The 288358-nt window shown below is 37.8% G+C and overlaps 11 protein-coding genes across 22 annotated transcripts in view; 2 read left to right on the top strand and 9 right to left on the bottom strand.

Moving 5' to 3' along the window:
• The window catches only part of stab1 (stabilin 1), an 85872-nt gene extending 1415 nt beyond the window's left edge, over positions 1-84457 (bottom strand). The window contains exons 1-69 of one of the 2 annotated variants that reach the window (XM_053653270.1): positions 84134-84457; positions 83832-83959; positions 82512-82627; positions 82325-82410; positions 80531-80600; positions 79936-80031; positions 76927-77037; positions 74239-74429; positions 73949-74079; positions 72769-72896; positions 72596-72666; positions 70990-71136; positions 70769-70903; positions 69589-69660; positions 69345-69458; positions 68897-68950; positions 68077-68157; positions 67431-67589; positions 66542-66604; positions 66153-66251; positions 65058-65144; positions 62399-62510; positions 59524-59710; positions 58826-58919; positions 55605-55763; positions 55226-55321; positions 54914-55009; positions 54197-54244; positions 53975-54102; positions 52804-52912; positions 52629-52706; positions 48759-48860; positions 47643-47747; positions 47414-47548; positions 47196-47324; positions 46596-46649; positions 43068-43181; positions 42336-42531; positions 39490-39585; positions 39346-39391; positions 39147-39226; positions 35605-35730; positions 35186-35259; positions 33730-33801; positions 32383-32502; positions 32194-32241; positions 32005-32085; positions 31446-31592; positions 31157-31291; positions 30550-30609; positions 29459-29635; positions 28346-28432; positions 27509-27655; positions 27337-27393; positions 25788-25953; positions 24383-24532; positions 21992-22096; positions 21663-21770; positions 19390-19583; positions 19166-19310; positions 17246-17379; positions 15846-16008; positions 15624-15730; positions 13518-13637; positions 7677-7826; positions 2821-2934; positions 2233-2388; positions 612-719; positions 1-490 (exon numbers count right to left, since the gene is read on the bottom strand). The exon at positions 1-490 is cut by the window's left edge and continues 1415 nt beyond it. In XM_053653270.1, the coding sequence (XP_053509245.1) occupies positions 428-490; positions 612-719; positions 2233-2388; positions 2821-2934; positions 7677-7826; positions 13518-13637; positions 15624-15730; positions 15846-16008; positions 17246-17379; positions 19166-19310; positions 19390-19583; positions 21663-21770; positions 21992-22096; positions 24383-24532; positions 25788-25953; positions 27337-27393; positions 27509-27655; positions 28346-28432; positions 29459-29635; positions 30550-30609; positions 31157-31291; positions 31446-31592; positions 32005-32085; positions 32194-32241; positions 32383-32502; positions 33730-33801; positions 35186-35259; positions 35605-35730; positions 39147-39226; positions 39346-39391; positions 39490-39585; positions 42336-42531; positions 43068-43181; positions 46596-46649; positions 47196-47324; positions 47414-47548; positions 47643-47747; positions 48759-48860; positions 52629-52706; positions 52804-52912; positions 53975-54102; positions 54197-54244; positions 54914-55009; positions 55226-55321; positions 55605-55763; positions 58826-58919; positions 59524-59710; positions 62399-62510; positions 65058-65144; positions 66153-66251; positions 66542-66604; positions 67431-67589; positions 68077-68157; positions 68897-68950; positions 69345-69458; positions 69589-69660; positions 70769-70903; positions 70990-71136; positions 72596-72666; positions 72769-72896; positions 73949-74079; positions 74239-74429; positions 76927-77037; positions 79936-80031; positions 80531-80600; positions 82325-82410; positions 82512-82627; positions 83832-83959; positions 84134-84187 (7671 nt within the window). In that variant the 5' untranslated portion in view covers positions 84188-84457 and the 3' untranslated portion in view covers positions 1-427. Of the gene's footprint in view, positions 491-611; positions 720-2232; positions 2389-2820; positions 2935-7676; positions 7827-13517; positions 13638-15623; positions 15731-15845; positions 16009-17245; positions 17380-19165; positions 19311-19389; positions 19584-21662; positions 21771-21991; positions 22097-24382; positions 24533-25787; positions 25954-27336; positions 27394-27508; positions 27656-28345; positions 28433-29458; positions 29636-30549; positions 30610-31156; positions 31292-31445; positions 31593-32004; positions 32086-32193; positions 32242-32382; positions 32503-33729; positions 33802-35185; positions 35260-35604; positions 35731-39146; positions 39227-39345; positions 39392-39489; positions 39586-42335; positions 42532-43067; positions 43182-46595; positions 46650-47195; positions 47325-47413; positions 47549-47642; positions 47748-48758; positions 48861-52628; positions 52707-52803; positions 52913-53974; positions 54103-54196; positions 54245-54913; positions 55010-55225; positions 55322-55604; positions 55764-58825; positions 58920-59523; positions 59711-62398; positions 62511-65057; positions 65145-66152; positions 66252-66541; positions 66605-67430; positions 67590-68076; positions 68158-68896; positions 68951-69344; positions 69459-69588; positions 69661-70768; positions 70904-70989; positions 71137-72595; positions 72667-72768; positions 72897-73948; positions 74080-74238; positions 74430-76926; positions 77038-79935; positions 80032-80530; positions 80601-82324; positions 82411-82511; positions 82628-83831; positions 83960-84133 lie in introns of those variants that run through there. The other variant, XM_053653271.1, reaches the window with a different exon arrangement.
• Positions 84458-92716: 8259 nt separating this feature from the next.
• nisch (nischarin) lies at positions 92717-129971 on the bottom strand. Of its 9 annotated transcripts, XM_053652824.1 has the most exons (22): positions 129334-129970; positions 127942-128025; positions 126376-126558; positions 119943-119991; positions 118590-118753; positions 118166-118261; positions 117547-117642; positions 117300-117452; positions 115971-116039; positions 115689-115874; positions 115462-115590; positions 114973-115086; positions 112188-112326; positions 109540-109655; positions 108601-108675; positions 107168-107235; positions 102120-103379; positions 100469-100655; positions 99788-99938; positions 99153-99281; positions 97967-98128; positions 92717-94945 (listed from the first exon to the last, which is right to left on the bottom strand). In XM_053652824.1, exons 1-22 carry the CDS (start codon positions 129412-129414, stop codon positions 94332-94334), a joined length of 4305 nt encoding a protein of 1434 aa, XP_053508799.1. In that variant the 5' UTR covers positions 129415-129970; the 3' UTR covers positions 92717-94331. The 9 variants fall into 9 exon arrangements, with proteins under 9 accessions (XP_053508799.1, XP_053508800.1, XP_053508801.1 ...); XM_053652825.1 differs by lacking the exon at positions 108601-108675 and having other exon boundaries at positions 129334-129969; XM_053652826.1 differs by lacking the exons at positions 92717-94945; positions 97967-98128; positions 99153-99281; ... (3 more) ...; positions 107168-107235; positions 108601-108675 and adding an exon at positions 109186-109379 and having other exon boundaries at positions 129334-129971.
• Positions 129972-136015: 6044 nt separating this feature from the next.
• wu:fb55g09 (coiled-coil domain-containing glutamate-rich protein 1) lies at positions 136016-137465 on the top strand. Its single transcript, XM_053653492.1, has one exon. The coding sequence runs from the start codon at positions 136455-136457 to the stop codon at positions 137058-137060; it is 606 nt and encodes a 201-aa protein (XP_053509467.1). The 5' UTR covers positions 136016-136454; the 3' UTR covers positions 137061-137465.
• A 16719-nt stretch (positions 137466-154184) lies between these two features.
• nol8 (nucleolar protein 8) lies at positions 154185-172060 on the bottom strand. Of its 3 annotated transcripts, none has more exons than XM_053653140.1 (17): positions 171733-172060; positions 170576-170715; positions 170417-170479; positions 168027-168105; positions 167487-167637; positions 166107-166175; positions 164064-165725; positions 161305-161445; positions 161033-161149; positions 160863-160953; positions 159751-159877; positions 159527-159610; positions 159140-159435; positions 156464-156614; positions 155545-155603; positions 155369-155451; positions 154185-154419 (listed from the first exon to the last, which is right to left on the bottom strand). In XM_053653140.1, the coding sequence occupies exons 2-17, from the start codon at positions 170694-170696 to the stop codon at positions 154360-154362; spliced, it is 3354 nt and encodes a 1117-aa protein (XP_053509115.1). In that variant the 5' UTR covers positions 170697-170715; positions 171733-172060; the 3' UTR covers positions 154185-154359. The 3 variants fall into 3 exon arrangements, with proteins under 3 accessions (XP_053509115.1, XP_053509114.1, XP_053509116.1); XM_053653139.1 differs by having other exon boundaries at positions 170576-170710; XM_053653141.1 differs by lacking the exon at positions 171733-172060 and having other exon boundaries at positions 170576-171059.
• A 243-nt stretch (positions 172061-172303) lies between these two features.
• Positions 172304-260637, top strand: cenpp (centromere protein P). Its single transcript, XM_053653146.1, has 9 exons — positions 172304-172356; positions 172624-172755; positions 173381-173541; positions 173943-174031; positions 177312-177400; positions 188379-188475; positions 258269-258348; positions 258923-259014; positions 260481-260637. Exons 2-9 carry the CDS (start codon positions 172631-172633, stop codon positions 260597-260599), a joined length of 852 nt encoding a protein of 283 aa, XP_053509121.1. The 5' UTR covers positions 172304-172356; positions 172624-172630; the 3' UTR covers positions 260600-260637.
• ogna (osteoglycin, paralog a) lies at positions 196314-200004 on the bottom strand. The gene is made up of 6 exons (XM_053653147.1): positions 199596-200004; positions 198592-198661; positions 198247-198411; positions 197619-197821; positions 197241-197333; positions 196314-197055 (listed from the first exon to the last, which is right to left on the bottom strand). Exons 1-6 carry the CDS (start codon positions 199737-199739, stop codon positions 196885-196887), a joined length of 846 nt encoding a protein of 281 aa, XP_053509122.1. The 5' UTR covers positions 199740-200004; the 3' UTR covers positions 196314-196884.
• Positions 206443-210327, bottom strand: omd (osteomodulin). Its single transcript, XM_053653145.1, has 3 exons — positions 210239-210327; positions 208200-209143; positions 206443-206680 (listed from the first exon to the last, which is right to left on the bottom strand). Exons 2-3 carry the CDS (start codon positions 209119-209121, stop codon positions 206511-206513), a joined length of 1092 nt encoding a protein of 363 aa, XP_053509120.1. The 5' UTR covers positions 209122-209143; positions 210239-210327; the 3' UTR covers positions 206443-206510.
• On the bottom strand, positions 220784-228900 carry aspn (asporin (LRR class 1)). Its single transcript, XM_053653144.1, has 8 exons — positions 228676-228900; positions 227345-227611; positions 227124-227236; positions 226673-226886; positions 225234-225344; positions 223038-223131; positions 222809-222947; positions 220784-221811 (listed from the first exon to the last, which is right to left on the bottom strand). The coding sequence occupies exons 2-8, from the start codon at positions 227580-227582 to the stop codon at positions 221611-221613; spliced, it is 1110 nt and encodes a 369-aa protein (XP_053509119.1). The 5' UTR covers positions 227583-227611; positions 228676-228900; the 3' UTR covers positions 220784-221610.
• On the bottom strand, positions 233245-248897 carry ecm2 (extracellular matrix protein 2, female organ and adipocyte specific). The gene is made up of 10 exons (XM_053653142.1): positions 248804-248897; positions 247295-247532; positions 245756-245944; positions 243108-243806; positions 241832-241947; positions 240966-241101; positions 240616-240773; positions 236979-237118; positions 236482-236808; positions 233245-234095 (listed from the first exon to the last, which is right to left on the bottom strand). The coding sequence occupies exons 2-10, from the start codon at positions 247521-247523 to the stop codon at positions 233927-233929; spliced, it is 2163 nt and encodes a 720-aa protein (XP_053509117.1). The 5' UTR covers positions 247524-247532; positions 248804-248897; the 3' UTR covers positions 233245-233926.
• Position 260638: 1 nt separating the features above from the next.
• ippk (inositol 1,3,4,5,6-pentakisphosphate 2-kinase) lies at positions 260639-281178 on the bottom strand. The gene is made up of 13 exons (XM_053653143.1): positions 280936-281178; positions 277816-277875; positions 277545-277640; positions 277345-277411; positions 275720-275841; positions 275325-275414; positions 275011-275069; positions 272747-272819; positions 269244-269511; positions 266050-266185; positions 265573-265675; positions 265405-265484; positions 260639-263503 (listed from the first exon to the last, which is right to left on the bottom strand). Exons 1-13 carry the CDS (start codon positions 281014-281016, stop codon positions 263278-263280), a joined length of 1461 nt encoding a protein of 486 aa, XP_053509118.1. The 5' UTR covers positions 281017-281178; the 3' UTR covers positions 260639-263277.
• A 2108-nt stretch (positions 281179-283286) lies between these two features.
• si:dkey-42i9.4 (uncharacterized protein LOC492503 homolog) lies at positions 283287-287306 on the bottom strand. Its single transcript, XM_053653149.1, has 3 exons — positions 287145-287306; positions 286844-286980; positions 283287-283752 (listed from the first exon to the last, which is right to left on the bottom strand). Exons 2-3 carry the CDS (start codon positions 286959-286961, stop codon positions 283424-283426), a joined length of 447 nt encoding a protein of 148 aa, XP_053509124.1. The 5' UTR covers positions 286962-286980; positions 287145-287306; the 3' UTR covers positions 283287-283423.
• Between the last annotated feature and the right edge of the window lie 1052 nt (positions 287307-288358).

Raw genomic sequence — 288358 nt, 5'->3', positions numbered from 1 at the left:
TTACATTTCATGACAAGGAAATGAGACCTCCCCAAGCTGTTGAATCAATGATAATTAGAAAGAGCAGCTTTTTTAGTTCTGGATTCTAACCAGTTTTACTGGTTGAGAACTGACAATGGACAAGTTGGTGGAAAATGGCTGACTAAGAAACTCTTTTTAGCCCTTGAGTAAGAACGTTGACTATCAACTACTCAGCTCTGTTCTTGTATTGTATTCTGCCTCATTTGGTTTGGATAAACACAACATATTAAATGTAACGTAATGGTACAGTTCTAAATCTGCAAGCTTTTTCTGTTTTTGCTTTTGGAGTTTTAATTAATGATCAAGGCTGAAGGGAAAAAGTTAAGGCTTATGTAACAGATACAACATGCTTGTAGAAAAAATGTGCAAAATTTTGAATGGCTTTAAAAAATGGAACTTCTGGGTGCTAGTCCAGGAGGTTTGGTGTGTTTTCTGCAACCGAGGCAGGTGATTCACATTGTTCTCCTTCCTAAAACAAAGAGAGAAATGCCTGAGGGTTACCGATAATCAACTTCATGTTTCATACAAATCAGGTGTTTTATATTATATGTAAAATAGTCCATGCTGAGCAAAGATGTGTGAGCAGATACCCCAAATGGCTCAGCGAATGCCCTGTAGCCGCTGTATAAAGGGTTCGGGATGGACACAATATCAGGATTGGCACTGGCCTTAGTTGAGGTCCCATCTTCATCATCATTCTGTTAATAGTAAGTGCACAATAACCAGTTGAAATGCAATCAAATAAGAGTCCTACAGTCCTGACCACCTTTTCCTAATAAAGCTCATGGATGAAACGGAAAGATGTCAAAGATCTTTTAAAAAAAAACTTTTGTAATGGCCTAATTTACTGATAAACCTTAAGGTTATAATATAAGCCATGGTTTTTATATTGATTTTAGCCTTTGGATTTCTCTCATCAGATGTTGGCCCCACACCTCATGAAAGGCATCTAGCATAAAGAAAGAAAACTAATATTTTTATGTACAATAATATAGTGGTTGTACTTGAGGTTTCCAAGTACAAATCTGTAAATGAATGAAAGCCTATTCATGCCAAGACTTTTCATGTAACTTCTATCTGAGTTTAATCATATGGATTTTCACTTGTAGTCAAATGTGATTCTGGTTAGTTTGATTGAATGCATCACTAAAGAGACAGTCAAAAAATTTAAGTGTTGTTCCTTATTTCAGTTCCAGTTATTTTATGCAAAATATACAGTACTTTCTGCATTAAGACTGTTGAATTTACATCTCGTTTAAATTTAGTAGAAGTGGCAGCTGATCGTTAGAGATGTTCAGTACCGCAATGAGCCTGGTTTCAGCTGTAGAAAATATTCCTACAATGTCTGTCTAGTGTCTTGCTAATAAATATTTTGCTTATTTAAAACAGTTTTACATGTCTTCTATGATTACCACGTTCCATTAATGACAACGTATCGGGAGGGGTTTTGGTTGAAAAATGTGACTTGAAGAGAGAAATACTGTGTGAATATATATATATGTATGTATATATTTATATGTATACACACACATGCATAACATCTGTTTAACTGGCCCCATGTCAGACTTCCTGCTGTTTTTTAAAATGGTTTAAATGCATCCCATGTGCATAATGACTATCCTGATGGAAATCTGATACTTAACACGTATGAAATTAACTAGTGTAAACACCAGGGGTCTAATTTATCAAAGCATGCACAGACCAAGCTCTAGTTCTGTGTGCAAAACCACCAGTACGCAGTAGAAATTGACACATATCACAAGTGTTGTATTTCTGCATCAGCATGGTCAGGAGTGGTTAAAAATACATGCATCCATGTGCATAAGAAGAACTTGAACTTGTTTGTGTAGAAATGCATATTGGATATGCACGGTTTACACACAAAACTATTCTGTCAAGAATCCTTAAGGCATAGTTATTAATACAGGCATTATCATTAATATTTATGTTATTATTATTTACAGAGATAGAACTTATAGATCCTGAAACAGTATATCCCATATTACCTTAAGATAGCTGCATGTTTTTGTAGCTACACTTTTCCTTAAATATATACACAGAGTTGTTAAAATATTTATGAACCTTAAATATGCATGGCATAAAACACCCACTGAACCAACAAAATTCATCTCGTCTTCCCACGAAACTACTTCAGACTGTTTTTATAAACATATTTAAATCTACTTTATTAATTTATGGAAACACACTCACCTTAAAATATTGGAAGCGAAAGGCATCATTCTTATGTTTCAGGAAATAATATGCCACACCAGCAATAATGCCTCCAATAAAAATAACAGTCAAAATGGCGGTCACAGTGGGTGCGCTGGACTGCGAGTAGACACTTGAAGGAGTTGGAGGGGTCACCTGGAAATAATCAAGACATATACACACCCACACAAAAACCTTCAGCTCAGAGCAATACCAATTCATTTCCAATCCTATAAATGGGCTCCATAAATAACCAAGATAATGTAGTAAATGAAGAGAAATTCCAATAATGTCTTCGTTATTGTTCCCTCTAAAAACCATGTGCTAAAATACGATTCTTTTATTCCAAACCTTTTTAAAACCACCAGTCTTCTATGTTAATGAGAACTTACCATTTAAAGTAAAAGTAGTGTACCAATAGCCCTTAACCATTTACCTTTAACTGCTCAGCTGTGGGCTTGAATTGGATTCTGTGTCACTTACTTATCATGAATCTGCATAATGAATAACTGTACTGTAGTGCATGGACATTCAACTAAAACTGGAATAGCAGGTCATAGACAAAAGTCATGTTTAAAGAATACTCACAATGACAGGCGGCGCTTTTAGCGGTCCTTCAATGATATGGATCAGGCCATTAGTGGCTGGAATATCCCAGATTATTATTGTCCGTTTATTGATCGATTTTATTGGTGTGGAATCCTGTAGGAATAAACCAGAATTAACAATAAGTTTTTCAGTTTTTAATATTTGAACTAATCAATGAATTGTCCTTGTGTCTGTAGGGTTTCATCCAGGTTGTCCCGTTTCCTCCCACTTGAGGTGTGTATCGGGATTGGGATCCTGCAGGACCCAGCAAAAATTCATAGGAACCTGGAGGTCAGATATGAAGCTCATCGGACAAAGACAAGCCAGATTCTTTAACATGAGAGCATACACTCACCGTCCATTTTATTAGAAACAGTTGTACATTTGCTGCAGTTCTCCAAATCACGTGGCAGTAGCAGAATGCATAAAATCATGCTGGAAAAAGACAAAGTGATTTCAAGTGATCATCAAAACTGTCCAGTTTTGATGAGCCTGTGCCTCAGATTCCCAATGTGGCCTTCTGCTATTGTAGCTCATCCACCTTAATGTTGATGCTTTGTGCATGATGAGATGCTTTTCTGCTCACCACGGTTGTAAATAGTGATTATTTGAGTTTCTATATCCTTTCTAGCAGCTCAAACCAATCTGGCCATTTTCCTCTGACTTCTCCAATCAACAAGGCGTTTTCACCCACAGAACTGTCATTCACTCAATGTTTTTTTGTTTTTTTGCACCATTCTGTGTAAACACTAGAGACTATTGTGTGTGAAACTCCCTAGAAATCAGTAGTATCTGAAATACTCAAACCAGCCCATCTGGTGCCAACAACCATGCCACAATCAAAGTTCAGACTCACAGAGTCACTCTCAGAGATCACAATTTCTCTTCATTCTGGTGTTTGAAGTGAAATTTAACTGAAGCTCTTGATTTGTATCGGCATGATTTTTCGCACTGCGCTTCTGTCACATGATTGGCTGAATAGATATCTGTGTGTATGTCCAGGTGTTCCTAATAAGGTGGATGGTGAGTATATATGGTGTTCGAGCAGCACTGGGTGATGCATTTACTATTTCCATTCATTCATCATCACTACCCTGAACTGCTGCAAGAAGAATCACAGTGGGTGAAATGACTGATTTCTTTATATTTTGAGAAACAGGGCCAACTAAGTTTGTCAGAAAATATTGTGGTCAGGTGCACACAATAATAACGTGTGGGATTGGACAAACTGTCTGTGGAAATGGGTGGGATTGGTCAAGAGTGAACGAAAGAATGGGCAGGATTGGTCAGAATTCCTTCAGGAGTGGGCGGGAATGAGATTAAACAGTTCTTTGCAAACCGCTACCTCCCAAAAACATGCCATGTAGATTAGCTATGTTAAATTGCACCTATGTGCAAATGAGTGTGTGAATGTGTGTGCACATGGTGCCCTATTATGGACTTGCATCCTATTAAGGGTGTGTCCCCGCCTCTCCCCAAGTGTTCTGTTGTATCAAAATTTGCCTATTACCCAAAGACAATTAATATTTAACATATAAACAGATACTCACATACATTAACCAGTTGAAGGACAAAAGTAAGACACCGGGCCCGTGAGTGAGGAGAGGCAAGGGTCCAAATTTATTGTTGCATGAGATCACACAGTTGAGATGTCCCAAGGATGATCCAAAAAACCAGAGCTGAAGCTCTTCTATTTATACAGTTTTCTTAGGGTCAGGATGACCCAAACATCAATATGTTTAGAGTTAGCTATCCCGGAACACCATTACGTACATCAATTGGCACTGTTGAGCGACCTTTATCACGCAGGTGCAGTTCCGGCTCCAAAATATATTTTGTTTTGTTTCACTCTTTAAAAATAACTTGACCTTGTCTGTGTCGCTTCCTGACTGGATTTTCGTCGAGAAAGGACACTTTCAAACACACCATCTCTACATTATGAGTAAATTTTATGTTTGTTCTACATTTATTTTTTTTTTTTATGGTGCTTGCATGTACATTACCCTATAATAGTTTTTCATGAAACAGAATATGAAACAGAATATGAAACAGATTAATTTCTGTTTTCTGCATACACACCAGGCCTCTGTGTGTCTGTGTGTGTGTGTGTCTCTTAGTTGACCTTCTGCCTGCGTGCAGACGTACTCCACCTACGCTCTGAGACCTGCCGCACTTAATCAAATACATGTATTGTTATCCCCCTGCGCCTTGCTTATCTGTGTGTTGTGTCTTAGGTGAACATCCGTTCATACAGTCCACCAGCCCAGTGAATTCTCAATAAGATTACATATTACTCATACTAGGTCTCCTTCGTGTTTATTTCATGTATATTTTATATACAACAGTTCCTAGAATAGGCTCTGGATAACCCTCAGCAGGATAAAGCTGTTACTAAAGATGGATAAATGAATGAATAATACATATGTTAAAATTAGATTCTGAAAAAAATTAGGCTGGTACTAAACTATATGTCATTGAATATTTGCTAATTTTGTGCAAACAATGCCTAATGCAGTTTCGGCTTTCTTCAGTAGGCGGTTAACTAAGGTAGCTTGTTCCCATGGTAACTTCAACTTAACTACATGTTGCCAGCACTAAAAGTAAATAAATTGTATGTTTGAAATGACCAGTTTGCTTTTTGTACTTGTGATTCTGCGTGTGCATTCTTACAGGATAGTACTGCAAGAACATTCCTCTCAGAATTCCTTACATTCTTGGTACTGAGAAACAGCCTTCATGCTTAAGTCGTTTGCCCTGGTATTTCCTTGAGGGCTTAGCCTGCCTGTTTTTGACTTTGAGTATCGGAATTGTGCGTGATGATCCTGTCTGACTGCACTCTGAGTCATGCTATAGACTCTGGTTCTTGAAAAAGCTTAAGTCTTTCGTCCAACTGCCTCTGGCTCCTGTGAGTTACAAAGTGGCATCTTAAAAATAACTTAAGGCCTTCTTTATTATTAAGTCATCAAAAGTATCATACGGGATATACATACGGGATTATGCACTGACCAAAATGTTCATATCCATCTTCAAAGTACAGCCTAAGCTGTTCCTTGTCTTAAAGTTCTCACATGTGGAATTTATTGTTTTGTTAAAAATAGGCATTAACACCATTATAATTTGTTGATGACATTCAGGCTAGCTGGAGTGAGTGTATCAAACATACATACACTATATGGCCAAAAATATGTTGCCACCTGACCATCACAGCTGTATGACCTTGTTGGACTTCCCATTCTGAAACCATGGCATTGTGCCTGACAAGAAGGTCTGGCTCAAAATGAACATTCCAAACGTGTTCAATGGGGTTGAGGTCAGCTCTCTGCAGATCCCTAGAGTTCCTCCAAACCAAACTCTTCAAACCGTATCTGTATGGACCTCGTTTTGTGCACAAGGGCACAGTCATGCTGGAACAGGAAAGGGCCTTCCCTAATCTGCTGTCACAAAGTGGGAAGCATACAGATGTTTAAAATGTCTATGCATTCTGTAGCATTAACATCACCCTTTGCAGGATCTAAGGGGCCCTAACTCTGAAACAAACCATTACCCCTCCTCCACCAAACTTTACTGCTGGCACTATGCATTCCAGTAGGTAGAGTTCTCTTGGCATCTGCCAAACCTAGATTCGTCCATAGGACTGCCAGATAGTGAAGTGTGATTCATCATGCCAGAGAACACATTTCCTTTACACCACTCCAGCCAACACTTGGCACTGTGCATAGTGATCTTAGACTTGTGGGTAGCTGCTCAGCCATGGAAACACATTTTATGAAGATCCCAGTGCTCAGTTCTTGTGCTGATGTTGCTTCCAGAGGCAGTTTGGCGCTCTGTAGTGAGTGATGCAACAGAGGAGGATACTGCTGCGCTATGCGCTTTAGCACTATGTGGCACCACTCTGTGAATTTGAGTTGTCTATCACTTCGTGCCTGAGCTACTGTTCCTCTTACATCTTCATTTCACAATAACGGCACTTACCAGTTGTCGAGGGCGGAGCTAGCAGGGGTGAAATTCCATGAACTGACTTGTGGCAAAGGTGGCATGCTATGACAGTACCACATTTAATGTCAATGAGCTCTTCAGTACGACCCATTGTGCTGCTAATGTTTATCTGTGTGCTTGATTATATGAATCTGTTAGCATTGGGAATAGCTGAAACACCTGAACACAATCATTACTTTTGATTTTATTTCTGGCCATATAGTGCATTAAATTTTTTCTTTTTGATCAGACTTTATATGTGGATCCCCTCTAAATGGATCCCCTCAACAGCCAATGAAAACTGAGCGGATTAAAAAAAAAGTAAATACAGGAACTAGATTATCAAAGTCATTCACACTGCAGTGGAGCGCCTCTATAGAAACTCCTCAAACTTTGGTGGGACAATACAGTATGCTCCTGAACAATGTCAATTCACACAACTACCAAAACCATACAAGTTTTGTCTTGGTGAGTTTCAGGAGGCACTGGGTACCTGAGTAATGTAAACTCAGGTGAGTTTACATTGGCACCAAACACAGCTGCAAGCTGTAGCATCTCCAGATTGCGTGTCCTAATAACATGCAAGTTAGGTAATATGACTCCTAATCATTACTGTGTGAAAGATTATAAAAATATATATGGGAAAAAGTACAATGTCCAGTCTTTTAAAAATTAGTTTAGACTGTATATTCAAGGCTTTAGATATAAATTTTAAGAACAAACCTTTAACCAAACATTAAAAACATACATTCAATTATGTGTGTGCTCATTACTAATTACTGGTGCGATATATTGTACTAAAACATTTTTCTTTTTTTTTTTTCTTTTTTTTTTTTTTTACAATCAACAACAACAACAAAAAACATTACATTTGCACCTACCTCAGCTTGTGTTTGGTTGTCTGTTACTATTACAACTTTAAGATTATAACCCAGCCGAGATGGAATTGCTGTATTGTGCTTCAGATCTTCATAGTAGTGAAGGCTGTTGTTTGAGCATACGTGATATTCCATATCCCTCAATGACAGAGTCTGAAAATATTGTGGATAAGCAGGTTATAAGTAAGTACAGTGCTGTGAAAAATCCATTTTATAATCTAATTTCCCGATTTCTTCGGTTTTTGTGTATATCTCATACCAAATAGTTTTAGATCTTCAAACGAAATACAACATAAAACAAAGGCAACCTGAGTAAACACACAATACAGTTTATTTATTTATTTATTTATTTTATTGAAGCAAAAAAAATGTGATTAATGTGAAAGACTAATAGCCCCCTTAAACTTAAAATCTGGTTGTGGCACCGTTAGCAGCAATAACTATAACCAAACACTTCTGATAACTGGAGATCAGTCTTTCACTTACTTCTAGGACTAGGACTTACTTCTATGCCTTGGATCATTGTCTTGCTGCATAATCCAGTTGCGCTTGAGTTTCAACTTATGATAATGATAATGAGTCTTTATTTATCACGTATACATTATAGCACAGTGAAATTCTTTTCTTCGCATGGACCGAAGACCGGACATTCTCCTCTAGGATTTTCTGGTAGAGAGCAGAATTCATGTTTCCCTCAATTATTGCAAGTTGCCCAAGCCCTGACGCAGCAAAGCATCCCCACACCATCACACTGTCTCCACCATACCTACAGTCAAGCATGATGTTCATTTTGTGGAATTCTGTGTTTGGTTTATGCCAGATTTAACAGGACCCTTTTCTTCAAAACTTTCAACTCATCAGTCCACAGAACATTCTCCCAAAAGGTTTGAGGATCATCAAGGTTTTGGCAAAATTCAGATGAGGCTTAATGCTCTTCTGGGTTAGCAGTGTTTTTCACCTCGCCACTCTTCCATGGATGCCATTTTTGCCCAGAGTCTTTCTGATAGTGGAGTCATGAACAGTGAACTGTACTGATGCGAGAGGCCTATAGTTCCTTTGATGTTGTCCTTGGCTCTTTTTTGACTTCCTGGATGAGCATTTGCTGTGCTCTTCGAGGAATTTTGGAAGGTCGGTCACTTCTGGGAAGGTTCACTATTGTGCCGAGTTTTCTATTTGGAGATAATGGCTCTCAATGTGGTTCTTTGGAGTCCCAGAGCCTTTGAAATAGTTTTGTAACCCTTCCCAGACTGATGTATTTCAATCACCTTCTTCCTCATCATTTCTAAAATTTCGTTCAACTTTGGCATAGTGTGCTACTGGGTAAGACCTTTTAACCAACTTCATGCTGTTGAAAAAGTTCTATTTAAGTGTTAATTGTTAATTATTAAGTGTCCAGCTGATTCATTATGAATGCAGTTTCATAGATTTGGGGAATTAGTAACTGTGGGGGCAAATACATTTTCACACAGGCCCAGTTGGTATTGGATAATTTTTTTTTTTGCTTCAATAAATAACTATCATTTAAATACTGTATTTTGTGTTTACTCAGGTTGCCTTTGTTTTATCTTAGATTTAGTTTGAGTTTCTGAACAGAAGAAAATATTTTTTCGTAGCACTGTAAGTGCAAACATAAGAACATAACAAAATATGCATTATCAGGTTTTGGATGGAAATAGTATTAAAAATTCATGGTATGATGACAGTTTAACAAAGTAGAAGTCCACCGTAACAAAAAATATTATTTACGTGTCTTGCAGCATGAACTCAACACTCTCAACCCTCTGATCACTGACACCTGCTTACTATCAGCATTGGCAATCATGGACTGTTTAAATAATCCAAAGCCAAGAGACTGTTTGAGTAGAAACAGACCTCTGCTTGATATGTAAATGGGGCAGAATGTGATGCGTAACATGGAGGCTGTATTATGTAAGTAGTGTCCCGGACACTGACAGTTACCTCGTTTTAAAGGCTTTTATGAAAAAATCTGGCCTATCAGATTCTTACACTGACACACATTCAGATAGAGGGTGCTTTGCTCTGTTAATTATGAGATAACATGTGAATGCTCCGGCACGGAACTGCCCGAAGCGCAATAGCGTGCACTTCCGGGTTTGCACTGACTGTGTTTACTTTTGACACGTGTTTTGTTTTGGTTTCTGTCCTGTCTCCACCTCTGTAATATATTGGTTGTTCCTAATGTGTCCTGTGTCATTCCCTAGATTTTGTTGTGTATTTAAACCCCTCATATGTCTTTGTTCAGGGCGAAGTATCGCGTCTCTGGGTGTTGTCGCCAGTGCGTTACCAATCCTTTGTTCTGCGTTCTCATTTCCGGTTCTTGATCTTGTCCCTAGTTTCTCGTTTTGTTCTTTGCCTTGCCTCGTTTATGGCTGTTTGTAGATCGCCAGACCCACGCCTGTTTTTGACCACGCTTTTTGCCTATCATTTGCATTTGTCTGGCAGCCTCTAACCAAATAAAAGCTTAAACTGCACTTGCATCCGTCTCCAGCCCTGTTAACATGACAACATGTATGAGTAGTAGCTGAATCAATCTGAAAAAATGTTTTATAATGTTATTGGATACAAAGATCACACATTACGTATGCTGTTTGTTTGGGGTTTTTTTTCAAATTTTTAACATCCCTTTTAAATCTGTGTTTGAAATTGAGCTGCAATAATTAGTCAGCAACAGTTAGTGAACATGGATTTTTATATTCAATCCGGTGTTTAATTAACCAACAATGGAGACATGGTAAATTGTCAGAGTGTGCAGGCCTCTATTCCAAGAATGCTAATTTTGCACCACATAGCACTGTGCACAGCTGTTTTCAGGCCCAACATTGTTATGTTTGGGCAGTGGTGGCTTAGCAGTTAAGGCTCTGGGTTACTGATCGGAAAGTCAGGGGTTCAAGCCCCAGCATTGCCAAGCTGCCACTGTTGGGCCCTTGAGCAAGGCTCTTAACCCTCTCTGCTCCAGGGTTAAGGGCTGACCCTGCACTCTGACCCCAGCTCCTGATAGGCTGGGAAAAACAATTTCACTGTGCTCTACTGTATATGTGACCAACAAACCGACTAAATTTACTTGCAACATATAGGCTTCATGCTTAAATAACAAGTTCACAAGATAACAAGTTCAGTGCAACCTACTGCAAGCTGAATGTGGAGAAAAAAAATGTTTAAATGTGGTTTAGATTAAAAAATAAATAGAATCAAATCACAGAAATCTCCTTCTCGGTGAGTTATTATACCGATCAGTTGATGTTATAGCTTCAAATTACATTTCACGGAAGGATCTTGATGTTTTTCTAATGTAGTAGTACAAGGCATAGCAATTTCATAATATAATGAGGCTGGTTATGTTTAGCCTGTTCAATTTTGGCTTATGATTAATGATGAGGATGGCTATGTGAATAAGAACAGTTTAGATAAATAAGTAGAAAGATCCATTTCAATCCATAAATTTCAGGGGGTTTTTGTTTTGGTGAATGGCCTTCTCTAGGCTGAGTCATTATTGAACCATAGTCATGACAATATGTTCAAAGATTTTATAACTAAACCCCGATGGATACTTTTCCAGAACTTTATGCTGGACATATTTTGATGCTCCTTGGGCTTCATATTACTGTTGTTTAGGTATGTTCTTTAACAAACTCTGGGCTCTTCCAGGAACAGGTGTATTTATACTGAGGTCACGTGACACTTGCACACAGGTGGATTCAGTTCAACTAATTAAGGGACTTCTGATGGCAACTTGTTGCACTAAAACTAATATGTATACAAGATATTGTATCATTAATATATAACTGTGTTCATGTTAAACCTTTTTAATATTTAATAGATAGAGGTGGGTGGTGAAATTTATCAGCTGTGATTCTTTAAAACCAACAAACTATTTTTAAACACTTTTTTTTTTACGCAACTGGCATGTTTATGTAATCAACTGATTCATTTCCTGGTTTGGTTGGAGAAATCAGGGCTGTTAGAAAGCTCCCAGTCTTTCAAACTATTGATTTCAATCAACAAGTGGACACTGACAAAGTTATTGTTATTTTAGTTGTCTACCAAAGTATATTGGAGTTGAAATCATGAATATAAGTACAGACTTCCAGCTTTACTTTAAGGATATTTACATCCAAATTGGGTGAACAATGTAGAAATTACAGCACTTTTTATACTGTTTGTGGTCCCTAACCACCACATCTTTCTCATTTATCTATACGATGCTGTTCCAAAACTGTATAAGCATCGTTTTTGAGGCTTTGTGTTTTTCAGGTTTTGATAGAACTGAGGTAGACAGCTAAAATAACTAACAATGTCAAATTATTCTAATTTTAATGGGCTGTATATACATTGTATAGGCAAAAGTATGTCGACACCTATCCATCACAGTCATATGTGCTTGTTGAACATCCAATTCCAGAGTTTGTGCTGTAACAGCATCCACTCTTCTGGGGAAGGTTCATACTATATTTTGGCACGTGGCTGTGGGGATTTGCTTATTCAGTCACAAGACCATTAGTGAGGTCAGGTATTGATAGTGGATGAGAGGGCCTGGCATGCAGTGCGTTCCACTTCATCCCCAAAGGTATTCAGTAAGTTTGTAGTCATGACTCTTGAGGACTCTTGTGGAGCTCACTTGAGTTCATCCACACAAACCTGGAACAGGTTTTGGCCCCTTAGTTCCAGTGAAGTGGAATTGTAGTGCTAAAGCATACAAAGACAATTTAGACAATTGTGTGCCTCCAACTTTGTGTCAACAGTTTGGGGAAGGCCCACTCATGGGGGTGATTCAGGCGTCTACATACCTTTGGCCATATAGTGTATTTAGTAAACAAACATAAATGCTTTATTCTAGTTTACAAATTGTCCGACATAGTTTCTTGTTTTTAAAAGACCAAATGCATTAATTTAATTAATTTATTTATTACTTATTTTTAAAGCTTTTCCATGTTGTGATCTGATCTGGTGCAACAAGGAGCACTACTAAAACCCGCTGGATGTAAGATTTTGGAATTTCGTCCTTTTTGGTAAAGGATGTTAATTTGTAAGCTTTTTGTGAAAGAACGGTTTGCACGCTGCACAGATTACTCTCAAAGCTGCAAGTGCACACCTTCAGAGAGAATTCTAAGCTGCGTTTCAAACCACATAATGTGTGCTAAGTAGTATGCCTAAATCTTAATGACACCAATGGTGTACTGACAAACAATTTATTATGGCAGTTTGCGATGCAACCATAAGGATAAAATTAAATGCTGCCATTTCCTCAGTATTAAAGAAGTATTAGAATAAAATAACTTCATTGTGCATATTACTGTGACTGTATTAGTTATTGAGTATCAGATTGAGTATCAGATGAACGAGCGAAACCTCTTGGTTGCTTTGCTGAAATCTTAAATTGTGCTAACATCCATCTGTACACAACTAGGATAAATAGGCTGATCATTCACTAAGCATAATTTTTTGTTGTTTTTCATTTTTACAAAAAAATAATAAAAAATCAACCATATACTGTAGCTTTAAAGTGTATTTCCAATAAAACAGTCTTACTCTAACTCAAATAGTTAACTGATTAGTGCCTTTCATGTCAACTTGATCCCTTACAGAACTTTATGCAAGCTTTGAGTAAGACATTTGACTACACTACTCACCTCTGTATATGGGATATTGTTACAATCCTACACCAGACATAAAAGAGAATGCTTGCTGAAATTATTGGGGTTAAAAAGACTTTCCTGCCGTCATGGATAAGATACTTCACCTTCAGTTGTTACTGCAACCCACAAAATTGTAACCACATTTTTGCATAATAAATCATTTTAGTTTGTTTGCTGAAAGACTGCTGACCTCATTTGCAGAAAATCCTTCATTATGTGGCACAAAAAGTGTTATGTTTGTTGAACTGGTCGACAGGAAGTCCAAGAGCTTTTTCCCCTCCTCAGCAGCCTCTGCATGCTTCACCAATATCTGACAGGGAATAAGGTAGAATATTAATTTAGAAAATGCATTTGTAAAGTTGAGAAAACCATCTAAAATCATGTCACTGTACAGTGGATATAAAAAGTTTACATGTCAGATCTTTTTCCACCTTTTATGTGGAAATTCAAGTGAAAAACAAATAGAAATCTTGGAAGGGAACCCCCCCCCCCCCAAAACAATAAATTGTTTGCATAAGTGTGCACACCCCTTAAGCTAATATTTGTTAAAGCATTTTTGCTTGTAATACAGCAAATTCAGCAAAATTTGCTTGTAATTCAGACTTTTTGGGTAAGTATCTACCAGCTTAGCATAAGTTAATTTGGAAATTTGATACCATTATTTTATGCAAAGAGCTCCAGATCTCTTAAATTGTGAACTCTTGTGCACAGCCCTCTTCAAGTCTTCCACAGGTTTTTGATAAGATTTAGATCTGGGCTCGGGCTGGACCATTCCACATTTTTTATGATGCCCAAAAGTTCTGATTTGGTCTCATCAGACTATTTTTGCCACATGGTTTTGGGGGACTGTATGTTGTGGCAAAATTTAGGTGATCGATACCTTTCAACAATGAGATTCCCTACATGCTTTATCAGTATCACTTTATTGATGACAGGTGTATGATAATTACTTTTAAGCATGAGTTTTTCTGTCACATGGCCAGGTGTAAACTTTTTATACCCACTGTACTTGTAAAATACATTTTCATTTTATATATATATATATATATATATATATATATATATATATATATATATATATATATATATATATATATATATGTAGTGCCCTCCACTAATATTGGCACCCTTAGTAAATATGAGCAAAGAAGGCTGTGTAAAATTGTCTTCATTGTTTAACCCCCCCCCCGATCTTTTGTTCAAAACATTCACAAAAATACTCTGCTCTCATGGATATAAAACAATCGCAAACACAACACAGGTTTAACAAAAAAAATATTTTTTAAATATAGGTGTGCAACAATTATTGGTACCCCTATGAATTCAGATGAAATTGTTCAACCATGACTTCCTGTTTCACAGGGGTATAAATATGAGGTAACACATAGGCCAAATTCCCTTAGTCATTCATAAAAATGGGTAATACCAAGGAATCTAGCTGTGATATGCGGCAAAAGGTTGTTGAGCTTCAAAAATGGCTATAAGAAAATAGCACAAGCATTGAAAATGTCCATTTCCACCATCAGGGCAATAATTAAGAAGTTCCAGTCAACTGGAAATGTTGTGAATCAACCTGGAATTGGACGTGTTACTATATTGTCTCAACGCACTGTGAAGATGATGGTTCGAGTGGCCAAAAAATCTTCAAGGATCACAGCTGGAGAATTGCAGAATTTAGTTGCGTCTTTGAGTCAGAAAGTCTCCAAAACTACAATTTGAAGTCACCTACATTACCACATGTTGTTTGGAAGGGTTTGAAGAAAAAAGCCTCTACTCTCATCCAAAAACAAACTCGAGCGTCTTCAGTTTGCCAGACGCTACTGGAACTTCAAATGGGATTGGGTCCTATGGTCAGATGAAACCAAAACAGAGCTTTTTGACAATGAACACCAGAGGTGGTTTTGGCACACATAGAGAGGTAGCCATATGGAAAAGTACCTCATGCCCACGGTTACATATGGTGGTGGATCTTTAATGTTTTGTGTCTTTAATTTTTTTTATAAACCTGTGTTTTGATTGAAGTTGTTTGATATCCATGAGAGCAGAGTATTTTTGTGATTTTTTTAAAACAAAAGATCAAAAGGTTAAAAAATGAAGAGTTTTTCACAGCCTTCTTCGCTCATATTTACCAAGGGTGCCAATATTAGTGGAAGGCAATGTATATATAATTTTTTTTCCTACAGTTGGATACCAAGATGTAAAACATGTTTACTGCATCAATATATCATAATATTGAAATTATGTCTTCATATTGCCCACTTGTGCATTTCTTTCAGAAATAGAAATGAGCTCTTACAGAGTAAAATATGGAGAAGTTTGAATGGGTAGCGATCACAGAGGCGAGATTGCCATTACAGAATTCTCCATCGCCAACATATCCAGGTCCGCATTCACATGTTACCTCTAGAAAAACAAGAGGAAAAATTTATTTCAGATTGTTCAAATATGCAAATATTAATGTTGTATAAATGAACTTGTATAAAATGTATTAAATTTATTCCATAGGTTTTAGAAGTACCTCTAATTCGGTAGCAGTAAGCGTCATAAGGAGTGTTTACATCAGGATCCTTGTACTGGACTATGCCCACATGATTGTCACCACATTTGAGAGATGGAAAGCGGATTGGATAACCCACTTTTTTCCCATCAAACCATCCGGCAGCACACAAGTGCATACCCAACTAGTTGGAAAACAAGATGGAACTGGCAGCATATCAAATTTTTAAAAAATCTATTTGGTCATTAATTTAATTAAAATGTTTCCATGTGCTTAAGTAATATGATAATGAGAATCCTCTCATGACTCTCACTGATTATTATTGACATGAGTCAGTCGATAAATCAGATTTCTTTGTTTAAAAAAAAAAGTGCATGTTTAGAATTGAGTTTTCAATTCAAATAAGAATGTGCCTTAAACTTTTTGTTAGTTTTTTCCTGGAGATACTAGACTGGGAAATATTTATTTGGGAGTTTTGTTGGTTACTATTTTAATCCAAAGGCAGAAAGAGGTTTTTAGTCATACAGAGGGAGCATAGTACTCCAGTACTAACCTTTATTCACTGACTACTTCACTGCCAATTTAGAATTGATTAAAAATTTTAGTGATTAACTTGCCATTGCATGAAGTGGCTATGTATATTTTAAATGTGTAGTGCAAGGATGTTTAGGTCCACAAGCCACAGGCACTGGACTATGCTTTTTGGTTGCATGTACCAAAAAGCTGTAATACTGTGCACTGTATTATGGCTTCTGAGCTCATATTTTTAAGCCCTATTCTTATTCCCTTGCATTTATTTGCTTGATTATGTGTATTTCTAGTGGGTTTTATTTATAATCTTTTATATATTTAAAAAAAAAAATATACTACTTTACATTAAGGTTCCCTTAACTAACATCATATATTACATTCATTAACGATGCCTAAACAAACCATGAATTATAGCATAAATACACCTTAAGTAATGTTAGCAAAGTAACAAAATAAGTTAACATTTGTATGAACTGACATTTATTTACATGTTAACACGTGCATTGACTAATGCTTATTCAATCAGTGACTAAAAATAAATGCACGTATATAAGTAAAATTAAATTACAGCATGTTCCTAAATACTGATAACTAACTGGAATCTGGTCTCCAAGTGTAAATATTGGAAATTCCTATTCAATCTCAGTTCTTACTTTTCCCAGTAAACAACTGTTAACATTTTACATTTGATCTAGAATCTTGCATCTCACATTGGTATCACACCATGTTATATGATGTCATGTGATCACTTAATTGTTAGACAATATCTGACTAATGCTAAATATATCCGTTAGGTATATTTTACCAATAAAGAATGTTCATGAATCCTTTGCCCAAAGAAGTTTAAAAATGTTACATTTGGGGATGGTAATTTGATTAATTCAGTTTACCTGTTGGGCATCAGAGAGCTGGGACAGAGTAGCGAGTGTGGCTCCCTCAGCTTTGCAGGCTGCCTCTGCTGTGCTGTAGTTCATCATATATTTCCCAGCTGGTGATCTCAGGTGGAAGACACCTGCTGTTTTGGCTGAATAACATTATCATTACATACAATTAAAACTTGGTATTGCATCACTCTAAATTATAAACACATCTATCCACCTAACAGACAATTAGAGGAGTGGTTTTTATCAATATTTATTATTTGTTTGAGGAGTTATACAAACCAAAACAGAATGGCAATAAAAAATGATAGTATGATATTTGTACAACCAGATATGTTTTTTTGCTATACCATATTCAAAAAGGATACTGTTAAATGATGTCATCATATAACACTAAATAACAAAAAATTATTATTCAGTTAAGGAAAGAATGCTAACCCTAACCATAGGATCAGTAATTTATTTAAACAATGTATGAATACAGGTTTCTCTCATTTGTATTATTTTCTCAGATTTAAATTCAGCTAAACAGTGAGGTAACACTCGCATTAAAAGGATTGCATAGACTGGCTATGAATTGAACTATTTATTTATTCACTGAAAACAACAGAGCTCAGATAAGTTCAGATAAGATTTGTAAACACCCCAAGGCCAGACTGAACCTGTTAACTGGCAGAAAAAGTCTCATATGGCGAACCCCTAGAAGCCAGGGAGTGGGGAAGAATGTGTCATTGGCTGCAAAACTGAGGGAGCATTGTAAAACACAGAATCTGAGGTGACCTTCTTGAAGTCTCCCCAACCACTTATACTGGATATTGTTATACACTCACCAATTAGTGCATAATTCTGAGTTTGTGTTGCCTATTGTGTAAAATCCTGAGCACATACAGGGTTCTTCAAATCTGCAGAATTTAGCTCCAATCTCCAAACTTACCAGCCTGTAATTTTCTAGTAATGCTGAAGACCTTGGTTAGCTTGTTCTACACTGGACCACTTGAGATGGAATGACCCTTACATGATGAAGTTTACCATAAACATATACAATACCTTTTTAAATGGAATATTATTTATTTATCATTCTTATTTAAGAACAGGTGACAAAATAATTGAAAACCTAGTACCTCTTTAATTTCAGAAAAGTTATTATTTGGAAATAAATCCACTCAGAGGTAGTGATTTCCAGTTGAATAGTTAGCTCACGTGACTGTTATGGTTTATGGTCCATGTGCTTTTAGGTCATTCTATTTTTGCGTCAGTAACAGAAATTAAAGCATGCATGGTTCTTTGTTGTTTCCAAATCCAGGCAGGAGAAAGTAAAATTCATTTTTAAAATTTTATCAGAAATGGAAGATATAACATTTAGTTTATTTTGCATTTTCATAACCTAATGACTCTTGACTTTATTTTACTTGAAATGATTCATGGCCTGATGAGCGACAACCACAGGTTTAAAAAAAACTGACCCATTTTTGTTCATTTTAGGATTTCAATTTCTGATCAAGTCAATATCACTCAATACATATTGACTTAAGTTCAAAATCAGAATTGAGTGTAACTGACAAGCATTTGTTTTCAATAAACACCACCCCATGTGTGCATCTCCTACACAACTGCCTGAGTAGTGCAAAATGTACTCTGATTATATTTATAAAAAAATATATACTGTAATCATTAAATAGTCTACCTAGTACCAAAAAATAGGAAACAGCCAATTGTCACAATATAGCACTTTATGTGTTTATTCTAATTTATTGGATGATGTATATTCAGTTTGTATTCATTTGTGGGTATTTAAAATTCAGTTTGATATTAATGTTTCTACATTTTCTTATTGTAGTATAACTCACCTACATAATAAAAGTGCCTTAAACTAAAAATGGGTCATTCCAAATAAGAATCTTGTAATAAAATATTGAATGAAATACTTACTGTGAAAATGCAAGTCTTTACAGATCGCATTGGCATTGCAGTCGCCATTGTTCTCCAGACAGCGATCGACAGGTGGCACCACTTTCTCAAAGCATTGGACTCCATTGCCCACGTACCCTTCAAGACATTCGCATCGCCGCTCATTCTGACAAAAGTAAATGCGTCAATATATGCTGTCGAATTCTGTCATATAAAAAAATAGAAACAAAATCATATTAACTCACAGGTCCAATGAAAATGCAGTTTGCGAAGTCACTGCAGCCACCATTAGTTTCATCAACACAGCGGTTGATGGGGGAGCAGGCATTGCCATCTCCAGTGTAGCCGGGTTTACAGGTGCATTTCACATTGATCTCAGACTGTGTGCAATCAGCCTGCTCATGGCAGCCTCCATTATATTCACTACACAGATCTGGAGCTGGACAAATTTTTTAAAAAAAAGAGAGGATTAGCATTTTTCAGCTAGGATCATGGGCAGAACATATAATAAATGCTTAGATTGTGCCTTACAAATAGGCATGTGCTAAAAAGGTGAGGTTTTCTAATAGTCATCAAAGTTTATTGTTGATTAAAGTAATGTCCAATGACAACAGTTACATATATTCATGTAGTCATTAATGTTTAATCAGGCAATATCAGTTACTGCTAAAAACAAAAAGTTTAGGGCAATTATTGTGATCTGAAATGTTGCACAGTGAATTAAAAATAAGATTCTAAGGGGTTTTGTCATTCCAAAAATCATGTAACAATACAGATTAACACCTTCCAGACTTTTTATAATCTTGAAGTAGATCGACCTTTAACTAGCATCATTTATAGTGTTCAGAGTATTTCCTAGCCATTTTAGTTTGTTTGCCCTAGTTGTTTTTAACAAAGCCCAACTCTGCATTTGCCTTTTGCATCATATAAGCAAATCTAGTTAAGTTTCAGGTGCCAACACGAGTACTGTGTAACGCATGTATTTTTTGGTTTTGGCCAGGAAATGCTAGTGTTGCATTATTTTTTTTGTTGTACTATTTACTACAACTAGTTGCAGGTAGGAACTTAAGTTGTGAGTGGGGAAGTGAAGACCACAAGCACCATAAGATAGGTCTGGGGGAATCATTCAGGTATGATGTGGTGAAGTGACATTTAGATTAGTCACTTCACCACATCATACCTAATTTCAAAGAACTAAAAATATAATTTAAAATCTCGCTTGTTGTGGTGTCACTTTGTATTTGCTAGTGTGCTTAGGATCATTATCCTGTTGAAAGGTCCACTTTCAGATTCAACTTTCAGACAGATGGCCTCACATTATCTTCAAGCACTATTTGATATGATGCAGAATTCATAGCTGAATCAATGAATGCAAGCTGTCCAGTCCCTGAGGCAGCGAAGCAACCCCAAACCATAACATTTCCACCACTGTGCTTCACAGTTGAATTGAGGTGCTTCTTCAGAAAAGCTGTCTTGGTTAGCGCCAAACATGTCTGCTGTTACTGTTGACAAACAACTCCTATATTTGATTTATCTGTCCAGAGCACATTATTCCAGAAGGCTTGTCTTTGCATATATGCTCATTGGCAATCTGTACAGTAGTCTTGAAAAGGCTTTCTCCTGGCATGCCTCCCATGCAGGTCAAATTTGTGCAATCTCTTTCTGATTGTAGAAGCGTGCACTTTGACACCCAACAGTTGCAAGATTTACTAGCAGATCCTGTGATTAAATTTTGAGGTCCTTGGAGATTTCTTTTTGCATCACATGGTCTGCTCTTGGGCTGAATTTACTGGGACGACCAGTCCTGGACAAATTGGACAATCATTTGAAATCTGCGCCATTTGTAAATTATTTTACTTACAGTGGAATGATGTATTTCAAATAATTTGGAGATCTTTTTAGATCCCTTGCCAGACTCATAGGCATCCACAACCTTTTTTCTGAAGGCCTTACAGATCTTGGCATGATGACACCACACACCTCAATAACAAAGTGAACACCAGACATTAGATATGAGAGGAGTATAAATAAGACAGGTTCCACCTGCACTCTCTAAGCAGGTTCTAATCACTGGCACCCAATCATCAAACACCTGATTCTAATTTTCTGAATTTGAAGGTGTGATAAATGTAGGGGTGTACTTACTTTTTTCATGTGACTGAACTGTTAATTTAAATTGTGAAAATTACTAAAAAATATAAATTTTGTCATTTCATAGAGTGTATCAACTTTATTAATAGGCAATGTTTCAAAAAGGATCAAATGTTTGCTTGTCCAAATATGTCAAAAAAGCCAACAATTTCCATGGGATGTACTTATTTTTTCACATGGCTGTATATACCATAAACATTGTAAATATATATTTGTTTGTGTTTTTTTTTTCTCTACCATGCTTGCAATACTGCACACCCAATTGCAATAAAAAGCTGTAAGATCAATTCCTCACTTTACCATATGTTTCTGACTTATGAGTTGCCTTAGAGCTACCTTAGAGTCCCAACAAAATAGAAAAACATACCTGTGCAGTTATAACCATTTCCTTCATATGGTGGTTTACATTGGCACTGATTCTCAGGCAGGCACACAGCATTAGAGTGGCACTCAGGGGAACATACAGGCTTCACAGCTATTAAATTATATTACGAAGATGGTTAGTGATGCAGTTCATAAAGGTTTTCGGTCATCTGGATGTTTAATAGTAATAGTAAGTCAAGGCAACTTGGCCTGAAGACATTTCAGTTTATGCGTCCTGATATCCAGTCACCTTGACCGAATATTATTAGACAATTAAAATTAAAGTACGTATTCCTATCATTATCTTAATAAAGTCAAATATTATTTTTTTACCGATTTTGGACTCGCACATTGCTCCTGTCCAGCCCTCCTGGCAGAAACAGCTGCCGTCACCATCTATGCCATCGTCACACATCCCATGATCGGTACATGTACAGGCTGCAGGAAAAGGAGAGTTAATACAGTGATTTGATTTGTTAAATAAAAGCCACATGAGGAATTTAATAAACATTAAATTACTGAAGGATTTTCATACAAAAATGATGCGAGGTTTACATGCAAAAAGTTTTCAGCAATCCAGATTAGATAAGATTCAGACAGAACTGTTTAGCTTTTTACATCTATACATATAGAAAAAATGGATCCTTAAATGTATTTTAGATAGATAAGGCTTTCTAAATGAGTTCTGCTTGATGCCCTCTCTGAAAGAGAAAATGTCTGTTGTAGGTGTTAGACATAGAAAATTGATTGGGTCTCCCAGAGGGACAAACTTAAGGAAGCTTTAGGTTGTTATAGACCTTTTTATTTCATTTATTTATTTATTTATATTAAATACATGCATGTGGCATGTAATCTGAACAACATTATACTCTTGCAAAGTGCGGCATTTTGTGCCATCATTATTAACAAATAAATAGCCTGAGAGTCCTGACAGGGTGTAACAAGTACCTAACAGGTGCTCCTCATCCCCTGAAAACATTATGTATATAACAATTGCAATACTTCATAAGTGTTGAGTAAATGGACTGCATTTGATTCTGTCAAAATTGTGGTGCATTTCATCTGTTGGGTAAGATAATGAAAAGGTGATAAAAAAAAATAGCCGAATGAAATAGCTGGCCATGTGATTAAATGAATGTGCATGCTGACCTTTAAAATTTACTCAGAGTACTAGGATTGCAAGTTCCATTAATCTATATTTTAAAAAATGCAGAGGTGCATATGAAAGCTAGGGAGAATGGACAGTCTCTTACATGCACCCATTAAAAAAAAAATATACAAAAAAATTGAGCACAGAGAACAAATGCACTGTCTGAGAATGAACCTGATTCAACTGAACTCAAAAGTACAAGATGCTGAAAAGATACCGACATCATCGAGCACTAAACAAGCACAACATGACATATCAGCAAAAGATAGAGCAGGGCATCAAGGACAGAATAGAGGGTGATGTCAGGCAGGAAATAAGCTGCTGAAAAAGAGAACTCTCATACTGTATGCTTAGAGAAACAGTAATTACAAGGTAAAGCTCCTACATCAATTAGAAACTTTATTACCTTGAACCTTTTTTACTCAGAGGGAAAAAAACTAAGCATTTCTTCATCATATACTGCCTCCATTTTACAATGGCATGATTAGTATTCATTATGCAAGTTGTATGTACGCTAGGCAGAAACTGTATTCCTGCTATCTTGCATTAAATTACATTAATGCTAGTTACTGCTTTAACCTTACACATCTACATAATGCATAATCAAACCTGTCCGTACATGCAACAACATTCTGTCCATGTAACGATCTCTAGATCACTAGAAAATCAAGTTGTGATATTAAGATTAGAAAAGGCCAAATTATTTTTTATGGGGCCCAAAAAGAACACATCCATATTCATTGTTATTTCATTGTTAGTTTGGACTTTTCTAAGAGAAACATATATTGCAGATGTGACCCCTTCATTCTAAATCCACATGGTGAGTGAGGAGCTGTAGAATTGTGTGGCAGAATGCCATGCACATCTAGCACGTGGATAACAGCCACATTATTTGAATGGGACCTACAATGGACCTTCATGATAAATTTTTACACTGGGTATTAAAGATCTCTGCACCCAAGTTAAAATTGCAGGGTTTTTTTTTTTTTTTTGATAAATCATGTCAGGTCTTTTTCCACCTTTGATACAGGAACCAGTAAAGCTCAAACGAATAGAAACAAATAGAAAAGTTTTAGAGGGAAAAAAGAAAAAGTAAAAAATTACAATAACCTGGTTGCACAATTGTGCACACACTATAACTAATTAACCTTATGTCAAGATTTGTGAGGTGATATTAAAGATTTTATGCATGCTGTCCTTGCACAAAAGAGAGGTGTCTATTATTATCATTATTACTATTATTATTATTATTATTATTATTATTATTATTTACTATAATGCTAATTTGTAGTTTACCATTTACTACCCAACTGAAAGAAGTCAACTTGAGGACCTGACATGAAATTTAAATAATCTTGTCTATTATGATACTGCTGCATTATATTTTATATTATGAATTACAGTATAAAATACAGTAAAGTGTATTCAAATGTGACAGAAGATTATGCGGGCATATGCCTCCTCAGGGGTGTGATACATACAGTATCCCTCTGATTATTATATTATAGATATTTATATATCTCATTTGCACCAAATAACTCCCAGGCTTAGTTATGGTTTTAAAGTGAACTTACCTGTACAATTAGAGCCATAATGGTTCTTCTTACACAACTCGCATGCTGTCCCATTAAATCCGGTGTGACATCTACAAATCCCTGTTCCATATAGCCCATCATCACAATCACCATGATCTCCACACGGTGCCTCCAAACCTCCAGAACAGACTAGGACAGACACACATCTTAATAAGGCACACTTAGTACTGTTAATGTAGTTCTCATATTTTTGTAGACCTCTCACATTGCGATTTAAAGGAACATGTTTTCTGTTTTCTATAAATGTAGTGTATACATGACATGGTCAAAAGTATGTGGACACCTGAGCATCACACTCCTATGTGTTTGTTGGTCATGGAGTCGTTCCCCCATAGCCTTCACCCTTATGGGAAGACTTTCCACTAGATTTCTGAACATAAGAGCATTAGTGAGGTTGGGCACTGACAAACAGGCAAGAAGGTCTGGTGTGTAGTCTGCAGTCTGTGCAGGTCACTCAAGGTTGTCCACACAAACTTTGGCAAACCAAAGGGAAATCTTAACGCTACAGTATACAAAGACAGTCCATACAATTGTGTGCTTTCAACTTTGTTGAAATGGATGGACAGGTGTCCACATACTTTTGGCCATATAGTGTATATTAGCTCTGTAGTATATTACCACACACAAAACATTACCGGTTTTCCTGTACTGAGAAAAGAATAGAAAACCTGTTTACTTAAAGCTCGCGTATACTGAAAGTTTAAATGTTCTAATGGGTTGTTTTTTTCAACACTTCTAATAGTCTTTCCAACACCTGTGCAATACAGTAAAAAGGCATTGGAGATTGTTTTGTGATATCCATGTGTCATCAGAGACACACAACTACAATGAAGCATTTATTTATTTATGTATTTATGTATGTATTTATGTATTTATTTGTTTGTTTGTTTGCAGGGGCAGTGCATGTTAATGAACATGACTGTAAATGTATTTATCTGTAGACCCTTGACAGAATGTTAAAAAGTCACCCTAAAAAACAAAGCATCTTATATTAATACAATAGCAAAAACAACAACAACAACAACAACATTAACTATATTATCAAATACTAATTAAAAATAAAAATACAAGCACATGTTTAATTCCAATCACAATAAATCATATTAAATACATTATACTAGCAGGAACTTTTATCTAAACTCATTTAGATAAACATTTATTGACCAGCTGCCCTTAGCTTTTCATTATACGTTTCAAACAAACAAATTATTGTAAGTGGTAATCACACATACATGCCCGATCCAGTAGATTTATTTTATAAAGCAAGTGTTAAGAAGAATCATTTGTTTTAAATGGCATTTGGAATTGAATTTTTTTTGGAGTCTGTGAAATTCTACTACATGCAAATGCAAAAAACAATCAGGAAACTGGTTGGCATTTTTACCTTGACAGTTTCGTCCATAGTGGTTCTTACAACACTTTGAAACCCATGACATTTTCGTGCATATTCGGTTACAGCCTAATGACCGATAATAAGATCTAGAAGACCTTAAATAAAAATCATGACGTCTGTAGGGGCTCCATGATCTACCGCACACATTGGTTTTGTTCTATGGAGAGAGATAGACGTTAATGGACATGAAAAATTTCAGACAAAAAAAAAACACTCAGAGCTACTTAATGTGCAAGAATTGAATTCTTTAAAGTTCAAATTAGGTCCTTATCACTTTCTTAGTGTTTTATGTCTTGTTTCACTAACAATATATTCAAACTAGTCTCATTTCATAGATATTTAACATGCTTGCTCTTCCAGAAAGATGACTACTAAAAGCTAATTTAGCTCATTTAAAATTTTTATTTAATATTAGAGATGCATCGATGTATCGCCCGATAAGGACTATTTTTATGGTTTGAAAACATCTGATGATCAGGGCCGATTATATCCTGTCAATCAAAAGAGGGTGGGAAAACACATCGATTGTGTGCTGTGTGTAAAGATGATGTCTCTTGTGTGAAATGATGACAAAACTGCAGTTTGTAATCTCTGCACCACTAAAATTTTACACCGGAAGTGAGCAGCAGTGAAGCGGCATCGAGTCTAATTTTTCCCCCACACTACTTGCGTGGTGCTCCCGCACTACTCGCACTGAATTAAAGGGCCAGTACACCGTTGAAAGATTTAAATAAAGATGAGTGACAAAAAAAGTAGTATATATTGCACAGAAAAATATATTTGTAGAGTAGTTGCAGTTAATGTTAATATGAGTTAATATCATCAAAAAAAGGTTTATATTAGGCCTATATATTACCAGTTTAATGTTAATAATGAAGTAGAAATGCGTGTGTTTGTGGTGAGTGAATGTGAGACTAACAGGAGGTTTTTTAGAATTCAGTCAATGTTAATATGAATTAATAACATTTCACTAAATTAATAATCTTACTTTAATCTTCAGAATTTAGTTCATGTGTTAATGTTAATTAGAGTAATGTGTTTTCTGTTTATGAGACCAGTTACTGTAAAACAACTTGTTGAAATGGAGAGAATAACGTTTTTATTTGCATTTCCTTCAGAATTCTGGAATTAATTATTATTAATTTAAAACAAGGTATAAAAGGCAGAACTATCGGTATCGGATGATATCACTCTGAATAATCGGTTATCGGTATCGACTGAGAAATTAAGTATCGGTGCATCTCTATTTAATAGCTAATTAAGTAGCTAATTAGATTTATTTTATTGTATAGAATGTTTTTTGTTTATTTATAGAAATTTTGTGCCATTTATAATATTTCGGATTTCATAAAAGCCTTTCTTTGCTTTACATCCAAAGGAAAACAAAAATGTCGCATAAAAATAGGCAAAAAAAAAGTGAAGTAGCTTGAACACAGTATGATTTTTGAAAATGACAAATAAGCCATGCTATGTTTGCTACACTTGAAGATAAAAAATGTGTATGGTAAACCAAACTAAGAATGATTGAATATATACTTACAGAGTACACACTGCCATAGGGGCAAGGTAGTGGATACAAACAAGATCCACAACGTCCCTATTACATACAATAAAATAAATACAAGCACCCACTACTATTTTAATGTCTATATGACTTAAAATGCATTTTAATACAGTAACATTTAAAGGGCATTTTTACACTGATCTCTTACTTTAATCTCTGTACTTGAAAAGTCATCACAGTGTGCTCCTATATTTGGGGGCTCTAGAATCTGGTCAATCCCATGGGCCACTCCCGCAAGGAATTGAAGATTGCGTTGTACAATCTTTGCATCATTTCCATTGATTAATATATCCCCCTATTAAAGAAAAGTTCAATAAATTGAGAATTCCACATACACACAGCATACATAATGAATTCTAAATCACACCATTGTCAAATGGAAGCAGTATATTATAATAAAATGATTATACATTACAATCACCTGAATTATGCTTAAAATTTCTGAGCATATGACATATTCAAATTATATTATATTTGCTTTCTGATTAAAACAAATGTAGAAATTTAGGAAGCGTAATAGATATAATTAAAGCTGCAAGCAGCATTTTTGGGGGCCAAGCACCCAGACTCGGTGAGCTGCACATTCACAGATGCGCTACAATTGTTGCACAAGCAATCACAGGAAAGCAGAGCCATAACTATAGGCAAAAGGGTTCAAGAATGATTTGTAGTTTCATGCATTTTCTTATGGGAGAATGGTTTTGAATGTCAGAGTTTGATGTTTGTTTAGATAGGTCTGAAGATGACGTGGGGCAAATTTTTTCACATGATTGTATATATATTAATTTTATTAAAAACAATTTAACAATTTCACATAAATATTTTCCTCAAATGTGTTTAAACTGTGTAAATTAATAAGAAAACACCCAGTATGACTAAAATTACATTGTAATTACACAAAGTGAACACAATAAAGTCATTTTGATCCTAGTATGTGCATCATAATGCGATTAACTTGTCAAATAAGAAAAAAGTTAGAACTCACAGTTAAATCTTGGCTGCAACTGAAAGTCAGCGATGATCCGTACATCGTCCGGACAGTTTTTTCTGCCGGCAGGGCAATAGCAACTATCTGTAATAACACAAAGTATAAAAGCATTCATTAGTAATACCTTAATTGTTGTAACTTCTTTCATGCCTGAAGATGGAGCATGATGATGTAAAAAATCCAACCCGACAACACTGACACAGCACAGACTCAGCACTGACTGACCAGTACAGGATTGTCAAGGCAACTCACATCAGCTCAAGCACATCAGAACCGAGTATCAGTAACTTTTTCTCCCCAGATTCAATAATTATGGGTTTTAAACAAAAAAAAATCCTACATGCTGTAGCTTTAATTACTGTACTTTAGCTGTGATCTGCTTAGATAAAAACTGCTTTTCATCTCTAACACCAACATGTAAAAACAATTTTTAAACAATTTTCCACCTACATTAAATTTTGCCCAGCACCAAGACATGTTTGCTGTTTTATAAGTTTTGCATTAATGCTACAGTGGTAATGTATGTACAGTAAGTAACAAGTGTGTAAAAAGTCATTTTCCATAATCCAGTTATTTATATTCCACATACTGTACAGTAATGCCACACAGACTTATAAAAGCGGTTTAGGACGCAGTGTAACTTACTGTAATCTATATATATATTTAAAAAAAATTAACAAAACTTTACTGGGTATTCAAATGTTCTAACATTACAGCCATCTTGGAATCACTTTTTTCCTTAGTATAATTTGGTATTATTCCACCTTTAGTTTGAAGACTAATTGTAGACCAAAGCTTGAAGGTATGCAGATGAAAAATTGGTTCCACTTTGAATCTGTAAATCCAGACCAATCCTGTACTTTACAAAATAGTTTGTATGAAATCACAAAGCTTAACAAATGTGCATGTGTCCATGGAAAAAGATTTGGGGTGAGAAACACTTAATTAGTTCATTACCAAACACTTATAATTTCAGTGCAAAACACCAAAAGTTTCGCCTGATCAACAACTTTTGGGGTATAGCAAAAATTATGTAATTAAATTACATTTAATTAAACTTCCAATCAATGCCCAATTGGTATATGTAACTTATTTAAAAGGATCTCTTACTCGCTGGTCACGAATTATGTGAAATTTCAAGTAGGCCTGCAGCTTGTCAAGATGATCTTCACTGTACAGCCAGTTCTTCTGCTTCTGCGTTAGACTACTGAACGCTTTATCAGTAGGCCAGAACATGGTGAAAGGATAAAAGTCTTTATGCTGCAGCATATCCATCAAGTTGGCTTTCTGGCACCAAACAAATGTTCAGTCAGTTAGGTAAGTGAATACAATATCAATATTTAATACACATCACAGATATGTAGGGGGTGTGATTATTTTAATGTCAAATCAAAACTTAAACGTGTTCTTACAAATTTAAATTTTTACATTTTCTTTTCCCACAGTCCCAGTTTAACATTTTTGCATTTAAAACAGAGATATTTTTAAAATTATATGAACTCAGTTTGTGATATAGAAAATTGGGCTCAAAAAATGAACCTAATCACACTTGATATGCAAATGATGTCAGTGTAGTATGCATAAACTTTTAGCCACATAACCTACTTTCTAAGCCAGTGAGGTAGCTAAATTCACTAATGTTAATGATATACAAAACTATAAATCTAACGTGTGTCTGTTTATGGCACATTCAAGCTAATTTACTGACTGGCTACCTATTTGAGAAGGCAGAAAGACAATTTGCATATTCATTGTTCCTGGCACTTTTAATGAGAGCCAAGATATGGAGCTGTTTATAAGCTATTTTTAAGAGCTTCTTGGGCACACAGTGCCTTCTGAAAGTATTGGAACTGCAAGTCCAACTCTTTTTTTTGCTACAGTATATACATCTACATCTTTTGATAGTTACATATAGATGTATATATCAGGAAATGAAAGCTTAAATTATGATCTCAAACCCAAATGTGTTCATTGTATAGCAAAAGCAAAAGAATTTGCCCTGCTGTTCCAATACTTTCAGAGGGGACTGTATATATTAAATATTGATTATTTTTTAATTGTTTATGCATTATTACATGTTCATCGACACATAAAAATAACCTTTTGGACCAGGTACTATCAATAACATAGATTAAAGTTATTTTAAAGAATAACCAGAGGCATTTATGGCCTAACAAGGGTACTTCAAGCAGTGCACCTACCTGTACCAACTTGCCAAACATGGTATATCCATATGCTTCTGCTGCATCAGTAACATTCAACTGAAATATAAATTCAGACAGAAATACTGACTTTCTTTATGAACTGAAGTGATTTATATATGTAGTAAAAAAATTTTAAATGAAAGACAGAATCTCTTTCCCCAGAGTGTATGTATGTACAGTAGATTTAACTGCGAGTACCTACAGCATGTTCTCTTTCTCTGTTGCTTTCCTCCTAGTTTTATTTTTTTTTTTTTTATTGTAGTGACTTTGTATGTATGTATGTATGTATGTATGTATCTCTTTAGACTGTTCTCTTATTACCAGCTAGTTAGCTTTTTTTTTTTTTTTTTTTTTTTTACATAAACTAATACTTTTTTGTTTTACTTAGCTTGACTTATTTAGTTTAGTTTCAGTATTTAGTTCTGTCCCTCTTCTTCTAACAACCATTTTGCATTTGCTTCTGGTCAGTTGCTGGCGCATTGTATTACTATAAAATCCTTGAATAGCTAGATGCTTAAGTTGAAGTCTGCCTCACTTGTGAGTCATTCTAGATAAAAGTGTCTTCCAAATGAAAACATAAAATGAATAAGACAAAAATACATACAAACACTTCAACCCTTTCAGTTTCGTTCTTCAGTTCAAATGGGATGAGGACTTTGTCTATGAAATGTATGACTCCATTAGAGCATTCGTAGTCACTAGTAATTATTTTTGTATCGCCGTTAATGTACAAAGCACCCTGTGAAAATGAGATAAAAATGAGATATAAATTTAAGTTAAAAACTAAGACAGATAACTTTAGTTAAGGTCTAATTTATATGTGCAGTACTTGGTTATGTTGACATTTATGTTGGAAAAATGTCAGTTATTTGGTTCAGCTGTTAAAGGCTTACATCTTGTACGCTGAAATTCAACGCATGCCCAGAAGCAGTGACCACACGTCTGTTAGATTTAAGTTCTGATTCAGATAGTTCTTCACAGCTCACAATGTGGTATCGCAACAGATCTGGGCTGCGGTTTTTATGCATCCATAGATCAATCTGTTTGGGGGAGAAAAAAAAAACAAAATATATAAAAATCATTTAGGTATATCAAGCTATAACCTAGAGCAGAGGTATTGAAATAAAATTTATCCAAATAATGTCTTGTTAAGTAGGTGTGGATAAGTAATTAACATGACTGAATACATTTCAAAGCTTTCAAGGATTAGTTCATAAATAAAACAATTCAAAGAGGTTAAGTTTTGTATCTCTGTGCTGTTAACGTTACCACTTTGGTTATTAAACCACCCCAAAAACAGGTTCAGTTGTGCATTCCTATACCAGGAGGCCACACGGACATTTAACCAATATGTGATTACAAATATCAAACTTGTGCAAGAACCAACTTCAGTTTTTTTTTTTCCTTTAAAAAAAGTGTAAAAATAAAAAAATAAAAAATAAAAAGACATACCGAGTAGTTTCCAATATAATCTCTATGAGGTACAAATATGGTGAATGGTCCTCTATTGTACAAATCCCTGACTCCTGAATCCTATACAAAACCAAAGATACAGATGTAATTGAAAACTTAGTTACGTTATCAATTATTAAACAAATATTAGACAAATTAAGAAACTGTATAGAATGATTTGAGACTTACTGAAAGCTTTCGCCGGAACCAACTAGCAGCTGGTGTGTGAAGAAGCTCCTGCCTCAAGCAATAAAGATATTCATTTTTAAAGGGCATGAAAAAATAATTCTGCCCTTATCCAAATTAATGATTGCTTACTCATAACCATTATTATCAGAGTTTCCTATCTGTGTTGTCTCTTTAACAGAGGATACTCACTCTACTGACAGTGCCCATACACTGTATACCATCTCCTTTGTAGTTATATCGACATGTGCAGTTCCTCTCACCCGGGTCGGTGTATTTACACACAGCGTTGGGGCTGCAGCCTCCGTTGTCCTGGATAATAATTAAAACAACCTAGTGGCATATCATTCATTCCCTAGACAACCTGAATACCAGGCATTATTTGTTTCTCTTGGATTTATGTTACATTTTGTAACTTACATGAGACAGGCTGTAATAATAGTGTAATATATGTGTTTTCATTCAGTCTAAATGCACATAAATGGAGGTCCTTGTAATACACAGTGTAGTGAACATTAGCATCAGGCAACTTGCATGTCTAAATCTTAATAAATATTTGAGTTATGAATAACATGAGGGTAAACATTCAGATTAAGAGTGATCTCATTAATGAGTCTGTTTTAAAATATTCCTGCAGTTTTCCTAATTGCATCTTTTAAGTCTTAATTTAATATTTAATGTCCTCCTTGAAATCTTCCCCTGTTTAGTCGTAAACAGATACTGTAATGTACTGTGTCAGGTGGCTGAGATGGCAGCAGTTGCAAGTAAATGCTTTTATTAAAGGACAGGCAACAAATTCCCAAATTGTGAGGCAAACTGAAGTCAACAGCAGGCAGAGAATCAGGTGATCAACTAAATGACTGAATGGAAACCAAAAGATGATCATAAACCAGTATATTGTGAACAGTAAACAAAAGCTTTGTATGTCAGGCAATAAACACTGAGCAATACTTTGTGGTGAGTGAGAGTTTGAGATACAGTAAGGTCTAGAAGTATTTGGACAGCACTTCAATCACATCTTGATTGCTTCATTTCAAATATATTGCGGTGGTGTACATGTATTATACACAAATACATTGTGGTTGTGTACAAAATTATGAACATTGTATCACTGTCAAAATACTTACAGACCTGACTGTAGTGTTTAAGTGTGGCTGAGTCCTTGTGTGCTTGATCGGAAATCGAGAGAGTGTGAACGTTACAATCAGTGTGAGCCTAACTAGTATAGTCTGTGGCATCCATGTTTGTAGGCCGAGGTGTGTTCTGGGAAATGGAGTTTTTGCTGGGTCCAGTGTTGACACACTGAATGTTGTCATATTGGACTGTATGGTTATCTTGCCCTAAATTTCTCATGCTGTTTCACTCCAAATGTTATGTTTTGTGCTCATACTTAAGTAGTAATTCTTTATCGCATTGCATGCATCAATACAAAACCAAATTATTTTATTTGTTGTATTACTTTTATACATTACTAACGTCACTGAGGTCCTGACTAATTAAAAGCCTTTATTATGCCTGAAATATATTTGCATCACATACCTTTAGGCAGGGATTTATCGGTATGCAGAGATTTCTTTGTGAAGCATAGCCTGGTTTACAAACACATGCCGCCTGCAATATGATAATATACAAGTTCAGCAGAACAGTTATTCAATAATTAACAGTAAAAGAAGGTCCTGAATTAGTAAGGATTTTATATATGTAAAACAAATAAAAACTTTATAACACCCAAATAAACATGCAAGATGCTTTACTAAGAGGATCTGTGGAGGATTACATCTTTCAAAACAACAAAATATCACATCTCGTCTTTGCATGTTTGCTTAACGAATATGCAATTTGAGGCATTTCTAAATAAACATGCCAAATGCAGGGGGTGTCAAGGTACATTTTACACTACCAAATCAAATTACCAACTATGAATTCCATCGGTACAGTGACTACAGGAGCAAATTATTATGACCAACAGGCTAGTATTAAACTTGTGGAAGCCCATTTCTGCCAGATGAAGACAAATTAAAACCATTTACCAAGTCTTAATAATGAGAAAGTTTACAAAAAATGATATCTTAGTAAAATAACCAGAAAGGGCTGTATTCAAAGTTGGCAACTTCATTGTGAAAGTGACATCAATATTTCTGCAAGGAAAATTCAGACAGTAGGTGCTTAACTTGAATTTCTGTGTGGCTCATTTAGAAAGAGTAAAGCTTTGGCAGAGTGAAAAATCGAATCGAATTTAAGAGTTGCAGTAAAAGTCACTAAAAAGGTCATGAAAATAATCAATTCTTTCATGCTTTCATTATGCTATTTTGGGTTTTTAGAATGAATGAAGTGTATCCGTCTATTGGTGCTCTTCTCGAAAGAAACCATACCCATGGTGTAATGGATAAGATGACCAAGCAGTCATCTGCTATGGTTACAGCTCACTTTATGTAGGTAGAATTCCTCATTTTAATGTAAGAAACAACATGCCATATAATACTCAATGCTGAATATAAGTATTGTCTCCAATTTACATGCACGCTCCAATCGCCTTCCATGCACATGAAATAAAGACCAAATTGTGTCTAACTGAGACATATTCCTCAGTTTATTTACATAAATATTGTAAGTGTAAGTGTGTAGTTACATATTTTAAATATTGTAATAATACTGATAGGCCAAATTCAAGAGCTGTTTAGGATGTGCCCAGGCCAGCCAAGTGTCCAGTGAGGCTTCTCAAGCACTATGTAACAAAAAGTAGGATCTATTCAATCATGGCCTAAGTGTTTTTCACAGTTTGCTTCATTAGCATTAGAGTATTTGTTAAAATAATTATAATATTTGTAATATTAACAATTATATTTTGTTAATATATTTATCCAATGCTTTTTGAGCCACCTACAGACATTCTATCTTAAATTCCAACCAATACTATATGAATGTAAATTGTATTAAAATGTTAAATGTATTAATGGCATAATAGTGATGATGTTTAATAAGTAATACTGTTTACTGTGTTTGGTCCAGTTCTGATGCAATCTTTCCCCACAGAACATCCTCCGTTATTAACTAGACAGGGGTCCATCTCTGTTAAACAAAAACACAGAGAAAAAAAAATCAGGATTTGGGTAAAAAAAAATAAACTGTGGTTTCAAATTACGGTAACATGAGAACAATGATAACTTTATTATTGTGTCTAGAGTACCTTTATGCTCAAATGTACTGTATGTATCAAATGATATTGAAATTACATAAGCTAATGTAGGATTAGCTGTCTGAGGATTTACAAGACTAAGAATGTCAGAATGTAAACTGGTTCAAAACAATGCTGCCATAAATGCCAATAATAAAATCTACTCAACCAACTATGAGAGGAATAAGAGCAGTGGAAAGCTCAGGCTCCAATATTGGTGATATTTTCAAATCTCATACCTAGACACACAGTTCCATCTCCAGTGTAGTCTTTCTTACATGTACAGCTCCTTTCTCCAGGTGAGATTTTTGTGCATGTTGCATGTTCTGAGCAGCCACCATTATTGGTGGCACACAAGTCAGTTTCTGTAAAAGGAAAAAAAAAAAAGAATAGATCTGGTCAAAATGTTAATCATGGTTCTGAATCAAATCTCATCACAAGTTGTAATCAAGAATGCAATCCAGACAGTGAGTATATATAATGGTTTAGACTTGTATTTATGCATTTGCCATTGTATCACTTAATTAGGAAAAATAAATGACATTTATATGTACAGTGCATCCGGAAAGTATTCACAGCGCTTCACTTTTTCCACATTTTGTTAGGTTACAGACTTATTATAAAATGGATTAAATTCATTATTTTCCTCAGAATTCTACAAACAATACCCCATAATGACAACGTGAAAGAAGTTTGTTTGAAATCTTTGCAAATTTATTAAAAATAAAAAACAAAAAAAAGCACATGTACATAATTATGCACAGCCTTTGCTCAATACTTTGTTGAAGCACCTTTGGCACCAATTACAGCCTCAAGACTTTTTGAGTATGATGCTACAAGCTTGGCACACCTATTTTGGGGCAGTTTCTCTCATTCTTCTTTGCAGGACCTCTCAAGCTCCATCAGGTTGGATGGGAAGCGTCAGTGCACAGCCATTTTCAGATCTCTCCAGAGATGTTCAATCGGATTCAAGTCTGGGCTCTGGCTGGGCCACTCAAGGACATTCACAGAGTTGTCCTGTAGCCACTCCTTTATTATCTTGGCTGTGTGCTTAGGGTCGTTGTCCTGTTGGAAGATGAACCTTCGCCCCAGTTTGAGGTCCAGAGCGCTCTGGAGCAGGTTTTCATCAAGGATGTCTCTGTACATTGCTGCATTCATCTTGCCCTCGATCCTGACTAGTCTCCTAGTTCCTGCCGCTGAAAAACATCCCCACAGCATGATGCTGCCACCACCATGCTTCACTGTAGGGATGGTATTGGCCAGGTGATGAGTGGTGCCTGGCTTCCTCCAGACATGACGCTTGCCATTCAGGCCAAAGAGTTCAATCTTTGTTTCATCAGACCAGAGAATTTTGTTTCTCATGGTCTGAGAGTCGTTCAGGCAGGCTGTCATGTGCCTTTTACTGAGGAGTGGCTTGCGTCTGGCCACTCTACCATACAGGCCTGATTGGTGGAGTGCTGCAGAGATGGTTGTTCTTCTGGAAGGTTCTCCTCTCTCCACAGAGACACGCTGGAGCTCTGTCAGAGTGACCATCGGGTTTTTGGTCACCTCCCTGACTAAGGCCCTTCTCCCCCGATCACTCAGTCTGGCCGGGCGGCCAGCTCTAGGAAGAGTCCTGGTGGTTCCAAACTTCTTCCATTTACAGATGATGGAGGCCACTGTGCTCATTGGGACCTTCAATGCTGCAGAAATGTTTCTGTACCCTTCCCCAGATCTGTGTCTCGATACAATCCTGTCTCGGAGGTCTACAGACAATTCCTTGGACTTCATGGCTTGGTTTGTGCTCTGACATGCATTGTTAACTGTGGGACCTTATATAGACAGGTGTTTGCCTTTCCAAATCATGTCCAATCAACTGAATTTACCACAGTTGGACTCTAATCAAGTTGTAGAAACATCTCAAGGATGATCAGTGGAAACAGGATGCACCTGAGCTCAATTTTGAGTGTCATGGAAAAGGCTGTGAATACTTATGTACATGTGCTTTTTTTGTTTTTTATTTTTAATAAATTTGCAAAGATTTCAAACAAACTTCTTTCACGTTGTCATTATGGGGTATTGTTTGTAGAATTTTGAGGAAAATAATGAATTTAATGCATTTTGGAATAAGGCTGTAACAAAACAAAATGTGGGAAAAGTGAAGCGCTGTGAATACGTTCCGGATGCACTGTATGTCACATTGAAACTCAGTGTTTATGGCACAGATATTCTTCTTCAGTACATTTTATCTGGTTGATTTTCTTTCTCTTGACCTTACACTAACTCTTAATTTAATTACACTGTAAGAAATGATTTATGGGCCACAGAGCACTGAAATGTTTTAATTAAAACCACTGAACAATGATAACACCTTCTGAGATGTAACCATAGCAACAGCCATATAATCATAAGCTATAAATATGTGGATATAGGCAGGAGGTGGGGCAAGTTAGCAACATAAAATGGCATTTTTAAAAATATATATCATTCAGTTATGAGTAAGCAAACTAGGATTTTCCAGGATTTGACTCTTGTAAACACCTTTGTCATTCATGGCCTTGAGTGCTCATCTCACTGGTGTAGCTATCTTGAATCTCAGCTTCTCTAGTTCCTTTTTCAGTCCCTGGTATTTCTGTAACTTATCATATTTGGATATTACTGTCACATGGGACTGCCACATTTATCACCACTGCTGTTTTCTGCTCCTTATCTGTTATTAATCTGGCTGTCGGTCTGGTTCGCTATTACTTGTTTATCTGCCTGGATCAGGAAGTCCCACAGGATTTCAGCTTTGTTGTTTCCTACTCTGTTCTTATTTCATACACCTGCACATTCATGCAATCAACCAATCATGTGGTTTGAGTATTTCAGAAACTAGCAATCTCCTGGGATTTTCACACAAAACAGCCTCTACAATCAACACAGAATAATAGGGAAAGCAAAAAAAAAAAAACCATCCAATGAGTGATAGTTCCGCAGGTCAGAAGAAAATGCTTTTGGTTTGAACTGGTTTGAGCTGACAAGAAGGCTATGGTAACTCACATAATCACTCTTTAGCTCCCGAGTGATACAACAGAAAAGCTTTTGCCCTATTGTCCGGAGATTGTGAGTTCCAATCTTGATAATGCCAGAGCCATCTGTGGCTGGGACTGCTCTCTGGGTGATAGAGCATGTGAATGTGAGAGCTCTCTCACAGTGACACTAGCCAATTGTTGGTATCTGTGAGCTCGTGCATGCAGAAGGGGGCAGATAGCACTTTTCTATGAATGTGTTACACTGCCCCGTGACACAGCATGAACAGCAGTTTGAAAAGATCCTAGCTTTCATCCTCCTCGGTTGGTAGTTGTTGTATAAAAGGGGAGACGTGGGTGGAAAATGGCTAAGACTAAATTAGGGAGAAAATTGGTTTGGGGGGGGTCAATTTTTACAACTCTGGTGAGCAGAAAATCATCTCAGAACATGCAACATGTCAAATGTTGAGGTGGATGGGCTACCAAATCAAGTTCCACCCATACTTTACAGGTTAGGGAATGTATGTAACGGAAAAACATCCTTTTGTCTTTTTCCGATCTCTGAGATCACATTGTTCCCCATTCTGATGTTTGTTTTGAACATTAGCTCAACATTAACTCAAACTCTTGACCTATATCTGCATTGTGCTGCTGCCACATTATTGATAATTGCATGAGCAGGGGTACAAGTGTCCCTATTAAAGTGGTCAGTTAGTGTATATGCATCATGTTCTCATTATGCCTCATAATAGTAAAAAAAAAATATATAATAATTTTCTTTCAAACAAGACCTTGACAAAAGGTGCCGTTTCCATGGTAACCCGCTGCACAGATACATGTTGGTTTTACTCCTGAACTTGGAGAAAAACAGCTGAAAGAAAAGTTATACAGACCCAAATAAGCAGTTTTAATTAACACCACATAGTAACAACAACTGATGCACATGATGGAGAGCAGATTATAATTCTGTGTGCTGTCTTATGCACTTACTTGGCTTTCTCATCACAAATGCCTCCACATTCATCATTAATGATCTCTGAAAAATGAGATTAAGTTATTTTATTGGACATTACTAACAACATATAAACCATTGTATATTTATTAAAATATTGTAATAGAATTTGCAGCACTGACCTACAGAACAGGTCACTCCTTTCCAACCCTTGTAGCAGATGCACTGGCCATTACCATCTATGCCATCCAGACATTTTCCATGATCACAGTGACATTCTAATCATGAGAGAAATGTATCCTCGCTTAATTTGGTGCTCCTCTATTAAAGCAGGACATTATCGAGTTTCTAATGGGCTTTACAACTTCAAACCACTTTTGAAATTTTTACCCAAACATCAAAGTCACTCTAGAGACTGTTCAAATGTTAGAGGATGTATTAAAGCCTCCTCAGGAATCAATAGCATAATTCAGAATGGCAGTCAGCTCACAGGCAAACAAGGACAACAAGGTCATCGGAGACCAGGGGTGGGCAATCTTATCCGGAAAGGGCCGGTGTGGGTGCAGGTTTTCGTTCCAACCAAGCAGAAGCCACACCTGAATCTATTGAAAGCCAAGATCAACTGATTAAACAGGTGGAATCAGGTGTGCCTCCTGCTTGGTTGGAATGAAAACCTGCACCCACACCGGATCTTTCCGGACAAGATTGCCCACCCCTGTCGTAGACAATTAATACAACTGGAAAATACCATTAAAAAAATAACGTTTGACTTGGAAGAGAAAGAAAATGGAAAGTGGCAACATAGAAAACTAGAATCAGGAATTGGAGTTAAAGCTTTATATGGATATACAATGGTGCTTGAAAGTTTGTGAATCCTTTAGAACTTTCTATATTTCTGCATTAATATGACCAAAAACATCATCAGATTTTCACATAAGTCCTAATAGTAGAGAACGAGAACCCAATCAAACAAATGTAAAGAATACTTGGTCATTTATTTAATGAGAGAAATGATCCAATATTACATATCTGTGAGTGGCAAAAGTATGTGAACCTTTGCTTTCAGTGTCTGGTACACAGTATCTTGTGTAGCAATAACTGTAACTAAGCATTTTCAGTAACTGTTGATCAGTCCTGCATGTCGGCTTGGAGGAATTTTATCCCGTCCCTCAGTACAGAACAGCTTCAACTCTGGGATGTTGGTCAGTTTCCTCCATGAACTGCTTGCTTCAAGTTCTTCCACAACATTTCTATTGGAATAAGGTCAGGACTTTGACTTGGCCATTCCAAAACATTATTCTTCTTTAAACATTATTTTGAATGACTTGCTCTTAGGGTTGTTGTCTTGCTGCATTTGCTGGTATGTTTCAGAATTCATTGTTACATCAATGATGGCAAGCCGTCCTGGCCCAAACCATGATACTATCACTACCATGTTTTACAGATGGGATAAGGTTCTTATGCTGGAATGCAGTGTTTTTTGCTATCTCCAAACATAAAGCTTCTCATTTAAACAAAAAAGTTCTATTTTGGTCTAATCCGTCCACAAAACATTTTTCCAATAGCCTTCTGGCTTGTCCACATGATCTTTGAAATGCAGACGGGCAGCAGTGTTCTTTTTGGAGAGCAGTGGTTATCTCCTTGCAACCCTGCCATGCCCACTATTGTTGTTCAGTGTTCTCCTGATGGTGGACTCACGAACATCAACATTAGCCAATGCGACTGTGGGTTGGTGGAGTCCAAACTCTTAAGATATGGTTTTGTAACCTTTTCCAGCCCGATGAGCATCAGCAACTCTTTTTTTTTTTTTGTGGTCCTCAGAAATCTCCTTTCTTCATACCATGATACATTTCCACAAATGTGTTGTGAAGATCAGACTCTGATAGATCCCTGATTTGTAAATAAAATAGGGTGCTAACTCACACCTGATTGTCATCCCATTGATTCAAAATACCTCAAATAGAGGTTCACTTTTACTTTTGTCACTCACAGATATGTAATATTGGATCATTTTCCTCAATAAATAAATGAATGAAAAAAAAATGAATTTTTTTTGTCTCATTTGTTTAATTGGGTTCTCGTTGTCTATTTTTAGGACTTGTATGAAAATCTGATGGTTTTATATAGAAAATTCTATATAAAGCACCACTGTAATTGGTTGCTAATGCATTTGCACTTCTGATCCATGATAAAGCTCTTGTATATGAACAGCTTTGCAGTAACACAGGATAATTGACTGTCTAGCAAGTATGTTTTTGTCAGAACAGCACAGAGGCTGAGTCTGATACTCGGTGCCTTCTTGAACTCTCCCCATCCACTGTTAATATACATTCAAAAATGTATGCACTCCTAGTTTGTGTAATAGCCTATTGTAGACTATTGTGTAAAACACTAAGCACATATACAATATTTTACACTGTATTAGAGAGTCCCTAGTGGTAAAGGGTTGGGTGGTAAAGAGTAAAGAATTGGATCAATGCCACCTTTTATCATGCCACCTGCACGAGGCACACATGGTCTAGTGGTTGCTTTTTAGTCTTAACCAATGTACATTCACCAAGTAATCTTTATGCATGCATGCTAAATTGACCAATTATGTGGTTTATGCCACAATCATGCCATGAGGAGGAGGATATTGCTCAAATTCTCAAATAAGTATTTACACTGATATTTTGCCATAAACCTGCCCAGTACACAAGAAACGCAATGATATTTTGTGAGACAGAAATGTCTCAAACTGGAATATTAAATGTTCACCCCAATCTTCATACACTCACTTTACAAAGGTGACCGAAATCCAAATTAGCTGTCAAGATTAACACCAATCAATGGTTACATTTCTTTTCTCTTTGAGGGCAACAATAAGAAACATACACAAAAACAACAAGAAGACAAAGAAGATGAAAAATTACAACCATGGTACTCTCTGTACTCTCTGGGACTTAACCTCACATGCTTGTGTTAACTAGGACTGAGTGACTACTGTCTATAAAATGACTGAAGTGAGGTCACATAAGGTGGATGTTACCTGATTTGCAGTCTTTGCCATATCTTCCGGGCTCACACATTTCACACGCTGTGCCATGAAACCCTTCATTACACAGACACTCCCCATTGCCCCAAAGGCCATCCTGGCATTTGCCGTTGTTCGAGCACCAGTTGTCCAGTGTTCCAGGACATTTAAAACAGTCAAGTCCAAAGTATCCTGGGCAGCAGCTATGATCCTTAGAGAAAAAAAAAATCCCATATATATCTTGGGTTAACATGTGATTAGTATGTGGATATTGATACCTGTATAACCAATGATTTTTTCTCATTTCTCCCAGGCAATATGCATATACACTATCTATGTACAGTGTGGGAAGTCCACCACCTGTCAACACAACAGGAGTTAGAATTTATGTGGATGATACTATAGGTCCACTTTGAACTTAAAATGTATCAAATTTAGAAACACAATTACATAGCCTAATGATGTTACATGAAGCAAATACTGTATATGAAGATTTGAGTATGCATTTATTGATTTCTAAAAAAAGAAAAAAAAAAAAGAAAAAGATTTTGGGTGAGATAGGCTACCATTGCCTGCTAGATTGGCCTCAAAAATGCCAGTGCATAACTAAATAAGCAAATGTCAAATATCAGACACCAAATGTGTCTTAAATTATGTTGTGGATTGTGTAAATGTAATTTTTCACCAAACTATTGATTAGTTATTAGTATTGCCATTATACAGAGACTTGTATAATGAGAATCTTACCTTTTCCGTTTTTATACAGTCTATCATGCAACCTTGCACTAATTTTCTCTTTCGTCCTACTTTTGTCCTGTATCTACAGTTGGACTTCATGTTCAAAGGGAATGCATCCTTCACCTTAAAATGGAATACATTTGTATGTTAATAAGATTCAATTCAGAGTTTGTGCCATTACATAAATAAGCATACTCAGTGTAAGAAAATGCTTTTTTGGTTAATCCAGATTAATTAATCCAAATATTTCCACTTGAAGGCTGTGCATTTATACCACCAGCAATCAATATTTAATACACAGTAAAAGTGCAGTAGATAATATGTACTAGAATTCACAATGTGGAATCAGATATGAAGTGGTGATGTGATTTACTGTATATAATAAGGAATCGGGTCGAAAGCTGATTAATCAGTTAAACATCTTGTATCTCAACTCACTGGCAATTTTATAAGGTTCACCTATTATATACAGTTGGTCACTTTGACAATGGTGTTTTACTTTGGACATCAATGAAAAGGGACCATAAGAACACCAGAGCACCATTCACCAGATATTATTTCGGTGGTGGGCCATTCTCAGTTCAGCAGTGATACTAACATGGTAATGATGTTTTTTTGAGTGCGACACTTTACATGCATTTTAGAGACCTACAGTAGGTAAATGATAATATCATGCTCTACACAGTGATGGTGCTACCACTCCAGCATCTCAGATAAATGGTTATAATTAGACAGAACTGGCCATATTCAGAGTGCATTGTTAAGTGTAGCAGATGAGTGCTTGGTCACTCAATAATGATATTATTTTATTCATTTTACAACATAGCAAAATAGCAAATAACAGACCATGAATACATTCTAAATTCATAACCTCAATTCAGGATCTCATGGCTTCATTAATTAGTGTGCACAATTAACTATTGGTGCATGATAGGATAGGATGTGTTGGATCATGTGCTTGTTTATAAGCTGATGAATGATAAGGTGGGGAAATCATATTGTTAAATTAATCCACATTTGTAGTGATTAATGTGATTACTAGAAATATCATGCACAACATATTGGCAACATATAGGACTAGAGCCCCACTATTTCACTGCTTGAGATCTTCTCATTCATGGGTCAGTCCATCTCAAGTGGTCCAAAATTTGTAAAGTTGTGTTTATAGAGGCTGCTTGACCTCTATGTATTGGCAGTGCAAAACCAGCAGGTTTTTTAAATTTATTTAAATTTTTATTTTACTTGATTTAACCACAACAGCCATCTTTGTGTCATGGCACAAATTTTGGCTATGCTGCTGTTTATGAAAACAGCTGTTTATAGTCACTCACTGCTTTTATATAGAGGACAAATTTCTGTGAAAATTTCAGGATTGTATCTGGTCCCCCACCAAATATATTCAACCCAAAATTAAGGGGAATTAAAAAAAATAATAAAAATAAAAAAAAGAAGCATTTTCTTGCCAACATTAATAATAATAATAATAATAATAATAATAATAATAATAATATTAATAATAATAATAATAATAATAGTAATAATAAAAGAAGTCTCAAACCTGAAATATTCTACATGCACACTATACTTATCTAGGTACTCTCAAAATTATGACTGACACTAACCCTTCCCATTATAAAGATATTCAACCCAAAATTAAGAATTGAATATATATATATATATATATATATATATATATATATATATATATATATATATATATATATATATATATATAAATAAAATAGTAGTAGTAGTAATAATAATAATAATAATAATAATAATAGAAGTCTCAAACCTGAAATATTCTACATGCACACTATACTTATCTAGGTACTCCATAGAAAATTAAGACTGACACTCTAACCCTTCCCATTATAAATTAACCCTAAAAGTAGAACTGTGAGCAATCCTGAGCATTACATTTGGACTTAAGTTCTAAATCTAAGGAAAAAGAATGTGCAAAAATGTTAGTACATGTACCTTGTAATGTGTGCTAGCAAGGAGCTAGGACCATCCTAAGCCGTAACCAGCTGTATAACCAAAATTTATTGTATGCCATGAAACAAAGATGTCTGTCATAGTTAAACCAAGTAAAATAAAAAATAAAAATGGTGGTTTTGCAATGCCAATACGTAGAGGTAATCGCTGAAAAATGTTTTTAAAAATGAATAATGCTCGAGCAACCTGTATTGGACCACTTGAGATGGAATGACCCTCATATCATATTCATCTTTTTATTTTCTCATTGTTAGATTATTGCTTGCTTTTATGTTACATTGTATTACATTTGAGTGATCTGTATAATTAAACTGAGAAGTGCAATATGCTCATGTGTTTTGGTTTGATGCCACACAACAGTAGGAGGGGTAATAACATGATTTGTTATTTAATCATTCAATGCACAATCTATCGTCATCCAGTCTTGCCCTATTAATAACGTTGCCATAAAATACTTTATGACAGTTCCGCTGAAATTGATTAAAAAAGTAATGCTAGTAATAGGATAAATTGATCATTTAAAACCTGATCTATGCTTCTTAAATTAAAAATGAATAGGCTTAGTATATGGTGCTTCAAGTGCTTACAAAAATGCTGATGTGGCCTAGGCAGAATTTGATATTGGCATTCCTGGTCTAGAAAAATCCCATATCAGGCACTGCTACCCCTCTGACTTTAGTTGTGCACTTAAGCTGCCACCTCTGAATACAGTAGAATGAGGTTTGGGAAAAAATGTAGATATACACAAAATAGTCCTTTTTTTTCCGCAACAAAGCGCAATTTAAGTTCTGTGATTTCATCTGCCAGTAAAATTGTGTCAGTTGTAGTAGGAAGAAGGGGTCTGAGAGATTGAACAGGTAACTAGGAATGGTTTACACCTGTTTGGTCATCAGCAGCCTAGTTATGCATCTGATTTTTTTTTTTTTCTTTTTTTCAGTCTAGAGAGAGATAGATATAATGTAAGTGATAGCTGAAGCTCAAGGGTATTGAGTTCAAATCCCAGCACTGCCAAGAACAAAAAAATAAAATTGCTGCAGTCCCTCCCCCAATCAAACTAGACCATACCTGTGTATTCAAATGGGTACCCATCAAAGGCCTTGGTGGATTATGGTTGTAATCAAAATCAAACTAAATGGTTCAAAGCAGAGCACTGGAGAAAGCATGTCGCTTGGTGACTGTGAATGAGTGCACATGGTGCACAGACTTTATATAATGTTATTTACTGAATAAAATGTTATTTACTAAATAAATTAATAATCAGAAATGAACAGCATTGAGCTACTTAGACAGAAGCAGCCAATAATGACTCAGCTGTGTAGTGTTCAGTTTCTGTCCTCTGGGACTGCTGAACTGTGTTTTCCTTTTACTAATCCGCCTGATTCTATCCATGAAGGGCTGATAATTAGCAGTAGACGCAGGTGTGTTGAGACAGAGACAGCAGTGGGAAGCACACAGTCCCCTAAGCCCTGAGAACTGAGAACAAAGGCCATGTATGTACTAATGAAGCATGGGATGTGGAACGGAGGGGTGTTATCTTACAGGCTTGCCGTTCCACGTGCATTTAGGAGCTGAGTCGCATGCACCACACCTTCCCTGTGTAAGAATCAAACATAAGTAACATTAGGTGTTTTTATTCAAATAACCGGAGAATTTCTAATTAATGACAATTTCTGCGAGAACATTATGAGCATGTGGAGACTCAGTAGTTGCAGAGGTGACAAATATGTAACTCTTGTACTTTGTTAATATATTTAACTTTACCTGATTGTAAGCAAAAACGTATACCTTGTACTCTTACTCAGTTATGCTTCCATGAACAAAAAAAAACATACTCCTTCCATTTTCATTCTGACATTTTAGATCTTTAACTTTCTTTATTGCATATATTTAAAACAAAAAAAGAACCTGGCCTCATTAAAAAATGTAATCAAGCGATGGTTGTGTGGTTGGATTTTTTTTTCTTTTTTTTTTTTTTTTTCAGTTTCATACAAATTAAGTTGTAAGAAAAGGTACAAATACAAACTTCACCCATAAACCTAACCTTAATCTTGTGTATATTGTTAGGAATTTGCAACTGTGAGACCGTATTAAATAAGAGATTGTCCTGAATGCTGACTTCTGATTCACTGTAAGACTTACAAAGACTTTTGTGTACACTTCTTTGTTGCAGTAGTTTTTGTGAATCGCTAAAACCCGGGAGATGCTGATCATGACACCGTACATTATCTCGGTGAAGTTCCCATCCATTGGTACATCATTAATTAACGTCTAAAGAAGAGAAGATTATATTCAGTCATTTTTGAGTTTATAGCACAAACAGTCTGATTTAATGCTGATATTATAATAACTTTATATACCTTATTTTCACTGTTTAAATGAATCATGATTTGATACTCATTCCCAAGCATTGTACTTTTTAATGTCCCATCAGTCAAGTGTTCTGGGAAAAGCTGCTCTTTAAGAATGACATGATATTTCACAATGCTTTCATTCTATAAGAAGACAAACAAATTAATGTCAAAATGACTGAATAAAAACACGATCATGGAAGAGAACACATGAAATGCCGAATCAATTTTATCTCACCAGACTTGTAGAATTTGTTTTCTCCAGGTAATCCTTAATCGCACTGTCAGATGGAACAAAGATAGTGAAGTCCCTCGTTGCAATGCTTTCTGTTAAATTGTACAGCTAACAAAAGGAGAATTGTGTACATCATTTAATCAGTCATTAATAATGATGGTAAATTTGTGAAAGAGTCATTCTTTAATCATTTAGATTAATTTAATCATTTCATGCCTAGTGTCCACACTTATACAGAGCCAATTTATAATATAAATATTAATTTAAAATATAAGATGAAAATCCCCATCTGAATGGCTTGAGACCATTACTGAGATTTAATAAAAATAAATCCTTATCTTAAATCATTATCCTGATTTCTGTTGCTCTCTAGACTCATCATTGATTGCTTCGAGAACTGTTTGGATGGGCATGACCTAATATCTAATATTCTAATGATCATATTTCTCGGCCTGCTACATTACACACACAAAAATAAACGCAACAGCACAATCAATGGGGTTTTTGACCCTACATGCATCCATTTATAGAATTATAGAGGTAGCTACAGCAGCTAGTTTGTGTTTACCCGCTAGCTTTTCTTTTAGGTTGCTCAGACTGAAAGATTTGCATAGTTAAGGATTGCATAAAAAGTGTAAGTTTGAGAAAATGTGGAAAATGGCATGGGCTGGTTTTTGTTTTTGAATGTGTAAAAAGTCTTTTGGGGGATAAAAAAAAAAAAAGTCATTTCACTTATCAACATAATAATAGCGTATACTGCAGTATGTGGATAATAAGTGGCCCAGTCTATATAGTGTGTTTATTGGCAGTGTAGAGTACGTGGATCAGTTTGTGTATGTGTTAGCATGTTTAGCAGTGGTGCTTATGAGCTAGCATGTGTATGACTGTGTGTAAGGGTTAGTGTACAGTATGCACTGGTAATGTGTGTGGGTTATTGTGTATATTGGTAGTATGTGTATGGGATAATGTGTGTGTGGGTTGATGCGTTTATGAATTCGGGTGTATTGGCTGGTGCCTGGGCTGTTGTGTTTATAGATAAGTCTGTATTGGTGCATGTTTAGTTTAGTGTATGTGTGTGTGCGTGTGTGTGTGTATGTGTAAAGGACAGCTTGTATTTACCAGTGCTGCTTCCCTGAACAGGCTGAATGAGGGTGTCTTATTGAGGACCTCCATCAGGTAAGGGGGAGGAGGCGGGATGTCAGAAATGGGTGGTTTCAGAACCTGACACAAAACACACACGCTATTTAACAGTGCTTTCTTCATGGAAGCATCTCATAGTAAATCTGAAATACAATTCAGTACCAGATTTCAGTACTAAAAATACAATATACTTAGATTTATTTACAAAATGTAATGGTATTTACATTAAAGTGGTATTTAAAGTGAAGGAAGGGATTACATTAAGAACAATAATATACATAACTATGTATGCAATTTCACTTTCAATTTCAAGAATATACAGTATACAATAAACAGCTATGCTCATAAATTTACACACCCCTTGCAGAATATCCAAAATGTTAGTAATTTTAAAAAGAGAAATCATTAATAAGAGGGATCAATAACATTTAATTTTATTTTTTGTATTTATTATTGCCCTGAATCAGCTTTTTCATATAACATATGTTGTTATTTTTTTTAAAGATCTTATTTTTCTCATTTAGTACTGCCCTTAAGAAGCTACATATTTACATGTTTCCCAGAAGAGTAAAGAGTCCCTCAGTTGTCCTCAGTGTGAAACGATCTCAACATCATATAGCGACTGATGGAAAGGGGTCAAATATGCAGAAGAAAAGCAAAAAAGCAAAGAATGTGGAGGACCTGGAGGATTTTTCTGAAGAACAGTGGGCAGTTTAACTGCTCAGGACAAACTTTTAGGACTCATGAAGAACTCTCACAAAACACAGTAGCTGATCATCCAAGTAGCAACACACAGTATTAAGAATCAAGCGTGTGTAAACTTCTGAACTGGTTCATTTGTATAAATTCAGTTATTATTGTGTCTTGTGGACTATGTGTAAACAATTGTTATGTGAAATAGCTGATTCAGGGCAGGACTAAATAAAAAAACAAAATGCAATTTTAATGATCCCTCTTAGTTAAAAAAAATTATAAACATTTTGTAGATTCTGCAAGGGGTATGTAAATTTATAAGCACAACTGTACAGTGTATATAAAAAGTCTACACACACTGTTAAAATTTGTGCAGGTTTTTGTGATGTGAAAAATTAAATACAATTTTAATGAAAAACCAAATAATTACAGTTACATTTGTATAGCGCTTTGTATATCTAGACACTCAAAGTTTTATATTGCTTTACATTGTAGGGGAATGAACGGGGGGGCGTCTCGTCAAGCACCATTAGTGTGTTGCATCCACCTGGATGATGTGATGTATAGTGTGCCAGAACACCCACCACACACCAGTTATTAGTGGAGTGATGTAGCCAGTTCAGAGATGAGGATTATTAGGGGGCCATGATGGAGAAGGGCCAATGGGGGAATTTCGCCAGGACACAGGACACTTTTACAAGAAGCGTCCTGGGATTTTTAATGACCACAGAGAGTCAGGACTTCGGTTTAACGTCTCATCTGAAAGACAGTGCTGTTTTTACAGTATAGTGTCCTCATCACTATACTGGGTCATTAGGCCCCACACAGACCACAGGGTGAGCGCCCCCTGCTGGCCTCACTAATACCACTTCCAGCAGCAACCTTAGTTTTCCCCAGGAGGTCTCCCATCCAGGTACTGACGAGACTCAACCCTGCTTAGCTTCAGTGGGAAACCAGACAAGAACTGCAGGGAGATATGGCTCTCTGGCAAATAGAAATGTTTTAGGGGGAAAAACGGGGGGGGACTTATAATAACATGGTTGCATTGGGAAAAGAAAGTACAGCCTCCTTCAGGTCTATGTTTTTATCTATCAACTTCTATAAACAAACAAATAATCTCAGGTGACAACAAAAAACACAACAGATTTCAATATGTAGTCATTTATTCCCCAAAAACCAAACCAACATTTGGAAACCAGGTGGGGGAAAAATTAGTACACCCTTCCTACTTCCAGACAGGGGTGAGTATTTGGGCTTGTTTTGCAGCCACAGGACTTACGTAAGAAAATTAGTCATTGAGACAATGATGAACTCCACTTTATGCCAGAATATTCTTGAGACAAACATGAGGCCATCTGTCCAGCAGATTAAGCTGGGTTAAAATTGGGTCATGCAACAGGACAGTGATCCCAAGCACACACGCTGACATCCGAATTTCTAAAGAAGAAAAAAAAAATCAAGGTTGAAATGGCCAAGTCCAGAGCTCAACCCCACTGATTTGCTGTGGCAGGATCTTAAGAGAGCGGTGCATAAATAAATGCCCTCAAACATCAGTGAACTGAAGCATTGTTGTAAAGAACTGTGGGCCAATATTTCTCCAAATCGATGTGAAAGACTGATAAACTCCTACAGATTTAGATTAATCATATCAGAACTTTTTCCACCCTCAGTGTGATACCAAAACGTATAAAAATTAAGTGAAAAACAATCTGAAACATTTTACATCACAAAAACCTGACATTTTAACAAAGGTGTGTATACTTTTATTATCCATTGTACATGTTACTGAATTATAGGTTGTACTTATTTTTTCCCCACGTGGTTTCTGAATATTGGTTTACTTTTTAAGGAAAAATGATGACATAATGAAATCATTTTTTTTTCTTTTTTTTTACTTGAGGTTATTTGTTTGTTAATAGAAATGGGTGATGACCACACAATTGTTATTTAGGCCCTGATAAAGTAATAAAAAAAAAAAAAAAAAAACATAGAATAGAAGGAGGGTGAACATTCTTTTTCCCATAACTGTGTGTGTGCACCATTTATAATGGACCATGTGACTGTGCTCATCCAATCACATTTGAACTCTGTAATTATCATACAGCTGTCATAATTAAACTGATTCTGATTAACCCCAAATAAAGATCAGCTGTTTCTGTAGGATTTTCTTGACATCATCTTGATTTCAGCAGACTACATAAGCCATGGTCTGCAAAGAGCTTACAAAGCATGTACAGTATCTCATTGTTGGAAGATATTGATCAGGAGAGGGGTACAAAAGAATTTCCAAAACAATGGAACACAGTGAAGGCCATCTTGAACAAGTAGAGAAAATGTGGCACTGCAATGACGTTACCAAGAACAGCATGTCCCTACAAAATAGTCAAAAGGATAAAAGAACATTTCAGGGAGGCTGCCAACAGACCTACAGCAACATTAAAGGAGCTGCAGGAATATCTGGCAACAACAGGCTCTCATATGTCTGGGCTATGGGGTAAGGTGGCTAGATGGAAGATGGAAAAGAAAATTTTCCAAGTTCACCTACATTTTGACAAGACACGTATAATCACCCCAAATCATGTTGCAATATGTGTTATGGTCTCGTCAGGCCATGGTAGAACTTTTTGGACATAATTTTCAAAGATATATTTGGTGCAAAAACAAGACAGCTCATCACCCAATGAACACCATGCCAATGTGGAGCATGGTAGTGGCTCTAATCAAGATCTACCCATCTATTTTGGCACAAAACCTACAGGCCTCTGTCAGAAAGCTGAAGAAAAAAATTTCACCTTTCAGCATAACGACCCAAAGCACAAAGGAAGTCAACAAAGGAATCGCTTCAGAAGAAGAAGATCAATGCTTCTAAATAGACCAGTCAGAGCCCAGATTTAAATCCTATCAGACATCTGTGGAATGACTTGAAGAGCACTGTGCACAGGAGATCCCTTCGCAATTTGATAGATCTGGAGCGTTTTTGCAAGTAAGAGTGGAATAAAATCACCAAATCAAGATGTGCTAAGTTGGTAGACTCTTACCCAAAAAAAGTATTACACGCAAAGGTTGCATTAAGTAATGATGATGACGATGATTATTATTATTTCAAAAATCAATATACTGTATTATGTATGAATAAAATTGACAAATTATAATTACTGTATTGATTATGTGAATGAACCCATTGGTTGCCTGGAGATCTGGGACAAGAATTGTAGCGTTATCAATCATAAGCTCCTGAAGAAGAAAACACACAGTTACACACATTGTATGGAGAGCAGAGTGTACATACACAAACACCTACATGTTATCAGAGAAATGTATGAATTGTTACCCCGTTTTTAACTGTGATCTCCCATTTTGTCTTGGATTTAGTTGGGACTGTTTTATTAATCTGCTTTCTCAAGTCATCATAGGTGTAAATGCCATCCAAAAAGTGAGCTCTAAAAGGAACACACACACACCAAAACACAAACACTGATGGGAAAGTGAACAGTGCTGCACAGTGTGTCTTTTCATTTCCTCACAAGCTGAAGTCAAAATCCTCTGTATGACCATTAAAGAAAGAATCAACTGAGGATTACTTTACTGGACACTTTAAGCATGATACTTTTCTAACAACCAGAATTCTTTGAACTGTTTCACAGAAAGCAAGAATTGTGATAGAATCCTGAAGTCAGGTGTATAAAGTAAAGTTCAAGTACAAAGCATAAAGCAAAGCAAATCTCAAAGCATTTTTTATTTCATTTTTTTTAATAGAAAGGGACATGAGAATGCAAAAAAGAAATTCACTCCTGGCAGCCAATAGAATACAAATGTGTGGCATGTTATCTTTTCTACCAATAAAAAAACAAAATGTCCTCCAGTTCCACCAAGAATAAATAGGTGAGAAATGTATTGGTCCTCAGGTAAAATAATGTCAATAGTTACCATGGAGAGAAAATATTTGGTTACGTGAACCAGAATACTTAATCAAATAAATTTCAGAGAGCAATTTTTTTTTACACCTTACCTTTTCTTTTTGACCTTTAAAATTCTCATTACAAATCTCAAACGACATGAGTTTTTTCATCTTTTTTTTTCCTCCTTTTTTCTAGTTACCAGTTCATATAGGATGAGACTCTTTGGGAGACTTTGCCTCCCAAAGCTAGCTAGTTCAATTCTGTAAATTAGTTTAAGCTAGTTCTGAAAGTCATTAAACATTAACTAAATAGCAAGACAAACTTTTTTACTCTTAAATATTTGAATATGTTTAAATGTAGATACTTTTTGACTTTCATGCCAGTAGATGGTTGCCTCCAGTAAGATTTAGACATAGTACCAGTAGTTTTACTTAAGTACCGTTTCTCTGTACTTTTTTCACCCCTCTAGTCACTCACATCAGATAGCTAGCTAGCTAATGTTACCTGCTCACTGAACATCTATGCCCCACCTCCAACACGCGCACACATTTTGCCAGCTAAATCACTTCAGAATGGACCTATAAGATCAATTGGAGAACATACCGCAGCAGGTAAGGAAGGCGGTAAAAGTCAGTCCAAAACAGATTCTCTGAATCACTCAGATTTCCAAACGCATGCATGGAGGGAACTAAAGCAGTCACATTGCTCTCAGCACTGATCACTGGGTGTCTCTAAAGTTTAAAGGACAAAGCACACATTTTACTTTCATTGCAAAACACTAAGTCTTTTGTTACTGGCTTATACTAATGACCAAACTGTACAAACTCGTAGATAGCGGTTGAAAGTGTAGAAATCTGAGTTCCCATCTAGCTCCTGGAAAGAGTTGAAAAAAAAAAATAGCATCATTAAGGGATAAACATTATAGTAATTGTCTGTTCATTAATTAGATAACATTCAAAACAAACATACTTTTAAAAAATCTTTTATGGTTTATGTAAACTACTATAGGAAGTGATATTAGTCAATTATTTACACTTCATATTTCCTTGAATTAAATAATGATTAATGTGGACTTATTTTTAGTCATGACAGAAACAAGAATTAGATATATTAATTAATCACATCGTTAACATGTCTTAGCATCAATTATTACTGATGAAGGTTAATTAAGGTCAACTTATGTTGCAAGTAAAAAAAAGATGAACAATTTACAGAATTATTTAATAAATTACATGTATTAGTATGTCATTCTGTGAGTTAACAGCTTAACAATATGCATGAATACAGTTACATATGCTTTTAACTAAATTCATTCTAACATATACCGTAAATACAAACAAAAATCCCATATATATTAGCTCATTTGCTATTAATTAGACTTTTTCAAATATCCAACTGTCATCTGCTAACCTTTACACATTTTAACTTCATTTTTTTTAGATTAAAAAATTTTTGTTTTTTAAAAGCTGTGTACTGTTAGCACAAAGTCAGGTACTGAACTTGTATTAAATAGTGATTCATTATTCTGGCAAAGGCACTTACCATCAGTATATTCCCATAGCATGTGATGCCATCTCCTTCATAACCTTTTGGACAAGTACACTCGTGTGTGCCACTGTTATTAAATGAACATGTCGCCTGTTGTAAAAAGTAAGAAAGAAAGAAAGCTACACCTTATAAGTGATTGCTTAGTGTACTAGCTATGCATGCAGTCTGAGCCATGACTCAAATAAATACAAAATATCCATGATGCACCTAGTTTATAGAGACTAGAGCACCGTTTCAGACATAGTTACTGTACACACATCCTGTATTTGACTCAGTAGGGAAATTTGAGTATTATTGAATACAAACCACGCTGTGGCAGCCTCCATTTTCTATCCTGCAGGGGTTAATAATCTGACACATGATGCCATTTCCCATGAATCCCTTCTTACAGGCACATTCGCTCTGAAGAAATAACAAGTAAAATGAGTATTTGCAATTTTAAAGCATTTAATGCATTCTTTTAAAAACATTAGATTAGAATATTAAAAATACATCATTTTAATATAATATCTTTTTAGGATAATACATATGATATAAGATAAAAGAGTCTGTGCAAGATGTAATACAAAATCGAGTGCATTTTTATACATTCATTTAGTATAAGATATTTAACTGGAAAAAAAAAATATATGACATAATTTGGGATATGGCTCATCTGGTCTCAACGGTGATCTTTAAGTGTTACCTGGCCAGGTCCGGTGGGGGTGCAGTCAGCGTCTTCATGACACCCACCACGGTTCTCCATTAAACAGTTATTAATCTCCATACACACAACACCATCGCCTGTCCATCCCTCATTACACACACACGACACATTTCCAGGGCCTGCATACACACACTGTGCCTGGAAACACATATGTAGTTCAGTGATAGTGCAGATAACAAAATACATCTACACTAGGTTCTACTGAACTGACCAGAAACGTCATCTTAATGTCATGTCATATTTACATTACAAGTCTTCAGGCTTGTTCACATTTAGGTAAAACACATTTGTAATTGAATTGATATGACAATTAATATAAAGCTCTAGGTACATAAATATGGCGCTGTTGAATTCTCAAATAAGAAGATTCATTTTTTATAACAGCATATCTCTGACAATAGTTTCATTTGTCATTTAACTGATAGGCTTATCATTCTAAAATGTTATCCTTATTACAGTAACAACTCATTCATGGGGTTGTGTAAGGCAGATTGATACATAATCTCAGGCTAATAATAAATTGATTAAGAATGTGTGCTGTTACTGAAAGAGGAAAAGAAGAGAGGCTGGTAAGTGATTGACTCTTTATAACTACTATAATGTAAACAATGACAGGAACTAACTTGTTTCACAGACACTCTACAAGATTAAATGTAAGCATAAATTGTTAAAAAGCACAGAGTGTTGTTCAGTAATAAATGTAAAAAAAATTAATCATTGGCCAGTTGCTGTGGTATAAGAGAAATAAAATACTTTGCTGTTATAGCTAAACAATCCACTTCAGGGTGGTGACAGTAACTCTACTTTGTGCCCACACCTATCACACAACCACATTGTGGAATATGTTCATATAACATCGCACCTTGTCGTGTTTTTTTTTTTTTTTTACTTATTACATGAAGCAATGTATACTGCAGAGAGAATTCGGTGAAGTACGTCTTATAATTTAGACCATTTAACTCTGATATTATTAGGCTCTGTTTTCTACTCCAAACATATTTAAAGATTCCACCTGGACACAGTACTAGTTATCACAGCCTGGTTCTATATAGTACTACACTATCACAGCCTGGTTCTATATAGTACTACACTATCACAGCCTGGTTCTATATAGTACTACACTATCACAGCCTGGTTCTATATAGTACTACACTATCACAGCCTGGTTCTGTATAGTACTACACTATCACAGCCTGGTTCTATATAGTACTACACTATCACAGCCTGGTTCTATATGGTACTACACTATCACAGCCTGGTTCTATATGGTACTACACTATCACAGCCTGGTTCTATATGGTACTACACTATCACAGCCTGGTTCTATATAGTACTACACTATCACAGCCTGGTTCTATATAGTACTACACTATCACAGCCTGGTTCTGTATAGTACTACACTATCACAGCCTGGTTCTGTATAGTACTACACTATCACAGCCTGGTTCTATATAGTACTACACTATCACAGCCTGGTTCTATATAGTACTACACTATCACAGCCTGGTTCTATATAGTACTACACTATCACAGCCTGGTTCTATATAGTACTACACTATCACAGCCTGGTTCTATATGGTACTACACTATCACAGCCTGGTTCTGTATAGTACTACACTATCACAGCCTGGTTCTATATAGTACTACACTATCACAGCCTGGTTCTATATAGTACTACACTATCACAGCCTGGTTCTGTATAGTACTACACTATCACAGCCTGGTTCTGTATAGTACTACACTATCACAGCCTGGTTCTATATAGTACTACACTATCACAGCCTGGTTCTATATGGTACTACACTATCACAGCCTGGTTCTATATGGTACTACACTATCACAGCCTGGTTCTATATGGTACTACACTATCACAGCCTGGTTCTGTATAGTACTACACTATCACAGCCTGGTTCTATATAGTACTACACTATCACAGCCTGGTTCTGTATAGTACTACACTATCACAGCCTGGTTCTGTATAGTACTACACTATCACAGCCTGGTTCTGTATAGTACTACACTATCACAGCCTGGTTCTATATAGTACTACACTATCACAGCCTGGTTCTATATGGTAGTACACTATCACAGCCTGGTTCTATATGGTACTACACTATCACAGCCTGGTTCTATATAGTACTACACTATCACAGCCTGGTTCTATATGGTACTACACTATCACAGCCTGGTTCTATATGGTACTACACTATCACAGCCTGATCCTATATAGTACTACACTATCACAGCCTGGCCCTATATGGTACTACACTATCACAGCCTGGTTCTATATAGTACTACACTGTCACGGCCTGGTTCTGTATGGTACTACACTATCACGGCCTGGCTCTATATAGTACTACACTATCATCGCCTGGTTCTATATAGTACTACACTATCACAGCCTGGTTCTATATGGTACTACACTATCACAGCCTGGTTCTATATGGTACTACACTATCACAGCCTGGTTCTGTATGGTACTACACTATCACAGCCTGGTCCTATATGGTACTACACTATCACAGCCTGGTTCTATATAGTACTACACTATCACAACTTATTCTATATGGTACTACACTATCACAGCCTGGTCCTATATGGTACTACACTATCACAGCCTGGTTCTGTATGGTACTACACTATCGCAGCCTGGTTCTGTATAGTACTACACTATCACAGCCTGGTTCTATATAGTACTACACTGTCACAGCCTGGTTCTGTATGGTACTACACTATCACGGCCTGGCTCTATATAGTACTACACTATCATCGCCTGGTTCTATATAGTACTACACTATCACAGCCTGGTCCTATATGGTACTACACTATCACAGCCTGGTTCTATATAGTACTACACTATCACAGCTTATTCTATATGGTACTACACTATCACAGCCTGGTTCTATATGGTACTACACTATCGCAGCCTGGTTCTGTATAGTACTACACTATCACAGTCTGGGTCTATATCGTACCATATCACAGTACTAGATAACACAGTCTGTTAATGTATAGTGCTAGCTATTGTAGTCTCATTCTGTATAGTGCTAGTTATTGCAGTCTGATTCTGTGAAACCATTCCATTATATCTATTTCTTCAAACATACTGTTCTCAAATTCTTTATGCTTCTATCAGAACTTCAGAAAAGGGAAACATAGAAAAAGTAGTAGATAAAAATGAAGATAGTGTTGCGGCTCACGTTTACATGGCAGCCTCCCCTGTCAGGTTTGAGGCACATGTTGGCTTCAGTGCAGGAGTATCCATCGCCGGCATATCCAGGATTACACACACACCTGCAGCACACACACACCACAAACACTGAGCAAACCATGATCCATACTGTGAAATAAAGTTCACTTTAACGGTGTTAATTATCATAAGTAATCAAAGGCAAGACAAAATGGTGACACATTAAGGCAACATTTCATTTGATAGCAACTTCATAATGCACATAGCAGTAAATAAGAATTGAATAAATAAATTAAATAAAAGAAATTCTTGTTAAGAATTAAATATAAAAAAATAATTAAACCAAGATATAGCAAGTCAAAATCATGTCATGTTGATCTAACATGTCATTGTCAAAATGAAAACATGTCATTTTAACAGTGTGTAACTTTTTATGTCCATTGTATTTCAGTAAAATGATTTGAGATGCTTTATGACAGTGGTCACCAACCCTCTTGCTTGAGATCTACCTTCCTGCAGATTTCACCTCCAACCAAAATCTAACACCCCGTTTTAGCTGATCCTTTTAAGGCAATGATTAGATGGTCAGTCAGGTGGGCACGATTATGATTGGAGCTAAAGTCTGCCTTAAGAAATACATGGAATATATTACTTCAGAAGGTAGCATAAAAGCAAAAAACAAGTTAAGATGATTAAAGTAATACTGACGTGTTTATGTCATCAATGCGTGTGCAGTAAGCATGGATATGGCAGTGTTCGGAGGCTCCATCTGAATCACAGGGCGTGGCTGTGAGATCACAAAGCACTCCAGAGTATCCAGACAGACAGGAGTTCCTGCGACACACACCCTGACTGCCAGGCCTGTTATCACACACGCCATGAACACAGCGGCAATCTGTGCAAACACACAGACACAGAAATGCAGTAAAATCAACACGGTCAGTTAGTAATAATAAGAATATTATTTATTTATCACAGAATTCTATACAGAATTAACTATTCAAAAGAAGTTAAGCATTTAATTATTGATTCAAATCAAATCATATTTTATTTGTCACATACAAAACCATACATAGTATGACAGTGAAATGCTTTTTACGACCACACTGATATGTAAAGGAGAATTAAAAAAAAGATAAAATACAACCCCAATTCCAAAAAGTAGGGACGGGGGCAACAAAAGGCTGGAAAAGTAAGTGTTACTAAAAAGAAACAGCTGGAGGAACATTTTGCAACTAATTAGGTTAAATAAAAAGAGTATCTTAGAGAGGCAGAGTCTCTCAGAAGTAAAGATGGGATGGAATCTGGATGGAAGCAGATGTTGTTCTAAAAGCTGTATATACCTTTCAGTATTGATTAATTGAGTATTGGTTAATTTCCTGATGTACAAGCTGTCCATTCCATAGTCACTAATGCACCCCCATACCATCAGAGATGCAGGCTTTTGAACTGAGCGTTGATAAAAAGCCGGATGGTCCCTCTCCTCTTTAGTTTAAAGGATGCGGCATCAATGTTTTCATCAATCAAAAAAAATTCACATTTCTATTCCTCTGACCATAGAACAGTTTTCCACTTTGCCTCAGTTCATTTGGCCCAGATAAGACTGCAGTGTTTCTAGATCATGTTCACACATGGCTTCTTCTTTCATGATAGAACTTTAGCCAGTATTTGTGGATGGCACGGTGAACTGTGTTCACAGACAATGAGTTCTGGAGGTGTTTCTGAGCCCATGCAGTGATTTGAATTACAGAATCAAGCCTGTTTTTAATGCCGTGCCGCCTGAGGGCCCAACGATCATGGGCATGAACTATTGATTTTCACCCTTGTCCCTTGCACACAGAGATTTCTCCAGATTCTTGGAATCTTTTGATGATATTATGTACTGTAGATGACAAGATTCATAGTCTTCACAATTTTACATTGATGAACATTATTCTGAAATTGTTCCACAAATCGTAGACGCAGTTTTTCACAGATTGATGTCTTTCTTTACTTCTGAAAGACTCTCTAAGATCATCTTTTTTATACCTGGTCATGTTACTGACCTGTTGCCAATTAAGCTCCTGCTGTTTCTTTTCAGTAACACTTACTTTTCCAGCCTTTTGTTGCCCCAAAACCTTTTTGAGATGTATTGCAGCCAATAAATTCCAAAATTACCTTATTTTTTTTCTTTAAATGGTACATTTACTCAATTTAAACATTTGATATGTTTTCTATGTTCTATTGTGAATAACATATGGGTTTATGAGATGTGTAAATAATTGGAATCTGTTTTTATTTACATTTTACACAGTGTCCCAACTTTTTTTGGAATTGGGGTTGTATAATAAAGATAAAAAAATATAATAAGGAAAAAATAAGAGAGAAATAAAGAATATGATTTACAGAGAATATATTAATAGAAAATTTTAGAGGAAAAAAATTACAATTTAGAATATAATACAAAAATTACAATTATATATATTAAAATAAAAAAAAAACTGAAAAGGAAAAATTTCCAATTATAATATATTAAACGGAGTAGAAAAACTGTACATGTTTCATTTTAGCCATTCTGTTGCAGCCCTAAACATACACACACTGAGCACTTTGTTAGGAACACTATACTAATACTCAGTAGGGCCTCACTTTGCTCTCAAATCTCCCATTCTACCACATCCCAACACTGTTCTATTGGATTCTGATCGGGTGACTGGGAAGGCCACTAAAGAACATTATTACACAATTATTGTCATGTTCATGAAACCAGTTTGAGACGACTTTTGCTTTGTGACATGGTGCATGATGGAAGTTACACTCTGGAAGCTACAATACTCAAATAGGCTGTGACTTCCAAGCAATGATTGACTGGTATAAAAGGGCCCAAAATGTGCCAAGAAAACATTCCCCACACCATTATACCACTTCCACCAGCCTGGACTGTTGACACAAGGCAGGTTGGGTCCATGGATTCATGCTGTTGGTGCCAAATTCTGACTCTACCATCTGTGTGCCTCAGCAGAAATCAAGATTCATAAGACCAGGCTACGTTTTTCCAGTCTGTATGTAGTTCTGGTGAGCCTGTGCCCACTGCAATCTCAACTTTCTTTTCTTGGCTGACAGAAGTGGAACCCAACATGGTCTTCTGCTGTTGTAGTCCATCTGCCTCAAGCGTCCACATGTTGTGCATTCTGAGATGCTTTTCTGCTCACCACAATTATACAGAGTGGTTATCTGAGCCTTTCTGTCAGTTCAAACCAATCTGGCCCTTCTCCGTTGACCTCTCTCATCAACAAGGTGTTTCTGTCTGCGGAACTGCTGCAAACTTGATGATTTTTCTTTATTGCACCATTCTGTGTACGCTCTAGAGACTAAGGAGGTGTTTCCACCGTCAAACTCACTGAGATCCCATTTTCCCCATTCTTTTCATTGATGTGAACATTACCCAAAGCTGCTGGCCCATATCTGCATGATTTTATGCATTGCACTGCTGCCACACGATTAGCTGATAATTGCATGAATGCATAGGTGTATAGGTGTTACTAATAAAGTTCTCAGTGAGTGTAGCTCTATTACATAGATTAAGGTTCAATTAGAATCTTACCTTCATCACAATTTTCTCCATGTTTCTTTGGGCTAGAGCAGATGTGGCAGCCAATGCCCATAAAGCCTGGGTTACATTTACATGAGCCATCGCCATAAATGCCATCAGAACACTGTTAACAAAGTCAAACATGAAGTGAGCATTTCATTCCTCTGTACAAGTAATAATAATAAGAAGGAGAAGAAGAGGAGCTTTTCACTAGTAAAAATGAAATGTTACTACTAATTTTAAGACCTCTTAATGGCTTAATTTTTTAAGATTAACTTTTATGTCAATAACTTTATTTTTTCCATTATATATATATATATATATATATATATATATATATATATATATATATATATATATACACACATACACACACACACACACTATATATGTACGTGTGTGTGTGTGTGTGTAATAACTGAATTTTTGGAAAAAATGGAACATGTGTATACAATGCTGCTTCTGCCTTTGTGTATATTTCATACAAAATTGTTTTCAAGCAACAAACATAAAACAAAGGCAACATAAAACAAAGGTAACCTGATTAAACACACAATACAGTTTTTTTTTTTAATTGAAGCAAAAGAAAGTTACCCATCTATCACAAATGTGAAAAACTAATTGCCCCCTAAAACTTCAAATCTGTTTGCGCTACCCTCAGCAGCAATAACTGCAACCAAATGCTTCCGATAACTGGAGATCAGTCTTTCACTTACTTCTAGAGCTTAATCCATATTCTTGCTGCATAATCCAGTTGCACTTGAGTTTCAATTTACAGATTGAAGATGAGACAATCTCCTTTAGGATTTTCGGATAGAGAGAAGAATTCATGTTTCCCTCAATTACTGCAAGTTGCCCAGGCCCTGAAGCAGCAAAGCATCCCCACACCATCACACTGTCACCACCATGCTTGACCGTAGGTAAGATTACGCCAGATGTAACGGGACCGCTGTCTTCCAAACAGTTCCATTTTCGACTTGTCAATCCACAGAACATTCTCACAAAAGGTTTGAGGATCATCAGGGTGTGTTTTCAGACAATTCAGACAAGCCTTTAATGGGTTAGCAGTGGTTTTTACCTCGCCACTCTTCCATGGAAGCCATTTTTGTCCAGTGTCTTTCTGATAGTGTCATGAACAGCGACCTTTATTGATGAAAGAGAGGCCTGTAGTTCCTTTGATGTTATTCTTGGCTCTTTTATGACTTCCTGGATGACTCGTTGTTGGATGAATCATTGCTTTTATGACTTCCTGGATGACTCATTTTTCATGGAGGAATTTTGGAAGGTCGGCTACTTCTGGGCAGGTTCACTACTGTTTTTCCATTTGTGGATAATGGCTCTCACTGTGAGTCCCAGAGCTTTTAAAATAGTTTTATAACGCTTCCCAGACTGATGTATTTCAGTCACCTTCTCATTATTTCTGGAATTTCTTTCAATTTTAGCATAGTGTGTTATTGGGTAAGACCTTTTAACCAACTTCCTGCTGTTGAAAAAGTTCTATTTAAGTGTTGATTTGATTGAACAGGGTTTGCAGTAATCAGGCCTGATTGTGTCTAGTCCAGCTGAACCCCATTATGAATGCAGTTTCATAGATTTGGGGAATTTGTAACTATGGGGGCAAATAGTTTCAAACGTTTTCACACAGGCCCAGTTGTATTAGATAACTTTTTTTGCTTCAATAAATTACATTATCATTTAAAAACTGTATTTTGTGTTTACTCAGTTTGTCTTTGTTTTATCTTAGATTTTGTTTTAATTTCTGAAACAAATTTATTATGAGAGATACACAAAAACCGAAGAAATCAAATACTTCTTCACAACACTGTATATATAATAATTTTCTATTTTTCACTGCAATACTTTGTTGCAATTCTTTGTTTCTTTCTCTGTTTTTTAATCATAAAATATCCAAGAGATAGGAAAGAGCAACAATTTTGAACTGAATGTGAGATTGAGTTTCACCCAAACAGCTGAATTTGGAGCAATTGAAGTATACAGAGAAACTTTCATACCACTGAGTGGGTAGACACAGATACAACAGATTTGGCTAGATACAAAAGAATGACTGAGCAGAGTAAGCAGCAGAGTAAGATAAATGTGGGGGTGGGTTGTGGATGGAATTTATGTTAAGATAAATCCAGATGTTGTCTGCAGAGTAGTGTCATAGCGAAAGTATATAAAACTTAGTGGACCAAGAATTCCTTGAGGAACCCTTGTCAGCCAGTAGATATTGTGGACATGTGCTCTGAGAGAATAACAAAATAATAATAATAATAATAATAATAATCATACTCATAATCATAATAATAGGAGCACATCAAAAACCAATGAATAGAGGACCCAAAATTCTAATATGGTACGACTTTAATATTAAATCCTTAATGATACCTTAATGATCCTTAAATATATCCTTCTACCTGCTCATAGAAATTTGACTGAATTTAGCACATACTGTAATTCTATACAGAACTATCTATTCAAAAGAAGACAGCCATTCAGTGGTAACGTTACCAAAGAGCAATCTTATATTATTTTAAAGATTTATACAGTTAATGGAATAGTTGCAAACCAGAACAGGGCTATACAGCTTATTGAGTGGAAGGTTAAAGATGAGTTGTGGGGCAATAACACATCCAGGGTTTTGTGGAAGTAAAAGAGGTGTTGTACTTACAGTGCCTTTGTCATAACATGGGTGTTGGAAACCTCCAATACAGGGTTTACAGTCAGGCCCAAAGAAACCCTTGCAGCATTCAGCCCTCTTCAACACAAAGTTTTATTTAGATCAGTCATACATTTTTTATATTTAATATTATGACTAAATATGACACAAATTGTAATTTACAATTAAAAACGGCTTGTTAAAAGTACAAAAAAAACAATGTAATATGTACCAAAACCCATCATTAATGTCAGGCTAAATGCTTACAGATATGTTGCTCATTATTGGAAGGAAGATTTTATCAGAATTGCTTGAAATACTTTTTTTTTTTTTCTCTTTATGATTTTTAATAAACAGAAGACTATATTTTCCTCCAGTCTGTACATTAAAAACCTGTACATTGTTCCCCATTATAAAAGGGTATGCACACTTATTCAACCAGGTTATTGTAAGTTTTTGTTTCCCTAAACCTTTTCTATTTGTTTTTCAATTGAATGTGGTGGGTTACTAACTCACATTAAAAGTGTGGGTTTTTTTTTTTTTCCGTTTCTATTATATTTACATCACAAAAACCTACAATTTTAACAGGGTTGTGAAGACTTTTTATATCCACTGTATTCAAGCAAACAGAAATATAAATGTGGAAGCCCATGATTTAATTTACTAGAATCAATTTTAAAAATCCATGTTGACAGACTAGTGAGAAGTTTCGACATGCTTAACACATGCCGTATAAATGTGTATTTGTGTATGTATATGTGCTAAGAGCTTAGGCAGTTATCATGATGTCACATTTAAATAGCACATGTCTAGTGAAGAACAACCCTAAACAGATGCAGTGACTTACATCACCAGTGACATTGATCATTATGACCTGAATAGCCATGGTGTTGTATTCATTATTTATACTCAAATCTGCTTTAAATAAGCTTACCAGTAACACAAACAAGACTAAATGCTATTAATTATGCAGCCCTAGTATGTTGAAGATAGAAATATTGCTCTTGCTACTATGTATTTTAAAACTCAAATTACACTTAAAATATTCAGATTTCACTGCCATAGCAGAAATGCGAAACCACACCAATAAGAGAGTTGTTTTTTTACCGTTCGTTTTGCTCGGCAATATTTTGCACAGCCTCGTACGCTGGTAAATTCACTCCATCGTGGATCAGGAAGAGGCTCACAATTGTGAAAACGGCCAGACTAATACAACAGAAAAATGCATGCAAGTCATCATATATGGATCAACTGCCAGCATTTGGATTAATCAATAATGAACTCTATCATTAACTACAATGATGCAACTGATTAATCTGACTGTGGTGTACTATGTAAACTGATATATATATATATATATATATATATATATACATACATACACACACACACACACACACACACACACACATACAAAATATCTTGTCATACCACTATGTAATACAGGACATTTGTTATAGAGGCATTATATATCTTCCATAACATATAAAACGTACCTCTTCTTGACTTCCGGGTGGACATTGTGATTCAGAAATGTATTTGCACATTACACATGGACTCTGCAAACAAGGTTTTAAACAGTTTTAAAAACAAAATATACACGTGAGGTGTTGTATCAGCGCAATCAATATATTTCTAAAGATTTTTATTCTGCAAAGGTTTCTTTTGTGCACTTCGACAATCAGCTCTTTGCCGTCTAATATTACAGGTGCAACAATAACCATACAGCCCAATACCATGGATTTTAATACATCATAGTTGTAATATTTCAACTTATTAATGAACATTAAAGATATTAACATTAGCATATTAAAGAAAGATTACATATTACATTACATATTAAAGAAAGAAAAACATGAATAATTTAGTGCCTGAAGAGGTTTAGCATCATCACTTCACAGCCTAACTGCAGGAGTTTCCCAGGGGTCAGTACCTGGTCTGTAGTTTTTCTCCTTATACAATACATCCCTCGGTTTATTGATTAGTCCACATGGCTTCTCTTACCACTACTATGCTGACGATAAAACGTCTAGCCGTTGTTTGTATTTTCTGCACTACACTCTCAGAAATAAAGACGCCAAACTGTATTTTTCCTTGCAGCTGGGGTAGTACCTTCTACATTACATCTTTTGTACATTTATTATATCAAATGGATTATATAAAAGTGAATATACTCACCTTTAAAAATATGTTTGTACATTTTTATTTATAAGAGTGTGTAGTGTAATAGAGAATGTAGTATTTATTATAACAGTTTATAATAGCAACTACAGCAACAGTGCAAGGGTTCAATATAATTATTCAGTAATACATTTTATTACGCAGAATAACGGCTCGACACTTTTGTGCATGTTATATCAACTTATCCCAAATTCACCTACATACCATAATGATGGTGGTCTCATTAACATCACAGCGATGTGGCATGATCGGAACGATGGACGGTGGCACAAGAAGTCCATCAATAATGTGAATGATTCCATTGGATGCAACAATATCTTTCACTTCAAGAGGTATTCCTTTTTCCGTGAGCAACACTCTTCCCTGAGGGCGAAGGAGGAGAGAACCAATCAGGATGTTGGAATCCACATTTGTGATATGATATATCGCCACATTCAGTATCATCTCTACCCTATTCAGGACATTTCCTGGGCAGCATTTGTTATCTTGAGATAAAGCCTGTTCGGTTTGGAAGGTAGGTTATGTGTTATATCTTATTGTAGTATTGTAATAAAGTATTGCATGTATTTTTTTAATTAAGTTGACAGTCTAGTGAGAAATTTTGACATGCTTAACACATGCATGACTTGTGGTGTGTGATCAGTGTTAAACATGTAGGGCATGTGCTTTTATTTTTCACTTGTGATGACATATTGATTGTAACATTGATTGTAAAATATACATGATTATTCCATAATGGTATGTGCATGCCGTATAAATACTGTATCTTGATAAGTGCAGTTATCATGATTTCACATTTAAATAGCACATGTCTAGTGAATAACAACCCTAAACAGATGCAGTGACTTACATCACCAGTGACATTGATTATTATGACCTGATTAGCCATGGTTTGGATCTCTGTCATGCTAGCCAGCTGGTCCACAGTTACCTACAAAAACGTACATATGCAGCATATATATATACATAATATAATAACCCAAGAATATTTGTTCATGCAACTTAAAGCAATAGCTCAACAAAAAATCAATAATGCACATATTTCCCTTTACTACGGCCAAAAGTTTTTTGGTGTCTGACATTTGCTTGTTTAGTTTTGCACTAAAGATATGAAGCTAGAGTAACTAACAAGTCTAGTTCGATGAAACTTGCTTACATTAGTATAATTTTTAATCTCATCTACTTCTTCAGACATAAACAAAAACACAATTTAAACAAAGCATCGCTGTGTAGTGAAACACTAACTTCCTGGACAGCCAGAATCAATTTTTTTTAATTAATTCAATTCAGTATTATTCCACCCAGTAGATCTCAAAATCTGAAGGCAGAATTCTGCCGGAGAGCCTGAAATTGTGTGGATTATAATATTTTCTCTTTACAGTGTACACACTGATTATGCATGCGGTTTTACAAAAGAGTCTATTTAGAAATGAGAGTACTTTAACACCATTTGAAACAGGTGCATTAAGATTTGGGAATGTATTTAAAGAAAAGATTTCGGGTGAGATGGACCGGCTTCAATGCTCTAGTTCAAAACTAAAGAAGATGAAGGTCAGACACTAAACTCATCTGGAATACATCTGGGGTCAATAAAAAAAAAATGTTTACATTGGATTTCACAATCAAAAACCTTGACAGTATTAGAAGCTAAAATGCAAACAGAGCCTTACTGCTGCTTGCGAGAACATATGGTGCCTCAGAAGCTCCTGAAGTTTGTGCTTGGCCTTTGGGAGAGAAAGATATATGTTGAGCAATGAAAATAATAAAATATTGGCATGAACTGGAAAAATTCGTATACAGATGTGGCCTTTAAGAGTGCGTGTTTTTTCACGCGGTTTCAGGCGATCTGTCACGTGTGATCACGTGGCACCCCGCAGGCACTTCTTAGAATTTAAATTAATTTGTTTTGCTTCACACAATAACCACCAGGTGGCGCATGGAACATCATACTATAGCTGAACACATAGTACACTAAAAGCATGTGTGGTCAGTTAGATTTAAGTTAAAATATTACGTGTGGTTCATATAAAAATATTACGTTTCTCATGAAAACGTATTTCTAATTACAAGACTGAATTATACAAAGTGAGCATGAGAGTATTCACATTGAATACTTACCTCCTTTAGCATGTATATAATACTACCGTCCCTAGATCTGTCCACGGCTTTATTGGATGGGACAAACAGTGTGAGTGGCCCTGGACCTCGGAGTGGCATTGGAGCTCCACAGTTCTATAACAATATATCAAATCAGGTGAAAGCTTCAGTTCAGCTCCAGATGAGCATGCATCTGATTTTATTTGAAGAGGCTGAGGACCCTGATTGTCTAAAAGTTCCACCAAAAAAAGGAAAGAGCACTCACATCTATCAGAGATACAAATCTATTGAATCTGGTGTCTTCTGCAAGAATGTCCCCGATGGTTTTGGAAGAGAACTGCAGTTACATAACAGTATGAGTTAGAAAACAATAGATGCCACGTAATGATTAATGAAAGTAATAATTTCTCCAAAAAAATTATTTACACATTTGAACTCAAATGTAGTTGATCAGCCAAGGTATATTTGGTATTTAAAGTCATCATCTTTAATTTTGGGTCATACATCCTATTTCATTCTGATACAACTCATTGTTAAAGAAGGTAGAGAGTCCTGCTTCAAGATGGCTGCTACTGCTGGGGTTTTTTTCTGTGAACTTTTGTCCATTTGTATAGATAAAGTGTTTTAGCCACAGAGGGTCTATATACGGGGTTGGATTCTTGATAAATTTCCTCTAAATGCATCTTTGACAATAGTTCCAGTTGCAAGGCAAAGAACAAGCTTATATTAATGCAGTTGTTCAGTGATGTGCCATCATTTCTATAGTAACTACTTACACAGGAACAGGTATGGTGGACACTCTACAAAACCGGGTTTTAAAGATGAATGCAATATTTGAGCTGTAAGTTTTCTGACATGGGAAATTGTGGTTTCTTAACTGCATTTTTTTTGTCTTATTATCTTCAAGAGACAAGAGAGGCTGGTGAGGGAACCACTGTTTATAACTGTTAATACATAAGTGATACAAGGAACTAACTTTTTTGAACATTAAGCATAACTATAAACAAATAAAAATATGACATTCTTTAATAAATAATAATTATTAAATTGTTAACTACAATTGTCAAATTGTTGCGGTATAAGAGAAATTAAACACTTTGGGACATTCTGTTATTAGAAATGAATCAATTTCATGGTGGTAATTTCATCACACCGCACCGTTGTTGATGGTTTTCCTATATCAGTACACCCCATAGTGCATTATTACTTACTTAAGAACCTGGTACAGATCGAGGCAAATGTAAAATGGTTTAAGCATGCACGTTGCACAACGCTAACCCGGTAGGTCATTGCATCTCTTATTTGTTAGCCTACTAGCACGAGTGCAAAACTAAAAAAATGTCTAATGTCAAACACCAGACATGTCTTCGCCAATCAAATACAAAGGGTCACATTGAGTAAACGTTTTATTATTCTACAACTCAGAATTTCAATCATTATTTTACCTCAACACTGTCAGAAGTGTCTTTAGTAGCGAAAGTAAACACTTTGTCCACTATATGAATAATTCCATTGGATGCAGGTATGTCACTCTTGATTATCGTGAACAGTGTATCAGGATCATTTTTTGAAATAAACTTCTGCAAAGCACAAACAAAAATCAGCTGTAAATAGACACAGACAATCATATGTAGAACAAAATACAAATTTTACAATCGTGACTCACCTTGTTTGGTTTAAATCTCAAAATTTCCCCTCCATATGTCCATAAATCTTGTCCCTCCAACTCCTTGTAAAGACGTTGACCGAGAATGAGGTGGTGTTTGCAGATGGCTTCTGCTCTTGTTGCCTGGTTAAGTTCGCCCATAGATATCTACACACACACACACACACACACACACTTATTTATGATTTCATTATCCACTCCGAAACTATTGGAATGGCAAGGCCAATTCAATTGTTTGTGCTAATTTCTGCTGATTGACTTGGCCAGTCTAAAACCTTCCACTTTTCCCCCTGATGAAGTCCTTTGTTGAGCTGGCAGTGTGTTTTGGGTCACTGTCATGCTGCATGATTAAGTTCATCCCAATTAATTTGAATGCATTTCTCTATCAACTGGCAGACAAAATGTTCCTGTAAACTTCTGAATTTATTCTGCTGCTGAGTTACATCATCAATAAAGATTAGTGAACCTGTTCCAGAAGCAGCCATGCAAGCCCAAGCCATGACACTACCTCCACCATGTTTCACAGATGAGCTTGTATGATTTGAATCATGAGCAGATCCTTTCTTTCTCCACACTTTGGCCTTTCCATCACTTTGGTAGAGGTTCATCTTGGTTCCAGAACTTTTGTGGTTCATCTCTGTATTTCTTTGTGAATTCCAATCTCTTTCTGATTCTTACTGCTGATGAGTGGATTGCATCTTGTGGTATGGCCTCTACATTTCTGCACTGGAAGTTTTAGTCAAACTGTGGATTGTGAAACTTTCACCCCGGCTCTGTGGAGGTTATTGGTGATGTCACTTACTGTTGTTTTTTCAGCTTTTTCTTCACCGCTCCCCAAATGTTTCTGTCATCATCTGCTGTTGTTTTCCTTGGCTGACCTGTACAATGCCTGGTTATTAATACATCAGTGGTTTCTTTATTTGGGCGGACATCCCAAATTGCTGTATTGGCTATGCCCAAAGCTTGTGCAGTAGCTCTGATTAATTTTTCCTCTTTTTTCAGCTTCAAACAGCTTGCATTTCTCCCATAAACATCTCTCTGGCTTCATGTTGGTGGATCATTTTTAACAACAAATGCCAGGGTTCAAACCAAGACTAGACATGCAGAGCTCTTAATTGTTGAAACAATCAATCTAACAGGGCACACCTGGGCAATAAGCAACACCTGTCAGTCACACGTTCCAATACTATTTGATCACTTGAATAATGGGTGGGTTCAAACAAAAGGCAGTAATTTGTTTAACACATCTGGATGTAAATATCAGTAAATGACAGCTGAAATTCTGATCTATCGCCTCATAGTAATCTTTTGATCTCAAACCCAAATGTCTTCAGTGTCTAGCAAAAACAAAAGAATTGGCCTTTCTGTTCCATTACTTATGGAGGGGACTGTAAGTACATAGGTCCTTAATACTTGCCATCTTTAGTTATTTCTATAAATTCTGGATAAAAGCCTATGCCAAATGAGTAAATCTAAAAGTAAATGTATATATTATTGACATAAACCAGTAAATAAACAACCAAAACCAGAATAATAAAGAATAAAAAAAAGATGAAAGATGAAGATGAAATAAAAAGCAACTAAATTTACTTCTACTTTTACTCACTTGTGATGCATTCACTGGGATGAACGCTGTAAATGGCCCATGTTTGCTCAGAATGAGCTTACATCCTCTCTCTATAAAAAGAAAAACACTGTGTGTTCATCATATTATCTCTGATTTAAAAATATACGCAGCGTGAATAAGTTCTAGAGAGGACATAATGTCAGCAGCACTACCAAACAATGCAATGCTTCCGGTGAGGGTTCCTGCCTGGCTGCCTTCCCGATCCAGTTCCAAAACACGCTCCATTATATCTCCATAACAGCGCCACCCATTGCTGATCTGTGCATGACTGCAAACACACCTAAAAACAGGATAACAGTTTAGATTCTCGCAACTATGTAGGCCCTTATACCCTACCCATCAATGGAAAAATTCCAGACCAAGCTTAGTACTAATCCTAACTAAACACAGCTACGTTTTGGAATACAGGGAAATTAAAAAGATATAAGCCCTGACTTACTAAAAGTCTCTGTGTTTTCAAATGAACAAAATAAGTCATTCATTTTGAGCATTTTCTGTGAATATGCATACGGAAAGCTGCAAAATAAAGAATGATGTCAATGCAAATCAATTAGATTTCACCCACAGTGATTTATTAAGCCTCAAAGTTACTTCGAAAATGGGAATTGTTTGGGGAAAATGTATGAACAAAGACCATGTATTACATTTTCTGCCAGTTAAAGACAAAATAAAACCTCTTACTAAATTTAGCAAGATTTAATCAGCAAATACAAAAATCTCAATAAAATTGCCACATCACCCAACTTTGCACAACATCATTTACACAATTATTTATTGTAAATCAATTAACATACAACTGTGTGCACAATTTATCCAATAACACACACAAATTAGAACTTGTCTGTGATCTTAGTAAATCATTGGTATAGTGTATTATCAAACCTGAAATGACGTAATACAATAATTAAATATGTGTGTAATACTGGACAGGTTTAGTACTCTGTGGTCACATCCTGCTGTAGTGCAAGTGGTGGCACCATCAGAGGTCAATGCAGTTTAAATTTGTCTAAAAACTACAGATGCCAAATTTAAGTAAAATTTTACTACAAGTAAAATTTAAAGTGATGGTTGTTTTGTTTTGTTTTGCAGTTTTAAAATAGGAGGTTGTCTCAATTATGTGAGATACTGCACTTATCTGTCATTTCCATTTAGTGCAAAACACTGAATTTGAGAAGTTACCCTACAAAATCCAGGTACTACATAGTCAAGTACATTTGAGACTCAGAATAAGGCTGGTCACTCCTGTATTAACAAATTGCCTTCTTCAATTTTAGGGATTTGGAGGAATTGGAAATGCCACTAAATTGGAGAGAGTATAGAGGTAATGCAGACCTGGCTATTCCATCCTGGCCCGTTTCACATCGTGCACTCCTGTGGCATGTGCTCGCTTTACAGGCAGATTTCAGCGTACAACCAGCACGAGGGTCTGATCCTTCCATCCCACTACGACATACACATATTGACTGACAAGACACACATACACAGATTTGTCAGAAAACTAACGTGCATTGAGCCAAAAATGTAAATAATTGCATAAAGTTATATCATGTAAAGGAATCTATATGAATGTTATGTGCCTGATATAAAGGATTTATTTGTATGAATATTAAGCCAATGCTCACCTGGCCTGGACCTGTGCTTTCACAAACAGTAGAGTTTGTTGGACAGCCTCCATTATTCTCAGAACAAGAGTCGATTGGGGTGCAAGATTGGCCGTCTCCCTCAAAGCCAGTTTTGCATGTGCACTGTAATTGCCCTCCACTCTTGTATGAACAATCTGCATTTATGTTGCAAACATCCTTGCTGCAAAAACCTGAAATTGGACGTGAGAGGTGCAATGTCAAAAACAATATGTTATAATCAGGACTGGCAAGTCTGTACAACAGGCGGTAAAATCAGTTGAATATAATAAACCACTTAACCCTTTCTCACTATACACTGGCGTTCCATTCCAGCGGTGGAATGAAAATCGACTTATCAGACATTTTCAATCAGTATAAACAAATGAATTATTTTACTGCTGCATGTCTGTTATAAGATTAGTCAGGACATGGTTGGGTTTCTGTGTGTAGAGTACTGTGACTCTGTTTTTAGCTGCTGTTGAGCAGGGCGATGGGAAAGGGGAGGGGTGTGAGCCCCATGCTCGGGAACAATTCACACCGCTCCACAATAACATTGGTACAGAGATAAAACAGACAGCACATTTAAAGCTTTTTTTGAACCTATTTAAACATAGTAGGCTAGGTTAAAAAAAAGAAAAAAAGAAAAAATTTGTATAGAGGGTATGCATTGACGTCACTTTCCCGCCGGAACACGCCCCCTTAGCTTGACTGAGTGGCAAAACATCCAACAAAATGGCTGGTTTTATTAGGGGAAGGTATGAAAACACTAGTATAACTAACGATTATCAGATTAAATTAAAGGCAGTTGGACTCGACAGTGACCCTTACAAGAACCTGTGGTCCATGCACATTGTCATGTGGCTAGAGATCGGTTTTCTCGACATTTATATGTACCTGATTTCAAGACCAGGGAAATACACTAAGCAAAGCCTGAAATCATACAAAAGCCTTGACGCTTGGTCCTACTTCAAGGCGGGATTTGTTGGAGAAATTAAAGTGACAAGAACACCAAAACATTCTGGTTGTATGTGGACAGATATGTACACACATATATATTTTTTATTATAGAATTTTATCTGGTAAACCGTAATAGTCCTAGTTTGCTTGTAGCTAACACTGCTTCCACTTACTAACGTTATATACATTTGTGAAGCTAAAACACACTCAGAGAATGAACGAGCCCCCGTTATTCATCAATGGACACAGGCAGCATTTTAAAACGAATATGTAGCAATTTATTCATCATTGTACAACATGAACACCGCATGCCAAAAGAACTTACACTTACACTGCTTGACTTCTTTCATATTAGCCATTAACTGTGGAGTTAAGAAATAAATTCAGTGTTGAACACATGCAGCCCCAAAACTGGAAGAAATTCCATTTTTTGGCCTCTGGTAAAACTAGTTAATGTAGCTTTGTTATACTTAAAAATATTTTGATGTGTTTTATGTATATTGATTAAGCTAACCACAGAGACATGTTTTTATAAGCTAGTTTTTTCCCATCTTAACCAATTAACCCTGTGTAATTGTTCTTTTCTAATAGTAGGTTCTTGTCAATTTTAGCCCCTCATCCACCAACTGGGTGTGGATTTTATATCTAGATATAATTTATAAATCCATAAAGTTTTCAATGGGATTGAGGTTTGGTGATTTTCCCAACCTGAATGTCAAAATATCCTAGTGTGACTCATCAAACAAATGGCACTTGTTCATCCAGTTTTATGCTAAGATATCTCATCCAAGTGTGGAACCTGTGGAACATTGTCTGTGGATTACTAGATACATGAGAGTGGATTTGGACAATAAAACATCAGCAACCTAAATGATCAGGATAGCATGTAGCTTGGAAACAAATCTACAAACCCAATCGTATGCTTTGAAGAAGTCAGATCATTTCCCCATTCTTCTGTAAAAGTATGTCAGAGTGACTAAGAATCCAAAGATGAGATGTTTGTCCACCAAAGTTTGGTGGGTTGGGGGACCGAGTCCGGGGAGTGAATTTCAAAGGGGGATAATGGAATTCGCAGGAGTGAGAGAGCAGAGGGTCGTGATATGGAAGATAAAGGTGAATGAACGGTGTTTGTTTTGTTCCACACATAATTCATGAATGTTGTTCATTGACCTTTTATGTTCCTGTCTTGATACTCAAGAAAGCATATTGTTTGGAGGAGACATGAAATAAGTGAAATATGTTATTATATATTATAGAGGTATTTAAATTTATACATGTATATTATATTTACACCCCCCACCTCACAAAAAACAAAACAAAACTCCCCAACTAGAGTTCCCCCAGTGTATCTCAACCATTTCCTCCACCGATTAGAAGGGTAGGTTTAATAATCAACTTCTGTTTACTGCTTCCTGTTACTCTAAAACTGTCGTTGTCATATTTTGGCAAACTATAGTCTATAAAGTCAAACATATAACAGCATTTTCAGAAAGCACCAGCTATTTTATTCAGTCTATGATGAATGACAGCAAATCTGATTTACTATATGTCAATAAATGTTCTTTTTTCCCCCTTTCCCAATCAATTCTATTATAGTCAAGATTTACTATTTCAAGTAAATCCAAGTAGGGACATTTTCACACGAGCCAAAATTCAACTATTTTCACCTGTTCATGCATATATACATGCGATATGTAATCAGAAAATGTCTATCATGTTAAAAGAACATACCTACACAGAAGTGTGCAAACTTTGCATAAGATGGAAGGCATTGGCACTGAGCACTTGAACCCTCTCCTTTACAGTATGAGTATGGACTGCAGTCTGAACAGGAAGACGTAACTGCATAAAGAGAGAGATAATGGATAAGGTTATTTATTCATATATTCATCTTTCATAACCACTTTATCCATGTCAACGTCTAGATCTATGATAATCATGATCAGCTAATATTTTCTGGAATACAGGACACATATTTTGCCCTATAACAGCTGCTGTGACGTACACCACAATATGACATACATATACATTATAATTTTTGCATTATTTGCTATATGCTCAAAGTTGACAGATTTTTGGTGTATAATCTATTTTATTTGTTTGCCTTCTGTTTGCCTTTGTTTTGCTTCCTGTTCTACTTCCTGTTTCCCCGGTGCTCCAGCTCCGTCCTAAACATGCCTCTGATCATTCTCAGTTAACCACATAATAATAAGCATCACATATTACAACACATTATCATGCCTTACATAATTATTGCCCCCCTTTGAACTTTTGCAAGCTCAAACTGGGAAACTGGACTTAATTACCATTGGAATTATGCAAGGGACACACTAGATGATTTTTTTTTATCTTAACTGATTTTTAAAACCATGGGAGACCACAGACGTAAGGACAGTTCCAAACGATTTTTAACATTATAATCCTCTGAACGCACACACTAGACGGCCAGACCGTGAGACCACACATCTGTCGACTGTAGTAAGGATTTCACAAACACGAGATCTTACAGAAACTTGCGTTTATCAAACTCGACAGTGACCCTTACAACTTGTCCAAGAACCTGTGGTCCATGGACATTGTCATGTGGCTAGAGATCGGTTTTCCCGACATTGACATGTACCTGATTTTGAGGCTAGTGAAACACACTAAGCAAAGCCTGAAGTCATACAAAAGCCTTGACGCTTGGTCCTACTTCAAGGCGACATTTGTTGGAGAAATAACAGCAGAAAGATTGAACTCTCTCTCTCTCTCTCTCTCTCTCTCTCTCGATCTCTCTCACCAGAGAGTGCAGTGTCCTAAGCTCAACATACTATTAAAATTATTTGGTTGTCTCTGTTGCGGAACCATACTCCACTTTCATGGCATGTTTGTGGCCAGGGCCGTAGCTAGGGAGTTCTGGGCCCCCTGAAAAACTGCTGCTGTGGGCCCCACCACCCTCCACCCATATCATATACGATATAAGATATGGGCAAATGAGGCCAACATCTACATAATATTTTAAAAGATTAATATTGTTTCACTTTGACACAGGTTATTTACTCGTAACAGAACACGGTAATGTTGTTGTGAGCAATTTTAATTCAAAAGTTAAATGATTATATAAATTATTACATCAAAACTATGGTGTTAAGCCATTAATAACTTCTTATGAAACATTGTTTAAAGTCATCAAGCAATTATTCAAGACAAACTAATAAAATAATCACAAAAGACACGAAATTAATAAAATAAAACTTTTTTTTTTTTTTTTTTTAAGTACCAGTAATATAATAAAAAATATTTCCAGTTATTTTGGTATCTTCTGGAACATCAAATTCGATCAGGTTTACACAACTGAATCCTGAAATTTTTTGCTTTGTAACCGCTCCAGTGTAGCTTTGGCCGTATGCTTAGTGTCATTTCTTGTTAGAAGGTGAACTTACAACTCAGTCTTACATGTCTTGCATAATGGAATACGTTTTTGTCAAGGAATGCTCTGTATTTAGCAGTTTCCCAGTCTCTGCTGATCCCCACATTGTTCTACTACCACCACCATGCTTCACTGTGAGGATGGTGTTCTCAAGGTCATTCCATAAAACTCAGGTTTGTAGAGTGTCCGGGCTTTGGTTGTCCTGTGAACAATTCCTCTCATCTGAGCTGTGGATCTCCCCATCTGCTTTAGAGTCATCCTTGGCCTCTTATTTGCTTCTCTAACTAATGCCCTGCTTACCCAGTGGACATTTATTTAAAAAACCTATATATTGCTTTGGGCTAAAACATGTTATATGTTAAATTTATGAGAGGCTCTATGCAGGAGTTAAGGCAGTGAGATTATCACTGTTTAAGTTCTTAGCTACTCGTTAACTTTGCCTCAGTTCTTAGCTGATATACTTCATATTTGGTAAGACGAGTGAGGTTCGGTAAGTTTAGTTTTACGATTGGATTTGTAGTTGGATTTTTGCTTTTCACGTAGTTCCTTTGGTAGTTTGTGTTTATCAAGATGTAGCCAATCTAGCTTGAGGCTTCTGTCACATGGTTTAGCTTACATTATGTTACTTGTTTAATTTATGAAAAATATGTTGTTGTAAAAGGCACTTTACATGAAGCTTATATTTTCTCGTTTTATTTAATCTTGTTTTTGCTGATTCCTGTGGTATCAATCATGAAGCAAATGTACTACAGTATATGTGCTGAACTCTACACAGTGAAAACCTTAGAATAACAGTTCTGCCAAAAATTTAATTTACACAAGGTTACTCTAACCCCTAAATGAAGTCGATCAACCAAGACACGTTTAGCATCCAGTTTAGCATTGTGAAGTTGGTTAGTATCTCAAAGAGACTTGCTTATGTAGTTTCTGACACTGTATGACACATTATTATTACTAAAAAAAAAAAAAAAGGACATAAAGGCTATTGCAAGGCTCAAAAAGCTGGAATCTCAGCACATAGCTATAGCTTGGTGTCACACAGACAGGAGATGTGGCCATAGGATCCAAAATAGAGTTATTAGAAGTGACGCAGATGGTAACAGATTTTCAATTTAGTTTGTATAATTCATTTTTAACATTATTAAAACTGTCTGCGAGCTTTCCTTTTGGGTTAGTTTATGCTTCCAGTATTTGTTAGCTACATAACCATTGTAACCCTAGTGCGAAACTAAAGAAACTAAAGGAATGTTTTGGTTGACTAACTACATTTGGAATGTTTCTTTAAACATTGTAATACTGCGGAAGATAAATAGAGGTATAATCAACCTTACCTTGGTCACACCTTGGTCCTGAATATGGTGGTTGACAGTAACATTGGCCATCTCCATCCGGACCCGAATTACACTCTCCATGCACACAATCGCACACTAAAGCAAAGGTACATTACTACTCATAAAGATGCATAAAGACCATGTATAAGTAGAACATGGATTAGCAAAAAAAAAATCTTAATATAAATAATATATCAATACTGTCGAGTCATTGTAATTCTGAGACTGACAGAATTAATTTCATATACACTCGCAAAGCAACCGGATAAGTGTATCTCAAACAGTATGTACATTAAGTTTATTAGGATGCATAGTGGAAAACTGAAAACAAAAGGCGTAACTGACATTACAACCCTCTAAGTTACATACGGATGCTTCTAAAAATGATTTACAAGTGAGCTACGAACAGTATGTACAGCAAGGACAAGTGGTGAATTTGATTAAACTAATATTTCACTATGCTTCTTTTGTAAATGGAAACTTAGTTGCACGACATAATAATGGGATCTCTGAAGATACCAGAAATGCAGATTCAAAATACAAAGCATAAAGAAGAAGAGAGAAATGAAAAGTTAGCAATAAAAAAAGAACACACCTGAGCTGCAGCGTTCACCGTAGGTCTTCTCATTAGAGCATTTCTGACACACAAACCCTGTGTAGCCCTCCTGCAAATACACTCAGTCACACACATGACCTGTACTGTACAACACATAGCACGAGGCAAACTGGAAAGTACTTTACTAGACTAGAAAGCAGAGAGATACAGGGGGCTGTAGTTTGAGAGTACTGCTAAGGACGTTTATCAAAGCACAAATTCTACACAGCAGATTGATACTACACTGATTATTCAAGACCACACTCTTAGCTGTTTGTGATAAATAGCTGGTTTGTGAAGCTGACATCTATCTGAATTGCATGTTCACACAGATTTCACACAGATTGTCTGCAATTTCTTCAAAGTCAGATATAGAAATCTTCAACCTGGAAGAAGCAAATCATTTATGTGCATGTATTGTCACAGATTTTGTAGGATATGCATAAAATATTGAAATGTTATTTGCTAAAAAATTTTTTTAAAAAATTAAAACAAAAAACACAAACTCTTTGGCACAGACTTTGTAAGACACCAATTTAAACTCACAGATTTGTTTGTGCATCCTGAAAAATTGTGTGTGCAGTTAGTTTGCAGGTGACAACCCATTTGCTGTCCTATATTTTCCCAGCTGTTGGGCTAAAAATAAGCCAGTTTGGTTTGTTTTTAACCCAGTGTACTACTACTACCAGTAATAATAATGATTATTGTTATTACTGGTAGTAGTAGTAGGAGGAGGAGGTGGAGGAGGAGTATACAATAACAGTACATGAATAATCATGTACTAATACCTGAACTAATACTTTCTTAAATATGAACCAATGATAAGTTAAGGCATGTACTAATCACAAACTAATGAAGAGCTAACCTTAACTATGACATGAGTCTCATGAATTCAAGTGTGAATAACGGCCACCTTAATTACATGTTAGTACATGTTTGTTAGTTCATGTACTAATTAACACACAGAGGTAAACTAGATCAAAAACATGCTCTGTAAAAGAATATGAATGAAATGTGCATAAATTCAAATTATTTGTATAATTTATTTATATAACTTGGCATATGCAGTTTTAGGCGTACACTTTCATAATTTACACTGATACACTTTATCAAATGTAGGAAGAGGCACTAATAATAAACACCAGTAAACCCGTTTTGCGTCATTCTCCATCCATTTCTCTTCAAATCCCACTGTAGTACTAGTATGTGCTCTGGGTGGCTTGGGCCCAGGCTACTGCTTCTTTGCCCATAAGGATGAAATGAATACAATAACATTTATTCATTTACCAGATGCTATTATCTATTAACATTTAAAACCAGTGTTCTATGAGATAATTGTCCAGTGTATTAGTCATGGATGTCGCTGTAGATCTATGTAAATGATGAAAGTAATCCAGCGCCATCCAGTGATGTTTGTGTACACAGCTGCATCTGACAAATTATATAAGCAATTTGAAATTATGCACATTAAATTGATATTCTTTCTTATAGTGCTTCGTTCTTATAATTAATATATTAACTATCAAACACGTACTAATGTATTTAAGGTGGTCATTATTCACGCATAAATGTATAAGTGCATGATTAGTACATGTTTTAACTCATCATTAGTTCATATTTATGTAAGTATTCACTCAGGTATTAATGCATAATTATTCATGTAGAGTTATTGTAAAGTGTTACCATAATAATTAAAGGCCCAAACAATGTATTTTGTGTTTGTTGGTGGTAATCTCATTAATATCATACAGAATAGAATGTAACTGTAAGTAAAAACAACGTTTTATAAATTACCTCACACACACAGGTGCCATTCCCTGATTCACCATCCATGCAGGTACCATGCCAGTTACACACTTTCCCTGACAAGCTAGGACACGCTGAACAGATAAAAACCCTGGCTTAATACAGTTCGTTGTAGCACTGGGTACAACATAGATAATATCTCAAGCAGAATTAGAGCTACAGTTATCAAACTCACGTGAACACAGAGACCCATAGAAGCCTGGACAGCATCGCTTTATGAGCTTTACTGACTCACAGGAGCGAGAGCATCCAGGCAGCTCCAGCAGGCGATCACCGATTTGCACCGTGTAGCTGAGAAATCAGACACACTCAGACTACAGCTAGACAGAAATGTAAAAAATCCTAATCCAACACACAAAATATGTTATCTGGTCAAATGAAAATATCTTGAATATGGGCAAATGTATCTAATATTTTTTTGTTATGAGATTATTATAAATCCAAGACAATATAATTCAGTCTATTTTTAGATGCTTTTACACATTTCAAGCATCAGTATTTTTTTTATGTTCTATTGTCTAATAATTTTGCTTATTTCTGAAATAAATAAAATGAGAAAAAACAATTCCTCCAGTAGAATAAGAAATGTTCAAGCTTGACATTAGTGACAATGTCTAGAAATAGGCTTCATAGTCATATATTTGGTTTATTGTCATCTTAAAATAGGAAATACTAGATACATTTGACTATATTCTAGATATAGTCATTTTTGTCCTTTTGATGTAGTGCTTGATCGAGGTAATCAGGGCCATCATGAGAACTAAAGAATTGAACAAAAATGAATCACGCTTATTAGTTAAAAACATATTTGGTGTCCAAAGTTGGACTTCATTAGTTTTGTACTACTATAGTTATGAGGCTAATGTAACGAACATTGTACAAACTGCATGAGAAAATAATCACACACTCGCCTCAGAAGATATCCTTTGGCTAAGTAATACAATTTGTATATAAACAGTTTCATAAACTTACAGAAATCTGTATTTTTAAAAGTGTATTTTTATATCATCTGGATGGATTTTTATGTACAGTTCTGACCTCATGCTCTGCTTGATGGCTAACACAGAGTGTTCAGCTTTTTTTTTTTTTTTTTTTACAGATAACAGTGTGCCGTATAGTGTCAGGAACCACATAAACAAGTCTATTTAATAACTGAACAATTTCCTTCCCTGTGAGGCGAGTGTATAATGATTTAGGCATGCAGCTTGCACAAACTTGTGCTAAACATGTTACGTTTTGTTACTTGTTATCAAAATTAGGCTTGTAACTACAGTACAGAAGAGTAAAGGCTGATTGATTGCATTTGTAGTAAGAGGAATGTTGTTTTAATTTTCTTCATCATTGAAGTTTTACTTTGCATTATAGTTATGATGTGCCCAGGGTTTATTTCCTGCAGATCTTAGCTCAAATCCACATCTGAACATTACAGCTGGTAGTGTTGGAGCAAAACTCTTGCAGATTTCTCGTACAAGCTAGATGAGACGTAGTCATTTACCGGCACTCAGCATCAGTCGAAGTCTTCCACAAGCCTCGTGGGCAGACGATAGCAGGTGCAGCAGCGCAGGACGTGCACAGAGTGGAGTGGCGGACAGTGCGTGGCTCATCACAGCGATTCGAGCTAGCCTTAAAACAAATCAGGTCATGGAAACATGCTGTGCACGGAAAATCAACTGGTGTCGAAGATCTGAAGTTACAGTGAGATTTTAAGGGGAAATATCTGGCTACGTGTTGCCTAGAAACTGCAAAGAATCCTAAACCTTACATACTAAAAAATACTATAACTTTGAAGCAACTTACCTCAATTTGTAAACCGCACAGCACTATAAGTCCTAAAATGAAGAGATAACGCATGGCTACTTTCTGAGATCAAGGACGCTTGGGCACTCCTAAAATTCTCAAAGATAAGCATGCATGAAAAAAATCCACCCGAACCTCCCTTAAACCATGAGTTATGAGGCACAACGGAGAAGTTTCAATCTTTCATGTCCACCGAGTTCTTTAGCATTCTTCTTGCTTTTGGGGAATGAGGTGTCAGTCTGTTCCTGGTGAGCAAAGGAGGTTCTCTAACTGACCACGCACTGTTTCGAAAGAGAGGAGAACGAGTAAACGATCCTTTCCTGACAGGAAAATGGACAGATTTCCTCTGCCATGTTTGTTAGGAAATCCGTACTTGTCAGCTGACCACTGTGCGAGGTTCAGCAAAACACCAACTGAGAGTGCCGAGAAGCTGAATCATTGTTCAAAAGGTGTTGAGCAATATGTCCACTACACGCATGTTAGACATGATACATGTGAGGTTTTCAGTAGCGACTTTAACGCTGTCAAACCACAATACAGTCCCCTCCAAAAGTATTGGAATGGCAAGGCCAATTCTATTGTTTTTGCTATACATTGAAGACTTTTGGGTTTGAAATAAAAAGATGAATATGAGACTGAATATGAAACTGTGATATGTCAAACAACTTAGAACATGGTGCCTTTTGTTTGAACCCACCCAATTTTTCAAGTGATCAAAAATACTGGAACATGTGACTGGTGTTTCTTGCTGCCCAGGTGTGCCCTGTTAAGTTGATTGTTTAAATAATTAATAGCTCTGTATGTCTACTCTTTGTTTGAGTCCAGCATCACCTGAAGACTGCATTTGTTATTAACTAGGATAAAACAACATGAAGACCAGAGAGCTGTCTATGGGAGAAAAGCAAGCCATTTTGAAGATGAGAAAAGAGGGAAAATCTATTAGAGCTATAGCACAAGCATTGGGCATAGCCAATACAATACCACAATTTGGAACGTCCTGAAAAAGAAAAAACCACTGGTGTACTAACAATGGAACAGGCATTGGAGAACATCAGCGGTTGATGACAAACGTTGTGAGAGCTGTGAGGAAAAAACACAAAAACAACGGTTAATGACATCACCAACAACCTTCACATGGTAGGGCTGAAGGTATCACAATCCACGATTCGAAGAAGTCTTAAAGTGCAGAAATATAGTGGACATAGCACAAGATGCAAACCACTCATCAGCAGTAAGAATCAGAACGGCAGATTGGAATTCGCAAAGAAATACAGAGATGAGACACAAAAGTTCTGGAATCAAGATGAACCTCTACCAAAGTGATGGAAAGGCCAAAGTGTGGAGAAAGAAAGGATCTGCTCATGATCCAAAACATACAAGTTCATCAGTCAAGCAGGGTGGAGGTAGTGTCATGGCTTGGGATTGCTTGGCTGTTTCTGGAATGGGCTCACTAATCTTGATGATGTAACTTGATGATGGTAGCAGCAGAATGAATTCAGAAGTCTAAAGAAACAATCTGTCTTCCAATTTACAGAGAAATACATCCAATCTAACTTGGAGGAACTTAATCATGTAGAACATACTGCCAACACAACAAAGGACTGCCCTGGGCGGAAGACTGGCAAACTAACAAACTGGACCATTTAGTGATTACTTATATCATCAAAGAGCAGGTAAATCTGTAGATAAAATATATGTATATACAGTCTATTCCTTGCAAATATCCAACTCACCACGAAAACATAATGAGCCCACAATAAATTCCTAACTTGAGTCTATGTTTAACAAAGTGAATTTTTACGGAAATGTATTCCATGTGTCATATGTGATGTATCCATCAGATATAAGGGATTTACTATAACAAACAGCATGCTTTACCACGTAATCCATTCAAAAACACGAGCAAGAGATCATCCTCAGCAATCCTCTGAAGATGAAATGGGCATAAAGGGGATTTTTGTTTAATTCATAGTTTATTCTTTATCCTTATTTCAGCTTGAAACCACCGGAGGCAGCCTTGTGCTCTTCACACTTACTAAAGGACTGTTTCTCATGTCATATCCATAGCACATGTTCATCAGTAACCTTTTATATCAAACCTTTTTTTGTTTTTTTTTTCCTTTTTCAAATTTCCCTCAAATAATGTTCTCATTAATGACTTCTGCAACAGTCTTTCAAGTCTGGGATCCCACTGTTTCTTCCCACCTTATAAGCACACGCCAGTAAACTAGTGACTCTAAAAAGTCCAGATTATGAATGAATGCATGGAAAGGAAACATCTAAAGTATTAAGCAAAAAACATTCAGAGAACATTATACTTGATGTAAGTGTAAAAAAACAAACAAACAACTAAATTCCTCAATTTAGATGAGGAAGGATTATCAAAGTGTCTCTAATTCCAGAGTAAGTATCTGGTCTTTATTACAGTTGCAGTATAACCTGTACTATGTAATAAATGTATAGAAAAGGTCTAGGCACCTGTTGTTATAATACTGGTGTTTGTTCTTGATCCATAACAATGTCTGATTCAGTTTTCTTTTTACCGTTATTAAGCAAACAGGAAATTCAGTAGATATGAAAAATGCTTGATCTGCAGAAAAACACCACAAATGTGTTCTTTTGGTCAGGGAAAAACAGACTTGGCACTATAAACTAGTGCTGCGTAATCAGAATTATACTTTCCTTTCCTGACATTGTTTTGCTCCCAGTTTGAACAGAACACTCTTCAAGTAAGAAAAGTGCTATCATCAGCCAAAGTAGGCTGGTTCATAAGTTCAGTGTTATTAACAGTAATTTGTGATAAATTTGTAAATTGAGTTACAATTCTTGTAATATTATATTATATATATATATAATTTAAAAAAAATTTTTTTTTTTTTTTACACAAGCTTGATTCTTAGTACTATGTGTCGTTATTTGGATGATCAACAACTTTTTTTTATGTTTTGTGATAGTTGTTCACGGGTCCCCTGTTTGTCGTGAGCAGTTAAATTGCCCACTGTTCTTCAGAAAAATCCTCCAGGTCCTGCACATTCTTTACTTCTCCAGCATCTTCTGTATATTTGACCCCTTTCCAACAGCGGCTAAAAGATGTTCAGATCCATCTTTTCACACTAAGGACGACTGAGGGACTCATACACGACTATTACAAAAGATGCAAACATTCACTGATGCTCAAGAAGGCAACACGATACATTCAGAGTCAGGGGGATGTAAACTTTTGAATGGGTGATCACTGTAAATTCTTACTACAAAAGAGAGAGAAAAGAGAAGTTGGTGACTGTTTATAGCTGATAACAGGAAATTGTTCACACATGTTCAATAACAAATGTAATTATAAATGGATAAAAAGTATCAAGTGTCAATCACTGAAAACACCTCAAGACATGCTGTTATAGGAAAATAATCGACTTCAGGGTGGTAAAAGGAGGGTAAAGTAGTAAAACGGTAAGACTTTGTGTCAGGCTGCATCACGTCACATAATCATTGACTATTTTCCAATAACGCCTAATAAAAAAAGAACATTAACTAATCGTGTCACAGAAGTTTTAAGGTAGCAGTTGAAGAGGCTTTAGAGAACGTGGAGCAGACCCAAACCCAACTTTAAGAACCACGGGTGTATGGAATCCTTCTTTACAACTTTAATTGAATTATTCTTTCATTAATAAAAATTTCTTATTCATTTCCTGCTGACTGAGCGCGCTTAGGTTTTAGGTAACACTAGCATGATTCAGCTATTTAAATTTGTCTTGACATTGCAATGCAATTGATCATATTATATTTAAAAACAAAACAAAAAAAAACCTTCCTGTAATTCAAAGGTACAGGTTTAAGTGTAAGATTTTGGAGTGCCTACAAAAATATTTGTTCAGAGACAGGGCTGAACATCACTCTGCACGCTGACCACAGTGCACTCTGCCTTCACTGGAATAACAGGATGCAATGAGGTCAAAAGGAACACAATGGCTAGCATTACATCCTCACCCAAGATCTCCCATAAAATTTTTACTTTTGTAAAAATTCTGTTTTTGTAAAAAAAAACAACAACAACAAAAAAAAACAACTCATTCTAAGTTCAGTAGCACAGAATAAGACAGAGTGAATCCTAGTAATGCATTGTTCAGCTCTGCTCCTTCACAAATATTTATTAGTGTACACTGTGCACACTTTCTTTTATACTTCCTTCGTTTATTGATATTAACAGGGTGAGTTTGTGTTACACACTCTAAAATACTGAGTAGTTATTTTTTATATGAAATATATTTAGGCATATTGATTGTGTATAAACATTTTATTCAATTCATTTACATTATGTTTCATGTGTTTTCTGATTAAGTTCCCTTAACATTACGTTTTCTTTTAAATGACTCTGTGCTGAATGGAGAAGGAGGATCTAATACTGCTGACTGTCATGACTGTGTGGAGAGAAACCACTTAAACAAAGGGCTTCACGGTTAAGGTCATTAAACACATCTTTCCTAACTGCTAGATTGCAAAAATGTGAACCGCACATTTCAACTAACAGCTCTTTCTTTTGGGAAAACCCTAAAGCATATTTTACAGTCAGAGAAATTTTCTGACTCACAATGTTTTAGTGCAGCTATGAGCTGCAATTTCACGCTGCTCATACATGTCAATGCCTGACCACAGAGCGGCTATTATACTGGATCATTTTGGTTAGTGTAAATTGCTCCTCAAACTATTCCTGCAATGCTATTTGAGTAAACAAAGCTCCACCCCACTAGGATAGACTGTTTATAAATCTCTGCATGTTTTTGAGAATTATTGGGCTTTAGGTTCTGATGAGCAATTTGACTCCAATTTTGTGAATACACAGCAAAAATCCCAGAACGAGTTCACAAAAATAGATTTGCATTTTATGCAAATTATCATGAGTATATGAGTGGGCAGAGCTAAATGGTCTTAATGGCACAAGAGGTGGGAAAACGGAAAAATGGGCAAGTGTAAGGATCTGAGCTATTTTGACAAGGGCCAAATTGTGGTGGCTAGACAAATGGGTCTTGTGGGGTGTTCCCAGTATGCAGTGGTTAGTACCTACCAAATGTGGTCCAAGGAAGGATAACCGATGAGCCAGCGACAGGGTCATGGTCACCCATGGCTCATTGATGCATATGGGGAGTGAAGGCTAGCGCGTCTGATCCAATCCCACAGAAGAGCTACGGCCACACAGATTGCTGTAAAAGTTGATGCTGGCTATGAGAAAAAGGTGACAGAACACAGTGCATCACGGCTTGCTGTGTATGGGGCGGCGTAGCCACAGACCACTCAATGGGCATGTGAGCATCAGAACTGGACCATGGAGCAATGGAAGGCAACCTAGTCTGATGAATCATGTTTTCTTTTACATCATGTAGACGGCTGGGTGCGTGTGCGTCGCTTACCTGGGGAAGAGGTGGATGCACTATCGGAAAAAAGCAAGCCAACGGAGGAAGTGTGTTGCTCTGGGTAATGTTCTGCTGGGAAACTTTTGGTCCTGGCATTCATGTGGATGTTACTTTGACACGTACCATCTACCTAAACATTGTTGCTGACCAAGAACACCACTTCATGGCAACGGTATTCCCTAATGGTAGCTTTCAGCAGGATAATGTGCCCTGCCACATTGCAAAAATTGTTCAGGAATGGTTTGAAGAACATGACAAAGTGTTCAAGGTGTTGACTTCCCTAGATCCCAGATCTCAATCTGATCAAGTATCTGTGGGATGTGTTGGACAAACAAGTCTGATCCATGGTGGCCCCATCTTGCAACTTACAGGACTTAAAGGATCTGCTGCTAACGTCTTGGTGCCAGATACCACAGCACACCTTCAGAGGTCTTGTAGAGTCCATGCCTCAATGGGTCAGAGCTCTTTTGGTGGCACAAGGGGGACCGACACAATATTAGGCAGGTGGTTCTAATGTGGTTGATCAGTGTATGTTTGTTTTTATATGCAAAAACATGAAAAGTGCCCCCATTGGCCAATATGAGTGAGGTCACAACAGTTACTAGCAGGTCTTTGGATCTACTATTCAAGTTACATGACGATAGCTCAATGTTAACCCTATCAAATGCCTGCTGAAAGCTAATTGGCTGATGGTGGCAAGTATTCAGGTGATCAAAAATCCACCTACATATTAACCTAAAGATGCACTATACCAGAATTCAACTCAATCTGACTTACTGTAGCTGAGAAATAGTTATGAGAACTTTGCATCTGGCCTCAGAATCTTGTGCTGTATATGCCTTTCAAATTTATACATGCAACCACTCAGTTATTTGAGTAGATCAGGCTCTGCCTTGCAAGGATTGCTTGGCATGTGGCGGCCATATAGTTTACAAATGTTAATATGTTTTGGATGATTATTGCGCTTCAGACTCAAATAAGACTGAGTAATTTGACACCAGTTTTGTGAAGATATTGAAAAAATCCTAGCACTAGGTTGCAAAAGCAGGTTTAGAATATAATGCAAATGATCTCAAAATTGAAAAGGGTGGAGATTAATGATTGGTGGATAATAAATGGGCGGACATTTATTGGTCCAAATTGCTTTGGAATTAGCCCAGGAATCAGAGAATCTCAGGTTTCTCGAAATATGGGCTAAAACTTACAATGTTATGCTATAGCGCCACCATCAGGTTGATTGGGCCAGACGGCATACTATCTATAGACAAAATCTCTATGATTTATGGATTGGTCTCCACGATTCGTTTTATGGGAGAAAAAGAATAAGAGCAAAAACAATAGGGTTCCAGCAATTTGTGCTTGGCCTGCTAATAAAAAAAAATAATAATAATAGTCCAATAATGTATTTAAATTAAATTTAAAATGTAGTGTAAAATGATGGCACTTTATTTTCATTAATTGATGGGTGAGAGATGAAGGTCTTTGAGCAGCTCCTTTTTCAAACTGTTAAGGGAACTGGTTAATACCTAATGGGAGCTCATTTCCTGTCATGATGGGGAAATGCATAATTTTGTGAATAACAAAACCTGAGAAAAAAAAAACTGTGGTTTTAACGTACAATCACTTTTATTTGGATATAATCGCTCAAAGTTAGAATCTGATTTTAACATGAAAGCATAGTGTTGTAGTCTATATGGTATTCCAGATTTCTCAATTAATAAATCCATCCATTTTCTGTACCACTTATCCTACACAGGGTTCAGGGAGACTGGAGCCTATGCCAGGGGACTCAGGGTACAAGGCGGGGAACACCCAGGACGGGGTGGCAACCCATCACAGGGCGGCAACCCATCACAGGGCAAAATCGCACGCACGTTCACACACTACGGATAATTTCGAAATGCCAATCAACCTGTAACGCACGTCTTTGAACTGAGGGAAGAAACCAGCGTACCGGAGGAAACCCCCGAAGCACCCGGAGAAAATGCAAACTCCATGTACACACGGCGGAGGTGGGATTCGAGCCACCAAACCAGGTGGTGCAAGGCAAAATTACTAACAACGAAGCCACTGTGCTCGCCAATAAATAAGTGTAAATAAGGTCATTTTAGTTCTTTAACCGAATTCAGACATTAATAGATTCCCCTAATGAAATGCAGTTGCTCATCACCACGGCCCAGGTTCGATTCCTCGGTCAGGGAACCGACCGTTACAACTGGAGGGTTGCCCGATCCAATACGTTCTCAGTGCCGGTCCCAAGCACGAAAAATGGGGAAGGAAGAACCTGTGTTACAATCAACATGTGGACGGGTGATCCGCTGTGGTGACCCCAAAACGTGAGAAAAAAACTACCTGAACTCAGATATTCTACATTACTGATGTATTTTCTTCACTGTAGTGCCTGGAGTATTATTTGGGCTTGACGTCGTGTAATACAACTATATTACACCAAGTTTATTAGGTGCACCTACCTCAATGGCCATTTTAATCAGAAACCCTAACTATGCAGCTAATTAAATGACAGTGGCAAGTGAAAAATCAAGTGTTCACACAGAAAAGTACACATCTGCATTAAACACATTTATTTAAAAAAGAAATAATAATAATTTTAAAAATCCAAAAGTGCATGCTGTGTTCCTAATGTCTAAGGCAAATAATGGCATAAAATCAAATTCATTGATGCATGACAACCTGTAAACCTTTCTATTCGTGTAAACCACAGCCAGCATATAATAATACTAAATTCTTTAAAACATCTGAAACCATTCAATAATTAAAATCAGCTAGGAACTGAGATTTTATGTCACTTTAATAAAATACAACATTTAGTAACACATAGTTCTGTTCAGTAATTTACATTTGGAAGATTGTACACAGCAGCAGATAAATAAGATATAAGCCAAGCTCAAAGACTGATAAGGAAAAGAAAATATTAGACTCATGTGGATTCTTTACACAACTTCCCAGGATGCTTTGTGTTGAAAGAGTTAGTAAAAATGTAACAATATATATCAATATATATGTGTATATATATTTATACATATATTTATATATATATATATATATATATATATATATATATATACACACACATATATATATATATACATACATATATATATATATATATATATATATATATATATATATATATATATATATATATATATATATGTGTGTGTGTGTGTGTGTGTGTGTGTGTGAATGTAAACTGGTCGGATTTTTCTTTCCTTCCTTTGTACTACATCCAATGTTTTAGCTTCAGCTTTTTTTTGCTTTAGTTTTAGCTTTTGAAGGTTTTCTGTTATCCAGCCTATGTTGCAGGTCTAGGAAATGGATTCAGAGTATCTGGACTTGGATCTTGAAAATCTAGATCTTGAAAATATTTCTTTAGTAAAGACAGGGGCTTCATTAATAGTTGCATAATACTCAATATTATGAAAGACTGGGCTGCCGTGACTCACCAGTACACGAAGAAAACAGCGGTTATCGATATGATCGTATCATTACTCCAAAACAATTGGTTGCATTGTCCTTATGACGGGTATCGTCAGATAGAGTTGGGCAATAAAATAAAATTAGTAAAAACTATTAATTTTAGTAGAAAATGTAAGCAAAAAAATCTAAATATTTAGGTAGTTTTATAAGTTGTTCATGAAACAACCCAACAATTAAGACCATACTTGCACGACTGACCTAACTGAAGGTGTTGCAAGCACTGCTTGGAGTATTATTTACAAAAAAAAAAATAAATAAAATAAAATAAAATTCCTATAAATTGTCAGATTCCTAGAAGTTGTTCTGTGATTAAAATTAGTTAATATAATCTTACATATTAGGTAGTTAGTTTATCTGGTTAACTTGCAAGCCATTAAAGGTGTACTAGGTAAGATACAAAATATGAATTATTTTTTTTCTTCCTCCCCCGCCCAAGTTCACAAAGCTCCACCCCCAGGATCTTGCTAACCCATATATAGTCTATAAAAATACTGACAGGCGCATCCAGACACACAAACGAGCATGCCAGACCAGAAGTCAGTTTTCCAAACGGGTTTTCCCAGCAAATTAGTAAACACTGGGTTAAGCCATGGCCTTAGCAAAACTTTATCATCATCATCTTCCAGGTTATTTGTACAAGTAAGGAATAAAAAAATATTTAAAAAAAAAAAAATCAACTATTGCACCTTTAAGGCAAATTTGCAAGGTAGGCTTGGATAGCTAGTTCAGAATTCATCGTCAGGTTAGCAGCACAACGGTCATGTGAGCTAAAAGTGATGGCGTGTGATGACACTGAAGGACAGCCAGAATGCAACGTTCCTTATCTGTTGCCTGATTAAGCAGGTACTATTATGGATAGAGTAATTAAGGCTGCTGTCTCTGTAGTAAAACATCATAATTTGTATCTATGCGCAAAAGGTTTAGACATTAATAATGCTGTAGGAAATAAACGTACTGACAAAAGAAATTAGGACCAATTGCAGAGAGCATGGATGTCAAACTGAAGTATCTGAACTGATGTTAGACTGTTATGACCATATTTTATTTCTTTTCTGCTGCATCTCCTTTGTTACATTGTTAAATGCATACATTTTTACAGGTCATTAACTGTTATGCTGGTGAGTTCAGTCACTTTGTTGAATAATATTGTCATTATCATTTATGCCATATTACCCGACCCTGAAGACTGAAGCCTTCAAAAAACAAAACTAAAGCTGAGACTAAAACTGAAGCAAAGACAAAGCCCAGTCACCTTTTAGACAGTCTTTCTAGGTTTGTTTTTCTATTACCTTTCATTAGCCCGTGAGCTCTAGCGGAAGTTCCCGGCTGCACAGCGTTTCCCATTGCCGTGCCAGAAGTGAGATCAGTCTCTCTCTGCTGTCTGCACCGGGCACAAAAATACACCACTGTATTTCACTTTCAGCGCCATCACCACCCTGCATCCGCTTCCTCTCCTTCTCATCTGAGAAATGGTCCATGGTCAGATGGCACAGCAGATCAGGTCCAGGCACGTCATCAAAGACCAGTGTGAGTGCCTGTGGGTACGGCTGGTATCCCATGAGCACACGGTCCAGGTCTCGTATCCGGCGGGCGTCCGTAAGCCTGTACTTGTCCCTCTGTGGCGGCTCTTTGGCAAACTGGGGCAAGGGGTAGCTGATATAGTCCTCGTCCAGTAGGAAGACGTGCGTGCTGCTCAAGACAAGGCTCTTCGGATGCAGCTCGGCCTTCGCAGCCGGGCCGCTCTGCACCTGGAACACCAGGGCGTAGAAGAGGACATTAAATGAGTGTGCAGGTCCCTGAGGGCCTTTCCTCTCTGCTGCAATGAAGGTCAAGTCACCGATCTCCTCCTCACTCGGGTAGACAAACTTCACCCGACTTGAGTGCACCAGCTCGTAGTTCTCCATTTTGCCTATTTTGGATGAAAGGCAAAACACAAGGGTAATTTCCATGGCACCTAATTGACATGAACAAAAAAATAAATAAAAAATAGTTGATGTTTCACGATGGAGAAAAATTAAAGTGCCATGACACTCACTGGTACAGTAGATACCACACCCTGAAGCTTTACTTCAGTTGTATAAAGTTAAACTCCTGAACATTATTGGGTTGCTTGACCCACATTGCTTTGGCAAAAGTTGCTAGTTTTCCTGCTGCTGTAAAACACCGGCTCTGGCTACAAAGAAATGACTTCTAGCTGTGTCATCACATCACATCACATCACATCACATCACATCACATCACATCACAGCCAGTGTACATTCAGGGTAATACAAGCAAACCAAGACAAAATGCAATATAGGACACAAAATAAGCATGACTGCTAGGGCTGTGATGGTGGCAAATTTTTACCACTGCTGTGGTTAATGACCAAATATTTATAATCACTTTATAATATAATAATAATAATAATAATAATAATAATAATAAAATATATAATTTTATAGGCTTAAATTAAATCAAACCTAAATAAAAAAAATTAAATGAGGCTTTATTTTAGCACTTCCATCAGTGAAACAGCACAATAAGGCCTTGTTGTGTCGTGTTGTTGTGATGAGAAACAGCCTGAGGGCGCTGTGGGATACAGCGTTGTGATTGACCCGCAAGGAAGAAGTAGATAATAAAGAAATGGAGTGAAACACAGTCGACACACGTTCCTCTCTCTCGTTAGGCATGAATCCAAAATGTTCCCAGATCGCCGAAGTAACTAGATCTATCACAGCGGCAGAACCTGAAGTGAAATAGCAGAATTCGCCTGACTGGATTTTGCCACATGCAAATAAACTGTCATCAAACTAACAGACAACAACATATAAAAGGCGTTTGATTATGATTATGTAATTTGTGTATTAATATAAAATCTCCCACTATATGGTGGGCTAAAAATACAAATTAATACTGCAACTGTTGTTATTATTATTATTTAATTTATTATATTTTTATTATTACACTTGTATACAAAGTACTTTGTACTCGATAGTGCCCACTCAAGCAGAAACATTAATGTGGCGTGTGATGTGACAGCACAGCAGGTGGCACTCCACCATCGTGGTGGCAAACTACATGTCATGGCCACCATCACAGCAGTAACCTTAAGCTCCTTTTGGCTGTCTCCTTCAGCTCTGCTTTCTGATGGGTGCTGATACAGGCAGAATTTTTAATTATTTCATCATGCTTGTATTTACAGCAATTTTGCTATAAAGCTGAAATTGGATGTAAAAAATAAATAAATAAATGAAAATATTTTTATGACCTGTCCTATTATAAGTATCACTTTATCTCCCACTTTTAATCTCTGCAACTAATGCAGTAACAGTCTACATTAACTGTTAAAGTTTTGGTTGCAAACAAAAGTGTTAAACTCTAAACTGTAATAGGACAATGATCCCGTCTGGATTTTTTTTTTTTTTAACCCTATGATGTCTACACAGCCAAAGCTCACCCACTGGTTCTTCAGAAGCTAGACATAACCCCTCATCTGTCCAATTATGCACAGACACAATTAGGCAAAATAAACCTTTAATATTTTTCAGCAAGTGGAGCCATGTTGGGTGGGTGGGTGGGGGTGGGGGGGGGTTCCTACTTGCTTTTCTAGCACTAGCATTGTTCACAGGTTGTTGCCTTCAATTAGCATGCAACTGCATTTGAGATCAAAAGATGGATATGAGATGACGGATCAGAATTTCAGCTTTCATTTCCTGATGTATACATAGATGTGTTAAACAACTTAGAACAGTAAATTCAATTTTAAAGTGTCTTAAAATAAATTAAAGTAAAAAACACTTAATATTTGTTTACATATCCTTTGCTTGCGGTAAAAATTAGATTGGATGCATTTCTCTGTATATTGGAAGACAATGTTTCTGTAGAATTCATTCTGCTGCTACCATCATGAGTTATATCATCAATAAAGATTAGTGAACCTGTTCCAGAAGCAGCCATGCAAGCCCAAGCCATGACACTACCTCCACCATGTTTCACAGATGAGCTTATATGTTTTGGATCATGAGCAGATCCTTTCTTTTCTCCACACATTGGCCTTTCCATCACTTTGGTAAAGGTTCATCTTGGTTCACTGTTTTATTTCATCACGGTCACTTTTTGCACTTGAAGTCTTCGAATAGTGGATTGTGATAACATTCACAAAGCAGGGGTGAAGGTGTCAATGTCACTGACTGTTGTATTGGCTATGTACAATGCTTGTGCAATGCCTCTGATAGATTTTCCCTCTTCTCTCTGCTTCAAAATGGCTTGCTTTTCTCCCATAAACATCTCTCTGGTCTTCATGTTGGTTTATACTTTTTAACAAGAAATTAAGTCTTCCCATGTGAAACCCAGGGCTCAAACCACGAGTAGACAGTCAGAGCTATTAATTCTATAAGCAATCAATTTAACAGGGCACACCTGGGCAGCAAGAAGCACCCATCAGTCACATGTTTCAATATTTTTGATCACTTGAAAAAATGGGTGGGTTCAAACAAAAGGTGCCATGTTCCAAATTATTTAAAACATCTAGATGTAAATATCAGGAAATTAAAGCTGAAAGAAAAAACATGTCATTCATTAACAAATGAAAAATTGTAACCGTCAGCATCTAACCTAATGTGATCTATCGTCTTATATCGATCTTTTGATCTCAAACCCAAATGTCTTCAATGTATAGCGAAAACTGTAGAATTGGTCTTACTGTTCCAATACTTTTTTGGTTGGGGACAACTATATGCTACTAATTTTTATTCTTTGTCTTATGATACTATTTAATGTGATGCCATATGGTGTTATGTAAAGCACTTTGGATAAACTACTGTTGTCTTCAAATGTACTTAATAAATAGAATTTCACTTGACTTGAATTCACAACACTGAACTCGGTCGTTTCATAGCGAACACTTTAGAGAGAATACGTAATGTGTTGACCGTACTGAATTTCCTACCTGTGCTCTTCTTGCCGAACTGTGTGTAGAAGTCTTGGTCTGAGGGCTCTGGTGAGGGCGCTTTCTCCAGTAAAGACAGCACGCTCATCAGCTGCTGAAGAAAGTGGTGTGTGCTGTAGCTGTCTCTGGTCAGGCATGTGATGATGTGCTCCGGAAAGGGTCCTTTATAGAGGAATAAAGTATAGAGAAAATGAATTGAAGAAAAGATGAGCATTTAATGTCGTGTCATCTTTTTTTTATCTTCATGGTTGATATGTATGGGTTTTTTTGGACCACCTAAAAACATTTTTTTTTAAATATATTTGTACACCTCCAAAGTAGAAAAATCATAGATCTAAATCACTACTTTGATATCATGTAACTATTTTGGGCTATTCAATCATGATGGAAGCATAAACAATGGTTCGGAGTACGTATATGCCCCCTGTCCCATGATTGAGAGGCACATGGGCCATACTCCCTTCACTAAAATTTCTGAATTGCATCAAATGTGTTTTCATACTCAGCGTTTAACTAACTACTGTGGGCTGGACAACATGTCAGTGTCAAGATCATGATAAATGACAGTGAGATGAGATCTGCTTATCTGAGAGAATCAATAGTAACAAAGTATAATCAGTACTTATATTACAAAGTAGTGGATTAAATCTATGCTTCTACTGAGTATCGTTTTCTCCCTTTTCCTTGTTCTGCTTAGTTCTGGTTCATTCATTTGATTGGACAAGCAGCCTTCCAAGAGCACCTATAGTTTCTATAACCGCACCGGGGCGTTTCAACTATGTGCACCACTCCGCTTCACCATGTAAAATTCCACTTCCTAGTTCGAAACGGTTACGACAGTAAGTAGTGTTAGCTGACATCGTCAGCGACCATGGCAACCGATACTTTTCAGGAATATAACTTTTGACTTGAATATGAACGCTCGTTCGTTGAAGATGAAAAGGAAGAAATGGACAGCAATTTTCCCGGAAGCACCTTTAACGGGAACGTACATCGATGTGAGCTAGCAATCCAGCTAGCCGACGAGCTATAACGTGAGCGTAGCTTCTTCGCGAGCTAATTCCATTATCGGAGCAAAACTAAACAGAACATTTGGCCATATTTTGTCGCATCATGATTCATTCCCTACATATTGCCCAGTCAACTTTATTGTCCACGACTACCACTACTACTCATCTCTACTCACCCACCACTCTGAAGTACTGATCAAACAGTCCCACGTTCACACTCTGCAGCTCATTCAGCTTCATCGCAAAGCAAAAAGAGATGAGGAAATCCGTGTCCTTGTGGTCTAACGGGTGCCAGCTCCACATCACTGCATGAAGAAATGGTTGTGTCATCATGTTGTATGTTGTTGACTCACAGTTTATAATATGCGATGTGGAGACTAGGAATAAACCATGAGGAAGACGCTGATACAGAAATAAATCACTGAATTTGAAAAGAGAGTTGATCATCCTACATGTCTGAATCATCACACACTTGACTCAAAAGATTAGCTTATGTGGCTTCTACCTCGGTGTCTAACTCTGGCTGAAGAGCAGATCAATAGATCAGGCCATTATGCAGCCACAAGTGATTTGTATAATTTGTGTCATTTGATTTGCATATCTATTGACTAATATGAACCTTGGGTTAGTATTTTATGACTATTTTATGAAATTGTGTACAAAGGATATTAATGAGGCGACGTGTTGTGTGTGTGATGATTTCCATTTCTAGTTTACACAATGCCTTTACTTAGCAACATTAGCCAGATACCAAAAAAGAACAATAATGAATAATGAATGTATACAACGAGGTAAAAACGTGGCCACTCACAAGCTTGATCACTGAGCGTGGACGCGACGTCATCCAGGATAAAGTAAACAGCTTTGGTAGACATCATAACGCAGGCAGTCAACTCCACATCCGGGGATTTGTAGAAGAGGACAGATGTCCACAAGATGTGCCTCAGCTCTTCATTCTCCACCTAGAACAACAGAAACACAACACGCTCGGGCTTGAAAACATTTCTTTTCTGTCTTGTGCGAATAGCGCAGTGATGTATACGGTATAATTTTTGCAGTAGCCTAAAATAGCAACTGTTTTTTAATGTCAATAATCCTACTTAAGCCTAGTTCACACTACACAACTATCAACGTCGGTAGATCGCTGCGCTGTTCACACTACACGACTTGCTGTCTTGTAATCGGGAGTCTTAAAGTCGTTGTTGTGTTCACGACAGGGGGTCACACACACTACACGATCTGACAACGACTCTGTCACCCGACGACTGGTCTGGAGTCCAAACTACGTTTTGTCACGAAAACACATGCGAGAAGTGACACGGATATATGACGCGAAAACCATGCGCGAAACAGGAGTTGTTTATCTGAAGATGGACGTAGGACAGAAACAAGTGGTGCGAGCAGTTTGCGCAACGATTTGTGCTGAAGAAACCCCAAAAACGATGCACACAAATTGACACCAGGCTTGCTTTAAGTAATACACATTGCATACCTCTGCGATGTTATCATGGAAGAAGATTATAACTTCCTTGCCCCTCAATGAGGAAAGGTGACGCAGGGCTGAAGACAGAGATAGGTGGGACGGACACTGGTTTTCATCCGAGAGCTGCTGGATAAGCGAGTCTCCAGGGTTGAGCAGAGACAGGGTTAAATGGGGCTTCTGCATGTCCTGAGAAAGACTTCAAATAAAAATAAGCCCGTTTAGACCAGAAGAGCATGACGATCCTTATAATGAAGAAACACAACAAGAAAATAAATAATTCATTCTCACTTAAGCCTAATATCTAGCTGTAACTGATAGAACTTTTTTAAAAAAATACTGTTTAATAACCAATAAAACCCAAAGAAAATATTTGACTCATTTGCTTAAAACAGAGAAAGTCTTTCACAAAAACCATGGCTGTGTCATAATTTACACAAGTGAATTAGTAGCCATCTGTCGCTTGTCACCTGCTAGTCTTAGTCCTGTTCCTGTTAGTCACGCAAGCCATCTTTCTTCAGTAAACACCACAAAAATAAACTGCCTACTTTAACAGGAGTGGCCATTCGACTAACACTGCAACTCATCACAGACTTTTCTCAGAGCACATATGCTCTTCACACATGATCATATTTTCTTGACACCAACGTCTTCAAACACTGCTAATAACCGCTTGAAGGCATAATGGTACAAAGCTAGTTTTCGATCCATTGAAAATACTTGCTCATAAAACCTCACACAATCTTCAAAAGGAGTTTTTTTTTTTTTGTCGGTGCATACTGTATATGTGGCATACATGGAAGAAACGATAGGATTGCAGCCTTCAGGATTCTGAAGCTTGTGGCCAGAAAAATGTACAACATGTATTAAACATGTGTATAGGTATTCACGAACGTGGAGCAGTGAAGAGTGTGTGCAGGGAAACTGTTGCACCGGAGAGCACTCCATAAGTGCGAGCACTGAGCACTGAGCCACACGCTCTTTCTTTCCCGTCGCGTACATGGGTCTACAGTCAAAATGCATTTCATGGGACCTTACCCTCGTTTTTTATGACCACTGTCGCACTCTCTTAAAAGAGATGGCTTACGTGCCTTTATATCTTAAACGATAAACTCGGCACCAGGAGTACATTTCTAGTAAGACACAGCAGCAACTAATATAAACAGAGCTACTCGGATAAATATCAAGTAGTGCTCATTGCGGGATCAGTATTAGTATCGACATCGGCGAGTACCAATAACATACTCGTACTCAGTCTGTGGAAAAGAAAGCAAAAAAAAAAAAAAAAGAATATGTTGATGCGTTTATATATAATTAATGTTAAACAAAAGTAACATGGGGACCTTTTATAAATAATACAGTAGCTTAAATATTCTGGCTGCCACCATTTCTTATTAGTAGCTCAAACATATGGACAGCGCAAGTCCACAAGGGACTACAGTGGACATCGTAACACTGCCACAACAGTCAAGCTCCGTGATGGTACCTTGAAACCTTACATGAACAAAGTAAACTTCTGCTTAAAGCAGAAACAAAAAGTTCCTCTAAAGATAAAAAGGTCTTCAAGCCAAATTTTCTCCTTTACTCTGTTGGGCGTATTCAGAGAAATCATAATGACGGGCTCTTAATAAATGGCCTTTTAACAAAACAGAGGTTTCATTACCTCTTTTTCTTGGTAGCCTTGCTAGGTGTTGTGCTGTTCAGTCTGAGGTGGCGTTTACTGGTCTGTAGAAGAGCGATGGTCTTGATGTCTTGAAGACTGGCGCGGAGCTGAGCAAACTGCTTCAGAAACAGAAACTTGTCATGGGGAAGAGCGAAAATGGCAGCTAGGCGCTCATGCCCTGCCAGGAGTTCTAAAACATGGACATCACAAAAGCGATGAGTGACTGAACTGCTTTGTCCAGTTCGACTCTGCTTGGGGTTCAGCAATGTAGATGCGAGTGGAATTCTGGTGAACTTGGCGCAAGAGCGTATGCAATTTCCATTGGGTTTTGACGCCATGGCCACAAAATCGACCTTGAGCACACAGAGATGTCGTGTTGTGAGGAACAGAAGTAATGGGATGGAGGTGTGGCTTGCATGGACTGGAGATAAAATGTCCGAGGGAACAGTGCTCTTTTGACTTGTTTGAACCAACGAGGCACGGTCCAGGACGTGAGCTATGTATCCACTTTTCACTCCGCTATCATTCTCTTCGATTTCCCAGGAATTTAGAAACTGCTGAATAAATGACTGGACATTAGACTGTCCACTGATACGTTCACTTTGAGTTCTATCCAGAAGCAAGTTCACATGAGAATGGATCTCCATCAAATTTTGTCCATCTGAGAAGAAATACCATCGGGTGGCGCTGAACTTCAACCTTAAGGAGATGCAAGTGTCTGGAATGGCAAACCAAAATGCCTCCATGTCTGAATATGGCACCATCAGTGCTACTTTAATGCAGTCCATTAGCTCCTCTAAATTATGTGGAGTCTCTTTGGACCTTGTCTGAAAAACCACCAGCGCTTTATCCGTTGCAGCCAAACAGCACGGCATCTGATTCAGACCTCCATCTTGGCCCACAATGATGCTGTGAGACCACACGATAAGATTTATCTGAACACTTGAGCTTTCCACACTCTCGGATTCACTGTCCTGAAGTGTGGAAGAGGAAGAGCAGCCCATGATCTCATCACTGTGATCTGGGCCCATCTCAAAGTAACTGCCCCCGGAATCAGGGCTGCCCTGCTCGGTCACATCCACAGAGGATGTCCTGCATTCGCTGGATGTTTTACTCTCCATATCTGTTCGCCAGATCAAATCAGAAAGCCGGATAACGAAGTCCAAGTTGGTGATGGTGTAGGACAAATAAGAGAAGGGTAGCACTGGTGTGGAGCATCTGTTGGTCCAGGATTCCTGGTTTTCTTCACAGTAAAAGCAGCTGAAGGACAGAAAAGTTTGATTAAATTCACAAATGGAGACACAAGCATAATTACTAGAGGTGCACCAATACTAAATTTCTCAGTCGATACCTATAACCGGTTATTCAGAGTGATATCGGCCGATCCCGATAACCGATAGTCCTGCATTTTATACCTTCTTTTAAATTAATAATGAATTCCACAAATCTGAAAGAAATGCAAATAAAAACTTTATTCTAAGTTGTTTCACAGTAACTGGTCTCATAAACAGAAAACACATTACTCTAATTAACATGAACAGATGAACTAAACTCTGAAGATTAAAGTAAGATTATTAACTTACTGGATGTTATTAATTCATATTAACATTGACTCAATTCTAAAAAAAAAAAAAAACCCTCCTTTTAGTCTCACACTCACTCACCACAAACAAAAGCATTTCTACTTCATCTATTTTAGACTCGACACCAAAACTCCAGCTTCACTGCCGCAGCGTCCGGTGTAAAATTTTATCAGTGCAGATTTTAGAGATTACAAACTGCAGTTTTATCATCGTTCCACACAAAAGACATCATCTTTACACACAGCACAAATTCGAAGTGTTTTCCCACCCTCTTTTGATTGATAGGATATAAATCGGCCCTGATCATCGGATGTTTTTAAACTACAGCGATTATCGGCCGAGATATCGGCGCATCTCTAATAATTACCCTATTTTTTTTGTCATTAAGTCGCTCCTGAGTTGAACATAAATACTCTAAATTCTGCCTGCATACACTCTCAGAAAACTTGGTACTAAACTGTATCTTTTCCTGTCGCTGGGGTGGTACCCTTCAGCATACCCTCAGGTTATGAACTGCTGCACTACAGTATATAAAAACATTATATTGCGTGCTTCCAACTTTGTGGTAAGAGTTTGCGGAAGGCCCATATATGGGTGCGATAGTCAGATGTGCACGAGTGTTTCGCTATATAGTGTAGCTTCTGCTATCGTTATTATGGGCCTCTCAATGTTTTATTGTTATGTTAGCGGAAACTTAAGGTTTTACACCTACTACTGTCAAAACATTTATAAATGGCTATATAATAAATAGGCTTATACATCCTTCCTTTACCTCATGAGGTGTGAATGATAAGTCAGCCTTGTAACTTGCAACCCACTTTGCTTTTGCTTAGCACAATATAAACTGCAAGTCATAGACACCGCATGGGTGCCTTAACAATCCATTAACAAAACAAAAACCATGAAAATGGCATTTTAATCACTGTGTATTGGGATGTGTATGTCCTTCAAAGCATTCAGCAACAGCAATCTCACAAAAATCACAAAGCACCTGGAGCCTTTCTACCTTCTCTCTGTTCAGCAGCATTTTATTCACCATGCTTTCAAACATTACTTTCCTCTTCTTACTGCACACTTGAGTGTCTATAATGAGAAAATTGTCTTGGAACTTGGTTTAGAAGCTTATGATGGTTATTAAATATTACATTTCCCATTAAAATGGTCAAGCTTGGTGTTAAAATTTGGAATGGTCACGCGTGTGTAGAAGCCATGACATTGTAATTGTGGGTTTTTTTTTATGACATACAGTGAGTTTCTATTTCATCATTTTAACATTAGAGGTGGGCGATGTGATAAAAGATCAGGGTCCTTGAAAATATTTCTGCGATTCACAATATGCATTATAGTTTAGAGATTTGCTAACAAACTACCAGCAAAGCAGTAGTGTCATTCAACTTGATTTGATTTACAGTGGTGCTTGAAAGTTGGTGAACCCTTTAAAATGTTCTATATTTCTGGAGAAATATGACCTAAAACCACATCAGAGTTTCCTAAAAGTCCTAAAAGTAGACAACGAGAACCCAATTAAACAAATGAGACAAAAATATTGTACTTGATCATTTATATATTGAGGAAAATGATACAAAATTACATATCTGTGAGTGGCAAAAGTATGTGAACCTTTGATTTCAGTATCTGGTGTGACCGCCTTGTGTAGCAATAACTGTAACTAAACGTTTCCAGTAACTGTTGAGTCCTGCACATCGGCTTGGAGGAATTTTAGCCCGTTCCTCAGTACAGAACAGTTTCAACTCTGGGATGTTGGTGGGTTTCCTCACATGAACTGCTTGCTTCAGGTCCTTCCACAACATTTCTACTGGATTAAGGTCAGGACTTTGACTTGGCCATTCCAGAACATTACCTTTATTCTTCTTTAAACATTCTTTGGTAGAACGACTTGTGTGCTAGGGTTGTTGTCTTGCTGCATGAAACAAGCCTGAAACTGCATGGCAAGCCGTCCTGACCCAGACACAGCAAAACAGGCCCAAACCATGATACTACCACCACCATGTTTCAGAGATGAGATAAGGTTCTTATGCTGGAATGCAGTGTTTTCCTTTCTCCAAACATAACGCTTATTATTTAAACCAAAAAGTTTATTTTTGAGACTTGTCCACATGATCTTTAGCAAATGCAGAGGCGCAGCAATGTTCTTTTCGGAGAGCAGCAGCTTTCTCTTTGCAACTCTGACATTCACAGATATGTAATATTGGATCATTTTCCTCAATAAATGCATGACCAAGTATAATATTGGTGTCATTTGTTTGATTGGGTGATCGTTGTCTACTTTTAGGACTTGTGTGCAAATCTGATGAGGTTTTGGGTCATATTTATGCAGAAATATAGAAAATTCAAGCATCACTGTATATAGTGCTTTTAACTATACAGATCAGTTTTATAGAAATCCAGAGGGAGATTTCAATTCCTAATGAGCGAGCTAGAGCTGAAAGTGGCAAGGAAAAACTTCCAGAAGGGAAATGAGGAAGAAACCTTGCGAGGAACCAATCTCAAAAAGGAAACCTCTTCTAGGTGATTCCGGAGAGTGGGATTATAAATCATTGTAGTACAGCGTCTTATAGAGAAAATGCAAACAGTACTAGAAGTGTTGAAAGAATGGAGGATGTTCAGTATGACTATACATATTTTTGTTTAGTTTTATTGATTAGTCCATGAAAAGCACTGCTTCCACTGTACGGTTGATCAATAACTGCTGGAAATGGACAAAGTGACAGAACAATTACTAACAATTTCCCCCCCATTTTCTCCCAATTTGGTCATTTGCCAATTCCCATGCATCTTTTCAAACTGCTGCTCACACAATGTCAGAGAGCTGTTCTACACACTCGGAGGCAAACTGCTATAATTTACTTAACAATCTCATCTAAAGCACCCACGGGAGGAAAGGGTGAGGCGATTTCACCCTGGAAGAGCTCATATCAGCATACAGTACAAGGCATCAAAATAGTGGTGGAGGATTGTTTATACAATCAAGGTTTGATACCGAAAGATTGGGAAATAAACTTGTAGGCAAGTACTCATGTATACACTCTTCCTCTTTCCATATAACTATTAAAGCTTCAGTAGCAGTGGTGTGTTAATGTGGTTTCATCAGTTAGCATGTTTACATGCACAGCAATATTATCTGATTTCCACATAATTCAAGGGGTCATGTAAACAGCATATTATGACACGTCATGTATTACTCCGAAACACCATAGTCTCAATAATTAAAAAAATAGTAAAAATTCTTCAGTAGATTTTTTTAGTAGATCACAGAGGAACGAAATCATATTTAGCAAGAAATCTGATTACTGATTGAATTAGTATTATCAGATTACAGAAGTGTGTGTTGATTGAAGTACTGCAATTTGTTGAATTTTTTTTTTTTTTTTTTTTGCAGTTATGAGACTTTGTGTGTAACTGTACTTATTTTAAAGCAATGCAAATAAAAAAACAAAAACTGACCCAGAACTTTCATGCTTCTGCTCAGAATTGATCTCTGAAGATGAACAGGAAGTAGGTTGAGTTCTAACCTGTAATAACCAAACAGAGATAAAGATTATTGCACTACTATCATATAAAATAACTAAACCCATAATAAGCCTTGTACTGCTGCAGTGTTGGGCAAAAACTTTCCACAGTTTTTCCAATCACGGAGAGAGTTATATTGTTTGGCATAGAAAATATTTTATTTATTTATTTATTTAAAATCAGCCATTTTGAAATGTAAGATATGTTTGAGTGGTGTCTGCGACTGACAGGATCAGTGTAGGAGGCATGGCGTGTCACTCCTCAAAGCTTTTTACTGTGCATGGTTGAAGCGTATAAATATTACAGCATAACGGCTTGAAAATTGTGCCCTGGGCTGACAATAAGTAGCCTGGGACATGCAATTTTCATGTCTGGGCCATAAGGGTTTTGTTTGTTTTGTTTTTTTGCCCAGTGGACAAGATACAACCAGAAAAAGAAGACTGTGAGAAAGGAAATAAACCCAACAAAAGATATAGGAAGTCTACACACCCCTGTTAAAATGGCAGGTTTTGTGATAACATTAAACCAAGATTAAATCATGTCAGAACTTTTTTCCACCCTCAATGTGAAATCACAACGTATACAAGTTAAGTGAAAATCAATCTGTATGTTTTTAAGGAAACATTTTAGAGGAAAATAGGAAAAATAAAAAAAGTTAAAATAACCTGGTTGAATAAGTGTGCACACCCTTTCATAATTTGGGATGTGGCTGTGTTTTGAATGAACCAATCACATTCAATCTCATGTTTAAAAGCAATTATCATACAGCTGTAATCAATGAAATTATACTGATTAACTCCAAATAAAGATCAGCTGTTTCTGAAGGGTTTTCTTGACATGTCATTGGTTTCATCTGACTGCTGAATTCATGGTCCGCAAAGAGCTTACAAAGAATGTATGGTATCTCACTTGTCCAAAGGTCAGGAGAGGGGTATAAAAGAATTTCCGAAACATTAGCTAAACCATGGAACACCATGGAGACCATCATCCAAAAATAGAGAAACACCATGACATTACCAGGAATAGGACGTCCCTCCAAAATTTACAAAAGGACGAGACAAAAACTTATCAGGGAGGCTGCCTAGAGACCGACAGCAACATTGAGGAAGCTGCAGGAATATCTGACAAGTAGATTACTCTCTGAATGTGTCAATCTCTCATATTCTATGGGGTAGGGAGGCCCATTCCATAAATGGACCAGTCCATTTTAGTGCAAAACCTTCAGGTGCCTGCTAGTAAGCTGAAGATGAAAAGGAATTTCACCCTTTCAGCACGACAATGACCCAAAGCATACATCCAAATCAACAGAGGAATGGCTTAACCAAAAGCAGTTCAAAGTTACTGAATGACCGAGCCAGAGCACAGACCTGAATCCAATTAAAAATCTGTAGGGTGACCTGAAGCAGGCTGCACACAGGAGAGGACCTTATAACTTGATGGATCTAGAATGTTCTTGCAAGAAAGAGTGAGAAAATATTACCAAGTCAATATGTGCCATGCTGTTGTGTAATAACATCAAAAGGTGCTTCAACAAAGTATTAGTTTAGCACATTTATGCAGCTAGGTTATTATAAGTTTTTTATCCCCTCCCCCCCCCCTTTAAAAAAAAAATTAATAATACACTAATTTCATACTGAGGGTGGAAAAAGTTCTAACATGATTTATCTTGGTTTCATTTTCTTACATCACAAAAACCTGCCATTTTAACAGGGGTGTGTAGACTTTTTATATCATCACACTTCTATGGAATCAAGAATTTGCAGGTATATGAAAATACTAAAGAAACCAAGCAAAATTAAGTGAAAGGTAAAGCCTGCTTTCCTGCTTAATGCATGTTGTTACTTGACATTTAAGCATGTTGAAAGAAAACAAAACGCTAGCCAGACTCCAATAGTATTTACTTACAATACAGTATAAGGAAAGGACGCTGTGGGTCACAGCTGAAACTTTCACTAATGATGTTCTGTAAAGGTTGATCAGGAACTTTATCAGTAGAGGATAAGGACAATGGCTACACAGCTGCGTGTTTAAATTATTCTGTATTAATGCACTTAACTAGCAGTACATTAGCGTCCACTTCAACCCAATTATGGGACTAAGCAGCACACTTGCCCATACGTGTCCACCCTTGTGTGCTTAACCACAACTAAAACAAAACAAAATATAAAAGCTGGTTGTCATAAGACTGTAATTGAAGAACAGAGAACAAATCTGTTGAGTAGCAGGCAAGCAAAATTTACATAATAGGCGATTAAAATTCAGTTAAATTACAAATGTGCAGGTGTTAGATTGATAATTCTGCCCACCTGAGGCGTAACCTCACAGACTGTGGGATAGTTATTACAGCATCTCTGGGTAGGTGTAGAATCCACATGAGTCAATATCTCTTTGGTAAGAAAGGAGTCATCTTTGCAAGCTATTTCTGGAACCAGACAGCAGGGGGTTAAGTTAATTAAGCCAACAGAGCAGGAGAACTAAATAAATAATACAGCAAATCAACTGTATGGCTAGAGGTATCGTTATGAAAAAACAAATCTCATACTGATACATCAAGGCATTTCATGGATGCTCGAAAGAAGATCGGCAAGCAAAGCGAGTCAATACAATATAATCAATACATTTAAAGATATCATGAAGTAAGCTTGAGTACAAAACCAGTGTCTTTATAGCTGTGTGTTTCCCTGTACTGTACAGAGGGCCGTCTGTAAATATAAATAAAATAATGCTCTGCTGTGCTTTAAAGCAGTTTAGCAACAAAAAGGCAAATATGAAGCAAAGCACAGAACTCAAACAGCTGTTGCAGGGGCTTTTATGTTAAAGCATTTTCGAGTTGCAGCATACCGCCACCATTTATGCCAAATCACCTGAGGAAACGAGGATGGCAAATTATCCATCATAGGTCTTGGAGATGCTGGGGGGAAAAATACATAATAATAGGTACAAAGGAACCATGTGAGCATTTCTGTGAAAATATTTAATACACTAAGTTTACAACGACAAATCTCAGTCATTTTTCTGAGGTGCTATTTTCCTTATTTATAATACTTTAGACTATGGCACTGTTGAATTACAAATCAGTTGTCTAATGTCCACATGGACGATCTTTTCACTGTTGATCTGATGCTCAGTGTTTGAAAGCGTCTACGATGACAAAAATATTTAATCCCTTTCTAGAGGTCATTACCATTATTAGAAGTGTTAGACTTGTTGTAGGCCTATTTAATCTTTTTTTTAGGTCAAAATTTGCTGAACTTTCAGCCAAAAAGTGCCATTAAAAAACTGACACTTACAAAAACATTTCAATGGCCTCCCTAATAAATATAATTAATTAATGTGAATTATGTACTTCTACATAGTTAACTAGGTGTAATGTTCGAACATACATTGATTTTATTTCACATTAATGAACTCAAAACATTCTCCATTTACTGCGATAGAAACCGATGGTGCCCCGTCGAGAGCATGTGAGATGGGGGAAGAGGGGGCGGGGCTTCCAGGTGGTGAGAGTTAATATCAGAGTTCAAAACACTTGCGCAAATTATTCCAGATTCATATGTTGACTGTCTCATCTCCCTTTTTATTGGAGGAGAAAAATCCATATTTTTGAGTGTACAATGTCTGTTGTTAAAAGTGCTACACAAATGAAGCGGATTTGAATTCTATCTAATATAATCTGGATAAAGCTTACGGGTCAGAAATATCCGAAACGATCATCAAAGTTGAAATAAAACAAATCAAAATTGGGAAATGAAATCTTATTAAACTAGAAACGATAGGTAAAAGATGCTTTCCACTTGTGTTTTTAATTTTGTGCATGCATTAGAGCTATACATATGGTTTCCTAATCTTTAGTGCAGTATTAGCCTTTTGCAATATGGACATCTACAAAGGAGCCTTCTAACAAACCACAACTGTCTCTCAGTGCTTCCAAATTTTCCTTGGGTGTGTTCGTAAAACATGGCACTGGTGTAATCCAAAAAATATTTATTTATTTATTTTTAAATTAATGCAGGCCAGTTAACAGTAACAAATCACATCATTTTGTTTTAATACACTGCAATCACAACGACGCATAATATTCTATTATATGATATTTGTGTCCGTGTTGTGTAGGCCTTAGAAGCCTGAATTTATGCTGCAATACCAGGTCAAGCCAGAGGAGGGACACACACACACACGCGCACACACACACACACACACACACACACACACACACACACACACAAAACCTGAGCATTGACAAGGTACAAGTCCATACAGTTGCTCAAGAAAATCTAGAAAAGCTCTGAATACAAGAATATTTCATCTGTTTAGAACAGTCTGTTTCGAATGTACAGTAATGTACGTTTACATTTTTGTTTTACAAAGCTGAAAAATAATTATGGGGATCTTTCTACATTCTTGAGTAACAGTTATAGCATTTGAAAAAAAACTGTAAAGCTGCAGTGATCTGATGCAAACCTCCTAGCACTTCGACCACCATCACCAAGGTTACCAAAAGACGTGCAATGAACGGCAAACCACAATGTTATGCAACTCGAGACACACCTACTAAGACACCAAACCCTTTATGGCGCTTGAAGCAATGTCTTGAAGAAAAATTAAAACACAACAGGGAAAAAAAAGAGATTTAAATAGTGCCTTTGATGAAATTTCACATTTTCGTACACGGTGGCTTTCTTTCTTCAGGTGATTTGACATTTTAGCATGGTGTTCAGTACCTTGTCTTATGACGTCTTATTAAAAAAAAAAAAAAACCATCTCTTCATGTTAAAGCAATAATTTCTTTAATTTTGCAACAAACCTAATGTTGCTAACAAGTAAGGCAATCTTTACCGTCTTATAGCCTACCATGGATGTCTGAATAATCACATGTTCACTTCCATGTCAAGCAATTAAGTAACCTAGATGTAAAATGCACCCCTTCATTCTGTGCTGATACATACATGATTACCTTGGCTGGAGCTGGCACAGTGGAGCGGAGAAGAAGAAGAAGAAGAAGAAGAAGAAGAATAGGAAGACTGTGGTGCAGCGACAGAGCTGGACGATGAGGGATTCAGCCCTGCGTCAGTCTGTCTGGGGACATCACTAATCTGACCAAAAGAACAAAACACACCGCTTTTAGGTACAGTGAAATATGCCGGTTTAACCTTGCACTAAATATGTAGCGACAGTGAGAGTCACATTATATGAATGAATTGTTTCCAGAACATTGTGATTTATATGAAATATCTCCATAATCAGGTAACACTGATATTTAGTTCCCAATAGAATAGAATTAGGCCCGAGCATGAATTTTCATTTCTGTACATTAGTATAAACATATATTTACCACGGGTGCCAATATTAGTGGAGGGCACTGTATCTAGGTATTAAGCTTGTGCTATATAACCATTTTATCATCCCTACATGATATTACACAATATCGTCGTTTATTTAAATTAAACTGTATTACTACACCTGCCAACCTTTAGGCATTTTGAGTAGATGCTCTGCGATGTAACATCGCAGTATCACTGATGAGAGTTATCACATAAAAACACGCCTCGTACTTTCGCGGTTGGGGGTTCAAATCCCGCCTCTGTCCTGTGTGTGTGTAGTTTGTATGTTCTCTACATGCTTCGGGGGTTTCCTCCGGGTACTCCGGTTTCCTTCCCCAGTCCAAAGACATGCGTTGTAGGCTGATTGGCATGTCCAAATTATCCCCGAGTTCCCTGCGACCCGTTGTAGGATAAGCAGTATAGAAAACGGATGGATGTATTTGAACTCTCCAATCTAAACGGACTCTGCCTGGAGGCCCCGCCCCCTTCTCACTGTCTCACATACTCTATACTCACATGGTGCCTTCGTTTTCTGTTAAGCTAAATGGAAAATTTAGCTCGATTCTTCAGCTTAATTTAATCAATGTGAAATAAATTCCAGCAATCTACAATAGGTTCACCTTCGCTAAGATTAGACAAGTATATAGTTAAGATTATTTAAACTCAAATAGTGAAAGGCTATTGGTTCTGGATAATTACATCATTTATCACAATGTTTTAAAGTGGAAAAACTCACAAATCAGTACTGCACAAGCCTAGGAGGTATGCCGGTTTATTTATATTGAGATCATTTGACACTAACTGCACAAATGTGAACACATTTAAATAATTATGTGAATCGGTAACCGGTTACATCAGAACTTGTATAGGGGTTTCATAATAATGGGGGTGAATACCAGCACAATCCCAAACTTTACATCGATATTTGTAAATTCTTCTGCAACCTACATTGATTCTTTCAATATTATGTGCTATTTTGCATACATTCATGATATGGGCTGAATACTTATGCAATGCATGGTACATTTTGGTTTCCTTTAAACATTTCACATGATGTGATTTGATGTATTTTTAATACACTGACAGGGTTAGTAAAGCTAACTATTTAACTAATAGTTAGTAAAGCTAACTATTTATATATAAACATTATGGTCATTATAAATTTACTGTTAAACCAATTCTCTTCTAGCTGTGTGGATTAAATACACTGCTGATCTGTATATAAAACCCACCCTTTTCAGACTCCTGATACAAAAAAATAATAATAATCTGTGGTTGTTCTTATCTAAAAATGTTTGCATCCACAGATCATTTTATTTCTATTTATAAGGTTTGAGTAAGACTAGTTTTAGAGAGCACACTTACAGTTCAATGCATCAGCAATGAATTGAATAGCACAAACATGACTTTTTCAGGACAACATAATGTGATTGAGTTACAGATTGAATTTACATTTAGTTTAGTTTAGTTGGTTAGCTTGCTACTCTCCATTGGGTCTCAAAAGGTCTGGGGCATTCTTTACCAGTTTGCTCTTTTCCTACCCAGTGGTTTTCTGTGGTATTCAGGTTAACGCGTTTTTCAACATGGTCGTGTAGACGGGGCAGAGAGAGAGATACGCTGCTCAATGATCGAGTGTTTTTTCCGTACTTGTACAGCTTTCTTTTCAGTACGTACGGCATGTCGACTACAATTGTTACGCTGTTCTTCACAATATCTTTTCTACAATGGTTATCTGCAGAGCTATTCATTTACAGTATTTGGCAGTCACCCTTATCCAGTGCTTTGAAGTCTATCAATAAATACATCCTGATACTGGTTTACTAAGTCAGTCTAAAAAAAAAAATTAAATCTGCTGGTGGGGTAATATAGTAAGAAAAGCACACAGACAACACTTTTTTTTTTCCCAAATGAAGTGCTAGTTTAAAGTACTTCATTGAAGAAGTAGGTCTTTAGTCGCCATTGCCTCTGTTTGAACATATAGGGGAAGTGCATTTCACCACCTAGGCTCCAGAAGAAAGAAGAATCTTGATGCATGCTTTGTTTGTACCCTGAAAGATGGTGGGAGCAGTCAAGCAGTGCTAGAAGATCAAAGGGGTGTAATAAGTGCTTTAAGGTAAGTGGGTGCTGGTCCGCTTAGGGCTTTGTAGGCATGCATCAGTGTTTTAAAAGCTGATGCGAGCAGCTACAGGAAGCCAATGGAGGAAGTGTTGCAATGAGGTGGTATAGGAGCAATAAGGAAGGTTGAAAATAGAATGGGCATTACAGCTGTGAAAGAGGAACTACAGGGTCATGTTTAGGTCATTAATGACCTACAAGTGGAAGCAGATACCAAGCTTGCTCTCCAGAGGAACATTTTCTGAAAAACTGTGATTTTCTGTATTAAAGCGACAAAGAATATGCCATGAAAATAGCCCTTACCTTTTTTTCAGCGTTTGCCATTCTGTCTTTCGCTTCTTTGGCTTTCTGAATGGCTTTCAGCACTTCGACAGTGTCCAACTCCTTCTCAGTGGTTACTGTGCCGTCTAAACAAACCTTCGATAACACACAGATATTCATCTACTTCATCACTATAACGCTCCTTGTAATTCATTTTCAAATGAAAATGTGAACAGACAAATTAGACATGTAATGATAACCTTACAATACTACTACTACTACTACCACTACCACAACCACAAATTAAAGAGCTGTTCTGTTATGTTGTGTGTCATTTTGCTGGCATGGTTTGGGTCCACTTGTCCACTTAGGCTCTAAGCAGGGGGAAGGTCAAATCTTTACAGAGTTCTTCTGAATTGTCATCTTTATTGTATGATGAAACATTTCTATATCAATAATGAAATACTGAAAATATGATAAGAAAATAAGAGCAAATTTCTCATGGATAAAGCCATAGTCAGTAAGCCATACCTCTGATGCTCGGTCGCAGAACTGTGCCAGAACTTTAGTTCTGTAGTCAGGAATGATGCACATGGGGTTGGTGGCAAGGGAGAGTTTTTCCAAACAGGGCAACATTCCAATGTACTTTATTTCATCCAACTGCAGAAAATGATGTTTAACAGGTAAATCTTATTTAACAGATTATTTCTGCAAAATGCATCGCAGCCATCTGTGGTGAACAACAAACTTCGCAATACCTGTGCTAATCTGTTACCGCTCAAGTCCAGGTTCACAAGAGAATAAAGTTTACTGAGACCAGAAAGGGTTTCAAGCTGATTCCCCGCCAAATTCAGCGTCTTGATGTTGCCCAGTTTAGTGTGAACACCTTCAAGGACTGTAAGCTTGTTATAGGACAGGTCCAAGTGCACTAGATTGTATAGATACTGCAAATATAAATGAAAAACACCAGCGAGAGTTTGACAAAGGTAGTTCAATATTATAGACATGAAGAATATCAACATTACACTTTTTCAGCTTACCTGGAGATTTTCCACCAATGACAGGAAATTGTGTCCAAGATCAAGGAATTCGACTGCAGGAATCAATTTCTAAAATGACATGGGCAAGCATTTCAAAAGATGAGCCTCCTCGTCATTACCCGCAGAAGAGGTGTGGCCTGTGTGTTTGAGAAGTATGTATGGCTTCTGTAAGGGTCATTCCTAGTAAAGGACGAATAGCCTCTGTGCTAGTCAATCCCAGTAAAAGAGGCGGGGCCTAAGTGTCTGTTAGTCTCAGTGGAGAAGGTGTGGTCTATGTGCTCATCAATCTTAGCAAAGGAGGCGTGGCCTCTGTGCCCGTCAGTCACGGCGAAGGAGGCGTGGCCACTGTGCCGGTCAGTCGCAGCGAAGGAGGCCTGTCCTATGTGCTCGTCAGTCGCAGCGAAGTAGGCATGGTCTACGTGCTCAGTCAGTCACAATGAAGGAGGCGTGGTCTGTGTAGTCAGTCACAGTGAAGGAGGCGTGGTCTATGTGCTCAGTCAGTCACAGTGAAGGAGGCGTGGTCCATGTGCTCAGTCAGTCACAGTGAAGGAGGCATGGTCTATGTGCTCAGTCAGTCACAGTGAAGGAGGCGTGGTCTATGTGCTCAGTCAGTCACACTGAAGGAGGCGTGGTCTATGTGCTCAGTCAATCACAGTGAAGGAGGCGTGGTCTATGTAGTCAGTCACAGTGAAGGAGGCGTGGTCTATGTGCTCAGTCAGTCACAGTGAAGGAGGCATGGTCTATGTGCTCAGTCAGTCACAGTGAAGGAGGCGTGGTCTATGTGCTCAGTCAGTCACAGTGAAGGAGGCATGGTCTATGTAGTCAGTCACAGTGAAGGAGGTGTGGTCTATGTGCTCAGTCAATCACAATGAAGGAGGCGTGGTCTGTGTAGTCAGTCACAGTGAAGGAGGCGTGGTCTATGTGCTCAGTCAGTCACAGTGAAGGAGGCGTGGTCTATGTGCTCAGTCAGTCACAGTGAAGGAGGCGTGGTCTATGTGCTCAGTCAGTCACAGTGAAGGAGGCGTGGTCTATGTGCTCAGTCAGTCACAGTGAAGGAAGCGTGGTCTGTATGTTCATCAGTCCAAGTAAAGGAGGTGTGGCCTCTGTCAATGTCACTCTTAGCAAAGGAGGCATCAAGGGTACAAAAAAAAAAACACAGGATTAAAAACAAACTGTTTGTGATACTGTGTGTATTGAATCGTCGACTGCTTTAAATCAGCCAACAATTATAAAATGGATCTTCAATCACCTGTCATTATGATCATATGGTTTTAGAAGAAGAGAAAGAAATCCCTAGCAGCTACAGAATTTAAGGCAACGTTGTCTCACCACAGACTCGTCAATGCAGTAGATGTTATTGTGGCTCATGTCCAGGGTGGTCAGTATCTTCCAGGTTGGAATGATTGCAGTCACTGCACAGTCGATGTCCACGCCTTCAGGTTCCCACTTGGCAAACTCGGCAGCTTCGGGAACTAAAATTTCCTACAGAGCAAAGTCACCCAAACTCACTTCAGAATCAATACAGCAGCTGGAGTGTTAAATTGGTTTAAGTGGTTTACTCAGCTCAGATCCAAACCTTCATGGACGCAGCTGAACGATGAATACTGAGTGTAACCAGAGTGGGCTTCAATGCAGGAAGTCCCCGTATTTGTCCTGAACTGCAATCATTTATCTGGAAAAAAAATATATAATAATAAAAATTTAAAGGTGTTTAGGAGCACACTGTTAGGAATTAACATGATTTAACTTTATACATATGTATCAAACAGACCAAGTAACTTCTAGTAGTGATCTCATAATAAATATATAATGTGGTTTATCTTTTTAGATTTCTGTCATTTAAACAAACCATTAAGAATATGGTTAAGCTAACCGCTAGCTATAATACCTGATTTAGTGCTGTTTGTTCCTGTAGAAACAATTAATAAGTCCAAGGGTTTAAATGTATAAGACGTATCGGAGTTATAGCTTAAAATTACAAAAAATAAAATAAAATAAAATAAAATATAGAACATCCAAAAATATTGTTACAATCAGATTGCAATCCACATAAAAATCTGGTTTGAATTGGAATGATTGGAAAAATGTCTTTTCTTGCTGGTCAGACTGCAGAGAATACATCCTGCTCAAATCAATACGCCAAAAGGTTTGAGGATTTACAACTGATCGCTGGCCACAAAGGAAATATCTCTTACCTCAATCTGGAGCACGGATTTAAAGACGGAAAGGTCAAACGGTAGACTGTGCTCCGCAATATTGCTGGTACCCACAACTCCTATCGTCCCAGGGATCTGTGCATGCACATACACAATACATAATGTTAATACCAGTCCATTTAACCGATCATCCGTCATATCTGTATCTAACGGCTGTCTTTCCCTAGCCAGACCAACCTGGCACCAAATCAAACATGTGCCTTCATGGGTGTGGGTTTCCAGTGAAAAATGGAAGCAAACAATGGAGAATGGCATTCTACTTAAAAGAGTAACAATGGATGTCACTTCTACCAATGAACACCAAAAAGAAGCCTAAACTTCACTACATAAAATTCTATAAACCGGATGAATGACGCATGGAATCGGCAACGACCTCACAATTGGCAAAGCAAATCTAGTGCACCTTGAGATATTTGAGTCTGCAGGCAAAGTCCAGTATATGGCCAAGATCTGCCTTGGCATCTCCATTGGAGCAGTTGGGTTTGGCCAGCTTCAGCTGCTGGGTGATGGCATAGAGCTGCAGTGGCCTCAGGAGGAAAACCTCACCAGCAACTAACAACTGCTCACCTGAGGAAAGAAGAAAGCATAGATTATAACATAAACTGCAAAGACACAGATTTTTATGTTTATGATTTATGATCAATAAAGAAAAAAAAGACAGTTAGCTGTGTTACAATATCACTTCTATTATTTAAATTCACTATCCATGGATTGCAGTCAGTGTTCCTGCAAGTGAAATATACAATACTGCTGTTGAGTCAATGTAAAGGATGTATACTGTACCATACAAGAGATAAAGGTTGCTTCTTTGGTGCAAGTTGCATTAATGGTGTTTCTGTTCACAAGCGTCATGACATAATTATGTCTGATTAATCTAACTGAGTCGAAGTTTCAGGACAGGAGTTCAATCAGAACTGACTGTCAGCACAGTTGTGTATATTGTACCATACAAGAGTTAAAGGTCGCGTCTGTTGTGCAAGTTAATCGTGTTTCTGTTCACAAGTGTAATTATTGCTGAAGTATGTAAACTTTATGCTTTTAATGCATGTGTAATAAAAATAACAAACGATACGATCAAGGCACCAAAAAAAAAAAAAAAAAAAAAGTGCATCCATCCATGTTTGGGGGAGGCGTTATGAGGATGACGGGACTTCCTGGCAATCTATTGCAAGGCGCAATCACACACACACACCTTCACACACTACGAACTATTTAGACATGCCAATCAGCCTACAGTTGATGTCTTTGGACTGGGGGAGGAAATCGAGTACCCAGAGGAAACCCCTGAAGCACGGGAAGAACGTGCAAATTCAGCGCACGCAGGGCAGAGGTGGGAATCAAACCCCCCCAACTCTGGAGGTGCGAGGTAAATGTGCTAACCACCGTGCCCTATACCAAAAAAGTCTTTAGTGCATTTTTAATTAACTGAAAGATTTGCTGCAGTGAAGCCTAATGGCAGCTGGCATATCGTCTTTCATGCATGTCTGAATAAATTTGGGGATTTCTGCTCACCATGTAAACCATTTTCATTTTTATGCTTGATGACTACTGAAACATATGATTGGAGTAAACCGGTCGATCTGAAGCCTGTCCATATTTTCAAACGTTTGATTTTTACAAGAGTGTACTATCCATTGATGTAATTCGAGGACTAAAGCAAGCAACAGCCAAGAACAGGGTGATGATAAAGGAAAGCAAGTCACAGTTATGTGATGCACGCCCAAATTTCTCAAAATATATGAGCATAAAATCATACCTGTGTGGTACAGGTCTTCTGCAAGGGTAGCAGCGATGCCATTGATTTCCTGAAAACAAGGAAAAGCAATCACTTGTTAATATTTTATTTAGATAAAATCATAAAACCACATCATATATTTGAGTGATTTGCTGATCTCATCAATTTGATAAAATATTTAGGGGGGGTTTCCAGGTGTGAAAGATGTTATGTGGAAAGCACCTGGGTTTCACTGATATTCTGTTTGATTCATTTGATATTACAGAACTTTAACCACATTGACTAAATTATGTTATCACAGTACAGAGCTTTACATGTTGTCGAGTCAGGCACTAAAATAAAATAATAATAACAAATTCATTCTCTAGCAGCAGGTAATAAAGTGAGACATTTCGAGTGAACGATTCACAGTTTCCCACCAAACAGTGTGCGCTGTGAGTGTTAATAAACAGATGCACTCAAAACAGAACTGTAAAATATTTCATCACTGGTAGTAGAGGTCAAACGACTGATCGGTTTTAAACAATATTTATTAATAGTTAATATATATTAATAGTTTTATATATTTTACATTTTCATGGTACAGTCAGTAATGTTCAGCAGTAAACTTCAGCAATATTTTACTTTGGGTGCAATGTTTTCATTCAGTATCACTTTTAAAAACTCGGTTGATTAATCCGTTATCGACAGGTACTGCCCGACTTAGTTACCAGTAAAATCCAGTATCCGTCGACCTCTCATTGGTAGCACGTGAAAGTGCTTTCTATCTACATCATAAACTCACTACAAATGCACTGATTACCAGCATTCAGATTAACTGGATGTAAATGTGTTATGTGTCATGGGTACTGTTATACGTTTACTCAGTTTTTGGCTCCTTAAAGTTCCTTAAAAATATTGTACATCAAAATTTATAGTATTAGAAGTAATTTACAATATTATAATAAATATTTCAATATAAACATATTTCAGGGTGGATTTGTCCTTTAAAAGGTACAATAGATAATTAGTCTGACAGAAGACACATCCAAACCAAGGACATGACTTTATAGCCCATTGTTATTTTTTATATATACATACACACACACACACACACACACATTATATATATATATATATATAATATTATATTATATTATATTATATTATATTATATTATATTATATATATATATATATATATACACACACACACACACACATATGTGTGTGAAAAACTGGAATTGGAGGCCACTGCTCATGAAGAATGGGTTAAGATTCCTCAGGAACACTGCCAGAAGCTGGTGTCTGGCTATGCATCTCGTTTGCGGCAGGTCATAACAGCAAAAGGATGCTCTACTAAGTACTAAAGATGCTTGCCATTGAGGGGTTGAATAATTTTGAGACTGGAGAAGTCATAAGTTGTATTTTCAGTTGAACTTGGGGAAACCACTTGAAGCATTCGGTGTGTTGAACTATTTCAATTGCTTTTGTTTGATTTGTTCATCGCAAACAGCTGAAAGTTTTGACAATAAACCTGATTTGCAATGGGGGTTGAATAATTTTGACTGCAACTTTGCAACTGCGGGTACTTTCTAACTTCCTCGCACCATCCACTGTTGTTCTACCTTGCACTCGTTTCCGATTCTTCCGGTTTTTTTTCCCTTCGGCTACCTTGAGAATCAACGGCCCTGGGTCATTGTTGCCAAGTTTGTGGAACAACTACATAGTGCAAAAGAATTAAATGTGCATGTGCGACCTGCACGTACAAAATACGGTTAGAAAAACCTGCTGGCGCACGTACTGTACACTGTTCCTAGCATATACGTAAAAAGTGACGTATACTTTGAGCTTAATAGACTGATTAATGTTTGTTACCAGCAATTTTTGTTTATTAATCTCAATAAATACAATTGTTTTCCTAAAATAGAGGATTTTCACACATTAATGTGTCATAACATGCAGTTTTGTGATTAGATTTACAACCAACCAAAAGACTGTCTGCTGCTTTACATGTAGCTAGTTACTATTATTAACATTATCTATAAATATCTTACCTAAATGGCACTCCTGGAAAAAATTATGCGAAACCGTTCCATGGAAATGATTAATTTATTTATATTTAAAAAATTATGTGATGTGAGATATAAAAGATGTGAGCACGCTTTCTGTATTCCACTTGCATCTATATTTAACTGCTCTAATGGATTTTAAAGGAAATGGCATCATTTGTGTGTCGAATTGAGAGAGGGCCTCTCCCACACAGAACAGGGGGATCAACAGAGCTGGATTCCTTTTCTGCATGTCATGAGTTAGGCTGAGGATGGAGTTAGGCTGGAGGGAATTCTTATTTCACTCTAAAATCATACACAATTACTGCTCATATTTATAATACAGTCTTGTGGAAAAAATAAGTACACCCCATGGATATGGTTGCCTTTTTTTTTTTTTTTTTTTTTTTTACACACATATATGGACAAGCAGACATTTGATCATCTTTGAAACAGTGCCTATTAATAAAGGTGATATACTTGAACAAAACCAGAAGGAAAATGAGCTTTTTCAATCATTTATCCAACAGAACTATCAATAGATGTGAGATTCTTCTGTGGAAAATTAAGTACACCCTTGGCCTCAGACGTTAGCATTGCCCCCTTTAGCAGAAAAGCTTCTTGTAGGCATTCCACATGATGCCTGTCCACCAGACCTGCTGGAATTTTTGAACACTCTTCCATGCAATATTCTTTCAGTTGCAAGATGCTTGAGGGTTTTCCTGCATGTCCTTTCCATTTCAAATCCCCCCCACAACATTTCAATGGGATTCAAATCCGGGTTTTGACTCGGCCATAAGTCCATAACTCTCCATTTCTTCTTTTTGAGCCGTTCCTTGGTTGATTTGCTCGTGTGCTTAGGATCATTATCCTGTTGAAAGGTCCACTTTAGGTTCAACTTATACTTTTGGAAATATGGCCTCACATTATCTTCAAGCACTCCTTGATATGATGCAGGATTCATAGTTGAATCAATGAATGCAAGCTGTCCATTCCCTGATGCAGAAAAGCAACCCTAAACCATACCATTTCCCCCACCGTGCTACTGTGGCCAGAGCACATTATTCCAAAAGCCCTGGTCTTTGTCTATATGCTCATTGGCAAACTGTAGTCTTGCAACGGTTTTTCCTGGTACGCCTCCCATACAGGTCAAATTTGTGCAGTCTTTCTGATTGTAAAAGCAGGCACTTTGACAGCAACAGTTGCAAGACTTACTAGAAGATCCTGTGATGAAATTTTGTGGTTCTTGGAGACTTCTTTTTGCATCAGACGGTCTGCTCTTGGGCTGAATTTGCTAGGACGGCCAGTCGTTTGAAATCTGCGCCATTGGTAGATTATTTTTCATACAGTGAAATGATGCATTTCAAATAATTTGGAGATCTTTTTAAATCCCTTGCCAGACTCATAGGCATCCACAACCTTTTTTTTTTTTGGAAGGCCTTACAGAACTCTTTAGATCTTGGCATGATGACACCACACACCTCAATAACAAAGGGAACACCAGACATTAGATATGAGAGGAGTATAAATAAGACAAGTTCCACCTGCACCCCCTAAGCAGGTTCTAATCACTGTCACCCAATCATCAAACACCTGATTCTAATTCTATGTATTTGAAGGTGTGATAAAAGTAGGGGTGTACTTACTTTTTCCACGTGACTGATCTGTTTTCTCAGTAATCGTGAAAATTACTACAAAATGGCAATGAAAATGTTATGTGTGTCATTTGATAGTGTATCACCTTCAAATGTTGATCAAATATTTGCTAGTCCAAATATGTCAAAAACCTCAAGCTATTAAGGCATCGCAACTCCAAAGTTGAGAACCTAAAAGGATACTTTTGTTTTTGTTATACTTCTGGAATACACTTAGAGTGCAAATACCCAATGCAAATTTACACACAATGTCTTCTGTACTTGTACAGACTAAGAAATGCATATACTGTATGCAAAGGTTAAATAAATAAATCAAGTTGTAGATATAAATGCTGCCCAAAAATGTTCCTGTGCAAGTTGCACCTGGTGTCATAATAAAAGACGTTGCCATTGGTGAAGTTTTCACGCAACGAGTAGCAATCATGATGAAGGTGAAGGAGCGTTCTAAAGTTCTCAGGGACAACGATATTAAACAACAACACTCAAGTGGAAAAAAACTACAGAGCCATAGCAAAGACCTTCAACATTCCTGTCGGTACAAGCGGTTTGATATCGTGTAGGTGGAAAGCTCGCTGAACCACAACTAATTATGCCTGGACATGTGCGCCATGCAAGATATCACAATGCATTCTCAGACTAATGATGAGGAAGTTAAGAGAGAAGCCAGTAGTCAGTCCAAAAGAGTTGTAGGATGACCTGAAAGCAGCAGGAACAATAGTTACACAGAGAATAATAAGCAATAAACTGCACACAATCATCTCCATTCCTACACCGCACACACACAAACCTCCTACTTAGTTGTTGTTTTGTTTTGGGGTTTTTTTTAGCAGAGATCCATGTCTAAAAGCATTGACACGTATCAGAACGTTATTGGGGGTCTTATATACTAATTAAATACTAAATATGGAACAATATATTCTAGTCAGCAGAAACAATAATATAATTTTTTCAGTAATTCAAAGGAGGATTGCACGCATGATCTCAAAAACATCAAACCTACAGTGAAGTGTGGAGGATCATGATATGGTGCTGTTTCTCTGCAAACAGTACTGGGGCATTACACATCATGGAAGGAAACATGAATAGGGTGATGTATCGGGACATGATAGAGGAGAATTTAATCTCATCAGCCAAGAAACTGAATCTTGTGAGAAGATGGACGTTTCAACAAGACAACGAGCTCAAACATACGGCCAGAATAACGCAAGACGACCTCCTGACTTCAATCACATTGAAAACTGTGCTTCTTGAAGCTGTAAGTGCCAACAACAGCTTTGCAATAAATTTCTAATGTTGGTTATTTGTGGCGACTAAATACTGTTTTGCCCTACCAATCCGTTTTTAAAATATATATCTTCGTTTATGCTTGTGTACTTTGTCAGTCATAATTAAGTGCAAAGCCAAAAGAGTATTACATTAACAACTAGTCTGGGGAAGACAAACCTAGCTACTCAACCGGCAGGATCATACGCTTCTGATTTCACGTTTCATGAAGTGCTCACTAAGGGTACACGCCAGCCAACTAAACACACAGCAGTGCAAAATCACCGGTGTGATTTACACAGTGGGGGACAGGACTAAAATGATCAAACCACTGCAGAGTTTATCAAAGAAAAAAGAAAAACAGCAAGTAATTTGGACCATAATTTTGTCAGGAGATAAGGGAGAAAAACACAGACATAACCAAGCCAAAGAGAAATAAAATCATTCACAAGCACCTGTAAATAGTGGAATTATACATACATATTACACACATACACATATATATATATATATATATATATATATATATATATATATATATATATATATATATATATATATATATACACATACATACATACATACATATATGTATGTGTGTATATATATATATATATATATATATATATATATATATATATATATTACACATACATACATATATATGTGTATATATGTATAAGTCAAAAGAAAAGTAATACCACAGTCTGGATCTCTTTTCAATCTTTCTAATTCTGCCCCACCTTTAGTTAGTGTGGGCGTGGAGTTTGGCCTGTGTTAGAAATGCTGAGTAGGGAGGAATGCTGCATCTGATCTGTTACTGTGTCCACAGGTCAACAGTATTCAACCGAGCAGCGTCAACAACGGTTAAAGTGTCAAAAACGATAAAATACACAGATGCTGAACAGCAGCCTCATTTTCTATGCCAAAAATCACACACATTAAAGAATGAACGTATTATTTGTACATAATTATTTCATCATTGTGGCTGTGGAATATAATCCATACTACTACTATCGCAGTGTTATTAGAAATCAGGATGGTTTTACGCTTAACTGAGATTAATCTCGGAGGACTTTGTGCTTTCTGGTTTCTCTGTAAGCTGCTGTGCTTTTTTTTGTCACGTTAACTTCAAGAGAGGACAGTGAAGGCTGATGTAGAATATAATCTAGAACAGGAACTAATTTGTCTCATGGATGTTCCACAACATTAAATGTTGTATAAAATAAAATGGACAAAACACACGATCCGTCATTGCGCTTCACGTCGCCCCATCGTTGCTTATTTTATCGTTGCTAAGTGTTTGATTGCTCTTATAGTACAGCAATTTACTTATAATTATTCCTTATTATTACTTTTCTTCAATACAAGACATGACAACATTCGCACGGACAATGTTAACGATCCTTCTATGTTTAGACTCACTTGTCAGTCGCTTTTTATATAAACAGCTGGCCCCATTCGCACACCAAACAAAACACCATAAAAGATGCATAGAAACACTTACATACAACTGGAAGTGTAGAAAGATGGATAAAACCTTTGGTACAGCCACAGGGAATCGGTTGAGCAAAGTTTGCAGATACACCTCCAGCTCCTTCTGCCTCTTTTCCACAAGAGTTTTGGAATTTTTACCAATTATCTTCTTAGGAGGCAGCAGATGTTTATCAATCTTCTTCTCCGAAGTGAGCTGAAAGACACGTAAACCATACAATACCTCAAATACTGCAAACTATCATGATACAAATGAATGAAGGCCACATTTGTCAATCATTTAGTAAAATTGTGTGTAAATGTTTTCAGTCAGGTTTTAGTAATGCTGGTTTCCTGAATACTCATGTGTTTGTAAGTGTAACTGAAATAACTAAGCTAGTTAAACTTGACAATGTAATCTGACTTTTTTTTTTTAATGCGGTATTGTGAAGCTTATATTCAGTGTTCAAATTAGTGATTCATATGCATCAATGCAAAATACTTTGCAAAGTATGCATATTTCAATGCAAAGATTTACAAATAAATTCATTTGTACCCAGTATGTTAATAAGGGCTCAGTTAGTATAAACCAGAGGCTTTCAACCTTTTGTAATTAAAGCCTCCCCCATCATGTCGCATGCACCCCCATATTGGAGCAGACCGGGTATAATGATTATCTATTCTATATAAAACTTATCTATCTATATATACACACATACACACAATTAGGTATATATATATATATATATATATATATATATATATATATATATATATATATATATATATATATATATATATACACACACATATATATATATATATATATATATATATATATATATATATATATATATATATATATATATATATATATATATATATATAAACCTAATCCATAATCTGTTTTTGATAGATAGATTTTTTTTTATTATTACTTTTCATAACTTTTATAAAACTATGTATGGAACATGAATGATCAAAAATGTTTCTGAACACTATAACTCCTTGAACAAGAGAACTAGGCTGTAATAACGTGGACTATTTTACATGTAAAACATGTTGCATTCCATTCGTCTTGCATTCTACAAACAGTCGCACACGAATGATGTAAACTGGGACTAAGGGTGTGTCATCCAAGACATTTTTAAATCTCCGGCTCTCAGCCACTCACTGAACAGAGCAGACGCAGAGGGAGGTGTGAGTGCAGCGCGAAAGCAAGACCTCACGCTTGCAGGACAGTACTGCCCACATTTGGAAAGTCGCTAAGGTTTGTCCAAAAAGTCTCTAGATTTGTCACTAGGCACTTTTTTGGCGGGGCAAAAAAGTTGCTAAAGGGATCTGAAAAGTCACTAAGTTGTCAACACCCATCTGCTAGATAAACAGCAGGCTAAGCTCCACTTCTTCCCAGCAAAAAGAAAATACAGACGGAGAGGGATTCTTCATTTACGCACATTCTATTTGAAAAGCAATAAAATACACCCGAGAACCCAAATGATACCCTCCTGTCTGTGTCCCCCCCCCCCCCCCATTCCCATCTCTCTGCACCCCCAGGTTGAGAACCACTGCTATAAACCGTATACACACGATTGAAACGTACCTTTTCATGCAGTTCATAGAAGTCACTGTAGCGATGCTTTACAGTCCACCGGTGTTCCCCAACCTTCACCTCAATTATGTAAACCTAAACAGAGTAAAAACAGGAAGAATTCATGTTAGCAAGTTCAAAACACCCTGCTCTATTTTCAGTCTGACATTACCATCCCCAAAGTGAAGCCTGGTGGTGGGAGCATCATGCAGTAGGGATGCTTTTCATCAGCTATATACTTGATTATTCTGTATTTTGGCCACCTAACTAGAGCATGACAACAGGGATTTGAGCTTACTAATAAATATAAGTGCTTACATAAGCTCAAATGCTGTAATATTTAGGCCATGTTGTAACCGAGTTTTAATTGAAAAACACTAACACTTTCTTCTTTGTGTTAACCCAGACACCTGGGGTGCGCTAACTGAAAGATTCAGATATAATCATTACCTCTGGAAAATTCTTTCAAAGTTTAATACCAGAGCGTATAGGAAACATCTGAAACCCTTCTCATCTTCACAAAGATTTCTGATATTGTCATTCTGTGTAACACAAAGAAAGCATATGGCACTGTGAGTTAGCTAATGTTGATTTATCATGTTTGTACTAGGGTGTTAATGCGTTGTCAACCATTTTATAAAACAGTACAAGATTAAAAACGTTACTGCACTCGAACCGCGTTCACTTTCGCAAAGTAACGTCTCTTTAAAACCTACAGAAAATAATTAAACTACTATTGCAACAGGACTGCTCTGTTGAAGGCGCGAGATGAACTGACCTGGCGTTAGCTAGCTGTCTAAATTAGCTACACAGCTAGCATAAATCGGCTAGTAAACCAGACAGCATGGTCTGAACGTCCAGTAACAGTGGATTTTAAGTTAACTTCAAATAGACAGACAACTAATGTTTATTATTATAGATATCCCGATAATAAAGAGAGTAAACAGAATCTAAATATTAGCGATATTTTATTTCGCAGTGCTTCTCTTGCTAGCTCAAGGGTTTTGCAAACTAGCTATCAACTTCACGACACATACCCAGGCTTGTTAGCATGACAGCTAACTAACCTGCGCGATTCTATCTGTATGTTATATAAAACATAACGCTGATCAATAATATCCAGCAGTCCTCGCAGTAATTTTCTCGACTTTGACGTAAACACTGGCTCGATCCCAAACAGCTCGTCACTCACTATTTAAGTGCACTACCAAGGGGTGTGAAATACTTGATTCTATAGACTATCTAGTGTACTATATGTCCAGTAGAGAGGTATTTAGGATGCGGTCAGTACGATAAGTGTCCCAAGATAAGCTGGATAATGTATTATTAAAGGATATGTCTACGCGCAGTCTAAATAGACGTTAACTACATTTATAGGATGCTGCTAAATATTAAATAACTTACCGTGTAGTTCTCCACTAGTTCCGACCCAACGATACAAACACTTCTTTCTGTGTTTTGCTCCGTAAACGCCGCACAGTCCATTTTCACCAGGTTAAAAAAAACTGCGCTACACCATTATAGAAAACCTGGAGAACGACAATATACGTCTAATGCATACACGGGTCATGAGATCTGCAGAGAAAACATTCAGTCCCTTCCATGTCTGCTGTGATTCCACGAGATAACAGATCATTTCCATCTTCTCTTGTAGTTTAGGGTCTAAAAAATGATGTGCAACAGCGCCGACTGATGTACTGGAGTGTTGCAGCTCCACCTAGACCAAAGTCTGTAAGATATATTGAACTTCCTCAAGCTGTTGACACAACTTTTAAAGCACACAATCGTCTAGAATGCATCTGGATGCTTCAATTAAGAGGCCAAAACCTGTTCTGGCATGATCATGGCCCTGTGCACAAAGCAAGCTCCATGAGATGGTGTGTCAAGGTTGGCGTTGAAGAACTCGAGTGTGCTGCCCTGACCTCAACCCCGCTGAACACCTTTGGGATGAACTGCACCCCAGGCCTCCTCAGCAGACATCAGTGCCTGACCTCACTAACGCTCTCATGGCTGAATGAGCAAATCCCCACAGCCATGCTCCATCTATTGGAAAGCCTTCCCAGAAGAGTGGAGGTTATTATAACAGCAAAGGGGAACTAAATCTGGACTGGGATGTTCAGCAATCACATACAGGTGTAATGGGTCCACTTAGTTTTAGCAATAATGAATGAGTGTCCCAAAAGTCTCCATACATAAGGGACTATGTTTGCCAGCACCACGTCGGTTGTGCCGTCGTCAGTGGATGTTCGTGGACGTCCACTTCTCGGTTAGCCCCCAACACTACCAGTCTTTTGTTAATAAGCGTGGGAACAGTATTGTGTGTGATGTGCTTGCCATGTTTCCTGTTAAAGTCCATCACAAACTTGCGACAGCTTCCCAATCCTGCAATTAGAATGATTTCATTAGGTTCTTCTATTGCTAAACGCATTGTTAAAGTCTATCTGAAAAAAATATATATGTATGTAACATAATCTAAGTATGCTAAATAATCTAAAAAGTTATCACTTCCCCTATGTATGGAGACATTTGGGACACCCTGTATAATAGAATAAAACAGAGCCCTGCCACCTCATAGCTGCAGGGTCCCCAGTTCAATCCTCTGGTTCTCTGATTTCCTCCCACATCCCAAAAACATGACAGTAAGTGGCTTGGCTAAGATAAATATGCCCCTTGGTGTGAAGTGTATGGTGTCCTGCAATGGACTGGTATCCCATCCAGGGTATATTCCTGCCTCACGCCCAGTGTTCCCAGCATAAACTCCGGATCCACCACAACCCTGACCAGAATAAAGCAGTTATTAAAAGAATATATTTGCCATGACAATGAATTTTAATTTGTATACTGCCAGTAGTATTGATAGTTTGCAGACACAAAGGTCCAGCCACGTATAAGAGGTGTTCACGTACAGATGAAAGTGCAATAGTGCAGTGCAATAAATAAGTAATAGTAACACAAATGTTTTTCAAAAGATCTAAAAATATTTTTAAATATATAATTTAAAAAAAAAATGCATTAATGTATAAATCAACATAAATCCATGCCTGAAACATATATTAGTCATCCTTTACTGATTATTTTTAAAAAATGGACATTTTAGTTGCGTCCCATCACTTTTATTCTACCCTGTTACCTGAACACGTTCAACCCTATCAAATCACGTGTTCAACAGGAAGTTGCATCATCCAAATCGTGGCAAGGAAGAAAAAAAATTCTCACTTTAAGAAATATGTTATTTCTTATTTCTTTATTTTCACTGTTACTGTGATAATAATTGATGAGGTGGAAAGTACAACCATGTTGCCCAAATTATAGACTGAAAGTAAATAATTAATAAGAAACTATTTGAAATAAACCAATAGAATGTCTTTAATGCTCTCATCTCATTAGCGTGGATGTTAAGTCGTTTATCACATTTTGTGGATTTGCTCATTCTTTAAAAAAAAGAAAAGAAAAGAAAAGAAAAGAAAAGAAAATAAATAAAACCCTGACTGCGTCCGAATTCTCACTAGGCCAGAAATCCCCGGATGACACACTACTTCCGCTGAAATTTTGCAGTCACAAAAAATCCCATAATGCAACGGGACTGGTGAGGACGAGCTCAGAAAAAAAAAATGGCGGACGACAGCGTGTCGGCTCTTGTTAAGTATTAAACCTTGGTTAAAAAGGACTTGTTTAATAATACCCGAATAAATTGTTAACTTGTTGAATAATACCCGAATAAATTGTTAACTTGTTGAAGGTTTAAACAAGAAAACAGTTGTCAGAGCGTTTGAAACCTTTTTTGTGAACTCCATTATGCTTTAGCCGGCCAAGCTAACGCTAATGAATTTACCTCAGTCTGTTAACACTAACCACATTACATTATTAATTCACTTTCATGATGTGTATTTTGCCGTTAGTGCGGTTGCTTTAATCTGGTTGTCCCTTTAAGATTTTTGATGACGTCGAAGGTCACATGACAATGGCAACATGGCGGATGTAGTATGTCCAGGATCGTATTTATACTACACACTCATACTGATTAGTACGTACTGTTTCAACGGCTGTGCAGTAGGTACTGTCGCAGTACGCGATTTCGGATTCAGACCCTGTTATTTTCAACCCTGTTACTTGTTGAAGAACACAATGCAGCCACTGTCAGCAAAAAAAATGGGAAATTGTTTGAGATGGGTTAACACATGTTTGATTGGTTAAATGCTTGTTTACTTTGATTTGGCTTTGAAAAATAATTTTGATGCATAAAGTTTCATTTTAACATGTACAAAGGCTAAATGGTCTTGGAATCATCCAACTGCTAGAAATGGTTTAGTCTGGAACCACTGAGGGGTCATGGGTTAAGTGGGTTAATTATTTATCATATATTCTGCATTGCACTTTTACAGAAAACAGCAGCCTGCCACATGGTGGCGCCAAAGGTAGAGTTCCTTCACAGCTCCAGGGTCCCTGGTGTGATCCTGAGCTCGGGTTACTGTCTATGTGGTGTTTCATGTGTTCTTCCCGTATCCTGGTATGTGGATTAGCTACACTAAATTGCCCCTACGTGCAAAAGCATGTGTGCATGGTGCCATCCACAGTGTATTCTGCACCCAGTTTTCCCAGGCCAAGATAAAGCGGTCACTGGAGAAGAATTAATTAATAACTGGCCATGTGTCAAAGTTGCACCAAATATCATACACAGGGGTTCATTTGGGATTTCGGAGCTGGAGGTGCTCTACATCTTTAATGGGTGCCAACAATATAGCAGGAGCACCATTCATTTTATGTTCTCAATATTGATTTCAATCACAAATTGTGACTAACAGTTTCGATAGATCTACGTTAAGAATTTCATTTAACTGCCTTCTGTTGGGTGAACAGACCACAATACTTACATATTTGTCAGTTTTGACATCAAAATTTTATAAATAATTAAACAAAAAATCAGGGTGCACGGTGGCTTAATGGTTAGCACTTTCGCCTTACACCTCCAGGGTTGAAGATTCAATTCCCACTGTGGCCCTGTGTGTGCAGAGTTTGCATGTTTTCCCCGTTTGTGGGGGGTTTCCTCCAGGTACTCCGGTTTCCTCCCCCAGTCCAAATACTTGCATGGTAGCCTGATTGGCATGTCAAAAGTGTCCGTAGTGTGCCCTGCGATGGATTGGCACCCTGTCTAGTGTGCTCCCTGCCTTGTGCTTGATGTTCCCTGGGATAGACTCCAGGTTCCCTTTGACCTAGGATAAGTGGTTTAGAAAATGGCTGGATGGAAATCAATCAATAAATAAAACAGTTATATGATTTTCTGTCAATAGTAAATGATACTGTGAAGCCTTTCAATTGGAGCAATTAGCATGTTTTACTTCAATGATCAAATATACTGTACATACACAGCAGTTAACTACAGAGCTGCTCAGATGAAGTGGTGGTTATTTTTAATAAGGCATGGCCATGATGCAACAAATATCTTATAGGCACAAATTATGATGTTGTTATGGCAATGAATTGTGTAACTTCACATGTTTTAGGAACGTCATACTTAATATGTGACCTCTTGGTAATTTGGCACTAATAGACAAAAGAGACTAAGATTCAGGGCCTCCATAACAACTGCCTTGACTAAAGAAATACATTTTAGATTTTTATATATATATATATATATATATATATATATATATATATATATAAAGTAGTGTATAGTTATTTTACAATTATTATCACAATTATATCATAGTGCAATTTACATTTCCATGTAATTACTGGGCAGAAGCTCAGCTCCACTTCCTGTTCACATAACCTAAAAGTAGGAGTGATATTTATTCCCTGGTTATGGACTAGGACACTGCTAAATGATTGTGTTTAATGCTCTAGGACAAAGTCTAAAGCTATAAGTGCATCAACATAGATTTACCATTGATCATTTCCTCTCTCTGTTAAAACCTTATTGTGTTTCAAATCACAAACCTTGACCTAGTGCTTAAGATGGCCATGTGTACATAACATGTACATGTTGTTAGTCAAGCACCAACTGTTTCTTCTTTAAGGGAAAAGATGTTAATAATGCATGTGAGATTAAGATATAGTATCAGATCGTGGTCAGTGCTAGCTGATATTAGCTTGCTAACTCAACCAACATTGTGTCCTGTGCTCAAATGTTCATTTTATTGTCTGTTTAGTTAGTTAGTTAGATAGTTACAGTTACATTTATATAGCACTTTTCTAGACACTTTAAGCACTTTTACATAGTATGGGGGGAGATCTCCTCAACCACCACTAGGTGGTTGCATCCACCTGGATGATGTGATAGGAGCCATAGTGCGCCAGAACGCCCACCACACACCAGCTATTAGTTGAGACGAGAGAGTGATGTAGCCAGTTCAGAGATGGGGATTATTAGGGGGCCTGATAGAGAAGGGCGAATGGGGGAATTTCGCCAGGACATCAGGGTTATACCCCTACTCTTTCACAAGAAGTGTCCTGGGATTTTTAATGACCTCAGAGAATCAGGACTTTGGTTTAATGTCTCATCTGAAAGACGGTGCTGTTTTTACAGTATAGTGTCCCCCATCACTATACCAGGTCATTAGACCCCACACAGACCACGGGGTGAGCGCCCCCTGCTGGACTCACTAATACCACTTCCAGCAGCAGCCTTACTTTTCCCCAGCAGGTCTCCCATCCAGGTACTGACCAAACTCAACCCTGCTTAGCTTCAGTGGGTTTATTACTAAATACAAATTCAAGACAGAAGCAGCACAGACTCCAGCTTCAACTGGTCTTTCTATTATCTACAAGTCCCTCTCTTATTCTTGTAGTAAAAGAAGAATAAAACATTTCAGTACAGGGTTGTATTTTATCCCGTACATTTTGTAGAACTAGTTATTGGCACAATAACTAGTTCCACATTTATAGTATTTATAGCATAGTCTACGTTGGGGTGGTTAACAGCATGACACCAGCCCATCCATGATTGTTTTTCCTTTAACGGCATGACTGTGATGTTTTATTTCTTCCTTTAAAAAAAGAATATATGTTCACACATAAAAGCATGCCGTATATTTAAGTATTATATAAACATTATCTCAGCTTCCTCAGAAAATATTACTTTAGCTTCCCTAATTTTGCCTCCACATGAAATTGGTAACATGACAGTCCAGTGTTTTGGTATTATTATTATTATTATTATTATTATTATTGTTGTTGTTGTTGTTGTTGTTGTTCTTGTTGTTGTGTTTAATCACTGTCATGGGTGCTGCTGTCTCAGTTCATAACACAACAAAGATTCTCATTACAATCTACACTCAGTTTGTATGAAGATTTGGCCACTAGTTAGTCTGGCTACATGATTTAGATGACTAAGGGCTCAGAAGGTGTAGTGTATTTTTGGTGTTTGACAGTGTGTGGTGTCTCAAACACTTCTACACTGTACACACACTTCTACAGTTGGAAATAAGTTTACGGATTATAAATGAAAATAGTAAAATCTGAATAAGTATCTGAATTTTTTTTTTTTTTTTTTTTTTAATGCCCATGTATTATGGATAGAAAAGATGGCATCCAAACAATCTTAATAACAGAGCTCCTTCCACTGTGGCACCATTTTGGGATTTAATTTTGCGTTATCGTCGTGTCTCATGTTTGCATCAACCTCCAGTCTATCCTATGTAAAAAATGGTTGACAGCTTAGTGTTTTCTATACTAGGAGTAGTACGCTAGAATGCAGTTTTGCACGTAGCCTCTTTGTCTTTGTGCTTTTGAGGACGACATAACTGATCTGTGACCTGTTTGGAGTTCCCTTTTCTGATGCTTTTATTCTGTGTGGAACAGCCATCACCGATTCTAGACCAGCTGTTACGACAACGTCCAGGGAGAAACCATCGTTTCAAAATTATGGGGAGGGGTTGTGATATAATTGAGTCCGCTTGTATTAGTTTAAATGACAATATGCCTCATTTATGTTTTTTATTTGATTAATTTACAATTCTACATCTCTGTAGTATTGTGTAGTAGACGAGTTTTTTCTAGCGTAATTGTTTTTTCTTTCCAAACAATAAGCGAACACCCCCTTAACTCAAGAGCACGTGCGGCGTCCGAAAGCTATATAAGCCTCAACGCAGTTTGGCCGTTGAGAACGATTGACAGTAGTTACTGTGGTACCTGTCGGGGGCACTGCTCGCGAGTAGTTTGTTTGTGACAAAAATAAGCAAAACAAACTACAAGCCAATTTCCCCACCTTTTAACGTATAATTAGACGAGTTATATACTCCGAATAACAAAGAAAAAGAAAGTATTAAGCGGGGTGTGACTCGGTCAAGCTGCCTAACGGAGAGGCACCGCGTCAGGCTATGAACCTGCGAAAGCCAGTGACAAAGAAAAAAACGGAGAAGATTGTAAAAAGGTAGAGCCTAGAGAGAGACACTGAAGGTGAAGATCCGCGAGAAACAAGACCTCCCCATCAGACGGCGGAGTTTGTTCTTTGTTTTCCACGTCGAGAAGACGATGTGAAGGAGAAGATTAAGGGGAGAGAGAAAGAGAGCGAGAGAAGCTAGTTAATGCTGTACGACGAGAGAATGTGTGGGAAGGGCATGGTGTGCCAGGGGGAAGTCCAGCGCCACGAGCTGTCGCTTAACCACGAGCTCAAGGATGAAGAGTCGAAAAGAGCCAAGAACAGCTGGCACAAAAGCGGAAGGCGGCGATGGCACAACGACAGGAGGGAGCACAGTTTAGTCTTGCGCCGCAATCCACCGAGACCGCGGCGCTCTCCCGTCTCAGTGTCGCTGCGGCCAGCCAACGTCCGCGGCAGGCGCGCGCCAGGCATGCGCGCGCCGCGCAACACCAACCAGTTCCTCATGCACGAGAAGTACCAGCTCATGCACATGCGCTCCGACTCTGTCGGAACGGACAGCTGCTCTGACTGCGAGCTGGACCCCGCGGATATGGACTCGTACCTCGGGGTGCTGGAGAACGCCCGCGGGGCGCTGCTAGACAGCCCCGAGCACCCGTTCACAAGCAGCCCGACGTTTCACTTCTTCACTTTCCCTGAACCGCAGCGAGAAGACAGCATGCAGTACTTTCCGTCCGAGAACGACGTCATGCAGAGCGAAGATTTCATGCAGAGGGACTTTAAAGAGTTTTGTGACGCCGTGGCTTGTACATAAACACTCGCCACAGGTAAATAACCTGATGTGCACTTACTCATGGCCATCAGATCGTCCAGACCAACAGGACATTTTATTCACTTTAGTGTTATGACATGCCGTTGTCTTGTTATTGTTGTTGTTGTTTTATTACAATGCATTGTTTTGTTCCGGAAGTAAAGCAGTAAAGGAGGCGTGGCAGAGCAGCCAATCAGATTCGAGATCACTCAGTTCCTCCGGACAGCCCCTAAAACCCCTAAGAGACTCCGTTTTGGACATCTAGTGCACTACAACAGGGTAAAGAAGCCCTATACCCTATATGTGGTACACTTGTTTAGGGAGTAGGGAGCCACTCGAGCTTCAGCCATATCCTGCTGTTTAAGTGACGTTTTGTAAACTGAAATAAAATTTGACGTTTTTAAGTAATTTCTGTGTCTATGGAATATACTTGTGTCTCTTCTTCTTTAATCAGACACTAAAGGGTCTCCTAAATATAAATAGGTGCAATGAATAGATTAACAATTAATGTTTATTTATATAGCAGTTTAATTAGTTTGAATCAGAAATTGAATCAGTGCTTCACAAAGAAGGATTAAAATTTAGGAATGAAGAATATTAAGAACATTCACTTAAAAATATCAAAGGAAAACAATGAATCACAGTAAAGGTTTATGGGAAATGGTGTTGGTAGAACAATAAAACCATCCACTAATAGTAAAACCGAAAAATCGACAGGCTTTAATAAAAAAAATATATATATAGATTTATCCTGGTCAGAGATGTATTAGTGCAGCATGTGTGTAAGTTGTGCTGAGATAAACCCACATGCATGGTGAAAGTGTGATCAGGATAATACATTGCAGTTATTAGCTATTTTATTAATAATTTTTTTTTATTTAATTATATGTATTCTGGATTGTAACTTGCACAATAGTTACTAGGGTTGTTCCCTTTTATACCTTTTAAGATGTCTCTTTCACCTGGAAATGTGGATATAGTGTACTTAAAAAATAAAAAAAGAAAACCTTAAGGTACACCAACCCATAAATTTGCTTTCAGAGTAAAGCTTTGAGGGAACTACATGCACCTTTCTGGATAAAAGCTACCTAATAAAGGAACAAAAGGTGTATGCCTAATGGTAACACAACAAGGAATGGTACAGTTAAGTACCCATTTTCTGAGTGCACATTATAAGCATGTATACGTTTTTAAATCAAAATACGTCTCATTAGTACCAAAAAATCTGGGCTCTCTCAGAGTGCCCTGAGGACTGGCTTGAGAAGCACTGTTTAATAAATTAGATCAGACTGTGTAAATAAGGCCCCACATTTTGCAGCCAAACATTTAAAATGATCAAGTTAAATAAAAGCAATGCCTAATGTTGGCCAATAAGCTAGCAAACATCACCAATAGATTATATTTAAATAAGCCAAAAAAAATCATGATCTCAATGTATTTAACAGTGTAGTGCTAAGTCTATATGAAGTACAATGGGTAACTGGTGTAATGTGGCTTTGTCTGTTTGGGGTGAGGAAAGGGAACACTGTAAAGCCTTTGTAGTTTAGCACTTGGGCTGCATGTTGTATCATCAGTAATAGCAATATTTACCATACCTTGATAACTTAATATTGCAGAAGTTTAATGTGCAAATGAGCCCTCTAACCAACGGCTACATTTCTTATGTGCTCTTCGATGCGTCTCAGACACAGCTCAGATGTGGTTGAAATAACGCAAGACCACGTATCCTTTGTGTGTTCTTGTGACAGTGACATCCAATGTTATGCATTTAGGAGGTTAAATATCGTATTCAAGGACAGACAAGCAAATGATTGACATTGAGTCATGATACTGCACCTGGTTTAGCTTTATTAGGACAGTGAAAGCTCAGTTGTAAAGGTTCTGATCTAGTGATTGCAAGGTCAGTTCAAATACCAGGACTGTCAAAGTCATTGTTTGACCCTGCTTGGATTGTGTCCTCTCTCAGCTGTAGGTCACATTGGAAACAGCTGCCAAGTAACTAAATGCAGGTAAGTGTATTAATCATTACAGTAATCTGCTCTAGTGAGACAATCAAAGTCTAATAATAATCTGTTCAGTTTGATTATTTTAATCGTGTTAATTGCTGAATTTCCAATGATGTACAAAATTAGTCATACTTCCAAAACAAGTCCCATTGAAATGAAGCTGAATGGAAACTGCTACCAAATTAGTGTATACAGTACAATAACAACAAAAAAAAAACATTAGAATTTGGTCAAATGAAAACAGTTTATAGAAACATTTTCCATATGAGAGTGTTTACGGGAATGTTCCGTCCTTCCAGGATTTTACAATCGCAGAAATGAACTCAAAATCAAGCAAATTCCACAATATTTGGAGGAGCTTGCAATTTTCCAAAATTACAGCAGATTGTCTGCAGATTTGGGCCAAAACGCATCATGTGACTTCATTACAATGCGCATTCAGCCACAGCCCTCTTTGATTCACGTGCATCAAACATGAGTACAGCTTGAAGGTCATCACTGCGAAAGATACATTTTGTGCAGCGGCAATTTTGCCAGTTCAAATAGTTTTCTGCAAAAACAAACAAACAAAGGAGTACATTTTTTTTTCTTTTTTCTTTTTTTTTTTATCGCAACAGCAAAATCAAGCATTTTGATGGCCGCATCAATCAAAAAAAACAAAACTCTGCGGAATCCTGAATGTTTATTCCTCCTTAAAGACATTCAGAACATACTTGTACTGTACAGTGGCCTGTTTTGTTTTTCAAATATATTTTTCCTTTAAAAAAAAAAAATTGGTTCGTCTTTTTCATAAGCAGGAAAATGTGAGACGTGTCACAAAGATACTCTGCAAGAAGAGACTAAAGGAAGCACTTCATAATGAAGCTCTTTGTAAATGATTGAATGACATCAGTAGTGGTCTTTTCAAAGCAGTGAGCATGTATTGTGAGCCAAAGTCTTGCTGGAGAATTGAATGGAGATGAAGGAAAGAGAGGAGAAAAGGACAGCCAGACAGTGTTTCAGGAATGTTTCATCAGCAGCCATCATTATTTTCAGCAGATGAGTTCATTAGATTATTATGATGATGTTATTTGCAGTGTAAGTAAGCATGTGGTGATCATCTGAAACACAATGTACACCACATATGCAACTGTAATGTTCTTGTGGACACTTCACAGTATCGTTACTGCCCTTGTGTTCCATGTAGCGAGAGCCTGTATCCACACCAACTTCCACCAAGTTAGGTGAAGATAAAGATTTTATTTTATTTTTATCATAGAATTTTTATTGGAAGAAGATTTTAGTTTTTATTAGGTAAGATGGTATTTTTTCCCACTCATCCAACCCCTTATTGTTTATTTATTCACATTACATCATATGCTTCAATAACTTATCAATCATTCAGTACATAAAAATAATTGGAAAAGGTATGTAGTCATAAGATTGAGGAATGCAGATTGAAGAGATTATGCAGTGATATTTTCAGAGAACTGTCCACGTCTCAGTATTTTAGGTTTGTATGCTCCACACCAGTCCAGGACACAACGTTAACATGACGATTTTACATAAACTGAGGTACTGTTAGTCATATTGCAACATTATTATCAGTTAGATATGGTAAAAAAAAAAATGGTGTATTGTAATATTACTGGCATGGGATAAATGTATATGTATAATTAGCTTGGTGAAAATGTTCACACAATTTTCCACTTGAATTTTCCCACAATTTGATAGTCCAGCCGTGACATGTTGCTTGTAGGGTGTTTATTTTCTTTAATTATGCCAAGTAATTAACATGTAATAGATGTAAGCAAGATTTTGTGGCACTGCAAACAGAGAAGTGTGATGGACAATTATCTTTTAAAATCCTGCTCCTGTCTGGCCCCGAAGAAATTCTGATCGATATTGTTTGTTCTTGAAGAAACAGTCCACTCCCAAAGAGATTCTGATCAATCCCACCCTCTCCTAAAGAAAGTCTAATCAATCCTGCCCGCTTCCGAAAGAATTCTGATCAATCCTGCCCACTTCTGAAGAAATTCTGATCAATCCTGCCTCCATCCAAAGAATTCTGATCAATCCTGCTTGCTACTAAAGAAATTTTGATCAATCCCGCCCACCTCTGAAGAAATTACGACCAATCCCGTTCATTCCTAAAGAATTTCTAATCAATCCTGCGCACTCCTGCTGTTCTGATAGTTTGCACCTGATTTTCTGTTTTATTCCTCGAAATCTAAATGAAATAAAAATGTAAAATACAGTGACCCTGAGCAGAATAAATCAATGAATGAACGTGGAACACGCACCACACAGTACAAGCACCCAGTACACTCTCATGTTAATCAATATCTCCTGTCTACGTCCCACAAGCTTCATATGTAGCTGCTCTCTCACACAACTTTTTGTTAGGTTTCGCAGGATCCCAGTTCCAATGCACACCTCTAGCCATAACCATCACACACAGTGTAAATGTGGGTAGAGCTTTCCACTGAAATGAATAGCATGTGGTGGTGTGCACAAGTTGCACATGGACATGCAGATTAACACACATGAAGTGTGTTGTTTTACATAGGACACTGATAGAGGTTCTCCACTTAATGGTGAGTTCATTTGACAATGTATGCTATATTTGAGCCATTTTGCATGATTGCCTCATACGGTATTGTTCTCACACACACACACACACGTAAGTCAACAGTACGTTGGAAGAGATCATGAGAATGTAAATTACAGTAAACGTTTGCTCACTGTCAAGAGGGTGTGATAGACCGGGGTGGGATTTGGTTCATGTACAGCACTTCACATCACACACTGCGATCTTTGATAGAAAAGCAGGCCGTCCTGTCTATACACACTTGCCCTGACATGTCACACAGCTTCGTTTTCATAGGTGTGTCACGTCAAAACTGCACTGAACTGAGCTTATTTGAACAGATTTGGTGCTGGTCATACTGACATCAAAAGAAACACAGTAGAAAAGACGTGCATGTATAAAATTAGTACCAGAGTACAGCCGCAGCAATGTAAATAAATTCTGAAAAGTTTAGTGCAGAAAGATTCAAGGCAAAAGGGAAGTTTAAGACAAAAGTCAGAAGTCAGCTGTGGGCTGAAAAAAGAATATGAATCACATATAGAGTTGCACAAATCCCTGCTGAAGCAACAAAGCGAATAAGGAACCCTGGAAAAATGTCATTTGCGGCCCTGTGTAATACCAAATTCCATGTGATTTTATTATATTTTATATTGATTATATGTCCTCAGCTTCTTCTGAAACACCTTGTTTCCATAGAAACTACACAGCAATTTTTGCTACCTCTAGATTTATGAGTGAAGATCATGTTATATACTCTAAGATTCTCAGACAAAAGAAAGTCACCTTTACAAATAGCAGCACCTTATTGTTCAATATCAACAGACTTTGCATAAAACTGGTTTGGCAGACACAGACTTTGTCTTTTGAGCTTCATGTCGAAGAAGAACACAATACTGACACTGACTTAGAGATCGTGATACGACACATACATGACCACGTTATTAGGAATACCTGAACGCTCATTTATGCAGTTGTCCAAGCAGCCAATCATGTGGCAGCAGCACAATGCAGCAAATCATACAGATACAGGTCAAGAGCTTCAGGTAATGTTCACATGAAACATCAGAATGGGGGGAAAATGTCATTTCAGTGACGTTGACTGTGTCATGGCTATTGGTTTGAGTACTTCAGAAACTTCTGATTTCCTGGGATTTTCACTCACAACAGCTTCTAGAGTTTACACAGAATGGTGAGGAAAAACAAAAAAAAACATCCAGTAAGCAGCAATTCTACTGGCAGAAATGCTTAATTGATGAGAGAGGGCAAAGGAAAATGGCCAGACTGGTTTGAATAGACAGGAAAGCTATGGTAAAGCAAATGACCACTCTTTATAAACGTGATGAACGGAAAAGCATCTCAAAATGATTTTGGAGTGTGGCTGTGAGGATTTTTGCTCATTCAGCCACAAGAGCATTAGTGAGGTCAGGCACTGAGAAGGCCTGGGGGTTTAGTCAGCATTCCAGTTCATGCCAAAGGTGTTGAATGGGGTTGAGTTCTTCCACTCCAGCCTTGTCCAGCCTGGAGCTCACTTGGTGCCCAGGGGAATTGTCATGCTTGAACAGGTTTGGGCCTCTTAGTTCCAGTGAAGGGAAATTGTAATACAACAATATACAAAGACATCCTATGGATTATGAGGCAATGGGAAGTTACTAAGGATGAGTGAATGAATGAATCCTGCAAGTTCATGTTTATAAATGTAGTCTTTGTCCCACAAGCTTCATTTTGGACAGCTTGCCTGCACAAAAGCCAAAACCTTCTGCTCGTGCAGCTTTTTGTCAAGTTTTTGGGATCCCAGTCCCAATGCACAAATCTTATCTAGTGGCATGCTTTCCAAAAAAAAAAAAAAGTGAATAGTGTGCCTCCTAGTTGTATCTGTATTTCTATCTGTGTAGACATTATCTGTTCATTCAGAATTCAGAATTTGGTTACACTCTTAGTTTTCTATGTGGCTCTGGATAAGAGCATCTGATAAATGCTGTACATGTAAATTTAGGATTCAAGAAAAAAACATCTAAAGGACATATACAGTTGATGAGGTTTTACAGTTAGAGCAGGGCCTCACTGTTTACCATGGAGAATGCAGTTTTTCTACCCTCCCCCTCAGCTGCTGCTCTTAGGATTATTCAGTGTGATGATGTAAAAAGGACTCTCAATCCCAACTGATTCTCTCTCTCTCTCTCTCTCTCTCTCTCTCTCTCTCTCTCGCTTCTTAACCTCCCTAATCATGTTCTGTAGCACACAATCAATGCCTTTGACGTTCTTTCCCTCTATTTCTTCCTTAACAAAGGACCTCCTCCTACTTACCAGGTTGTGCTGATGTGCTAAATGTCATGAATCCATGCAGAATTCTGCACTTCTACTGCTATCTATCTGCCATATGAGGAATTGTGTAGATTTTTTTTCTCGAACTAAGTCATTAAACTCCCAGGACGAGTCCATTACGAACACAGTAATTTACAGACATAATACAGAAGTTAATCCTCACTTAGCTAGCTTGTTAACGCTTGGGTTTTTATTACAGTCATCCTAGGATTAATTAGTTTGTTAGAGAAATTCGCTTGCTACAATACTATTTACAAAGCCACTGCTCAAAAGGTAATATTAGATAAGCTAACAGCTTAGCTGGCTAGTGCTGTATCTAGTCAGGTTAGCTAATCTTGCTAAACCAGGACATGCTATTAGTAGTGGTATGACGAACTGTTCTCTGTGGCCAGACACACTGTTGCTGTTGGGTTTTTTTTTTTCTTTCTCTCATGTAGAAAATTAGGCCTCATATAGGCCTTCACCAGTGCATGAGACACGTCACCGTGTTTATTTGAGTTTTAAAACAAAATTGATGCTTTCTGATTTTCTAAAGTAGAATGATTATTAGATACACTCACTGGCCAATTTGGGAACGCATATACCCCTGTTAATTCATGCAATTATCCTGTCAGTCAATTATGTGCACAATGCAGCAGCACAATGCATAAATCATACAAAGCGTCAGTCAATATTCGAATCAAAACATCAGATTGAGGAAAATATGATCTCGGTGACTTTGAGAAACGTCTGATCTCCTGGAATTTTCATACATGTTTGCAGTTTATCAGTGTGCAAAGTGCAAGTCTAAATCACACACCATCAAACTGCATCAAGTCGTTCAGTATCTTAAAGAGACTTGCTTATGTGATTGGTGTGATTTGTAACTATGTATGATACATTTTTCTATAACAGTGGAGTCATATTGTCTGTGCAAGCATCAGACTCAGGTAGCAGGTTTCAGGGTTAAATTTTATATTAGAAATGATGATCATTTTTGAATGGGAATATAGCGGCGGTATAGTGTACATGAAGTTGCACTTTTTTCAGTTATTCTTTTCTGGATTTCTCTTTATCTTTTGTTATGGATAGCTTGTTTACAGCTTATGGTGTACAGCTTATGGTGCAGGCTTCACAAAGTGTCTGTGATTTTTGCACGTTTCTGATGTACTGTACATTGCAGTAGCAGACCGCAGAGGCTTGAACTGGGCGTTAAATGGCCAGAGGGAACTCACCCCTATCATACCGCTCCGCCACCATTCAGCTACAGACACGTAACATGCGCACACACCACACCACAAACAACCCACTGCCAGTGTGTCAGACTTCAAATCTAAATACTTCAAATTACCAACCATTTAGCTGTAAGTTTCATTATTATTTCCACAAAAACATATGTCCTGTAGATGTGGATATTTTTACATTTTGGTACTGTTGTACGAGTACAGCATTTGACACTATTGACCATGATATTTTAATGGACAGGCTTGAAAACACTGTCTCATTATACAGACATATGTATCACGTCCTTTACCAAACAGGCTAAGCTGGGTTTAGACAGCGAAGCCCCTTTATGGTGCACCCCACGGCACACAAACAACTGGTCAATGATTTGCCAACTAGATAGATAGATCTCCACATAGAGCTTGAGAGCCATTACTGGACACAAGGCTGGTCTCATCTGCAAGAGCAGATAGATTGATAGAATTATTAATATGATGACTCTGTTTTCCATCAAGAAGGATCACAGAGCACACAAGTCAATCCTCATGTGTTTGAACAGTCTGTGAAGGTGTCATGTGACTCTTTTTTGCAATAGTGCTACCACATGCAAGATCAGCACAGTTGTTTGACTGCTCACCTGCTGTTAGGACTGTTGTCCAGTCTTCCAGATAAGGGAATACGCACGTACCCAGGTGTTGCAGGGGCTCTGAGGCAACTTGCACACAATTGTATCACCCTAGGTGCCAAAGCAACCCAATGCCACACCGCTCATGTGCAAGCAGAGAAATGAATTGTATTACACAGCATCTGAAATGTGGAAATAGTGTACATCTTCCAGATTTATGGTCACAACCAATTGTGAAAGCATGATCACACCCTGATCTGAGATGAACTGTTTTAATGTTCTGCATTGGCTCAGTGGCACCAAGTGATCTGCACTGCATTCTGTGTAACTTAATCCGCTGTTGTGGTTTCTAAAACCCAGCATTTTGGGAATAATGTGATACTTAGATATGTTTAGTTTGTGCAAGACTTAACCTTTTTGAGTGAGTCAGGAAGGTTCAGTAAGTCCTTTTTAATCTCATTCAGTATGCACGGAAGATTTCCAGTGTTTCAGTACTTGGAATAGTAGTATTGAGCTGCATGGGCCCTTGAGCAAGGCCCTTAACCCTCAACATGTATAAATGAGAAATGAAACAGACGTTCTTAAAGTAAATGAAAGTAAATAACACTTAATATTTGGTTGCATATCCCTTGCTTGCAATAACTGCATCAAGCCGGCGACCCGCTGACATCAACAAACTGTTGCATTCTTATTTCGTGTTGCTTTTTCCCAGGCTTGTATTGCAGCTTCTTTCAGTTGCTGTTGGTTTCAGGGGGTTTATGCCTTCAGTCTCCTCTTGGTGAAATGCTGCTCAACTGGGTTAAGGTCTGGTGATTATTACTGCTGATGAGTGGTTTGCATCTGGTTTGGCCTCTATATTTCTGCTCTATATTTCATTCTTCTTCGAATGGTGGATTGTGATATCTTCACCACTGCCCTGTGAAGGTTGCTGGTGATGTCACTAACTGTTGTTTTTTCTTCATAGCTCTCACGATGTTTCTGTCATCAACTGCTGTTGTTTTCCTCAGTCAACCTGTTCCATGTCTGGTTATTAGTACACCAGTGGTTTCTTTCTTTTTTAGGACATTTCAAATTGTTATACTGGCTATACCCAATGCTTGTGCAATGGCTCTGATAGATTTTCCCTTTTTTTTGTCAGCTTCAAAAGGGCTTGCTTTTCTCCCATAGACAGCTCTCTGGTCTTCATGTTGGTTTATCATTTTTAACACAAATGCAGTTTTCATGGGCAAAACCCAGGCCTCAAACCAAGACTTGACATTCAAGCTATTAATTCTTTAAACAATCACTTTAACAGGACACACGTGGACAGCAAAAAAACACCTATCACTCACATGTTCCAATATTTTTGATCACTTAAAAAAATGGGTGGATTCAAACAACTTTAACCTTGTTCGAACATAAGGTGCCATGTTGCAAGTTGTTTAACATATTCAGCCTCATATTCATCTTTTCCTCTCAAATCCAAATGTCTTCAGTGTATAGCAAAAACAATAGTATTGGCCTTGCCATTCCATTACTTTCACAGGGGACTGTATTCCAGCATGACAAAGTGAGCTCCATGAAGACATGGCTTTGCCAAGGTTGGTGTGGAAAAACTTGAATGGCCTGCACAGAGCCCTGACCTCAACCCCACTGAACACTTTTAGGATGAATTGGAACGCAGATCTCACTCCAGGCATTCTCACTTGATATCAGTGCATGACCTAATGCTCTTGTGGTTGAATGGGCACAAATCCTCACATCCACACTTCAAGATTTAGTGTGAAGACTTCTCAGAAGAGTGGAAGCTATTATAACAGCAAAGGGGGAACAACTTCATATGGCTTGCCCATGGCTTTGGAATGGGATGTTCAACAAGAACATATGGGTGTGATGGTCAGGTGTCCACATACTTTTAGCTACATAGTGTATTGTATAAAGTGTAGACCCTTACTGCTTGGTTTATCAATTCATAGTTAATTCATGAATGATTGGGGATTGGGCCATGAATAAATATATTCATACATAATTTTTTTGACTTTTACATGTATATTTATAAATAAAGAATATTATTATTTTCAGGAAAGCAAAACATCTCACAGGGCCTCAATGCCTCAGGTTACACCCACTGAGTGAAGCGCACACACCCCTTCACTGACTGTTAAAGCTTTCTGCCTTAAGAAAGACACATTAGTCCTGCAGAGTCTGTACAGTCTCAAACAAGCGCTTGTTGATTTTGGGAAATGCCACATTTGGTTTTGGGGCCAAGTTTTTAATAGGAAACACACAGTTTGGAGCAAAAGTGTAAAGGGGAAGACGTTTGAGCTATGGCAGAAGAACAGAGGCTATATCCCAAACCGCATACTACCACACTACATAGTATGTAAAAAATATGATTCTGTCCAGAAGTATGCGCTTATCCTTATGAGGAGCTTCCACTGACGAAATTATTATGGCAGCTAATTAATGCTTTGCCTACACCTAAACCTAATCCTCACCTTAACCTCAGTTACCAAAATGAAACCTTTTGGCTTTTTAAAAAGTTTTTTAAATAAAGTTTTTTTTTTGTAAAAAAACAAAAAACAACAACAAAAAAAACCCTTAGTTTTCTTCATAAAAATCAGCCAAATGTCCTCACGAGGTCAAAATTGTCGGATCTATCTATCTATATCTATACATTCGGTCCTCACCAAGATATGTAAACATGCCTACCCACCCATCCACCCTCCCACCCACACACACACACACACACACACACACACACACATACACACACACATGCCTGCAAAGCTAAAGCCAACCAATCAGAGAGGAAAACGCCTTCTAAAGCCCTACTGACGACAGGTCTCATATTAGCATCACCCTATCATGCTGACACTTCTGTTATCCGATCCTTTAGCTTGAATATAAACTTGCACGTGGGTCACAGCTATTGCTGAATTCAGAACTAAACAGGGAGGGCTCATGGGAAAGGGTGGGGATAGAAAAAAAATATGAGGCCCTTTAAGGGTGGAAAAGTACAGGCATGCAGAAAGCTGTTGTTTTATGATCAACACAGGCACATGGTTGCAGACCTGTTGCGCAACACATTGTTTTTTTTGTTTTTTTGTCAGACTTAACTATATCAGCAGATGTCAATACAGTTGCTTCACTGTGGATGGATGGATAGTTTGCGGCTGAGATAATGCCTCAGTGTGTCTTAGTGCGTATGGGATTAGCACTACATATACATATTTTAACATCAGCCCAGTTGCTCAGCTTTCAGTTCTATTTATAAAGTCTGTATACACATTAAAGGCATTCATGCTACTTGGGACTCCTTGCAGGCATGTGTGTCTGTGTGTCAGTGGGGGATGGGTTGTTATTCTGGTGCAATTCATGCCTTCCTCTCAGAGTCATGTGACTCTCTCTCATACACACACACACACACACAGGACTTGTCTACAAAGCTAAAGCCAACCAATCCGAGATTCACTCACTCTCCAGCTTTGTCCTTAGGATCTGGTATTCGTTGAGTAAATTCTAGCTTGGAAAGGAGTTTTATGAAGTGCTGGTGAATTATTTTGCATCTGCTTAGGTACCCAGATGTGTACACAGTTGAAAAACACATTCAAACGAGTCCTAAAAGATTGGACAGCAAGCAGGAAGTAAATAAAAGGTGAATAGAGGAAAGAACAGGCTGGGGTGACAAAAATGAAGGCAACTAATACAAACAGCAATGTTTTAAAACATTAAAAAATAATCTCTGCAGAATAATACATACATTAATATGTTCAATAAATGACTGAAAATGGCCTAGGAGCATCATTCCACCTTTACCCATGAGGGTCTATGAATATGTATTATATGCAAACTAGAAACACACCAATGTCCACCTTGCTAAAAGTTAGCAAACTAGCTCACATCACCAGAAGACACAAGGGGCATTTCAGTATCCGAGTCTCGATTTGCATTGCTATCTTTTTAGTGATGTATTAAGAATCTTTATGAAGTAGTCAAAACTGTGAAAATATACTATAAGCACAGTATTGTTCATTGCAAACAGCTGAGATAGATGTGTAGTTTAAGTGCTTAAACTACACAAGTTGCAAGTTCAAGTGTTTCCAGTTACCACATTATTCTCTAATAATTTGCGAAGCTCTTGAGCTCATATGTAATGTTCCCTGTAGCATTTTTAAACCAAAGAGGTGACAAGGGTGAGTCCTTGATTAGGGTGCCATCTAACCTTTGTAAACTCTTAAAAATGAATCTTTAAAAAAAAAATCTTTTGGTCCATTCAAAATCCACACTGAATCTAAGAAAACATGCATTTAACCATTAAAAATGTATTAACCCGTCTCAAACATCAATCAAACAATTGTTTGGTTGCAAGGTTTCATTGCTGCATTAAAAGCAGTATTTAGCATAGAATTAGCAAACACATTATGTGGTTAACTAACAGTAACGTTAATGGCATAAGGACATTCTATTCATTTATGTAAAATGAATGTATTGATATTTGGGTAACAGGGTTGTGTTTGTTTAAAGTGATCTCGTCAGTCAATATCAGAATGATGCTAACAAGATCTTCGAGAAATTCAGATGATGCAACGTCCTGTCGAGCTAGAGACTTGAGAGTTATTTCAAATATACCATAGGCCTATGGCCAAAAAGTTTGTATACACCTCACCATTACACCCATATGCGCTTGTTGAACATCCCATTCCAGATTTACTCCTCTCTTTGTTGTCATAGTAACCTCCATTCTTCTGGGAAGGCTTTTCACCAGATTTTGGAGCATGCCTGTGGGGATTTGCTCTTCTACTCACAAGAGCATTAGTGAGGTCAGGCACTGATATTGGGTGAGGAGGCCTAGGGTGCAGTTGGCGTTCCAGTTCATCCCAAAGGTGTTCAGTGAGGTTCAGGTCAGGCCTCTGTGCAGGAGTTCTTCCACACCAACCTTGGCAGACCATGTCTTTATGGAGCTCGCTTTGTGCACATGCGCACTGTCATGCTAGAGCAGGTTTGGCCTCTTAGTTCCAGTGAAGCGAAACTGTAATGCTGCAGCATACAAAGACATTCTAGACAATTCTGTGCTTCTAACTTAACGCAACAGTGTGGGGGCTGCTCGCATATGGATGTGATGGTCAGGTGTCCACATACTTTCGGCCATAGAGTGTATTTCACAGAGAGTGAATGTTGTGGGGAATAACTTGTGGAAAAGGATGTTTCAAGCATAAAATGTTAAATGGATTGACACATTAATCTAAAAAATAATAAGATTTTTTAAAAATAAGTATTTTAATTATTATATTTTGAAGTCATAGTGGGCTGGGACAGGCAAAAATGCTGTTTTTTTAAAGGGATATTTAATTAATGTTTTAAGTTTAGGATGCCAAGACACCAGATTATATAACCAAGATCCATCTATCCATCTATCTTCTATACCGCTTATCCTTAAGGGTCACGGGGAACCTGGAGCCTATCCCAGGGAGCCTCGGGCAGAAGGCGGGGTACACCCTGGACAGGGTGCCAATCCATCACAGGGCACATTCACACACTATGGACACTTTGGATGCCAATCAGCCGTAGTGTATGAATGGTGTATGAATGGGTGTGTGAATGCACATCTTTGGGCTGGGGGAGGAAACCGGAGTACACACAGTATACACATCCGATTCCCACACACAGGATAGTGGTGGGAATCGGACCCTCACCCCTGGCGGTGTGACGTGAACGTGCTAACCACTAAGCCACCGTGCGCCTTATATAACCAAGATTAGCTATCTAATTATTGTTAACCATGTACAAATCATGTTTTTATGTTTATGGGTACTTTACAATAAGAGCATTCTTCATGATGTATAATTATGAAAGAAAGCAGATCATTAATTTAAAAAAAAAAAACAACCCAAAAAACAGTAATGTCTGTAGCTGCTAAGAGTTAATGAGTGTAGGAAAGTTTGAAGAAACAAAGACTGAAGAGAAAATGGTCCCAAACCACAAAATTCAGCATGTCTCCTTTTTTCACTGGACTCATATTTTACTTGGGAACTGGGAACTGGGGAACACATTACCTCTGCTTTTACTAACACAAAATGGCAACAGAAGGTTACGTGGATTGTTGTGTAACAGAGAGCAGCTGTTCCTCCTCCTCTGCGGCGTGATAGGAAACCTCCTGTTTATGGGCGACAGAAGCAGGGGGAGGGCTAGAACAGAGTGTATAGCCTTGGAAACGTGCATAACGTGCAGAGCTCAGCACTGAACATCAACAATGCTTTGGCACCATGAGTGATAACTTTAGCAGGAAGAGTCAACCACACTTCACTGACAGCAGAAAAAACAATGCAGAAATGTTCTTGAGCAGAAAGCAAAGATATTCAAATACCTTATCAAGAACATCACCAACAAATCAATCATCTAAAACATGTTCGATGTCTGAATTTTGCTTCTTCAGTGTTGTACTGCAGCTATGAGGCTAATGTTGCTAACAAACAAGGAACAGCTTTGAGGGTAGCTAACAAATAATCCAAGCTTATAGCTGCCAGTTTGGCATTATTTACTGCAGCCCAAACCTCATGGCTAAATCATCACACACTTACCTTCAAAGACATCATTTACCTCAGTAATATACTATACATAAACCTTTTGATAAAGTAACATAAAACATTTGTATGGCCAGTACTCCTATTTTGTTTTGAAAGTTTGATCAATTTTTATAGATAACATTGAGCAACATGCAAACTCCACACACACAGGACCACGGTGGGAATCGAACCCCCGACCCTGGAGGTGTGAGGTGAACGTGTATAGCTATACAATGCATTTGAATTATTAGTAATGTAAACAGTAACGTTAACAGATGCCCAGAGTGTCCTTTGCATACTCAGGGATCCTGCTGACAGCAGATGTGTGTGCACAGAGGGAGTGTAAATAAGACAAGAATTTATTTATAGGTACACAAATGTCATGCTTTTTTTTTTTTTTTTTTTTTTTTTTAAACTGACCCTGGAAAAATGATATATATTTTTAAAAATCTTTACAAAAGTATTTTCAGGTTCACTGAATGAAAGCACATACAGGTTTATTTTTTAAATTTTTTTGTATACTTACACTTTTAGTAGATTAAAATTGGCTGTTTTGACTAAAATGGAACAAGCCACTTGAACAAACTGGTGAATGGAAATGACCTCTAGGTGCTGATAAGGCTGAGTGGAAAACTGATAGCAAACAATAAAGGTGTTATATATTCACACACACACACACACACACACACACACACACACAGGTGAATAGCTTTTGCAGGCTGGTGTAAAGTAAGGCAAGGCCAAAACCAGCTGTTATCTGTTACACACACGGTTGTTTGACACTCAATGTGGGTACAGCAGTTCTAAATGTTCATGCACGCATACAGCATGAACAATCTGCACTCCAGCCAAGTGCAGAAGAGTGGCTTAGAGAACCCAGAACCTAATCAACAGCACGTATATTGTACTGAAACGGAAGAAGGTTGAAGTTTGAGGGTATTCAGACCTGACAAATTGTTGGTAGAATCAAGGAACTGAGGGAACGCTGGCAATGTACAGATACTACAGTCGCTCTGACATCTAGTGTCGAAAACTAGGGGTGTAAAGCATAGCCTATTTGATTCACAGGTTTATATACACTCACTTATTAGGAACACTTGTACAGTCATGCAATTATACAAACAGAAAATCGTGTGGGGGTAGCGTAATACATAAAATATACAGGTCATACAGGTCTAGAGCTTCAGTTAATATTCAAATCAGACAACAGAACATGGAGGAAAGAAAAAAAAAAAAGGAAGTAATTTCAAGGACTGGTTCCAGTCTTTCGAGTTTATACAGAATGGAGTAAAAAAAATACATTACGAGTGGAACCTGAAGTCCCTTCTGCAGTTGTGCATTCAGAGATGTTTTTCTGCTCACCGTGATTGTAAAGAGTGGTTATTTGATTTGTCGTAGTCTTCCTGTCACCTCGAACCACTCTGACCATTCCATTCTGACCTCTCTCACCAAGGCCGTAGAACTACCGCTTACTGGATGTTTTTTGTTTTTCACACCATTCTGTGTAAACCCTAGAGCCTGCTGTTTATGAAAATGAATGAAACACTGAAACCAGTCAGTTTGACGTCAACAACCATGCCATGGTCAAAATCACAGCGATCACATGTTGTCCGTCATGCTGATGTTTGATGTGAACATTAACTGAAGCTCTTGACCTACATCTGCATGATTTGAAGCATTGTGCTGCTGCCACATGATTGCCCGATTGGATAATTACATGAACGTACAGGTCTAAGTGGCCGGCGAGTGTATTTATGATACGAACGGACCGATTTAGAACAGTACGGATCTTGCGTACATCAGCTCATTGATCACAAAGTGAAACGTACATTGTATAATTTTAGAATGACACACAGCGCTTGTGAAAAATTTATTTACACAGGTTTTAATTCACAAATATGTTGAGCATGTTGAGGGATTAAATTACGGCAGTGAAAGGAAACTTGGAATATTCTTTGTTTCTGTGATATGAAAAAACTAGGATAATGAAACTCTTTAATTAAGCAACATAAGGCGCTGTTGTCGTTGTGGTTCAGGTTTTTGTCGTCATCTTGATTCGTCGTTTGGCATCTTTGTGTTTCTTGCGGTACTCCTGTGAAAATGACACACACACACAAAAATAAAAAGTTTATGAAGCCTTGACATCAGCGACCTCACACCCTGGTTCTACTCAGCATTTATTCCACATTAAACAGAACAACGATGTCATTAGGTGGCATAATGATGATGCAGTCGTGTTTTTTCTGCTCATTCCTAAGCCATATAATGTTGGAATACGCAATTACGTTTTTTTTTTTGTTTGTTTGCTTTTATGTGTGACACAAAATGCTCTTTTTTTTGGATGCCACATGGAAAACGAAAAAAAAACCGCCACTAAGCATTTTTACTCCTTACACTTCATGTTATCAGAAAGCAGATTTTGTGATGGCAGAAATGAGAAATGAATGCAAAATCCAATGAATGCAAACTCTGCAAAATTTGGAGGTGCTCGCAATCTTTCAAAATGACTGCAGATTTTCCGCAGATTTGCTCGGAGGTGCGTCATGTGACGTCGTCACTGCACGCATTCAAGCCAAAGCCCTCTTCGATTCCCGTGTGTTGAACATGAGCACAGCTAAAAGCTCTCATTTACCTACAAACATCACTGTGAAAGACCTGCAGAACAATTTCACCAATTCAAGTAGTTTTCCACAAAAAAAATTAGAAATAAATAAAAAAATCTCAAAAAACTCCCCAGATTGCATCACAATTTTTTTTTTTAAAAGACGCAATAATCACAATTTTTTTTTTTTGTGAAATCCTGTATGGACTGTATTCTGTTCATGGTGCATTTTTGCCATAAAATGCACTGTATGTGGTTCTACATTGTTCGAATTTAGAGCGATGAACAGTAACCATACAAAATGTAACTTTTTATACTGGGCCAGTGATCAAAAAATGCCCCAGTTCCAGTTTCCTGGTGTCAAAAGCTCTAGTACCAAACACGAAAAAGGGCCGCATAAGCTTCACAGACAACAGAAGAAATTTCCAGCATCTCCTACCTCTCGGAGTTCTTTCCTCTTCTCCTCCCATGCTTCTCTCTGATCGTCCAGTTTCTCACGTCTGCAGAACATACTGGGTCCCTCTGAAGCCAGACATTTATACACAGTCAAACATCTACAAACCAAAACGAACCTATAGTTTAATTAAAGAAAAAAAATAAAAGTCGATATTTTACCCTTCAACCGGATGTCATCATCAGTGAAGAAGAAAAACTTTTTCGTTGGTGCCGGCTGTCTGTAATAACAAACGTTTCGAGTTACATCATACAGCTGATTCACCAAGTACAGCAATCTACTGGAGCTCCAACTATATTTTACAGATAATACTGCGAAATGAAACTTCGTTACTACTACTAAACTTCATTCCTTCATTACGCAATCATCTCAGATGTGACATTGCTAAAACGAGAAAATTCCTAGCAGGTGGAGAGAAAAAAAAACAAACAGCATTTTCCCCAAAATAACAAATGCTAGCAGCAAAAGTCTGGTGTGACACCTTATAAGTAGCTCCTCCATTTTGAAGAGACCGCAGTCCAGCCATTTTGTTTTTCAGTTGCCTCACAAGTCTGAGGTTTTCGAAGATATATATATATTAGAATTAGAATTTTAGATAATGTTGATGCAAAATGACAAAAAGTAACAGCTAACACCTTTCACATCCCCTTTAGTGAAATGGCTTTTCTAATTCTTTTTTGTTTCGTCTGGCCTGACTGCATGGAAAAAAAAAAAAAAGCATTAAACTTCAGTTTTCAAATGTCTCCTGTATAACTGTAGCTAGGGGTCCAAGATTGTAAATACAATGGCTAAACTGTTGACAGCCTCATCATATGAATGTTACTTTTTGACTTCCAACCCACTGTAGGTCAACTGAGAAGTAGCATGAACACTAGTAGTGCATTTTGGCGAACACACACGGTCCCGCATGCACCAAGAATAACATGAACAAAAACGTTTAGTGCAGATCCATTGATCCAATTTCTTAAAATGGCTGATGTTCAAATACAAAAATAAGTAGCAGTAATAAAAATAAAAAATAAAATAAAAGAAAAGAAAAACGTCAAGTAGCTGCTGCTTCTGCTCCGATCTGATGCTTACTCAGGTGTAGTGACCAACGCAGCCCCTTCCATTTCTTCTTTCTCTTCCTCCGCATCCTCCTCCTCCTCCTCCTCCGAACTGCTGTCCTGGAATCGAGGGTCTGCTTGCCAAGGCACTTTGGCCCCTTTTATAGTCTCAGCTTTGTATTCATCTGAACACACCGAATTCAACACAATCAACATGCAGGTAATCATGAAGTGGAGAAGCGAAATGATAAATTCACAACATGAAAACCTTCCGACTGAGTTTCACAGCTTTAACCTGATTAGTATTTAGTTGTAGTCTTAATCTTTTGACAAAAACAGATGCTTTTATTCACATTTTATCCATTATGTCACTGTTGCTTTTAGTCCAGATTGAGTTAATGTAAAAACTAAATAATAATTAAAAAATCCAATAAATAAATTTGATAAATTTTACTCACAAAAACGGAATAGTTTAAATGAATTAAAATGACATATTTTTCTAAAATTCCCTTAAAATATTCTTTTTAAGTTTCCAAAAAATGTTCCATATTTAAACTTTTCCGAACGCACATTGAAATGACTGGCTTCTCCTGTGATGTACACGGGCTGAATTAAAGTTCTACTGCGGCTGAAACTACAGGCTGTCCCAAAAGTCTCCAGAAAAGGGTGGAAAATGAACACTTTTTAGCAAAATGTCCTCCAAACTTTTGCATACTTCGTTTATATTTTTTCCATCCGGATATCCTTTAAGAACGCCTTTGACAAAAGTAGAACGTACCGAAACCTTCTCGTGGCTGGATCGGGAAGCTGTCGCAAGGTTGAGATGGACTTCGACAGGAAACATGGCGAGCACATCACAAACGACACGGTTGCCAAACTTCTTAATCAATTCAAAAAGGTTGGAGGAACTGGGGACCAAGCGAGAAGTGGACGTCCACGAACATCCACGGCTAATGTGGTGCTGGTGTACACAGTGCCTTATGTATGGAGGCTTTTGGGACACGGCGTATTATACAGCTGCACTTTGCAAAGCTGCATCAGACACTTTATGAAACGTTATACTTTTTGCTGCTACACTACCACATAGTTATCAGTTCATAGCCCATGTCCTGTGTATTTATTGTCCTGCACTTGTCTCACACTGTTGTGTTTGCACTTCATGTAGTCTTGTGAACTGTTCTGTGTTGCACCATGGTCCTGAAGAAACGACATATATAAGCTATATAAAGGAATGACAAGAAAAAAAACTACTTCACTTGACAAGACAAGGAAGTCATGAGGTATTCGTTTTAATTAGCTAGTAAGTAATCATATGAATCCAACAAAGCAAACACTACAAAAATCAGTATTACTCAAAAAAAAAACCAAAAAAACAAACAAACAAAAAAAAAAACATCTCGCTATAGTCGGAATGGTTTGTCTTACCAGAGACGTTAGGACATTGACATAAGCAGCGAAGGAGGCAGGACCGGAGGTCGCACAACACGTCTCAATTAATAGCCCTATATATGCACTTTAGCAAAGTGAATGCATAGTGAACACATAGTCCAATGAACAATTACTGACATTTTTTGTCTCATTTTTATTTTGAGATTTTGGATACAAGGGTAAATTTTTATCTAGTTATTTAATTTATTGTTATAGCTTTAGTTAATAAAATCAACAGTGGTTTGTGTTCATAGATTATATAAAAACTCTTTTAGATAAAAGCTGTTTTTAGATCCTCTTGGTAAAAGTCGGTTCGAAATCAGCTCTGGAAACAGAGATGGCAATACGAATTCTCTGCTGGCAGTCATATCGTCACACTCTTATTGTCCTGATTACTGATGACCTATTTTGTTTTGGTTTTTTTTTTAGACTAAATAGACTGGGTGCTCCTGTTTAAGGACATGAAAAATAATTTTGTATGTACACTAGGAGTGATATTTTATTACACAATTTTTACTTTATTCACTAAAGCTAAATGCAGATCTAAGTAAGATTACGCTTTATTTAGTATAAAAGGATCTTTATTTTGGAGATGCCTTTTTACGTTGTTATAAAATCATAAATAATATACACAATTTATCTACAGTGGTGACTGAAAGGTTGTGAACCCCTTAAAACCCCTTATTTTCTAGATTTCTTCCTAAATATGACCTAAAACATCATCCGATTTTCACACAAGTCCTAAAGGTAGATAAGGAGAACCCAATTACGCAAGTGAGAAAAATATTATACTTGGTCGTTTACTTTTTGAGGAAAATCATCCAATATTACATATCTGGGAGCCTTTGCTTCAGTATCCGGTGTGAAACTCTCGTGCAGCAATAAATGCAACTAAACTGTTTCTGGTAACTGTTGATCAGTCCGGCGCATCGGCTTGGAGGAATTTTAGCCCGTCCCTCAGGACAGAACAGCTTCAACTCTGGTGGGTTTCCTCACATGAACTGCTTCTTCTGATGATGTTTTAGGTCAAATTAAGTCGAAATATAGAAAATTCTAAAGGGTTTACAAACTTTCAAGCACCACTGTATAGTCATATCTTCTTAAAGCATCTGATTTAAGTTATTTGGAAATTGCTTACACATCATTCTCTCTCTTTTTTTTTTTTTTTTTTTACAACTCTAAAACACTGAATTTACAATTCTAGCATCATATCAGAATCCACACGTTTCAGCAGTGATGTATTTGGTTAAGTGAATTGAAAGCCAGCAATAATAAAGCTCACCTGTTGTAGGGGTCTTTGTTATTTCATCATTTCCAAAGAAAGAGAACTGAAATCCACTTGATGGCTCTGGTCCTTGATTAGATGAAAATGAAAACGCAGGAACGGCTTCTTCTGGTGCTTCATCCTTGTTCTCATCGTCATCATCTTGGTCCCATGAAACTTCCTTCTTTTCATTCTGGATTTCTTTCACCGTCCCGAATGCCTCTTTTAGATCTGTAGTAACATCGTAGTAGATGTCCTTAGAAACTTCCGGAAGCTTCTTGGCCTCGTCGCGTTTCTTTCGCCTTGCTGCTTTGCTGTGTGGAAAAAGTGAGAAGTAGTAAACGAGGAGTGATGAGCAGAGCGTCAACAGATAAACAGTCTGAAATAAGCGCTACTTGAACAGACCTTTCTTTTTTTGGTGTGTCCGTCTTAGTTTCGAAAGCTGCATGAGTCTCGCTTGATGGATCGTAGTGCAGAGTTGAAATGTCCCTGCAGTGTGACAGAGAGACTCGATCAGACTTGAGTTGTGTGTTCAAGATCAAGACAAAGCGTGTTAGTATAGTGTAGTATATATATAATAGTGAAAACACTGTCGCTCCTATTTTCAGTCAGAATAGCGGCGCTCGTACTTGAAGATTTTGCCTTTTGTGTCCCTTGGCTGAATGCTGACATTAAGGACACTTTGCAGGATGGACAGGTTTTTCATCTTCTCTTCAACAAGCTCGTGTTCTTCTGCCGTTTGCAGGGGTTCCATATCTAAAATGAATATTTATGCAAAAATGAATATTTATGCAAAAATGAACATTTATGCAAAAATGAACAAGACCGGAATCTTGCTATTTACAGCAACACTGTCAAAAGTTTATCGGATTGAACAAAATCCTAGGGTGACTCTAGCCGAAACAGAATGGCGTGGGCAATTAACTCCTTTCTCCAGGTGGGCGCCACTGTCCTCCGACATCACATGACACATGTACTGGGAAAGAGACTGGCTGCCATACAATATGGGAGAGAACTACTACAGAGAAGATTCTGTGCCCAAGCAAAAACAATCACACTGGTGAAAAAAAAAGTGAAATGCAATACACAAACATTAGTGACATGCAGAAAACTTACCCTACTGAAAAGCAAAGCCATTGCATTTCATTGCATTTCTCAAGAGTCACGTCATCATTCAGTACGAAATAAGGTTTTCCTTTTTAAGAACGAAATGCTGACTTTTTAATGCAATTCAAATAGCATTTCATTTCACTTTAATCACTGTGTTGCAGTAGTGCCACGCTGAAACGCAATCACTGCCCAATCACAGCCCTAAACCATACTCATAACTGGAAAACGGCAGAAGGTTTCTTCATTCCTACTGCAGTGATTAGCATCACGGTTTACAAAAAGGTTTTTTTTTTAAAAATTATTATTAAGAATCATTACTAAAACTTGATAGAAGGGTTAATATAAATAAAATACTTACAGCAGGACCTAGAAGTTATATCATCACATTTCAGTAAGGACTGGGTCAACATTTATTAATGAAAATAATTAGAGGTTTGTTCTAGAGCACTTTTTAGAGATGTCCTTGCACAATTCGATCAGTTCCAACTTTGTAAGATATGTCAGAATATCCCGGCACGAGCATGACAGACTCTCGGCCACGCCGTTTACGCAGGTATCGCTTTAGCTACTATTGAACGAGTTCTTCATCCAATGTCGAGTGTTTTTGTTTACAAGATTAAGATGATCTGACCTTGCTCCTGTTCGTCATAATCACTTTCAAGAAACTTGGCATCCATCTGAAATCTTGGATCAGTTCCAAATCTGGACTGCAACTCCATGAGCTAGAAGAGTAACACTCATGTGAGCAAGTGTGCCGTAAGAACCTGAATACAAAATCATCTGAATGTTAATCAAAGTGACCTTCTGTCCAGCTCTGCCTTCAAACTGAGGCTTTATCTTGAAGCGATCTTCCTCAGTGCCATCATCCTCATCCTCACTTCTGTCGAACAGTTTGCTGCCTCCTGCCTTTTTCAATTCCTACACAATCCACACAGAAGAAAGAAGTAACAGGATCAATAAAACTACAATGATTACCAGGAAGGACAATTAAAATGCTAAAAAAAACAAACAAACAAAAAACCCCATCAGGTGCGTCTCTGACTTTTCACCTTTTCTCTGAGGTCTTGTTTTACCTCAGATCCTGAGCCATCATCTTCATCAGAATCTTCATCAAAAAGGCTCGCTTTTTGGGGCGCCGTGTTTTCACTGTCGTTATTATCTTCATCATCAGAATCGAATACAATATGTTTGCCTTTGTTTGCATTTGGCAAATCCTTGAGAAGAAAAAACAAACAATTAATTAATTGATTTTTTTTTAAGAAAAAATAAAAATGCAAGTCCTTTAATATGTAATAAATAAATAAATAAATAAATAAATAAATAGGCCATTTAACATGTAGAGTCTGAGCATCAGATGCTCTGCCCATGGGATACGGAGCTTCTGAGGTCTTGTGTACACTTTTCTGGCAACAAGCCTCAGAATGTTGAATGCTGCAATTTGATTGGTTCTCAGCATGTGTGTGTACCTGAACTGCTGGTTTTCAGTAGGAAAACTTTGAACACCACACCACAATGAGCATTTCAAAGTGTGTATATATATATATATATATATATATATATATATATATATATATATATATATATATAAATAAATAAATAAATAAAAAGTCTTTCAAAGTGATTCCAGAGTTGTGTGTGAAGCGTTTAGTGGTGAGTAAATGAGATACTCCTGTGTGTTTAGTGATAGGCTACAGGTTAATCTGGTTGGTCATATTGACCGAACATACCAGACTCTCTAGCACACACACAAAAGTCCGGCTTGTGAGACTACTACTCATGTAATATTATATGGTGAAAATGAAGCAGACACTGGTAGTTTGAATGAAATGGAGCTTGTCTTTTTTTTAACCTACCACTCATTCTCTCTTTAGAGGGCAATAAAGTCTTCATAAAAAAAAGTTTATAAATAATGTAACATGAAATATTGACATTAAAGCTACTCTTAATTAGGGCACCATCCATAAGTGGATACAAAAGATCAGATAAAAAAAAAAAACCCCAAAAGATTCATGGATCATTTGACCAACCTATATATATATATATTTTCAGTTAAATACAAACATTTCCTTCAGAATATTCAATCAGAATGAATTAACTGATGAACATGTCTGCATGAAAACAAAGCCAGTGTAAGCTTTTTCATGCTCTTTCTACACACACACAGTCAACACCATGTCTCAATAACCAACCTTTTAGTAAAGCTGTGTGTAGATGTTTACGTAGGCCAATCCAGGGGGAAAAAACCCAGCCAGATTGAAGGCATACTCACACATACAGTGATTTTATCGCCAGTCGCTGTACTATGAATTCGACAGTAGGCGGCCCTGCTACTGGGTGCCATAGTAACATTTATTAGTGGTTGGCGCAACTAGCATTCCACTTTTGACAACAAATCAGTTTTCTTGCTGCTAAAATGAAACATTCTGGAGGGAGAGCGTTTGTATATAAAAAAATCACCAGTGTATATATGCATCATATGCACTGCACGGTCCTGTAGGTTCATTCTGTACAACATCAAGAAAATCACACCCTATCTCACCGAACAGGCTACACAGATACTAGTCCAGGCTCGTCATATCAAAACTGGACTATTGCAATGCACTACTCTCAGGTCTCCCAGCCAGCTCCATCAAACCCCTTGAGATGATTCAGAATGCAGCAGCACGCCTCGTCTTCAACCGGCCCAAGAGAACCCATTTCACACCCCTCTTCATCTCCCTCCACTGGCTTCCTGTAGCCGCCCGGATCATATTCAAGGCCTTGATGCTCACCTACAAGACCTTGTCTGGAACAGCACCGCCCTACCTCAACTCTCTCCTGCAGGCTTACGTTCCCTCACGCAATCTGCAATCGATCAACGACCGACGCTTTAGTAGTACCTACTCAGCTCAAGGTCCCTTTCAAGAACATTCAAAGTAACTGTTCCTCAGTGGTGGAAGGAACTTCCAACCTCAATCCGGACCGCAGAATCTCTCACCATCTTCAAAAAACAGCTACAGACCCACCTCTTCCATGACCACTTAACTAACCCCTATAAAAAAGAGCCTTCTCTGGCTCTTACACCTCAACTCTGCGCACTTTGCTTATCTAGAACTCAATTAAAAGATCTTGTATGGTAGCGCTACTTGTATTGTTCTCCACTAGATATATCGCTTTGCTTGTATTTCCTCATTTGTAAGTCGCTTTGGATAAAAGCATCTGCTAAATGAATAAATGTAATAAAAGTAAACGTAATGTCATATTCTATAAGATGAACGAGAAGCAGTGTGCGCTCTTTGCCATCGTGGCCATTTATCTGCCGTGAAATCGCAAACGCTGGACTGCCTGGGTCCAAGAAACAATTCGGACTTCCAGGCAGCATGGCGGATCACGGATCACGTACGCTTTTACTGTCTTCACTCCCACCGGAAGTCTCTCCAAATTTGCATGAAACTTTCCTCAACCTTGTTGCGTGGCTGGACACGCCCACATCTAGTCACCAACAGTCACCGTCTCTCATGCCGCTGGAAGTCGTCAGCTCGCATTGAAAGTGAATGGCCTCCGGTCGCTTTGCAGCTGCGACTCGCTGTATGTGTGAACGTAGCTTAACAGAAGCTGCAGGAAGCCTGGCGCGCAACATATACGCTACTCATTATAATATATATATATATATATATATATATATATAAATTTGCATACATAAATAAGCTATTTAAACTGGACAACGTAATAAAGTACAAACTAAATTTTCATGAATGCCAACTATCTTGTTCTTGTTCTGAATGATTCCTGAACAGATTCGCTCATATCCGTTTTGATGAATGAAGCTCAGCGTGAACACCTGGTTACTCACCACTTTCGAGAGAGCACCCTGTATAAGCTGCTTCTGTTCCTCGGCCTCTCTCCACCTCTGTTCCACAGCAGCGAGACGCTTCTGATTGTCCTGCTGCTGCTTCACTGGGTCTAACACAGACTGCTGAAACGGCTTTGGACCTGAAGCAGTGTTTTCATTAATCTGTTTACAAGTAGGCTTTGAGGCTACTTCGGGTTCATTACTTTTCTCCTCCTCTTCATCGCTGCTCGTCTCGGATACTTCAGTGCACCCGGAGCTATCAGAAGCAATTTCGTGTGCCTTTGAAGTTTTGGCTTGTAAAGGGATGGTTTGCTCTTCCTCCTCTTCATCACTGGATGAGTGTTTAGTCTGGGGTAAAGATGTTCGATGTTTAGGCACAGAATGCGTTCGGTCATTTACTTTGAGGGAAGAACTTTGTTTAGAAGCAAGCTTCTTTGGTTCTGGAGTAATTTCAATTTCATCACTGGAACAATCCATATTGACCTTGGTGTCTTTCTTGTTTAGCGTAGGTACCTGTGCACTTGATGACTCTTTATCTTCCAGTGATTTCAAGTCTCGTCTTAGTCTTTTAGGTTCTTCGCCAAATTCAGAGTTCACTTTTTCAGCTGCTCTTTTAAGTCCAGTGGGTATGGCAGTGCTAGCAAAAAGGTCCTTCGTCCCAACAAAAGCAGGAAGACACGACTTTTTGTCTTTTTTCTTTTTCTCCTCTTTGTCCTCATCTGGTCCGAAGAGAGATGCTAAAATATCCTCAGGGTTTATGCCGTTCTTTTTTGACTGCGCTCTCTGAGGCCCGGTTTCATGTACAGAACATAGTTTGGGCGTTTCGCTTGGTCCTGCACTTGAGTCGTCACCACTTTCTTCATCCTCCATATTTTTAACAAGATCCTCCAAATCTGCTAGTGACAGCTCCAACCTGTGGCAGTTCCCCATCATTGCTTCATAGTTAGAATCAGTGCTTTCACTTGATGATTCGGCGTCGGTATCCGACTCTGATTCGGTAGGTGTCTGAGCGTTTTTGATTGCCGGCTTCTTCCCATCGATCTTCTTGGACTTTACAGGAGACTTATTACTGCCTGTTCCAGTCTCAGTTAGATCCCCGGCTTTGCCTGAATTTTTATTCCGCGTCAATATTTCATCTGTGTCAGCCGAGTCGTACTCCTCATCGTCCTCTGGAGGTTTCAAACCGAGGTGTGCAATCATGCCGGTTTCTCCTCTACCCCAGAACATGTTGGATTTCACAACAAAGTCATCACCCACTACCTCGAGGTTTCCGTCATCTTCTGTGGCGACTGTTTTATGGTTTTGTGAAAGCTCTTGTGCGACTAGTATCCGGAGTTCGTCCTCCGAGTCAGCATCGCTGTCTAACACACACGCTCGAGGCTTACGGCCTTGCAGCACACGTAGGGCACCATCTCTGTTCTGCGCTGTCGTCCCCTTCTCAGGGGCAGTTTTAGAATACGGAATAGTGCTTGGGTCCAAACTTTCATTTTTGGTCTCCGTGGGATGTTTTTTCTGTGGTGGGAACTCGCCTCGTCTTCTCTTGCTGATCTCTTCATCCCCACCATCGATCTGCCACGTCAGTTTGGACACTGGAGTGAAGCCGTCCTCGGTCTCAAATTTCTTGATATTGTGGCAGTGCTTCGATGGATCGTACTTCAGGACTTAAAAGATCAGTTAAGACAAATCAACTAGTAACATTTATATGAAATGACTAAATTAATGACTTAATTATGCTTAACGAAGAGGGGCCAGAGCCTTGTTACAACACAATCAGGACCACATGACCAACTCCACTGAAATATACATAAATCTATTTCTCTTATGAACGTACACATGAAATAAAAAAAAAAAATCTTTGCAACTCTAGTTTTTCCCCCATATATATTTTTAACATGTCACTGCTTTTTTCGCTTGCACTGTGTTAACAAAGCTAAATATTATGAGACATACTGTGCATTATGAAAAAGTCAGTGCTGAAAAAACAAAGTTTCCAATTGGCTACGTTGTGGTGATTGCCAACGGGCGTAAATGGAAAAAGGATATCTTGTTTTTGCCTTGACATTTCAGATGAACGACAGGAAGGACTCTTCCAAATTTGCTCACCACCCAATTCTAGAGAGAAGACAAAGATAACAATAAAAAGGTTACTAACAGAAACATAATTCTAACGTGTAACACTGTATTTACATTAGGAAGCCATAAGCCACTGGGATCATCCGTGCTGACAAGAGTGGAACCTGATGTAGACTTCTAGTTGTAGCCCATCCACCTCACCTTTGAATTTTTTGTGCATTCTGAGATACTTTTCTGCTCACCACAGTTGTAAAGAGTGATTATTTGAGTTACTATAGCCTTCCTGTCAGCTTAAACCAGTCTGGTCATTCTCCTCTGATCTCTCTCATCAACAAGGTGTTTCAGTCTGCAGACCCTCCACACACTGGATATTTTTGCATCATTCTAGAGAATGTTGTGTGTGAAAATCCCAGGAGATCAGCAGTTTCTGAAATATTCAAACCAGCCCATCTGGCACCAACATCCATGCCATAGTTAAAGTCAAAAAGGTCACATTTTTCTTCATTCTGATGCTTGATGTGAACAACAACTGAAGCTCTTGACGTGCATCTTGCATGATTTTATGTATTATCTTGGATGACTGTATAAATGAGCAGGCGTACAAGTGTTCCTGTTAAAGTGACTGGTGAGTGTACGTGATTTTGTATGCATCATTTATTTACACGTTTTTATATTTATTTTTTTCCTTACAGGTGAAACATACCATTAACTTTGAGTAAAAGAATAGAGATAATGCTTCTTTGTACTCTCACTGGTTCCTGACTGTTCCCTATATAAACTGATACGAAGTACAATTGTGATATAAAAAGGAAAAGAACTCCAGTCCACTGCATCTGACGGCATCAGACCACCCCATGGTTGAGTATATTCCTAAAACAGCACGCCCCCAAGTGGTTCATTTCTTACTTACAGCTACAATTGAGAGCAGAAAATTACTTTAAAATGATCAAACAACAAGAATTTCTTTCATTATAACAAGTAACAAAAATGTTAATAGACTATGAGTGAAACAACAAAAAATTATATTTATGCATATGATATAAATGTGGACTTTTATTCCACTTGGATTTTCAGGTCTCGTACCGTACTGGTCGTTTGGATTTTAGTGAATCTCTCTGGTATTTTGGTTAGGTTGTGTGAGCTGTTTTCCTGATTCCCACCGACTCTTAACTTTTCAGGTCATTGTAAACTGCTTGCGAGTTTGGGCTCAATTGAGCTAGCTTGTGTTAGGAGCTACATTACAGGTAGGAGCTAAAACTGAGAGTAAATTATAGGAGAACATCACACAGCACAATGGAGCCAATCTTTCGGATCAGTGTTTGGATAGAGGATCATACTGCAAGGATGAACCTTATGTCCTGGGATCTCAGTTCCTGGAACAGCTGCTTTCATGTGGAAGTTCTCTACACCAGCTGCCTTGAAGGACTCCACGATTTTTTCTTTTGCCTCAATCCTCGGTGTCTGAATCTTCTCAGCTGCTTGCTGCCGCTCCTCTGCGAGTCTGGGAACAGATTTCATAAAGGACTCCAGTTTAGTTTTACTGCTAAACCATCACACAGCATCAATATCAATGCGTTAAACCACGTTTTTAAAATTTGTTTTAAACCCGCCACCACCGGAGGAGAAGGATAGTAAATAAACAAACAAATAAATAAATAAACAATTTAGAATAATAATAATAAATATATAACAGCAATATATAAAGTTTTTAAAGCCACTCCCAACAGAGGGACAGAAAAAAAAGTAGAATAAAAAAATACATCAAATTAAATAACTAAAAATGTAACAGCTAAATAAGCAAAAAATTAAGTAAACAAACAAAACACGTAGAGAAAAGAGAAGAACATTATTATGCATGTGTACATTTTAAACTATGATCACAAAAACTACCTGTGTAAGAAGCTTTCCTTTGCCAGTTCAATTTGTAATGTTCCACCTTTCCATTTGGATTTGTTCAACACTGTGACGCCTGCATACAAATAATGAAAGCACGACCTATTTCACAATACAATCATTTTTCAGTGTATAGGAATTTAACTACAAGAACAGTGTGCCAAAAATGACACAAAATTGTCTTTGTACGCTAAATACAGTCAGTCATGTTTGGTGTCTGAATTTGATTATTTAGGATGCTTTCACACTAGGTGTTTCTCCTCAACCACCAAGTCTCCAGTACTGGTGTTTGTGTTTTGTTTGGTCATAGCAGCACAGAAAAATGTCTTGCTAATGAGAGAATATCGGTAAAGATTAAAACAGAATAGGAAAATAATCCATGATGGGGTGGTGTGATACTGCCAGACATAAACTAGAGTTACTGTTACCACCTTTAAGTGGACTACTGTCCTATAACAGCATGCCCTGAAGTTTGAAGTGTTTTATTCCTCTTATACGACAGCGATTTGCAGACGATTACAATTTTTCATTTGTTAATGAAAGACGTGTTTTTTTATTTCAGTTTTCATTTCCTCGTATTTACATCTAGATGTTTTAAACAACTTAGAACATGGCACCTTTTGTTTGAACCCACCCATTTTTTCAAGTGACCAAAAATATTGGAACACTTGACTTATAGGTGTTTCTCGTTGCCCGGGTGTGCCCTGTTAAATCCATTGTTTAAAGAATTAATAGCTCTGAGTGTCTACGCTTGGTTTTGAACCCTAGGTTACACCTGTGAAGACTGCATTTTTTGTTCAAAAGGATAAACAAACATGAACATCAGAGAGCTGTCTATGCGAGAAAAGCAAGCCATTTTGAAGCAAAAGAGGGAAACTCTATCAGTGCCATTGCACAAGCATTGGGCATAGCCAATACAACAATTTGGAATGTCCTGAAAAAGAAAGAAACCACTGGTGTACTAACAATAGAACAGGTCGGCCATGGAAAACTGCAGCAGAAACATTGTAAGAGCTGTGAAGAAGCAACCCAAAACATCAACAACCTCCACAGAGCAGGGGTGAAAGAATCACAATCTACCATACAAAGAAGACTTTGAGAGAGAAATATAGAGGCCATACCACATGATACAAACCACTCATCAGCAGTAAGAATCAGAAAGCCAGATTGGAATTCGCAAAGAAATACAGAGATGAACCACAAAAGTTCTGGAACCAAGATGAACCTCTACCAAAGTGATGGAAAGGCCAAAGTGTGGAGAAAGAAAGGATCTGATCATGATCCAAAACATACAAGCTCATCTGTGAAACATGGTGGAGGTCGTGTCATGGCTTGGGCTTGCATGGCTGCTTCTGGAACAGGTTCACTAATCTTTATTGATGATGTAAATCATGACGGAAGAAGCAGAATGAATTCAGAAGTCTACAGAAACATTCTGTCTGCCAATTTACAGAGAAATGCATCCAATCTAATTGGGTTAGATAACTTAATCATGCAGCAAGACAATGACCCAAAACACACTGCCAACTCAACAAAGGACTTCATCAGGAGGAAAACGTAGAAGGTTTCAGACTGGCCAAGTCAATCAGCAGACCTTAACCCAACTGAGCAGCATTTCACCTCATGAAAAGGAGACTGAAAGGAGAACCCCCCCCCCCCCCCAAAACAAACAACACCTGAAAGAAAATGCAGTATAAGCCTGTAAAAGCATCACAAAAGAAGAAAAAAACAATTTGGTGTTGTCAGCGACTCTCAAATGTGATTCAGTTATTGCAAGCAAGGGATATGCAACGAATATTAAGTATTATTTACTTCAAGACTTATGTTCCTATACTTTTGCTCGCCTAAAAATTGGGTGGTCTGCCACCAAAGGTGCCATGTTTTAAGTTGTTTAACACATCTAGATGTAAATATCAGGACATGAAAGCTGAAATTCTGATCCATCATCTCATTTGTCTTTTGATCTCAAACCAAAATTCCCTCAATGTATAGTGAAAAAAAAAAAAAGGCCTTGCTGTTCCAGTACTTTTGGAGGTATCCGCAAGTCTGACGCTTATGTAGAGGAAGAAAGTGATTCTGGCTGCAAGATATCTGCTATTACTCTTTTAGTTCTGCAACTGTCCATTTTATATACAACAGCGACATCGTTCTGGTGTCAGAAACCACATAAGCATAAGTTTGAGGAGAGCGTGTGATGATGTAGCCATTCAATTTGCCTGACACTAAACAGCCAGCTATAAGCAGCCTTTACTTGCTAGCTACGGAAAAAACTTCAAAAAACTTCAAACACCAAACATGTCTTGGTTGATCGAGTATATTCGGGTTAAATAGGAAACCTATGTATGAACTACGTCTTTAATCGCATCGATTCAATTTAGCATACGTACATCTTTTGTACTCGGACTCAGAAATATTTATATTCACGTAACCAAAGGTCTTCAGAGGAGATCCTGCAACAAATCCCAAGACACAAACAAAGTCAAGTTTTAAACAAAACTCATTTCAATGTATTAAATATGTTCTGCACTAAACATTTCGATTCTCACCGTGCTCATCCTTCCGTGTTATTATCTCCACATCCGACACCTCGCCAAACTTCCCGAACCGATCTCGGAGATCTTTCTGAGATATTGTGTGGCTCAGGCCACCGACGTACAGCCGCTTCATACTGCGAAGCTCATCTGCTCTAGACAAAAAGCGAATATTACTTGATCCACCACGGTCCCCACACTGTACTAATTTCCAATGTGTGTGTAAATAAGAATGGGAAATATGTTATAGACGCATACTGATTGAGAATGACTGGACAATTTGTGTCATGTACACAATTTCCTGACCTTAATGGAAATCATTTAAAGGAGAAAAATCCACTTGCGTACGCAAGTTGATGAGTCTAATGTTTGCTGCCTGCACTAATTATTGTTTGAATTTCTCACTGATATGACATTAAACATCACTGGAAAATACCGAGTGTGGACTAAAAGCAAAACCTGACCATTATCTCATATGCTTGAGGTTGTTGAACGTTTCCCTCCAGTTATACTTGCGCTAGCAATGTCATGGGACTGACAAAAATACAGCAACAAAGAACTAATTATTAACAAAACAGCAAAAATATTTATATTATATATATATATATATATATATATATATATATATATATTTTTTTTTTAAAAAGACACTAAATTTGCTTTAGAGTTTTCCTTTAATATAGGCACCAACAATCTCTCACCTCAGCTGTGATCAAATGAATCTTATACAATTTCGAGACATTACATTACTGGTTTAATACTGTCCAAATTAGGATTAATAACAAATTATAACACTTTCCTACACAGATGGTGCCCGTCATCTCCAATATGCCTAGTAGGGAGTGCTTTCCCACGTTGTAAATGTAAACTATTTTAAAACAACATATAGATGCAAGTATATTTTCAAACAATATTCTTATTATAAGTTTCTATCCTCTAGTACTAAGCAGATTCATTATTATTGCAGCTATGTAGAATATTGTATAAATCTATTCTTACAAGTCGTTATGGGATTTTCATTCATAATATTCTGCTTACATCCAACTGCATAGATATATTGTTATTATTATTTCTTTATTTGTTTGTTTGTTTTTTTATCAACAGCAAAGTAACCAACTAGTTAACATCCCTGAATTAAGATAAAGCCATGCTTTAAAAACATTCACACTTACAAAACGATCTGAGAGAAGTGTTAATCGCTCCGTTTTGCTGAATAAATAAAAAATTAAACAAGAAATTGTTTATTAAATGCGATTTACAATGCAGTCTAACTTCTCACATGTCGCTCACAAACCTGTGTCACGTCAAACGGTTCCGGAGTAGAAACAAGTACGTGGTTTTAGTTCCTACATTTAATGTTCCTTGCTCGTTATTATTATTATTATTTTAAAAAAATACGTTTGCGCTTTATTATTGTGTGTATTTTGAACAATTCATCTTTGCTGTTTCTGTTTGTGATATTTTGTATAATCATATAGTGATGATTAAATCTATAACGGGTCGGTTTCTTTTTTTTATTATTATTATTTACGAATGACGTTCACGCGGATAGGGTTCACGCGATTGGTTTAGGCGACGTTGGCGCGATTTTTTGTGATTTGACATGGGATCCGTCTCAAATAGCCCCTTACTCCCTCTACAAGTACACTACTTAGAGTCTGAACATAGTGGCTTTGACGCCATATGTAGTGCGCTATATATTACACATGGAACAATTTGAGATGTAACTATAGTCAAAGGCGAAATAATCCAGCACGAAGAGGCGTTCAGTTAGTAAACTATCCTGCTCGTGCAAAGTAAGTTTAAAAGAAAAACAACAACAACATGTTAAATTAACTTGTTAACGTTAAGACTATTCGAGGATATCCTTTACTGCTAACTAAATACGTTTAAACGAGAATATTTAATGTGTTGTATTTGGTGTATATGAATGTCAACATATTAAATACAAGTATAAAAGTATTTTCCACAAATAGGCTAAACTAGCTAACTAGTTACAAGCCTTACAGCTAGCTCTGCTAAACTGCAGCTCTGAGTGATGGTGTTCTGTCCACTGGAATAAGGGAAAACATGGAGGAAAAATATGAAGAAGAGATACAACGACTCCAGCAGGAGATTGAGACGTGTGAAGCCGAGAGGGAAGAGTGTTTACGAGCTATTTCCAGACAACATGGAGAAACCCTGCAACATATCCTGTGAGTAGCAAAGAACATGTCCAGAACTCAGGTGTGCCTCCTCTCTGAGCTGCAACCGGTCCTTTAGCTTTACATACCATTATAAATAAATATAAGATGAGATAAGAAAACTTTAGTGATCCCACACTGGGGAAATTATCTCGTTACAGCAGCTCAATTACACAAAAACAGATAGGAAAGAATACACATTAAATAGGAATAGAATCGAAAACAATGTCTAAAAATATATACAATAGGACTAGAAAAATTAGAATAAAAGTAGTAAAAAATGATAATAATGGTAATGTGTACACCATGAACACCTCAATGTATGTACAGATGAATACCAATATGAATATATACAGATGTGTAACACCTTGTTTATATACAAAAAAAAGTGATTATTGCACAGTTAACAATAGAGGGTGAGCAACAAATAAATATTCATATTGCAGAATTATTGTGAATGTGTAGGTTGATGATGCAAAGCAGCTAGCAGTGCTACATTATGTTGTTTTCTTGTATTAAAGAGTCTGACTGCTGTAGGGCTGAAGGACATGCGGTAACGCTCTTTCTTGAAGTTATTTGGAAGTGTATATATGAAGTGTTATATATGAAGTTTATTTGGAAACTGCGTCTTGTTCAGAAAGACCATCTCCGTCCAAAAGGACAGAGAAGACGGAGTGGTAAATCAAGCTGTTTCAAAGCTCATGACTGAAATCAGTGATCTGGAGAAGGACCACAGAAGACAGACCGATATCAGTGGGATATCTCTCTCAGAGTGCTTGCTGAAGACACTGGAGAAAAGTAAGACGACACTAAACCGTCAAAAGTTTGGAGACACTGAAATGTTTGTCATGATCTTAAAAGCCTTTTGATCTGAAGGTGTATGATTAAAAGTTTGAAATCAGTGTTGTAGACAAAAATATAATTGCGCCAACGTATTAATTTCTTTCATTAGAAAAGTAACATTTTATTTACAATATATATACACACACACATGTATATTAAATGGATGACTGGAAGTGAAATCTTCTGAAAAGCAGCTGATAAGTGTCCATCATAGGTGGGAACTCCTTTACAACCTGCACATGTAACCTTTACAAGTTTGATCACTTGGAGAGTTTTTATCATCTGTTGCTGATTTATTATGATACTGATGTGCTGATCAATTGGTTCCAACTGTATGATTCTCTTGTTTTTCTCAGGCAATACAAGAACCATACTGCAGTACAGACTTACCGGTCGCTGTTGGCTTCTTTCATTCCAAGTTGAGTTTGCACTGACTGAGATTCAGGTAAAACGACTTCATTTTAAATACAGACTGACATTTATAATATTGAAAAGCTTTATAGAGCTGGATTATTGACTTCTTATTTAATATTGAATTTTAGGCTTTATGTCTCTATGTTCTGTAAAAAAAGTACAAGACTATTAGAAAGGGAAATTGAATTAAAGTTAGCCATTATAATGGGTTAACATGCTGGACTGCAATTCAGTTGAATTTAGTCAAGATTTATTTACCTGATAGGACAGACGTCCAGTCTTACCTGCTGCAGGTTTTTATTCCAGTCAAATAGGAGCCACAACCAGTAGACCAACTCGGTGGTTTTCAAAGTGGGGCCTGCCAGGGGGCTGCCAGGGGGCCTCAACAATTTGGTGTGAAAAATAAATTCTCACTCTCAGACAACCACACACACACACACACACACACACACACACACAATCAATTCCTAATGTAATGTAAAGATGTAATTATTAATAATAAAAAAGGGGGATATATTCAGAAGTCTGTATTTTTAAATGTGTTTTAAAGACATCTGGCAAAAGGGGGGCCTCGGTCAAATGTTAATGCCATTTGGGGGGCCTTGCCCTGGAAAAGTTTGGGAACCCCTGGACCAACTGATTAAACAAGTGGCTTTGGCTTGATTTGGAGCAAAAACCTGTAGCCATATTTGCCCTTTGCAGATAAATATTGGATACCTCTGTGCTTGGGCAATTATGGCAGCTCATTTTACATCAAACACTCAACATAAACACACTTATAGCATGGTCTGCCTGAATACTCGATTCTGATTGGCAGGAAGGTGTGTGTGTGTTCAAGTTTAATCACTGTTCTAAATTAATGCACAATAGAATAGATTTAAATGTCCTCAGAGTGTGGAGCTTAGATGCAAGGTAACAAAGAAAGAAAATGAGGAGGCACAAATAATGAAATGAGAAGCAACCTAATTTGTTCCCTGCCCCAGTGAAGGCAGATTAAACTACACTGGTACTGCAAATTTTCAGCTCAGAGGTCACCAAATAGTGGTAAAAATAAGGGCATTGTCAAAGGACTTAGTTTATTAGTTACTAACCTTTAAAGTGTTACTAGGAACTTTCTTGTGTGTAATTATAGCTGATGTGGTGCATAGTCAAACAAGTACCTGGGAAAGAACCTCGACCTCCATATCTCGTGTGGAATCACTATCCTGAGCACTAGAGGGCAGTTAAACACCATCTACATTAAGGGCTGTTACACTGGGTACAGTTTATTAATGATGTGCCATGTTAGATTATTCTTAAAAGTTCTCTAAGTTCATAGCAGATTGTATTAAAGGTCAGTGTTTTGTAATCAGTTTTCTTGTAGATATACACCAAAGACAGGAAGCTTGGTGAATGATATTTCATTGTGTTCAATTTCTTAAAGCTGGCATTTAAATCTGGCATAATATGTAAATGTTTGACTGCTGTGTAATTGGAGGTAAACCACATGTGCAGAGAGGTTAGGTGAATTAACAAATTCATACAAACAATGTACTTTGCACTTTTATGGACCTCAGCTATTATTATTATTATTATTATTATTATTATTATTATTATTATTATTATTAGGGGGCCAAGCACCAACGGTACCCCACTATTGCACACTTATGCATTATTCTATGCCATTTTGTAGCATAAAATAATGAGATTAGTGTGTTCCCACTGAAAACCCCAAAAAACCAAGCGCACTTTGAGTTCCTGGATGATGCACTCATTCAACAGAAAAAACGAAGTGTGCAATGATGGACACTTCATGCACTCAACGGTCACAGCTTTCCTTATGTAGCGGATGGGGAGGAGCTATATGAGGCTCAGATGCTGAACGAAAAAAAAAACAAACTTTACATTGCCAACAGCCATACCCACAACCACAACTTACTATCTTGATTTTAAATTGTGCAAGCAAAATTCGCCTGTGGAGACGATTACGCCTCCGTCTGACGTTGACTGAGGTCTTGTTGGACATAAAAGGAAACATTAACATAAACAGTAAAATGTACCAGTTCATTTTTGTTATCTGTTTGGCTATTTCTCTAATGCTAGCGCCATCGCATTACGTGTGTTTGACGTAATTTGCCCTCGACCGGGAAACAGCATATACTTCCGGTTAGTATAATACCGAAAGTGTGCCATTTGAGACGAAACTACCCTTCTAAAATTCATACACTAAACGCTAGAGTGTATAGTGCATAGTATAAGTGTATAGTGCATAGTTTTCTTCTTCTTCTTCTTCTTCTTCTTCTTCTTGCTAGGGTTTCCATGGCTTCAAATAGGTAAAAAGTTGTGAAATTTGGCACACTGATTGGGGAGGGTCTAAGGAACATTCAGACCAAATTTGGGCCGAATGCGGCCAACGCTCTAGCACCACCATCGGGTTAAATTTGGCCTAATTTAGAAGCACATTTATGGTCATAATTTTTCCAAAATTTAAAAGCCAGGCATCCCTTCATTTTTCCTAAAGTTCCCTGTGGAATGCTAAAGTGAACTCATGCCAAAATCTAAAATTCAAGTGTTGATCATCTTGGATTTTGTCAAAAATTGTTTTTTCTCTACAGTTGAAAGTTTCTGTTTCTTCTCATGACAGCACCACTTACTGGTCAAAAGTTACAATAACATTTAGAAAATTCTTATATCTAACCCATTTTTGCTACTCCTTCCAATTTTGTCCAATCTTCACCAAATTTTTCTGTTTAAACTTGCAAAAAGTGTGTGTGGGGGGGTGCAGACTGATGAGAAAAAACATAAATACCCTAGATTTTTTTTTAAATTGCAAGAAGAAGAAAAATTCCAGGTCAGAGCATTAGCAGTCACGACCGCAGGTCAAAGCAGGTCAAAGCCACCCTGCTGCTCATTTGTTCATCTAGACCTTTCCTCCTACAGTCAACCACTCTCTGTGGTCAAAACATACACATCATGAGTGAAATTACAAATCACTCTTGAATCACTTTGCCTAAAGTTATGCCTCTTTAATTATTTTAATTATTATTATTATTGCTTTTATTGTTGTTTTTATTGCTGCTAAACACAATGCTTATTAAATGCATTTTTGTCATAACTGACCAATGATTTTACTAATTTAACTTAAAAATGTTTTAATGGTCCACATTTTGCTCTCTCCCACCTCTCTATACCTCTTTGTTTAGGATTGCTTGACTTGGTTGTATTGGGAGCTGGGAAAGAATGATCAGTTCGGAAACACTTATTCAGTTATCACTAAAGTAGACCTCCTGAAGAACTGTACATTTTAATTAATTGCATGTTTGTTTGTGCAGGACGGTGAAACTATCCTGAAAAAAGTGACTGACTTCAACATTATATCGGATGGAGCCGAGTTTAAAGACTTGTGTGGATTTCTGTCAAGGTAGGTTAAATAACCGTTTACCGCAAGATAATGTGATTTATCACGTTTTTCTTGAGCATGATGATGTGCGCATAATTTGCTCACACACTGCGTATACATGACCCCTAGTGTTAAAAAAGTGTAAATATGGGTAACCTGGTTATAAGTAGCTCCCATCCCACTTACTGTCAGTATGAACATAACTGACGGAAGATTTATTGAGTTCATGGCTTACGCGGCGCAGACGTGACACAGCTGAAATGTAACGAATCAGGGTGAATCTAAAGATTGCTCGCTGAGAGTGATCAGTCGATTTTGTTAGCCTAGTGCAGTTTTGGTTGATATCTGTTCTTAGGTTATTAGCCATGGTGACATTTCAGAGTGAAACTGGAGACAGGCCTGGCATTTCCCAACCAGCTATGAGCGGAATATTGACATGTCTTGCATCTTCATGTCATTTACACAAGTGGTTCTCAAACCTTTTCAGCGTGATTTCCCCCCCCTTGTGTAGCCTGCATCCCTTTATTGCCCCTCAGGATCGTCAAAATTTCATTTTTTCCAAACTAGGCTTTTCTGTATTAACTTTCTCAGCTAAGAGAATACGTTTTCGATCTAAAAACGTATACATTTTAAATAGTCCTAGGTTTTATCAGCGTGTGGCTAACAGTAACAGGTAACATACAGATAAAATTAATTTGAAAAAAAAAATGCTCTAGAATACCTCCAGGGTCGGGGGTTCGATTCCCACCGTGGCCCTGTGTGTGCGGAGTTTGCATGTTCTCTCCGTGCTGCGGGGGTTTCCTCCGGGTACTCCGGTTTCCTCCCCCAGTCCAAAGACATGCATGGTAGGCCGATTGGCATGTCCAAAGTGTCCGTAGTGTGTGAGTGTGTGTGTGATTGTGCCCTGCGATGGATTGGCACCCTGTCCAGAGTGTACTCCACCTTGTGCCTGATGCTCCCTGGGATAGGCTCCGGGTTTCCCGTGACCCTGAAGGAAGGATAAGCGGTATAGAAGATGGATGGATGGATGCTCTAGAATTTCTATGTGGCCCCCCTGGCACCATCTGGCGGTCCCCCAGTTGGAGAACCACTGATTTACACGGCAATACATTACATTTAGAAAAAAATGGCAGCAGAAAATAAAATACAGTTTGAACGAAGTCGTGTCGCTTGCTGTGGGTGCGGGAATTGAGACTCCGTGGCACTGGATAGAAAAAAACCCTGAACCTGTTGATTTGTCACTTGTTAGTGTGAATGCAATGTGACTTATGCTGCTTTGTTAAATAACCCCAATTGCACGAGTGCGGCATTCATTTTCAAACACCTTCCCAGTTAGGCCTAAGATGTGATGGTTCTTAATGACATTTTAGAGTGGTGAAACAGAATACTAGTTGCATATGTAACTGTGGGTCTGTGAACAGCAGATAACCACCAGGGCTCTCTGTCATTTGGTGATCCAGAACAATGACTGTTTGACAAAGGTATTTATACCACAGTTACATACATAATTGTAGAACAGTTTACAAAGATATACTGTTTAGGAGATTGATTGTACAAACAGTACAGCAGTAGAATTGTGAGATCTTGGGATACTCTAACAGTAATATTTACATAGCCAGATCTTTTTAAAATCATAGACGATTTACACTCCCTTGTTTGCAACTCCTGAAATTGCAGACCACAACTCTGCTACCTCCTCACACAACCTCCAGTCAAGCACCTAGCCCTGCTCATAGTCACCTGATTACTAATAACATTCACCTGTTTGCAATCACACTATAAATAAATACATGAGTCCCATTGGACTGCCAGACATACTTTGCTAATCTCGCTCCAGCATCGTGTCTGAGACGATTCCAGGCTTTATCTTCTAGTCTTGATTAGTGTTTGGCCGTAGCCTGCGTCCTGTTTACCCATTCAGTCTTGTTTAGTTTATGCCTGTTCGCTGATCTCCAGACAGTCAGCCTGCATTACATTTCTGATTGCTTATTTATCTATTTATACTTATTTACTGCAGTGTACGTTCCTTATACAACTACAATGCCCTCCACTAATATTGGCACCCTTGGTAAATATGAGCAAAGAAGGCTGTGAAAAATTGTCTGTATTGTTTAACATTTTGATCGTTTTTAAAAACAAAACAAAACAAAAAAAAAAACACAAAAATGCTCTGCTCTCATTGATATCAAACAATTGCAAACAAAACACAGGTTTCTCAGAAAAAATATTTGGTAAATATAGCCGCACATTTTTTTGTACACCTGGGTGACTAGGAACAGGAAATTGTTCAACCATGACTTCCTGTTTCACAGGGGTATAAATATGAGGTAACACGTAGGCCAGATTCCCTTAGTCATTCATAACAATGGGTAAGACCAAGGAATATAGCTGTGATGTGCGGCAAAAGGTTGTTGAGCTTCACAAAATGGGAAGTGTCTATAAGAAAATAGCACAAGCGTTGAAAATGCCCATTTCCATCATAAGCGCAATAAGTAAGAAGTTCCAGTCAACTAGAAATGTTATGAATCAACCTGGAATTGGACGCGTGTCTATATCGTCTCAACGCACTGTGAAGAGGATGGTTTGAGTGGCCAAAAAATCTCCAAGGATCACAGCTGGAGAATTGCAGAAGTTAGTTGTGTCTTGGGGTCAGAAAGTCTCCAAAACTACAATCCGAAGTCACCTACATCACCACGAGTTGTTTGGAAGGGTTTCAAGAAAAAAGCCTCTACTCTCATCCAAAAACAAACTCAAGCATCTTCAGTTTGCCAGACACTACTGGAACTTCAAATGGGATCAGGTTCTATGGAATCAAAATAGAGCTTTTTGGTAATAAACACCAGAGGTGGTTTTGGCACACACAGAGACGTAGCTATATGGAAAAGTACCTCATGCCCACGGTTAAATATGGTGGTGGATCTTTAATGTTTTGGGGCTGTTTTTCTACCAGAGGACCTGGACATTTTGTTAGGATACATGGCATCATGGACTCTATCAAATATCAACAGAAATTAAATAAAAACCTGACTGCTTCTGCCAGAAAGATTCAAATGGACCGTGGTTGGATCTTCCAGCAGGGCAATGATCCAAAACATACATCAAAATCAACACAAAAAAGGTTTACTGACCACAAAATCAAGCTCCTGCCATGGCCATCCCAGTCCCCTGACTTGAAACCCATAGAAAACCTGTGGGGTGAACTGAAGAGGACAGTCCACCAGCTTGGATCTCGAAATTTGAAGGCTCTGGAGAGATTCTGTATGGAGGAACGGTCTCAGATTAGTTGCCATGTATTCTCAAACCTTATCAGGCATTATAGGAGAAGACTCAGAGCTGTTATCTTGGCGAAGGGAGGTAGCACAAAGTATCAACTAAAAGGGTGCCAATGACTGTTGCACACGTATATTTAATAAAGATTTTTTTTTTATAAGCCTGTGTTTTGTTTGCAATTGTGTGATATCCACGAGAGCAGAGTATTTTGGGGAATTTTTTAAACAAAAGATCAAAACGTTAAACAATAAAGACAGATTTTCACAGCCTTCTTTGCTCATATTTACCAAGGTTGCCAATATTAGTGGAAGTGGAATATCTTCCACTTGTTTCTGATAAGTTGGTGGAAATCTCGCAGCACTTGCACTACTGTTGGCTCGTTTAACAGTTCTGTGCTTGGATTAGACTCCTTGTGATTATTGTCTGTGAAAACACTTTTGGTGCCAGTTCAGGGTGCATCATCCGAATCACAGAACAAGTTAGAAATGAGAATGTCAAAGCTCATATGTCTGAGGTTTTATACGTGTCTGAAAACAGTAAATTGCTGCCAGTAGATTCCTTCAGCTGATTTAATGGAATAACTGATGTTGGGCAAATAGAGAATTATTTTTATAACTGTTGTGGAACTTTTCCATTATTACACTAACCAGTTTCAAAGTATTAACCTGTTGAGACACGACTAAAAACAAAAAGTCAGTCTCTTAAGTACAGTGGAGCTTGAAAGTTTGTGAGATTACGCTTTATTTAGTATAAAAGGGTCTTTATTTTGGATAAGCCTTTTAACATATGCCTAATATACATAATTTATCTACAGTGGTGACTGAAAGTTTGTGAACCCCTTAGAACTCCTTATTTTCTATATTTCTGCATAAATATGACCTAAAATGTCATCATGTGATTTTCACACAAGTCCTAAAAGTAGATAAAGAGAACCCAATTAAACAAATGAGACAAAAATGTTATACTTGGTCATTTATTTATTGAGGAAAATGATCCAAAATTACATATCTGTGAGTGACAAAAGTATGTGAACCTTTGATTTCAGTATCTGGTGTGACTCGCTTGTGCAGCAATAACTGTAATTAAACATTTCCAGTACCTGTTGAGTCCTGCACATCGGCTTGGGGGAATTTTAGCCTGTTCCTCAGTACAGAACAGTTTCAACTCTGAGATGTTGGTGGGTTTCCTCACATGAACTGTTTGCTTCAGGTCCTTCCACAACATTTCTATTGGATTAAGGTCAGGACTTTGACTTGGCCATTCCAGAACATTAACTTTATTTTTCTTTAAACATTCTTTGGTAGAACGACTTGTGTGATTAGGGTCGTTGTCTTGCTGCATGACCCACTTTCTCTTGACATTCAGATCACGGACAGATGTCCTGACATTTTCTTTTAGAATTCGCTGGTTATAATTCAGAATTTATTGTTCCATCAATGATGGCAAGTCGTCATGGCCTAGATGCAGCAAAACAGACCCAAACCATTATACCACCACCGCCATGTTTCACAGATGGGATAAGGTTCTTATGCTGGAATGCAGTGTTTTCCTTTCTCCAAACATAACGCTTCTCATTTAAACCAAAAAGTTATATTTTGGTCTCATCCATCCACTAAACATTTTTCCAATAGCCTTCTGGCTTGTCCACGTGATCTTTGAACTGCAGCAGTGTTCTTTTTGGAGAGCAGTGGCTTTCTCCTTGCAACCCTGCCAGTTTTGTTCAGTGTTCTCCTGATGGTGGACTCATGAACATTAACATTAGCCAATGTGAGAGGCCTGCAGTTGCTTAGACGTTACCCTGGTTCCTTTGTGACCTCGTGGACTATTACACGTCCTGCTCTTGGAGTGATCTTTGCAGGTTGACCACTCCTGGGGAGAGTAACAACGGTCTTGAATTTCCTCCATTTGTACACAATCTGTCTGACTGTGGATTGGTGGAGTCCAAACACTTTAGATATAGTTTTGTAACCTTTTCAAGCCTGATGAGCATCAACAACTCTTTTTCTGAGTTCTTTAGAAATCTCCTTTGTTCATGCCATGATACACTTCCACAAACATGTGTTGTGAAGATCAGACTCTGATAGATCCCTGTTCTTTAAATAAAACAGGGCGCTCACTAATACCTGATTGTCATGTCATTGATGCAAATCACCTGACTCTAATTTCACCTTCAAATGAACTGCTAATCCTAGAGGTTCACATACTTTTTGTCTCATTTTGTTTAATTGGGTTCTCTTTGTCTACTTTTAGGACTTGTGTAAAAATCTTAGGTTAAAATTTGCAGATATATAGAAATTTCTAAAGGGTTCACAAGCTTTCAAGCACCACTGTATGACCAACTTCATGGTCTGTGGATGCACATCTGGATCATATTGTCTGGTCTGAGATTCTGTCTTGGCAGTTGGATGTGGAAAAATCTTTCAGACATTGATTTGCACATACGTCTGTGCAGACTGTGTGTGTCTATTTATTTATTTATTTATTTATTTATTTAATGTATGTCTCAAGAAAAGCTGTTTAAAAATAATTATATTCCATGTAAAGCTGAGTAGAAGCAGTTTCTTAAAACAGTCGGGATGTGTGTGATATGCAAAAGATTACTACAATATCCAGCTGACCACTCCAAATGTACACAAATGTCATTTAATGTATATTCATTGAAATTCTATCATTTTTAAATTAAACATTGTGGTAATATGGTTTTACTGTGTTTATGAATGGTAACGTTTCTAAACATGTCGGTGTTTATCATCTCCTCCGTAGGGGCAATGCTCATTACCTCCTTTGAGTGACCAATGATTTAGAAAATGTTTCTATTTGACAGATATAACCAATCGATTTGCTTGCCTTTCTAGATGTTGCACAATTGTGGGACAATGTTCTTACTGCCCCATTTAGCTCCAAAGAGGAGTTATTGCACCCACTGGTCAAAACTGGGATCTGCAACAAGCACTAATAACTCTAATAGGGCACACTGGGGCAGGAAGCATGTTGCCCTCTGCTATACAGTTAATGACAGGTTATTGTGGATTGCTCTTTATGCCAAATTGGGTTAATTTAAAAACCGTGTGCAGACAGTGCGTCTGTGATATACAGGACAATTTATATTGTATTATACAGTGAGGGGTTATAAGTATTTGGATACTTTTTTTTTTGTTATTTAATATGCTTCCAGTGCTTATATCCACTTCTGATTGAAACACATAATGTCTTTTGACTTTGTAATTATAAATATGAACAAAAATTATGTATTCTTAAGCATAACAAATATGTTTAAAACATGACTGGGTGGATAATCAGACACTATATTGCATATGTAAAAGTTCCATAGAAAATACATCAAGTTTGAGATATAAATGCTGTTAAAATAGTTCTCATGTAAATTGCTCCTGGTGTCGTTATAAAAGATGATGGCATTGGTCTTGGGAAGATTTCACACAACAAGTAGCAATAGTGGTGAAGGTAATTGTGCTTCCTAAAGTGCTCAGAAGCAGTATTATTAAAGAACACTTGGCAGGTGTGCTGCAGAAGATTTCACAACATGCTCTCAGACTAATGATAAGACTAATGATATGAGAGAAGCCAGCAGTCACTTGAAAAGCATTGCAGGATGAACTGAAAGCAGCAGGGACAGCAGTTACACAGAGAATAATAAGCAGTAAACTGCACCACAGTCATCTCTGTTCCTACACCTCATGCAAAACTCCTCTGCTAAAAAAGAAGCACAGCGCTCCACGTCTAAAAGAATATCGACAAATGAATTCTTCTCAAACAACGTACTCTGGATGAACAAAACAGAAATAGAACGTTTTGGCAGTAAATCAGCTCATCATGTTTGGACAAAGAAGGGTTTTGTGTGGATCATCCCAAGAACACCCAAGAACCAGTGTGTTAGATTTATTGTCCACTTGTTAACCTGTGGCCTCCTCCATTAAAGTCCTTCCTGACTGCTCATGACTTTGCTACCTTCTTTGATAAGAAGATTAAAAATTTGTTATTGGTAATATTCTTACCAATAAGTAATATTCTTACCAATTCATGCTTACCTGGAGGGACGATCATATCCGAAGACATGGAAGGCTATCCACATCTGCTCCATGCAGACTCTAAACTGGTATTCTGCGAGACTAGCTTGGAGTGATCCTCTTTTGTTCTCCCTCTATACCTGCTCTTGTGGTGAGGTCATATCCTCACATGGGTTTCATAACACTGCTATGCTGATGACACTCATCCTCTCCTTTCCTCCTTCAGACATTCATGTTTCTGCAAGCATCTCAGCATGTCTGGAAGACATCTCTTCAGGGATGGCAGCTCATCAACAAAACTGAGCTGCTGTATATCCCTGGAGATGCATCCTCATTTCAAGATCTTGTGATCTCTCTGGACAACTCTCAGATCTGTCACTGCACACAACCTTGGGGTAATCATAGACAATCAACTGTTCTTCTTCCCTCACATTGCCTTGCTCATGTCGGTTTCTCCTTTAAAGCATCAGGAGGATTCATCCATTTCTATCCTCAGAGGCAACTCGGGTTCTTGTTTAGTCCTTTGTGATTTCGAGACTCGATTACTGGCACGTCTGTCTATGCGTGCCATCCGACCTCTGCGACTGATCCAGAATGCAGTTGCATGATTTTATTTATTTATTTATTTATTTATTTATTTATAAATCAACCTCCCCATGTTCTCTGACACTACATCATTGTTACACCCTGTCCACTGGCTCCTTGTAGCTGCCCACATCAGATTAGAGAAGAATTTAGTCTCGTCTGCCAAGAAACTGAATCTGGGGAGAAGATGGATGTTTCAACAACCTGAAAAATACCACTAAAATAGCTCAGAAAGGCCTTGCATGGCCTAGACAATCTCCTGTCTTGAATCCCATTGAAAATTTCTGGATTTTGAAATTATGAATCCCCCAGAGAGACCCTCATAACCTTGGGAATGTGAATTTCCCTATCAATTCAGTTTTGGGGAAAAGTCAAACATATCTCTGCACTTTGAATACATAGGTTTTGTTCATATTTATAAGTACAAAGACATTTTTGGGTTACCGAACAAAAAATAGTCCCAGTATCGCAAAGCTGCCATTCTTGAGGACTTGAGCAATTGTATACTGCCTCAAATGTAAAAGTGTCAAGCAAATGAGTAAAAAATGAAAAAACAATCAAACCAAAATAGAAGACACACAATTCCTCAGATTGGACTTGTTCTATATGACTACAAGGAACAGACTAACAAATGGGCCAACTGTATATTGTCTAATGTATACTGTACAGTTTAAATGGGGACATCTTGATTACAAAAACATTCCATTTGAAATGCTCCCTATTGGGGTATTTACCGCTTTACAATTTTATGCAACCAGTAGTTCATGAGGTGATGCTTCCCATTATTGTGAGAACAGTAGAAGTATAGTTTGCAGTCAATGCTGAGTGTAATTTACCAACATATCTGAAGAAAATGGCCTGAAGGGTGTGCTAGCTAAAATCATTATAGTCAGTCATTAGCTAAAGTATGCTTGGTGTTGGAGTATTAGTTCCCCCCGACAAACCTCCATATTAAGTGTTGGTGTAATATAAGAAAATATTCAACCTCATTTTTAAGCATTAGACTTTTAGGCCCGGTTTAGATATTTGCGTTCTTCAGTATTGGATATGAAGCAAGGGATAATGATGCGAGGGCAAGTACATAAGAACTCAAGAACATATATGGTCCACTAATTAGTAGATTAACAAGCAGGCTGCTGCATAGCTAAAGAATATTCAGTAATATTTCAAAGCTAGCTTTTTAAGCAGTTTTTTTTTTTATGATATAATATCTATATACGCCATCCCAAACCACATGTCAGCTTTGTTCGAATGAAACCATAATCTAGTAGTAATTTTAGAAGTAACAACAATACATTCATCCCCTGGTTGTCATTAGTAAAGAAAAATGTTTGTGTAGAATTTAAAAGCTTTTTTTTATTTGAAGTAAAACCAGAAGCAGACATGAACCAAGCAAAACAAAACATAACAGGCTTTTTTAATTGACTGGGGAATCAATTAGGCACATCTATCTATCTGTCCATGGCTTGTACTCCCTCCCTCCCATACTCTCTCTCTCTCTCACACACACACACACACACACACACAGAAATAGGCCAGAGTAAATGAGAAACAGGTGCAGCCCATTACCCATTTGTTCTGCATAAATCTCACTCTCCTCTCCAGCAGACTCTTGACTGCACCCTGATTCCCTTGAGGGACACCTAAAATCATTGTAATCTAAAGTGAAAAACATGAAGGACAAAAAACCCCCCCATAAAATCTCATACCTACTTTTTGAAAGAATTTATTTAATTCTGGCCCTTTTTGCCTCTTTTATTACTAGGCTTGAGAACTGTCACCATCCCTCCATCCAACAACATCCAATTTCATTTACCTTCCCATTATCCCTCTATTTAACATCCTATGCCTGACAACTATCCCCCTCTTCTAACTTCTCTACCTGCTCTGTATGCCTGCATCGATTTTCCAGACATACACTACGCTCAAATATAATTCCAGATTCACATTGAATGCGTCATGTCAAGCCCTCAGTCCATTCACTCTGGGCGCATTCAACTGCGTTTCTGTACAAGCTCCTGGCAGCAGAAAGGGCAACAGTGTATTTTGATTTTAAGCCGTTTTGGCAACTCCAACATTTCATCATCAGTTATGAATTTGGATATATGAATATTTCTGACTACCGATTTTCTCCCTAATTTATTCTTGGCCAATTCTCCCTATCATACAGCAGCTACCAAACCTGGAGGGTGATGTTACCCCCGAGGCACGTGAAGTCAGCCAACTGCATCTTTCCAAACTGCTGCTCATACTACATCATGTGGCACACACACACACAAAAGAGAAACCTTCTGTTTACTAATTCATTTCAATTACCTGTTGCTCATTACTGATTGAAAAAACCACCGCTCACGGTTTTCCTCAGCTAAGGGAAATTTGAGTATCGTATCATAGCATGCAAACACTTTGCTGTACATCTACAGGTTGCTCGATCATGACATCTTTGTACGTTAGGATTTTAAATAAAGTGCACCTTTTTTCACACACAGGTGAAAATAAATAGGTAAAACGAGCAGTGTCGTGTCTTCCCATCCATTTTAAAAAACGGTGCTCATGCACATACTTAAGTTGGTGCTTATAAATGTATTACAGGAGATGCGTAAGTTAAACTTTATATGTGCATTAACTAACCCCACTTCACCTGTGTTATATTTCGGTAAGATGGAAAATGTTTTCTCTAAAACGTGCAGGTTTGTCTTTCGTTATCTTGGCCTTTATTCCACATCCCTGAGAGACGCCGAATTTTCCATCAGTTCTTTATGGCATTTCTCTAAACACAGACTTGGAGTCTCCACATTTGTGGAAAGTCGTGTCCCGTGCCACACAGCTCTGGGCTCAGCGTAATTATGAAAGTCTCAAAATGACTTGGGCTTTGCCAGCATGAGCTGGCAGAGCAAGAGCCATGTAGATCAAATATAAGACCACCAACTAACTGTCTTACAGGGCTTTGCCTTTGTTGTGCAGTAGCTGAATTTGTTCATAAAGTCATTTTTAAATGTTGGACACAATTTCAGCTTGTCAAGAGATAATTGTCTTAAAAGGTCTGTTGTCCAAAAAAAAAAAAAGCATACGTTTAGTTGAGCTCTATGTCACGTATATCATCATTTTTTTTTTTTCAGTGTAGAAGAGTCAAAGAGCGTTTTCCTGTTCTTCAGAACCCTGAGGTCATTTTCAGAGAGGTGTAAGCAAAGAACTTGCACATACCAACACTTTAAGGTAAGAAGTAAAAATTTTATTTGAGGGCTTGTAGTTAATTTGGAGTGCTATGATACAGTGGGTTTGCATACACATCGCAAGGTTCCCAAATTTTCTGAGACAATGAAACGATGTAGTATTTCAAGAAAATGAAACGATGTAGGATGTCTCTCTGATATTCGGTCAGAAAAATCAATTAAACCGATACACTATGACCCAACACTCTACTGTAATGAAGATGTTTGATAAGAAGCGGGTGGTACAACCCCTGCCAGTTCGAACATCCTCTTCCTTCTGTTCACTCATCTATACTGGACAATCACTGAGAAGCTGTACAGGCTGGCTTCTCCCCATCCAAGGTACCTTCTGATGCTCTGAAGACATTGGAAGCCTGTTCAGATAGAAGCATGAATCAGGCTTCACTGTTCTGTCTTCCTTCTGCACTGCAGGATCCAGGACAGCAGTGTAAAAAGAAGTGAAGCTTTTTGATGGTTATTTCATGGTCATTTCGTATTGTATAGTGTAGTAATATGGCAAAATTTTTTTTTGCCATATTCATTCCATGTAGATCCGAGCCAGTGTAGGTGTAGAGATAAGCTTGTAAGTCTTGGTCAGTCCACCGGTCATCCTGTTTAACTTCTGTTTAAATGCTGGTATCCAAAACAACTTCTGTGTGCTTGTTAGTTAAACGCGGATGTTTAAATAGGCTGTTACGAGGGTTATATTGTGAATCTGAAAAATTCAATTCTAATAGTTGAATCCTTACCTGTTTCCTACTGCATATTTCCTGTTAGAAAGACATAGATATTTGACCTGTAGGATACATCTGTTTCAGTAAATTGAGAGCCATGCTTTCAGACATGACTACAGAATGGCAAAACCGAAACAGTGCACTATACAGTAAGTAGGGTGCCGTTTTGGACATACAGCTGAATGCAGGAAAATACTTACCTTGATGCAGGAAGGTAATATTCCTGGAACTATGGACAATGGCCTAATATAAACCTTTGTTGCTCTGGTGGAATGTATTACAGCTCTGGACTGGCAAGTTCTGTTCAGTTTTATTCCAAATGACACCAAAGCCAGGTATCATGGACGACCAAATGAAAAGAATGCTAATTCAACCCATGCAACTATTGTGACGCAAATTGGAATGGTGATAATTCAACCCATGTTGACCTCTTGGAGTAAATTAGAATGGTGCTAATTTAACCCATGCAAATGCCACTAATTGGAATAATGCTAATTCAGCCCATACAGACATCTTTGAACACATTGGAATAGTTCCAGTTCAACGCACGCAGCATCATAAAACACATTGGAACAGTGTGGATTGAACTCATGCAGACATCATAGACATATGAATAATGAGCTAGTGCAGCGAATTCACCAGGCACACGCTTCTTGATGTTCTTGATGATCTAATAGACTCTCCTGTTTAATTGGCAGTATCAGTGCCAGACTATAAGTTCTACAAGAATTTTGGTTTAAACATTTCAGTCAGTGTGTTGTTATTCTTATTAGGAATAGCCTAATTATAATGCTATACGTTTCGTTTGCCAAAAATTTTATTATGCATTTAAATTATTGTGTTATATTGGGGTTGAAATGTGAAGAGGGGTGTGAGCAAACTGGAAATTGTCCATTGCACTGTGTCGACGTATTACAGATTTTAACAACAATGACGATACATCACAGAAGTTTCAATGACCATACATTTAGTTAAAATATGTAGACAGTTTCAACAACACACATACAGAGGATGTGTAAGACAAAGAAATGTAAAACTATCAGAATGATCACGTCTTGTGCGGTGTTCCCGGTATGCAGTGGTTAGGACCTACCAAAAGTGCTCTGAAGAACCTGCGACAGGGTCATGGGTGTCCAAGGTTCATTGATGCGCATGGGGAGCAAGGGCTAGCCTGTCTGGTCTGATCCCACAGAAGAGCTATTCTAGCACAAATTGCTAAAAACATTAATGCTGGCGATGATCGAAAGGTGTCAGAACACACCGTGCGTTGCAGCTTGCTGTATATGGGGTTTCGCAGCTGCAGAAATTGTTCAGGAACGATATGAAGAACATGACAAAGAGTTCAGGGTGTTGACTTGGTTCCCAAATTCCCCAGATCTCAATCTGATCGAGCATCTGTAGGACGTTCTGGACAAACAAGTTCGATACATGGAGGCCCCACCTCGCAACTTACAGGACTTAAAGGATCTGCTGCTAATGTCTTGGTGCCAGATACCACAGCACACCTTCAGAGATCTTGTGGAGTCCATGCCTTGACGGGTCAGAGCTGATTTGGCAGCATAAGGGGGAACTACATTACACAATATTAGGCAGGTGGTTTTAAAGTTGTGGCTGGTCGGTTTATAATGTGTCATAAATATGTCTACCACAGTATATTAGAGTTTAATATGAATAATATTTCAAAGTGCAGACTTTCAACTTCAACTAATTTGAGGTTAATTACATCCAAATTTAAATATATTATTTATAAGTAGTTCCCCCTGTTTCAAGGACCAAAAGTAATTGGACTGAACTAAATAATCATTTTTAGTACTTGGTTGCAAATACAAGGACTTATGAAAGGTTTTCCATGCTTGGTTGGTTCCAGCTCTTTTGACATCGCCTCTTTTCACTGTGAACTTTGCACTTTTTGTTTGTAGCCACGACTAAATACCATTCTGTAAATTAATTTGCAGGTTTAGTTTGAGAAAAAAAATGAACTAAATGTGTTAACATGGTCTGCTGCCACTGTCAGCTGAAAGGAAAAATTGTACCGTGTTTGCCAGCGGGCCACCAAGAGAAGCCATGGGTCAGTTAACATCTGTCCGTGAGCCCTGGAGCTACGCTTTGGACATTCCTGCCTTAGAATCACGGTCATGGTCAGATATGCTGCACTCTAGTGACATTATAGCATTACTGTTGCCATTTGTTAGGTAGTTCATGGTGGTGAATTTATTCCTCTACGTAATCTTCATTATATTAATTTCTACCACCCCTGCCAACAAAGCACCTACACTGTAGATAAAAGTTTTACTTCCATGTACTAACTCAGTATGTTCTGTCTTGACTAATGTTCCGGTTATTGCACATCATCAATCATTCATCAGTCTTCTAAATATTTAGGTTTGCACATTCCTAGTAACACAGTTTGGTTAATGTGGAGGAAAATCTCTCCCAGTTGTTCTCTCGTAGTACTGTTAAAAAGTCTTCAAATCAAAAGACTGCTACAGTTAATGTGATTGTTCACACAATTGATTGTTGACCTTATGTCTTATAACAGGTGTGTCCGATCTTATACGCAAAGGGCCGGTGTGGGTGCAGGTTTTCATTCCAATCAAGCAGGAGCCACACTTGATTCCACCTGTTTCATCAGTTGATCTTGGCTTTCAATAGACTCAGGTGTGTCTTCTGCTTGGTTGGAATGAAAACGTGGACCCACACCGGCCCTTTCCGGATAAGCTTGGACACCCCTGTCTTACACTAGTAATTATTTGATAAGATGTTCATTCTATGAACCTATAGAAGTGTCACGGGTTATTGAGGCAAGAACGTGAAGCCTCCTTTTGTTGTTTAACAAAGAAATGCTCAAGGCTATGCAAGAACATCATCTGTTCTTCCCTGCCACAATCACACTTCAGCATGCTTCTGCCACAGACGTCAGTACTGAATTATAGGAAGAGAAAGTTGTCTGTTGTGTCTAAACTTTGTCTAGAACGGTTATGGAAATGTTATATATTTTGTGGTCCAAATGATGTGGTTTTTAGACTTGCGGTAAAATAAGATGGTAGCAGTAGTATTCCCTTGCTGGAATCAATTGTAGTATGTACGTTTTTCTTCAAATAGTGTTTTACTCTGAGTAATTGATACAGGTGATTTAATATCCAGAGTCTTAAATGAACAATCCAGCTGCAGAACTGTGGCACATTCAAGCAAGGTGCCTAGCACTAAAATTGACAGGATAAGACTGGAGAGATTTTTGCAGCAGTGTCCCAATTTGAGCAGCCAGCTCAAGATTTTGTATGCCCTCTGTATGTCTACTGACTTTCACACAATTTGGATAAACCACATTGTAGTTCATTACGTAAAGCTTTCTAAGGAAAAACCTCCATTTTCTATATTAATAACCCACATAATGGCTCCTGGTCAGTTGATTGACCAGTATTCCGCTCATGTCTGACCATGGCACATTTAATATAGGTGAATCTTCTGCTGTAGTACTTAAGAAGATGTAGGTGTTTTTTTTTTTTTCTTTTTGGATGCATACAGTTGTAGAATCTACAGAAGCAAGCTTTGTGCATGAGGGATGATGTATAAAGCAGATATGAGGGTTTTTAAAGATGGAATTTTGGCTAGTTGTAGTAGAGTACTTGGGTATATTTACTATGGGATAAATACTATGGAGATCTTTTATTAGTAAGCTGATTTTAACAAATAGGTGAAATGGTTAATGTCATAGTCACATGGTAGAATATGATAACAAATACAGTAGCTGGCCAGTATCTTTGGAGCTTTCGCTGTCTTATTAGCACTGTGTTTCAAACAGAAGGCAGCTGCCGTGATTTCTTACTGCCTATGCCTATTAGTCAAAGCCTTAGAAGAGAGAAATTCAGTATCTTTGAAGGTATTTGTAAGGAAAAAGTTTGAGACCAGGATCACTGCAGCATGAAGTCACATTCCCAAACCCAGTCAGCCAGGTCACTTTACAATTTGTGATTAAAATATAGAAAATATAAGCTTACAATTTTCTTACATTCTGCCAGCAGCTTCCATTGAAAGAGCTTAAACCTAGTCCAGAATTTGATAAACATCTTCTGAAAACATCTTGACTTTTAACAAATATATCTAATATTTCTCATGAGATTCTTAAAAATATTTAAGGATTCACTGTGACTATTTTCAGAGATCCAGTGAGCTGTAGGCAAGAGACCTAATAAGAATTTTTCAATGTTTTTTTTTTGTTGTTTTGCCTGGACCGTCTTGCTTGGAGTGCACAAAAAGTCAGGCTGTTGTACTTGGGAGGAAAAAAGTGTACACCATTATTTCCAGAACACATTCCCAGCATATTCTGTTTTCCCAAGGCAACTCTGCTTTTGTTCAGGAATTTAAGATGGTCCCTGATGTGTCTAATGCAAATAACAGGAGTTGTGTTTGTCCATGCTGCATACTACAGTACTTGGGGCACTGGGGTAAACTTGGGGATAGTCATGTGACCATATATGTTTGTATATGCCTGAGCTTTTCCAGACCTCTTCTCTGAGCTTTTCGGCTTGTATATTCCAGTAGGGGGTTGGAAAATAAATGGGCCAGAACATTAGTGCTTCCTCATTACAGAGGCCACTTATTAACCCTAAGGAAATAGGGGTGTGCCGAGCTTCACACCAGGAACAAGAACATAATCTTTCTGTTCATTTCAGCAATGCACTTACCTCTGTAGGGGGTTCGTCCAAGTTGTTTGCATTGGGGGAACGTGAAATGGACTTGTTTTCAGAAAGAAGGAGGAAATTATTTTGAGTATATTTAAAATAACGCATAATGTGTAAGTCACATACATACTGTATTTTAAGTAGTTTTTTTGCCATGTGGCATGTGCTAGAATGTGGATGGTATAAATTTTGCCCATTTGATTTGTTGAGAAGGCAACTAGTAAGTTCCCTATGCACACAGTAGATACTTTGGCATTGTACCCAGGTATATTAACGACCGCCCAAGTACATTTTGTCCAATTTAATGTCCAATGGATTTTATTTATTGATTCCATACATAAAATTAACATGGCTTGTTTCTAATATGAGTGGGTGTGAATGTAACTCAGGGTCAGGAAGCTACGAAAAATATTCTGGACCATTGATCCATTGATCATTGATCTGGACGTCCAGATCATTGATATATATAAGCATTTTGTATTCCTATTTGGGCAAACAAGCTTTCTTTATTAGTTTCTTATTATACTATACTGATGCTCAGATGTACAATATCTACAAATAAGTCAGTAAATATGTTAATATGTTCCATTTTTCTTACAGACAGTTTATTATGATGTACATATTACATGGAATTGACTACAGAGACTTGTAAATTTTGAAACACTGCTATAAAGTAAGCTTGTACAGGTGCAGCAGGTGGCTGCTTATAACTCTCGTGCAGACTGCAGTTAAATATCAGTTTATCCAATATGTCTCATCATTTATGCTGTTACATTCACTGACACTTCACTCTGCCCGCTAGGATGTTCTTGTTAGCATTGTTAGCACCTGTTGTAAAGATCATCATCGTTTTAATGAAGCTGAAACACCGTGATTTAACACACAGATTCATTTAAAAAAAAAAAAAAAAAAGGGCAAAACTTGCAAAGTTCCCGAAATTATGTCAGTATTAATTTTATGTTAAATTACAATTGCAGTCAACAATGCATATAAAGAGGAATTACTTTTTAAGTGGTATGAGAGGCCGCATATAACTGCACATGAAATAATGAAAAATCATTTCTAATATCCATTATATCTATTGGTCATACACATTATGCCCTGAGCCCCACTCAACTATATTTCAGATCTTTGTGAAACTTGTGAAAAATAATGTTGGTGCAAATAATGATGAGTAAATCATTTTTCCTGTAATTTGTGCATCTTGCTAAAATTGTAGATCTTGCACTGTTTTGTTTATCTGTTGAAGTTCTGATTTGCCTGATAAAATATTTCAGTAGATGCTTTTTTTTTTGTATTCATTGGTCTTATGTTTAATGTAATACATGGCAGAAAAGGGAGTTTTAAGTGCTTTTTCCCTTCTGCTTCCTTCTGATATTACTAAAAGGCCTGGACTACTTAGAGTTACAGTTATGACAATAAAATATAGTTAAAGGAAAAGGACAAGGGACGTTTAAAAAGCTGTTAATTGATTTTGTGGAAATAACCCAGATTGTGATACTTTAAATCCCATTTGTAATTCTCAAAAGACAAGGAAGAATGAAATCTCAAGAATGTAGAGCAGTGTAACCTGAAAAAGAATAGAGGTTGAAGAACCCCTTTATTATCTTATTAACTTATAGCTTACATTATTTTACTAAAAGATTCTTTACAAATGTTAAATTACTATACCACTATGAGTATTTGATATACAATTTAAGTTTAAAGCAATATTATATTTCTGAGATGTGTGACTCTTCAGCTTGAGTACAAAAAAAGCCCCGGCATCATTGCTGATTATTAAAGCTGCTTACCTATGTTTTTGAAAATGCTCATTTGATCGTGTTTGGATTCCCACACTGAAGTTTCTTCAGGGGTTTGGTCGACCCAAATCTGTCCCACAACTGGGATGAATAATGATAATTTGAGACGAGTACACTAAATATTTCTCTGGAACATGGAAAACAGCTTCACATTAATCTTCCCCTTGTGAGGCTTTCCTATATACTTTCTCTCCCTCAGACAGTTTATCATATTGCTAATTTTACAAACGTCTGCCAGACCTAATGGCTATTTCATCCTGCCTTTTTAATGCTAAGAGATTGCTGAAGGGTATGGTTTATGTCAAAATAGGAATAAAATTCCATGACATGATGGCAATGAAAAATTGGAAGTGAAGTTGCAGAAGCAATATGGAAACCATTCCATTATTTACTTGGAGCACAGTGCTGCGATGGCTGCCAAATTGGCCAGCAGAATGGAATAATGTTAACCCACATTTTCCAGATCTCTTTGTGTGCTCAACCTGAGTTTGCTTTTACAGTTTATATGATTACTTGAACTGGGTTTTCTCTGTCCCATGGAAAGCATTTGTGCAATAATGAGTGATGCCAAGACAGCCTGGAGGCATATGTTTTAAAAAAAATAATAAAATTAAAAAAAATAAATAAAAAGGGGGAGATTTATTTAAAAAAAAAAAAGGGAAAACATATAGCATAATATTTTAATATCATGTTTAACTGTACAGCCTACTTGATGATTCTCACATAAATAGTTCAGTTCTATCAAGATAGAGTGACTACATCCTTGTAGACGCATGTACGTATGGAATGAATGCTTAACCTAAGTAACTTGGCAGACTTCTTAAACAGTAGAACTGAAAGCAATTCACATAATTTTGAAATGCTGCAAGTGTCCGTTTTTATGGAAACCATAAATTACTATGCAGCTTTCAACAGAAGTGTTTATATATATATATATATATATATATATATATATATATATATATATATATATATATATATATATACACACAAAACATTTAACAATTACATTTAAGCCACAGAGTTCAAGAGGGAATTTCAGTACTTACGTAACATAGTAATCAACAATTCACATACCCTGCTTTTGCAAGGTGGCAACTGGACATGAAACACCTTTCAGTCCATAGTTGTTTTCATTTGAGGCACTTTCAGAGATTTTGTTTGGTGGTGGTGGTGGTGTTGTTTTAAGGGGTTTTCACTGGTACCGTCCAACTGGCAAAGACTGCAGACAGATGAACACGTTGGGGTCCTTTGCAAGGATCACCGGGTTTCCATCCATCCTGATCTCATTAATGTTGGGCCGGATGTAGTAGGTGTCATTGCTTTTGCAAAAGGTGTCAGTAGTAACAGTTGTAATGTTGTTGTTCTACATGAAAGACAACAGAAGAGGTATTATATGCTTAAATAAATGACGGCATATACTTGAAACAGTATATCTTAAACATGAGCAGTTGGCTACATTCTGGTGTTATTATTGTATCAACTAGAGCTGGTCATGAGAGCTATGAAAGTAATGCATTTTACTTATTACAGCATGACAAATACGTTTACCTGAATATGAAACGTGCGCACGCTCTCTGGAATTATTGGAACTGCCTCCAACTCATTGTGAGCAAGATATAAATTTCTGAGTTTGGTCAATTTCTGTAGGGAATATTCAACACAAACAATTGTTCAGACTTTAGGTTCAAGAACTTGATTTTAAAAAATAGTCTGTGCTCAAACAAACAAACTAAAACTTTAATGCCCCTGGCTCCTTTGCACCAGTCTTATTAAGAAGCGTACTGTATTTATAACAGATGAACACAGACTTGACTGTTCAGAAAGTTGTTTTTAATGCCCCGGGTTTCAAATAGACGTCACACGTCTGCTTCTTCAAGAGTCTGCACTGGAACAGCATTAGGCATTACACAATTCATGGCTCTGTACCTTGAAAGCGTTGGCTTTAACTCCTTTGGTCTTGAGGCGGTTGTGATTGGCGTTAAAGGACGTGAGCTTGGGTGGTAACATTGGCAGCTTCACAAGCCGGTTCTCCGCGAGGGAGAGCTCCTCTAGCAACGGCAGCTTCATGAAGGCCCCGTCCTCAATCTCCGAAATTAGGTTTCCAGTCAGATCTATTCTTTTCAATGTCACTGAAATTTAAACAAATATATTGAACATATAATTAGCAAGGATTACATAGCTGCAATAACATGGTACTAATAACTGTGCTATATGTTTTAGTGACACTTATGATGCCTTGGAGTAACCAACATCTTGATTACTCTTTGCAAGACAGGAAGTTTCATCCTACAGATAAAGTAGATAAACACATCTACTGCTTTTCTCTAACATACATCTTCCATTGCTCAGTAGTTTGATCACATCAGTAATCCCAAAGGTGTAAGACGTCTGGGTCTATGATATAGCAGGCATGGTGAATTTCCTACCGTCAGGCATTTTCTTACATTTTTTTTTTCTCTCTGATTTATATCCCCATAGTCGCATTTCCCGAAGATGGATTATTGAAGGAAATACTCTTGTATACACCGAGAAACAAAAAAAATAAGCAACGCACCAATATCCCCAAAGTCTTTTGCAGTAATCTTTTTTATCTTGTTGTAACGAGCATACAGATAGGCTGTCTCTTTAGGAAGAGCCGGCACTGATGTCATGTCGGGGTCGACTTCCTCACAGTACACCGATCCCGTCAGACACACACACAGCAGACATGTTGGAAGGTCTGGAACATGATGAAACAAGGACTTGTTACTTATTTACACATCCACCCTGGAGAAATTGGATCACATGCTCACTCCAATCTTAAAGACATGATATCTAAGGCTACTTTGCTGGACCGAAATACAATAATCATGATGCATAATGCAGTCCTTTCATACAGAAGGTGATGCGACTACTTTACCAGAAGCGTCCGCTTCAGGTTTGATGTTTCCAGAGTCATCCGGAGAGTCCGCAGGCAGGAAGGCATCTCTCTGTAGGGCAAAAAAAAAAAGAAATGGAATTGATCACTAGCTGCACTTATTGTATGTAACAAAATGTAGCACATTGTTGGCCTTTTGATTGCCTTCTGATTTAATAGCGTCACGTTATTTTTATGGAACAACCCTTTCGTAAACGGTTTTCCAGCTTGACTTGGCACTCAACCTGGATTTTATTGCCTGTCAGGACTTGGAAGACTCTAAGAGACAGGTGTGTGTTACTGCGTTGAGCCCTAATCCCTGGGTTCACATGGAGCCGCGAGGTGGGTGGGAGGGAGCACTTTAGCCTGAGGAAACTTGGTGCTATTGTGCTGAGTAATCACATTTAATCCACCTAGCACACAGCCAACTGCTGGATCCCATTGTTGGAACTGAATTCAGATTAGAGCCTGTTCTCAATCAATAGTGTTTATTTTAACACAATACAAAGTCTGGTTTCAAAAATCCTGACTCAAGGAAGTAATTTCAGTGTGCAACAGAAAGTAAACAGTTGTACAGATGTGGCACGCAGCATTGTAAACCATTATATTCAGTTTAAACACAAACTTTGAGCATTCTCATATTTTGAAAGACTGCATTTGTTCTGACTGAACACATGCAACCGATGCAAAAAAATAAAAATAAATAAAATTACACGCAAGCACATTTCTTTTGTATGTAAATGTACATACAAAAATTCCTGTTAAAGAGCCCCAACTAAGCACATCTTCAGATCCATCTCTTAATACTTAAAAGATTACACTAAATAATGAATAGGTTAGCAAATGCATTCATATTTAGGAATAAAATCTTGTTAATTGTTTTCAGCATAGATCTTTGTAGATTTTGTGCTTTATTATAAAAGTCATCAACTGTAAACAGCACTATGTGTTTAAAAAAAACAAAACAAACAAAAAAAACAACAGCAACATAAAAACCCTAAAATTACCTTTTCAATCCATGTGTCCAAATCAGCTTCATCAAAATTGCGTGGAAGCTCCATTGAGTTTAGGTGTTGCTCTGTCCCTGAGATTAAGATCACCCATGACGCCAATATAAAGGTAGAAATAAATGTTCCCGGTCTGGTCTCCATGGTGTGTGCGTGCAGGCTCCTGGATGTACTTGTTGCTCTGATGCAGGCGTTAGACAGCAGCGCAGGCGGCGGTTGGCTGTTTTCTCAGTGCCTGAGAGTAAAACGTGATCTGTCAAATCAGTATTTAAAGCTACATGTGGAGCTGCCAAGGGATTCTTAAGCAAGAGTTTATAGAGCAGACCTTAACCCTTTGCGTTCTTTCTGCTCCGACTGAGTTACTGTGTCTCTGGGGGGGGTTTAGCCATGTTTGTGGGCTGTGCTTTATTTGATCACCCCGAGAGTTGAAAGCAATATAATGTCTAGTCACTTCTGTAGTACTGTATAGTGTTTGCTGATAATCTCATTTGTTTAGTAAGGTGGATTTAAAAAAAAAAAAATAAATAAATTACGGGAAGTCTTTAATTTATTTTCTTTCTTAAATATAACCCAACATATAGCTCTCTGTTTCTTCATCATGATTGAAGTTATTGAATTTGGAGAAGGGTTCTAGTGATTTGCACTGTAATGTGAGAATGAGAAGCAGATTTTATGAACCTTCTGACTCGTTATTCATCATTACTGTCTGTCACACAATATAAATATTATTGTTTTAATGGCATATTCTTTGTACTTAGAGTGCAGTACATTATTAAGTCATTGGCCTTTGTATCTTTTGTAAGTAAAAAGCGTTTTTTACACACTAAAAAGTCTGTTTTCATAAATGGACATTTAAACAAAACATGGTTAATAGAGAACACATGACTGTAACCGCCGCCTGTATACCTCGGGACGAGAGGAGAAGGGCCCCCAGAAATAAACATTCAAGGGATGGAAACAAGTGGACTAAAACCGAGCTCTGGTACAGGTGTGTTAGCAATTATATGGACTTGTAAAAATTTACTATAACGGGAAGAGTGCCAAGCACTGGAAAATGTCTTTAGTGCTAATTTTCTGTAGTGTTTTTCTCAGTCAGTGTGGTTAGTTAGTTTAGTTATGGACAGTTAAGAACCATTATGGAAGATAATTAAGGAGCTGCTTGACATCTGCCCAACAGCATTAGTTTACACAAAGATAAACTTGAAATGTCAGGTCTTCATCACATATTAAAAATGTATATAATAATGAAATTTCAAGGTATTTTAAATATAGATACACAGACTGAACCACTCACTGTATTTTCCAGACAGTTAGCTGCTACAGAGTATATAATTCTCCCTAAATTCTGTTTGCTCGAAGGAACATAGCAGTATTTACAATGGGGGAAATAAGTATTGGATGCGTCAACATTTTTTTCAGTAAATATATTTCCAATGAGGCTATTCACATGAAATTTTCACCAGACATCAGTATTCACTCAAGAAATCCACACATATAAAGAAATCCAAACATTAAAGTCCATAAATTAAGTTATGTGTAATAGAGAGGAATGACACGGGAAAAAAAGTATTGAACACGCTAACGGAAATGTATTTAATACTTAGTGGAGAAGCCTTTGTTTGTAATGACAGCTTCATGACACTTCCTGTATGAAGAAATTAATGGGTCGCAGTATTCAGGTGTGATTTTGGTCCATTCTTCTAAACAGATTGTCTTTAAATCTTGTTCAACTGGATTCGAGACAGGTGATTGACTGGGCCATTCTAAAACCTTGATTTTTTTTTCTTCTCTGAAACCAATTGAGAGTTTCCTTTGGTGTATGTTTTGGATCGTTGTCCTGCTGGAAGGTCCACTCATGTCTCATCTTCATCATCCTGCTGGATGGCAGCAGATTCTTCTCAAGAATCTCCTGGTAAAGGGCTCCATTCATCATTCCTTCAATTATATGAAGTCTGTCAGTACCATGTGATGAAAAACAGCCATGACCATGACCAGCCATGAAAAACAGCCCACACCATGATGCTTCCACCTCCAAACTTCACTGTTGGTTTAGTGTTTTAAGGGCGATGTGCAGTGCCATTTCTTCTCCAAACATGGTGTATAGTATGACAGTCAAAAAGTTCAATTTTGCTGACAGACTGCACTCTCCCAGTAGTTCAAAGGCTTCTCCAAATGCGTTGTAGCAAACTTTAAACAAGGTTCGACATGCCTTCTCTTTAGTAATGGAGTCTTGCGGTACAGAAAATGGATGGATAGATGGATGGTGGTGTCAGTTTGTAATGACACAGTGTTCGTGTGATCCATTCAGACTCTTAGCACCTTATCACACACCAAAAACAATGTGTTAAATTGTAACAAAATTACACATGGCTAATTAAACGTTAGCTCTCTGGCCAAGCTTTCACTGGTGTGACTCTCAAGGGGGTATGTTTGAAGCACAACGAATTAATTTTTTTTTTTTTATAGCAGCTGTTATGTGGTTGTGCTGTCAAAGCTCACGCAGCTCTCTGTAGCCCTAGTCGTGTTTTTGAATCCTGCATCTCCATTACTGCGCAGGTTCTCATATCTGCAGCTGTGAACTTCCCAGTTCCTGCACTGATTTTTGCGCGTGTGTATTATTCTTGTTTTTGTCTCGTTCTGCCGATCAACACAGAAGGGTGATGTAAGCAGCAGATGCACAGATGTGTCTGTGGTATTGGTGCTGGTGTATTTTACACATATTTAGCAGATTCAGCACACTGTACCATTTTATTTCACCACTCACTTGCAGGCTGCTTGTAACTTATTGGGAAGCTTAAATATTTAAGGGGATTTTCCAGTTTTTACTTGCTGATGAACAAAGCCATTGATGAAGCTACGTTTTCAGAGGAAGATGTGTTGGACTGAGTGAATGTTTATTACACCTCGTGTAGTATAAGCTGTATTTTATGATGAATAGCCTACTTTATTATTCGCTCAGATACGCATATGTCTTGAATCGAGAGCCAGTAGTGCTAATGTACAAATACAGTGGGACATATCGTAATTGTCCTAATAAACATTAATATAATCACTATAAGACATTATGTGCGTATTGTGTAATCCTAGTTTTAGTCAAGTTGTAATACAGTGTTGCTGTAGTTTAGTGTTTGATTGTTTACCTAGCTGATCTAATCTAGAGGAAGGTCTTATTGTCATTGGAGTCAATCAAAGCAATCAGACATAGAGCCTGATTCAATTTTGATTCGTTTTAGATTTGCTGCTCAGCCTGTTTCTGGACTGGCAATCTTTTTAAAAGACTTTGGAGACACTCTTTTATGATATCCCTTACTGCATAGGCATGAATATTTCTTTATTTACAAGGAATGGATTATGCCTAAATTGATGGTATGGTTGGGTACCACTGCTTTTTATTTAGCTTGTTATCTTTTTATTACTATGTGCAATATTATTTCAGACTTTTTCACTCATAATTTTTGTTCCATGGCTTTTGCTAGCACACATTTATTACTTAAACATCAAATACTAATGAAGCTTTATTATTTGAAGCTGAAGTCACGCTCTCAAATATAAGGCACAGTTTGTAAGCATTCAGATTTTGGCTGCCGATGGTAAAGTGGTGTTACTAGCGGGACTGTATATAGAGAAAAAGGAGTTCTAATGTTAATTTTATGCCATACTGGTATTTTTTTAAATAAAAAAAATACCTTTATAAACCATTGAAGGATAAAAGCAAGAAAAGTTCTTTTAAATTTTTTTCTACTAGTTTTTTTCTACGTAATTAAACTCTAGTAGTAGTATTAGGCACGAGACAGAATATTTTTGTCTTGAATTTTGTGATACGGAAATAATGGCAAGACAAATCATGTACTGCAATATTTCCATTTAATATACATTATAAACTCTACCTCTTCTTACACACTATCCGGCAGCACCAGAGGTAGTAGCATACAGAGCACATAGTTTGTGAGTGGGAACGTAACTGTCTTGGAGCAAGCTTATTTAATATTACAAAAAGTTAAGTTAATCGGAAGGAAGCGTTATGGCATGTGTTTCAAACACAAGGCCTACAGCTTCATTTCATTTTGGCCGCGTGAACTCAAACAATAAGACCCAAATGGCCTGTTGTACACTACTACTCAACATTTTCATACTATCCAGTATTCTCAGCATGTACGTTGTGTATACATTCAAAGGTAGTTATTGTGAACTGCCTTATATACATGGTCATATATATGGCTTCTGCTGTGGTTGGCTTGATAGCGGTCTGAAATACAGGTTAAAATCAGTGCCTATGTACTGCGCTTCATGTAAATCACACTCGCGTGTAAAAACGATTCAGAAGCATGTTGTGTGTTGTGCTGGCAGTGGTGTAACCGGAAACTAATTTCGGGTTGGATGAGGAAATCTGCTAAATAAAATCAAAATTGTTTTCCTGATCTGTACAGTTAAAATGTGATGTACTGTCACACAGCAGTCGAAGCGGTGGTGACACATGTTATTTAAGGCACAATCTAGCAATCTTTCCATATTAAAAACATGAAATATATTTATGACACTAAAAAACATGAATATAACAGCAAAAGTTGCATTTCAAAGTGCTTTACAAAAGAAGAAAAATACAATAAAAATCACAATAATAACAGAAAAACAATTCTAAAAAAGTGCATTTTCAGAGAAGATTTTAAAATACTCAAAGATTCAGCATGCCTGACCTCAGAGGGAAGAGAGTTCCATAGTTAATTTCTCATATCGTGGCTTTAGTGTATCATCTCATGTCCAGCTGTTGTAGTCTTAATACAGGGATAATATTATGATGAATAATGTATGTAGACAGGTGCTAATGTATATTTTTGTTTCACACCTACAGTTGCAGCTCAAAACATTATAATATTGTGGAAAAGTTCATTTTTTTCGGTAATTTAATTCAAACTTGTAACTCTCATATATTCTAGTTTCATTACATATAAAGTGAAATATTTCAAGCCTTTTTTTGTTTGTTTGTTTTTTTATCTTGATGACTACTATCATGGAAATATCGGAAAGAAGGGGACGAGACTACATTTCCCATCCTGCACTGAGGCCTACAAACATGGCCGCCATGGACCTCAATTCCCAAAACACTCACCTTCATTTAATCATGGACACCTGCATCCAATTCACAGCACGACCACAGCCACCGTTTAAAAGGACTTTCCATTCACTCACTCTGTGAAGTATATGCTCAGTTACCTTGTGTTCTGTCGTGAACAAACCTTGATTCTCTCGTGCTGAACCCTGTTTTTGCCGTTAAGACTCTGTTCCAATACTTTTGCTCACCTAAAACTTGGGTGGTCTGCCACCAAAGGTACCGTGTTCTAAGTTGTTTAACGCATCTGTGTAAATATCAGGAAATGAAAGCTGAAACTCTGATCTATCATCTCGTATTTCTTTTTTTTTTTTTTTTTTTTTTTTTTTTTTTACTCAACCAAAAACATCTTCAGTGTACAAAAAAAAAATCCCCGAAAGAACTGGCCTTGCCCTTCCGGTACTTTCGGAGGGACTGTGTTTTTATGGCCAGTCAGCCTTCAAACATACACAGAGTGGAATAACGCATCATATAAAACACGTCATCTAAAGCGGCCTCATCAAATGATGCTGATTTCAGTTTGTAGTCTGCACCCACCTGAAATAATCATGGAACATTTTTTTACGGAATATTCATAATTCATATTTATTAGTTCACATTTTCCATCAAAATAATGCAGGCAGAATAGAGGAATTATATTATTATACACTGACTTTGTTTACATGCAAAGATTTTCACAAATATGAATTAACCGCAAATTCCAAAAGAGCTGTTTACAGTATGTTTATGCTAAATGCTAACTTAACCACATTTATGCAAATGCAAAGAAGCCAATTTGTAAGGATATAAAAGATAGCTAGCATTAGTAGTTAATGCATGCTTGAGTCTTAGCTTATGACTTATCAAGCCTTTTGTCAAAGAATCATCCAGAGAAGAATTTGTGTCCTGAAATGTTAGTGAGTGACCCCCATACCTCCCACCCACCTGGCAATTATATCCTTTACAATCTCTAGATGAACTGTATGTTTGCATACAGGACAAGTTTTAATACGTCCACCATTTTGGTTGGCATATGTCCTAATGCAAAATATCCCTAAGACACATATAGATAACCAGTCCGTACAGGATTCCGCTGAGGGATTATATTTGTTGTTGTTGTGATTGTTGCGGCCAAAAATGTTTGATTTTGTTGCTGCTTTTTTTTTTTTTTTAAATTGTAATGCATTTTTTTTTTTTTTCAAAATACTACTTGAATTGGCGAAACCACAACTGCACAAAATTGTTTTGCACATGGCCCGTCTTGGCCCAGAGGGGACTGGATAAAGGCTTATGGTTGAAATTTGTTTCTGTGACAAATATCAATAGTAAAGTTAATGCGTGTGTAAACATTTATTAATGGAAACGTATGTCAAACAAGTAGTTTTCATCGACGACTTAGAAGAAGCAGTGAGGAGCTCAGAGTGTTTGAGAACTTTAAGAAAAGGGGGAATCTCCTCATGAAGCTGGTTGAGAAGATAAACACTATGCTTGTTTCACTGCATAATTCATAACTGCAATGTGTTATTGTTAATAGTGTTAATGTCTTCGTCGCTGTTAGAAAATAGTACAAATGAAGAAAACCCTTCAGGTGTGTTCAAGCAAGTGATTAACTAATGCTCTTGAGTGATTATTCTTCGCTGGTTAATCAGCATCTGTTTCCCCACCCACTTCTTTCTGATTTAATTATGATTTTCACAGTGTTTCGTCTAAAATGTCTTTGCCATTTTTCCTCTTTTAACAGAAAACCAAGAGTCTTGGCTATTTTTAGTCAAAATTATTTGGTGGGTGAAATTTATTTCAATGGTTTTCATGTTTTTTAGTGGATCATACTAGACAGCTGTCTGTTGTTCACCGTAATAAATCATCCTCATCCTTGGGAAACAAGTGTAGGTGTAGTAGTCCATGGGTCCTTTCAGCTTATTGTGATCAAGGCGAATGTAGGTTAGCATATTGGGACTGTCAGGATCCAGCAGTGGGCACATTAGAGTGATGTTAAGCTCTGTAATTAGAAAAGAGATTAGGGGAAATAAATATTGACAATTTATTATTTTTTTGTTATTTAATGTACACATAATAATCCTAAACATAAACTAAGCATTAATAATGTGTACAAATTTTAATAGATAGGGGTTTAAAAAAGGATTCAGACCACAAATGAACAAAATTAATACTTTTGTTTTGGCAATTTGGCAGTCCTCAGCTTTGAGAGGTAATTAGCCTTTTGCAGCATTATGGTTCAATTCTAGCCCTTCCCTCTTGCCAAAACATCTTTAATTCCCCAAGGTTACGAGAATCCCTCTGATGCACGCTCAATTTCGAAAATCTTTTCTTCATCCTTCATAAATTTTTTTTTTTCCAATAGAGATTGGTTAGGCCATGCAAATTCTTCTTGAGTTTTTTGGCTGTATGTTTGGGGTTGTTGTCTATTTGAAAAGTCTATCTTCTTGTTAGAGTGCTCTCCACTAATATTGGCACCCTTGGTGAATATGAGCAAAGAAGGCTGTGAGAAATTATTATTATTGTTTAAACTTTTAAGCTTTTGTTACAAAAATTCACAAAATCCTCTGCTCTTTTGTAACACAAAGGTTTATAAAAAACAATATTTGTTAAATGTATGTGTAACAAATTTATATATATATATATATATATATATATATATATATATATATATATATATATATATATATATATATATATATATATATATAATTTGATTAATATTCCCATTGATATATTTCTTTAGTACACCTGGGTGACAAATTCCGTTAGTCATTCATTACAACGGGTAAGACCAAGGAATATAGCTGTGATGTGCGGCAAAAGTTTGTTGAGCTTCACAAAATGGGACATGGCTAACTCAAGTGTGTTCAGTTTGCCAGACACTACTGGAACTTTAAATGGGTTCAGGTTCTGTGGTCAGATGAGGCTGCGGCTGTGGCTCGGGTGGTGGAGCGGGTTGTCCACTAATCGTAGGGTTGGCGGTTCGATTCCCGGCCCACGTGACTCCACATACCTTTGGCAAGACACTGAACCCCAAGCTGCTCCCGATGGCAAGTTAGCGCCTCGCATAACAGCTCTGCTACCATTGGTGTGTGAGTGTGTGTGTGTGAATGGGTGAATGAGACCCAGTGTAAAGCGCTTTGGATAAAAGCGCTATATAAGTGTGCCATTTACCATTTAGATGAAACCAAAATAGAGCTTTTAGGCAATAAACACCGGAGGTAGTTTTGGTGCACACAGAGAGGTAGCCATATGGAAAAGTACCATTTACCAAGGGTGCCGATATTAGTGGAGGGCGCTGTAGTTGTTAGATTAAGACAAGATTTTCATGGAAGGAAGAATATATTTGCAGATTTCCCACAAAATAGTCACACTTGTTGGGACGCCAAAGGTTACTGGTTGATGTCTTAATTGTTCTGGTGTCAGTACCAGACACCTAGACACCACCCAAAAACAATTAAACGATCATTTATACAATATCCATCTAAAGTTATGTTTGCTTACACATTTTGACATACCTTTGTAGTCATTGTGGTTGAGATACAGATGCTCCAGATTCTTGGGAACAAAAAAGGTTTGGGAGAGTTGGTTATAACCCAGGTTGAGTTCCATGAGTTGTGTCAGGTTAAAGGTTTTGTAAGGAATTGTTTTAATTTTGTTATGGGAAACCCGAAGAGACATGATATTTGGGGTCTTCCTAAAGTATCCCTCAGGTATAGATGTGATGGAATTGTTCTCCAGTGATAGCTGCAGCAGTGATGCTGGTAGATCAGCGGGCATAGTCTTGAGTTTGTTGTTGCACATGTTGACTTGTATGAGGCTCTTAAAGCCAGACAGTACCTTTCCTTTAATGCCTTCATCTGTAAGTCTGTTGCTACACAGGTCGAGCATTGTAATATTTATTAGGTCTCGTATAGTGTTTGATGGTATCTTTGAGATTTTGTTGAAGCCCAGGTGGAGTATCTGAAGAGTTTTAGGCAAAGAAGGTGGAACTTCCTCTAGATTGTTGTGCTCTAGGTGAAGCCTTGTGAGATGTTGAAGTTTATTGAAGGCATCTTTCCCTACTTTTCTCAGGTTGTTGTGGCTAAGGTTGATTTCCCTCAAAGATGTAGCATTGGTGAAAGGTTCTGCTGTAATGGCTTCAATGTTGTTGAACTGAAGGTATAAGTGGTGGATGTGGCTTGGGACATCAGGGATTACTTTAAGTTTACGATGGTCACAGTACATTGCAAAGGGATAAGAGTGGGGACAGTAACATTCCTTGGCACATCCATTTGAGAGAAATATGGAATGGTCTGTTTCTTGAGGCTCAACAAATGGAGGAATCTCTGGCAGTGATTCTTCTTCTGTCTCATAGTCTGCATAACTGGTTTCATATTCTTGACACAATGCTCTGAGCAAAATCAGTGAAAATACTGACCATGTACTTGGAATACCCATTATTGGATTTGTTTTTCTTTATCTGGAAGAGGAATAAGAACAAAATATTAAGGAGCGATTACTGTAATCCTATTCACTGCCGTAACTGCATAGAACGTATCTACTATTTCTGTTCCAAGCCTGGGAGTCATTGTCACAGCTGTTTTTATTCTGTAGTTCTTGTAGCTGAACTCGATGACTCGAGTTAGTGCATTCACTAATGCTTGGAAGTTGCACTTTAGCTATAAAATATAGTTAGAGCGTTTGGATGGAGGTTATGCTTAATGCATACTTAATTACTTAATCTCTTGAAGTATTTTATATTCCTGATTAAAAATCCATTTTGTAATGTAATGAGCTACCAATGTTTAATCACAACCAAAGAGTACAGGAATTGCAGTGTGGTTAATGCTATACTAAAAACTTCAAAACTGAGACCAGTGTTAGTCTCTTTCGTTCTCTCTCTCTCTCTCTCTCTCTCTCTCTCTCTCTCTCTCTTTTAAACTGTATAAGCAATTATAAACTGAAAATTGACATGTTCAAAAGGCCTTTGATGTATTTTACCATGCACATTATAGGAAGAGGTATAAATGAACAGTTTGTGGGAAAAGAGAGCTTGTGTTTCTGTCTCTTATGTCTAATGTCTAATAATGCCGAGTGGACACTACACAACTAAAGTCTTTGAATCAATAAACATAATTAATCCAAAACAAAAAACATCTGTAGACTGTCAACAACCTGTGTCATCAGCCATCTTATCAATTCATTCCAGACATGTCTGGAAAGTTATTGAATTTAGTAAATAATTTATTTACACTATACACTTAATCCCTTTTTTTTAAATTTCATTTTATTTGGAATTATTTGGTCCAATTCATGGTTGTTGAGGTTTAGTAGATAATCTCGGCTATGAACCAGTCCCTGATAAAACATCCTGTTTTTGTTTTTCCAAAAAGTGAAATTTAACTTTAAAAATGAAAATCATAGATCATCATAGAACTCTTCATACCCTAAATAGATGTTGCTTGATTTTCTTTCATTTCTAATTATCTAATTTCTCACCTACTCTGTTTGTATGTTTTGTTTTGTTTTTTTTTTTACTCTCATGTTCAGTGGAACGTAGAAAGTCATATCATACCTGAGTTTTTCCTGGGAGGTGTCGTGCTGAAGATGAAAGCTTGACAGAGATGAAGTAAAGAATCCGCTCAGCTTGAACTATGTTACTTAAGGAAAATGGGAAATTTCTCTGAGATTTTTCTTGAAAGCAGGCCTCACTGTTTTTCACTTCCCAGCAGTCCTTTATGCTGTATGAAGATATTAAGCTCTGCCTCTTTGCTGTGGAAATTATTCTGGAAGCTTTGGGTTCCATCTGTTCAGTGACCTCAGTCAAGTCTTATCTGCTTTTTTTGTCATTGCTTGAGTTGAGGTGAGGCCAGTTTCCAGCATAAACACAGCAAGTGTTATTTTGTAAGGTAGGGGTCACAGATTTTGATGGTAGTACAATATTCAGTACTTCACCCTTGTAATCCCTTTCTATATTTAATGTAGAGTAGAGATCTATCTGAGTACCTGTGTCTGTTTATAATGCTCTGTATCACCTATGAAAATAGTGGGTTGTGGGTTGGTGAATAGTGATGGACCTAATTACGTAACCATCTAATCGATAATAAAATGTTACTCAAATCTTCAATTTGAAGCCAAGAATGTTGAGTGCAACCATTTGTAGATGTTAATATGCAACAAAATTCCAATAACCTATATATAGTAAAAAGGAACCCATTTGAGTTGCACACTACCATGAAGGTGCATAAAACATGTATGGAAATCATAACGTTTTATACCAAAATGATACCTTTTTGTGGGCGGACAGGTGGGTGGGTAGGCGGGCAACTCTAATTCGGCATATAGTTTTATCCAACATAAAATTAATCAGTTGAGGATTGCCTTTATTTATTTATTTATTTGTTTATTTATTTATTTATTTATTTATTAAAGGACCAGCTGTTGTTGATGTGATTTGAACCCCATACAAATCTGTTCACTAGCTCAGAACCTTTACCCCTAAGCCACCACTGGCATGTAATTTAGTAGGACTACAAAAGATGGTCCCAATACTCTGCAGAAATCCCAATTAGGCGAGTGCTTTTTGATTTCGACAGCTAATTCATAGAAATTTGACATCTGAGTAACTGGTAATGGTATGCCAAAAAATAGTTTAGCTTTTAACTACTAAAAATGATCCTGCTTCCTTTAAAAACCGTATCAGTTTTAACAACTACATTCTCTGTTAAAGCCAAGAGAACTGTGATCAGCATTTGGAAAATCTTAAGGTGGTTGGCTGGACCTTACTCGGTTGAACACCTTAAAATTCCTCTGTGGAAACCTATAACTTTTGTTTTATGTGTTTCATGTCGTCAGTCTAGTGTCTGCCTGGAATTATCGGAAAATGAATGTGTGACCTTTAAAAATGTAGCTACTGCTAAATGCTGGTGGTAGTAACTGGAAAACTAGACACAATTGTAAATTCTAGGCTTTTTCAAATCAACCTGCCCATCATACCCATATACAGTGGTGCTCGAAAGTTTGTGGACCCTTTAGAATTTTTCTGTATATCTGCATAAATATGGCTTGTCCAAGACAAGCCATAAGAAGAAATATTTGCATACATGTTCATCACTATAAATGAGGAAAGTAAAAAAAAATTCAAAGAGAAAAAGAGTGATTAACCAGTATTTCAGACATCTCAAATGTGGAAATGGGTCAAATTGACCCATAACTTAATAGGAGGGTTAAACAAATGAGACAAAAAATATTATACTGTACTTGGTCATTTATTCATTGAGGAAAATGATCCAATATTACATGTCTGTGAGTGGCAAAAGTATGTGAACCTCTAAAAAAAAAAAAAAAAAAAAAAAACCCCAAAAAAACCAAACACATATCATCAGGCAACATATTTGATCAAAATGAATATTTTATTCAGAGTTATTGCGCGTCATTTCTATTGCGTGCTGTTTGATTGATGCGCATGCGTGGACTCGTGCTCATTCAGTGAAGTTTAATGGAGATGCCTTTATGTAAAATGGAAATACTGGCATGAATTTCTAACATTTACAGATAAGGATATAAATGTATAAATGTAATTTCTGTGTCTGGAACACATTAAACAGCACGCGCATAGGTCACAGCATCTGACACGACAAGCCGCGTTAATACACATACGAGTTTGTTTGAAGCGCTTAATATAAAACATTCTCATGTTTTGGACGACCCGGATCGTGCACTTTTCCCGCAGCAGCTCACTCTGCGACCTCCGCTGTTTCTCAGATGTGTTTTATTCATAGAAATGCGTTTTCCACCATTGTGAAGTGACGTCACTCATGGGGCTATCCACAGTGATGTCACAGACCCAACTAATCGATAATGAAATTCATTGTCGATTACTTTACTGATCGATTTTATCGATTAGTTGTTGTAGCCCTATTTATTACATAACAATACACAAAAGAAAACAAACCCCAGAAAAGACACACATTATTAAAGTTATTTAACAAACAAATTTATCCAGTTCTCTTTCCTGTGTATGATACTATACCAATTCTGTACATCTCCAACTGTGGTCCTCCACTTCTGTAACTATCCTCCCCTGTGTGTGTGTGAGCAGCATACACTAGTCCCCTCTTGTCCCCGCATGTCCATTACAGTTCCCTATTAGTCATGCAAGAAAGAGTCAACCACGTTTAATTTAACTAGACTCAGCTAATTGAACACAGTCAGTCTTGGCTGCAGCCCTTCTGATTAGAATTCTGACTCATGTTAAACCATACCATCAGGGTGAATTCATTCCCACATTTCTACAAGCACACTATGCCATGATCAAAGCAAATTCCAGAGGAGAAGAGGAATAAAATGTTGAAGTACATCAGTCTGGAAATGTTTGCAAAGACATTTTAAAGTTGTGGGACTCCACCAAACCACAGTAAAAGCCATTATCTCCAAATGATGAACACTCGTAACAGTGGTGAATCTTCCCAGGAATGGACCGCTTGCCAAAATTTCTCCAAGGGTTCAGCATCTGGTAAACATCCCACAAGAATGTACAAAGATGTACAGACATCCTTTGCCTCATCCTTTGCCTCAGCTAAGGGCAATATTCATGGTTCTAATATAAAAACAGTTCATGGGCATATTTTTGACCGGTGCCATCTGGGAACCACAGTTAACCAAAATAATATATTTGCAGCAAAGCACCTGGAAGAATTTCAGGACATCATATGGACAGATGAAACAAAGTGGAATTTTTTGGGGGTTCAATTTTGACTGGTGAAAACATTGTGTTAAACAGGACATCCTGCTAGTCTGAATCTGAGCTGAAAGTGAAAAGGAATTTGATTCTGCAGCAAGACAGTGATCCAAAGGACAGAATTCACATTTGAATAGTTGAAAAGAAATTTTGGATTGGCCCTCTTAAAGTCGTGACTTGGACCCAATAGAAGTTGTGGCTGGACCACAAATGAGCAGTTCATGCTCAAAAACCTACCGTGCTGTTATTGTTATGACAGTTTCTAACAAAACCATGTATCACAATTATTGGCATACCTGCATTTAGTACTTTGTGCAACCTTTCTCCTGTAATGCTCGATGAGATTGGAGAATATAGAACAATTCATCTTAGACCACTCCTCAACATAGAATGTCTCCAGATTCTCCAGGGCTCTCTGCTCTCTCTCAGCTCAGCAAAAATATTTTCAGTGGGGTTTAAGTCAGATAGGGAGGCCATGTCAAAAGCTTGATTCTGTGGTCATTGAGCCATTTTTATGTGGGTTTGGATGCATGTTTTGGATCACTGTCCTGCCGAAGGATCCAACCATAGCCCAGTTTTAACTTCTTGGTAGATGCATCCAATATTCATTTAAAAGTTCCTGGTACTTCGTGTAAATAATGATGTCATGTAACAAGGTGCCGAAGGAATTTGGAGGATAAACAGCCACACAGGTTCTCCACCGTACTTAACGGTGGGGATTAGGTTATTTTATTGATAATACCAAACCCACCTTGAGTGTGTGTTGCCAAATGCTTTATTTTTGTCTCATCTGACCATATACTTGGTTCCTGTCAAATTTCCAGTAATTGAAATGCTGCCATCTTCTGCAAATTCTTATATCTCTAAGCATCCTCATCACTGTGCATGGAGGCCAAATACACTCACGTACTCTTTATAGCCTTATTGATGAACACATTTTGTTTTCTTTTTTAATTTGTGTATTCTCTGAACCTCCCCATAATGGATGACCACTTAAGAATGGCAAAACACTCGATGAGTTTAAAAAAAGCTCAAATATAAACGGGAGCATGCATCAGTTACACTTTGTTCATAAGGATTTCCAAGGGTACAAATAATTTACACATGTGGTGTTCATGAGTTTTCATTTTCTTCAATTAAACGTTTTATTTTTGTCATTTTCAATGTGAGATTAACCTAATTAACCATAACACCATTTTTCAACCATTTTTTCTAAAAATTATTTATAAATTATTTTTTCCTAAATTATTCATATAGCGCTTTTAACAATGGACATTGTCACAAAGCACCTTTTACAGAAATCCGGATATAAAATTTCAATTCAAAATGTAAGTTTATTGCTAATGAGCAAGTCAGAGGTGATGGTGGCAAGGGAAAACACCCTGAGACAACAAGAGGAAGAAACCTAGAGAGGACCCATCCTTTTCTGGGTCATACCAGATAGTGTGATTTATAAATAATTTCTCTTCTGTAACTGCATACTGCTTCCAAATAATGCTAATAGTGTTAACAGGAACTTGAGTATGAGCATCATTAGAGTTTTATCTTTAAGTCTGTTGTATCCAACTGAAGTTATCAACTGTTCAATGATTGAGTCTTTAGTATAAACTGTTCTCAGTAGTATCAATTGCTAAGTGTTCTTAGACTTCCAAGGAAGATCATCCGTAGCCATCTTTAGGGTGTCTGTGTGGTACCAGCCACAGTAAACCCGTGGTGATCTTTCAGCTATCAATGTGGGGCCATTTTCAGAAGCAGCAAGTGATTTTCAGGTTACGAAAGCTCAGAGCAGAAGTGGGGCATCAGAATGGATCAGGCAGGACTGGAGGGCAGAAGGACGCAGGAGCACTGGTATCGTGGGAGTAAAATGTGTACCTCAACACAGAAAGAGAGAGGGAGAAAGGGGGCTATAGAGAGAACACAGATTATTAGATATTCTCTTGTCATGTAATGGTTTAAGAAGATGTATATTGTGTGCAGAGTAGAAGAAGGGACTCATCCAAACAGCCCAGTTTACCAAAACATGCTATGACCGTGAGATGAATGTGTGCCTTTACCTAAGAGAAAAGCTTTTTAATCAAAGACTTGACTAAGCAAATATGTTTTTACCCAAGTCTTAAAGACTGAGACTGTATCTGAGTCCCAAACACAAATTAGAACTCTGGCCCTGCTGTAGTCTTCATTATTTGAGGTACCAACAAAGAGCCTGCACCTTTTGATCAAAGCGGGCATAGTGGATAATAAAAGACTAGAAGTTCAGAAGCTAATCATTTTTATTAAGCCCTCCCATATTTTCCTGAAATGGTGTAAATGCTCGTTTTCCTTTTTCTTTTTGGGATAGTTCTGGACAGTTACATCAGTTATCATGATTTTTAAAAAATGGTAAATCACAAGCAGGGAAAAATCTCACAACCCTAATTATATCCAAATTAGCTAGGTTAAGATACTTTAAGATATGCAAGTTTCTTAGTACTGGAAAGTCAGAATAGCAGCACACAGTATTCCACATTTTGTTGAAAAGAAGAGCACTCCAAAAAATAATGTTAATCAAAGCAAGCTGGAGACATTTCTGTGTATACGAAGTACAGCCTTCTCTCAAGGAAAAAGGAGTCAGTTGAAAATAAAGCAACTAGAGTGTAAATTATTTTAATTTTATGCATTGATTCTTCACAAGAAGCCTCTTCCAATATATATGTTTTGTAAATTCAATTTATTCTGCCTGCTGTTAACAGATTTTATTTTTTTTTAAAAAGTGTCAATCTTTTGTGTTCAATGAACATGTTGAATGTTCTGTAGATATGAGGCTGATTGGTCTCTAACTGCAAATTAAAAAGTAACTTTTTATGCAATTTTGTCAGATTTACTTTATTTAAGGATTTATTTTCCAGGTGTTTGTCAGGATGGGAACACTTAAACAGTCCAAACCTGTTGTGAGGGGTTTTTTTTGTGGGGGGGGGGTTGTGTTTTTTTTTTTTTTCTCAACGACGCCGGTATGTGAGACGTGGCAACAGTGGCCCTGGCCAACCTGCAGATTTGTTCCATATGTTTCCTGAGCAAAGTTTCTCTGGCTGTTTCTGTCAGCCTGTGAACCACCCCCAGACCCCCCCTCCCCCCTCCTCCTCCTCAAACGCCACCCCTTTATGTCTCCCTGCACTCACAGAACTGACCAAATTATGATGATGAGAAGAAAATTGATGCATTGGAAACGCTTTGTCTCTAACACTCTTAAGTGTACACATTCCATGGTTGTGGAAAAAGGGCCTCCAACTTTGGCCCTCAGACAATCACCTGTCAGTAGTCTGGCATCTATTTGTAAAAGTGTAATGAAATTATTTCATATTGAATGCTTTAAGAAAATAATATGTCAATTTGAACATCACACAGAGATTGTGAGTATCTATAGGTAGCTGAAAGGATTGCAAGGATGTTTTGGCATCCTTCAGAAAAAGACATTAGTGTCTGTCTGTTCTGGGCATGGTTTAGACTAAGATACATGTCTTTTATTTATGTGGTTAATACAAGAATTTAAAACAGGACATGTGATTCACACTGGTAAAATGTACACAGAAATATCCAGAAGTAAAATGTTGACTATTTTCTATCCATTTGTGTATCCTCCTTTTGATATCATGTTGCTAGGTATACATGAAAAGACATTCAGAACATGGTCCTAGTTGGTGCTGAATAAAATCTGCTATACTACTTTGGTTCATTAAAAAAAAACAAAAAAAAAACGTGAATGTAACCTTTTTACAGTTCTATCCTGAATCATTTATTATGATCAAAATTCCACACTCACAACGTCTGCAGCAAGCTATTTAAAAAAAAAAAAAAAAAAAAAAACATTTTTCCTTGAAAATGTTCATGCACAGTTACTTTGTATGTGATGAACTTAAAATGAAATAGTAGTTGTGGCATATGCAAAAGACACCCTACTAATTCAGTTGTAAACATATTTTGTCATAGGAGTCTTTCTATTCTTGTTATTGGAAATTTAACCCACTCTTCCTTCTTTTCTTTTAGTTCTGAGATGTTCTTGGGCCATCATGCATGCATAGCTCTCTAATGGCTCATATGAAAGTAGACACTCAGTGCTTTGAATTGCAGTTTTTCAGAAGTATTTCTTTTTTTTTTTTTTAACCTAACGTACTAGGTTTAAATGTTATGATTTTATTGTGGCAGTTGTATACGGTGTATCAAAAAAAGCTTTCATCGTGCTGTCCATATAATCCCTGTACCAGTGTTCTTGTGGAGCAGGGGGCTCACACCCCTCTCCTTTCCCATCTCCCTGTTCAGCAGCAGCTAAACACAGTCACGATACCCTACACACAGAAACCCAACAGTGTCCTGACTAATCTTTTAACAGACCTGCGGTGATAAAATAATTCATTTGTTTATACTGATTGAAAATGTCTGCCAAGTTGATTTACATTAAGCCATTGGACTGGAATGCCAGTGCAGTACTAGAAAGGGTTCAGATCTTCCCACAGATTGTTATGACATTCAAGTCATGGTACTGAGGGCCAATCGAAAAGCTTCAGCTTGTGTTTCTTGAAGTAGTTTAAGGTGGATTTTGAGGTGTTTATTATGTTCTGGAATTGTCATCAGGTGACATCTCCTAATGACAATTCTTAACCTGAGTAACAAGTCTATTAAGGCCTAACAAGTTAATTAAGTTTTGAGACTTTTCAAACTTTGGACTTGATTAGCATTCTCAAACCAAAATATGAGATGCCAATTAGACCTCATTTTAGTTTAATAAGATTACTGTTTTGCACAAGAATGATATTCTTTGGGTGCATGGTGGTTTAGTGGTTAGCACGTTTGCCTCACATCTCCAGGGTTGGGGGTTCGAGTCCCACCACTGCCCTGTGCGTGCAGAGTTTTCATGTTCTCCCCGTTCTGCGGGGGTTTCCTCCGGGTACTCTGGTTCCCTCCCCCTGTCCAAAGACATGCATGGTAGCCTGATTTAAGAAGTCCATAGTGTCTAGTGTATGAATGGGTGTGCGATTGTGCCCTGTGATGGATTGGCACCCTGTCCAGGGTGTCCCCCGCCTTGTGCTCGATGCTCTCTGGGATAGGTTCCCTGTGACCCTGTAGGATAAGCGGTATAGGAAAAAGGATGGATGGATGTTATTCTTTGCAAATCTTTCCTTTTAAAATACAAGTTTGTATCTTTCTGAGCCAAACCAATTTGTGTAGTATACAATCATTCCATACAAAAGCTATAATATCAGAAGTCAAACTGAATGTTGCCCTCTGAATCAAGTCGATGTTTGTTTGTTTTTTGAAATTTTGATGGTTCCTGTATTTGGCAATGTTAATAGCCTTGAAACAGAGAGCTTTAAAAGAATTTTTGGATTATGTAACTAAGTCATGCATGTTAAAAACATTTTGATAAAGTAAAATCTCTATCAAGTCCTGCTCAAATTTCACATCTGGTAAAAACACTGCTTTCCTAATACTGGTATTCATTTTCAGCAGTGGTTGGCTCTTATGACAAACAGTAAATGCATTTTTTAATGGTACTGTTATGCATTTTGCCTGACTATCAAGGCTGTAATGAAATAACCTAGCCAGTAATTGAATTATATGCCAGGTTATTAATATTATTCTAAACCTGATATACTAAATACAAAGCTAGGACATAAAATGTGAGTCACTTTCTCTGTTTGCTAATATGACCCCTCTTTAAAACTTTAAAAACAGTTGTTTCTAGCTGGAGAACATTACTGATATTGTTAAGCAGTTCAGTGTTTAGCAGCCCAGATTAAGACATTTTCATTGAAAAGATTTTGTTTTTTTGTGCCACAATCTATAGTAGAAGCTTCCCCCCACCAACGCTTAAATAAATGTTCATCACAGTTGGATTAAAAATATATAAAATGTAGTTTTCTTTCTGTTAAGTTCATATTAACATCTGCAGAAATACAGTATTTACCTTCAAGTCAGCATTATTATTGTATGAATCAGGAGGGGAGATTTATAGGTTCTGTCTACAGGGCATTGAGAAAAGCTGAAGCAGAAGCTCCATCTGCTGGTTAAAGTTTGTGATTGTTGTAGGATGTCCAACATGAATCACAAATAAGGATTTGTTGAAATTTGGACCATTCACAGAACAATTTTAAACCCAGATGCAGTTTAGGCTCTGATCCAAAAAACAAAGGCTCTGCTCTAAAAGAAACACTGAGCAACCGTTCTTACATTTTTCTTCTCCAATTTATAGACCAGGTACAATCGGATGTTCAACAATAATCCACAAGGTCCAATTGTGTACTTTTCATGTAAGTAAATGTGCACTTAATTCACTTTGTCAGGTGAAAGATACATAATAATTGCACACATTTTATATCTGAGCAGTGGGTAGTGTTGCCTCCTCATGGCGCCAGGGTCCCTGGTTGAGCTTGGTTATCGTTTGTGTGGAATTACAGATGTTCTCCCATGTCCACGTGGGTTTCCTCTGGGTTTTACGGTTTACTTCTACCTCCCAAGAACTTGCCAGTAGGTGGACTGGCTGTGCTAAGGTGCCCCTAGATGTGAACGAGTGTGTGTGTGTGTGTGTGCATGGTATCCCTGTAACGGACTGATGTCCCATCGAGGGTGTATTCCCACCTCACGCCCATTATTCCTGGGATAGGCTCTGGATCCACCACAGTCCTGACCAGAATCAGGTGGTTAATGAAGACCAGTGAATGAATTGAGGGTACCTCCCCAGGACTTATGTGTATAATTCATTTCTAATTCTTACAGTTCAGATGTAATTCTTGCCAATAAGTATTCTTTGTAGAAGGGCAACCATTTTAATAAACATCCAGAACTTTGGAACACATAGAATTTGATCATCTGGATAGACGTCATTTTTCACAGTATATAGTGGAGTCTCTCAATTGCTGTCCGTATTACCCACAGTACACTGCAAGGATATGTCAGTATGGCTCTGTGGCTCTCAATCACTCTTCTCCTTTCCTCTTTAATGACCTGTTGTAGCAGTAACCCCTGAACAAACAGCTGTGTGGTTGTAAGATCAGCTGAATAGTTTTATATTCTTTCCTAAATACATGCCAATAGATCACCAATACTTTCAAAAAGGCTTCCCTGGTGGCTTAGGCAATCACATTGCTTGCAAATGTGTACATGTTATCGTGCACTCATGGCTGTGTCTATATTATGACTGACAAAAATGTTAATGTCGCCTTAATTTCCTAGTTACATGATTGAATATGGCTTTGTGAACCACAAGATTTACACTTAAGTGAGTGAGATAATATTAGTATGATCATAAAGCTCTTTACAGCAAAGTATAGGACTTAACATGGGCTTCTGAGTCAAAGTATCTGTAAATGGTAGAACATGAACTGTCTATCATGGCCTAGAGCCGGAGTATCTACAGAATGAGCTACAATACAGTAGCTGAAAATGATCTCATTCTCGTTTCTGATGACTATTCTTTGTTGTATAGTGTGTAGGTAAGCAAACAAAATAACTTCTGTCTAGTTTTTTGACGACGTCACTTGCTAGAATCAGGTCTTCCACCTAGTGGATGAACTCCTAGCATTTGGGACCCACCCTTAATACTCTTGCTTTACCTCTTCAAAAAAATGCTAAGTAAATCAAGGTTGTGACGCTGGATCTTTCATTTGCGTCTAAATACCATCGGTGTAGATGACAGAAACATTTGTTTTTACCAAGTTTTTCCTCTCTGTTTATTCACAAAACATTTTTTTTTTTTACACATTTCAACAAAGGTTTGAGACAATTGTGGCTGTAGCTTATTTCATAGTTTACAAGTCCTAGTCTACATTAGAGATCTGCATCGTGTCTCTCGAGTACTTTATGCTCATTTAACATAACAATGACAGTGAAACAATTTAAGGTTTACTAACAATGTCTGATTATACAGTTTAAAAAAAATGACTTTAGATCAGCAATACCACGGATAACCAACAGATTCGGCATGACAGATTAAACAGATTATAACAATGATTGCACCCAATATAGCTACTCTATTACCTGTGGTCCCAATAAACCAGGTTAAATAGTTTCCAGCAAAAATGCCTGGTGAATATTTTGTTACATAATTATCTTCACAGGGTGTTTTTCAAGTAAACTATGTACCGTGCAACCTGACTGAGGGATTAAGCTCCCAATTATTAACTGAAAGACATTATCAAATATAAGTTGAGGTGCTGCCCTCCAGTGGAACCCTGTGCTCACTTTCGTCTAAAATTGCCGAGTTGCAGAGATCTCTGGCCAGATGCACAGCGGAAGGTGGCTGGTTGGATCTGCCAATATTTCACCGGATTGGCAAATAGGCTGATTCCTGAGTAGAGAGCCTTCTTTACCTTGCTTCTTGTTGGGCAGAAGTCATTCACTCCAACACTGTTAATGCTATTAGCATGGAAGTACACCACCTAATAGCACAGGTTAAACAGAGATGTCACGTTTGGTTGTTGTGCAGTTGTGTGACTTTTGTGCCGGTTTCATCAAATTTATACACTTCATACAGGGTCTCAGATTCATTAAACAAAGTATGCTACAAAGAATTAAATCAGTTTAAATCAGCCTTAAAATAGTTTGTACCATTGGAAGATATTGCAAATTGAATTTGCTGATAGCTGAATATACCCTGGAATCCAAAGTATCAGTTTTTTTTTATTATAGGTTCATATATAGATTTTGTTTATTAAGCAATATCACACTAGCAAGACTGTGAATGTACTGAATATCGGCACGGCTGCAATATTGCTCTTATGCAACAGTTCTGTTGACGAAATTAATATTGACTAAGTGATATTTCAGACACAATATGGCCTAATGTTGGATGTAGCATGTCAGCTAGCCCGAGTAGCTAGCTCACATTAATTTGTGCATTCCCATTAAGGTGCTTCCAATAAAATTTGAGTCCCTTCTTCCTTTTCAGCCTGTGAAATGCATTTATGCTCACTACAGTTGTAAAGAGTGATTATTTGAGTTACTGTATCTTTCCTGGTAGCTCGAACCAATCTGGCCGTTTTCCTCTGATCTCTCTTATCAGCAAGGCGTTTCCACACACAAACTATTGCTCACTCAGTGTGTTTTGTTTTTCGCACCATTCTGTGTAAACTCTAGAGACTGTTGTGTGTGAAAATCCCAGGAGATCAGCAGTTTCTGAAATACTCAAACCAGTCCATTTGGTACCAACATCCCTGCCACAGTTAGTCACAGAGATCACACTTTTTCCTGACTCTGATGTTTGATGTGAACATTAACTGAAGATCTTGACCTGTATCTGCATGATTTATGCATTGTGCTGCTGCCACATGATTTGGCTGATTGGAAAATTGATTGGAAAATGCAATTTTTTTTAAAAAAAAATTTTTGCAGTTAAATGCACGATTAACACCATTTTGCAAAATTACATTTGCTTACCTGTAAATACTTAAGCGTGTTCAAACCTGGAGGAATATTTTTCAGCTTGTTGTTATCCAGATGAATTTCTCTGATTTTGGGAATATATGCTAGGCTCCCATTCTCCACAAATTTGATCTGGTTGAAAGCCAACCCCAACCTGCAGCACATAGAGACGAATAATAACATCTTCATAAATGTCTGTTTTTATGACCAGGCAGATGCTATGACTGTAACGCTATGTGTTTACCTCAGCAAATGCTTGTACCGGATTAAGTCTTCCACCTCAACTTTAGCAATTTTATTATAGTCCAAGTGAAGTTCAGTGAGAGAAGAGGGCAGATCTGTGAACATAATTAAAGTGTAATGAGTAGCCTAAATAAACTTCTTTTTTTTAATTATGGAGAAGAGATTCTTCTTTCCTGCACTGAGAAACCATTTTCAGTATTTTGAAGAGCTTAAAAAACATCTAAATGTTTTTTGGTTTTTTTTTTCAGATTGTTTGTACCGTGTCCTAAGTGTATTTTGTGTCTAGCTATTGTTCCTACTAAAAGTCAGCTATTTTAAGACATACCAAAATCATAAAAGGTGTATACAGTGGTGCTTGAAAGTTTGTGAACCCTTTAGAATTCTATATATCTGCATAAATATGACCTAAAAACATCATCAGATTTTCACACAAGACCTAAAAGTAGACAAAGGGAACCCAATTAAACAAATGACAATATATTATACTTGGACATTTATTTATTGAGGAAAATGGTCCAATATTACATATCCGTGAGAGGCAAAAGTATGTGAACCTCTAGGATTAGCAGTTAATTTGAAGGTGAAATTAAAGTCAGGTTTTTTTTTTTTTTTTTAAACAATGGCATGATAATCATGTGTGAGTGAGCACCCTGTTTTATTTAAAGAACAGGGATCTATCGGAGTCTGAGCTTCACAACACATGTTTGTGGAAGTGCATCATGGCAAGAACAAAGGTGATTTCTGAAGACCTCAGAATAGTTGTTGATGATCATCAGACTGGAAAAGGTTGCAAAACCATCCCTAAAGAGTTTGGACTTCACCAACCCACATTCAAACAGATTGTGTACAAATGGAGGAAATTCAAGACCATTGTTACTCTCCCCAGGAGTGGTCAACCTACAAAGATCACTCCAAGAGCAGGACGTGTAATAGTCCACGAGGTCACAAAGGAATCCAGGGTAACTGCTAAGCAACTAAAGGCCTCTCACATTGGCTAATGTTAATGGTCATGAGTCCACCATCAGGAGAACACTGAACAACAATGGTGTGTATGGCAGGGTTGCAAAGTGAAAGCCACTTCTCTGCAAAAAGAACATTGCTGCCCTTCTGCAGCAATCACGTGGACAAGCCAGGCTGTTGGAAAAATGTTTAGTGGACGGATGAGACCAGAATATAACTTTTAGTTTAAATGAGAAGCGTTATGTTTGGAGAAAGGAAAACACTGCATTCCAGCATAAGAACCTTATCCCATCTGTGAAACATGGTGGTGGTAGTATCAAGGTTTTAACCTGTTTTGCTGCATCTGGGCCAGGTCAGTTTGCCATCATTGATGGAACAATAAATTCTGAATTATAACCAGCGAACTCTAAAGGAAAATGTCAGGACATCTGTCCGTGATCTGAATGTCAAGAGAAAGTGGGTCATGCAGCAAGACAACGACCCTAATCACACAAGTCGTTCTACCAAAGAATGTTTAAAGAAAAATAAAGGTAATGTTCTGGAATGGCCAAGTCAAAGTCCTGACCTTAATCCAATAGAAATGTTGTGGAAGGACCTGAAGCAAGCAGTTCATGTGAGGAAACCCACCAACATTCCAGAGTTGAAACTGCTCTTTACTGAGGAACGGACTAAAATTCCTCCAAGCCGATGTGCAGGACTGATCAACAGTTACTGTAAAGCTTTAGTTACAAATAGATGACCAAGTATATTATTTTTGTCTCATTTGTTTACTTGGGTTCTCTTTATCTACCTTAAAGTCTTGTGTGAAAATCTGATGATGTTTTAGGTCATATTTATTCAGAAATATAGAAAATTCTAAAGGGTTCACAAACTTTCAAGCACCACTGTATGTCAGTTTAACCCTGTGTTCTTCTCCTCATCTGAAGTATGTACATTCTTTCCCGAAACCACAGGATTATTTACGTTTTCTAAATTTCGATATAAACACTCGCATTTTGGATCAAAATGTTAAATCTGTAACCAAAATTTGCAGCTCAGTTTGTTTTAAAGCGTTAAGTTTAAACCGTGTACCATTAGGTACTATAATATATTATCACATTGTATTTTAACATATTAAGTACTGTTACTTACAATTGCACAAGAGTACAATTTTTGCAGTGCTGAAAATAATACAAATAAAAAAAAGATTTCATTTCTCAAAATCATGTAACCATGCAGTTGCCATGAAAGACGTTACCTTTTGGTATTGCTGTGAGCCTTGCCTCTGCAATTCTCAGGTAAAGGGTCGCCATATCATTAAACGCTCCTAGTTCAATTCCACTGTTGGCAATAGGATTAGCGCTCATTTCTGGGGGAATAATGTACTGAAATGTAAGGGATCCTGAACATTTAACACATTAAACATGCTATATATGAAGTGGCACTTACATTACATATTCTTGTTTAAAATCTCATTTCATTAAACATGCTTCCAGGTCATAGTTTGACTTGTTTTATCAGACATGTTCTATAGGGTTGTAACACATGATGCAGTTAACCTGCATTGCGATAGAACTGCTTTCAGTTGAGAGTATGGCTGGGAACCAGGAAATGTTTTGAAATGGTGCAGTTGGTTTGTTCGGTCTCATTGAATAAAACACAGAATCACAACGTATATCAAACTAAATCGCTTTCCTGTGTAGTCTGTTTTGGGAGAATTTTTACAATAATATATAAATAATATAAATGTTTATATTTCGCATAGAGTTTAACACAGACAGCTGAAATTTCCCAATCAGGAAGAGTATTTCCTTATCTGCTCTGGCTTTACGTTTGTGTCAGTCTTTTCCGAGTAGTCTACATTTTGAATTATGAATCTTACATGCTGAATTAACTTCAAATAAACACTGTTTTGGGAGGCGCTGTCAATGCTTAGCTTTACTGCCTCACACCTCCAGGATCCCTGGTTCAGTCCTCTGTGTGTGGAATTTTGCATGTTCTCTCTATCTCGGCATGGGTTTTGTCCGGGTTCGCCGGTTTCCTCCCACCTTCCAAAAACAGGCTGGGATGTGGCCGCAGGGATGCGGGAATTTTAAGCAGCCGACGCAAAATGATGTGCTATATCTTTAGTAGTTTCGAAAAAAAATCTGATTCTCTTTTGTGATTTGCTTATCAGTAACAAATGTCTAATGATGATTTGAAGTAGATATGAATTAAAACAGATTAAAATACATTCAAACTCAAAATAGTACATGACATGAATAAAATTTGTCTGACATAAAAGGGAGTTAACTGAAAGATGCACATTTACTTCATGTTACTTTTGCTTTGCACCAGCTTTGTCTAGGTGAACTTTTACCTTGTGTACCTTGTGAGCCAATAAAAAAACAATTAGGCCAGGCTGTGGTCTCTTTGGTCAATAAAAAAAAATGGAGGATCTGCTTATTATTAAGTAGTGGTAACACTTGTATTCTGCCTTGCACACATCTAAAATTCAGAAACATTGTCTTGCGAGATTTAACTGTCAAGTAATTAAAGTAAGTCAAGTAAAGAATGTGATATAACACTTGAATAGGGGTACTAATGACTAACCAGTGCCCCAGAAGAAGTCTTATATAATGTGCATTTTTCTTATATATAATAAGAATATTTCTTATATATCATATTTCTATCATTTCAGAAGACACAGATCCGTACCTAGAACATGCAAGGATTGCATCCCTTTAAATGCGTCCTTTTGGATTCTGCTGATCTTATTGTCGTGGATTCTTAGCTCCAAGATGTTTTTTGGCAGATTTGCAGGTATTTCTGTCAGGAGATTATACGACAAGTAGAGTAGACGGAGCTTCCCCATGTTTTGGAAAGCCTTTGGATGAATCTTTGAAATCTGGTTATTAACCAGAAACAAGGCCTGTAGTAATAAATACACAAAAAAAGAGCATATGACTTAAAACTACTTAGCTGATGGAGCTATGGTGTGAGATAAAATACTGAAAATCAGATGTTAGTGTTTACTTAATATGCATTTAAATCATACATTTGGCAAGTTCTGGTTTCCTAATCAGCTCTAAACTCAAACAGGAACTAAGACAACATGTATGTAACCATTTGGAATAGTAAACATGCGAACATTCGTCATTCCTCTTACATAGAGATTAGTCAGTTTTTTAAAATCGTCCTCCTTGATTTCAGTGATATCGTTGTTTTGCAGATCAATCATTAGCGTGTCTGCTGGAATGTCACGTGGCACTGATGTCAAACCTATTAAAAACATAAACACAAGAGTGATCCATCATTATGCTAATTAGGAATTCCCTTTGGGCTGTTTACACTGAGACGGGCCAGCATCTATTACAAAGCATCTATTACCTAGATCTGAACACTGAACTACCCTACTGAGGCACTGGCAGCCAAAAGGGCAGTCTGTAATAAAGTTGTCTTCAATATCATTATCATTGTCGTCGTCGTCGTCGTCATCTTCATCTTCATCGCTCCCACTGTCCTGTTGCATGATGTCATGAATCTTCATCAACTCCATGATGTTTATTGGCTTGTATTTCTTTCCGTGGCACAGGAAAAGCAAGGCGAACAACAAAATGACTCTCATTGTGGAGATTAGGTCGGGATGTTTAGGGCCTGTGAATGGAAAAAATGTATGTATTAGTGCAGGCTGTTCCTTTGATCACATTATAGGAAATCTCTTCTGTTAAGTTTCTAAATGTCTGTCTGCTGAGTGAAAAAGCCAATATATTGTTGTAGTAGGTATGTTAGCATTGTCGTAGTAGTTGTGTTAATGTTTTCAAAGAATAATTCAGCTGGCTCAAAAAACAAAGTTTCACCGTTCAAAAATGGGCTTACAAATTGAACAAACCAAAATGTAAAGGAATATAGAAATTGTGTCATTTTGCTGTACAAGCTGCAGCACCAGCTAGAGGGCAGGAAAATATTATTTTGCTCCCCTTCTCATCTTCCTTCCTTGACCATCGCCTACAATTGTTGCTATAGCTTCATGTTCGGTACAAGTTTACTGCCATTTCTGTTTATGATAAATAAATAAAAGAAGAATTACAGTACAGGTGTCAAAATTAAGTACAATCAGAAAAAAATACATATTGACTTCAACAGTATTAAATGTGTTTTGAGACCATTACAAAATATAAAAGTAAATGAAACGTAATCAGCAATAGGATTAATGTGATTTGTCAGCTCCTAGGAAAACTAGGTCCAAAAATGTTTGTTCTTCAGAGAATATCCACAGCATTGTGACAAAAAATTAAGCCTATAGCAACCGATTCCTAATACTATTCTCACCCATAGAAATATTTAATATGAATTATTTTTAAATACTCTTCATTTTAAAAATACAATTTTATGTTACAGCGGTGAGCTAGATTAAGTTTTTCTCTTCAGCAGGCGTGAAATGGGGTTGTATAAATTAATATTTGTATAAAATTCACTATATTAATTTCATCAGCATCTTTAGCATCTTGATTAATGTGCCTCTGTTAAGTCTAGATGCTAAAGTTTGTAGTACTTATTGTGAATCAATTAATGGCAGAAGAAGAGAATTGTAGCTATTAGAATATTCATGTTGATGTGAAATATCAATGCAAGCTCACTCAAGGAAAAATTCATTAATTTTATCTATAACTCAGTTCAGTATCAATAAATCAATGCTTTATGTAAAAGAAAAGCCATACCTGAGAAGTAAGTGTTATCCTTGTTACCCTCCAAAATCCTGCAGGAGCAACATTAAAATGTCTGCTGATCCCAAATTCCTGCAGAAAAGTTCAAGAGGGGAGGAGGGGGGTGAGAGAATATGCTCAAAAGAGTTCCTGAATGGACATAAAACGACCAGAGGAGCTATGCGTAAAAAGACATCACACACTGATCAGTGTCAGTCAAGTCTTAACTGCTGCTGAATACATAATATTGCTGGTCATATGTTTCTCATCACTGCTTGAAACCTGGCCAAACCTGTAAACTTTTATGTTCAAGCTGTTATTATAGTCCTTATAAAGGGGATTGGGGTAGGTCCTGGTGGTCGTGCGCACTCTGAGTGGGCGTCTTTTTGGCATTTTAAAATTGAAATGCTTTTGCTTCTACTTTATTATTAATGATTATTGTGAGAAAGATCTCTGTCTAGTAAAACTAATAAGCAGCCAAGAGCCATTCAGCCATTTCCGTTTCAAAAAATTTAGTCTATTTTTATATATCTGATACCCTGATATTTGTAAGTATGGATATTTAACATTACAGCAAAATATCCACTATGCATTTTTAAACCAGTAAATATGTTAAACAGCCATCATTTGTAGTTATTGTAAGTAGCTGTTAAATGGAATAAGCTGTATAATCATATAATATAAAATCATTCTAATTATTCTACTAGTTCCGTATGTACTTAATAAATTATATGACGAAGAAGAACAAAATAACTGTAAAATCTAATAAAACTTCAAACAAGTTAATTAGTTAAACTGCCATAATTTGAAGTGCTAGTAACACATAAATATCAAATGGAATGATTATAAGTATATAGTATGGCTAAAGTCTTGTATAACAGTTTCCAAGGAATACATTACAGTGTGCTTACAACAGCACAAATTTACTTAGGGCTGTATTTATGGCATGCTGACAGTGCCAAGTATGGGTAGGTTTGGCCAGGGTACTTGTATATGATGGAAATTGTTCTCCATTAAGTAGATTTTTTCCCCTTACCTCACATGTCTGTTTTTCCCCCTAAACAGTAGCAGTTACCAGACAACTATACCAGTTCATTTATGTATAAAGGAAACTACTCACCAGCCACCTTGATAAGGGTCACCTGGTCCCCTGTACATTCATGCACTTATCCAATCAGCCAATCATGAGGCAGCAGCAAAGTGTATAAAATGACAGAAATGCAGGTCAGCAGCATTAGTTTCCATGCACATCAAACATCGGGGGGTGTGATGTCAGTGACCGTGGCATGGTTGTTGGTGCCAGACGGGCTGGTTTGTGTTTCAGAAGCTGAGCGCTTGGAATTATCAGGAATAGTGCAAAATTGTGTTATCCAAGAAAAATGCCTAGTTAATGAGAGAGGTCAGAGGAGAATGGCCAGGTCTGACGGGAAGACTGCAGTAACGCAAATAACCACTCTTTACCACCGTGGTGAGCAGAAAAGCATCTCACATTTCACATTACAAATCACTTATCGTTTCCTCATTTTCCTGTGTTTTGTAATATACAGTATGTGGTTATGTGATATCCTTGTTGCAAAAAAAAAAAAAGCCAAAAAAGCATATTACCAGAAGATATTGCTAATTGTATAATCATAGAAAAATACTCACATTATGTTTTTTTGTGGAAAATGTTCTGACTAATGTAATTTACAGATGGATTTTATGTTTCTATAGTAACAACTCATTCACAGGAAACTTGTATAGCAGACAATCTACATAGCCTAAGGCTAATAATAAATGGATTAAGAAAAATTTTAAACACAAAAATGTGCGTAATGGTTGATATGGTCAAACAGAATAGTCTTCCGGGGATTTTCTCTGTAAACCAAGCTAGTTGTAGTCTTTCACAAATTACTGTGGTGTAGGAGGAATAAAACGCTTGGGACGAAATTTTATCCACTTTGCTTTGCATTACACTTCAGAAGAAAGCACTTTAGTATTCATATATAAGTAACAATGAACATTTTATTCATTCATCTTCAATATCCACTTTATCCTGGTCAGGGTTTTGTATAGAACCAACCACATCCAGGTGAAAACTGAAGGGTGAAGCTTGAGAAAAAAAAAATGAGTGCGGATGCCTTCAGACAGGTGTAGTGTGAGATATTAAGCAGTTGACATCCTATTGTGCATGGTTGTATATTTAAAATGTCGTAATATAATATTGTGAATCAAGATGGTGTGTGTTTTAAATATGGTTCATTTATTGGGCCACTGGTGGCTGGAGCTTCAGTCACCGACAACTCTGCTTATTGTGTTTCAATAAGAACAAGGACTCTCATCTGTGTTTAGTTCTATGGGAAACACAGTGAACAGCATTGGAAATTTGGGTCTAAAGCACACATTCAATGACCATGATGATTGTGGATTAATGCAATATGTAATGAAATACACAAGAGCAACTTCTTGTGGTAAGGAAGAATGCTAAAGCAAGATGTGAACAGGCTGTTAAAGAACAGTTCATCAACAACTACATGGAGAGAGGTATTATGGTAGAGTTGCAGTAAACCCATCATTACGATGATTTTAGCGTTCAGTGGTGCAAAAAACCGTAGACACTGGTCTACATAGATTTGGAAAAAGTGATCTGTTCAGTTGAGTCACCATATGTGTGGGAACACTAAGAGACGATAAAGACCTGAATGTATGACCTCCTATGTTGTGTGGTGGGCGTAGTGTCTTTTTCTGATTAAATCCATGAAATAGTCAGGCAAATAATTGTTTTACCATTAGCATCACTTTCTTCATCATCTTTTGTATCTCCATGTCCTTTCTTTGTACTGTTTCAACATGGGAAACTCATCAGGTTAACCACAATCCATGTGCCTTGCAAACAATTCAAGTTTGCACTCAAATGTCAAAACCTCTTCTAAAAGCGAGAGTTCTGTTTCCCTTGCTTTGCAGTTTAGACTGTTTAACTTCTCCAGATGGGTTCATCAGGTTCTGCACAGGAACCTTTTGTGCTGTTGAAATGCCTTTACTTGATACTTTTGAGGACCTTTCAGTGACTACGTTTACATGGACAGGAGTAATGTAATTATTGAGTTTATTCTGAATAAGACAATACTGTGATTAAGGTGTTTACATGAGTCGCTTTTAGAATACTCCTTTCAAGGTCCTGTTTTACATGTTAGAGAACATAGATGGATTAACGGCACACGTCATTACGTCACCGCGCCACGCCGTCCGACGTTCCCTCCAGAATTTCACGTATCAACATACAGTTGGTCTTCATTATGGTACTGTATACAGTTTGGGGTGTTTTTTATTTTTACGAATGCTTCAAGTGCGGTTAATTATTTGTCATGCTATACGTGCAAATAGACGACTGCTTGAAGCTGTGGGCTACGTCCCAAACTGTGTACTTAGCTTCTATATAGTAGCCGAGATGCATGTATTTCGCCTACTACAGGCCTATAGTAGGTAAGTACGCGGTTTCGGACGCAGCCGTGATCTCTTGTTTGCCGTAAAACTGTTGCGCACTGCCGTGTGTGATCGTGTCCTGTCACAAAATGCGGTGAAAACTCTCACACGACCTTAATAGTGTGATTAAGGTGTTTACATGTCTGTAATACACGTCCATAATGCGACTAAAACAGGAATACTCAACACGTCTTCATTCAATTTGTGTTGACTTCGAGTATGACCTTAATCGGACTGAGGTAATTAAAAATAGCTGTTTACATGCTAGTTTCTTAATCAGAGTATTGTCTTAATCTGGTTAATATTGGATTATTGTTGTCCATGTAAACGTACTGAATGTTACCATATACTGATGGACAAGGGTGACTTGTGTTGCCAACATCATCACGACTCATCACACCTATAATAATATAGGTATGGGAAGTGGTGACTCAAAAGTTCTCAAATTGTAATCAAATTACAGGATAACCAGAGAATCACTGTTGGGATCTAAAACGAGACTGATAACCCTGAACTGTTCAGCTGTATGATTGGGGTGTATCCTGTTTGAACTCCCTTTGGAAGTCATCCACACAGTCCTTTGTTTGACTGTTGTTGCAGAACATTACATTTTCTTTTTGCAGTTAACTTCTTGCTGTTTGATATTTTGTAGCTTAAACATATCAGATAAAACCTAACAGAAATTTGCTGTTCTTTCATGTTACTAAGACTGTTGTGTAACTTATTTAGCCAGTTCCTAGTTTTGCCTGCAAGAATACAGTAAAAAGGCCACAGGTTTACCACAAGTCTGGCTATGCTTAACCAGTTTTCATCATTCTGTTGCACATTAATATTGTATTGTGATGCTTGGTTAACATTTACAGACACAACTAGGGAATTTCTCCAGACACGTTCACATTTAATTTCCAATGTCGCCGTATTTCTCTAATGTTCTAGCAAATGTTAAAGAAACAAATGGGAACACGCACATGAATCATTTGAAATGTGTCCAGATTTCCAGTCCTTTTCCATAGTTACAGTTGTTGATTAGAAAGAATTCTCATCTAATCTCATCTAATGTTTCCCATGTAGAACCAAACATCTGGAGGCACAGTCATCCAGAAAAAATAAATGCATGTGATGTAGCGGTTAAATTCAGGCTTGATTTTATTCAATACATTATTAAATACATATCCAGACATCTGGTTTATATGCGCAGAAGCTGAAAGGATGCACTCCTGCCCCAAAGCTCGTATGAATACTGTGAAATTATATCAGGATACTAGTACAACTTTTTTACTCAGTAGTAATCATCTATTGGTTTGTTCTTCATGGTAATGTGCAGGTATATAAATAAACTTGGTGTAAAACACGTTGTAAAACTATACATTTTTCTTTATGCTCTCAGGAAATGTATGAGAAATGCTGAAATAATGAAATACTGATGTGAACAGAATCATATCCTTACATAGCTTTGGATCTTCAGATCTGCCGTTTTCCCTGACTGAATAATCGGAAAGTAAAATGTTTCCATTTAGCATTCATAGAAAGACTGAAAGTCTAAATGGGTCCCCATAACCACAGACATCTGCTGACATGCTCTACATACCAGCAAGTAACCATGCCTTATTTCTCATAGCTAATGAATAAAGGCCCTTGTCTTATAAAATAATCAACATATTGAACAATGACCTTCATGCAAAACACTTAGAGCAGGATAGAGCATTTGGAGTTGGAATTTACATTGCATTGCCTGTCTCAGCTTTGTTTGAGCACAAGGCAGTGTATGAAGAAAGATTAACATGCTTAAGACTTCATTATAAGATTATTTCATTCTTTGAGGCCTCAGAATAACACTAGAATACGACCTAACACATGAGAAGGCAGTTGGAGGGATTTTCCGTGGGTCAAGCAGATTATTCTCAAGGCGCAAGGCTACTATGTGTGAATCTTCATCATTCGAGGGGTCGCAGATGTTGTCCTCTCCAATGTGCCTGTTGGTTAGAACATTGAAAACGTTAGCAACACTCAGTAGTCTTGTAGGTGTCTGTACTTGTTTATAAGGTTTTTGTTGATCGGGGAGGTACTTAATACTTTTTCAGTTATTTTGTACATGGAAAAATGCTCAGTGTCACTACTGCTTGTTAGCAGATTAGCTTTTTTGTAGCAGCAAAAAAGTTGGGGGGGTTGGGGGGGGGACAACAGGAGTACAGGTCATGAGTTTTCTCATTTCTTTCAATGAGAGTTCAGCTGCATTTTAGCTTTCCTTGATTGTTACAGTGTGGTGAAACCTGGCTCATTTCCATGTTGCATTTAACCAATCAGACGAGTCCATATCATAGACACACCCAGCGATGATTTTGTGACTGGATGTAGCCCTGTATAGACTGATGACCAATTAAAGGAAAAAACAGTGGTTTGCAGGCATGGTTTGGATTTGCATATCCCTTTATAAGAAAGGCTGACTGCAAATCAATAAAAAAGATCTTCTGACTGATCACCTTTATCAATTTTCTGAAGCATTCATATCCGTCATACTATTTCAGGATGACTCCACCTTCACGTTAGATGTGTTAGACAGCGCTCACCATCATCATCAGAACACCAACTGAGGGAATATCTTTTGGAAGAGCAGTGTTTCTCCCATTGTACAGTTCCTGAGATTTGTCAAATCTCTTCCAAGGAGCACTGAAGCTGTTCTGGTGGCTTGATGTGGCCCAGCACTTTACTAAGACACCATGTTGGCTTTTCCTTTTATTTGTAGTCCCTCAGAATATGCATTAAAGATGACTTTGCAAGCTTGTTTTTGGCATACCCAGCATTTAGTATGATTTGGGAACTACTGTATTTTCCAGACTATAAGACAATTTTCTCTTCAGTAATGTGCCGACTATACAGTTAGGTCCATAAATATTTGGGCACTGACAAAGTTATTGTTATTTTAACTGTCTACCACAGTATATGTGAGTTGAAATTAAATAATGATGATCTCAGAGTGCAGACTTTCAGCTTTAGTTCGAGGGTGTTAACATTCAAATCGGGTGAATAGTGTAGGAAGTACAGCACTTGTGAAGCGCTTGCTAATGTTCGGCTGAAAAATCAAAACAAACCCATCAGAGCTTCAGAACAGTTGGCCAGATCAAGAACACCTTTCAGAAGGTAGGGGTATCTGTGTCAAAGTCAACAATGAAGAGAAGCCTATACCAGAGTAAATACTGTGTGTTTACCACAAACCATTACTAAGCCTAAAAATCAGGAAGACCAGACTAGAGCCACAAAAAAAAAAAAACATCTAAATATGCCCATACAGTTCTGGAACAACATCCTGTGGACAGATGAGACAAAGATCAACTTGTACCAGAATTATGGGATGAGAAGAGTATGGAGAAGTGAACAAACTGATCATGATCCAAAGCATACCATCTCACTGTATGGTTTGGGCGTGTATTGGCACTATTGGCTGCCAACAGTCCTGGTTCCCTTGTATTTATTGATGTGACTGCTGACAAAAGCAGTGTATAGGGCTCTATTATCTGCTCAGATTCAGCCAAATGCAAAGTCCATCACAGTGCAGCTGGACAATGTTCTGAAGCTTCCTTTTTTTTTTTTTTTTTTTTTTTTTTTTTTACAAAGCAACCCAAACTTTTTTCAGGCAAAGAAGTTGGGTGTTCTGCAATGGCCAAGTCAATCACCTGACCTGAATTCAGTTGAGCATGTATTTCACTTGGTGAAGGCAAAAAAAAAAACCCAAAACAAGCAAGAACTGAAGACAGCTCCAATAAAGTCCTGGCAGATCATCATGATGGTTAGTTTGTCTGATTACTTTTGGTGCCTTTAAAAAGGGGAGGGAAGGGGCATTACATAGAGAAGCTGCTGTAATTCCTACACCGTTTGCCCAGTTTGGATGTAAATATTTTCAAATTAAAGCTGAAAGTTCTATATACTTTGGTAACCAGCTAAAATAACAATTACTTTGTCAATTCCCAAATATTTATGAACTTGACTGTATGTTGTTAATTTTATATAAGCCTAAATGTAATATGACCATTAGTTTTATAGCGATTCCACTGCTCTAGCAGTTACGGGAAACTTATGATTAGGAATACCACTGTTAATTTGGTGCTAATATAGTAAAGTTCTTGCTTTCACCATTACACACTGCTGTGTAATGACTTGTTTGTCTCTGAAGTGTGATTTACAAGAGGTAGTGAAACGATTATGTGCGATTAAAATTTTACTCTAAGCAGACTACAGACGAATGGGTCTAATACTCTGGAGTGACTTTTTTTCTGTAAAATACATTACCTCAATACCAGATCAGTGTTCTGTTACAATTTGTTGTAGCAATACACTATCGACTACTTGTGATTTCGTAGCTACCTTATGTTATTGTTGTTAAGCCTGAGGAAATGTAACGACGTCATCTCATTGACTCCGATGGGAATGCTGGTCAGTTGGTTGTGGTCTAGACATAGCTCGGTCATGGTGTTAAATGTGCCAAAGAAAGACTCTGGCTCCACCCCTTCTCCATCCAGCTTGTTGTAGGAGAGGTACAGATACTCAAGGCCAGGCTCCATGTGCGCAAACACATATCCTGGAATGCGTTCGATCTGATTGCCAACCAGCACCAGGTGAACCAAGGACTTTGGCAGGAATGATGGGACCAAATGGAGTTTGTTGTGTGAGAGATCTATTGATTCCAGATTCCTATAAAGATATTGTGCATGAGAAAAGCAATTTTTGAAACGAAATAATTGTAAACAAAATGTCAAGGTATATTTCTATATTCCGCAGGGGGGAAAAAAACATTTGCTGAAGTTAATTTTATTATATTATATGATGTGTTAGTATTACGTCATTTTCACAAAAGAACATACCTGTGATGGAGCCAGGCAAAGGGTGCAATCCGTGACTCATCTATTTTATTGTGTCTTAACACAATGATGTTGAGGTTTTTGCTTTGGTTAAAAGCTCCCTCGGGTATTTCCTCAATTAAATTGTTTTCAAGATGCAACTCCTAAAAAGAACAAAAAAAAAAAACAAAGCAGCAAATGATATTTAAAATATATTTCCCCACATAAGCAAGCATGCCAAGCACTTGCCAGGGCAATTGCAGTAGCTTCAGCAGTTTGGTAAACTTTAAATTAAACCATGAATTGTCACTTCTTAGGCTTGATTTATACTTCAGTGGGTTTCACGAGCCTCCGGCGTAGACCTTCTTATCAGCACAATTGTTTTAACACTACATTACTACTTTAATTTCATCAAAACGCAGCAATTAAATGTTTCTATACATAATGTAGAAATGTGTATTTTATTCATCACTCTTGGTGAAATGTAGTATTTTGGCGAATCAAACTATAAAAATAAAAAAGTATTCCATGGATACAAAATCTCGTTTGAAGCCTGTAGATGCCCAGGTGATAAAACCTGATTGACACATGGCTTTTATGGGTTCCTGGGATACACTGTGTTTTAATGGGAGCAAAGATGAATTCTCATTGGACAACGACCTTTTAATACGTCATCTTGGGTCCTTCCTGGACGCACAGCTTCACTGGGAGTCAGTGAGTGTGTAACCGAGTGTGTTTTGCAGAGAAAAAATATCTAAATGTTTAATGGACAGTGTGCTCTTTGCTTGTCCCATCCGGATGCACAGCTTCTCCATAAAATGATTGGGTGACCTCTTAAAAGGGCGGAACCTCGTAACCAACTGCCAGTCATTAAAATAGTAATGATCACTGACAACTCAGACTCACTGAGGTCTCAGAGCTGCAGTTAGTCAGTTAAGTATTCTACCACATAACAGTTTTATAGTATACAACTAGTATAGCTGTTATTGGTAAATAGTGTAAATTTATTTGTAGGTCTAGCTCGCTAACCGTCTACGTTCTTCAGAGAAATGCAGCTTAGATAGCAGCTTATATGCTTTTTAGCGTGACATGACAGACTCTGCTTTTGATGCTTTTATGACGAGGAGAGACCGAAAATAAAACAGGAGGCCAGTTCAACATATAAAAGAGAACTCGCAGATAAACAGTCACTGCTTATACAGGAGGTGTGTGCCATCATACTTGCATGTTACATGACAGTGTGCGGTAGGGGGCAGTGTGATGTGTAACAAACCAAAATATACAGACAAAAACAAAAAAAAAGTCTCATGTTTCATAGTAGTAAGGAGAATGCAGATGAAGCAGTGCAATACAGGCTTGAGCAGGATGTTAGAAATAAAGATCGTGAGACAAAGAAAGCACAAACTCCGCATGACCGCTACCAAATGATCAGAATTCCTCCAGCTAAGTTGTTTTGTTTCTAGAGCACGGACGGCCCTATTGTTTCTCGTCAGCTCATGTTTCTGAGGCTTGTGCTTCATGAAACGAAATTAATCCCTTCCAGACGTGAATTCCCTTTTTTAAAGCATGATACTGCATTCTTTCCAATTTAAATGGTCTTTTCACCAGGAAAATACTGGTGTTTGGTCTGAGTGCTCCTGGCTGTAAGTGGACTGTAGCAAAAGAAATCAATAGCTCTATTTGTTGTATTCATTAAAAGGAAAGAAAAATTCTTAATAGGGTCTAAAGGACTTTTTTGTTTATATTAGGTGGAATTTGGCCAACCGAGCTCATTTATAAAATTGGTGGAAACAGAAATAACTGCACAAGTACGTCTGGGCTTAGGGGAAAAGCACGGTTCATGACCCAACCCCAACGCTATTGGATATACTTCCCTCCTCAGTATTTGTCTGACGCAGAGCTCCACAGATTCACACAGCAATATTGTCAATATTTCTGTGCACGTCCTCTCCTCTGTGTACTTCCATGACCAGTGCTACCCATAATCCCTTTCCCTGCAACTACGCAGAAGTAAAAGTACATGCAAAACAAATACTTATTAAAAAAACTTATTTAAAAAAACTTTTGAAATGCATATATAAATGTGTGGTTCTTGTCAGAAATGTTATTTTTAAGGTTTCAGGTTGTCCATGTGTCTCTCTGAGATTCTTATTAGTGTGTTATCTCAAGAACAAGGTGTTGTATGTTTGTAGGATTTATATGGAATGATTATTATAATCAGAAGATGAACTGATAAACTAGATTTGAGAATTTATCCAAAATAGTTCAAGAACACAGCAAGGTCAAATATCTGAAATCATTTCTCTTCAATAGTGTCCTATTTGAGGTATATTTTAAGGGTATTTGACGCAAATTAGTAATAAGAGGGACTAGAGTTGTTGGCAGTGAACGTATACCGGTTCACCCCATTGGCAATGAGTTTGACATTTTTTTCTATCTTTGCCAGTGATAATTTATGCTAATTTATTATAGCAGAATAACTGTAAAGTCTCTGTACTCTCATTGGGTACATGATAAAATGCTGTAGTGATGTTGCTTATTCAGTATATTAATACTTAAGTAATTGTTTTATTTTATTTATTCATTTTCCTTTACTCTTTTATATATATATATATATATATATATATATATATATATATATATATATATATATATATATATACTTTTTCATTTATTCTTTGTTTTCATTTGTTATTTTTTATGACCAAATGGGGGCGCTGTTGAGAATAACACCTGGTACCTTTTGTTCAACTGTGTACATTATTATAACATCTTAGCTTTGCACCACTTGTCCGTGAAGTCTCATGAAGACCACAAATGTAAACTATTTTTCTTATCTTAGTATGTGATCGATGATTTATTAACTTTCATACATCATAGCAGCCAGCATTTCATTGTGATAATGTTTAGTATTGTGCAGACGGTTTGGTTTTAATCACGTTCTTCGTTGGAACTGACAGTATTTTCCAATTAAATTCAGTTCAGCATGCAAGTGTCGGGGTGGCCTGGCGGTCCCTCGCTCACCCCTGTGCTCAGGTTACTGTCTGTGTGGAGTGTAACATGTTCTCCCTGTGTATGCACAGGTTTCTTCCGGGTTCTCCAGGTTCCTCCTACATTTTAAAAACATCCAGTAGGTGCATTCACTAAGCTGTGACTGAATGTGAGAATGTGTGTTCTTGGTGTCCTGCGATGGACTAGTGTCCCATCCAGGCTGTATTTACGCCTCACTCCGGGTGTTCCCAGGATCCACTGCACTGCTGGCTAATCATCCATCCATCCGTTTTCTGTACCACTTATCCTACGCAGGGTTTCTGTCCCAGGGAACTTGGGGCACAAGGTGGGGGACATCCTAGATGGGGTGCCAACCCATCGCAAGGCACAATCACACACAAACTCACACACGCATTCACACCCTACGGACAATTTGGAAATGCTAATCAGCCTTCAACGATATCTTCAGATAGGGGGAGGAAACCCACGGGGAAAAGCACAGGGAGAACATGCAAGCTCAGAATCAAAATCAAACCCCCAGCCCTGGAGGTGCAAGGCAGATATGATAACCACTAAGCCACTGTGCCCACATTTTTGTGTAAGCAGTGGAACAGTATCTGTTACGGCAGCGTGGATAAGTCGGCTACCATCTCGACACCTGTAACATTACCTGCAGAGACGCTGGTAGGCCTTGAGGGATGGTGCGGAAGTGGTTCCTGCCCAACCGTAGGTAGGTGAGCTGTTTCAGTGGTCTGAAGAGTTTGGGATTTACGTTTACTTCGCTCAGTATGTTCCCTTCCATTTCCAAAGTAACCAGACTGCTCAGACCTGCCATGGGTTATGACAAAACGTTTAAGCAACATTCAGTAAATTCATATTTCTTTTCCATAGTAAAACCATTTCATTTGTATTTCTTTAAGAAAACTGGTCTAATTTAAAAAAAAAAAAAAAAAAAGTTTGATAATTAAATGTGTGAAATTCAACAGCAGTTACGCTGCTCTTCAAGACTGGTTGGTTTACCCTCAAAGCTGTCCTCATCCATCTCTTGGAGGTTGTTCTCGTTTATCTTTAATTCTTGTAGCGTATGTGGAAGCCCTGGAGGGATGTGTTCAAGCAAATTTCCATCCATATATAACCGGGTTAAATATTTAAGCTTCTGTGAATGAAAGTAGAAGCAATGTTAAATAAATGAGCATAGTTTCAAATGACATTAAAATGGTAAAACAATAATACTGTATGTACAAGATTATGAAACATTCTACACAATAAATGTCATTATCTTTAAAATGTTCAATTATTTTATTTCTTACACAATATCGGCTTATTTATAGGCTACTTGTGTGGTATTCGTATGACTGCACTACTGTGAAAGGCTTTGTTAAATGAAGCTGCAGTCACAAAGTCGATTTAGTTTTATTCCTATGACGAGCCTCATGGAACTTCTTCATAGAGCTTTTTGAAGAGTACTACAGAGTGTAACCGAAAGTAGGAGCAGACTTTCTGATATTTATCTTGATCATATGCCATGGAATTTTGTTCTTTGTTTATTTAAATTGGCTGTTCAAAGCAGTCTGAGCACAGGGAGGGGAAAACACTGTAGCGCTAATGTTTGTGTCAAGCAGTGTCAGTTCTGCAGTTTATGCATGAATAATTAAAAACACAACGTTGCCTTTATTAATGCACTTATATTATTCGTATTCTGCCTTCATAGTGGAAAAGTCTCTGTGGGCAGTGATGGATCAGAGGGTAAGGCTTTGAATCCTGCTATTGACAATCTGACAATCACTCTTGAGCAAGGGCCTGAACCCTCATCTGATCAACTCGGTTATGAGTCACTTTGGATAAAAGCATCTGTGAAGTGAATTAATGCAAACATTTGTCCTTACGGTAAACGCTTGTGGATCAATTCCAGATGATAATATCTTATTTTTCCCCAAATCTATCCACTCCAAATTCAGTACACCGTTAAAAGCTTCTGCTGGAATGGTAGTGATTGCGTTTCCTGTGGATTCACAAAATGCGGTGTGTTAAATCAGTACAAAATGCTCTCATTAACTAGTCATGGTAGAGATTATTTTATTCCCCAGAACAATTCTAATGAGTGATACTGAAGTCATGTATCGTGTTATATTTTCCATTCTACCTTCCAGACTATAAGGTAGACGAAATATTTTCACATCGTATTCGATCCTAGGCAAAGACGAGGTTATGGTTATAGCTAGGGAGTTTGTTAGAGTGGAGCATTGTGGAAGTACTGCACAAACTGTGCCATAGCATTGGTCTGAGGAATTTAGTGCAGCCAATCATGTGGACTTGTTACTTTAGTGCATCAGAGCTAGTTTGCATAAAGTTGAGAAAATCTATCGACTGGTGCTTGTTGAAGTTGTCTATGGCAGCGGCACCGACAGTAGTGCCCTGTGCAAGGCGAGTCACGTGTTTATATTCATGTGCTTGCCCTAATACGTTATCATTTCTATAGTCACAGCTCATTCACAGGAACCTGCATAATGGACGCCCTGCATTATTGAACCGTTATGATAACACGATTTATAAATGTGTTATTTAACAAAGAAAAAATATATAGTTGTTGGTATGGTGAGGATTTCTGTAAGGAGATATTTTTTTTAAACATTTATGGAAGGAGTCTCTAGTGTCCTGCGCACTTCTCCACCACTGGAGAGTTTTGAGGACCGAGGATTTTCCAGTGGTGCAAGTACGGTAATATGACAAGCCGAACGAATGAGTGATGAAAGGAACCAACTTGTTTTGTAACACTACCTGTAGCTATAAACAGTCAAAACGTAAGAGGTGTTTAATAAATAAAAATTGTAATTATAACGGCTGGCAGCTTGCAGGGGTCAACTTTGTGGTGGTCACAGTAATTCCACTTAGCATGAGGTCACATCACACCTTGTCGTGGTTGATCTAGGGTTTGTTTTTTTATCCTGTTCTGCATGTTATTTTGATCTTTCTTGTATAATTTGTACGATATAAATTAATTTTGCCATTCATGCATGATACACAAGGGCAAAAATGCAAGACCTAACATCCAACACTGTAGAGCAGTAATAATTCATGGTGTTATATAGTCTTTCCTTACAGTTAGACTGGTTACAGTTTGGTTTGATCAGACTGTTTGTACAGATGTGTTGTCATCCTTACCCTGTAGATTGAGAGACTTGAGCTCAGGGATGGAAAGAGGAGGAATACTGGTGAGTTTGGCATTTTCACAGGAGACAATGACATCAGAGATTGTGCATCCCTGAGGGAGTGCGTAGCTAATCCGTGCAGATTCCTCGTCTTCATCGTCTCCGTCTCCAGCGTGACTGGGGTCAGATGGTTCTGTTGGTGAAGGAAAGTCTGGAGGGGTAGGTAACTGTGGTGGCATTTGGAAAACATCCCCTCTTAACCACACAGTCACCTCTTCCTCCTCCTCCTCCTCCTCCTCCTCTTCAACTTGCTCTGCCCTCAGTTCATTCCGCGCTCGCTCTGTTGCCTCCTCAAGAGCCCTCAGCCTCTCCCTCTCTTCCTTCTCCCTCCTCCTCATCCTCTCTTCCTCCACCCGCTGAAGTTCCTCCATCCTCCTCTTCTCTTCTTCTGCTGCTGCTCTCTTCTCTGCTTCCTCTCTCAACTTCCTCATTTCCTCCTCCCGTTCTTGCTCCTCAAGTTGTTTCCTGCGATTTTCTGTCTCCTTCTTTTGCTTCTTTCTCCTCTTTCGTTCGGCGTCTTTCCGCAGGAGCCTCTCCTCTTCCTCCTTGTATTTCTCTCTTCTCAGGCTCTTGTCGGGCAGAAACGCAGCATCAGGGACGCTTGGATCGTTAGGGACAGGGGAATCACCAGAGTTTTCAGAGGCTTCATGAGCTGTGATTGTTGTAGTAATACATCAAGAATCAGAATCAATTCACTGTTTGAGTACAATTCCGTTTTTTGTAATATTAATTTATTCAAAGTCGAAATAGATACACTATAATGTTTAAATTACCAAGTTCTGCATTTATTTGTCTAACATAAGACATTTAAAGTGGAACTACAAAGGAGGGCGTGAAACATGTTGCCACTGCACATCTTGAAGTATGGCTGCACAAGTAATCGAATATCGATCTTGATTACGATTTTGACTGCCCACGATTACATGAACATGATCGACTGTTATGTTGACGTTTAAAGTTCGTCCTCCGCTGCATATCAAGTAAAACGCTTCCTAAACTTACAGTCAATCACCATAGAGTGGCGCAGGGATGACGTCATTTTGTACCGGAACCCAGAAGTTATCATCACACTGGTTCCCTCGACAAAAACCCAATAGGATTTTCCCATAGGCTTTTGGATTATTGCAAAAAATATGCTCTGTGATCAACAAAAGTTTACAATAATAACACATTTTGTCCATCAAGATCATTTTCACAAATGAACACAACTTTTATGAAGTTTGAAGCCTAAATACAATCTCCAGAAATAAACAGCTAACCGTACGCTATAAACGAATTCAATGCTATTTACTTGTAAGTGGAAGTGATAAGGCCAGACGTGCATTTGGTCGTTTTTACAACTCAAACAGTCCATTATTTCCTAGAAATGTAATCTTTATTTTTAATGCTCGTTGTTCCATCAACAAAATTTACTGGCAGAAAGACGTCGGCTGTATGAACAACACAGGCTGTGTTCTCTCGCATACTGTATTTTTCACTCTGAATAGGTTTAAATGTGAGGCTGCACTTTAAGCCCATATTCATTATTTAACTGTAACTTGAGTATGTTTTAGTAAACAGCCAAAACAAAAAACTTGTCAGTGTCCAAATATATATGGACCTAACTGTACATGTAAGGATTTCCAGTATGTGCATGTTTAAATAATAATAATAATGATAATTCTCTGTCTGATGCTCATTACTATTGAGGACAATAGGTATCTGTACAGTGAAGTAAGTAAATACATAGTAAATTGAAAGGTATTTGGGATTATCACTAAATATTTGGAGAAAAAAAACATTGTATGGGGAAAAAAAATTTACTCCTGCATGAAGATGAGTTGAAAAATCTTGCATTTTGTATGGATCCCAATTCGAATGTAAAATCAAGCTAAATGAAATCTGCAAAAAGAATTGAATAAGCCAGTTTTGACCTATTTTATTGAACTTATAATATTGCCTTGTGATTTTATTTGATTAATAAAGCAACACAGTTTCCACCTTTTTGGTTTATGTTAGTGGTTCTTAAACTTTTAAACCCCTTAAACTGTCAAATAAATTCAGCAGAACCCTTTAGGATGAATTTATTTAATCAACATTATTTAAATTTGTCAGATAATATTTTAGAGCTTTCTACTCCACAGATAGAACACATTAGGTCTGATTTTACTTTGGTGCTGGGACCCTCCTAAAATAATAACTTTGATAATGTGGGTTGTGATTTCCACCACTGTAATGTTTATTTATTTTAGTATATGTTATTTATTTTTTTAATCACCCAGACCCGACTTTGAGAACCCCTGGTTTATGAGATACGTATGCATAGTGTAGTGTTGCTGCTTACGTTGTCTATGTTCGTATAAAATTATGGGCTCAATCTAAAAATCTGAATGTAACCCATTCCAACCCCCATCCAAAGATTTGACAGCCCTAATAGATGTAGGAAGCATGAGAAGCAAAGATATGATACCTACAAAAACATAGCCTGGTAAAAGTTACAGCAAAGAGTATGAAGGCTGAATGATGAGATCAAACTTACAACCATATATATATATATATATATATTTTTTTTTTTTAAGTACAAAGCTGGGGTTTGAAGTTGGACCAATACATTTTACTCACTGGGTTCAATGCAGATTGGGCAGCACTGTCCAATAGGTTTAAATTTGAATTGGCACTGTAAAACCGGACACTGCATTTCATCACACACCACATTCCCACTGGAGCATAAGCAGGTGACGCAGGGCTTCGGTGACCACACGGTTTTATCAAACATAGCGATGCCCTGAAATACACACTGTCCTGTGTTCCCTAGGGGAAAAGAATGATTGAGTTGGATTAATAGCAGTAAAATAGCATTGTTCAACATGTATGCGTTCCAGTTTATGAAGAACCAGTTTGTTTGTATTTTCTCATTTACTCCCCAGTTTGGTCACCTGCCAGTTCGATTCAATAAAATAATATTTACATAGCGTTTTTTACAACGGGCATTGTCACAAAGCAGCTTTACAGACATCCAGATATGGATTTAGATTTAGATCCCTCATGAGCAAGGCAGAGGTGATGGTGGTAAGGAGAAACTCCCCGAGATGACGTTAGGAAGAACCCATTCCCTTCAAGGTGACTTTGAATAATGAAAGTATGAGTCATTAATTCCTAATGCCCAATTCCCACTGACCAGCCATCATCCGACAGCTACCAGCCCTGGAGGGTGAAGGCTACACCTCATATGACACATGAAGCCAGCCAACCGCATCTTCTTCACAACTGCTGCTCATTCTGTGTCAGCGTAACACACTCTGAGTGCCATCTGCCCACTTCCGCATACATTAGCTCACAGATGCCTACAGTTGACTAGTGTTTTTGTGATTGACAGGAGATAGAGTAATGCCATCCCTCCCACCCTGAGAGCACGGCCAGTTTTTGCTCCCTTGACTCCCGGTCACAGATGGCTGTTTAATAGTCGAGATTCAAACGTGCTATCTCTGGGCAACAGAGCGAATGAAGAACTATCTGAATGTGACTTGTTCCCTTGTGCCTATTAATGCAAGATGCTATCAAGGTGCTTTTTTTATTAGCTTTGAGTTCTTGCGAAACATACTGCAAGACCAACCATGTGATATTGTAAAGTAAACTTATCTTGCTGTTGACCAGAATTGCAGGTCTCACACTGTAGCTGCTCAGATTGGACATGCAGCCAATAATCATGTGGTCAGTGTGATACCACCATGGGCAACATGGTCATGTCAACAAATAGCTGGCTTCCCAAGATTTTCCTTTCAGGAAATACCACAAGTCCACAGTGGAAAATTACTTGATTATAAACTTCTGAAGTTTATAGCCATGTTAAATCATGTTAATATTTGCTGAGCTGAGCCTTCAAGCCTCTGTTCGCTTTTCTATATATAGCTACGCAAAATTCACCATGTGTATCACATATGGTGCGTCACATCACACTGATTCACATGTATTTGTTTTTGTGCGCTCTTTCTTTTCCATAGACATCAGAACTATTAGTAAACTCACAGAACTGATTTGCATTCCCCAATGTTTCCAGTCAAACAATTTATATTGTTAAATACAGAGAGGACCTCAATAAAGCAAGATTCAGTAAGCGTTTTCTTCTGTCAGTTTTAAGACCCCTCTTAAGTTTGCACTGACCTGGAATAACATTGTAGCTCGGCTTTGCTTCCTCTACCCCTTTATAAGACTCAATGAAAACTGATGCGCTGTTATATCCACCATTAACTGGCACCCTGCCTTGACGAGCCATTTTCTTCCCCTTCCTTCGTCTTCCTTTAGCCACAGGACGATTCTGATTCGGATCTTTGGCAACACTGTAGCTTAGCCAGCAGAAAAATGACACGGCAAGTAAAAGCCATAGTCTCATGACGGAAATCTGTGGAATGAAACAAAGCTCTTAGGCCTCATTGCCCTTAATATACTGTAGCCCTTTTAATTTATAGTTCCATACGTACTTATATAATAACACGTCTGGAAATAAATAACAAAGTTACGCCATTGTATTTGGGCTTCTGTGTTATCCTGGACTGTCAGACAGCTCAGTGAATATAGCAAAACAGTAAAGCTACTCTAAAGCTATTATTTAGATACGTGTTAGGTACCAATTACTAGTTTTTAAATGTGGTTTAGATTTAACAACCATAACACACAGAGTTTTAAGCCCAATAACCCTAACAAACAGCTGTCCCAGTACACTATTCAGTTTTCTGTATCTGTGTATATTAATGCGTTTGATGTATGTATTGGAACAGAAGCGTCTGTGCATGTTGATTATTCTGAAGCATGCACCAAATCATAACATAAGAGCAAAGCAAGTAAAACCATGCGCAACAAAACCTTTTCTGTACCACCGTAAATAAACCATTAAAACAAATCATGAGAGGAACATTGGACCAGAACATTGCAAGAATGAACTACAAAATAACCCTGAATTGATCAAAACTGTTTACTTGTGAGATGAACAGTAAGCAGTACAGATTTGTGATTAGTAATCAAGGCAGGAAGTTCAGACATTCTTAGGGATGCCGCCCCCACCCCTTTCCGATGTCAACACACTGGATGCAAGCCTTAGGCAAAGTGTAATGTGGTTAGTGTTTAAACAGATCTGGGTCTGTGGCAAAGGAGGGGGAAGAAAAATGAATAGTTAGGAGAAAAAGAGGGAACTAGAGAAAGCATTTTGATTAACAAGCTTTTTAGGATGACAAGGCTCAGATGGAAAGAATCTTTCGACGAGGCAAAAAGAGAGGAGGGTAGAAAATGTCCAGTTTTGAGTGAGTGAGGACATCCTGCATGACTGTACGTATGGGTTTTTTTTCTGAACCCAATTAGAAAGCGATATTTACACTATAGAGTTTCTCAGACGGGAAGAGTGCTGAAACTAAACTTGTTTTTCCAACAAATGCAAACAATTAACTGCATTTTTTTTTCTCCACATGCACCGTTGTAGCAAATATATCTCTTTTTTTTTTTTAATATAATCTCAAGTACTAAATCACAAACTCAAACTGTATCCAGAAAGAGGAATGCTAATTCTAGTTCACTTTACTTCTGCTAAAAGAACAGAGTGCAGTTTCATGAAGGTTTAACAGCTTTATTGATGGTTAGAGTTAGAGGAGAGCAGAAATGAGCAAGTCTTTTGTACATTACCAGTGGTTTGCAGGCAGTTTTGCGAGGCCAAATGTTTCCGCCTTTCCCTGTGTGGGCTTTGCCAGCAGCGCTTGGACAGTGTGCGTCTGCTCGACTCCCGAGCTGATAAATGTCTAAAACAGATGAGGCTGCGCTCTGTGCGAAGCCAGGGCTTGCCTAAGAAGCTTCTTCAGTTCAATATCTGAAAGTCACAGTCGTGGGGTCAGGTACAAGATACTGCCTCTTTTGGAAGAAAGAGGTTAGTGATTTGCTGTGCCGTAATTACTAGGCTATGGAGGTGCTGTGAACAAAAGAGGTGCCATATGGCTTGTCATTAGTTCTTATGTTAGAACATCCACTTAGGGTAGAAAATAGGATGCAGTGTATATGTACAATGTACAGCATTTTGTCAGACACGGAGACTTTGTATAAACCGATAAGAACAACCAAGAAGAGGTCCTGGATGTGAATTTTCAGTGTGCGCTAAAAATGTTCTTCCCCATAATACTTTTTGTCCAACCCCATCTCTTGTTTCATGGGTGGGCAAAAGTATAAGCAGGCAGTATCCAATTTCATATGGAGGCTGGTTATGTCTAGGTCGTAAGTGCTGTTTTGGGTTGTTGGGTTTATGGATAACGTGTGCAGTACAGTAAGATTTATCCCTCGGTTTTCTTCCATTATATTATACAAAAAATTGATTCTGTCTGTTCTTATTTACATATTCTCAGGGCTGATCTTTTTTTCCCCCTAAAACATGCTGCTAAATGTATTTGTGGTAGTTAAGTCCCAGAAACCTGTGTATAAAATCTGAGAACACATGAATCGCCTGACCATCACAGACCATAACGAGTGTTAGGATCGAGTTAGTGCTTTTGAGACATATAATTTCAGTGATGACAGAGGTTGTGTTTGTCTCTCTCATGAAGAGACATCTTTGAAGTGCCGTTTTTATGACGAGGCTGTTTTAATAGACAGAAACAATACTCTATAGATCATCGTTAAGCTTCCCTCCATTACATATTGGAACCTTGGGGAGAGCAATCTGGAAATGTAGAGCTGAAGTGTTTGGTTTTGAAGATTATTGAAAACTGAATGTAAGAACTTGTAGTACACAGTGTACAGTACACAGTAATGACAGTAGTATGACTGTTTTGGTCATGTGCTGTACTGTAATCTACCTTTGGTATATAGCCTTTGTGGGAAATGTAAGCATTTTCTAAAATAAAATGTACATGCCTCTTTTAAATAAATCTGTTACAGATGTTTTTGTAGCCCTGGTTGGAGTAATGACTTGATGAAGGATAAGGCTATGCGCATTTGCTCCATTCATGCACCAAAACGCGCAATTTTTCAATTAAAGTCATTTCTTTGTTAATGAGAAGAAATGATGCGGTGTTAAGCAAGGTTGGAACAAATACCTCTGGCCCTTGTTGAGTATGCTGATATAGAGCAGGAGCATGTTGTAAACTAAATTGACATGATGGAATATAGTTATTTACAAATGTCAGTTCCAGCTATTCAACACAAAGCCTGATTGGACTAATTAAGCTCATAAATAAGGAGAGCTAATCATGGAAATGAAGTGATGTTTTGCAGAATTGGAACAAATACCTTGGCTTAGTGTCCTGCTGGATAACACAAGCCAGAGCACATTGTTCTAGGTAGTGAACTGACAACGATAGAGGGTGGTGTTTACAGATTTCAGTTCCAACCATGCAGCACAAATAATTAAACCTTTGTTTTGTTTCACGCTATATAGCAAGAGTAAGATGCATTTTAATAGGTTTAACAGCTTTCAGTATTTGAAACCTATTTTTCAGTACTTGAAACCTACAAATCTGGGTTTGACTGCTCTGGTACTAAGGGATGGGGAACTTACCAATTTGAAGATGGTATCCAGAGATCCACAGATTTTTCTTTGAACTACTACTGCACCCAATTTAAAAGTTAAAAATTTCTTTTCCTCTAAGAAGAAATAATGTGATGGTGTACATTGTTGGAACATACATGTGACCTTTCAAGATTTACTTAAAGGCCAAACGTTTTTATGTACAATGCATCCAGAATGTATCCTTACTAACTTTTTTTAGACAACCTTTTCCTCATTTTGTTACTTTAAAGTGGATACCGTCTACACGAAAGTCCATAATTAAAAGATATTAATAGGGTTTTTAAAGATGATCCAAATTAAAAACTGAAATAATATATTCTGACACATATTCAGACCCTTGCGTCTTCTTGAGTGTAATGCTACAAGCTTGGCACAGTTGGATTTATCCAGTCTTTTCCGCAGAACCTCTGCAAGTCTGTCATGCGGAAAGAGGACCATCATGGAAGGGCTATTTTAAGGTCTTTCCAGAGATTGAGTTCATGTCTGGACACTTCCTGGCCCATGCAGGGACATTCACAGACTTGTCCCAAAGTCTCTGGGTTGTTTTGGGTCATTGTCCCATTGGAAAGTCACCTTTGCCTTAGTCAGAGGTCTTGACTGCTCTTGTGTTTTCTCAGGAATGTGATCTGTTCATCAGGACATGCCTCCTGGTGCCTGCTGCTGTTAAAAAAACAAAAACAACACAGCATGATGTTGCCACCACTGTGCTTCACCACAGGGATAGAATTGGCCGGGTGCCTGGTTTCTTCCAGAATTAACACTCGCCATTCAGGCCAAAGAGTCTTTCAGCTAAGCTTATCTTTATCTTTTAGGACCAATAGCCACCTCTGGGTTAAACTATATAATTTGATGTAGGGGGAATGAAGTGTGCTGTTTACATTCAGATGTCAACCCGTCCTATGACTCATCTAATAGGTATGCACAGCTTCTGGTTTTGTACAGTAAGAGAGAACTGAATAAGACGTGTCATTTCAGGTACTTTGGCCACCATATACCAAACACATGTAAAAGCATTTTCAGGAGAAGACAGTGCTAGGTAGGGCATACAGGTAATGTAAGCGAAACATCCCCACCATGTAACTTCTGTTGAAATTCAGTTTTGTGGTGATTTCAAGGAAAGGGATTATCTTTACAGTAGGTACCGTTTAATTAGTAATTTTTGTTTTAAAGCTATGATATAAGAGCTGAAAAGAAAAACTAGAGGTGCATCGATACCTGTTTATTTATTTAATTTATTTTCAGACCAAGTATGATATGTTTTTTGGTAGTTGCTGATACCAATATCAATACTGGTCATGTCTCAGCTGCATTCTCATAAGTGCTATTCGCAACAGAAAGAGCAACAGCACACTTCAGTTGTAATCTGTTTTGACAACTCCGGTATTCAATTATCAATATGAATAGATCGATTAAACTGTCCTGTGTTTTTGTTTCTTTGTTTTGCAAGATATTAACTATTTAATGTTTAACAACTAATGGGCTTGGTTCGAGAGCTACCAAATCCTCCACTGAGAGCCACGCCCCTTCTCAGCCAAGCCAATCCAAGCCTACTGTTTACTTATGACTGAAAACTTTTTGCCAGACTGTCATGAAGAGTGCGTGCCAAATCAGACAAGCAGGCAACTTTGCTCCTGAGATGATTATTATTATTATTATTATTATTATTATTATTATTATTATAATAATTACTAAGCCTGCTTTTCCTGTAGCTGTCTACTAGCTGTAATTACAAAACTGTTTACCTAAAAACGTGGCATAAGTCAGTGGGACAGTCAATAACTGGTATATTTGTTTTTGTGTCCCCAAGTTGGTGTAAACCAACATTGTGCTGTGCACAATCATAACATCTTAGGGTTTTAAATAAAGAGCATAGCATATAAAAAAGTGTAGTTTTGTGATTTCAATGGGTTTTTTTTATGACGTTTATGCTTCGCTCGCATACACAAGAAAAAGAAAGAAAATAAAATTGAATTTAATGAGGTCCCTGGTTTACATAGTGTAAAGTGCATATGTATCTGTCCACACAGGCTTGTACATTATAACGTTAGTGAATTGATTTTAATGAAGTACATTAGCTAGCTACATTGGATGGATGCAGAGGAAAAGAGCAGGTTAAGATAAATAAGATAAGAAAATCTTGGAAGGAAATTCTTGAATTTTGGTTCACTTTGGGAAAAACGCAACTGTACAACTGGTAAGTTTCATTGTCTTCATTCAATCCTAAGTCAATGACTGGTAGTAGCTGATTGTCAAGAACAAATCCTGGTAGGAGGTGTTATTTGCACTCATCTAGCATTGCCTGTAAACATTTTTTCCTCACCGAGCCTGCATCACAGCTGCTGTTTGGTGTTAGTTGTTAACTTCTCATGCTGAGTTTTAGGGTTAAGATGGTTATCAGGTTACTTGTGTTGTAGGACATTGCTGTAGTTCCTCCTCTTGATATGTTCAGTGGACAGTTTGCATTCTGCTTTGCTTCGATAGACATCATTAATCGTGAAATGCATCCGGATCAACGTTATTTTGTGCAACAGCGTGCGCTAACCTTACATCACATAGTATCTGTTGTCTTGGTTGTTAGTATTGGGGCATCTTTTACAAGTATGAGTAAATGAGTATGGTATCCAGTCGATACCCAGTAATAAATCATTAATAATCATTTTTTCAGACTGCATGCCGATGTAACTTTCATTTAAATACATGATATAATTGTGCATTAGTATTGTTTTGTTTTGTTTTTTAAACTTTTGCACATAGGAGTCTTCCACTCTGCTATTACTTATAAGGTTTTGCCTTAAAAAAACAGCACACGAAACATGGAACAACATTTTCTTTTTCCGTTCAGTATTTTATTGTTCCTGAATCTGTCCTCCAAAAGATTATTACCATGGTCTGTATACAACCACAAACCTCATAAAGCTAAGAGTTTTCTGAGGGAATAAAACCCCAAACGTTGGTCAGAAACTATGCATCAGAAACTATGATTATGTCATCGTGATATGTCTCTTGCATAAAATGTAAGATGTCTTTTTCCACTGTGGTACTGCTGGTGTAGTCTCGTATGGATTTTTTATTTTATTTTTTTTTATATGGAAGAATTCACATTACGCCAGAAAACTGAGGTACTCTGTTGTGGCATGTCTGGCGTCAGCGCTTTCAATAAGGGAGCTGTATTTCTTTCCTTCACTTGAGCAGGGTACCTTAGGGCATCCTCCATTTAAAGCTTCTGGTAGTTTCATGAAAAATAAGATTCACACCGTTCTCTCCTTCCCGCAAATTATTAGCCGATCAAGGAAGACATGTTTGGTGTCTGACGTTTGTTTTTTTGTTTTTTCCAAGATTTTCACTGGAGCTATAAGGCTGATAAAGCATCACGTTGTAGCTGTATTCTGGAATGTGTAATGTGTAGCTGCAGACAGGCGACAAATTAAGGGAAATGAAAAGCTCTGTTATGCCGTGCTGGACATTTTCATGGCATTATTTGGGTCCAAATTTCTTCTTACTGATTACCTTTATCCTGTACTAAAACATTTCTATCCTGATGGGCGTGGTCTCTTCCAAGATGACCCTACCCTCCTTCCACAGGGCATGAAGGCTCACTGAATGGTGTGCTGTAGGAAAATGAAGTCAATGTTATACTATAGCCTTTACAGTTACCAGATCGCAACGTAAATGAAGAATTAATCTATTGGAGATTTTGGTGTGGTGTGATGTGTCTGACGTCACTCTTCACCGCCATCATCAAAACACCAACCAAGGAAATATCTTTTGGAAGAACGGTGTTCATCCTCCCAGTACAGTTTTAGAGATTTATAGAATCCATTCCAATGCGCACTGAAGTTGTTCTGGTGGCTCAGGGTGGTCCAGCACCTTACTAAGGAGCTTTCACACTAACAGTTTAGTCTGAAACAGTTTGAATGAAAAATTGGTCATTTGGAAGCTGTCATGTAGCAGGTGGTCTGAGTTCGGTTGCACTGGAACTGAGCTGCGATGCCCGTGAACATGAATACGACACGTACTCGGTTCTGCACTTCTTCAGGAAGTAAAGTAACCTGCGCGTGTGTTTTAACCGATGACGTCATCATTAGTTTCTACAACACGTGTACGATGAGTGGATTTTGTGGGACACGGAAGAAGTCCACTGCTGCACATAATAGCATCAAAATAATTTAGTTTTTTGTTGTTGTTTTTTTTCATATAGTGAGTCTCGTTGTGTTCTCCATGCATGTTTGTGATGATGGAAGATGAACGCAAATGCACCAGGGTTCGATAGAATTAAGTGAGTCTGAAACCAGACCAGCGCTGCCCAGGGGCACCAGGAACAATCACACTCGGATTGCAGCAAACATGCCCAGTGTGAAACCGCCTAAGTCACGTTATGTTGGTTTTTCCTTTAAGTTGTCACTCTCTATACTGTAAACACTAGAAACTGTCTATCCGTTAGGCCCCGCCTCCCATGATTTAAAGGCAAAATTGTAACAGTTGAGTACAAGTAATGCAAATGCTAATACACTTCCACTGTGACCTTAGATGTGTAACTGCAGGCCATCCCTATTTGTCAAAATCATTCATTTAAAAATGAGTAGATTAAATATGTAGTTTGAAGCATGTGTCTGGAGCATCACTGAAACCCCTTAAGACCTCTAGAGCGAAGCTATTTTCGAGTAATAAAGTGACTGCAGGCAAAGTAAGAGATAAACAGTATGAGACATACTGTATTGTGTTACAGACTGTTCATACCTTTCTGACACCTTAATAACTGTTGGCATGAATCTCCTGAGGGGACAAGGCGTCTTTTCCCGGGATTAGTGAATAATGTCCAGGTTTTGTAGGGATCCCTGAATTAATGGATTAAGTGAGAAGCTTCTGAAAGCATGAGCTCAGGCCAGTAGCATGATTAGTGCAATGGAATCTTACTGATCGACTGTTTGTTAGTTTTAACGGTTGGGAGATAATTGCAGTTAGGAATTTGGTTCATATTTAGGTTATTTTCTGTGTACAGTATACGGCGTTTAGAGCACAATCAACACTGGTTTTGTTTGGAACCATCGGCCGTTTCTACGATCTCCAGCAAATTTTACACAGATGTTCAGAATTCTAAATCGGGTTATTTTATTTGCCAGTTGAGAGGAGACGGAAATTTGAATTGGATTCATCTAACATTCAACATATTGCATTCTTACAGTACATTATACAAAACACAAAGGGGCTAAATGATGCAAAGTAAAGTGGCCAAGTATAACACACAGTACGTAAGAAGTAATTATACAACAGCGCTGTTCAGAGCTCATTTCTGATTGGTCAGAAAGTGTTGATTCATTTTTATAACACAGCGTGAACAGTAGTTCCAGCTGCAAGGTTTATATCAATGCACTCGTTCTAATATGTTATCATTTCTATAGCGATGCACACAAGGACTTGTATAAATGTTGATATTCGAGGAGCTTTTTTGGAAGGGGTCTCCAGTGTCAGTGGTTTGTAACAGTAAAGCTGTAACTTCTAACACAGGAACATCTTCAGCACAGGAGGCTTTGCAGTTTCTTGGTAACATGTCCAGCTGGGTTGTTGTTGTTTAATCAAAATCATTCTAATATTCAGTTTCCAGCCATAAGGAAAAGCCTTTATGATAAGTCCTTGACAAAGCAAAACTGAGTATGTGTGAATTTTATTATATATAAAAATAAGAGATTGGACAAATCAAACAGCCGTACTGTGTAAGAGAAATACAGCCTGGTTTTCATCCAGAGAGGAAATGTGCACCTCTAGCTCCAGTGCAGACAGGACTGACCTTCATTGAGTGTTTTTTTTTTTTCTTCTTCTTCTTCTTTTTTTTCCTGTTGGAGAAACTCTTGGAATTATTATTTATTTATTTTTTTAAGACTGAATGTCTGCACAGGAAAACTGGGGAATAGATTATCTGTGGTGGGCTTTACATAATAACTAGAGAATGGAAAGACATTGTTTTTTATGTGGTTATTGGATGTTTTGTCTGGTTTTGAGTACAAAACACAGAACACCCACATGGTCCTTAAGGGGTAAAATCAGCCTCAATGGGATTTGACTGATTACTGTTTGTAGCAATGTGGTTATAATTTTTTTAACTATATATTTAAAGCTAAATTTAGTGTAAAAAATGAAGTGACTAATGAAATTTAATGAAGTGACTTCTTGTGTATGAACTATGATTAAAAGACAGAGTTTGTTATTACAGAAGCTTTTTAAGCAAAAAAAAAAAGCTAGTACTATATAGTTTGCAGTAGTAAAAGCTTTCTCTTGTATGGTTTCTCTTTTTTTGGCTCAGTAAAACAGTACTTAAACCTGCATCACTAAACTATTAAATTTCTCTAGGATTATGAATGCCCAATGCACAGTAGTAAACCATAAATGTTACATGGAAAATCATGGTTAGTGATATCATCATAGATATTTATTACAGTTTGAGTCCTTAATGGGAATGTTCTCTTCTAGATATCACATTAACGCAGGATAAAAGTGTACTAAAAGGCAAACATCACTTAAATCAAAACATTTTAAATTATATGTATGTTTAAACCGGGCTAGTAGGAGATACCTTTTAATCATATGGAAAAAAGATTGGCGTATCCATAGTAAATCATTCTTCAAATATATTAGTGAGTAGAGATGAGTGACAGATTAAAAGAAACCCCAACATAAAGTGCTTTAGTAAGGTGTTGGGTCACCATGAACCCAAACAGAATATTTAGTGTGCCTTGACATTGATTCTCCAAATCTTCCAAAAGATATTCCCTCAGAGCACGAACACATCTCCCATAGGTCGGGGTGAAATGTGGAGAGTGTGCAGGTTATTGCATGTGATTGATCTCATTTTCATCTTCATTAACCCGTTCAGTGGATGGGGCAGAGTCATCCTGGACGTGAACACTCCCATCAGGATAGAAACATTTCATTCTAAGATAAAAAGGCGATCAGTCAGAAGAACGTTGTATTGACTTGCACTTGCGTTTCCCTCTAAGGAGACAAACGTAAACAAACCCTGCCAGTAAAATGCCTCCTACAGCATAACAGAGCCACCATTTTACCTTTCATTTGTCATCCAAATGTAGCCCATGTAATGGTTAGTTTCTTCTCATGGCTGTACACAGTCACAAAATATCACACTAAAGCTGACCATAATGGATTGACGTGACTTGCAACCAAAGGTGTGCATTGGGTTTGGGGACCTGTGGGACCCAACAAGTTGTGGAAGCAGGAGGTTTTCATGTTCATGTGGGTCAGAAATGAAGCCCACAGATTATAAAAGGTCATGTCGATTAACATGGGCATGTATTGGACACTGTGCAATGCATTTACCCAGTCTAGTGTAAATCGGGCTTTACTCATTAATTCATTTACCTTTAGTAGCTGGTTTATCCTGGATAGGGTTGCTGTGTTTTCTTTAGAACATGGTGTTTGTCTGGCAAATTGTGGAATTGTGGAGCGCCGAGGTAATTATACCACTGTACCAAAATGTTTTGGCTGAGGCGCTTGAAAAAGCGTAGTTACTGAGTGATGTATTGTGTATCATCTGATTCCTCAGCAATAAACGCTCCTGAATTTGGGTCTTACTTGTTTGGCAGGAGAAATACCCAGATGTGGTTCAACTTCCTGAGGGGTGCAGATCTGAGATCATGGTGATCCAGAGTCCACAACTTCCTGGGTAAGCTTTTTTTTTTTTTTTTACCTTCAGCAATTCAGAATGCAGTGTTTTTATTCCTTGTTAGCATTGTCTCGTGTCACTATGTTCAACTAGTGTTGGTCACCTGTATCACTGCGTACCCAGATCTACACGTCTCATACATGACGCAATAACACACATCAAATAGTTACAGTAGAGAGTTCAAACGATCCTCCAGCGCACCACTGTGTTCTATTCTGGAGCACGGTGCCTAGAAAGGGAGCATTTGCACCCCTGAGGTAAAATCGTCGTTAAGAGTCGTTTAAGACTCGTTGTTTTGGTCAGACTTGATTGACAGATCTGCAACTTTAACCAATTAAGAGAGTCCCAAATGTATCACCTTTCCCGTTAAAGTAAATTGAGGGTTCCTACAGGTAAACATGATGACTGTAGAATACAAGATCATAACCAACGATAGGCAATCGTGTAAGGTTTAGTGTAACACAACAAAAAAACCTGTTACAACACTTAAGGAAGTAACCCATTTGGCTTGATCTTGCTCTGTGACATTTTGTGTCTGCATGGAGTCATGAAAGCAGGTCTTTCTTTACTTCAGGTGTACGATGAGCATTTTCTGGAACATAACCGTCAGTAAAGAAGGAACAGTCAAGCCGAAGATTGACCTACTGATGAAAATGCCTGAGCAAGGTGAGGATACTGTTTACTGAGACAGAAAACATTCAACAGATTACAAATTTTAAGAGGACCAGTTCAATGATGTGGTGGCGCAGCACTTCAAATACCAGTACTGACAAACCCAGACAAATGTGTTTCCTGCTGAAGTGTACAAAAAATAATAACCATGAGAACATCTTACAAGTTGTACGTTTAAGCTTGAACACACAGTTCAGGAATGGACAAATGATAAATCCATTAGTTAGCTCACCAGGCAAGTGAAGGTTTCAGTGTGCAGCTAAAAAATTGTAGTGAACCCTTTAGAATTATCTATCTGCATAAATATGACCTAAAACTTAATCAGATTTTTACGAGTCCTAAAAGTAGATAAAGAGAACCCAATGAAACATGAGACAAAAAATATTATACTTAGTCATCTATTTAGTGAGGGAAATGATCCAATATTACGTATCTGTGAGCAGCAAAAGTATGTGAACCTTTCCTTTCAGTATCTGGTGTAACCCTCTCGTGCAGCAATAACTGCAACTTAACATTTCCAGTACCTGTTGAGTCCTGCACATCGGCTTGGAGGAATTTTAGCCCGTTCCTCAGTACAGAACAGCTTCAACTCTGGGATGTTGGTGGGTTTCCTCACATGAACTGCTTGCTTCAGGTCCTTCCACAACATTTCTATCGGATTAAGGTCAGGACTTTGACTTGGCCATTCCAGAACATTACCTTTATTCTTCTTTAAACATTCTTTGGTAGAACGACTTGTGTGATTAGGGTCGTTGTCTTGCTGCATGACCCACTTTCTCTTGACATTCAGATCACGGACAGATGTCCTGACATTTTCCTTTAGAGTTCGCTGGTTATAATTCAGAATTTATTGTTCCATCAATGATGGCAAGTTGTCATGGCCTAGATACAGCAAAACAGACCCAAACCATTATACCACCACCGCCACCGCTACCATGTTTTACAGATGGGATAAGGTTCTTCTGCTGGAATGCAGTGTTTTCCTTTCTCCAAACATAACGCTTCTCATTTAAACCAAAAGTTATATTTTGGTCTCATCCGTCCACTAAACATTTTTCCAATAGCCTTCTGGCTTGTCCACGTGATCTTTAGCAAACTGCAGATGGGCAGCAAGTCAAAGCCCAGATTTGAATCCCATTGAAATGTTGCAGGGGCTATTTGAACCAGGCAGAACATGCGAGAAAGAAGAAAAAACACACCACACCCCCCCCCCCCCCCCCTCAAACAGTATGCAACTGAAAGAACATTGCATGGAAGAGTGGTCAAGACAGTTATGCAAAACTTGTACTTATATTTTCATGACTTCCAAGCACCACACTACTTGTGTAGTGGTAGATGTTATTATCTATGCTGTAGGACTGAGACCATCTTGATGTAATATTGTCACCGTTATTCCATGTACAAATATTTTTTTTTAAAAGTACGAGTCCTCACCGATGACACCTGCCGTTTTTTAACAGCTCAAAAACTGGATACGGAAAGCGTGGTGGAGTCGGCACCGGGCTGCTTTCAGAGTCTTCTGACGGCGTTTGGAGTGGAAGCTACGATCGAAAGTTTAATACAATCTGTATGCTTTTGAACAAATCAGGCAACACAAATTCTCCAGGCACATGTATACTTTCTTTATAATTTTATTAAGTATAAACACCACTGTATCACCCATTAAGAAATCTATTAATGCCATCTGTACACATTCTGTCACCACATGTACACGAGTGCACACAGCATACGTAAATATACATCATTAGACAAGAGCTAGAAAAATAAATAATTTAAATAGAAAAAACGTGACCGCAAAATCCACTTTGTCTTTTGTAATAGCGAATAGTTTAGTCCTTACTTTATCTGCATCACAGTGATCGTGATTTTCTTGAGAGGATTAAGAACAACCTGGGTTTCAGTTTAGCAAAGTACACGGCCTTTAGTTTGTTGTAGTGAGTCAGTCAACGTTTTGCTCCCTGCAAGTTAACCATGTCACAGACGTCAGATTCAGCCTTAGCCACACACACAGACACATTGCCAATCAAAAGTTTTCACCTCCTAATTAAATCGATGCTTTGGTAAATTTCAATTACTGTAAAAATTAACTTAGATTAAGAGAATTAAACAGTTAACTTGGAGAAATTAACAGGCCAAGATCTTGCTCGCTCTACTTACACTGTAGTAGAATGACATTTGTCTTGATTTTTTTTTTTTTTTCCTTTATTAAATACTAGCACACTTGATATAGAGCGTTTTCTACATCTATATACACTTTGCTAATTAACCTTACAGACGCTCCTCTATTTATTAGACACACTGAAGATTTAGGTCTTTAGTGGAACACTGGTTTCATATTCTTCCTTAAGTTACCTTTTTTCTGTGTTCGTGATTAAACTGTAATAAAGACAAACTCCACGTGTCCAAACTTTTGACTGGCAACGTACATCAAATCGTTTGTTTTTATAAAAAATAAAAAAAAAATACATTTTAAAAATAAAAAAAAAAGCCACAAATGTCTGGTTTTGCACAAATAAATTTGTATCTCTTGCTTTAGAGTAACATTGACATCTGGTTTCACTTTAAACTACAAAAATGTTCTGTTTTTCTTTTTTCCACGCTCATGTAATATGACTACTGAACTAAAAATCTGCAGCAAAGTACAAACACTTACAGAGGTACATTAGGAGGAACAGTAAAAGAGTTTAGCCGATATTAAAGGTTGTCCAAGAAAATCCTCTGAACTGTAGGTTAAGGCCTCGAGAACCATCTTGTGCGCAAACATGCAGTTTAAATAAAAAAAAAAAAAGCCCAGTCATGAAATCATTCGGTTGTTCAACTACATAAGAGAAACAAAAACTTTAGTGGTTTAAAATAGCATTAGGCACAGCAATCGCTAGACCACACCGGAGCTAGAAAGTAATTTTCTTTTTTTTTTTAAAAACCAGCACTGACCAAAGCATCGACGCACTACGAGTCTGTAGATGAACACAGACATGCATTCGTCATTTATCAGCTGGTGCGACCCTCGACTATACGCACAGGTGTAGAGTCCTCGATTGCGACGTAGAGTGTTGAGTTAAAGAACTGACGTTTGGAAAGTTTACATTTGTCGCTATAAAAGATTTGGCCATGGATAACGCTGTGCTTTCTGCTGTAATGAAACGGGCCAGACGTATGTACTGAGCCACAGGCAACTCGTTAAACTACTTTATTATAAAGAACAAGCCATTAAAGATGTAACAAATTTCTTTAGGTCACTCAATTATGGAACGTGCCAGCTTGGCTCATTATATTCCTATGTGCAAACTTGTGTGTTGGATGCCTTTGGTCCGCACGTAAAACCTATATTAACCACCGCGTAGTCTGGTTTAGGGCCGAACAAGAGCCCAGCTCAATTCAGTGTTCTCCAAAACAGCATCTCTCCAGCACGTAAAAGAATAACCGCCCCCCGCCACACCCCATTCTACAGCCACTGTGTCTGTAGCATGCAAATGACCAGAGATTTTTTTGTGGTAATTGCACATGTGCTACACTTAAGGTAGATGGAGATTAGGCCAGAAAAAGTGAGGGGGGGAGGGGACTTCAATAATAGCATAACGGATTAGGAACAAATTAAGCAGCAAACATCTGCAGTGATTAAACACCGTCATCAGCATGCAATGTGCATTTCTGTTAAACATGGAGCAAAGGGGAGAAGAAAAAAAAAAAAGCGCCCCATCAAAGGTGACTTGAGAAGCTTGATTACTCAACATAAATACTAACCATGGTACAGTACTTACTGAACGTACGAAAAGTGATGGCGTTGAGCTAAATGCTTCAGCATTCATTCAGCCTTCTAGCCATATTGTAAATCCTTATTAAATGTCAGTGGTCACAGACCTAAACGTTATGGAGTAGTAGTCTCATTTAACATCAAGTATCCATCTTTATGTTAATTAACTATCACTTTAGTCTCCACACACAGACACCATCACTCCACACCGAGCAGAAACAAGTGAAGAAAGCCACTTTTGGCACTAGAATGCTCTTGTGGGTCACATGACCACCCAACATGCCCTTCCTCTCTGTTCTTTTCATTCCCTGAAGATTTGTCACTTCCCACATTACAAAAACATGGCACGCATCTTAATTTTTTTTTTTTTTACTGTTTTTTTTTGGGGGTGGGTTTGGGTTGGGGAGTGACCGAATACTACACATAGATGGTGCATTCCATGATCAGTTTTTGCCTTTTGCCTGTTTGCTTGTGAAGCAGCAGGGACGTGAGGGAAGCGAGGTTCATACAGGGTGGAAGAGCAGCATGCAGTCCTGCCGCTCAGTGTAAAGGCTGGAGGGAGGCAGCTCCTGTGTGGCATGTGTGCTCTTCAGGTAATAGTTGACGATTTTGGAGTCGAGTTTATACTGGTGCGGGATGCTCTCGTACGGTTTGGGGTCCAAATCCAGGATGGAGACCGAGAACGCGAAACGAGATTTTGTCGGCTGGATTTCTAAATGAGGCTGTAGTCTGCAAGAACAAAGCAGAGTTTTTAAAGAACAATCAGAACCACAAGTCACACCCACCTTAACTTCGTCTGCACAGAGAAACATACACACGTCATATACGAGGGTCAGTCATGCATCAGTCTTGATTTTAATATAGCATTTTATAGACAGACATCGCTCAGGTCCCTGACTCACTCGCTCCACTTTAGCGCACTGAAGATTCTTTTACGAGCAGGAGTTCTTAATTAATTAGGCTAGCTTCTGTGTGAGTCATTGTTGAAAGAGAGGAACCGAGCGTGAAACCACATCAGCAGGGTCTGAATGTCTGCACACACATTTACTGCATAAAACGGCTAGAAACACCGAGCACAAATTACTCATCAACCCTTTTACCAACGTTCACTCCGAGTAACCCGACTCCTCTCATCAGTATAATGTACATGTCTCTCCATAAACACAGAGCAGCCACTCATCTAGGAGCAAATATAAATATATATAAATGTGTGATAGAGCGAGAGAGAAACAGCTTATTTTCTTATTCAGAACATTCAGTTCTCGCCTTAAATCGTTCAGGTCCGTTTCAGACCCGCACACAGGCTCTACACTCCTGCTGTGTTTCCTTGTTATACAGGATGACTACAGCACAGCCTAGTGGCTCCAGGCTCTTTACACAGTGCTGCTTGTCTTCATCACAAGAAGTGTGGATTTCCATTTACTTACAGTTTGGTGCAATTTTGTTCACCATGACAACTAATTTTATATTTAGAGAGAGAGAGCAAAATTTTTTTATTATTGTTTCCAAAGATTAGGGCTGGGCCATAGGACAAAAATATCATATCGCGATGCTTGAGCACGTTAAAACGATGCGCATCACGTTATATAATTTAGCTAATAAACTGTCTGCAAAACCGTAGTAAAATAAACAAACCCGTTAAACAGAGTCTGACGATACATCTTGTTAATGCCTTCAAATTAACAGCATCTATTCAGTACCATTAAATTATTAATTTTTTAAACATTTTTATACATAACCATACCAACGATATCTCAAACGTGTATTGCATAATCACGATATCGATATTATAATCGATACATCACCCGGCCCTACCACAGATCATAACTTAAGATTCCACTTCGTCTGCCTGTTAGTTTTAATAAACGTTTGTATTTCAAATATGCCATCATTGGGTTGATGTGAAATATGAAAATTTTATACATCATCCGTCTTTCTTTTTTTTTTTTTTTTTTTTTTAAAATGAATGTCTGCCAACCTGGTAGAATTTACTGTTGGTTTAAATTAGCAATAACTAACAATACAGAGCGCACACACCTTCAAATCATCGTGTGTAAGTCCGTCACTAAGCAACACAACAGCAGAACAAAGCGTTCAGACTAAGAAAAGTGTCATGTGTTAGAAGATGAATTATTAGAAGTGTTACTCTTCGTGATGACGCCAGGAGCGGAGAGTAAGTTTCTGGTAAATGGATTAATGTGATTAAATTAGGTCATGTTTCCGTCACTGAGCAACGCATTATGGTAGAAAAACAGCTAGTCATATTTGAGAAGATGGTAAACAGTACCAGCTGTTTTCCAGTCACTGTAGACGGTCTGCAAAAAACCTGTTAGATGTCACCATGTCTGAACTCTAGGAAGCGGTCAAAAAAGACAACAATGTGTACAGAGATCGAGTGAAGAGACGACGATGGGGGTGAAATCTTTGAGTCCAATTTGCTTAAGTCTAAGCAGACTTTGAAAGAAATAAAATAAAATAAATAAAAAACCCAACTTTGAAATGCATGCATGAAGAAATATATACAGTAGATGTCAACGGGGCCATGTGAAGAGTTTTCCCAGGCCGCCACACGTTTAAAATCTCTCTCTCACACACACACACACACAGTACACATAGCGAATGATACTCACTTTTCATCTTCCCCACAAGGTGCAAATGTGATCATGATGGAGCAATCCTTAGCGGTCATTGCTACTCTGTACTGAAGAACCTAGATTATTTCAGAAGCTGGAGTCAGTACATGTTCTTAAATTACCTTCAAAAACACTTAAAAGAGCAAATACGATTCACGGCGTTACCTTTCCGACTGCGTATTCTATAGAGCAGTCATCTTCTGCAGGACACTTTTTCACCTTCTCCAGGAAACTCGCATCGTAAGGACCGTCCATCTGTAATCTGTTCCTGAACCCCACAGAATATCATCAGTGTACTGGTGCATTAGATTCAGAGTATTACTTTTACTAATGTTTATTTATTCGTTTAAAGAAATTGCTTTAAATGATAAATATGAAAATAGGAATTTAAAAAAATATATATTTTTTTAAAAATCACGCTACATACGGGCGCCACCTAGTGGTACTCATAACTCATTACACATTAGAACTAAAAGTTCATAGCTCATCTTGTGCGTTTACTCCATCTAGTGCTTACAAAACCCCATTACAGTCTAGTGGAGTTGTTAAGGTTTTAAAAATAATAATAATAATAATAATAATAAATCAATAAATAAATCAATCAATCAATCAATCAATAAATAAATAAATAAATAAATAAACCTCTCTTTAGGAAACTCCTCCAGATATTGCTCCACTCTCTTGTACAGTGGGTAAAGGCCTTCAATGTCAAGGTTGTCCATCATCTGGGTTTGGAGGATTTTGGCAAGGACGCAGTCTTTGGGAAGACCGGGACCGCCTGCAAATACAACGAAAAGATGACCTGGGCTCCATAATAAAAAAGTTCTCTTCTTGGTGACCGAACAGAAAACATACGTAGCTGTGTGTTAAATACAGACGTAACAGACCTCACACGTGCAGACGTGCCAGTTCACTCGCTCATATGGTGTTATAAAACCTACTGCTCATAGAAGCAACAGCTAGACAGATACGCTATAGAGCTTGTAAAGTCACAGAGTGCAACCTTTATTGAACACAGGTGGAAAAAAAAAAAAAACTAAACTCATGCTGGCTCCAAGCAGGCTGCGGGGTTTTCTCGTTTGTTTTTTGTAGTATTATTTATTTATATATCATTTCGTACAATGCATTACTTATTCAGTTTATAAAATTTATATTTAACAGTCAGATTGTTTGATTTCATGCATGCATCCTCCTTTCAGGGTTCAATTTCAGTTGTGGTATAATGGCATAACGCTGCTATTTCTGGCCTGGTTTATACTTGTTCACATCCTCACAGGATTACAGTAACAGTCTCTGGATGGCATGCACGAACCAAAACATCCTTATCTGTCAGGTTTCCATGTCGACCTGTAAAATGTTTACTAACATTATGCCAAAAGTGTGTGTGTGGCAGCACGAAAACGTTGACACAGACAAGCCGTTCACTTCTCTTTAAAACTTCAACGCTATTGTTATGCTCGACTGCATCTCAAAATAAAAATGCTCAGATGATTAGTACAAAGACATTTTCAGTACGTTTCGAAGACTACGAGCTCCCCCCCCCCCCCCCCAAACACCAACTGTGACAGGGAAATATGTTTAATTATAAGAGTCAACAGCTATCCAGAATAGTGCGTGTGTGTGATTTGAGACCGCTGTAGGTTGTTCACTGTTGGGAACATCATATCTCACCACGCTACACAGCCCCTACTATTCACGTTGGTGCTGAACCACACGAATGCTTCACTTTCATTTTTTTTAGATCACAATCAACAGGTCAAATGAACTGCGCTCTCTCCTCACGAGTGTATGGTGACAGCCGGGCTAGCACCAGAATATGACGCGTGTGTGAAAGGTCTTCTTTGTGTGCCTTTTTTTTTTGTTTGTTTTTGTTTTTTGAGTGTGAATGAGAAAGGAATAGCATCAATACTACTTTGTGATCAAGAGTGGTCATTTAAAACGGTAGATTCAAGAAATATACAACCCTAGTTATGATTAAAATCATGATTAAACACTACAAAACGTCATAACTTGAGCCTGATCGAAACAGCGTAGTGGTGCCACGTCGCACACTGACCGCGGTTTCTCCACGGCAGTAGTCTAACTTCTGAACAGTGCTAGAAAAGCGTGCAGTAGTGACAAAGTGGAGCTTCTACAATGCTTTGTTTACACACACACACGTCTGTTCTGTGATGGTGTATTGTATGCATGTTTCTAGCAGGACCGTGTTCATGGAAAGCAGCAAAAAACACGTAAGAAGTTGGCACACGTCCTTGCTGGTTCCCCTTCTAGCCACGTTACAAAAATAGACCGATCAGCAGAGCATGACACCACTGTGCAGAAGCAATGCAGGGGTCACGTCTGGTTTAATAAAGTGGGATTACAACAAGGTTTACTGTGCACTTATTTAACCATCTACCATCATGTAGTGTACCATCAAGCAGTATATCAACCATTTAGGATTGTGGGTTTATTAAAATCTCAAATAAAATTAAAAGAAAATTTTAAAAATCATACAAACATGAAAAAACACGTAATGTGAGCTGTTTTACAGTTACAGAAAGTTTGCAGACACCTGACCATTACACCCATATGTGCTTCTTCCTCTAAACTGTTGCCCGATACAAGCACTCAGGCCGCACTTACACTACATGGTTAAGTGACCGAATTCCGATTTTATCCTCCCATGTGGCACATGTCGGATATGACCCATGAATGTGTAAGCAGGGGGAATTGATGATTGTCGTTCTGACATGATTCCGATACTGTCCGATCCATTTCAGGCCTCATTCATACGTGGAAATGAATCGGATATGCGCGTTTGCGTCTGCCATGTAAGCGGACAGATCGGATATCCCCTCCATCAACGCGAGTCGTACGTCATTGAAACGAGCGACGGTGGTGAATGTCGTCAATTCACCAACTGTAAAAACAATTCAACAAGGGCTCTCCTTTTTTGCCCCCGCCCTAAGAGGCCGGTGATTTGCTTACCTTTAAATATGGTGCGGAAAGCAAAGGCTTGTATTACATTTTCATTTGCTTCCATTGCAAATTGTGCCGTTTTTACGTCCTTTTTGGCCTAAGCTTCCGGTGACCTCTACCTCGGATTGTTTCACGAAGTGTTTAGTGTAAATGCAGATACCGGATATGGGTCACTTTTAAAAGAAGACAAGTCCTGCAGTATAAATGCAGCCCAAGAGGCCCAAACCTGTTCCAGCATGACAATGCCCCTGTGCACAAAGCGGGCTCCATAAAGGTTGGTGTGGAAGAAGTCCCGCACAGAGCCCTGACCTCAACCCCACTGAACAGCTTTGGGATGAATTGAAACACCAATTGTGAGCCAGGCCTCCTCAGCCTACACCAATGCCTGACCTCACTAATGCTCTTGTGGCTGAAGGGGAACTAAAGCTGGAATCGGGATGTTCAGTGTGTGTGTGTGTGTGGTCAGGTGTCCATGATTTTTGGCCATATAGTGTATTTGTTCTCTTAACGTGGAGGTATAAAAGTATGTTACAGGCAGTAACAAGCCCAACTGTTGTCAAAAACCCAATTTTGTTGGCAGTTTGCCAGAAGAATTCAGCTGCAGTGACAGAGCTGAAAGAGTTTCTCAGATCCTACATGTATAAAAGTGAAAGAATTTTAAGGTCATGTTAAAAGGCGAGTGAAAGGGGTAAAGCTAAGTAAGCTTTGGTAGCTTAGATGTTACCGCTACGAGATATACAGTCAATTCAAATAGAGCAGGAAAAAAATAGGTCAGAAATCTCTCGGCTGTAAATCATCTGTGGTGAAGTCGTCATCTACTGCAAATGAAATAGATTTTTGTTTTCCTTCAGTTAAGTGTAAGAAGCTATCCTCACCATTGCGTAGCAGATCTCGGTGGAGTGGACTGGCTTCACAGAGCACTCTGCTTTCAGCGAGCTGCACCTTCCTCTGTTCCCCGGAGCGATTGGAGTCTCCGGTGCTCAGCAGAGCGCTGCAGATCAGCTGAATGAACTCACTGAGAACAGTCACGCTGGACTGGTTACCGTTGCTGTGGTGGAAGTAGGGCCACAGGTGCTGGACGAGCTCATTTAAGTCTGGTTGTTGCTTGGCATCGTCTTTGCAGCTGTATATCAGTTCTCCACCCTGAATTTAAAAAAAAAAATAAAATAAAAAAATAAAAAAAATTTTAAAAAAAGCACACAAACATTAAAATCACTCTAACCGGTTTTAGATGCAAAGTGCCCCTTAAACCAATTGCCCCCTTTAACTTAGAATCTGGTTGTGGCACCTTTAGCAGCAATAACTGCAACCAAACACTTCAGATAACTGGAGATCAGTCTTTCACTTACTTCTAGGACTAGGACTTACTCCTGTGCTTTTGATCATTGTCTTGCTGCATAATCCAGTTGCACTTGAGTTTCAAACTTACGGACTGAAGACCGGACATTCTCCTTTAGGATTTTCTGGTAGAGAGAGGAATTCATGTTTCCCTCAATTATTGCAAGTTGTCCAGACCCTGAAGCAGCAAAGCATCCCCACACCATCACACTGTCTCCACCATGCTTGACCGTAGGTATGATGTGCTTTGTGGAAATCTGTGTTTTGTTTACGCCAGATGTAACGGGACCCCTGTCTTCCGCACAGTCCCACTTTCAACTCATCAGTCCACAGAACATTCTCCCAAAAGGTTTGAGGATCATCAAGATGCGTTTTGGCAAAATTCAGACGATGCTCAATATTCTTCTGGGTTAGCAGTGGTTAAGGTCGGCCACTTCTTGGAAGGTTCACTACTGTGCCAAGTTTTTCCATTTGGCGCTCACTGTGGTTCTTTGGAGTCCCAGAGCCTTTGAAATAGCTTTGTAACCCTTCCCAGACTGATGTATTTCAATCACCTTCATCATCATCTCCGGAATTTCTTTAAATTTTGGCATAGTGTGTTACTGGGCAAGACCTTTTAACCAACTTCATTCATAGATATGGGGAATTAGTATCTATGGGGGCAAATACGTTTTCCCACAAAAGCCCAATTGGTATTGGATACATCTTTCTTGGTTCAATGAATATCATTTAAAAAAAAATGTATTTTGTGTTTACTCAGGCTGCCTTTATTTTATCATGGATAGTTTTAGTTTCTGAAACAATTTAGTACAAGATGTACATAAAAACAGAAGAAATACTTTTTAATATCACCAATATTCTAATATTCAAACAGCTACATTTGTATTGACAGCCCCAGTACACACCTAGTGACTTGCCTTTATCTCCGAAATACACTGTACCACAGCTCAGTTTGGAGCTGGTCCATTTTTACACTAGACCATAGCAACAACACGAACAGACATGCTCATCAATCAAAGTGGCCTTTACACTGGCAGCAGGGGCAGAGACACACGCAAACAAGTGTATATTTGCATGGCACAGCCGTGTGTTATAACCAGAAATGCTATGACAATACTAACCATCTAAACAGCACATGGGTGATTATTTTAGTCTGTAGCCTAGAGGCCCACTGCTCATTTGAATTTTAATGAAGTCCTTAATTGCACGGGATTCCAGTTTCACTAGTTTCAGAAGCCAGAATGAAACTTAGCCATGAACCAGGTCTTTTGGATGCAAATGCATGGAACAGCATCATTACAAACAAGCAGTACCAGTCAACAGGAAATAAAAGATGTGTCCATGTTCTTGAAAGTCCCATTACTTGAAACAGAATCCTAAAATGACTCAACTACTAAAGTTTTAGAGCATTTCACACAACGCTGTTCTTAAAATGGACACTGCAACCTCCTGAAAACACGTCACACTATTTCCTAACAAAATGTCAAACCAGCAGTAATGCGGTCAAGCCTGTTTGTGACCTCGTTTGTGTTTTCAGTCAACCAGGTCATGGCAATCGTCTCACAGTAGTACAACTGTGGGACCAGATAACGTTTCGAGACTTTCCCACCATTCATTACAACTGATAAGGTGTGCAAGTCCCTGCGAAACCCAGTGTGCAACTCAGTCCTGTCGCTAGGGTTTTCCTTGCCAGTGTAAATTACAACAGGCCTCATACTAGTCTTTACCCGGCTTTTATGTTAACGTCTTTACCATCAGCTTTTTCCATTTTAGCAGCCTGGTACTTTTCATCAGCTACAGCGAGCCGTCCAACACCATTTCAGCGTATACACTGGCAAATACAATTAGATCAGATTCCACTTGCTAATTTCTGCACAATACGATGCAACATTTTCACAGAACTGTAGGAGTAACCCACCATCAGGTCTAACTGCCAAGTTAACCAGGTAAGTACAGCACCATACTACTAATTATTTAGTTGATGCCCATCTACATTATTTTCACCAACCAAAAGGCACAGCCCTCTCCTCTTTTTCTACCGGCTCACAAGACAGAGGCTCATAAATTCACAGGTCAAAGTCAGTGATAAGTGGCCGACTGACTGCTGCATTAGCTGAAAAAGCAGAAAGGTGTCTTCCCATGTCATCATAGCAAGTTGCAAAAGTCATAAAATGCTATGGCGATACCATAAATGTTGGCACCTCTGTCTTGATCAACTACAGTAGTAAAAGTAGGAGGAGTTCTCTGAAGGTTATAAGGAGGTTTGTAGATGAGCACAAGTACTTAGTTATGTAATTAGTAAAACGCTACTGAAAGCAACCTCTGGAGAACTCTAAACTGTTCAGTAGAAAAGCTATTGTACCTACTGTGGGGGGTTTTTTTAAATCCAAAATGGACGACATCTGACCAATCAATCAATGGTCTATTTTTAGCAGATACACCCCTCTTGGGACACTAGCAACAAGGGTAGCCATATTCAGACTGGATATAGTACAGGTCACCTGGGCAATAGAAACTTCAGCAAAATGTTGTGTAATTATTGCTATATGATCCCACACTGTCCAGTGAAAGCCCCATAATACACCCTTCTTTGCTGTTCATTTCATTTAGCCAGCTATGAACATTCACAATGTCTTGACTGTGTTACGGGTCATGATAGGAGGAATTCATTACTACCAATTAATAACTATGAAGGTCACATTTCAGCACAAAATTTAACAATCCCTGCGTATAATTTGCTACCTAAAGCAGGCAGTTTCAAATAACGGTTTGTTTCTCTTTTGTTAAATTATGAGATCATCTTCTGCAATCCACCCACCACCTAAAACTGGAAAATACCATGGGTGACGTGAGACTTGCACCAGGGTCTGGATGTGTGTACTGGTGTGAAAACGCCTGGGTGAACATGTCAGAGTGGTATTTTAAGAGATAACTGGTGACTCAGTCTCTAATATTCTATACAAATTATTTTAATGGATTTTTTTAGATTCAGGGTTTCACACTGAGGTCTTATTACATGATCCACGAGCCATTAACTTACCTTAAATATTTTCAAATTGTTTTGTGGTTCTTCCAATAGGTTCTTGATTGCAACGTACATTCGCTGTTTGCTCCTAGAAAAGAAAAGCAAATTACCACGTGCAGCTTCTCCAAGATGTATTTTAGATTCTGTTCCACAAATAACTTCACGTATATTTATATTTTTTGCGAGAGGCTTTAATGAAAGTTAGAGATGGGCGTCCATCTTTCCATTTCACTTATGAGTCAAGAGGTAAATTATTAAAAGCCATACAACACCTTTTACAAACATCTGATGTGGAAGAGTGATGTGAATTTGATGTGGCCAAATAATAGAAAGCCTGACTAAAGTTCACTCGTTGAATGATTTGTTGAGAAATGGATCACTTAATGAAAGCCCACAATTAAACGTATGAGTCAGATGATGCTGGTGCATTCATAATGTATTTAAAACCAGTGAAAACGAGAGATGAAAATGCAATCAATTTCACACAAAGCTTTGTTTTTCATGTTTGCAGTCTACATTTCCTAACACACAGTCACACCTCATAGTAACAAACCCTGCTGTTACATCAGCAAATTTCATTGCATTAATAGAAATGTTGTTATTCATTTGTATACAGAGTTCAGACTACCATTGAGCTGGAGCTGTAGATCAACTGGATAATAATGAATATTTTAATAAAAATGTTTAAAAAAATAAAAATAAAAGGAATCTCTATAGCACCTATAAACAGCCATATATACACATTGTACTAATACACACACATCTCTGAAATAATGTGCCTAATGTTTGAATAGTTGGATTATGGGTTCATGATTTATTTAATTAAATAGGTCCCTGGCTGGAAAAGTCTGAGAACCCTTGCTCGAACCTTCATCACTCTAATGTCATGTTCACACATACAGCGATTTTAGTGCTAGCTTGCTCTAGCCCTTGCTTTGGATGAAGGGATGGATGAAGCACATAGAAAGAGGACAGACTAGTCTACATAGGTCCAAGAGATTTTGGGGTCGGAGAATTATTTGTCCCACCCCTCCGCCACAGAGACCGTGACCACCACTACGTTTTACCCAAAGACATTTTTCAACTCTCGGCAGCCAGAATAGATGCTCAGCACCTCTTCATGCTGCTGGTCCCCTTTTTTTTTTTTTTTTTTTAAAACATGCAACACTCCCATTGCAAACAATTGGGGGGGGGGGGGGGTTCAGGTTGGGTTGGTATCTATATCAAACCCCACACACACACACACACACACACACACACACACACACACACACACACACTTTAAAAACCACACTGGCCTTTGATGGACACGCAGCCTAACTTCCACATCAGGGCCTACTCTGACATCTAAACATGCTCACAACGTAGGGTTCTGCTGCTACAGTGTCCTAGCTTCATCCCCCCGAGCCACCCGACAGCCTGAGATCATTATTCCTTCTCAAACTTCTAAATACCTTTCTCTTCAGGCAGCATATCTCCACACACACACACACCATTTTAGGGTTTAACCTTGAATCTTTGCAGGTTTTATATCACAGTGCCTTCAACTGTTCGCATGTTCTGTAAGTCACTCTGTACAAGACTGCTTGCTAAATGACTAAACGTAAACTACTGAGTCATTATTTCGTTACCACCACATTGTCTATTGCTTGGCATTTTGGTTACTTTTGCCCAACTGTAGTACACGCCTACCTTGTGTACCGTTTACCTCATCCTTTCTTGGAACAGCATGTTACTAATCCTCTAGCCCCATGGTTCTTAAAGTGGGGCAGTAAGAGGTCCGGGGATCCATAAATCATAGTGAGGGGGTCTGAGATACAGTGGTGGAAATCACAATCCAACATGATCAGTTAATATGCCTATAAATAATGACAACTAGAACTGAATGATTGTTTTAACAACAATGTGTTCTAGGGGTGGTGAGGGATCTACAGCTCCAATAAATATTCAAAGTACTGAGCAAGTTCAAATGAGGCTAATAAAATTTGTACTGAAGGGGTCGATGAAATTTTACGAGAGCCCATTCTCTAGCCTGCATCGGTATCTGACCACAGTAGCGCTCGTGGCTGGATATTTTTGGTTGGTGGACTTTATCAGCAACACCTCAGGGGGTGTTAAAATAAAAATACATTTATACCTCGCACCTACCTATACGGCAACTTGGAGTAGTCTTAGAGTTTACACTTTTTCTAATTTTAATTAAGGCCTACTTTTCAGCAATGAAATCCACTGTGGTTTTATTTATTTCTCAAGTTCATTATATTTTTATAAGCACTCACCCTGAGAAGAGATCCAAGGGACAGTACCTGCTTAACCTGTTCCACTTCCCATTGGCAAGCTACACAATGAGAAAACAAAATTAATTAAAGAACCTGACTGAGCCACATCACATTTGCAATTAAGCTCAATTTACATACCAATACACCGAAAACGTAAATCTTTTAAGATCATTAAAATCTCTCATTAATGTAACCACAACAACAGGACATCTTTTGACGATTGTACAATCAAACTAAATTGCAATTAAAGTAGAAGTAAAATCACAAAAAAAAAAAAAAGCTTGTAAAATCACAGTTGCTTTATACTTTCTCACCTTAAAATGCTGATGCATACAAAATCGGCACACTTTTCGCTTGCTGTCCTTGGTAACATGTCTTGACAAGGGTAGAAATCCACATTTTGGCTAAAAAAAAAAATTTTTTTTTTTTTTTAATTTTTAAAAACACCCCCCAGTTAAAAACAAAAATAGTTACATTCATGACCTCTAACAAAACGCTCATAAAACACCCAAGTGCTGTTACGTAACTTTAGCCCTTTGACCTTCTTTTACAAATCCTCACAGGAAACGCACCACTTCGTCTACGTTTTCACGTACTGCTACAAACAGACCTTATCATTCTTAAAGATTAGGGCATCTTACAAAATACATCAGCTGCTTGCACAGTGTCACGGCAGAGCTTTTACAGAGTTTCGGTTTTCCGTCGTTACCTTAATTTCTACACACAGAGGAGGTCGGCGATCTCCAAAGTGGCACGGTGAAAGGTGGGTGAGGTTGGGAAGGCGCAGTCCACATCCGCTGAAAGTGTCCATCACTTTATCACACCGCAGTTCTGCATGAGAATGGGAGAAAGGAGAAGTTCTACACTGCAGAACAGGAACAGTATTAACCCACAGAAACAGTCAAACTTCATTTAAACATTGTTAAATAACGTTTAACCCCCAGAAGGCAGCGTGGCACAGGGAGCAGGTGGAGCTCATCAGTAAGACACGGAAAATTACAACTGGTTTTGCAGTCATCACGAAGGTGGAATCTATAAACGTTCGCTTACTGGTCTGACTCCTTAGAAAACCAGCCACCTGTGCCACGTCTCTACTAATAATGAAGCTGCAAGTGTAACTACTGTACGCAACTGTGTGTTACTATGGTTACAATACTTAATAGGCAGCACATTACCTGTGCATCACATGGTTTGAACGCACACCTTCCAGCCAATTAGAATCGAGTATTCAGACAGACCATGGTATAAGCACAATTATTCCATCTGGCTCATATGAACCTAGCTCTGTGCTTTTGTGCATTAGGTGTGACCTGCATTGTCCTGGATGTTTATTGTAACGCATTGCACTTCTTGTTTTGCTGAAACTGTAGCTCTGCATGCCGATCTGCTCTTACACTTGACATAATTGTAACATACACTACCCGTCAAAAGTTTGTGGACACGCGACTGAAATGTTTCTCATGATCTTCAAAACCTTTCGATCTGAAGGTGTGCGATTAAATGTTTGAAATCGGTCTTGTAGACAAAAATATAATCATGCCGACGTATTAATTTCTTTCATTAGAAAACTAATATTTTATTTACATATTTATTTATATAAACGGATGACTTGTAGTGAAATATTCCGAAAAGCAGCCAATAAGAGTCCAGCGTAGGTGTGAACTCCTTTAATGCTGTTTAAAAAGCATCTCGAGGGGATTCCTTAAGAAATCGGTCGAGAAAATGCCAAGAATACATTTCTGGAAATTCTAAATTCTAGGCAAAAAGGGGGTCTACTTTGAAGATGCTGAAATATTAAATTATTTTGGATTCATCACCACAACATAATTCCCATGGTTACAGTTGTTATTCCAGAGGTTTGATGATTTTATTATTATTCTAAAATGTGGGAAAGAATATAAAAAAGAAAGAAAGAATGAGTGTGTCTAAAATTCTGACGTGTAAGGTGTATAGTTGTGCGTGGAGCGCTTTGCATGCTTCACTGAGGCGTTAGAGGTACAATATTTTATTGCACTATACATATACGGGATAGGGTCAGAAATGTATTCGTGTCAGATATTGCTTAGGGACTTACAGTAGGAACAGTATAGAGACAAAAGAAAAGAGGGAAAGAGGGGGGGTAAAAAAAAAAAATAAAAAAATAAAAAGACAAGACAGGCAGACTGAGGGACAGAATAACACAGACTGACCATCAGATGCAAAGACTGATACAGGCCAGAAATAGACCAGCAAATAGAAAGGCAGGCAGATACATAGATGGATAGTTACACAGTTACAGACATAAATAGCGATCACAAAGTGTGACATGGGTTGAGTGTGCTCCATTTTCCTTACCTGGGCGTTCTTGTTGGATCTTTAAAGACAGCTGCCGTACAAAGTCCAATGGGAGTTTAACAACTTCCTGTGGACATTCAAAACAAGGTTCAGTCCACTCATAAAGGCAACACCCTGTGATCAAACAGTGCAATCACAATTATGTTTGTTTAAACTTTTAAAGAAAAATATTAATAGTAATAATACAAATATCGACTTACTCCACTGTGCACATATTTCTCCCCCAACAACGGCTTCATGACGTTTCTGCTATACTCAACTATGTTAAGTATGTGCTGGAAAGCTTGCTCTGTTGTCTGTGGGGTGGGACAGAAGATAAACCAGTTCTTCAAGTATCTAAAAACATGAGCTGCTTCACATGATTAACATCCAGCCTGTCAGCCCACATTGTTTATAAGGGAAGTGCAGACTATGTAGAATTAAAGCATTTATTTAACCACAAAATAGTGACGTGATGAAACAATCCTGTACCTGATGCGTGTTTTCTGCATCTTCAGAAGGGTATTTCAAAAGCCGGAGGACTCTGGAGTGCTGATAAAAGAAACATGTTAGTGCACCTACAACTCCATTAAAAAGACACCAACTTCCTGCCTGTTGAACATACAGATGTGAGCTCCTGCTCTGTGCCCGTCTTTGAACAGCTTTCAGACATATTTATACATTTAGCCTAACTTGTTTTTACATCGTCAACGAAGATACAGCATTGTGTATCTATATACCGTAAATAATCTTAATAACTAAAGACACTTTTTTTTTTTTTTTTTTTTTTAAATCGCCATGTTAAGCAAACACAGGATTTTTGTTGTCCTCATGCAGCTTTTGATGTGTTGTTTGAACACCACACCCATAATCTCTCCAAATCTGCAGCTGAACACTTATTCATAGTCACAAAGAAGTTTGGTTAGTCTGTACATTTTGTGCTTTTGGCTGGTATTTTCCCATCCCCACCAGAGAGAGAGACAGAGAGACAGAGAGAGAGAGAGTATGTCAAGAACACTGTGTTAACGTGCACACTAATAATCTGATTATCGAACTCCAGTAGCTACAAGATTATTCAAGTGCTCATGTGATTACAATACTATGATTCCTGATAAAGCAGGAATCATCATCCCTTTTTTTCCCCCTACATCTGCACATGTATGACATTATAACCCTGCACATCATGTTTAGTAAGAAGCAGATTTCTTATGGTTAGGCAACGTAAAGGGAAAAATAAATAAAGCCACCCTGAAAAAGTCTTGATTATAAACACGTGATCCTCAGTGGCAGCCGAGACTTAATCAGGAATAAATATCCGGTGCTCTTTAGTTAAGACGGGTTATTTTCACTTCAACTAACGGTTTCCTGCACTACCCACAATGCTACCTGCGGATAGGGGTGCAGTAGGATTTAGCTCTCACTTCATCCAGCTCTCTCACTTACTCATCTGTACGCTCGGCTCAAACGAACCCGACTCCGAAGCTTCAACTTTCATCCGGATACCATCGTCAACACCATCGTTCACTGACTAACCGAGCAGAACCACTGCAGTAACTGTCGTGTAGAGCCCGAGCGTTTCCATCTACCTTATGTTCTCTGTTGGATCAGTCACCATGACAACATCGGACATCGCTGACAATAGCGAATGGGAAAAGAACCTCTTGTTCTTTTGCGTTTAGGAGATAGCAGCAAAACCTGGTTGTTATCCCACGTGGATAAAATTGTTGCGGTATCAAACCGTCATGGCATCAAACAACGTTAACTTCTTACAGGAATGAGAAGAAAAAAATATAATATTTTAATTACAGATCCAGCCAAGAAGTTAGTACCAGAATCAAACTAAATCACATCACGTAACTTGCACCGTGTCAGGAAGTCAGGGTGGGACATTTTATTATTTTTTTAAATAGTCAGTAGTGTTTAGGTTACCTCACAGCCCAGGCTAAAGCAGCGGACACACTGGACTTTCAGCACGCAAAAATTCTTCGGACAACACTCCGAATACGATATCGCAGGCCAATGTTAAAATACACCATCATTTCCTGGATGCAGCGACACTGCAATCCAGGCAACTTCTCTTTGGATGCTGATTTTATATTCTTATAACACTTGTGTTTCCAGTCTCCGGCATATGAACGGAAGTCTACGGAGCGAAAAGTGTAGCGTGACCACCCCTTAAGCCGTACTTGATGATGATACGGACCTGAGCCTGAGCGATAAAGTGGACGAATTCAAGCGGTTTCCTTCTTAACCGACATACAGTCGGAAAACTGAATAAAACATGTGCGCAGCCAAACGACACGTTTACGTATGATTTCTCTCGCTCAACAACTTCGTTTTTTTATAACGATATGGACGGGACACTTCAGAATCTACAGGAGCATTTCAGTGGACGAGAACCTGAAGTGCAGGGTGAGGTCGTCAAAAGTGCTGATGCACATCTGTGGTACAGAGAGAGACTGTAAATTTTCAATAAACATATCTTCTAAATGTGAATTCGGTCATCGGTTTAGCAAAAACTAGCTTATAGAGAAACTTATTCACACTAAAACACACAACTTCAAGTTTTATTTCTTGGGGACTTTAAGCAAAGACAAACGTGTTGATCAAATAAATTCCTGCCACAACCAGATTTCTCTAGTTATTCACACACACACACACACACACACACACACACAGTTTAGATTATTAGAAAAAAAGTTCTGTTAATAAAATATGAGAGAAGACGTAAACATGAAATACTTTGTAACTGTGTCTACTAACTGGGCAGGAGTGAGAGATTTATTTATTTTTAAAAAAGAAACTAAGTTGTAACCGTCATAGGTTGTTACGATAAATGTGGAACAACTCCGAGAAGGATTTTGAGGATCTGCAAGCAGAACAAGTCCAAATTTAGAAGTGATCACTTCCTCCATCTCACAACCATCTGGATGGACATCAGTCAAAACATCTCCCATAAGAAAAAAAAAAGTCCCGAGTTATTATTCAGCGTTAAAACCCACTGCTCAAGTTTCTTCAGCAGTCTGTGGCCTGTAAACCAAACTGGGTCTGATGAACACAGCTGGTCGATGGGCTTCTCCCCACAACCTCAGGTTTAAGTCAGAAACGTGTCAAACGTGTCACGCGACCTTTGCTGTGGTAGGACATCAATGTCTCTCTTATCTACTGATGGATAATGCAAAGACTACAACCCACATGGGTTCAACTTCTATACCTACTTAGTTCCCAGCTAAATATTTAGCTAGCCATGACCACTTTAGAAGGATTTAACGAGCCAAAAAAAAAAATAAAACAACGTGAACATGTCTGAAGAATAAACAGTAAGAGGTGCGGTCCAGAAAAGACTGGACAAGTGAACAGATGCTAGTCTGCTGCGTACCTCGAGCAACTTAGCGCATGACACCGTGACGCGACATAGCGACTTAGCCAAGCTAAGAAACAGCAAACTCAGGCAGTTTTAAACAAAAGGAACGCTTCGACTAGCCATTAGCTTGTCGCCTCGGTCAGTCGTTCAAACGCCTGGTTTGGTTAAAGGCTAGTTTTGTTTTTGTTCTACTTGAAGCATGTTTGCTAATTAGCTAGGCTAGCCCAGTCGCCGCCTGTCACAATTACCTGGACGTGAGAAACAACAAGGCTCTTGTTCCCTTCTCCGTGATATTTCCAATCGTTTTCGTCCATTTTGTCTAGTTCCATAACACGGCGGTGAGCACGCGATGTTGTAAGCTCGTACGCTGGATGAAACCTTACACTAACAGCTGATTAGGCCAAGTGCAAACTTATGTGGAGAAGCCAGGCGACGCCGGACTCCTCTCATACACACTGATGAAAGAGTGCGTCTCCCACCGTGTCATCAAGAATACGCACCCGCTCGCTCCTATTGGCTAGGGAATTCAGAAGCGCGATCTGATTGGTTGTTCACGTCTGGCGAAAAGGACCAACGAGCGTGAGCAGGAGAATTCTTAAACAAGTTAGCTTATCCTGGTCACGCTCATTTCATTAAAAGGGAAGAACCAATCAGAATGCTCTGATTGACTGCATGAATTAGGGTGTGTGTGTTATAAAATAATGTATTAAATATTAATCACGAAACTTTGAAACTAAGGTTATTTTTCATAATTTCTCAACTAATAAGGAATAAACTATTTTTACTGTACTGCATATTTATTAACTGTAGAGAAAATTCATTATTATCCGCTTTATGTACACATCTTTGAGTCAAAATAACACTGCTGTTTAGTAACATGAATTTTCATATAATTAATGCAAACTCGGTTACACTCTGAATAAATGAATGACTGACTGACTATTTCAAACTAGTAACAAAACACACGACTGGGGAACCTGAGGTTTAACACACCACAGTCAAGCTTACTAAGGCTTATCACAGTCAGTTATGTTTAATTCATTTAAGGAAGCAAAGAATTGTGATCACGATGAAAATAGGAGTCGGTGTTTCAATGTCATTCATTCGTCTTCAGTAACTGCCTTGTCCTAGTCAAGGTCACAGTGGATCCAGAGACATTCTTAGGAACATTGGGCGGAAGGCAGAAATACACTGTGGACGGGACACCGGTCTACCGCAGGACACCATGCACACATACATTCACCAGAGGAAACCAGAGAACCCAGAGGAAACACACATGGACACGGGGAAGAACATGCTTAACACCACACAGACAGTATCCTGAACTCAGGATCTGTGAGGTGACAGCGAATGTAATGTGATGCAACATATCAGTGTAAAGATGAAAGTATACGGTGTTTTAAGTGTGCAAGTTGTATATAGTTTAATGTGGTTTATGAATGTATTCTACATTTATCGCACTGAGAAAACTTCTATGTCGTGCACAGCACATTTGTTTTGTGATTGCAGTCACTTTATTTAATTTCTGCTCTCAAAGTCTTCTTGTGATAACTTCACCCCTGCTCTGTGGAGGTTATTGGTGATGTCACTGACTGTTGTTTTTGGGTCTGTCTTCACAGCTCTCAGTGTTTCTAGCATCATCTGCTGTTGTTTTCCTTGGTCAGCATGTTTGATGTCTGGTTGTTAGCACACCAGTGGTTTCTTTCTTTTTCAGGACATTCCAAATTGTAGCACTGGCTATGCCCAATGCTCGTGCAACAGCTCTGATGGATTTTCTCTGATAGATTTTCTGTTCTCAGCTTCAAGACAGCTCACTGATCTTCATGTTGGTTTATCCTTTTTAAACAACAAATACAGTCTTCACAGGTGAAACCAAGGTCTCAAGCTAAGAGTAGACATTCTGAGTTATTAATTGTTTAAAGAATCAATCTAACAGGGCACACCTGGGCAACAAGACACACCTGTCAATCACCTGTTAGGATATTTTTGATCACTTGAAAAATGGGTGGGTTCAAACCAAAGATACCATGTTCTCTCGTGTTCTAGATGTAAATATGAGGAACCGAAAGCTGAAATTCTGATCTATTGTCTCATATTCATCTTTTGGTCTCAAACCCAAATGTCGTCAGTGTGTATAGCTAAAACCAAAGAATTGGAGTTGCCGTTCCAATACTTTCAGAGGAGACTGTACATTATCTTGTGATAAATAAACTTCACATACATCTACATTTTTGCTTCTCATAACCATTAGTAATATATAAGGTGTAACATGTAGTGTCGTGACTGTACAGCAGACGTTTGACCTTATTCAATACATATCTTAATTACCAAGTGAACATTAATTCAGACCACCATATGGTACATCTGAGCAGATATTATTTGGATGGCTGATCATTTTCACAGAAGCAACACTGACGTGGTAGTGAGTCTGCCACTGCTATGAGTGGCTCAGTGTGGTCCTCTGATGGACCTTTCCCACTGATGAATGTGGTAAAGAGGGGTTAGAAATTGTGTATAGCAACAAATGGGCTACAGTTACACCTAAAGTGTGCACTTACTGTACATGTAGTATATTTTATATGCATATTTAACACCATGAAAAAAACTGAAGCATCATCTTTAATTGAAATGTATTAAAATTTACAAAATTGTACAGGCATTAAAATCAAGTATTGAATCCAAATATATCCAATTTCCAAAAATCATTTTTAAAAAAAGTGTAAAACAAATGAGACATTAGCTGGAGACAGTCATCACAGTCATCGAGTGACCCAGTCTCAGTTTCTCTTTGCAGCTGTCCACAGAGTTCAGATGAGTCTCCGACGGCGGTGCGGACTCATACAGTACACAAATGGACCCGTCCTCCCCTATACGATAGGACACTTCGTAGGGGTCGACCCACATCGTAAGCTCGCAGGGTAAGAGGGATAAAAGCTGCTTCCTGCTAAGGCCGATGGTGTAAGCGGCCTTCCCTACTAGCGGGTCCATCCTGTGATTGATCCGGATACAGCGATATCCCGAACCTCTAAACGGTGCGTCAGGAAACCAGTGGTCCTCATAATGCTCTAAAATCAAAGAAAAAAAAAAACTTTTAAAAACTCTGTGCAACTTGCATATTGTTTTAAGAATCGATTTGTTGTTAAAATATCATTACTATCATTCACTTGGGAGGAGGATCTCAAGAAAGGCAACATTTTTTGGGTCATACTAGTGCTCCTGAGTTGAAGCCCCCATGAAATCAAAATTGAAGTTTTGTGACTTTTAGTATGAATATGTTGGGCTTAAGGTTATCTATAAGCTAGTGTGCTCCAAAACAATGACAAAATTCACATTTAGAAGATGTATGCATTCAAAATGTAGTCTCTCTACCACCAATACGAATCAACAGTTTTGATGACATCGCCCTGCACTTCGGCTTCTCATTAGATTTTCTGTCCAAATAAATGCTCTGGAGAATCTGAAGCGCCCCGCCCCCAAGACTATAAACACCGTGCCGAAGTTGCCGTTGTTGAGCTGTGTCTTTGGCTGTTCAAACACACGCCTTCTATTCATTTTCCAAGTGTACATTGGTTAAGAAGGAAACAGCTTGAATCCTGCACAAGTGAATCCAACACGTCGTTATTGCTCAGGCTCACGTCCATAGTACTAACTAGGGATGTCACGAGAACCCATACTTCGGGACCAACATTCTTAAAACGTGACGGTACTTGTTTTTCTGCAGTAGCGTTTTGTAACGAAAATACCGAGGTTCCGATTCTTCCGGACCTGACGGGGGCGGCAAATACGCGCAAATGTTTTAGTCGGTCCACAAGTGGTGAAGAAGAAGAACGCCTACAAGCACACGGGAAAAATTACAGAAGATTAACTCCGCCGTGACTCGTTGAGAGGAAAAAAGAGGAACTCTAGTATCAGTTTCCGGTGTGCAACCGATGCTATCGTTCATTTCAAACAAAGTGAGGAAACACCTGGAATTTGGCGAATCACGTGAAAGACAGTCCTATATTTGTTTGAGGCAGCTGGCATTGTAGTCGTGAAACCAGCTAACATTATGCTCCATGTAATGTTTGCGGTAGCTAGTTATTTGTTAACGACGCTAACGCATTGCGATGTTATACACTACCTCCTAATGGACCACCATGCATCGCCATTCAGCCCGTGTCCTGTCAGCTAAATGTAGCCTCATGTCACTAATAATTATTCAAATGTTCATGCTTTTAATAAATCTTTCATTCAGAGTATCAGGTGTGTGCACGCACGCGCGTCTGTGTGCATGCGTGCGTGCGTGCGCGCGCGTGTGTGTGTGTGTTTGCACGCGTTTAGGAGTGCACCTCCACTCATTGTCAGACAATGTTTGATAGCTAAAATACCCCCCTCCCTCCCTCCCTCCCTCTCTCCCTCCCTCCCTCCCTCTCTCCCTCCCTCCCTCCCTCTCTCTCTCTCTCTCTCTCTCTCTCTCTCTCTCTGCCAGTATCAGTCATGTCCTCCAGGAGAGTTTTTTTTATTTTATTTTTTTATACCACACCGTGGTATTGACTTTGGTATCGAGTATCGTGTACTTTTGGTGGTATCGGTACCAACTACTAGATTTTTGGTATCGGGACATCCCTAATACTATCTGCCAAGTACGTATTAAGCCGGGTTCACACTGTACGATTTTGGCCACGATTTGGTCGTCCGAGACCAATTTTGAGAATCCTAAAAGATTCCTATAATCCTCGGCCAAAATCTGTAGTCATTGATCGCTAGTTTGACGCGTTCCCCGACAGACGATTAACGGCCATTGTGATAAAATTTTTCTTCAGATTAAATTCCGTCACTGTCGGAAGATTCGATGCACAGTCCTTTAGTGTGGCTTCTCCTACTCCGTACGAGTCTTCGCACGTGAGTGCATCCTTTTTCGCGTCTTGACTGTCGTACAGTCCGACATTAATGACAACTGAAATCCTACAGTGTGACATGGCTTACAGCGGGGATCGTGTTCGTACAGTCTAACAAGCAACAGTCGCAAAGGACTATTAAAAATCGCAGTGTGCACCCAGCTTTAGCCCGGGCTGTGAGATAATCTAAACGCTATTGGCTATTTTAAAAGGGGGAGGAGCCACTCGATATTTCCCACCCTAACTTCCTGTTTCACTGGCTATTACGTCAACACATCAAATAACGCTGCGTCTTTCAAGACACTTCACAGGGACTTAAAACTCTAAAGCCTGTTTTGCACTGTTCGATTTCAGCAGTATTTTAAGATTTGTCTACTGTATGTATGCAGGTACGATCCCAAAATCTTTGCCGAATTCTAGAACAAACTGTGCAACAATATACTGTATGCTCTTCATGTCTGATTATATAATGAAGATCTTCTAATGACAGATCTGCAACCTGTCCCACGATTTTAATCTTGGTGGGTTACAGATGAGCATCGTTTACATATGAGAATTGAATTTTAAAAAGATTTTTTTTTAATGTTGACACTGCCAGAACTTGGCACTAAATCAGCCATCAGTGAGCATTTCACATTACGCCCACCTCAACTCACAACCAAAGAATTATTTAAAATTTTTTAGTATGCGACAGGTTTATACTGCCCCGATTTTTCTAACATTTTTAAGCCACACATTAGACACATATGCCTAATGCTGGATGATGTAAATGAAATGTCTGTGGTGGCTTGATGGTTAAGGCTCTGAGTTACTGCCCAGGGGTTCGGTTCGGGGGTTCAAGCCCCAGCACTGCCAGCCTCTGGGTTACTGATCGTAAGGTCGGGGGTTCAAGCTCCAACACTGCCAGGCTCTGGGTTACTGATCAGGGTTTCAGTTCGGGGGTTCAAACCCCAGCATTGCCAAGCTGCCACTGTTGGGCCCTTGAGCAATGCCCTTAACCCTCTCTGATCACAACCTCCCAACATCACAGGGGATATGTGAAGAAAAAATGATTTCACTGTGCTGTAATGTACATGTGACTAATAAAGACTTCTTATACTTGAATTTAGTGTCATACTGATAAGCTTTTCCCTTTGATTTCATAGCAAGGGAAATCATTGTACAGTGTACAGTACATTGTTCATCTGAGATTCATCCTTGAACCAGGATGTAACTAGTCCATGTCAGAGAAAGTGAAAAATAAACCAGTTAAGTGGATTGAACAAAGACTAAATATCACCTCCTAAAGCCTCTTCCAGAGAATGGCTGAAGTGTTGGAGTTGTTCTTCAGACAGAAGTCCTGTTCTTCTCAGTAACGTGGTAATAAAGTTCACAGCTGTGGACACTTCGGCTTTCATGGTGAAATATTTTCATAAGCTGTAAAATATCATACAATACATTCAGCTTTCCGTTTAGGTTAAATGTTAATGTTAAATTAGCTCATCTAGGAGTTGGCTTTCAGTCGCCTGGCCTGAGTAGTAGGTTGGCACTTTTCCTTTGTTCACAATACAAAGATAAAATGACTCTTAAACACAACTCACCTACTCCACACTCGTCAAAAATAATTCACATGGACTTCCTGACTCTTTTCCGATCGCAATCTGAACATTACATCAAACCCAAATCTAAAATGAATCGACTTTCTTTCGACCAAACTTCACTTCACTTCACTTCCACAGCACTGACCAAAATAGGATCAACAACGCCTGTGTCTCAAATAGCTCCAGAACTGATCTACAAGTGCGCTACTTAGGGCGCGGGATAAGGAGTTTCTGCACCCTACGCAGTGCACTTGGTATCTGTTTGGTATTCGGCCCTCGCTGTTGTAGACGTTGCGGAATGTCAGGTAGTAAACATTCTCGAGCGTCATACAAGTCACTCGTCCAATCGTATTTTACGCTGGCGACTACGTCATACGTACAATTCTATTGACAGTCCTGTCTTCGAAAGCGACAAAATAAGAATATCAGTAAAGTTTGCCCAGTGAAACAGCCGACTTTGTTGTGTTTAATGCGGATTTAATATCTCGACTGAATACCCAGAAACATACAATAAAGCCAGACATTTTAAAACATTTTTGCAGTAATGTAATAATGTTTCTTTTACAGTACTGGTGTGTGTCAATCCTGTCATGTATTAAAAGTACAGCATTCTGATAAACTATAGGCACTGAGTGCTGTCTGGTTGCATTGCCTATGTTGTTTTTAATGAAGCAAATCCCATAATTCTGTTTACCACACACGAATTCTGTGAACATAGTAAACTATCGGTCGAATATTACATTCTATAGTAGTTAGACATTTTCTAAGTAAGCAGTAAGACTGATTGTAGCATCATTGTATGAATGTATTCAACTTTTACTACACTGAGGAAACCGCTATGTCATGCACAGCGTTTGTTTTGGGATTACAGTCAATTTAGTTCAATTTCTACTCTCGAAATCCTCTTCGAATGGTGGATTGTGATAGCTTCACCCCTGCCCTGTGGAGGTTGCTGGTGATGTCACTGCCTGTTGTTTTTTTTTGGGGGGGCGGGGGTTCTTCGCAGCTCTCAGTGTTCAGTGTTCCTGTCATCAACTGCTGTTGTTTTCTTTGGCCGACCTGTTCTGTATCTGGTTAGTATACACCAGTGGTTTCTTTCTTTTTCAAGACATTCAAGATTGTTGTATTGGCAATGTCCAATGCTTGTGCAATAGCACTGATAAATTTTCCAGCTTTTCTCAGCTTCAAAATGGCTTGCTTTTCTCCCATAGACA

This window comes from Ictalurus furcatus, chromosome 21 (assembly GCF_023375685.1).
Source record: "Ictalurus furcatus strain D&B chromosome 21, Billie_1.0, whole genome shotgun sequence".
NCBI classification, from domain to species: Eukaryota; Metazoa; Chordata; class Actinopteri; order Siluriformes; family Ictaluridae; genus Ictalurus; species Ictalurus furcatus.
Note: the sequence above shows the minus strand (reverse complement) of the source record. Positions and strands in the feature narration are given on the sequence as shown.

Excerpts from the sequence above, each read along its gene's own strand:
- cenpp (XM_053653146.1), top strand. The coding sequence starts at position 172,631 with ATGGAGGAAAAATATGAAGAAGAGATACAACGACTCCAGCAGGAGATT. Across the intron at positions 174,032-177,311 it reads TTGCACTGACTGAGATTCAG|GACGGTGAAACTATCCTGAA; the intron begins GTAAAACGACTT and ends TTGTTTGTGCAG. Across the intron at positions 177,401-188,378 it reads TTGTGTGGATTTCTGTCAAG|TGTAGAAGAGTCAAAGAGCG; the intron begins GTAGGTTAAATA and ends TTTTTTTTTCAG.
- nisch (XM_053652824.1), bottom strand. The coding sequence starts at position 129,414 with ATGGACTGTGCGGCGTTTACGGAGCAAAACACAGAAAGAAGTGTTTGT. Across the intron at positions 99,939-100,468 it reads TCCATGATAACATCGCAGAG|GTGGAGAATGAAGAGCTGAG; the intron begins GTATGCAATGTG and ends CTGTTGTTCTAG. Across the intron at positions 99,282-99,787 it reads CACGCTCAGTGATCAAGCTT|TGATGTGGAGCTGGCACCCG; the intron begins GTGAGTGGCCAC and ends TTCTTCATGCAG.
- ippk (XM_053653143.1), bottom strand. The coding sequence starts at position 281,016 with ATGGAACTAGACAAAATGGACGAAAACGATTGGAAATATCACGGAGAA. Across the intron at positions 277,412-277,544 it reads AGAAATATGTGCACAGTGGA|GAAGTTGTTAAACTCCCATT; the intron begins GTAAGTCGATAT and ends GAATGTCCACAG. Across the intron at positions 272,820-275,010 it reads CCCTTGGATCTCTTCTCAGG|GAGCAAACAGCGAATGTACG; the intron begins GTGAGTGCTTAT and ends TTTCTTTTCTAG.
- wu:fb55g09 (XM_053653492.1), top strand. The coding sequence starts at position 136,455 with ATGCTGTACGACGAGAGAATGTGTGGGAAGGGCATGGTGTGCCAGGGG.
- ecm2 (XM_053653142.1), bottom strand. The coding sequence starts at position 247,523 with ATGAGACTATGGCTTTTACTTGCCGTGTCATTTTTCTGCTGGCTAAGC. Across the intron at positions 245,945-247,294 it reads GAGCTACAATGTTATTCCAG|GGAACACAGGACAGTGTGTA; the intron begins GTCAGTGCAAAC and ends CTTTTCCCCTAG. Across the intron at positions 236,809-236,978 it reads TTTGCCTGGCTCCATCACAG|GAATCTGGAATCAATAGATC; the intron begins GTATGTTCTTTT and ends ATATCTTTATAG.
- ogna (XM_053653147.1), bottom strand. The coding sequence starts at position 199,739 with ATGGAGACCAGACCGGGAACATTTATTTCTACCTTTATATTGGCGTCA. Across the intron at positions 197,334-197,618 it reads TTAAAGCCAACGCTTTCAAG|AAATTGACCAAACTCAGAAA; the intron begins GTACAGAGCCAT and ends TATTCCCTACAG. Across the intron at positions 197,056-197,240 it reads TGCGCACGTTTCATATTCAG|AACAACAACATTACAACTGT; the intron begins GTAAACGTATTT and ends TCTTTCATGTAG.
- aspn (XM_053653144.1), bottom strand. The coding sequence starts at position 227,582 with ATGAGAGTCATTTTGTTGTTCGCCTTGCTTTTCCTGTGCCACGGAAAG. Across the intron at positions 222,948-223,037 it reads CGGTACAAGCATTTGCTGAG|GTTGGGGTTGGCTTTCAACC; the intron begins GTAAACACATAG and ends TATGTGCTGCAG. Across the intron at positions 221,812-222,808 it reads ACACGCTTAAGTATTTACAG|GTGGTGTACTTCCATGCTAA; the intron begins GTAAGCAAATGT and ends CTGTGCTATTAG.
- nol8 (XM_053653140.1), bottom strand. The coding sequence starts at position 170,696 with ATGAAGCGGCTGTACGTCGGTGGCCTGAGCCACACAATATCTCAGAAA. Across the intron at positions 167,638-168,026 it reads AAGGAAAGCTTCTTACACAG|ACTCGCAGAGGAGCGGCAGC; the intron begins GTAGTTTTTGTG and ends ATCTGTTCCCAG. Across the intron at positions 159,436-159,526 it reads GACACACCAAAAAAAGAAAG|CAAAGCAGCAAGGCGAAAGA; the intron begins GTCTGTTCAAGT and ends TTTTCCACACAG.
- si:dkey-42i9.4 (XM_053653149.1), bottom strand. The coding sequence starts at position 286,961 with ATGAAAGCCGAAGTGTCCACAGCTGTGAACTTTATTACCACGTTACTG. Across the intron at positions 283,753-286,843 it reads TCTGGAAGAGGCTTTAGGAG|AGCATTATGAGGACCACTGG; the intron begins GTGATATTTAGT and ends CTTTGATTTTAG.
- omd (XM_053653145.1), bottom strand. The coding sequence starts at position 209,121 with ATGGGTATTCCAAGTACATGGTCAGTATTTTCACTGATTTTGCTCAGA. Across the intron at positions 206,681-208,199 it reads CAACCACAATGACTACAAAG|AGCTTAACATCACTCTAATG; the intron begins GTATGTCAAAAT and ends TTCTAATTACAG.